Source organism: Sander vitreus, chromosome 23 (assembly GCF_031162955.1).
Source record: "Sander vitreus isolate 19-12246 chromosome 23, sanVit1, whole genome shotgun sequence".
NCBI lineage: Eukaryota > Metazoa > Chordata > Actinopteri > Perciformes > Percidae > Sander > Sander vitreus.
Window position 1 is genome coordinate 11,957,339 of NC_135877.1, and position 252,036 is coordinate 12,209,374.

Consider the following 252,036-nt stretch of genomic DNA (forward strand, 5'->3'; position numbering starts at 1 on the left):
ATGATGATAAATAGTCCCTAAGATGAACAATAACAGCCATTTTACTCATTCAATATGTTTTGCATTCTGCTGTATCATGCTACAATCAGGCAGCTCAGCACTGAGGAAGAGGAGGAGGGAGGGGAAGAAGCAAGGAAGAGAGAACAGACACGCCCAATAGACTCACACTTGAGCCTTGATGTATTTCATCTCTGGGTGGTGAATAGCAACGAGGTTTGAAGGAGTGATACTTTGATCAATCAGATTTTTGAGGCTTGTAAGATGATATTGTTAGCTGGAGATACAATGAAATGGGGCTCACTGAAAATGACTGTCAGTTAGTGTGTTTTTGCATTGTGTGTGTGTGTGTGTGTGTGTGTGTGTGTGTGTGTGTGTGTGTGTGTGTGTGTGTGTGTGTGTGTGTGTCTCCTCTTTTCCTCTCATGCTTTGTCAATCCCCTCTCTCCATTCTTGCATTTTTTACCTCGTCTTTCTCCTCCTGCTCTCCCTTCCTCCTCTTACCCGCCTTTCCATGTAGATGTAACATATTGACAAATAAATTTAGTCCAGAATAATATTTGTTAAAAAAAAGTATACCATCATGCAGATAAAGTCAGGTTTTCGCAAACATGCATGTACTGTCTTTGGACATTCATTTGGAAAAATATCTAGTTTTTAGATTAATTCCAGTGGAACTGATGTGATTCGCTCATTAGGGCAAAGTAAATCTGCGCAAATTATTATTATGCTGTTGACCAATAGCAAGCCGTCCTCACAGTGCTGCTGACCTTTCAGGGGACGGATAACCAAAGAGTCCAAAATGGAGTTCGTTCACACAGGCATGTTCAACTTCTATCTGTGGACATGTTGTTACGCTGTTTGCATGCACAAAAAAAACGGCGTAATGCGTTGTTATCAACTGGTATTGCTAACAATTAAGCTATCGTACCATATTTGCTACTTAGCTTAATAGCTACCATAGCTAGTGCTGCAGCATTAGTTTAGTGTGAACTTATTGTCCCCTTTGCCGTTTGTAAGACTGTTCGCTCACAGAGCTTTATTTTTCTTCTTCAATAACTTTTAGTTAGGTGTACAATGGTGAAGTTGGAAGTAGACAAGTAAAAAGAGAATAGAGAAAAGTTCTGGGAGCTATTGTGACCCAGCCGGCTAGCGTGTTAGCAGTTAGTTTGGCAGCTACAATAGTTCACCAACTAGCCCTGTGAGTAGTGACTTCATCAGCAGGTTTCAAGAACCAAATATTGATATATATATTGATATATTATAAGATGCACAGATTAATTTCATTGCACCATTTTCTGGTGTGACCTGCTCTTTATTCTTCGTTTTCTCACTTTCCAGACAACTCAAATATGCAGCTTTAAAGCTCTGAGGCTGAACTTTGAGAGTAGTAAGACGTGTTTCCCTCCTTCTCATTTACTTATGCATGAGAGAGAGGAAGAGTCAGATGGCAGGAAGAAAGAGAAAGAGGGGCTGAAAGAAAAATGAGGTGAGGGGGAGAAAGCTAATAAAAGATAAGGGTCAAAGAGACAGCAGGAAAAGAAGATGAGAGATCATAATGGAGGGAAGAAAAGGGCAGCAGAGAGAGATCTGGTTTTTTCCCCCTGCATGTCTGATACGAATTAACAGCAGGGGTTGACAGCACACCCTCGGTGCCACTGGGATGGTAAAGTGTGTATGTGTGTGTGCGCACGCACGTGCTGAACTGAATTATTCAGAAACAAGCTGGGACTCGCTGAGTAAACAGTAAGTCAACATAGAGATGCAGCTTCACACACACACTCCTGCTCCCCCCGGTGTTCAGGGAGACTCTCGCCTCCTCTGGGCCCCACAGACAGATGGGACAGGAATTGTGTCACTGGGTCAAACTCAGACAGCGGCGGCCATCTTGGTACCACTGAACAACCTCTGTTAACCCTTGAAATTGAGTCAAGTACATCTGACAATTTAGAATTAAAATTGAAGTAAAGGGGAACTCTACTCATTTTATATGACAAAGTCAATTTATTAGTCCCAAGGAGTACTATACAGCCTGTTTAAACACATGTATAATGTCTCCTGTGGCTCTCCAGGAGCTTTGTCAAGTCTGAAACAATTACTCAAGTGACATGGTTTGAGGTTATCTCAGCTCGGGCTCAGGGACTACACACTTTTAAAGTAAAATTAATCTTGCCCTCTTGCCAAGGGTAAGACAAGAGGATGAATACCACTGTTATGTCTTAGCATGAAGTAGGGAACTAAAGCCAGGAGACAATGATCTTAGCTCAGAAAACTGACTGGAAGCAGGGTAATCTGCCAAAGTTCCAAAAAGTGCCTACTAGCCTCTCTAAAGCTCACTAATTAATATGCTGTACCTCGTTTGTTTATTTCCAAGAATAGAAATTGTAAAAAAAAAATAAATAAATAAATTGGGATTTAAGAGGGAGCTAGGTAGTGTGACCATTTCTTGACAAATCGACCACATAACAACGTCATGGTGTTTGGCAACCAACAAGACTGTGAGAAGTTATTGAAATACAAACTATAACATGTTCATTAGTGAGCTTTAGAGGTGCTGCAGGGGTTCAATCTTCACATTTAACTCTTGACAAGAAAGTGAAGATGTGAGTAAGCGTGTTTCCCAAAATGTTGAACTATAGCATTAAGCTTGTGTCACAAACGGGGGGTATGAAGTTTGAAGGACATGCATTTAACAGGCAGGAGGATCGAAAGTGATGGCAAGTTCAGGATTTAAGGTTTTGAAGTTGAACAATTGCTGCTGTGCCCCTTTAATATTACAAATTAAACCATAATGATTGATATAAGCAACTTAGCTGGCATATAATATGGTTTTTCGTGATTTCTTACATTCACAATGTTAAGCTGTCACATTGGAGAGTTGACTATGTTGTTTACATGCACGCATTTCTCCTACATAATCCGTATGTTGAGACAAGATTTGTTTAAATAAGTAGTTTAATGGTATGAGTGACACATTTAAACAAAACTTTAATCCATACTTTTTATTCTTCCTTCATGCATGAGTGACAAACAGTTTAGCTTGCAGGCTCATTTTGATAAGAAATATATTGGGGTACAGACTAATTAAAAATTAGTGATTTTGCCATTCATTGTGATGTTCTGAGTAAATGAACACTGCAGTCTACATGCTTACCAAACCAGAAGTAATCTCTGTGTTTTTTGCAATTTATTTTTCATTTGTATTCTATTTCATTGATAATTTCTACTTTATACTAATGAGCATTGTTATTTGTATTGTTTTCCTTGTAATTTCACATCCTTTTAATTTAATCATTGACTTTGCAACTCCAGTCTTCTCGGCTTTGTATGTTTCACTCCAAGAATAAATTTGTTATTTTTTATCCCGTGTTTCTCGCACTTTTCTTTTCCTGCATGTTTGTTAGCTCCGGTCTGTTGGTGGAGCAGTGGAACATGGGATAGCTGTCTAACCCCCATCACCTGTCGAGATACGCTGGCTGGATGCACCCTGTGGAAATTAACGCCAGGATTATGCAAATCTAAATTGAACTGTGAAGTTAAGAGGCTCGACCCAGTGACCTTGTCATCTCACACAGGCAGGGGACGGGGGTACAGACAGATCAACAGACAGTATTCACAAGCACGCACGCTTACATTAATGCATGCATACACACGTGTACAAAAACACACAGATATGAAAACATGCCATAGATCATTGCTTCTGTGTGTGTGTGTGTGTGTGTGTGTGTGTGTGTGTGTGTGTGTGTGTGTGTGTGTGTGTGTGTGTGTGTGTGTGTGTGTGTGTGTGTGTCTGTGTGAGAGATGAGACCATGTGCCTCTCCTGCCTATGTGCATGAGCTGAATTATAATTTGTTCATTAGTGCTGTGTCCTAAATTACCAAACACACACACACACACACACACACACACACACACACACACACACACACAAACACACACTCACAAACACAGTCACATGTATGCACAGGACACTGATTTTTCTGTGGCATACAGTTACTTAATTTTAAGTATTTCCAGCCTTCCAAAACAAAAACAAATCATACAGAGACTCCAGACTCTTAGACTGTGTGGCACCCAGTTTGCAACACATTAACCTGTGCCAAAAGTCTGAGATGTAGTTCAGGACACACCATGCATCCCAACGTGTAAAAAAAAAAAAATGGATTAGAAGTAGGGCCCGACCGATATGAGCTGTTGGAGACCAATACCAATACCAATTTTGGAGGGGAAAGATTCATTACCACACACACATTGTCAACCAATTCTAGAAATAAATAATGAGAATATGAAGAATAAACAAAAATAAACAAAATAGCAAACACCATCTGCAAGCATTGTTTTCTGCATTATATGATCTGTAAATAAGGTTTTCATGTCGGACAACACATACTACAACACCGATATGTCTGTGATGAGCCAATATCTAGCTCTAATTACAAGTATAGAACAGTATTGTGAACCATACTAAACAAAACATGAGCACAGTCATACTAAACACAGATGTTATTAGATGTTCAGGGCTCTGTAATAAACTTTTAAATTAAAAACATAGTTAACATGCAGTGAATAATCAGGCTGGTTCCAAGTCAGCTCCATACCATTTCACCGTCATGGGAAGAATTTGAAACGACGACATGTAAAATTGTCTGACATTTTGTAGTTTTTAGAACTATTGATCATACAAAGGGCTAACAAATCATTAAAATAGATGATAGTTATTGTATACCTGGTAACACTGAACACCACTACTCAACACATACATTGTTTTTAGTCCAAAGAAGCAGGACATCACCCAAAGGACTGACATTGCATCGAGCTAAACGGTGCTAAATGGAAGATGACTTCTGAGGAAAGAGGAAGAAAAATAGAATGAGAGAGTGATGGGTAAAGAGGAAGACGTCCTCTATTTTTCATCTCTTTATCCTAGATACTGTCCTTCTGCCTGACATCTGTGACAGATGACAGATTACAGTAATATACACACACTGATACATTCATCACAGTGTGCTAATGCAACAATACTCACATTCACACAACCATGCACATTTGCTCACACATCCTTATTACACAGTATATAAAGTTGTGTGCAGAAACTTTGCCAGATTTGCAATGCTGGTAGAATCCAATGGTTGGCATTAGCTCACCGTTTCCCTGACATTTCATTGGAAAAGGGCTTCAGCTTTCAGCTGCTAAGTGTGTGTGTGTGTGTGTGTGTGTGTGTGTGTGTGTGTGTGTGTGTGTGTGTGTGTGTGTGTGTGTGTGTGTGTGTGTGTGTGTGTGAGCAGCAGTGAGAGTGGGTGGTGTGAGGGAGAGAGAGAGAGAGGGAAGTGGCGGAGATGGGGACGAGAGGATAATAAAAGGGAGAGTTACAGACAGAAAGCAAAACTGAGAAAAACCTAAAAAGAGCAAAGGTAAGTCATAAAAGTCAGGACAGAAGGAGCGAGACAAGCTGGGACAGTGTGAAAGAGCAATATATATCACGCTCTCCCAGTGGCAGCTTGCTACCATCAGTCACCATCATCACCATCAACCAAAGGCTTCGTCAGCCAGCATGCTAATGGCATCCAAGTTCCATACTACTGTACACCTGTCAGTGATGATGCAAAATGACGAAGATTCAGAGTAAAAGAGTGTCTTTCAGGGAGTAGTTAATGAGTGAGCAAATTCACCGGTCATTTTCAAATTTGTATAATCGACTGTTTATGTTTCTTGCCCCATCAGACTATTTTTTAGTGATTCCTATCTCAGCAATTGATTTAGTTCAATATTACTAGGAATTCAAAAATAAGACTGCTGTAATAAACCAGAATTGTCCTTTAACTATTTTTCCTTATCATAGACTTTCAAGACTCTATGACATGGATTAAACTTTTGGGCTTTTGACTCTCTACATGTGTGCACATCAGTCTCCCTTCATCTTCTCCAGGATTTACTCAGTTGCTGTGACACTAACTCTCTACATTTCCCTAGCTTCACATGCTGCTTTTTTCTCTCCGTCTCCCTTCCTCCCTCTCTCTACCACGCCTCCTCCCCCACTACATCCATTCACCCTTCATTTTTCAATGACACAGAGGATCATATCCTCTCTCTGGGGGATACCATGTAACATAATACGGGTCAGTGATACACAGAGAAATGCCCTGCCCTACCCCTAACCCAGTTAGTCACTGACACTGTAGTGAGTGTGGAGCTTGGGGTGAGTTCTGTGCATTTGTATAGATACACTGCATGTGCATGAGTCTGTGCAGCTGTATGTATGTATGTATGTGTAGCAGCATTAGTCTTCCACAGCGCACACTAAAAGGGTCATTATGATCTTAGCACACTTCCTGACCTCTGCAATGCTTCTTTAAATGCTGACAGGCTGATGCATGATAAAGATAATGATGATGATAATGGAGGCTTCCCTTTTTTTTTTACATTTGCAGATGATTATGGCAAGAAATCCATTATGTCAACAAAAACACCATGTCCTCGCCTGTGTCCTCCACAGGGTTCAGAGGCTTTTTCTACATGCAAGGGCACTCTGCTGAGAAGTATTAACTGAGTGGGTTGATGGTTTATCCTAATAAGACATATTCCACTTAACTGAGGGTCCATCATTCAATATATGCATTTTGAATTACGTGTTTCTTTTTCCTGGTATAGATGTGTCAGTCTGTGCTAGGGTCAATGCTTTCTGTCATACAACAAGCTGCTGAGTGATCCTGGTCTGTTGGGATTAGCAAGCATCACGATGACCTTGATTGGGACTAGCCAGCATCAACATTGTGTGTCAGTCGACCAGTCACAGCATACAGCGTACTACGAGTCTCGCTCCACTGACAGAGGAAGATAAACAAAAACAGAAAGATAGCTGAGCCTGGTCTGAATTCAGTTTCTCCCTGTGTCTAAACATTTATCCAGGTAATTGAACTTAAGTAGTTTTAGTTATTTGGAAACATTTGCTTATTACTGTTGGAGATACCACAGGCCAAGAAGCGGACCAGGGGTTGAGTCATCATCGGCAATACTAGGGAGTTTTCTCAAGAGGCTGGTCAACGAGTCAAGTAACATTAGTAACATTTTTTTGGATCAAAAAGTATCACGTTGTTGCGAATTGGTTCTTAGTTCATCTTTTCTCCTTCATGAACCTCATTTTGATAGTTGGTATTGGTGTATTGTAGCATCCACGTGCTACAAACAATGGAAATAAAACAAACACAACATTATTGTGCAGAACTATTTGCAACCAAGTCATCCAACCACTTAAACTTGAACATCGAAGTATGCTGTCAGAAGTATGAGAATAATGAGTGTAATGTGCATAAACACAAGGGTCAAGTATCTGTGGGTTGGTTGTGATGGGACAGCCACTTTTACCAGTTGTTAGCACATTTTTACAGATACTTAGGTTTGATATTTGAAGCTGTTATATAGGTCACCTTCACAGATAAAACATATGGGAGCTGAGTACAAGCACTCTGCTAATCTCATTGTTTAAGGAAGCAATTGAGTTTAGGGTTCTATTATCTCTTAGAAAAATCAACATAAGATGTTTTGATTTTGTGCATAAGTCTAAGCCTTTTTACAGCCGTTTCACATTGATGAGCAAATTCTTGCTTTTGGAAAAATGAGCAGTACATGACACTGACTTATATGAAAAACAGATGCAGTTCCTCAAGCGTAGCCTGCAGCCAGTTTTTGCTGATGCATGCTTAAAGTCTCACAGCCACTGTACTGTAGCTAGATGCAGTTTTAATGACACGTATTAGGAAATTGTCTGTCGTTATTTGTTCCTGCAACATCTTTTGCCCTCTGGAAACATATTTATGTGTCCCCTGTAGTCAGAAGTAATGGTTTAGCACAAGAGCCAGCCATGGTTCAGCCATGTTATTCTGCTTATTTAGAAATGAGGCCATGCAGAAAACAATAATAGTATCATGTACTGTATACACACAGCTACATTTTTAACAGACGGTTTTCAACTGAAGGAAGATATTGCATTATGGTGTGTTCGGTGTGTCTGTTTTTTGTGACCCCTGCACCACACATGGAAACAAAGGTCACAGCTCAAATACAGTATAGAATTGTGTAGCCTAAGCAGTGTTGGTCATCTTACTTTAAAAAAGTAATTAGTTACAGTTGCAAATTACTTCTCCCAAAAAGTAATTGAGTTACCACACACTCAGTTACCACATTGTAAAAGTAATTAGTTACTCAGCAAAGTAACTGTGACGTTATTTTCAAAAACGCTATTACGTTCTATAACATCCTTGCAATCAATGTGTTCAGCTCGGCCTTGGTCACCTGTTGCTGACCCGAAATATCGAGCGTTGCTTGTTTTAACAGAGTGGCTCCGTCTCCTTCGCTGGAGCTCACGCTAGCTGCATTTGGGCTTGGGGTTGGGTTAGCACAACAGCAAGTGTCGTGTTAGCATGTGTTGATGTGAGGTGCTTCATAAGATTCGATTTGTTTGAGGCAGACGTGGATAAAGTCTTTTTTCCTGGGCACAGCGTGCATGTTACATAAACATTCCTGCCTTTAATTTCAATGAGCGAGAAGTAGTGCTGGTACTTCCAGTTTGAGAACGCTACCTTTGAATTTCCCTGGCTCGTCGCCATTGTCGCTGTCTGGTGTTCAGTGGTAGTCAGAGCGTGCAGTGAGACAGCGTGAGCAGGTCATCCGCCCACCCAGCCAATCATCATCGCATTTGCAACGGTGTCATCATCCCCACCCTTGCTCTCTCCAGACAGCTGATGTGTAGCCAAAGCCTACCTCATTCAACCAAATTGTAGTAACGCGCCACTATACATTCTCAGTAACGATAACGGCGTTGCAACAATGGGAAAAGTAATTAATTAGATTACTCCGTTACTGAAAAAGTAACGCCGTTAGTAACGCCGTTATACTTAAACGCCGTTACTCCCAACACTGAGCCTAAGTAAGAAAAACTGCGTGGTTTTGTCCTACTGACCTCTAATGTCAACAACAAATTAACCTTCAATTAAAATGGCCATACAGCAACCCTACCCATCTCTATAAACAATGTAAATCAGAGATTCACCGATAGAAAAGTTATGAAAGTGACCACCTCCATACAAATCGTATGCAAATACAACCAGAGCATGCAGCATCTGCATCCTCTGAACGTTCAGCAGCACTGCAGGGAGCAGTAACTAAGAGGAGCCTAATTTCATAGATGACCCTGAAGTAAAAGGCTGAGGCACATTTTGTGGAGGAGCAAGAGAGAAGCAGAGGACAAGAATGAAAGGGAGGGGAATGAGTGGGAAAAACTAGAGCGTTGTTAGGTTTAAAGCTAAATTGAAAGGAGAAAGACAGATGACTGGAGGCAAAGAAAGACAAACGAAGGAGAGAGTGTTGTGCTCATAATAGAAGGGATAAACATTTGTTCGTGCAACTGGCACGATTTACATTCATATAGAAGCAATCATTTTTATGACGGTCATCCTGTTTTACCTGAAGTAATGATTGGCCCCAGTGATGTGACTATCTAAAAGCGATTGAAAAGGGTATTTGGTCATTTGTGAACAATGTTGCAATGAGCATCTGTTGGAGGCTTTCCTACGGTCACTCATTAAGTCAAAAGCACACAAGAAGTCAATTCTAATAAATGTGAAGCTTAAAGAGAAAAAAAAGCACCTATGAACAACTATGATTCTTATTTTTAGAATGGTGTTCTGGTGACTAATTCTCAATTTAGTGATTTCTTCATGCAAAAGGAGATTGAAAGACAAGCACACAACCATTTGCCTGCCTTATACTAGACCTAAGAAAATATACAATTTATTAATTGCAATAAATAAAAATGATGTTAAGCCATACACATCTACAGCACAGTAGCATGACCTCTTCCTAACCTCATAGCTTTTCCTGCAGAACGAATACACAATAAAACATTCATGTTTCAGGGTGAAACATTCAAGAAAATTAACTGGAGGGTTTGTTTTGTTAACCCATGTAGGCAGGCTGCCATGGGACCTCATTAGGGGAAAGGTTTTCTTTGTGTTATTTTGCTTTTCCTCATTGGATTTTTCCATCAAGAAAAAAGTCACATTCTGACATTCAGCTTCATTTACTGTTGCAACTTTATTTTAGGGTTGTGAGGCATTTTGACATTATATAGTTGAACACAGTGTCTTATTTCCATATCCAAGCACTTGTTATGTTCATCAAAGACGCACATTGTGCTAAGAATAGGCTTTAGAGAGCAAGAATAGAGGGATCTTTCACATGGAAAGTGATACTTCATGACAAAATGGCTTCATATTTTGAGTGTTTGTGTCTGTGAGGGTGCTAAAATATTATATGACAAAAATATAAAATAAAACGTGAAATATTTTCTAATGTTTAGGTATGCCTTAATTAAGCACTTGCACATTATTTCACCAGCTCCTAGAGAAACCAGATTGTATATCTGCATGTGTGCAGTCAGTGCAGCTCTTGCTTGAAGGCATTTCAAAATGTAAAAAGTTACATGACCTGAGTTTATGTTGGTTTCCATATGCTATTACTGTAACTGACAATAGACAAGCACAAAATATTATATTTTTATGAAAATGTTGCAGACTATTCCATAAACTAGGACATCACTTCAACCATCCATCTATTTTTTTCTTCTTTAACCCTTTATCATGTTCAAGTTGTGGGGACTGGAGCCTATCCGAGCATGCATTGGGTAAGAGAGAGAGCCCCCAGACAGGTTTCCAGTCTGTAACAAAGCTAACACATATTGACAGTAAAACAACTTACAATTTAGAGTTTTCCAATTCAACCTAAACTGCCATTGGAAACTAGAGCACTGACGATGAAAGAACATGCAAATGCCAAAAGGAAAGGCTCACAGAAACACCCATGAGGTCATAGGTCAGAGGTCAGGTAAGTCTAACTGTCAAGCCACCTGCTGCTTTTTCCTGCTTACCTCCTGGCACCACAGTTAATACACAACACATTCACTGTATTCATCTCAATCTCCTGCTCTTGCTTGTTCTCAAACAGTCTACTTCCCTTTCAACAGTATTCTCTCTCTCCATGTCATTCTGTCTCTACCTGTCTCTCTCTCTAACTGTTTGGGAGGTGATAAAGAAAAAGACAGACAGGGATTGTACTGTACGAAAACACAGCAGACAACTGAGGGGTGTACACAGACAGACAAAGGGAGACCAAGGGCCGCGAGAGTGAGAGCATCATCAGTGATCCATATCCATATCACTTCAGGTCTAATATGCCCTAGCTGATGGCAGGCTGAGCCAATCAGAGCATGACACACTCTTAGAGTGTCGGTATCCCGTGGCTACAATCTCCCAGACCCCCCCCTGGGGCATACAGAGGATGGTAAACAAAATGGACTGGATGCACAAAGGCTCACAATACACAGCCCATAGTAGTGTCAGATATATCCATCCATCCATCCATCCATTTATCTATCTATCTATCTATCTATCTATCTATCTATCTATCTATCTATCTATCTATCTATCTATCTATCTTCCATCCCTGTGAATTACCACAGAAGTAGGCCCACCATGAAAACAGGAAACAGACACCTTTTTTTCTTACCAGAGTACCAACCCCAGGCAAGCAAAATTAAATCATGCCATCCTCTGCTGCTGCCCTGGCTGTCTAGACTGAGAGAGAGAGGCATAGAGAGAGGTGGAGAGGTCCACATACAAAGCCCGAGGCAGACAGAGGACAGAGACTGTCTGGCAACAGGTACACGGAGGGCATCTGGAGTGCTGGACTGAGTTGACTAACTGGGTTTGCTCTCAATGCTCTTGAAATGATTAAACATGCAGAGGAGGGGAGAGGCGAGGCAGAAAATAAGGAGGGGGCTTGCGGGAAAGTAATTGGGATGTGCAAAGGTGAAAAGGAGGAACAAAAGACTTGTAATAGTCAGAGTAAGTTGACAGAAGATTAAGAAGGAGCTAGAATGGGGTCATGCTGGTGTAGAGGATTAAGTTAGGGGGAAATTACAACTATCTGACACAAGGTAAAGGAATAAGTCAAAAGGTAAAATGGGCTTTGGAGAGGAAGAAGGTGACACATATAAAGTGAACCAGCGGAGAAAAGGAGATGACACATTTGAAATAGCTGGGAGGAGAAGGATGAAAGGTTATATAACAGGTGTACAAAGTTCTCTCTCAAATATTCAGTGGAAATAATTGCTTTGGTGCATATACCAGTGCTGAGAGGCAATGATCATAAGTTTATAATTATTTAATGGTATGAGCTATGGCTTATAGCTCATACCATTAAAAATTTCAAATTTCACTCAAATGTCGAGTCTTGGTTGGTTTGACAACACCCATGGTGTTTTGAAGACACATGTCTGATGACTGATCCAGGTCAGAGCTAACTTCGAAGACACATTGTGTCTCCTGTTACTGCTTCACAATAAAAGCCACCCTGTGTTTTGTCAGTGGAATGGTTTTAATGTGAAGCAACAGGAGCACTAAACATTTGTTTTTTTCATTAGCAGTAACTTAATCCAACTCTGATGGGAGACTGGAAGTAAACAGATGAAGGAAGTGATCAATGAAGTAAAATCAAAATCAGTAACACTGTATTGCATGCGTGAATTGTTTCCTGCGAATCCTTTGTGTGTGTAAAGGGCAATTTGAATACAGCATGGGAATGGCAGGTTCTGCCCCTAACGATGGAAACTACTAGAGAGGTAATTACAGAATTTGAATGCCTTGAATGGTCATTGCTGACAACATAAATAGCAAAAAAAAAAATGTTTTAAGGATTATAACTGTAATGCTCAGACTGTGCAGCGTAACTTTTAAGGGAACTTCTGAATTTTCATGAAACATTTTGTGTGCTTCCATCCAAACCTTGGCTATAATGATGATGACCAAAATGCTAAATGCAATTTATTTTTGCAAATTGAACAGCAACATTTTTTGGACTTTTCCATTTGTGTGCAGCCTTTCTAAATGATCATGCATCATAAAATCACAGTGATATGAAAATACTACAATAAAAACCAAGAACTTGCGCCAACTTTAAGTAGAGGGCGTAGAAGAGAAAGAAAAAGGTTTTGAAGAGTATGAGAAAGGGGAGAAGTTATGCAAGGTTATGCAGCTGGGTGGGAGGCATGAGAGGTTATAACACTGCAGTTGTGTGAAGAATACAATAGATTCTGCTGAAAAGAGGTAAAAACTAAAAAAGTTTGACTAGAGACAATACAAGATATGTGGTGGGCGGTAAGTGGGTGAAGAGGTGAAAGAAAAGGGGGAAATGAAGGTTAGAGTGAGGCTGAAGAGATGTGGAAGGGAGGAGGAGGTGGTGAGAGGGTTATTTAAGATGACAAGGTTAAAAGGACTAAGGTCACTGCAGAGAGTAGCGCAGAGATGAAACAAGAGAGGAGGAGAGGATAAGCAGGAGAAGTAGATGGGTGAAGAGGGGTGGTGAAGGCACAGATTAATTATAGTAGCACATCCACTGGGACTTACACAGGAGAGTATAAGGCAGAAGAGAAGTTAGAATATGAAACTACAGTATAAATGAGAGGGTGAGGACAGTTGAAAGACACCAACAATAGCATTATTTAAGTAGTATTAAATGAATATATTATAATTTCAAAATATATTGCCATCAGACTTGGAGAAGATGTGATTCATAAAATTATAGTGGCGAAGAGGCAGTGAGATGAGATGGGAGAGTCAGACATAAATGAATTACAATATCAGCAGGAGCGGAGAGAGCCTTTAGAGGAGAGACGGGGTAAGGATAGGTGAGGGTGTTGTGTCGCCGTGTGACGTGTGAGCCCAGGAGGGTTGCACAGAAATCCTAATGAGGAAGAAACTGCAAACAAGAGCCAGAACTACTCCCGGGAATAGTGAAAACCTCCTATTGGGTAGACTGATCTTCATTCTCTCTTCATCCTCCCTCTCTTTTGTCTGTGTATATTATCCTTTTCTTTTTTTATTAGCTTGTTAAGCACTTTGATCAAGTATGGTTGTTTTTAAAACGTGCTATATGAATAATAATATAATATATATATACAGTATAATATATATATATATATATATATATATATATATATATATATATACAGTTGAGTTCAATATAATTGAACTCAACTGAACTGAACTCTTCCTTCTCCTCCCATCTTCACACACACACACACACACACACACACACACACACACACACATAAGCAAAAGGCACACTTATTTTATACATCAAAAATGTACATCAATGCACAGACACTGCATGAGCTTATGGGCACACACACTGAGCACACACACACACAAAACACATTACCCTACCCAACCTGACCATATGAGACAATGGGAGAGAATGGGGCCAGCGGTCCATTCAATAATGGCTCAAATTGGAGGAAATGGGTTCTGAAATTACATTTTCAGAGGTTCTCATTTTAAGTGCATGACTGCAGATTCACATTCATTTCCTGTGGGACCCGGTCAAGCGTCACATCAATCAAACATCATATAGCTTCATCTTACAGCCATTCACAAAATGTAATGAGCTAGCCTAACAGGATATATTGGATGAGAAAATGTTTTTGTATTAAACTGAGGAGAGGCGGTCAAGCACCTAATACAATATATCTATGTTGTACCTTTACAAGAGCTTGAAGTATACAGTCTACAACCCTGCATGAATCCTCCATTGTTAACATTTCAATCAGCATACGGTGATGAGTATTAGGAGTGCAGGGCCACAGTATATACACAATAATGCATCATGGTTATTCAGGCCACGCATTTAAAGTCTGTCAGTCTATCATTGACGCACAAATATAGCCACTATGCAACTCCATGCAAAACAGTATTCATTTGTTAATATCTCAGAGTCAGAGGGGCCCACCCAAAGCCGTGGGACACTGTGTCACACTGCTGCCATCTAGTGTTAAAGCCTCACAAAGCAAAACAGAAGCAACACAAACAGGCTTCTTGAGGGGGGAAAATCCAGATTTCTGGTAAGGCAGTTTGAACTCTTTTAAATTGATTCTATGAGTGTCAGTGTCATGATATCCTTTTATGGTCTGATGTTACAATTACTTTGCTTTTTAGCTACAACCAGCAATTATAGCACCGCTTACATTTTCTGCACCATTGTCACTCCCTAATATCTAACACTTGGCTGACAAGGATCCACTAAAACACATTAAAATGCACAAAACATACCCAGGGAGACACAAAGAGAACAGACCAGCTGTCTGTGGGATATAAACTCAATGTCTACAGTGTTTTGTCTGGTGAACATGGAGAACATTAGAACATGGAGACTCACACTCACAGAGGAGCAGATGTTTCACTTAAGGACAGACTTGAAATATCAAGATCACAATCATCTCTAAAACCAAGTCTACAGGGATTGTTCTTGGTGGCACTGACTCACATCACAGAGTTTATTAGTACAAAGGGCATCCAGCACACAGGGAAAATGATCAACTTTTACTGATTGACTTGAATATTCCACAGTTTGCACACTGATAATAAGTAATTGTGCAACATCAAGTCTGGCAGTCATCTGATAAATTTAGGATAAGTTTTTGTAGCCACCACCCAAAGGGTTGCAAAATAACTTTGCAACATCATGAGATCATTTACAGCTCTGCAAGAACATTTTTATCTGAATTACAAATGTATTCACCCATCTATTTCTGATTTAACTCAAATTTTCTTCCCATGGAATAATGAATATTTGTCAGGGTTTCTGTGTCCTCTGAGAAATGAAATTAAACTGGAAAAAGCACACAGGAATACAAAGGAATCTAATATTTGAGGCAGCACTGACCTCTTCTATCTCTGTTGCAGACTCAGATTAGATTAGGCACAGAAATGACCTATTACTCAAAGATGATCTACTGTGTGAGGAACCTTCTCTTTCTGGCTGAATCATCTTTGTAGGGCAGTTGAATATCATGTGATACCTTGCCTTTAATTTACATTCAATATTGAAAAATATGTTTTTGAATAATGAAACATTAATTATTATTTTTGTCCATTTCATTGCACACTCTGGGTTTTTCCAATAGGACAACATTACTGAGCTACAAATAAATGTAGCCTAAGCTGCAAAGATGCCCTTTTAGTCAGGAACGATTCGCATCCTATCAATATTTTGCACTCTACTGCAGTTCTGTATTATTCGCAGCATACAGAAGAGATTTCCAGAAAAATATCAGTTAGGAGACTTACAATTGTACAAGCCAAAAGCTAGAATTAAACACAAAAGATGCACCCTTGACCCTTCCCTCTTATTCAACACTGCTGTCAAACTTACAACTGACGAGCAACAGAAGAGGGATCCCTCTCCCACAACAAACAGACAATAGATGCAATAGATGTGTGTACAGAATAGCCAACATGGTAAAATTACAGTATTGACACTCAGTATGACCAAATTATAGATTGTAAACATAAAGCACAACTAACTGTGACTCCTCCAACCAAAAATGCTCAACTTCTACTTTTTTACCTCTGAAAATAAGCATTATTACTCAGTATTCAATGAGGTTTAGATGTTCAGAGTGTACTGTTTATATCAGTGATAATCTCATTTGTTTACAGTAATTGCCTTGTGTCCTACAATAAATAGTGTAATGAATTCCCGATGTTCAAAGACTATGGACATGCTACACATGAAGAATAATGGCTGCTATTACCTGTAGCAGTGCATTTAGTGGAGGTACTATCGCAATATGAGAGGTGGAGATGTGCATGTGTTTGAGAGGGGGTCATGTCATGTCAGTTGGCATATATAATGCAATATTTGACCTAATCTATTAAAAAAAAATTGTCTGACTTTCTTGTCTCTGAATTGGCTGTGCTGGTTCTGGGTCACAACTGAGTGGGTTCAGTCTGGAGTTAATTCTGTGCTGAAGCCATTCTGATGATTTAAACCATGCACATTATGTCCATGACCCGTTATCTCTGTGGCCCAGAAGGACCACTGATATCTGTATCACACACACACACACACACACACACACACACACACACGCACACACACACACACACACACACACACACACACACACACACAAAGTGCAAACAAATACAGTTAAATATACTATTATTGAGGCGTGTATATACCTGTACGTACTGTCTCTTTAAAATAAAATAAAAATTTGATCACAAAAAAAGAAAATACTAGACATTATCTCTTCGCCTAGCTGGATCTGGCCAGAGAATTTCATCAACATCACAGGCGATATCCTCATTGGCAAGACAACGTGGGAAGAACCATCTTGAATGTCAAATCCATCCTTGCACAGCTGCAACCTGTTCACAGGCGTCTTCCATGCCTGAATAAGGGGTACCGCTTCCTCTACCTCCTTCTCCTCCTCTGTGGATCCCCCCTTTCACCCTCCCTCTTCTTCTGACTCCTTTCATTTTGGTTGAAGGCAGGTGAACTTACCTGTTGCATTTGTATAATGCTTAAACCTGAATGGTGTGTCTACAATTAAGCCATCATGTGTTTACGCACCTGATGGCTGCGTTTCACAGATCGGCTCATAGTTGTGGTAATTTGACAATCAGTGGTTTGGAATTGTAAGGAAGTGACATCATGATATACTTCTGTGTCTAATGGATACAAGTGTGTTTAGTGTTTTGCAAATCACTGTGTGTATTTTTTTTTGCAAAAAGTGTGAAGCTGACATTGTGCTTATAGTGGTGCACATCTGGGCCAATGTTTTGCTCCTTGAGTGTAAGGTTTTGATAATTGTGAAATACTTTTGATTTCAGTGTGTGAGCAATCGTCAAAAACTGTAAGTTTTTGGTATGACTGTGTCTATGCAAGCTACAAAAATCTTATCTAATATCAGAATGGTGTTATAAACTTCAACTGAAGCTCATCGAGTTGTTCTTAAAGAGATGTTAATCTCTTAGTTTTTAAAGAGATGTTAATCTCAGTTGATGTTCATCTTAAAGAGATGATCGTGAAGATAGACCTGGAGTAGGCTACAAGATTTCCACATCAGTATGCGTTTAGCATTTAATGGGTTCAGCCCTGCCAAAATAGTGAATTTATTTTTATTTATTTAAAGTCAGGGGCGGATCTACAGGGGGGCAGCTGACCCCCCACTGAAGGGCCTTGGATAACCAGAGCTTTTCACATCTTGACTTTTGCAGGCCAGAGTAGCTGGAGATATTAGCTGAAGCCTAAAAGTGGGGATATTGCCAGCCAAGAAAATTCTGAGTAGTGTGCAGGAGGAAGAGAAGGAGGGAAATGAAGAAGGAGAAGGCAGTAAACTGGAGAGACCAGGAGGGTCAGAGCAGGAGAAGACCACAGAAGGAGATGCAGAAATAAGTGAAAGAGAAAAGGGAAAGGAAGACTTGACTGTGAGGGATGAAGAGGAGGCTACAGATTCAGAGAGGGGGGACAGAGGCAGGGAGTGATCAGGAGGAGACAGCTGAAGATGATACCCCTGGACCATATGGTTTGTTTATATTCTCCTTCCATATAAATTGCAGTACAGTAGCATTTTCAGTTTTCTATTCTGTTGTATACGTTATAGGGTTAGATATGTAAAGATTTACATATATACATAGATTATCTTATGATGTTTAACAGTTTCTCTACCATAGCATTTGTTTGACCTTTTGTTTGATCATAATTACTGATAAAATAAGACACATGCTCCATTTTCTTTTCTATTTGTCTGTATCAGTAAATATGTTTAAGCCATTTAATTCAATTCCAGTTAAATTCAATTTTATTTATAGTATCAAATCGTAACAAGAGTTTACTCTTCTCAAGACACTTTACAGATAGAGTAGGTCTAGACCACACTATAATTTACAAAGACCCAACAATTCCCCCAAGAGCAAGCATTTGGTGCAAAAGTGGCGAGGAAAAACTTCCTTTTGGGCAGAAACCTCAGACAGACCCAGGCTCTTGGTGGGCAGCCATCTGCCGCTGCCGGTTGGGACACAGAGACAGATACAGATATACAGATATAGAGAATTATGATTCATAATAATTATAGCAGTTGGTATGATGAACGGTGGCAATTATAGTAACAATAAAGATAATGGAACCACCAAAGTTCATAACAATGAAACAATAGCAAGCTATTAATACTACTAGCAAGTAATCAGGAAACTACAAGAGGAAGTGGTCAGAGATGTTGTGACTGGGCTGCATTCACTTCATGCAGAATTTATCAACGAACTGAATTTTAATTTCCTCACTTTGACTAGGGTAAATCGGTCACTTAAATGACACTTGAACATAGCCTGTGGCTATCTATCAATGTTTCATCTTTAGTCACACAGCTAGGTGCCTATATGATGGGTGATCAATTATGATGAATTAGTTTATTACATTTTTATTTAACAAATGATTTTGGACTTAGGTCTATCATAACAGCAGAGTAGCTAATCTGGTGTAATTATCATGAATGACTCGTAATTAACAGTCAGGACGTCTCAGAGGGACGTGAGCTCAATTAATAACCGTGTCAGAGCCAAAGAGTCCCGTCTCCACCACGACTATACAGCAACACTGCCTTCTCCATCAGTTTCTTTTATGCTGCCTTCATGTGCTATTGGAAATTTCGAAACATTGTTGTAATGATGCAAATGACAACGCAGAGCAACTGCATGTATGACAGTAATGGGCACGCCAGCTGCCACACAACTGATTTAAACGTCTGTACCCTCCTGCACACATTTTCATTTTCTATAGTTTACACTTAATAGGCTATTTTTTTCCTCATTGGATTTGTTGACCTTTTGACCTCATGCACAGATACACAGATACATGATTACACATAGTTTTTGTTTCATACATCATACTCATAGTATTGTTGGTAGTATATTAGTTTGTATTAGTGGCACATACATTTAGTTAACTTCTGTACAGTCACATTATATTGTCTTTAGCTACGTTTGCCTTTAGTCATTCTAATAATTAGGATGACTAAAGGCAAACTCAAAGAACCAGTGCTGAGGATGGTTTGTTTATACACTTTATCATTTCCAAGCTTGTTGTTGTTCATATGTTTGATTAACATATGAAAGATCTATTAGTCAGGCTAATGTTAATGTCAAAAGGCACATTTTTCCTCTTCGTCAATCTACTTGGGTTGAAAAAACGTCAGCCTGTTAATATTTCCAATTTAAAGTAACCATGTGAAGTCTTTGGCCACCAGTAGCACCTTGGAGTTACATTTTTACAAGGACACACATGCACGAGCATGCAAGAGGCAACATTTACATCCCGCCATACCCTACAGTCACATTAGCTACAAGAGACAGCGAAAAAGCGACAGGCTGCCATTCCTTTTCAATGGGAGTGGCCGTTTGCCAGCGACAAACGATGAGCTTGCCGCTGCCACGAGCAAGGTGGGGCCAAAATAGACAAGAAGTCTATTTTATGCAAATGCTGAGCGATGAGACAAAGCGACTGCCAATCGGAGTGAAGGCAGCATGAGGGCAGCGTGACGTATTTACGTTGGTTGCTCAGTCGAATAAATCATTCAAGATGGCGGAACCGTTTCAGGACATCATATTTCTGTATATCTGATATGTTTGGCATTTTATCTCATGTATTTTGTTACAACAATCAAGAAATATATACTTTTAAATCCAAAAACATCGTTCTTGTGACTTGACAATACCTCTGAAGTGACTTGTTGTGGTGCTTCATCAGGTAAACAGTAGTTGGTGGTCTAGTTACCCCAGAATAGGTGACTGTGTGCTGGGTACAGAGCACCGCGAGCTGCCGGTCATGGTGGTTCAGTTACCCCTGAATAGGTGTGCACTGGGGAGAGGTAGCACCAGAGAATTTGTGTTTACTTTTGCTAAGCAACCAGGAGTAGGCTAGGCACGCCCAGGAATGTCCATCAAGCGAGTGCGTGTCGCTCTCTTTTGTAGCTAATGTGACTGTAGGGATAGGCTTCACACTTTTCTGCAGAGCGATAGTTAGTAAAGGCAACATGCCAACAAGTGTTGCAATGTGCCCCCAAAGCAGCTAGGGAAGAAGAAGACTGCTAGCTAGTAAACATGTAAACATGTAAACAATGCACAATTTAAAATAGGCTATGTTTCATGAGGACGAAAATGCACTAAACACATGGATGCACACACTGAGTTTTGGTGAGTAACACTAAATGTAAACAGAACTTTCGCTCGTTGTTCTCAAGTTGAGTTCACCAGCTGCGTTCACAAAACAAGGTTTTTCCAGGGAGCACGTGAACGCAGCAGTCACTTCGCGCAGTGCAGGAGATGATTGCAGTCGCAGCTCGCTTTACTGTGCAGCCGCAGCCGAACAGAGAAAATGTGTAGGAAGAGGGAAGCTGAATCTCTCTTGACATAGTGACTGGTCATGGCCAGTCGGTGGCGAGACGGTCCTCGCAGCCGTTCAGAAGACCCCGCCTGTAGCCTAAAAATGCCCCGCCAACAAGAACCGTCCGGAAAGACAGAGGACGCGGCGGAGTCGCTGCGGGAGCTACCGCGATGGATGCGGCTTTACTTCTACGGCATGCACGGCGTAACTCTGGATGTCCTGCTCTCATCATTACAGGGGGTTTTAAATCATCCGGACCCCAAACTGGTGGGCTTTTCCTCTCCGTATCTTTGCATTATGCATTCACTGACCCACTTTGCACTGGAGAAGATCTACTCACAGAAGAGGTGTTTCCGAGGTCGGCCTGTGGTGTTTCATCTTGTTTTCTACCCGTCTGTGTACATCGGGCTGCAGATCCTGATGGGGAACATCAACATTTTGACCGAGCAGGTGAGGGTGGTATCTGGCACGCAGCTGGTTGTACACTACATCCTGGCTCTCTATTTTGCCCAGGTGTTTCACAGAGGGCTGTCAAGACTGCAGTATCACCCCCCCTGCACCCCCGACCCCCCTGGCAAACCCGGCCCGGAGGACGGCGGTCATGATCGGGGGCCTCTTCACGTTCTCCCCGGCTATGTGCGTTTCTTGTTCTTTGGGATGCAGGGCTTTCTGGACGAGGTGATTTTCACCTCCATTTTCAACCTTGTGGAGAAGTCTGACCGGACCCTCAGCGGTCACACGTCCCTGTGGTCTTTCCTGATGTACGGGAGCTGCAGCTTCGTGGTAGAAAAGCTCTACTTTTACCTGCACTTCAGCAGAGGCTGGGGCACGTGGCGGCGTCTCCCCATCTACATCTGCTTCATCTACACCTGGGAGTTCACCTGGGGTCTGGTCCTGAGGCAGTTTGGCGCCTGCTCCTGGGACTACTCCCATTATCCTCACAACTTCATGGGACTCATCACGCTCCTCTACTTGCCAGGCTGGGTCTGCCTCAGTCTGTACCAGGACTTACTGTCTAATGTGCTGCTGAGTATCAAGTGCACCAAAGACGTAAATGGTTTGAGTGGGGAGAATGGTGAGGTCAATGGAGCACTGGAGTCTAAGAAAAAACGACTTTAATTTGTCTTTTTGATGTTTTAACTTCAAGGGGAAGTGTGACTCACAGTAGACCAATGATGAAACAAGCATACACGTTATTCTAATTAATACATTCAATTAAACCAAAAAAAAACAGACATAAAAGTTGATTTAGAACTGCAAGATGTAAAAGTGTATAATGTGGGATCAGATTGGCCTTTCAACTCAAATCATAGTATAAATAGGTCTGTTGGTCAGCAATATGTTGCCATGATGACAACCGATGTTGTGATGTTGAATATAGGATTTAACATTTTGTAAAGTTAATATTTTCAGAAAGGTATTCAGAGTCTGTACTTGTTACCGGTATGCAGATGAGACATTTTCCAGTTGATGATGATATTTCTGGGTCCAGTAATACACAACTGATGCTGAATTGTTCACCTAACCTGTTTAAATTCAGTCAACCTACTGCCATTTCTATATATCTGATGTAAAATGTAGTTGTAATATTAATATTTATATTTATAGTCTTCATGACACAAGTCTGTATATTCTTTTTCTTTTCGTCATGATTGCAGTGGAAGACTTCTTGCCATACATGCATTGTGGCAGGTCTAGTTTGAGTTGGCTTGATTGTGTCATTTAAATATGCATTTGCATGCTTGACTGTAGTTCATGTCTGCATAGAAATACAAATACTATGGAAGGTTTATAGATTAGATATGATAGTCAAAGTCTGTATTTTCAAGACAAACAAGACATGAAAACAACTGGACAGTAACCCATTGCCCCATCTTCTTTTATGCAAGCAATCAGTTTTTAAAAATCCATCTTTTTCTTTTTGTTAATGTTAATTTACATTTTGAAACAAACTCACTATGTTCACTCATCCTGTAAAAAAAAAAAAAAATCATCCCGCCTGAAAATCTGTACTGTAACTGAAGGATACGAGGAGCCAAGTTAGATTTTATTCTGCGAATCTTTTTTGAACCAAACGTTACTTTGCTGGAGTGCCTTCCTGTGCACACAGAGTCAACCAGACTCAAACAAACAAGACTCAGTGTTCATAGGGCTCCTTTTTTATATTAGAAGCACAGCAGTGTTTTGCAGCAATGATTCTACATTATCAGAACACTGGTTCCAGAAATAATATGCACATTTAACTGATCAAATTTACAGATTTCTATAACCAACACATACAAAACATTATCAGTTTAAATCCATCAATCAGCTAAACTTAAACTAAATGTAGTACAAACATATTGTAAATCCAGAAGGAGAGATGTTGAGTTAAATATTCCCCAAACAAACTCCAACTGTTTGTACTGTGAAGGGTATATTCTGATACATTTGCTTTACAGTTGTTTATGCCTTATTAACAAACTAATCTAAGTACCTTGCACTGTGACTAAACAAATTATGTTAAATCTTAGCAAACCTTTCTACTCTATACAAGTCACTTTGTTAGGTAAGTAAGTATCTGGAGTTTGCATTGCCAGCAGTTGAAGCTGTTTCATTCCCAGAGTAGCATCTTGCCTTAGTGCTAGAATCAATTCTCATCATTTATGAAGCCACCCTGTAATCATTTCTTTACAATTAGAAAACGTTTTGTTCTAATCACAACTTTAAATTCAGATAATTTGTATTACCGTATTGTAGAAATGAGTATATTCAGAATCTTTAGATAAGCTTGTGATTTGTTGGATGCAAAGTTTGAAAGAATTTGAACTCTGTTCTGCTAGATATTGGGTCTGTTTTGAAGGTTGAGTAATCCTAGTAACATATGGTACTTAAATACAAGGCTAAAGTAATGATTATTCCCTTGTATGCTGTGGAAGCGACATTGAAACTCTTGCACATCAAAAACAATGTTTTTCCCCCTAGTCTGTGGGTGATTTATCAATGAATCAAATTGCATTTTGTCTGCACATATTTAGAAGATTTTAGAACCATGTCTGAACTGCTACATCTAGCACTGAACGTTTAAAGCGCTAGTTTGCCCTAACGGTGGCTGGTGTGTTTTTTTTGTCCAACTTGGCAGCTACAGACGTTCCTAAAAGATTTTAGGAACTGAATGAATGACTGTTGTACGTTAAGATTTTCCATGGCCAAATAATTGTTTTAATCATACTTTACTTTGTGATGTGCTATTCACCAATTTTTGAAAAATGCTTTGACTTGCTGGCATACTGTATGACTTAATTAAATCTAAAAAGAAATGTTCCTGTGGCACCTGTGGAATTGCATTTCTTCATTCCTTTACTTTAACATTGGCAAATACCATTTACACTATTATGAGCAATTATGTTTCACACTGTATCCCTGAAGCGGAGCAGACAAGCAAGCCTTGTGTGAGAGATCGTGCAATAAGGAGGAACAATTCCGTTTCTCACTTTCGTTTTGTTTGGTGCCCTGGGTGTTTTAGCCCTGTTAAAACATTCACGATCAAATTACAACAAATGAGGGCCGCAACCCATTTTCAGGCTGACTCATAACTGTCAACATATCTTGCATGGAACAAGTCTCAGCAAAAACTCAAAAACAAAGTCCAAAGACACAAACAACATGACAGGTGACGTTGGCATAAAGCCTGTAAGTTTGTTCCTGGAAAAGACATCAGTTTCTGGCACACACAGAAGCTTTTGTTAGCTCTTGTTACAACTTTCTTGTTGAGATGTTGTAATAAATTAAACTAGCCAGGGAGAAACCAGTATATTACAATACAAATCCCACACTTTAACCCCTTAACTGATGTATCCTGAACTTGTAGGGATTTATTTCTGATGCTCACTGTAGAATCACAAGTAGCCGAAAGTGGTTAAAACTAGGCTGCATAACCAAGAATGTATCAACCCATCTTATCTCTCTCTTTAAATCACCTTGGAGATCATTTTGACACAAGCAAACACATGAATCCAGACTCACCTCACACACTCATCCAGAGTAAACCATCAACACACTAATGACACAGTATCTGCTGACAACACCACAATGGGAATATGATACACCAACTCCTACATAAAGACTCATTAGCACTCTTATTCAGAAGTGTATGAATGCTGTGTACAAACATAAAAACACGGTTTAATGCAGATGAAAACAGGAAGTGAGATGCAACAGTTTGTTAATTAGCATCACCATTAGTCATCCCTCCACTAATACAACACCTTAAAAATTAACCTTGTCATGTAGGTTGACCACCACTAGCCTGTAAGGCTCGATTAATCTATATTTTTTATATTAACATTTAAATGAATGGCTAATATGATTAATGTGAAAGAGGACACTATTAGTGACAAACACAGAGAAACTTAGCTAACAACTTTCTGCTCCTTTTAGTCTTTATAAGCTCTTTGTTCGGGTTTTACAGCACATTTACTATATACAGTATTTATGTATATGTGTATTTATAACCCTGTTTCCAGTAGCAAAAAAAAAAGCTCAAATAAACACATTGTACACCACCTGCTTAATGTCAAAGACAAAGCAAAGTTAGCTAATAGCTGGTCAACAGTCTGGCAAGCTAATCAGCCAGTTATTTCGCTTAGGGATTAGAGACCACAACAGAGTGAAAAGAAGAATGAATATTACTACTTACATTTGCCCGGTGGGCAGAAACACGTTTCCAAATGAATGCTAATGTCGCTCCACGTCTGCTGATAGTGTCATTAACTTGTAATTAACTGCTTGCTAACAAGCTTCTGTAGCTAACAGGCCTGACAAGGTGATAAACACTTTAGAATGCCCAACCCATGGTCAATTGCCAAAGACATTTTTTTTAAGACCATTAATTCAGATTTTCATGCGTTTTGCAATCAAAATAAAACAAAATTTCAAACAGTAAGTCTGTTTCCCTGACGGTTTAACTAATACCTGGAACAATCATTTCCATGCCATAAAGACCTTATTCAATGAAAACGTTCTTCACTGCTCCAGTAAATGGGATGGTCCTTAGATACAACCTAGCAATAGCATCTTAATTAGTAACACCTGTGCTTTTCCTACCATGCCGACAAAGTTAAAAATAGCCCATCAAGCACAGTCTGTACATGGTGCTGAGAGGAGCTCTAATCATTCAATATAAGTGTAAACAGTTGTGTGGGTCATCAAAGAATGAGAAAACTAATTCAATTAAGTAAACAAAGCACATTTTGAAGGATTAAGTTGATGAGTTAATGACATGTGTAGACTGGATTTTTAATAGAACTCTCATCCTATTTTCTGTGAATTGTCACAGGCAAATTCAACACAAAACCAACAACACTCCTACCTTCCTGTCTCTTTTCATTTATTTACATATACAGTCAAATCATATACAAATACCCAGTGGGAATACTTAATATTCGATCAGTGGTCATAGTGTGGACGCATTATAGAGATGAGGTGATGCTTCCTGAGCCATTTTAATATTGCAGATGAAGTGTCTAGCACTGGATTGTGGCATGACTAGGTAGTTTCCAGGTCTGAATGTACAGTATTGGTCTAAATGGTGTGTTTCCTGAAAAAAGAACTTCCAGTCAAAAAACAAAAACTGGAAAAATGTGACCAAACATTGTGATTACAAGCTAAACTTTGAAGTTCTTAACATTGTCCTTAGTAATACTGGTTTGTTGGGTATCGTCCAACATGGCTTTATTTAGAGTGTGAAACTTTTGGTACAGCCCTTGCTTCACACTAAATATCAGGGCCTTGGCTAGCTCTCCGTATGTCCTGGGAGTGCAGATGAATCCTTTGTAGCATTGACAGGTAAACCTCCTGCTCAAAGCCTTTAGGTCTGTGAGGGTGGGTCTCCCTAAGACAAGGTAGCGCTTTTGAACATGCAGGATCCTGAAATTCTCCGGGTTTAGATGGAGGTAGTGACTGGAGTTGTAGTTTTTTCGGACACAGCGGCCATTCCCTCGACACAGGAAGTTGCTGCAGAGCTGGGCGGCTACGGTGACATTGGTGATGTAAGGGTTGAGGGTGGTGGAGAGGTAGGATGAGAGGGCTGCACAAGATGTCTGGAGAGCAAAGGAAAGACAGTGGAAGCAGGAGCAGAAAGGGCAAGAGAAAAGTTTTAAAAAGTAAATATAGACTCTGTATACAACTCTCAAAATAGAACATTACAGCAAGTTAACAGCCCTGAAATATGTTGATATGCCTGCTTATGATTAAAGGGATAGTTTGACATTTTCGAAAATACTCTTATTGGCTTTCTTGCTAATGAGTTAGATGAGAAGATCAATACCACTCTCATAACTTGTCCAACATTAAACTGAAGCCAGGAGACAATTAGCTTAGCATAAAGACTGGACACAGGGAAACCAAAAAAAAAAACCTAATGCACTGAACAATACACACGGCTGTAAGAATATGAATGAACTTGAATTTAAACAGTGAGGTATCTTTCACAAGACTTGAAACATCCAGTGAATGTCACTATCATCAAGCTAATCCTGGCCTACCCTGCCATGGATTAACTAATACTGTTACACTAGCAACCAAAGTAATCCATCAGCACCTGAGTCGCTTGTATAGTCACAGAGATAAGCAGACTCCTATATCATCTAATTGAACACATTGTCTCTGGTCTGACTAGCTGCCATCAGTACACTGTCATGTCTTTCAGCAGTCCAGGTGGAGGTCTTCGGGGTGATGTTACCTGGTCATCATAGTCAGCGCTGGCTCCCCACAGCACAGCGCCAGACACTCCAACTGCTGCACTCTCCCCAATGGTGCTGACCAAGTCTCCCTAGACACAAATGGTTAAATATGTTAATTATTGCCTTTGTATAGATACACAAAAACAATCATGTATGCACGCACGGAGCACATACTTTTACAATGTTCTTATTTCCCTAGAATCTCCTTGTACGAGGTGAGAAGAGAGGATAAGGATTACACACTCAGGTGAGGGTGACCACTTGAGCATGGTGTTGTTACACCAAGCAACCAAACTCCTCAGTGGATGTCAGGCTGGGAACACCTCACTGCTGGGATGAGGAAGTAACCTAAGATGTATCTAATCTAGTCAAGTGTGCGGTCGCTAACTAATGAGCTGTTTTAAAAATGTAATCTGTAGTGGATTTAATTACGGATTTATTTTTAGTAAGTAGTTGTCATTATAATACATGTTTCCGAATGACATATCATGCTTCATAGTGATACATAATACATCTGAGAATTCAGCATGTGTTAAACAAATCAACATTTACAGTGAATGACTCTCATTTACCTGACTGAGGAAACGTCTGTTCTGATCAACAAAGACAGGTCGCATGTAAGCAAACACAGGTGCAGTGCCACTCCTTCTTGGCAGGGCAGATACTCTCAAAGCTTCCTTGATACGGTTTCTCACCATCAGGGCGGCTCTGGGATTGTCTGCCAGAAAAACCTGAAACCGTGCAATGATGCAGAAAAAAAAAAAGAGGAATTAAAATTTTGGAATAGGGATAGGGATACATAAAAAGTAAATATTGCCCACAATCTAACCAACCTGCAGGTAGACAGAGGGGTAGAGGGCAGTACTGGACTCCCACAGCCAGAGCAGCTCATCATTCTGCCTCCTCACCTCGTTGGAGCAACGGCCTGTGTAGTCTGGCTTTTCCCAGCCATAATTGTAGCAGTTAGGAAACAGGTAGAAGCCCCAGAGATAGTTGGGTCTCATAGCTCTGCCCATTGCCAACATCCCTGACATGAAACTCTTAGCTGCCACCTAAAATGAAAGGAAAGAAGAATAGAAGAATCAATATTTAATAGCTATTGTATGCAAATCTGTACTCTATTCAGGACCATATCATTTGTTTTATTAATCTTCAAAAAGTTAGTTCTGACTTGGAATTGTTGTTTTGCTTTCTCTGTGGCCTGCTGCACTGTGAGGGAGCGGTTTGTCTGCATAAGGTGGGCCACAGATAAAGTCTGGTAGATTCTCTTAGGGCCCCAGTTTCTGTCCCATAGGGGGCGCCATTCCTCCCAGTCTATCACAGCCAAGCCTCGGCTTGTCCTGGAGGGAAGACAGGAGGATGAAGAAGTAGGTCAAAGTTCAACATCAAATGTGTCAAACAATAAAGGTGACATTTTTGAATTTTAGGTATGCTCACTTGGATGGGATGTAATAGTTAATATCTGCTCTGGCCTTGTTAATACTGGCTTTCAGGTTACCTCTCTGAGGGATGCCACCATTGAACTGTTTCCTACTAGTGAGGTCTACATGTGGGTAAAGACCCAATCGGTCTGTGTAAAACAGAGACAGAAACTGGCCTGGGACCTGCGGCAGAAACATGACGAAGTGAATCAACTTGTGAATTTCCCTTAAATAAGTATAAGATGACATTTTCAAGAACAGCAGCTATATGAAAGAGGCCTCTTTACATAGAAATTACCTGTAAATATTCATACATTTTCCTGTGTTGACATCATGTAGAAACAAGACCCAGAATCAATTTTGTTTGCATCCATGTAGCAACTTGTTCAAAAGCCAATCCAATTTTAGAAAACAAATTACCAGAAATGTCCTTCCATAATAACTTTATGTAAAGTAAATAAGCCTGTAATTTGAAAACAGCATGTGTTTTGCAACCATGGATTTGAATGTAAATAAAATAGTTTTAGTTGAACTCAATACACGTTTAACATTGGGATACATTTCCCCTTACCTTAGCAGGTGTGGCCACTCCTTTAAAGGGTGAGCTATCTAGTGTGATGTTGAACCTGTTGCACACCAGATCAGGAATGTTCCAACTAACAATGAAAGGCTGGTGCTCAAACATTGGACCTGTAGTGTGGGGGAGAGGGGGTGGCGGAAGTGGCACTGGCTGACGAGAGGCTGCTGCTTCTGGAGGAGATGTCAGGGTTTTGGGGAGAGGGATGGGTGAAGTCTTGGCAAGAGGAGGCGGCGAAGTTTCAGAGGTTAAAGGCAAGAACGCTGTGGAGAGGGATGATGTCGAAACAGGAGAGGGAAGCTTGGGTGAAGCGGTTTGAGGTAGAGGGGAAGATGACAACATTTTTGGAAGTGAAGTTGAGTTGGAGGGAGGATATTGTTTAGCAGTGTGAAGAGAATGCTTTTCAGAAGACACAGGAGTCATTTTGGACAAATGACATGGTAGGTTTTTGTGCAGAGGTGGTCCTATAGTTTTGAGGGGTGAGGTCAGACGCTTACAGGGGTGAGGTAGCAAGTAGGCTGAGGGTGAAGATATGAGAAGGCATCTGGGGGATGTTTGCTCGGAGGGTGTCATTGTAGATGCAGCTGACGTTGATTTTGAATGAGTTGTGGTATAGGCTTCTGACGAAGACGTTGGGCTGATGGTGGAGGTGGATGATTTTAGGATTGCAGGAGTGGTAAAAGAAGAGGTTGATATGTTTGTGTCATCAAGAGGAGGGGTAACAGCTTCTGGTGTTGTCAGGACAGATAATGAAAGAGCAGGCCAGACTGAGATGGTGAGAGCAGGGAGGATAGAGGTGGGCAGAAGGGGAAAGATTGATGGGGTGAGCGAGAGAAGCAGCAGCACACAGCTTCTGCTCTTCTGTGTGACTGAAACCATCCTTTCCTCTGGCTGAAGAAAAGCTGAATAAAAACAAAATCAAACAGCACCAATCAAACTCTATTTTACAGTCTAATATGCTAATAATTTGTATATTGATAGTGAGACTGATCTAGTGAGGCGTAGTGGTCTCATATTGTGTGTCGGAAGAAGACCTGTAAGTGCTGGTAAAGAGCTATTTTGAATCTGAAAATAAAATGGAATAGCATGGCTGTTTACGTAGTTCTGGGAAGTCAAAGCATTTGTGCGTGTGAGCGCACTGCAATGATGAGACCACTTTGGAAGATTACTGTGGATCTTAAGTGCTCGGTAGTACAGTCGTGCTATTAGTTCAGTAATGTCCTTAGTGGTAAGAGACCAGATTGGGAGACAGTAGGACATTGTTGAAAACACAATGGCATGTAAGTAGGTTTCAGAAACTGAAAAAGAAAGATATGATCTAATCTTGTTATACACATAGAGTTTCTGATTCAACTTTTTTGTTAATTTAGAGATGTGTTCCCGATATGTAAGGTGTGAATCATGTAGCACACCAAGGTAGTGGTAGGTCTTCGTGACAACAAGATCTTGGTTTGCAAAAGTAATAAAATCAGTAATAAATAATAAAAACCTAATACCAACATATTCAAAGTCCTTTTCTCTTCAATCTGCTCAGCTATCAACTCTGACCTGAAATCTGATAGAAAATCAGAGTTTTCTCCCCATAATCCAATCAAATCAAATCCAATCTGCCATATCTAGCACGATTTCACCTCCCAAACATAAACCACACATCTCTCCTCTCTAAACAACGATATTTAGTTTCATCTTCTACATCGCGATGTGCGCATGCGCAATAGTCACATCGCAGGATGTTGCGAAGTTGACGCTAAAACTTTTTTGCTGCTTGATATGATAGAAAAGTAAACTTTCACCGTTCTCCTTTTACCTGATCGTTACCGGCGACCCTTCCCCTTTAAGACAGGTAGCCATGTCGCCAGTGTGTGTATGTGACGTAACGTTAGTCCGACAGGGTTTATTGTTATAAGTGAGGCTCTCTGTGTGTAGAAACACATTCTCACTCCCATCTTGTAAAATACGGACGCTTGGTCAGGTGCCTTTGTCGTTATTATTGACGCTAAAAGTCTCCTTTTGCGTCATATAACGCGATTTAACTAAACGTGCTTGGTCGGGACTATTGGTGTCCCTTTTAACGCAGTTAGGTTAACCCTTGTGTTGTGTTCCCGTCCACCATGATAAAAACCCTTTTCTGTTTAAGTTGCTTTTTTCAAAGTTTTTTTTTCCCACGTTTTTGTGGGGGGGGTTTCAACGCTTTGGTCACTTCGTTCAACATTTTTATGGCTTTTTCCCAATGTTTTTGTGACTTTTTCAGTCAGTCCATCCAGGATTTCGCGATGTCGCGATCGCGCCAATTCACGCGAATTCAACCAATCACCGCGAATTTGGTGCGACTCGCAATTTTGACCAATCACCGCAACTTTTTCGCACATTTGACCAATAACCTGAAGTTTCCCGCGACTTCAACCAATCACGTGCACTCTGAGAGCCAATGACCAATCGTGAGAACGGGTTGATAATTTCCTTGTTTTTGATATGAAGACGAGACGTGTGTGTGACTCATTTACCAACAAAACGTACAGCGAAAGACAAAACATTTCAGACCGTCTGATACATTTTAACATCAATGTAGACTTTAACGATTTAAAAGTCGCTGAAGTTGCTGCCGTTTCCATCCTGGCTGTCGGCTCGCTGCAGCGGGTGGGGCTACTGCTCCTTACCCCCCGCGACTGACGCTTGCACACACACACAAACACACACAGAGACACACACAGGCCAGCATAGGTAAATAACTAACAATGTAAAGATCAACAAGCCACTGACACATATGTTCAAATTTGATGCATTCAATAAATTATTATTTTTTTGTCTTAAATCCACCAGCCATTTTCATATTATACCAACATTTACAGCATCCTGAGCCTTTTTGGTAAGGTTCCTAGGAAATCTCAGCCCGGAGTAGTTTTATTCTCCCCAAAACAAGTTTCCTTTTAATTTTGAAAGAACTATACAAAAAAAAAAATCGCAACTTTCACTGTCTCCCGGAACTTCATTGCAACAAACATACAAAAGACATCGCAACTTTTATCGCAATTTTTTACAAAAGCTCCCGCGAAATCAGGCATTTTGGGCCGCAACAATCTCAAAAAAAGACCGCAAAATCCTGGAGGGACTGTTCAATGTTTTGGTCACTTTTTTGACGTTTTTGGCGCTTTTTTAAAAGTTTGTAGGTCTTCTTTCAGTGTTTTTGACAGTTTTTTCATTGTTTTTGTTGCTTTTCCTAACGTTTGTCGTTTGTTTTCTAGTTTTTTTTACATTTTCAGCACTTATTTCGACGTCCCATATTTATAAAAAAAACCCGCTGAAAACGGGTCAAATTTGGCCCGAGGACAACATGAGGGTTAAGGAAAAGCTTGTGGGTGGGCTTACATTTCCGTGACTCGCGGGAATGGGACGGTTGAGTTTAGGGAAAGGTCGTGGGTGGGCTTACGCTTCTGTGACACGCGGGAATAACGGGCCGGTTAAAGAAGAAAGCGGTTTCCATGACACGTGGCAATAACGGGACGGTTAAAGACACACGCGGGACACAAACCCCGGTCTCCTGGGTGAAAGTCCTTTGTTTGACCCTGTGTTTGACCCATGTTTTCCGGTGTTTGACCCATACTACTCGCTAAACCCCGTGTAGCTGCTGCTCTCCCCAGTACGTTCTACAAACACGCTGAAGGTCGCTTTTTTCGTCGCTTCAGACGCTGACAGCCACTGTCCAAACGTCCGTATTTTACGAGTTCGGAGTGAGAACGGGTTGGTTGAAAAGTACCGTAAGCGGCAGTTGCTGCTGACACAGTGATGCACATATTTTTCCATGGATCGTGAAGCTACAGTAGGCTAGTCAGTGTTTTTATGTTCGCTGCAAAGACAAAATTAATCAACTGATTAATACAACGTCACGACGTCTCCCGGCCATTTTTTCACCGCGTAAAGCTGCTACCAGCCAGGCTAAAGTTAATATAGGTAGCCTAAAGAAAAAGTCCCAACTAACGTTACGGTTCGGACGCTGGAAACGTAACACTAATCTACAACAGCAGTCTGTTTCTGATATAACGTAATTTACACTGATTTGAGTGTTCTTGGATACACAGTTTGTTGCTAGCGTGTGACATGCAGGTCTGCATGCACAGCAAACCACCAATCACAATCAATTTATCTAACAAACAAGCAGGCTCCGCTAGTCGACCACAACCTGATATTTAGAGGAAGCAACATGCATGCATTATTACTATCATTCATTTTAGAGTGGATTGATAGTATTATATGAATACAATGGTGTCATGTCAGTCAACCAGTGTATTTAACCATTTAATTTCTCTCTCCAAAGTCACTTCAGAAGAGTAGGCTAGGCCTAGTCACAGCGCTTACTTGCTTTGGTGTTTGTAAAGCATTAAAGTTCAACAAAGAATGGTTCACATAAGAAAAGTTCCTTTTTTATTTTCTATGAAGATGCACTCCCCTACAAAATCACCCCAGTAGTCGAGAATGATTTATTATTTCCAAATAGAGCTATTTATGTCATCTTGTAAAAATGTGTCTTTTTTCATATTGCAATATATATCGCATGAAAAAAAATATTGCAATGTCAGTTTTTTTCCAATATCGTGCAGGCCTAAACTTGACAATAATAAATTACAACACACTAACTCAAAACTAACTCACAGACCATGTAAAAAGACACAATACCTGGACATGCCTTCAGTGAAACCGTCTCACCATACGATGTGTTGACTGGAGCACAGAGAGTGAGAGTATCCTCACAAAAATAAAATGACACTGTCTGATATAGGTAGGGGAGGGGAGGCATGGTGGGCAGAGCTGCGTACAAGAATGCACTCTGCTCTCTGTTGTTTGTCTCAGAAAAACCTCTTGTTTTGATTGCACAGTGGCAAGTTTGACTTGGAGAGGAGGAAGGCACATCTGGGTGTGAGGTTATGGAGCGTTTACTGTCCTCATAGAGATCGCACTGAGTAGGGCATCACTATGGAGCCTAGATTGTTATTGCACTGGTGTTGACGCAAGTGCTTGTCACCTGGGATGGGATGAATAAATAATTACAACCATAGACGCCTTGAAAGCAAATGGGATTAGTTGATCCTCAGGTCCATTCTCTTTGTTTGGACTTAAGACAGCTTGTACAGTAATAGCACTGAATGTGATTTTGTGAGAGTGGAAAATAAAAAAAAAATGTCAAGATAGTTAGACAACAAGACAGGTTGGCCTGGTTTCATTTAATTTATTTGACAGGGACAGTGCTCATTAATCAACAGAAAAGTAACTGTAAATGAGCCAGAGTTAGCTCAACAGGCTAATTTTCATGGTTAGAAAAATAATTGCATAATATGCAACATGTTATCAATCAGCAGCCAAAATCTTTACATTCTCCCCCTACAGTTAGGAGACAGGAAACTTTGACACCTAGGTGGCACCAGAGGAGTTGTATACTGATAATAACAGCACTTCTCTTTTCTATGAGAATGTAAGTGTTAAGTTTACAGGAAAAAAATAACAAAAACATAACTAATAATAGCACATTTCACCTGTATGTTACAAGTGATTGCACATTGTCTGGGATTTATGACATTGGACTGTTTACTCTGTATGTGTTTATGTGTCTGGTCAGGGACAGGTAATACCAAATGGTGGTGGTTATTTCACAAGTTCGTAACACAGTGTGAACAACAGTAGCTGTTTTTAGGAGGGTGGTGTGTGTACCTGCGTGTTTCTGTTAAGATAATAATACAAGTAAACTTTAATAAAGTAAACAAGATTATGTCAAAAAGTAAAAGTAGGCCTAGTTCTCATGACTACAGTATGAGAAGATCAAATATGTTCCGTGTTATATAGCGACTTATAGTGTAAGGTTTGGTATTAAAGACTTGAGACCATGGAAAAAACGATGTGCTGAATAGAATATTCTTACCCCGTCTATCTTTTTTTTTTACACACAAAGAAAACAGACCCATATTTCCTTATTCCTAGGCTTGCATAGCTGGTTAGTGTCAACAATGTATGCCAGCACACAGTTTTAAAGGAAGTCCTAACTAAGTACATCTCTACTGCTTTGCATAGCTGCATGAGCCGTATTGTTCTGTTCTCAAACCATGACATTGCAACCTCCATTGTTAGGACGGAAAACACACTTTGATAATTGCTCCAACAGATGGGCAGTAACTCTTTACCGCATCACTCTCATCATTCTCCTAGTTGCATGATTATGTATGCAGGCAACATTAATGCACAATAGCACAGGATGGGTATTGTGTTTTGGCATACATGTTGGGCAAATGTAATTTGATACAGTAACCAATGTGCTGAGTGCACTGACGAGTATCAGTGATATACTATCTAGTATAATGCTGCCATCTTGTGGCTAAGAGATTCAGATGGTGCAGGTCTAACTGGCAATAATTCCTAAACCTTCTGACATTTTTTTCTGTGAATCAGTATGTATGATTGTATTTGTGTATGTATGCATACCTGATCCCCAATCATGAAGCAAAACGCCACCCTTGGCACACCACAGTACTTGCCTGTTTGAATATGTTTCTGTTAAGGTGATTCTGTCGTGATGTTTCCAAAACAAAATCCACTTTGTAGAACATGATGAGAAGATGTGAAAAAGCCAACTTCATTAAATATTCATACAGAAGCCTGTAGGGGATGTCTTCCTCCAGAATTCAAAAATATAATATTCATGTTGTCCTCTTCCCTCCTCCTCTCATAGCCTCAATTTTCTTTTGTTGTGGAAAGTGGGTCAAATGAATGTTTCACAAGGGTAGCCCCAGAAGGTGTCTGCATAACCCCCAAAACACATACAGCATCAACAGCTAGATAATGCAGAGTATTCCATTCCCTAAATACACATTCACATGTATTACAAACACACGGGCACACCTACACATATATTCACATGCATTGAAAAGACTTCCACGCTCACACCTCACACATTCTTGTTGGCATTGCTCAGAAATGTCAGTTAGGTATGTTACACAAGCAACATATCTGCTCAGTTCAGTTCTCTTCTTATTGTGTGAGTAAGCACATACCAAACAGTAATAGCTGTTAGTATCATTGCGTTTTTGTGTGCGTTTTCTTTCTCAATACTTCAATGGATGAACAATGTACTTTCTTACTCATATAATTGCTTACGTTTTGGCAGCGTTTAGGAAATTTGGGTTTTATGCACTAAAGACTAAAAGCATACACTGCTAGGCTTCTCTTTCTGCTTGCTTTCTTTCTTTACCTTGCATCACTCTTATTTCCCACTGTCTGTCCATCTTCATTTTTCTTTTTCCCACCCTTCCTTTTCACATTGACTGCTCCAATTTTTGTTCACGTTTCTGCATAAAGAACATTAATGTTCTTACTCATTCAGGATGAGTCATTTCTAACACTTCTATACATTGCTAAGCCAAGGCTAGGTGGAGTAGTGCAGAGTTTCTCGAGGTGTTTTCTCTGCCTGTCGGTCAGGTTTTTCAAGTACAACAGGAGTTCTGTTAAAGAGCAGGGAATTAGGTTGAACCAGGTTAAATACATGGAAGTGTAGAAGATCATGCAGGACAGGTTGAGTTTATGTTCAAATTAAGTTTTTTTGGAAAGATTTCTAAATATACAGTGCTCAGTATAAGTGAATACACCCATGCTAAAGTTGACTAAAAAGAGGAATAAAAAATCATCTTTTGGAAATTGATCTTAATGCCTCAATTAAAAAAAATTGGAAAAATCCAATCTTTAAGGACACCAATTTCCTTTGTGAAATAATAATGTATCGTAAATAAATAAATGTTCTTCCTTAAAATACAGGGGGTTATAAGTAAGTACACCCCTATGTTAAATTCCCATAGAGGCAGGCAGATGTTTATTTTTAAAGGCCAGTTATTTCATGGATCCAGGATACTATGCATCCTGATAAAGTTCCCTTGGCCTTTGGAATTAAAATAGCCCCACATCATCACGTACCCTTCACCATACCTAGAGATTGGCATGGGGTACTTTCCATAAGATCATCTCTCAATGCAAATCAAACCAGCTATTAGGCTAACTGAAATAAAACCATTTAGCACAAGGATCTTCAACAGGGGGTCCGTGACCCCTAGGGGGGTCCTCAGAGTCAATGCAGGGGGGCCTCCAAATCATTGTTATGTTTTTTAAGTTTTTCAAAAATTAAAAAGTCTTAAAATGAATCCAACATATTATCATCATCATATGAATCCCCACTGATGATAGGCTTACTGGCCTATGGGTAAGGATGTCACTAAAGCCATCCCCAGATACAGTACAAGGATTCACAGTGCCACATGTATGTTTAACATTAAAACATGATTTATAAAATCATGTTAAAAATGAACAGGCTATTTTAATAGCTTAGTATTCTATGCAAAAAGATAACGTATAAAGGTTTTAGGCGGCCCCACAGGTTATTGTAGGCCTAGTTTAATACGCAACTTCATTTTATACAATATACGTAGTAGGGGGTCCCCGCTCCGTTTCTCTTTCAGTTAAGGGGTCCTTGGCTTGAAAAACGTTGAAGACCCCTGCTTTAGCACATTAGTAAAATATGTATGAGCCATGTATGATGCCCTTGTTCAATTGTTGAGTGTTTATTGTGAAATGATTAGAGGAAGCAACATGCATGCATGAAAATGATTAAAATGTCTGATGTGAAAAGGCCACGGTTCTGATTCTGGAGAAACACACTGAAGTGTACACTTCAAGCATATGTCAGACTTGGCAGTCATACCCCTGAGGCTATGTATAGTAACTGGAGCAGTCTTAATTGTACTTCACTTATTTATAGGCTATGTTTTGTTTATTGCAATGAAAGGAAGATACCTGTGTCTCATTCCAGAAGAATTTCAGGTCAGGTAGGCAAATCATGCCATGTCCCAGGGAATGTTTATCATCATCTAGGAAATCATAGGGCCCAGATAACAACTCTGTAGCAGAACCATGAGCTGGCCTCTCTTGACTTCAAGAATAAAATAGCACATTATTATCTAGGGAAATGATCATTTCCATGGTTCTTTTGTGAGCACCTATTCAGCCTTAAAGTGTTAATTTAAAGTTTAGGCTTAGCTTTGCATTCATTTTCAGTTGAATAATTCCTGCAGTGTATGCCATTATCTTCCCAACTTGCACCTTGTTTCTTATCTCCTCCCATTCTGCACTCGCACACATTCCTGCCATAAAAGCCACGGGCGGATAGGACCAAACCATCTCCATGGGAGGGTGCTGAGAATTGTAATTTTATTAAGCACAATTCCCTCACTGGAATTATACCAGAATGTAATTGCATATTTAAATTATTTAAATATAAATGTCTTACCATTTGCCGTGTCAACGTTGTCTCTAAGTGATTATGAGGAACACAGCTGGGAAAAGTGTGGTCCCCATTCCTAGATAGTGGATTCGTCCTTACACTGCCATGTTGGATGGAACTGGCTCTGGGCTCTCTGGCGGACGGACTTCCCAGGAAACTTTTTGCCGTTTTCCTTCTTTGCTCAGTCGCTGCAATTTTGACCTTATTGTAAAGAGGAGCGGGGCGTCGCAGTGCATCCCTAAACGGCATACATTTTTTGGCACCCCAGTCTTGCGGACCTCCGGGATAAATCAAACCGGTGTAAGGGGATCGAAGGAAGGCCACGGATGACCGAGGGATTGTTTATGTATCTTTTTGGATCTCATATAACGAGTTACAGTCGTTGCAGACTTTATAAATTGATCTCTAATAATGAGTGGACATCCGTCACAACGGCGGCTAACAAATGTCGGTTCGATACTACTAACACCGCAGGAAAATGAATCCCTTTTCAATTACCTTGGCAGGAAATGCATGGTAAGTTGTTTTCCATCAAATTGTTGTACGATAGCTGGCTAAGAAAAAAAAGCTAATGCAGCTAACTTGCACCGTGTTTCCTGTCCCGAGACGGGAGATAAGGCAATAGCTGAGGTGTAACGGTGTGTTTGTGACCTATAGTTTTATGTTGTGATTTCGCAGGTAACGTGTATGTTTCCCTGGGAAACACTTAAGACTTCTAACTCGAGAGGTTGGTTTGTTTTGACAGCAGAGGCGACGAGGGAGGGCTGGGAGCGAACGACTGGGTTCAACGTCCCGTTTGGGACGGTGACATTTAGGCAACAGCAAGTTTCATTCCAGCCCTCGGCCTCCGCTGGTACGCCCTTAACTTTAAGCTTGTCACACCTGAAATCATCCAGGGAATCCTGACATTCCGTTGTCACCTAGCCTGACTGCACTAAGCCTAGCATTTGGCAGAGTGGAGTTAATTGTCGGGGTTATTGGAGCTGTTAAATCCATCAGCGCGAAGCAATGATTTTGCACTGGCATTACATAACATAGCTGGATCTTGGTTGTTTTCGGGAAGAAAGAGAAGAATGTGCCCATCAGACTTGGTTGAGGACAACGCTGACTAGCTAAAAGTCCTCCCTAATGCAAGACTTTTTAGTCACAAAATCTTAAGGAGAAGGCAGTAGGAGTAGCCTGCTGTAGCACAAGTGTGGCAGTCAAGATGAGTAGTGCACTGTCACGACTCAATATTGTGAGATGATTGAGTATGGTATTACGTAACACGTGTAGAATTCAGCTGAGTCATTTTTATGTTCTCCTTGTGCACTGTGTCTGTAGCTACATAGCCCCATTCCCAGTAGATTGTAGCCACATTTTATGAAAGACATTTACAGAGCTGCATCAATAACATATCTTAATCTCATATTTCTTTTATATGTTTGCTTTTTCATCTTTATGATCATGCAGGACAGGATGTTTCCCCGTTTTCCTATTAGTCAACCATACCCACTGGCTGTTAAATCTAAATATTAATCAACTATGTAAACAATTGGAGCAGGTAAAACTAATATTAACACACTCTGGGGCATCAGATAGAAGATGTTTGCCTTCCAGAGTGGCTTTAATGTTTGACTCCCACTTTTTTGCTTGCATTTAGCTGGTGGTTAGTAGTTTCACATCCATATTCTGGTTGTCCTATACAATTAAATAGGAAATTGGACTGAATGGTAGACAGTATGTAGGCTTAATATAGTAATGCACATGCAGATGCATACTCTGATGGGCACTGTGGCTTGCAGTGTTGTGTATCTTGCGACCAGCAGACATAGAACAGTTTTGACCCTTTGTCTCACCAACATTCTTAATGTAGTAATGAAACTTGCAAGCCTTTCACTGTAAAGTTGGGTGCTCTCAGCAATGAGGGTTGTTGCTAAATCAGCCTATAGCCTGAAGAAGGTGTGTGGTCAGAAGGCCTACAATGAGAAGCAGGGTGGGAGATCGTTTCCAATTTCCTCTTAGCAACACAGTTATTCTGTCACAATTTGAAAATTGTATCATTCCCCTGACCATAGCAGCTAAGTAGACTGTTACCCAGTGATATCAGCTGGAAAGAATGTCACACCTTCACCTGTCATTGATAGCCTTTACAGATAAGACATGTTTAAAGTCAAGGTGTCAGATAATTAAAGTAAAGTACAACTGTGTTTTTGGCATAGCATAGCCAAGTTTGCTCTATAGATATGGGTCAGTCCAAGAGGCGATGTGTTTAACACACGCAGGCGGGAGACAAAAGTGTACATATCTGCATTTCTCTTGCCTAGTGTGTAGACTATGACCCAAACGGGATGTTGAACCCAATATTATATAATATATAATAATCACCTCATTGCAGGGAACCAGTCATGCTCTTTGTGTGTGAGGATTCTCTGTGTGTACCCATGTTTTTGAAAGGCTACCTCACCCATGGCACATTACGTCAGACCTGTATGTGATCACATGGTGGGCTGCCCTGCCTCCTCCTTTGCAAGTTTCTGAGGCATGTCTTCCTACACTCTATAACCTGTTTAAAAATCCAATGACGACATTCCTCTGGCATTCTGGCAAATGTGTCACTCAGCATGTGACAGAGACATGGAATCAGGAACATTCCTCACAGTCCTACGCTCTTGTATGTCAGTACACGTCTTTGCATGCAGAGAGAGTTTGGGAGAGGCAGACTGTGTATGTGTGTGGGAGAGAGAGATTGGAGGAGACAGACATTGTCTGTCTCCCCCCACTAGTCTAATTAGAATGCCCACCAGTGATTTTGAGGCTGGCTGAGTGATTGTGCCTTATTTAATGTACTTATTATGCAGAAAATGTAAGAATCACAGAGTCACCTTTACTTCTTTTTTTTTTTTTTTTTTTGTGCTTTCTAAGATGCAGAGCTATTAGTTGGCTCCGTGCAGGTGAATTAGACTTGATTTATTCTAGCTGTAAAAGGCTTGTTTGTATACTAGCTAATTCTTTGAAATTAGCTGAGCTCTCCTGGCCTGTGTGTCTGTTTCAAATCTTAGCAGTAAAGAAGGAGATTTTATTTTCGACAGTGATACAAAGGGCAACCTTTTTTGCACAGCATTGTTTCGGGAGTTGTCTTTTGTATTGTTGCTCTACTGACATCGAATTAAAATTGCCCACACGACAAATTCCGCGGCTATCTTTTTTTTTGCCTGTTGCTTGGACCGTGGCGGTCTATCGCCACGAAAAGATTCCATGACCCTACGGCGAGGCAAGTGTCCATTCAAATCATTAAGAAATAAATTGATTCATTTTCTTTCTTTATATTGTGATGTGTGTGTGTGTGTAATAAATTAGTGACACTGATTTGTGAGATCAGACATTGTTTGAATCTTACATTTTTCCAAAGAAACATACATAATAGAGCATACACATCATGACATTTATGGTTTGTTGTGTAACTTACATCATATTTTAGGAATCACATGCAAATGTTTCAACCTGCATTATGATTGTCTGAATAATTTAGCCGCCACACATGTGCATCAAGAAAAAGGAACCCATACAGGTACATACACAGTGGTCTTACTCATTAGTTTTACTCATTGGTATTCCTTCTGCTGCTTTCACCATCAGCAACACTGTCTGACTGGGCAAGAGGTGGAAGGGGTCCAATTCACACTGTGTGTGTGTGTGTGTGTGTGTGTGTGTCTGTGTGTCTGTGTAGACTGCCTGATCAGCAGTCCCGTCCTACAGGAAGTCCCGTGGTCGGCCTCCTTTGGTGTTTTTGTGCTGGAGAAGTGGAACATGACTCCTCTTTTCCCCCACTTTACCCTCATTCTTGCCATTCTTTCTCTCTTTTAGTCTCATTCACATTTGCCCATTTTATGTCATCTGCTCATATCCCTCCTTTTCTGCCATTCCTATTTCTCTTTCAGCCCTTCTTCAAACCCGCTTTTGCATCTCTTCCAAAGTTCTTTTTTCTTACTGTACATCACTTCCCTCCTCTTTTACATCTACACTCTCCCTTTGTCCCTCTTCTTTCCCTCACTGCGTCAGCCACTGATCCTTTCTTGTTTTTCTTCCCACTCCTTCCAATCTTTTTAGTCGCTTTCTCTCCGGAAGAGCTTGTGAAGAGGTGTAATGGGGCCTAATTTGTGCCAATATGGAACAGCTTGACCAAATGGCTGACGGACGACATTCAAATTAGAACGTCAGCTATAGTTCACACTGCAGAAAGCAAGGAGGACATAAGTGAGCAGTTTTTGCAAACACAACCTCAATGTCCAGGCTCTTTTTAATCCAATCAGAGTAAAACTCTGCCTTCTTCAAGGCAGTTTCTAGACTCGCTGCATAGAGACAGTAGTTGCAACCTCCTCATTTCACAAATATTTTGTTCACAATTAGGCCTGATAATTTGCGTTTCACAAAATGCTGTGTGAACATGTATATTTTACAATTTTCTGTGCTGTATTTCTCATATCTAACTATTAATGTTGTCCTTATTTCATAAATGGTTAAAACCTTATGACTTTGAACACAGCTTCCACCCCTTTAACAAATAGTTAATTACAGACTTATTTTTTTTGGGGAAGTACGCAAGGCAGTAAGCATGATCGGTCCGCGTACAGTAAAGGCAATGAGTCTGTGTTACCTTATTTGACAGAAATCTATGCATTTTCCTGTTATTTCTGACAATTTGATAAACAAAAATGTATATTATGCATGAGTAAATAAAACCCCAATTAACAAAACTTGTTAAAATAATATTAATATTTAAATAAATCATGGGAGGGTTTGGTACAGCCTGACTCTGGAGATAAAACTGAGATTAGCTCTCATATTCAAGTATATGTTCAAACGGTTGTTCAATTGCTGTTTTTATTCTCAATTTTTGTCATTTTGTTGCTGGTGATTTTCCTTTGGGGCTGGTTAAAACCTCTTTGGGGGGCGCCAACAAATCCTCTAAACAGGAATAAACCCTGGCTTCATCATTGTAATGGAACTATGTAGAAACTGAGCGTGTTGGAGAACAAGTCCATAAGAGACAGAGAATGTATCCGTTAGAGAGTGTGAATGTAAGAGTGAGTGTTTTTTGTCGGGTTTTGATGACGCCATAGACGGAGCTCCACTTCCTGCAGCCTTTGGCCCTGTCAGGAACAATCAGCGCTCCATTGGGCAGATAAAGCCTCAGAGCCTGGACACCATTACAGCCATTGTTACAAAGAAATTCCATCATGAAGTAGAATTCATATTATCATATTTTTCAGATTTCAGAATTTCTGATCCAAATCCTAACAAACGAGCTGTAATGCTGCTAAGAAGCTAAATGTTTTGTATGAATATGAATATCTTCTACATGCAGTGCTAAAATACAAATTGCCTCTCTGACAACATAGTTTTTAAGTCATGTTAATGCTGGGTTAAGTTGCATGCTTGTCAACTAGTAGTTGGACTGAGCTATACAATTGAAATCAATATTGTGGGAGAATACACTGATAGGCTGATGTTCTGCAGCATAATTCCTTCTGCGAGGTTACACTCAGATTCACACGCCATCACTATGGTGTGTAACGGCTCCTCTGCATGTGCTCGTGTTATTCTGTTACCTCATGTTGCCTGTGTTGTGTGCAGATTAATAGTTAGTCATGCAACGTTGCTACAAAACCCAACTCCCTGTATGAAGAGCTGTGGTGCGTTATGATCAGGTCTCATTAGTCCTGCTGGAGAGACATGTTTTTCAGGAACCTTTGTAGCATCTCAGAAACTTTACCTGCAGTTTCTGAACTTCGTTTAAGTCTTGGTTCCTGGATTGTGGTTCCTTCACTCAAAAAGTAGCCTTGTGGTGGAGTTTATTGTCCTGAGGTTTTCTGGCTGGTCAAAACCTTTTTCAATATTAGGACTAGGGACAGGAATTTCTAATGTTATTGAAGTTGAATCTACAACTGTACTGTTGCTGACTTCCCGCCCAGTCTACAAACGAGCAAGTGTCTTGCTGCTTTTCTGCCTCTGCACATCTGTTTCATTCAAACATCACATTTACACAACACTAAATTACAACAAGCAACACAAGGGCTCGGTATGTCATCTTAAAGATTGCAGTAGTTCCTGGAACTATTGAGTTGAATAGGCCCAGGAGATCACCAGGCATTTGCCTTGTAGGTGCTATTGCTTTTATCTGTGTGGTAATGACTGTGAACCCAGACCCCTCTGTGTGAGTGAACCCCTGCAGCAACCTGTTAAACCTGTGGGAGTCTGATCTTTGGGTGTGGGTGTGTGTGGGGGGGTGTGTGTGTCATTAGGCAGTTAAGTCTCAGACTGACAGTCTTTGTCTTTAACCCCACTGCTTCCCCAGCGTTACACAACTAAACTACACATATGTTTGTGTATATACTGATGATGTAACGTTTAAAGCAGAGTCTTAAACTAGTTATGATGATGATAAAAAAAAAGTGTGTGTGTGTTTTGAAATGTGCTCTTGTTGTTGTTTGTGCATTTAGGCCTATATTATGAAAGAGACAGACTCAAGCGCAGGCAGTTGAGTTCAAGAACATGTGTGAACAGCTGTATTTAGATCATGCCACTGATTTTCTTTGAGATTTAGGTCGGGGCAACTCGAGGATTTAACCACATTTGTTCAGAAACTATTTCTGCAAAATGCTGTGTTAACAACAGTGCCACAAAGCTGCACCTTTGTCGATCTCCCCTCATTGCTTCCTTTTATCCTTTCATATCTCGCAGTGCCTGCAGCTGGAAAGCACACAGCATGTTACAACAACTATCATGTATCATGTTAGGATTATTGTTCAGTGCATGATGAGTCCAGTTTCTGCAAGACATTGAGTTTTGAGTTCTGCCTAAATACAAGCCGATGACAGGCCACTTGGTATTTCTAAGGCAATATGGCTTTGTTCTGAAATATGTACAATATATCTCGTTAAAAAAAAAAAAAGGCAACTCCTAATTTTGCCAGATGCGCATAGCATGCACTTCTTGATTATTGGCTCCTCCCAAACATTTTACCATTTGGAACATCCTTAAAGATGGTGGGCTTTACTTAATATCTGAGTGATGGGCCTGAGAAAGTAGCACAGAGGAGGCAAGGATCCATAAATGAATTGGAAATAGAAAAGAAGTCATTGCCACCTCACTGACCAAGGAGTTCGGGGATTTAGTGGCCGATGTGATCTTTTTGAACCTCGGTGGAATGCTGTACTGTACACACAGACTGATGCAGTGCTCTATCACCAGCATCGCCGCTCACAGATCTGGAGTTTTGCAAACACAGGCTTGACGGATTTAAATAGATGATTAGTTAACAAAAACCTTGAAGCCCACATTGTTACTCAAGCTACATTAAGTTGTAATCAGTTTATTAGTTTAATAAGAAACAATCTATTTATATTCTGTTAGTACAGTATGCATTTTATTTCATTACCATCTTGTGGTGTGCTGTCTTAAAACCACTGTGAGATACATTTATATGGCTACAAAAACACACTGCTTATGTAATATCCATTAAGCAACACAGGATAAGTGTGACTATCTCTCTCTCTCTCCCTCCCTCCCCGCTCTCTCTCTCTCTAGTCATTGTCTTCAGCAGTGGTCCAGGTGTTCACAGCAGATAGGAACTCCAGCTGGACCAAGAGATGCTGCGGAGTGGCCTGTCTGGTCAAAGACAACCCCCTACGATCCTACTTCATCAGGGTCTTGGACATCAAGGTAAGTAAATACAAAGCAGCGAGCGCTTCTGCACATTGATGAGTCACATCATTGTGGTTCTGCACTGTAGTAGCTGGCAGATGATGCATACTCAACCACAACTAATATCCAGTCATGGCGCACCGCCATTGGATATTCATGACAACCTTATTTTTTTTTATAGCCGCACAGTAGAATCTGTGGGATGTCGGCTCATTTAAGACCTATAGCATTAAGCGGTCTGTTGTAATATAGGTAGGTATAATTTGTATTTATTGAATTTCATTTATTCAACCTGGTCTTTGTGTTTTTCCACAGGATGGTAAGATGATGTTTGAACAGGAGCTGTACAACAACTTCAGCATCTACCTCCCCAAACCTTACTTCATCACATTTGCTGGAGATGTGAGTTTCCTTCTCGGCTGCTTTCTCTTGTTATTTCTGATCGTCTGTATTCTAGGTCAGCACCCAGACTTGGTCGTAGACGAACACTTTTTTTTTTTTTTTTTTTTATTGTTATATTTATGTTGATTCATATGTATTCATGAACATGTAGCTGGAGAGGGAAGCAGTATTGTTTAAGATAACCTCAGTGTCTGCCTCTCATGCAGTCAAGGTCTGTACATAAGAGACATGTCATTGAGAAAACCATCATCAAAGAAACCGAATATTTAAATGAAAACTTAGCAAGTCAAATTGACAACACTTAAGCGTTTTTCCATTACATGGTACCTGCTCGACTCGACACACTGTGCGTCTGTTTTCCATTGCAGATTTTAGTACCGCCTCAGCGTGGCTGGTCGTTATATGCCGGCTCGACGCAAACACCAGCGCACAAGTATAAACATCAGGCCACTTGAGCTTGTTTTACAGTTCTGTGGAGGCTCCACGCAGAGCTTTCGCCGTATACTATGTAAGTGGCCTGATGGTTATACTTGTGCGCTGGTGCGTGCGTCGAGCCGGCCATGTGTGTGTGTACGTAGGCTACGGCGAAAGCTCTGCCTGGAGCCTCCGCAGAACTGTAAAACAAGCGGCGCCGCAGGAAACTGCCGTGACCTAACGCGACACACAGAACGTGGAAGGTGTGTTGTTGTTGCCACAGCCAGAAGACACATTTAGTTTCAAATGAAGCTGGAGGCAGCAAAAAAAAAAACACAGCTGGCGAAACTATGTCACCTTTTCGGCTCGCCTCAGCTCGCTTGGAACCTCGACTGAGGTGGTACTAAAAAAAGTACCTGTTAGCAGGTACCAGGTACTTTTTTTTCGTAATGGAAAACCAAAAAAGGCGAGTAGAGTCGAGGCGAGTCGAGCAGGTACCACGTAATGGAAAAGCGACTATAGCCACTGCTTTTAAAGACATTTTCTCAAAGACACTTCTATCTAAGTGGTGCAAAAAATGTTGGGTCACTTGTAAAGTAAATTTAAACCTGTTTCACAAGTGTTTCTCTGTTTGTTCAGCCAAACAAAAAGCACCCGTCTGCCACGTTGTAAACACTACACACCTGCACTGACATTCACAATGGGCCTAGTAGGTCCAAATTGTGTTTTCAGGAACCAGCTTTGAAAAGCACAAAAAAAACAACTTTGAAACAGATTCAAAACTGGTTATTAATGGAGATAATTTTGTTTTAAGTTTGCTACAGTTTTTTTTTTTTTTAATAATTCTTCAAAATGTCTATACAGAAAGTCTACTGGTAAACTGCCATGAGAAGCATGTGTTAGCCAAATTCCAGGTTTGCCCACCAAAAGACAATTTGACATCTATTCCCATCATGTCAAACATTGTTTGTAAAACATCCTAACTTTATGTCATCTAAAGCACTTCTTGTGACACTTGTATTTGTGGAGCAAACATCTTAGTTGGAGGGTACTGTGGCTCAGACTCCAGCTGACCACGAGTTATGTGGGACTGCTGATTTTGGTGATAAGACTGGGACTGTATGCACATTCAGAAATTCCATCAAGGATATGAGGTAGTTAGGTGGGTAGTAGTTGGCACTTGACAAGAAATAAATTGACTTTACAAATGTATTTGTATCACTTTGTTCTGTGTTTACAGACATGCCAAGTGGGTCTGAACTTTGCCAGTGAGGAGGAGACCAAGCGTTTTCGTAGCCACGTAACAGATCTTATTGGGAGAAGACAGAGGAAATCGGGTACCAACTTACTCCTGCTGCCGACATGCCTACAAAGCTACTGTACCTACTGACCTAACTTGCTGAAAAAAATGACACGTTTAGCACATTTTTTTATCTTGTGTTTAAAATATTCCATCTTTAAAAAAAAATCTTATTTCAAGTAAAACCATTTTACTACAGGGATAAAAAGTTTAGAACGTTTTTCAAAATAATGAATTTAGCAACAATTTAGGAATGGTTTGTGTGTCTTTGAAAAGTGCAATTAGAGGTTTTGGCTTGACCAGTGTGAGCACAAGATCAAATTTAATTTCTAAACTTGTCATTATTTACAGCACTCAACCACACAGAACTGGGTCAAAAAAAAGCTCTGAATTTCAATACATGAACAAAATGAATTCTGAGGCATGGGACTGAATGCAACAATGTATTCCAGCTGGAATGTGAGATGTTATTTTGGGCCCAACATTTGAGTCTTAAACCAGTCCTTCACCAGAGTGTCATGTATTGAAAATGGTTGTGGGTTTTTCTTGCCTTGGTCTGTTACTATATACTATACTATCAGATCTTCTTCTTCTGATCATCTGCAATCTCTTCCCAGGTCTTAGAACCTTTGATTACACATATCCCCATTTTCAAACTTAGTCATTAAGGTGCTCATATGGAATTTACAGAGTCAAAGAACAACAAGATTTAACAATTCTGTCTTTCAGTGAAAGGTCATCTACAAATCCAATCTTTGTTCACCATTCAAATATATCTTTACAAAATGTTCTCAATTTTGGTGCTGTGATAAAACCTTTCAGCCAGTTTGTGCCTTTGTCACAGAAACCGCTTACAGTCAACGGGAGGATTCTGGATCAGTTTTCTTTCAAATGTTTATGATAACTCAGACACCACCAGATTTTTTAGCAAAACCTCAGGGATGCATCACAACACTGCACCCAGGGGTTTAATGAAATATGCTGATTGGCCCAAGGGGGGCACTACAGTTTCAGGTTAAAATGAGCAAAAGACATGAATGAGCAGCTGTGAGAAGGAATTCATCTCTCATGGGCATAATATTTAATAATCCAGAGGTGGCGTGTCATGTATTGAACATGGGGATTTCTATTATATTACCATTTTGCCCTTTTTATTCACGAGAATAATGCATAAATAGCACTAAAGAAATGTGGTTTTGTTAAACAAAGTGTGCTTAACATTTACATGGTTTTCATCCAGCACCAACAATTAGACTTTGGGAGTGCAAAACTAGAAGGCAATCCTACAAAGTTTTGTTTTGCATTATAACTTCTATCTTATCTAACTGAGGAAATGAGCCACACAGACTGAGGATTCAATTGAGAACACATTGTTGATGTAAAGCCGTACAGATGCAAATTTTAAATGTGTTAGTGGCACTCAGGCTTTAACTTTCATCATCACATGCTTGATTAAGACCGTTCGTCTTCCTCCTTCCTCTTCTGCCGGTCATTTCCTGATCCCTCAAATGGATCCTTCTTTCATCTTTTCCTTTTCACCCCTTTGCCTAATTGGGTGCCTAATGTTGTCTTCAAGGCTTCTTCTGACCTTCATCTATTGGAAAACTCCAGTCATCCGTAGTTTGAAGTGTGTTTGTCAATGTCATTAATTAGCGGTTACTGTATATTCTTTATATTACTTTATGGGAGATAAGGAGAAACGTGTATTGTCCTCTACAAAGTTGTGTGTGTGCGAGAGTGTGTGCGACACGCTCGATGGTGTTTTAAGCCCCTAACGTTTCCTTCAAGGCAGCCTGCGACCGTTGACTTCAAGGCACCTAACCTTAACCCTAACCATTGTTTAATCCTAGTGCCTTCCAGGCAGCGCTGCCTGTAAGGAGATTTTGGGGGTTTAAAATACAGATAAACATGTGACACGCTAACCAAACACTTTGCTTAGCAATCTTTTCAAATAACTTTCCGTTCTGTGCACCACATGCACCCGCTGAGCTCCGCACTTGCAAACCAATACACTCTCTTCTCTTTGTACATCTGCACTCTGACTCACGCGCACATCTTCGCTTCTCACTAACAACAACCCACTACTGAGCACAGGATTGTAATGATTGCATTTGTCTGTGTGTTCACAGAGAAAAGACGCGACCCTCCAAATGGTATGTTATCCACTGTTTACTGCCGATAGCTTCACAAATAAACAGAAGATAATCAGACCTGTGTCTGGCGGCATTGGCAACATTTGTGTCAATCCGTTTGGTATGTTGTCAGATGGCTGAACTTTCAGGATCATTCAGATTTTTGTGCTACTTGGCAACAATACAAGACTGTATTTGATTTCCTAACATTGTGAAAAGTATGTTCATATTCTATGTATGAAACCTCAACGATTGATTATACAAACGCAGACTAGTTAAATTGCACCTATTGTCAACTAAATCAACAGCTGTCAACAAACTATGTATTTACATTGTCTAGTAAGACATCAGCTGTGTCCCATTTCAATACAGCATACTAACTCTAAGCAGGTGTGTTTAAAAAGGGACACAAAACAGTCAGTATACATAATAAAAACACTAGATGTGTGAGTGTGCTGATGATGTACACTACTATACCACAATGCAATGCACAAAGGAAATGGAGGAGCTGCTCATAGCGGGAAAAACTCATTGTAGATGGAGGTGAAAATGCTCCAGGAACAACTAAAAAACAATTCTTCAGAAAAACATTTAGCTTTCTCTTAAATCCGCAGTGGCATTATATAATTGCAGTTTGATAGATATGTATCGGTGAAAGTCTTGTGATGTTCAGTTGTTGTTGCTTACAGAGCCACTAATGCAGGGTTGGGAACTTCTTAGAAATGTGTAGATTATGTGTGTATATTTAAAATGAATGGAATCATGCAGGAATCTGGAGTTAAAGAAAGCACATAGATCATAACACCATTACAATGCAGTTGCACACAGTCTAAGCTAACATTACAGCGTCCTGTGGTGGAGTCTTGATTTGTGAACGACGTGCCCGTCATGGCCCGACCCTCGCTCAGTGTGGTCTGATGATTAAAAAGATGGAATACTTTTGTGGATATGCCCACGTGTTTGTGGACAGACAGCCTCGTATGACACAGGAGGGAGCCAGTTTGGGACTGACCGACAGCATGATTTGACCCAGCTGGCTTATAAATATATCTGCGTGTGCGCATGAGGCCATGCTGTAAACCATTTTGGGATAATGGTTGACTTCATTTACACCCAAGATTATAATTTCTCTCTTATGTCGCTGTTTTTAAGATCGTCAAGTGTCCTCAAAAAGGAATGCGTTCCATTTACCTGCGCCTAATTATACTGTCGTGCATTAATGTTTCTACCAGTTTCTATCTTGGATTTGTCATGCATGGTTTCAGTTTCTGAACAAGTGCATTGTTGTGTGTGAATTGGTCCTTGTCCTCCCACAGGAATATCTTCTCTCCATCTCCATCTGTCTCACTCTAACTTCCCATTACAGCATCATAGCTCTGTTACTGTCATCTCCAGTCTGTTTTTTTTTTTTTCTTTTCTTTTTCTTTTCCATCTATTCTGCCCTTTTCTCTTGCTGCCCTTTCCAGCTCTCCCCTGCTCATCATTTGTCCCCATCTGCCCTCTGGGCCCTCCCTTATTTAATATGTCTTCATTTTATTATTTTCTTTCTTCTTTCTCCTTTATTGCTCTGCAGTCCTCCTCTCCCCCCCCCCAAGATTAACATGGGATTATTATGCATGGCTGGGTTTTAATGGTTACGTAAAACCCAGCACTAAATCCAGAATGATTTGCTGGGATTAGATCCATTTGTGTGTTTTTGCAGGGAGAGGGAGGAGATGGTAGTGGAGGTGGGTGGAGAAATGTTTGCAGCGAGCCAATCCGAGCCAGATAATCTGACAGTGCTCCCTGCTGAGATGGAAAGTCAAGGGAATAGAAAATGTTTGCAAAACTGCTCCAAAATATGCAGAGCTCAGACAGACGGATAAAGCAGGGAAAGAGAAATTTGGTGAATAATTTGCATAGAAGAAAACTGTTGCCGTGATGGAAGGAATGTAAGAGGAAGAGTAAACTTTGGCTGGCTGGCTAAGTGTTGGCTGGCTCTTCTCCCTTCTGATAGCATCGCTGGATGTCTGCCGTCACAGCTCAGCATGCGTGTAAACTCCACCAGATGTCTGATGAGGATATTAATTCAGCAAACTGTTGCACCAAGTCAGTCACAAGTTGTCTTATTTTACTGCGCTGGTGTTTTGGTCGTGTTTTGGAAACCTTTGGAATCATCTTGACTTTCAGGTTTCAGCAAAGAAGAAACCCTTTTCCCTGAGAAGACTGGAATCAATTCTGAAACGAGACAACAAGTGGATTGTGCTTTTTACCTGCTTACAAAGTCCTATTAAAGAGGAAGTTGACCTTTTTGGCAAAGCAGTCTGTCCCTGTAGGATGACAATATTTCTTTCTTGACTGAGAAAGCCTTCTTCTCAGTCCGTTTCTGAACCACAAACCTACATTTGAATCGTTTGTTTGAACCAGGATCTTCCTTGGTGTCTCCATCTGAGCTTGTTCTCGCCGTATTGCTCATGCCCGGTCAGCTGCTACCATGATGTTCTGCACCACCTTCCTGTCTGCTCCCTCTGATGAACTTAATTGTGACAGCAATGGAGGAGGAGGAAGAAGAGGAGGAGCAGCAGTAAGAGGTGGAGGTTTGAGCCCAGGGAGCTGCCTGTCCACTTTACACTGCCTGGTGCTCCCTCAGGACGAACTGTACCCATCGCTCCCCGACCCGCCTGCTCAGCTCTCCGTATCCCCGAAAGAGCCAGCTCACAACTTGGTCAACAAGATGCTCCTTGGTGTCAGTATGAGCACCTGCAGAGCAAGAGATGGTGGGTGTATTTGGGACAGGGTGAGAAGGCGACGTAGCCGGTCAGCCTCGCCCTCACCCAGCAAAAGACCCCAGAGTCCATGTAGTGAGAGTGTTAAAGGTATGTTCTACAGCTGAGGCACTGGTACCTCTCATTGTTGATTGGAAATGCCCGTTGTTTGGCTGGAGGTGGTCGTTGCGGTGGAGTTACTGTTAGCGTCTGCTCAATTTGATAGCTTGTTAGCAGTTCACATTATCATGTGTAGTTAAATGACGTGGGTGTATCTGGGTCACGTGTGCCCAGTCCAATTCAATTTTATTAAAAAAAAAAGTAATCTATCCCATTCTCTACATTGTTGTGTTAACATAAATATTGTTCTCCGTCATTGCAGTTAAAATGGGTTGTGATGTTTGGTCATCCCCCAGAGATTGTATGGCTTTTTGTTTTGTCCATTTGTGCTGTTTGGTAACTCATTGTTATTTCTGCCAGATGTGAATCTCAATAAGACTTTCCTGGATATGTAAGGGTTTTAAGTAAATAAAATAATATTCATTTACATAGCTGACAGTTACATATATTCCAAGATATGTTCACACCCACAAACCCAAATAAAATTGCCAGACCTCTCTGTGCCAAACATAGTCTGTAATAGCTATTAAATAACTGATTACACAACTGAAGGAGCACTGCTGGCCCTGAAAAGCCCCGTGATTAGAATTCAACTTGGACCCAAGGTCATTGTTTGAATGAAATGTTCAGTTAACATGCCAGCATTGTCACAATTATGCCAGACATATCATTTGTAGCCCTTTTTGTGTGGAAAAAGGTTCAACATTTAAAAAGTACTCCTCCTTGGGATGTAGTGGAAAACCCCACAACAAGGTTTTGTCTCTATATTTTAATGAAACTGACTGTCTTCCATGCATTCCACATTGGCTGTATTATATACACCCTTTTCTTTATTCTCTGTTATTTTTAAGGCCCGACGTTGCCCATGGCTACCGTCGACATCAAAAACCCAGAGATCAGCAATGTTCAGCGTTACCATAACAACTCTCAGGTGAACAACATTGTGCACTCGTCCTTCCAGAAGAGGGAGAAAAAGGGCAAGGCGAAGAAGAAGAGGTTGACCAAGGCAGACATCGGCACACCGAGCAACTTCCAGTGAGTCAGCACAGGCACCAGTAGGGTGGGGTGCAGTTTGGGTGGTGGATAAACATTGTCATCCCTTTTATAACTGTCAAACACATGCCAATTTGAGTGATCCGGCAAACCTTGAAGGCATTCAGCCTATAGGTGGCGCTACATGATAAAATGAAATGGCCACAACTCGGCGGTCCTGATTCTCACTTGTACAGTTCATCCTTTAGCAAAGCCCTTATACTGCCAGACAGTATGGTTGTCTATCTGAATGTGATTCCATGGAGATACAGATGCAGGATACAAATGCAGATTAAACATTTGTCTCTATGAACCGACAGCACAAGACTGTTGGTCATTGAGTTTATTGTACATGTTTCCAATATGACATGTTGCCCCAGAGTCTTATATTCCTCTCGTCCATATAAGCCCTGGTGAATGTGGAGGAATTAATCTAGGCCGTCTTTATTCAGAATCCAATCCTATACAGTGTGTAGTATGATTGGTAATGCAGGGAGCTCTGTGCTGTGCTTTCAGGAATAGTCAGTGGCAGCTCTTATAGTCTTTTATAGATGCTGCAGGTTACCAATGGGCCACCTGGAAAAACATTTTTTTTAAATTTTGCAGCAGTCTAACAAACCTCATCTTGTGTGTCTCTTCTCTTTTTCTTTTTTGGAGAAATGTACTGTACATAGCTTCTGCCATCTCCTCTCCGTTTCTTTTATGTTATCTCACATGCTCATTCTTCCGCTTCTCTCACAGGCACATCGGGCACGTCGGTTGGGATCCGAATACAGGTTTTGATGTAAGTGCAACGCAAAACTGTAATGTTAATGTGTGTTTGTATGCATGTCTCTGCACACGTTGGAGTACGTGACCTCTGGATAGTCTTAAAACATGGCCCCTAGTTTATCTGTTTGTCAGTCACCCATACCTCTTCCAGACAGATTTTTCAAATTTAATATCGGCTCCCAAATGTTAAGCCGAGCTGCGCGGCCAAGTCGTCGGGAGTGTTACACAAGGAGATTTTGCAGGGAAGAGAATCAACCTGCATCTGCATAATCCACGGACTCGTTCCCAAAAAGCATCATCAATAATTATGCTGGATGATAAGTATGATGTCATGCAGGTCAGAGGACTTACTCCGTCAGGAAATGAAAAAGATGAAATTCAGATGATTTATTTTTTTTAAGTCAATGCTTTCAAGGATTGATTTGAATGGGTGACGTCAGTTGCATAAAGCTTGCTCACCTCTCAAATCGTTGGGCTTAAAGCTGGAGCACAAATAAGTGGATTCACAAATAAGCCAGGGATGTATTTTTTAATCTTACCAGCTAAAATGTTTTCTTGTTTCTTTTCTATCCTTACACCATAGATACTGTAGATAAAGCACTCACCTTTTTTAAGTGATAATCCACCCCAAAAAGTATCAAGTTTGTGTTTTTTTTACACAGCACGTCAGCTGTGGTCAACTTGAACGACAGTAACAATGGACATAAACAGCGACCAGTTGTTGTAGGAAATAAGTATTATAGTAAAATCTGAAGATGAGGATCATAATCTGCCAAGAGCAGTAACTGCACCAGGATGTGGCATTTAGCACAGTGAACCTAGAAACAGGACATAATGGCACAATGTAATCACCAGTATACTGTATTATTAGGGGCTTTCTCTTCCTCTTCTCATCATCTCTGCTGGCAACAGAACACGATATGAAAAACGAAAACAGTTGAAGGAGGAACTTTTGTAACACGTAATTATAAAAGGCCCTGGCCAGATCTGTTCTCGCTTGATCTCTCACTCAAACCTGGGTTAATGAGAACTCCTTTTCTTCCTGGGTGCCAACCTGGTAGTGTTACCCCACTCCACCAGGTGGCAGCATAATGGCTGACATTGTGGTCTCATTTTGAGCTATCTTCATATCTGAAAGTGTCTTCACATAGGCCAGTGTAACGTCACAAATGAGAAAAAGAAAGTTACCTCTCACAGACTCTGTCTTTCCTGGATAAACCAGTTGATGTGGTCGAACAGATTTCCAACAGCCAGTGTCAAACGGTGTAATCCTGCTTTTTCAAATGTCCCTTCTAATCCTAACTGCAGTCACGTAATGTGTTACTGAGCTGCAAAGCTCATAAATACAGATTAAAAACCAGTGAAATCACATCACAGATCTTAACACATAAGGCATGAGATTCTCTGTTTTCTTTCTTCAGCTAAATAACTTGGACCCAGAGCTGAAGAATCTGTTTGATATGTGCGGCATCTCCGAGGCTCAGCTGAAGGACAAGGAGACCTCGAAGGTTATCTACGACTTCATTGAGAAGAAAGGAGGCGTAGAAGCTGTCAAAAATGAGCTACGGAGACAAGGTGAGGCAGATGCACTGTTGGGAATACACACTGTCTTCTATCCTTCAAAAATATGTGTTTACTGTCATAGTAGCAAAAAGGAATTGGGGGGATTGACCAGATTTTTTTTCTTTGGACAAAAAAAGAGAAGATCCCGAACTTTTGCAAAGTCCACAGTCAACTACACTTTGCAGGACACTTGCCATTATGAAATATGTTTTTAAAGGGTGATTTAAAAACAAATCAGACAGTCTAATTAGTGTGGTGGTTTTATCCCCAGGTCCGCCCAGGTGGAGTGGTACGTTTTTATGCATGATCTGCTGTGACAGACTGTGCATGTTATGTGGGATTGATTTAATAATTCAGTTATATTAGCGTGTGAGGTTTTTGCCGTTTCTGAAGTTCAGTGTTTGACTCTGTCGACAACCGGAGAGACTGCATTCCTACACAGATTTTCAAATGACGACATTAACATGAGACACATGCGACAAGGCTGCCCCCAGTGGCTGGATTGTATAACTGCATGATGCTTTGACGCTAGCGAGAATTGGAAAACTGATGAGCATTTTTTGACAGATGTGCTGTGAAATCCTTTGTGACAATGCAGATCTTCAGTCTGTCCCTTCATGGAATTATCTTATTAAAAAAATACATGGAATGAAATCTGGATGTTCTTCGAGGCTGCAGTGTGAACTCCGAATAAACACCGTGAACTCTGCGTAATGACGACTACATGACAATGACTCTTTTTTTTTTTTTTTTTTAACTTCCAAATTTTTTTTGTTTTCTCTCCAGCTCCCCCGCCCCCTCCATCCAGAGGCGGCCCTCCTCCCCCACCCCCACACCACAGCTCAGCCCCTCCTCCTCCCCCTCCTCCTGCCAGGGGGCGAGGTGCCCCGCCACCGCCTCCCCCCTCCAGAGCACCCATCTCTGCGCCCCCTCCTCCCCCGCCATCTCGACCGGGCATGTCCGCTCCACCGCCTCCCCCGCCCAGCCGAGGCTCTCTCCCGCCTCCCCCTCCACCAGCCCATGCCTCAATTCATGCGGCGCCCCCCCCACCACCTCCTCCCTCATCCTCAACTCCATACAGTACCGGCGCACCGCCTCCTCCCCCTCCTCCTCCCCCGCCCCCTGGCCCTCCGCCCCCTGCCCCTCCGCTGCCCACCGAGGCTAATGGAGGGGACAGCGGTCTGCCCTCAACCGGCAAGCCGGCACTGCTTAGTCAGATCAGAGAAGGCACCCAGCTGAAGAAGGTGGAACAGAAAGAGAGGCCGGTGTCCAACAACACCGGCAGAGACGCACTTCTGGACCAAATCCGGCAAGGAATCCAACTCAAAGCGGTCAGTACTCGTTGGTTACGCGACGCACGCCTCGATCAAATGTGCACTCACGTGTATCCCGGGCTTTAACCCGTGCTGTCTTCTTTACAGAGGGAAGACAACACCGACTCGACCCCTTCCACCCCGGCTCCCTCGGCAGGCATCGTCGGGGCCCTGATGGAGGTGATGCAGAAACGGAGCAAGGCTATTCACTCTTCAGGTACACGCATACATTCACCAAGCATTCACCATCCACTCAACGAGCTTGTAGCGTTGTTTTCCTGCCTCCTGTCATGCACAGTAGAAATCCACAGGAATGTGTACATACTGTTATTAGTTCAAAACTTACCATACTTTAACATGATATTACATTTACTTAGCAAATGCTTTTTGTCCAAAGCGACTTACAATAAGCTCTGATTATTCCACAATTAATTTGAGTGGATGCTGGGGACTTGAGGTTAACGCTGCACGAGTGCTTTGAGAAGTTTGCCCTGCCTCTTCAACCTTTTTTGAAAATGGAGCAGTTGCTTGAGACTCAGACTTTGAGTCATTTCCTTGTCAGATGACGCACCGTCTCCAAAATACAAATCCGATTTTCACCACTTCCTCATTAGTGTCGAACAACCTCGCAGGTTCCCTTTTTTCCCTCCAGTTTAAGCCTCTCAGCGGAGGAGACTTTTCTTCCCTTAAAATTGATTCAAAGAAGATACAAAAGGGAAGGTTTACTCTTCAACAGACGGAAAAATATTACATTTAATATTATAGTTCTCGCTACCGCAAGTACATGCTAACTTTACCTGGAAACGGAAGTGCTTTGGACAGTGTCATTGTTTTGATTTCTAAAAGGATAGAACATCTTTTCAACTGTTTTCAGTCCACTTCATGTGAATGTCTTCTTCTCTTCTGCAGATGAGGACGACGACGATGAAGATGAGGAGGACTTTGAGGATGATGATGAATGGGAGGACTAGCGACATTTTGTGTCTTTTCTTCTTTTCCTCTCCAACCCGTGGATGATTATGACACTAAAATAGTTTTTGTCTTTCTAAAAAGAAATCTTTAATTTCAAAATTCTAAATGTAAATGTTCTATCAATTTGCTGTATATTTTTGTTGCCTTCATGCTTTTATTAATCTGTGCAATACCTCATTTAATCTGTAAATGTTTGTCGTTCTCATTATCTTAGGTTGTTGTATCTTCATCTCTCAACCATGTCTGTCTCTATTCCGTTGGCTCCATCTCTGATATGTCACATATCTCATTTGAACCGCGTTCTGCTCTTTCCATCGTTCTGCATCTCTTTCTCCTCCTCCCACGTCAACAACTCTTTGATGTTCATCACCTCCATCTGTCACTCTTCATCGCCATCCTTCATATCTAGTGCCTCCCATCACACGTGTTCCCTCCCTGTCACTCTCACGCTCCCAGTCCCGAGATTAACATGCAATTTTACATCAAGTTGTCTCTTGGATTTGAATGTTTTTGTTTTCTTTTGGTCATTGTTTGAAGGGTGGGCTTAGTCACCGCAAGTCCTCTATCAGTTGTGTCTTCATTGTTCGTCGGGGGGGGGGGGTTAAATATTTTCATACCCTATTGCTCTCTAGTTTATTTTTACTTATTCAAATGATCCTAGTTTAGCACTCATATTTTCTTAAAACAAAGATAGAAAACAAGGAAAGCTCTTTTTGGAATATTTAGCTTAATTTGCTGTCGACTGTAAATTTGCTCCAGAGTTTTGAGTCTTGTTATATTTTTGCACATATTGAAAGAGGAGACTCGCTGCATGAATACAGGACATTTTCAGGTCTGTATCATTATGGAACATACATATGCTTTAAGTAATGAGGCACTTGGACATTAAGCATTTTTTACCGTTTACCCATGACACTACATACAGTACACGCATGGAGGGAGTAGCCCACAGTGTTATGGCTGGCTATCTGCTGTGAATTCTTCTTCTTTTTTGTCACTGTCACACTACAGATTCAGTTGAAATTGTTTTTTTGTTTTTTTTACAATAGCAAGCAGAGTATTAATAAATGCCTGTTTGTTTGAATCAGGTTATTCATCATGTAACGCTTGAGGAATAAAGACATTTTAGTTTTACACACCTGATGCTTTTAATGGGTCCATATGCTAAGTTACTGTACAGAAACAGCGGGGCTAAAGTAGTGTTTTTCCTGTTGTAGTCACCAAGTGCTGACACAATTTTTAGGGAGAAACTCTAGATTCATGGCATTATTCAAACAAGTATCAATATTTTCTTGAATAACTAGGAAATCATGAGATAATATAGGAATCGCTTATAAAAAAAGAACTGACAGTGGTCAATTATTCCCAACAAAGACGAAATAGTCAGACGTCGCAATGTATTTCATCCAAACTAAATAATATGTACCAATATTTCTGGCTATGTGTAGATTTAAAGGACAATACAATACTTCCAAATTGTTACAACAATTTTAAAAAAGGATTTGAAAATCTGCTTTTTGATAAAAGACAACTGACTTGTCCCTATGTGGTAAAACCATCTAGTCTGGCTTAAAACTAAATATATATATATATATATATATATATATATATATATATATACACACACACACTAAAATATCTATCTAAAGTTAGCTAACATTAGCCAGCATATCCTAACTGGTCATCCCAGATCAAAAAAGGCTGTAGCAACAAAACCTATTGAGTGCATTTTATTGTGAATGACCTTAACTTTTCATTTGTAAGAGGAAAGTGTGTTAATTCCTCTTTCAAAAGTTTTAGTCTCACTTTAAGTCTTCGTATTGAAGGGCACCAGAGCTGCTAACTGCTAACCCCTTTTTCCTTTAAGAGTCAAACATAAAGCTTGACCTTCCAGGATTTCTCTACGGTTGCCATGTTAGCATTTTGCACATGCTAACAAGTAGCATGCCTATGTTGCTGTTATGTTGTGGAGAGCAGAAATACAGAAATGTCTTTACCACAGTGTAGCAAATATCCAGAAAAGATTTCAAAATGTTTCTTTTTTTCTTTGACAGTGAAAAAGGAATGTTGGTGTCCTCTTTAAATTCTGTCTTTGAGAGACAAATTGTCACTTGTTGATGTCAGAGCTGACCTCTTGTTGAATATCAAGATACTTTTGGGGGAAAACCTAGCCATGTTTTCGCTGATGTTAGCTTCTGTAGGTGACTCGGTTAATAAGATGTTATGGACACCAAGCCTTATCGATGAGGCTTGACAAATAATGAACCCTTACATTGTACACTCCAATAAAAGGTTGATATTTACATACTCTGGCATTTGGGCTTCCTTTACCTTAACAAACTGTTATAATACATTTTTCTTCCCAAAACCTTTGTTTTTAGGACTCATAATTTTGGCGGGGGGGGAATTCTGGTTTATTTTTGTGTATAGGGTTTAGAAGTCTAACTTGTTACGGTTGAATGATGTTTAAAGATTAGAATTCTTAGGGAAAAGACATGGTTATCGTGATACTTGATGTGCACAGACTTTGTTGCACTTGTGTAAGAGAGCATGATCTCTGTGTGTGTGTGTGTGTGTGTGTGTGTCATCCCCTGCAATACACAGCCAGACAGGGAGTTGGATAGATCTGAGAACAGCTGAGCAGAGGATTATTGTACCATTTCACCCACTGAGCCAGGTAGAAATGAAAACTAGGTGAGTGAGGGACAAAGCATAAGCATGGCCTGGGGTGACCTCTAGCTCACCCAGCAAGAGCATGCGCCCCATGTAGGCTGAGGCCTTTGCAGCAGCCCGGGTTCGAGTCCGACCTGCGCCCCTTTGCTGCGTGTCATCTCCCATCTCTCTCCCACATTTCCTATCCACTGTTTCTCACTCTGAAATAAAGGGGGGGAAAAAAGACCCAAAAAAATAATCTCAAAAGAAATAAATAAAAAAAAAGCATGGCCATTCAATATTTTTAGAAGTCACTTCAAGAACTGACACTGTAAGTGTAAGGGTGACCATTACACAATGACCACAACAATTCTATGCCTCTACCATTTATTTATAGCTGATTGTCCACATCAGCTAAGAGACACCACACACTGTATCAGTTCTCTTTGCTGCAGAGTTTATGAGAGGGATTAGAGCGGGTATGACACTTTCCACAAGCACCCCTGACCAACACATACAATACACACATACAAACAAACAAAAGCATTTATAGAAGTGACAGAGCACTATTTGTATTTTGACTCTGTCAATTGTTACACTCAGTGTTGACTTTTTGTCTGATGAAACTTGTTAATAAGTATAATAAACTGGCTACAATATTACATCACCTGTGATGCAAAATGTTTGCAACTCTGCAATCGGGGCTAGATAGCATACATAATTACACTACTCACAAAAAGTTAGGGATATCTGGCTTTCGGGTGAAATTTATGGAAAATGTAAAAAGTTCAAGCTACAGTGGTATTATATCATGAAAGTAGGGCATTTAAGTAGAAGCATGCAGTAACAGTGCTGGGTATACCACAACAAAAAATGTCAATGTCTCACTAACTTGTCATGTTTCCTTGAGCATCAATTACAGCTTGACAACAACGTCTCATACTGTCCACAAGTCAAGTTATTGTCTGCTGAGGCATGGCATCCCACTCTACTTGAAGGGCAGCCCTCAGGTCATTGAGGTTCTGGGGTACAGAGTTACGGGCCTCAACACGGTGACTGAGCTGATTCCATAGGTTTTCTATGGGATTCAGGTCTGGAGAAAGTGCGGGCCACCCCATTTGAGGTATCCCGGTCTCCAGCAGCCGTTCCCTAATGATGCGACCTCGATGAGCTGGAGCATTGTCATCCTGGAGTTGAGTGGCATTCATCATCTGGTTCCGCAGGGCACTGTTCACAATGAAGTGGTCATCAGTGTGGGATGTGGCCAATGGGCGTCCACTTCTATGCCTTTTTGTGACTCTTCCAGTCTCTCTGAATCTCTGTTGCAACCTGCTGATGACTCTGTGACACTCTAAGCTCAGTGGCCACTTCCCTCTGAGAACATCCTGTTTGAAGCCTCGCAATGGCGAGGTACTGTTGATCAATTTTTAGGTGTCGTCTTGGTCTCATGATGTCAAAATGTGAACAGCATGATGAGGAGGACTGTTTAAATACCAATTCTAATTGAACCAGGAAATGTATTGGTCGATTCATGGATCAAACACCTGTTGTGTGAATTTCACCGTTTAGCTCCTTGATAGAGAACAGCAAGTTGTGCAGAAAGTACTGAAACATTGAACTGTTGGACATGCACATTCAAAAGTTTAGAGAAGGTCACATTAAGTTCACCTGTAAAGGTTATAGTGGATTTTAGGTTCATCCTGAAATTTCTCCCGAAAGCCGAATATCCTTGACTTTTTGTGAGTAGTGTATATACATTATATAAAAACTTATTGTTGCTGTTACAATACAGCCAGATGTCCAATACCTTGCTTGTTTAGCTAAGTAGAAATCAAAAGTAGGATATTAGGTCAATAGGTTATTGGTGAAATTGCACTTTTAGTAAACTTGAAGCTAGATTTGCAGTTTAGGGTTTCAGCAGTTTAAAATTAGTACTGTAGAATAGCAGGAAGTCTCTACATTTTATGGAAGGATCCCCCTAGTGACAGTTTGACAGATATGACAAAGTGCTGTGCTTAAGTAGAGAACATTTTATTCTTAGGACACTTAGTTAGTAAGGAATGCATTGTACATACTGAGCTGCCGTACTTGGGAAGGCCATTGAGGAGACAGCTTTTCGGCATGAGGATTGTACACTGCATAGGAGCTTATCTCAGTTCTGTCCAAGTCTTGTTTAAGGTCGGATGGAAATCACCAAATGATTACTTAAATTTGGTAGCTCCCTATGTTAAAAAGGTTTCAGTTCAGCAGTCATATCTCAGGATGTCTAACGTCAAAACTTCCCACAAGTACTTAAAGGCATCAACATGCAAGGCTGCAAAATAATCTATGCTGTCATTTGCACTACCATAATTGTTAATTCTTAGCACCAATCTGGTGCAATTGGAAACTTTCTACAAAGAAGATTTTGTACAATGCTAAGATTAATGAAAAGCCTCTACGGTAGGAAATCACTCTGTGGTATACTTTGGGAAATGGTTTGCCATAATGTAATTTGTAGATTTCTCATTGTTGCCACCCTAGAGCCCCAGCTGGACTGTGGATTTAGGAGTCAGGGAATTCTTCCAAGACACATCAACAAATACAGGACTGGGATTAGGATGCTAATAGCTCACATCCCTCAGCCCCTGGCTTCCCCCCCCCTCACATGCTTTTGGTCTCTCCTTCTCAACCTGTCACCTCTCTCTCTCTCTCTCTCTCTCTCTCTCTCTCTCTCTCTCCCCAAGTGTCTCTACTCATCTCCCTCTATCAGTCTCTCCCTCCCTTTATATCTTGTCAATGTGTCTCTTTTGATGTGTTACGTGTTCTTTCTTTAAATACAACATTAAGATTGTAGCAGCACCAAAAAAGCAGGTTAAAATGTCAAGTTAAAAGTTATAGGTACAGTAGGTACAACTTTTCTAGATTTATTCGGTCAGTGGGGATTGAATTAATCAATAAAACCAGTAGCTCATGGTGGCTAATGTTAGCAAACGTTAGGTTGATATTGCCCTACAATTGACATTTTGCTTACTTTTCTCTACTTTTTCTACTATGACATTTGGTTAGCATTATCCCATAATTGACAAATATAGGATAAACGAGACGTAAAGTTAGCAAACTGACTCAGTTATGTCAGTTACAAAGTACATTTGGTTGCATGAGCTAACAGTAGCCGCTACTGGTCATACCAGACCAAAGTAGCTGCAAATGCCCTGAGTGTATTGAACTGAGCAAGGGTGTGTTTTACTGCTTGCAAATTCAACTTTCCATTTTTAAGAGGAAGAATGTGATAATTATTCTTTCAAAAGTTAGTCTCACTTTAAAGACATTGTGTCGTGCAGTTTTTTGAAGTAAATTTTTATTTGATCTTGTGATTTCTGTTTAAAGTTGATTCTGTGATGTCAGTGGTACTAGCGTGAGTGTCTATTCTTTCCCTTCGCTTACCATGCATTGTGAATTGTTCAGACAAAGTGCCCCAAAGCCCTGCTCTAATACAAGCTGACTGGAGTGGGTGTATTATGAGTGGATCTGAGTGGGAATATGCATCAGTGGTGCTTGACCAGTAGCTGACTCACAGATAAAAACACTGCTGCATAACAGCTTGACCCTTTTCTTTCAAATGGAACTCATCCAGAAACCAAAGAACAAGAAAACAGTCTACATACATGGACAAGTAGTATTGTAAACACCAAATGGTTATATTTAGAAATGAACACATAATTCAACCAGCAACAGATCATATTTACAATTTTACAAGAAAACTGTGAATTAGAAAATGTATCAGTAAACTGCTCAGTCAAATTAAAATACAATACTTAAAACTTTAAAAACAACTTGTAAAGCTGTTACTGCAGTGCTAATTTCCAGTATATTTTCTTTTTCATGAGTAAGAATTCAGTTTTTGCCTGCTAAGCAACACCAACGTGTTTTCATCTTGTGCTTTCATCACTCCATTATCATCATCATCATCATTACGCAGACTCGCCAATTGCCATGGCAACGAAGAGACCCCTTTTACGTCTGCTTGTATTATCGTAGATAATGTGGGACTTCCACCTGGAAAATGACAATGCTTTGTCAGTTTTAAATACAGGCAGTGAAGGCATTATTACAAATGAGAGGAATGGACATGAGTCAGTGGTCCTGACTGAGTAACATTGAAAAGTTGGCAATGACTTCTGAGCCATGGGTAGGCTACAAGAATGTTTTCAAACCACATTTTCCATGAAATGGCCAAACAACGTGTTTCAAATGTTCAAGAAATTTTTAGTCATACATTTAAGGAAAGTCAAGAGTTACAGAGAAACACTGTGAGTGACAGCACTCTCATGTCTGTATGATAGGCTATAGCTAGCAACCAGTTAGCTTAGCTTAGCCTAACATGAAGACCAGAAACAGAGGGAAGCAGCTAGCTAACATGTTAACTCTAGTTTATTTAATCAATACAGAAACAAAAGTGTAAAAATAACAGTTTGTGGCTTTAATAGATATAATATGGTAATTAGTGAGTTTTACAGGAGCTGCTATAGTATAGGTGGATTTTGTCACCTTTAGACAGAGCCAGGCTAGCCGTTTCCCCGTTTCCAGTCTTTAGCTAACCCGCTGCTGGCCATGTACACTAATTGTAGCCTTTTTATATTGTGCTTTTTAAAAGGGGATTTTTGAGGAATCATGATTGCAGTATGTTATTCAGTATAATATTTAAAATATCATCTTTCTTGATAAGCTTGCAAACCAGGACATTGCATCAAATCTATGCGTCCTCAGTGGTGTCAACAGATGAAGTGTTAGTGGGCTGTTTTTGTTGGATGTGTGTTGTTGGTGTGTGCTGTGGTAACGTGTCATATCTGTCTTTGTCAAAGCTCCACTGAACAGTTTCTATAAATACCTTCACTAAGTGGCAGGAATTTTACAGCTAGGAGACCCTGCCATCTGAGGCCTCAGCTGATTTTCCACTCTAACAATATAACAAGCTGTGCTAAAGCTTCAGCCAAGGTAATACTTAATTCTCTTCTCTAAGATAAAAAAAAAATTCAGATGCATCAATTTCCTTTACAGTTAAATTTAAAAAATGTGTTTAGATGAGATAAACATGATGCTCTCTTATTTGTTTGTCTCGTTGTCTTTGTTTTCTATCCTTCTTTCTTTCTCTGTATCAGCTTTTCTTCCTCTTCAGGGTTATACCACTTGACCGGCTTGGCTGACATTAATATTGGTGGTAATTGGCATTGTGATCAGATCACAGTGCTGGCTGGTGGTAAGCAGCCTTTTGCCTGCCTACCCCAGTGTAGAGACAGAACATACCATGACTCAGACACCACTGACTCTGTGTCACCCTCATCTAAATTAACTTCCTACTTGCTCAGTTTGCCTGTAGGTGCCCTTAATGCAGTTTTGCATTAAGTACATTGCTTGACTGCTTGCGGAGGAGGAATGTTCTTCAATACATTTCTAAATAATCCAGCTTCAATCTGATATAGTATTTAGGGGACAAAACCACTGTTAATAAGATTGGAAATAAGGTTTTTTGTTGAATAAATCCATCCACTCACCCGTTTCAGGCTGCAGGTGCTGCTGTTGCGAATGGACTCCATCAGTTGGTCGTGGGCTGACCTTATTGGCGTGGATGGCCTGCTGTGCTCCTCCCCTCGCCTCTCCACCGACACAGGCCTCAGTGCGTTCTTGAGCTCCTTCAGGATATTACTCGTCTCTTCTGTCCCCGACTCCTTCCCCTTCTTGCCCTTCTTACCTTTTGTCTTTCTCACCTTCTTGCTGCCTGCCTCGTGTGCCTTGATGACCTCCGCAATCATCCTGGTGGGCTTCTTCTCCCGCTGCGGGGCAGGCGGCAATGGGGGAGGAGGTGGGGGAGGAGGAGGTGGTGGAGGGGGAGGAGGTGGAGCAGGAGGAGTATGTTTTTTAGCCAGGTCACTCCGGGCAAGTTTGGGTGAGGACCAAGGTGAGGCTCTGGGTGAGCTGTAAGGTGATGAACGAGGAGTTCCTTTCTAGAGACAGAGAGGGGAAAATGGATGATTACAAATGCATTTAGAACTAGAAAAGGTTACATGTGTAAACACTAAGCAGGGTAAAATGTCCTAAGTTTTGTTTGCATGTGAGATCTGGTATAGGAGTTGCAAATCAGATTTAAGCATTCAAAGTAGTTGAAGCATCAATTGAAGCGCTAAAGTGTGTGCAGTGAGCTGAAACATAAAGAATTTGAAAGAGCTGAGGCCTCATTTGAAGTGTATTCAGTGAAAGCATGTTTTTAATCATTCAAAATGCAAGTTTAACTGTAAATGATAAAAAATAAACTGAAATTTGGAGCACCGGAGATCCAAAGTGTGTGCACTGTAAATAATTTAGTTGAAGTGAATTTTTGTATGCAAACAACCAGTTGAACTGACAAGAGTAAGAGAAGAGAAAGCAGTTGAAATGTTATTTGACAAATAAGCACTGAAAGTATGCCTACCATATATAACCAGTCCACCTTTTGTTAAAGTTGAATATCATTAGCATATAGCTTGTTAGCTGGAGAGCTTGTCAGTGTTTGTCACAGAGATGTGGATGTTGAAAACAGTAATGCAGAAGGATAATCCTATTTTATTATACAGCTTCTCGTAATGGAGCACAGTTACATACCAGTGCAGTGGTTCTGGGGTTAACAGCTCCGTCTGGCGCCCCGTGTTGGCTCTGCTGCTGTTTCTGCTCCTGCAGCCGTTTCTGTCTCTTGCGGTCCTGGTTCCTGGTGAGGATCCCCGTCATGCTCATCCTGGGACCAGGCAGGTTAAACTGGTAGCCCAGCTTGATCAAAGTGTAGTTTTCCCTTAGTATCTTCACCATCTCCATTTCTACCTGTGGGGGGAAGTTGTTACACCTGGTTACACCATGCACATGCAGGTAGACAAGAAGAACTGCTAACCAGAGATTGGTTGCTTAGTGAAGATTTGTTTGATTGAGACAAAATGGGAAGTGAGTGAGGAGCAACTAACCTGTCCTCCACACATGTGTCTCTGATTGTGAAACCGAAGCTCAGTCAGGGTGTTGTTTCCAGGAAGTGCTTGAACCAGCGCCATCACACCCTTTCCAGTTACATAGTTGGACTCTATATTCAGACTAGTGATGGACGAGTTCTCCCTCAGCATCTTAGCAATGGCCAGAGCCACAGGGTCGTCGGCCCGGGTGTTGGCGAGGCTGAAGACCCGCACGTGTGTGTTGGACCTCAGTGCTTCAGCAAATCGGATTAGGATTTCCTATAAAGTAAATTATAATATTCTCAGCATGAAAGCATATAGACAGAGACGGTTTAGAGCTGAGACGCCCCAACTCAGAGGAATTTTCTGTATCTGTGTCACGTGGGTTTCACCACTGCCACACGTCTGTAGGAGACTACCAGCAGGTCCTGAGTATTGATTCCAATGGGAGAAGTGAACGTAAACACAGATTATGACTGATTATTTCGCCCTGTAATCACCAAAAAAATATTGGACCAAATTTTCAGAAGCCACATGTCCCCTTAAACATTTTGACACGAAAATGGCATTTATCAGACAGACAAATCAGGAGTATACTTTGTTTGTGACCTGTTTCTGTCTCAGCAACAAACTTGTGAGATCTGGCAACACGGACAGGCTAAAGTCATCTAACGTTTGTGAATGCCACACACAAGTTATTTTCGTAATGCTAAATATGGCTTTTAGCTGTGTAAATATGTTATGTCAGTAAAAGAAAACATAAATATGTGATGCAAATAACTTTTCGTCCATCCACATGACGTTCACTACACTTAAAAATGAGGCCACGCCCACTTAGGAGACAGGAAGTGTTTCATACCTTTGGGGCAGCATGTAATGTGCTATCTTTAGTTATAGAGAATATTTGATGTAGAATGTCATTTGACCTTTATTGCAACAACAAAAAAGATATACCACATTGAAACTTTGAAACAAAGAGCTTTAAAATGTGTTTAATGGTAAAATTGTAGTTTAAGGACTATTGGGAAATATTTTTCACTTGCCACCAGCCCCTGCCCCTACCACCACCACGTCAGAGAATCTCTGAAGACATTTAACACTTCAGTAAGGCCAGTGTTTACCAAGTCGACACAAAGGTCATCCTCTTGCCACTCCACCATAATGATTCAAATAACCTTCTTAGCTACTACTTGCCATTGAGTAAACCACAAGAAGAAATAAACCATGTTTTTGTTCATTTTCAGTCATAAAAAGTGGTTGGGCCAAATATGTAACTATGCCCCTCATTAGATAACCATGGCAAGACGCCTGGTTCTAGAAATAAGCTGGCAAAAGTTACTCAACAGTAAAGAGTAGGATGCTAGTAAGCACGTCTTCCACTGAACAAACTCAAACCACACTTCAAAACTGATACCTAACGTTACCTAACGTTAATCCAGAAGGCGTTTTTTGACCACTGTATTTACTGATGTAAACAAACCTTTAAAGCTATAGTGCATAGTTTCTGTCTCCCCCATGAGGAACTCTAAATAATGACAACTACTCACATTCGATGATCGCGCACCACCCACACCCCTCCTCCACGCAGTTGCTTATAACCAAGGAGGACACAGAGGATTAAAAAAACATGATGGACTCTTCACAACAGGTAAATCTTCACTCAAGCTTCTGTGCGCCAAAGTCATCAGACTTTAGCCTGGTCCTACCAGACTCTGGTACATTTCATTTGTACAGAGAGTCTGGCCACTCATCATTGACAAGTGTTAACTTCCTTGAAGGCGGGTATTCTGTTGAAGTTTAAAACTATTGGATCTGCCCAGAGCCACTCTGGAACTGCCATAACCAATCACTAACGTTTGGTTGTGACGTCGGCTTAGCATCGCTAGCGTTCGCCTTAGCTACTCCTTCACCACTAGCGGAGCGAGCTGGAAAATCAAACTTTCCCCAAACCCCGTAGGGAGGAGGGCCACAACATCATGGCCACCAACAAAACTCAGCAAAGATTGTTTTTGCTCGGGCTTTAACTTCTGGATATTCGGCAGTGTTGCCACAACGGACCGAATGGCTTCGCTCGCATCTTTCTCCATTGCCATTACGGAACTACAACTCTAGCGCGCGGCCTCAACGCCATCGTTCTCAGTTACTCCCTCTGTTCGCTGATTGGACTGCCAAAAATTTGGCTGGAGAAAACGCAAGACTATACCGCAAACCCAGACGTAGTACTGAAGGGAAATGAATATTGAGCGTAAGTACGTAAGGCCAGGATAACCAGACTTCACCATTTTCTAAATATACTGCAGCCATACTGAGAAATACAGAGAAAGTTTTGTTGGGCTGATATGCTTAATTAACTTTGTATCAACTCATTTGGCAATGGCTTCAATGTAATGGACGCCCATTAATATAAAATAGTTGCGCACTTTAGCTTTAACAATGTCTGCATTCGTACCTGTGAGATATCGTCAATGTTGTTGAGATTAACCTCTGTGAGTTCAGGGTCGTCACTAAGAGCTTGTTGGAGAGCTTCGTCGACAACTGTTGGGTTTCCGGTCGCGTTCATGTCGGCAGGGGGAGGGGGAGGAGTCAGTCTCATAGGCTCCACCCTCTGCGGCTTCAGGAGCATCGGGGTTTCGGCCTGCGACATCAAAGCCCCAGAATTCTTTGAGGGTTCAGGTTTTAATTTATTATCTTCTTCTTCATCTTCCTCCTCCTCTTCCTCCTCCTCTTCCTGATCTTCCTCCTCTGTTACAGCTTTCTCCTCTTCCTCACTCTCCTCTTCCTCTTCCTCCTCTTCCTCTTCATCTTCATCTTCCTGCTTCTGTGTTTCGTGCTTTTTCTGTTCTTTCTCATTTTCAACATCTTTTTCGTCCTCTGCTCCGCTGTTTTCTTCTGTCACACACTCCTCCTCTTCTTCTTCATCCTGTATTTTGATAAAATGATTCAGTGAAATGCAATACTGTAATTCTGAGTATTTGTTTTCTTAAAAACAAATAACATGTATACTGTAAAGCTAAATTAACGCAGATGGCTTTCAGGCAACTGTGGAATATGGGGTAATTTGTTGTGATTTTCCTTTTAGTACTTTAAATGACTTCTAACTTTTTTTAGTTATATCTGATAAAACTTCAAACAAGCTGGCTTCGTCCTTAGGCACATTGTACAAATTCCAAGCAAATCTAATTAAATATCATTACTGACCTGTTTGGGGCTTCCTCCACCTATCTCGTCCTCCAGCAATCTCTGTGTCTCATTTTCCCAATACTTCATGAGAGCCTCTCTGCTGAAGGTGCCTGTCGGGGTCTTGTCTGTCTGGTCTCTCTGTCTAAGTCCTATGGGAACGTTGGCGTCAGGATCAATGTCCACCAGCTCCTTTTCCAACTCAGCCAGCTCTTCAGGGCTGAGGGAAGCCAAGAGCTCGTCCTCATCGACATCTTCGTACTTACTCAACTCTCGGCGGTACCCAAAACAGCTCATGGCCAAAGCGTGATTAGCACAGACCGGTCACTTGAGTTTAAACAACCACAGAAAGACCAGTACTTGAGTTGCATGTGATTGTCTGGACCCCAAAATGAAGTAGGTGTGTGGGAGTAGAGGTTCCAACAAAAGACAAAGTCCACCGTGAGGTTGCTGGAGATCCACGGACATGAGGTGATCCTAGCCTGATGAAGGTGTTGGGACGTCCAGTCTGAACCGGATCTATCCTGGCTGGCTGTGTTGCTGTGAGTGTGGGAGTGTGTGTTGGTGTCCGCTCCTCTCTAATCTCGCCAGCTGCTCTTTGGGCCTTAAGAGAGGGATCAGAAGGGAACGTACCAAAGTGTTGGCCCCATGATGCAGCGTCTTTTTTGGGAGACACTGCTCTGAGAGACAGAGCCACAAAAAGCATGTGAGCTCAGAGACTGTGGCCTGTCAACGTAGCAGTCTGTCACCATGGTCTGAGTGGCTTTGTTCACGGCCAAAAAAGACCAACTGGACTCAACAGAACAGAACTAGAAAGATAAACAGAGATAATGTCGCCAAAAAAGCTCGATCTCTGAATGGCCATCAGCAAAGAGGTGTCAGCACGTCCTCTGTTGTTGTTGTTGTCCATTGATCTATATGGTTTTAAAACTGCCATAACATGGCAGAGATACATTTCGGCAGGGATAAAGAAGATAGTTTAGGGCTGATAGTTGCATGGATGTGTTTTGAGCCCTAGATACAGACAGTAAAATTAAAAACTTCACTAGGGCTACAAAATGGACAGTGATGGAGCAAGTCAATGGAGGGAGTGTAAGGTGTTTAGATCTAATTAGTGTATGGGGAGATACTTCAATTCAATCAAAACTAGAAGGATCATACCGTAACCGTCTCAGCAGCTGCTCATTAATGTTACGGCTACCAAAAGCGAAAATGCTTACTTCCTCCATAACCTCCCTAACTTTAGTGCAACAGCGTGCTGCATCTGATGTCATTTTTATTGTTCTTTTGCGCATGCGGGTAGGTTCGAAACCGCAAACAGTTCACACTGGAATCTGATATAGGCCACATTTTAAAAGGTAATGTGAACAGCCAAACAAAAAATCCGAATTAAGCATTAAGACTTGCGGTGTGAACGTAGAATTCCCTGTGTAACTTTTCCATGAAAGGGAGGTCTAATTAGCGAGAAGTGAAAACACCTGCGTGGGTGTACATTGCGTTTAATATTTGCAAGAAATCTACGCTCGACACAAATAGAAAGACAGCAGCAGGGCGACACAGAATTGTTGTTTTGGTCAAAAGCATCTTTTCAGGAATAAAACTGGGATGGATTTCAAAGCTGATTGTAAGGTGATAGAATGTGCTATGTCAGTGCAAAATATGTAGACTCCATAAAGAAAAGAGACATTTTAATTGTTCAATCCTTTGAAGAAAAATTCTTCTTTTGTGACATATAAAAGAAATAGTAGACACTGTCACACACTGTAGGGCACTCAAGCTCATAACAACGTGACAAATGAAATGCAAAAGGACTTTGAGAGAAGATATATTCCCAATGGCTAAAAGAGTGTCTAGTGCATTAGTGTTTCAATCACACTTGTATAAATAGAATGTGTTTCACGTAGAGGAGAGATCATACAGGTCACTCTTTGTAGGTCAGGTAGTTCTTCAGTCTCGGAGGATATGGGACAGCAGCCACGGCTTCAGGGTCATTCAGCATCCTGAGGCTCATGTGACCTCTGATTACCAGACGACACAAGTGCTGCAGGGACCGTGGCTTGCCTGGGGACACGCAAACAAACCTCTAGTTACTTAACACGTTCCTAAAACCCCAATGGCTTAACATCATGGCTCTTTAAAAAAAAAAAAAAAGAAGAATAAGTAAAATAAATAAAGTAAATAAGTAAAAAAGTTTTACTCAGTATGTCAGAAATCTCATCCCACTCGGGCGTATTCTCCAGGACGCGTTTGAGGATGGGACAGATGTTGACGTGGCTGACGTAGTCCAGGAGCATCCTTACAACACTGCCGACCAGATGTGTGATCCACGACACAGATACAAACTCGCAGAACTGAAAGAGGAAAAAGTCAGAGATGTGATTTATTGTATATGTCGGGTTATTGGCTCATTGATCAGCTAATTGGTCGCATGATGAACTGAGTCTGTATTACACTTCAATTACTTACTGAGATGACGTTAGGTTGACTGTAAATCTGGTAGGCTTGGTTATGGAGGTCAGTCCAGCTACTATCAATTTCTTCACTGTTACCATGGCAACAATGGAAACACCTACCAGAGACAGTGTTGCAGAGATGAAACATTAGAATGCCTAACAATTATTATACATTAACCTTTTAATTATTTCAGTGTTTGAGTGAGCTTCACTGAAATTACCAGTTAAGGAATGCAACTTTAAACTTTACTGAAATCAAACATGTTAGAACTCTCTACATTTTACAGTTGGTAGATGTACCTGTAAGCTTGATATCCACTGTTGAGCAGCAGCTGCAGCATGACAGGGTCCCTCAGGCTGTACTGCAGGGCAGTGGGGAACAGTGTGTTGTTGATCACTCTGAAGTAACAATTCACCTCTGCTCCATAGGACAGCAACAGCTGCACCAGCTCATACCTGGAAATGGCCAAACAGAGACATCAGAGGTTGCTGCTGCCGCCAGTACGTAAGTTATAATGAATGAGGACTTTACACACATATGTGCTGTATGCCACACACCTCTCAGCGCGTATAGCGACCAGGATGCATCGTAGTGGGTCCAGGTCAGGGTTTGCACCAGCTGCCAGCAGCATCTCAGCACAGGTTACATCACCGTTGGAAACAGCAAAGTACAGAGCAGTCTTCCTGAGGTCCCCGTAGTTCTCTTCAGCAAGATTTACATCCAATCAGCAGCAAGTTTAAAAGATTTAAAAGAAGAAGCAGGAAAAATCAACTTACAGACAGTTAAAATGTTCTTGAGGTCAAAGTTGTTGGTAATGATGTTGCAAGCAGTGATCGTTTTAAGGTCGTTAATCATTTGTGGTGCATGTTGGGACGTTACGATCTAAGACCGGATAGACTTCTAGGTCTTATCTTATTATCTTATCTTAAATTAAGATTATCTTATCTTAATTTAAAGATGAATCTGTTTTTGAGCAAGTATATGTCAGAGAGTTTTGCTCTGTCCAACCAGAGATGTGTGTTTTCAGCAAGGCGTTGACATCATATCCTTTCCGGATTAGCAGCTCCAGACACTTGACCTGTCCCCCGTCAGCTGCTGAGTGGATGGGGTTCTGGCCTGAGAGACGGATAGCTCTTTTTGTGGTAATGGAGATGAGCGTCCTCAGGACTCTACAGATTGAGAGAGGGGAGGGAGGGCGGGGGCAAACAGGAAGGGAGTGTGGGACAAACAGTGAAAAACAAATGCTAATAGAAGAAAACAGGACATCAAGAAAAATGTTCATTAGATTGTGGTTTGAGCTACAGTGTTGTTCAGTGATGGAACTGCAAAACAGCGATAAACAGAAGGCTCTTTGTGGAAACCACCACAGTGAAAACACTGCAGAGCTGTGAGGTGCAGAGGAGAGACATGTTTCAGTGTGATCAATTTCACTGCAAAGTTGGGCAAAAGAATGTTAATTTGACTCCAGTAATTTCCTTCTGTCTGGAACTGTATTATCTTGTTAAACTCAGATATTCTCAAGCTTCAGGCATGAGAATATTGATATTTCTGGTGCTTCAGGATGGTTGGGTGCTCTGTTGCACGAAGGTCAGCTCACAGTATGTGTCCCTCATATGCAGCTCTGTGGATGGGCAGCTGGCAGGCGTAGCTGGCTACATTTGGGTCGGCTCCATGGCGCAGGAGCAGCTCGACACAGTCCAGGTTTCCAGATCCAGATGCATCATACAGGACGGTGTCTCCATTGCTGGACTGGACATTCACGTCACCACCTAGTGGAGCACAGGGACAAATACAACAAGGTCTGATGAGGTAGACCAATTGTTGTGTGGTGTTACTCAACATACAAACATGACAGATGTGAAGCACACATGAAGCAACACAGTATTTTTTTTTTCAGTGTATTACCATGCTGTATGAGTATCTCCAAGGCTTCAGTGTTGCCATATTCAGCTGCGATCCCCAGAGGAGTCACCCCATGCTCGCCTCTGGTTGTTACTTTGGCTCCGTGTTGAAGCAGCAGCATCAGAATAGCTGGACAACCCACCTGGTACAAGAGATAGGAAGCAAAGACATAACTGAGGAAGGAAAGATGGTAGAGAGGAATGAAGGAGGAAATGTGAACTTTATCCTGGATGTTGAGTTCTGATTCTCTCATGCTCTAGCTAGCCAGTATCAATGCAGCGCTGTTCACCTTTGCAGCTTCATGTGTGGCCGTCCACTTAGTGAGACACACCTGCTCCACAAAGGCCCCACCCATGACGAGGGATACAACCATGTCGTATGATCTCTGTCTTACTGCTACAAAGTGTGGAAAATACAAGGTGATGCGGTACAAAGCCATAGTAATGAAGGATTTATTATTCACGAAGGAGGTGATTAAATAAAAGCTTTATTAGGCCAATGATTACAGCAGTTACTGATGTTTTAAGAGTACAGCCATGCTGGCGGCTCTGTGAGGCTGCAATTGGATAACAGCAGTGCTTTGAATGCTAATTGCTAACGAAGACAAAGCTAACATGCTTATGCCTAGCCGGCCATGTTCACCAGTTTAGTTTAGAGTGTAAGCATGATTACATCTGATTACTACATTTAGAAAATAAATAAATGATATGCCAACATTTGTTACTGCAAGCTTTGAGGCTCATTGGGAAGTGGAAACTCGCAATTTGATTGGTAGGGCAAATAGAGAAAGCAACTTACATTAGCAGAGGATATACACCAACTGAAGAGATCTACCAATACACAGCCAATATAGCCAATTTGTAAAGGTGGTAATCTACCAATAAGGGGTTTAGGAACATACTGTGTGTGTGTGTGTGTGTGTGTGTGTGTGTGTGTGTGTGTGTGTGTGTGTGTGTGTGTGTGTGTGTGTGTGTGTGTGTGTGTGTGTGCGTGCATGCGCGTGCGTGCGTGTTACCAATCAGCAGAGGAGACTCGTTTCTGGTGTTGGTGTTGTGCGGTGAAGCTCCGTGCTGCAGCAGCATCCTGACGTTTTCCACCAGGCCCGCCTCTGCTGCCAGAGTCAGAGACGTGTCCCCATCATCTGTCGGCTCCTCCAGAGTCAGGTCTGTAGATGTCAACACTGCTACAAAAACATCAATAAGAATATGTTAAAGTTGGAAATATACACACTCTACCTACATCACTGGATTTTTATCAAAGTGCAGATGCTAGATGCTCTTTTGTTAGACTTTACGCCCCAGCCTGTTGCACTGAGCTCTCACCCTGCAGCACCACATACAGGATGTCTTGCTGTGGCTGCACAGCTGCTGCATGCAGAGGCAGTCGGCCCCTGCTGTCGCTCTCTCTGAAGGCAGACACACAACCTGACAGCTCCTGCAGCCTATACACATCACCTGTGGAGAAACAGCAAAGAGCCATGCAAACCTCGTAATATTCATGGAGTGAATACAAGCAAGTGAGTTCATATGCACAGACAAGAACACAAAAACAAACATTTGTATTCATTTGTGGGTTGCTTTTGTTTACTTTAGTATGAATAAAATGACTATAATTACAACTTGCACATATTATTGTGCTAAAACTATTATAGACAGGGTAAAAAAGGACGCTTACCCTTGTGAATGGCTGCCATTATCTTGACTAAGTCGTCACTGTTTGATTCCTTCCTAATGAACCAAAGGAAAACAGTAGGTCAAATAAAAGGTTTTACTCTAGAAAAACACTATGAGACAGCTTCACAACAGTGTAGCAGTTGATTACCCTTACATTAATTCAGGATTTTCTGAATTTTGAATCTACACATCCTTTGTGAAGTTTACTACCCCATCAATAAATTAGTGTTCATATTAAAGATCAAAGAAGTAGCCCTATCCATAATGATGTAGACATGTTGGACTCATACCTGTTCGAACATGGCAGCTTGTGGGCATCTGGAATGCTCTCTCGAATGGCAAACTCGATAAGTTCCTCATTTATGCTTTCCTGCTCATCCATTTCTATACGGAAGGACACAATGAGGATTCTTGTCATTAAAAACGTGCTGACGTGCTGGTAACTCACAACAAGTTAAAGTCACATGTGTACTTATTCCACGGCTGCAGGCATGCAACTTGTTTATCAGCTAAGGGCTGCTGGCACCATATCATACCATATACCCGGCTTGAAATGTTGTCATATATGAGTACAGTAGTATAAATCTGTAACATCTGAGATGACACTACAAAATTAAAATTCAATTTAAAGTTGAAATTTTTGTCATATCAATCGGTCTCACCTGTTGATGTGAACGTGTGCTCTGGAGCACTCCAGCTTGCAGCCCGTGCGTTTTAGTTTAGTGTGGTCAGAGGCTGTCAGGGTTATATATAGATGTGACCTGCTATAGACGTCCTGACTCAACACTGTTCCATTTTAACTTCCAACTCCTGTGTACAAAGTACTCCTTTGCCTGATTGGCTACACTGTGACTGTGACTTCATTCAAATGGGGTTATTTGGTCATTGTAAACACAAAGACACATTACATGTTTGAAGGTACCTGTTTACCTGCATTGTGTTACATCCCCACATTCCGCACAACAGTTATCTCATGGGTTAATCTTTTCTAATACATCACACTATTTTTCTGAATCTTCGCCTATGTGACTGGTATTGATTTAATAATAATGATAATAATTGGCTTTTACTTCATAAATATAATGCAACTGTACTTTCTGCGCATCTATTCTCTCTCAAGCAATTCAATAACAGCATAGTGTATTTGAGTAAAACTTGGACAAAATAATGAAAACAATTCAATATAAATAGATTATGATTAAAAAAAAGAAGAAGAAAAAAGCTAAAATAATAAAGCAAATATGATGGCTGAAAATCAGCAAATCTTCCATCATTAACAATTTTCTGCTTTGGAAATAACCATGACATATTCTAAGCGAAATATTCCCTCTAGAGAACAAGGGCCCACTTTCTCCTGACGTAGAAATTGGTATGTGGGAGTTTATGGAAAAGTCTCAGACAGCGTCAGTGTGTGACACAGTGACTCAGCCTGTAGGCGGCCTCTCCACCACGTAAAAAGACTTCACCATCTGTCTGGAGTAGAAAGCAGACTGCCAGCCCATCCTCAAGTTTCACTACACGCTCGGACATCACGCACATACACACAATGAGCTCTGTCTTTGAACTGAAAACACTTCATTTAATGCACCGGATTTAAGCAGCCACGGATTTTTGCTCCATATGAGGAAGAAAGTAAGTAGTATAATTTCTCTTTTAGAGTTTTGTGTGTGTGTTGTGAAAGTGTAATACACTGATGCCGATATATCCTACAGCTTAATTTTCATTTGGTTGTGCTTGTTAAGTAGCAGAGTATTTGTATTTAGAGTAAGAATTCTTACATTTTTTTGTATATTCTTTGTGCCTTGTCAGCTTTATTCTTGCAATGAAAAACAATTGTATGATATCAGAAACATTACTAAGGATCTCACTGTTTCCACTTCCACTTCCACACTTCTGAGTGTTTAATGAAATGTAGCCTATTTGATTTCTGCCATTCATTTAATGCATTAAGAGGTCAGTAACTGCTTCATATACTGCTGATGTTGCACCCTTGTAAAGGGTGGAGTAAAGTGTAAGGACACATGGACACAGTTTGCTTTCACTCAGTATATTGAATAAGAGAGTTTAGCATGTGTTCTCCCAGAATCATTCTGCATAATAGAAAATATTTTACGAGAATGAAAATTCTTTTGACGCAAACCACATTCCTGCCTGTCACCCTGGCAACTTTGAAGTCTTAAGTGGCTCTTTTTATTATGATTAAAGGGGTAAAATGGATCCACAGTCCAGTAGTTTGTATTTTGCATTAGGGCTTAAACTAACTACTATTTTCATTGCCGATTCATGTGCTGATTATTTTCAAGTTCTTTATTCCTATCATGTGTGCAACAATTACAAGAAGCAGTTTAGAAAATCTTACACCTCAGGCACCCTCCAACAATGCTCATAAAATATCAATAAAAAAGAAAATCAAGTAAAAGCAACATCTGAATCAAAAAATGCAAATTTATATATAGGGCTATGATATAAACAAAAAAATATAATTTTATAATCATTTTAAAGATTAATCGTTTATGTTAAAAATGGCAAATGTTTACATTTGAGTACCAGAGAATGTTTGAATTATTTAATTTGATATACTATGAGACAAATGTGTAGAAGCTGTTGTACTTTTGAAAGAAAGCCACCTGTGTCCTTGGTAACAAAGTAAAGTGGATCAAGTGGATCCACTGTTTGAGAAATAGATAATGCTCCGTTTTTTAACATATAGCATTTTATTACTGCAGGCAATATGCATGTGTGTATTTGCGTTTGATTTAACAAGCCTCAACGAAGGGACTCAAGAATGCATCTTCAAAATATTTGATTTACGGAGGCTTCATCTGCTGTACTGAAATAGTGATGGTGTTTCCTATTCAAAGACATGATCCGGGTACCACTGAGCAAGGCACTGTGGGCGTCAGGTGTGGTTTCACTGGTCAGCTTCCTGGATTATTGTAAATTAGGGTGACGTTAAAGCATAAATAGCAGTTAAACAATACTTTAAACTGTATACTATATATTAACTGTATATTGTATGAATTTACAGTATCACATTTATATGTTTTTTGTTCTGTGTTTTAGATCTTGAAAGCACCTTGTCTCCTCTTGAGTCTGTTCACAAGTTTGAATCTCTGCTCCGGAAAATTTGGGACGCCGATAACTGATGATGTGAGCAAGCTGTCATTATTGGTGAGATTACTGAGTTGCAGGCTTGATATCACATTCACACAATCTCCTAGTATGTGTGTCTGCATGTTAGAAACAGTCCCCATGAGATTCTGACATCTTGTAGCCATCATTGACATTATGTTGCAAAACCTCTCTGTCATTCTCTCCGTTGTAGAAGCAAAATATCCCGTCTGATTATGAGATTCCTGTTAGTTACATTCCCAAAGAAGTGGTATGTATGAAGACGTGAAAGCAGAAATAATGTGAAACAGATCATTTAATGTGGAACAAAGGATGACAATTTATTTTGGTACCTACATCTCCAGGCTGGCACGTGCTGGGTGGTGTTAAATATCTATCCTTTGGAGCAAAGTCTTCGGAAGCTGGCCAACATGTTTGGTGCCATCTCCTCCAACAAAGAAAACATAATTGTCTTCATTGCGATGCTGAAGAGTTTACGCTTCACATTTGACCATGAGGAACTGGTATGTATTCATGATGGATTGTGCAAATACAAGCACTGCAACTCAGTTTTAGGGAGGAGTGCATAATATTTTGGACATTTGGGGACTGCTTTGCACATTTAATTGTGTAATTGAGTCATTTCAGGATTGCTTGTTGTCTGATCTCCCAGGAAACAGCGATGCAAGTGTTCCAGTGTCACTATCGGGAAGGGAGCTTAATGTCTGGTCTTTATTTTGACTACATCAAAGATGTCTTACATGCAGCCTCTCAAGGAACATCTGGCTTGTCATGCAAGCCACCACCGTGCCTTAATCCACATCAAACACCAGGTACAATCATTCATTTCCTTTTACATTTTTAATGGATGCCTCAACAACTAAAGCAGCTTTTAGTGGCGTATTAGTGGGCAGATATTGATTTCGGGTCATAGCTGACCTAGACACACAGCTGGGGATAGGAACCAGATATGAAACCATGAACACACAGCCAATACAGTTAATTAAAGGTCAGTATATATAATTATAAGAACGCCTCATGCAGCTAGTAGTACTTGTAAAAGCCTGCTAAGACAGTTCTGCCACTAGACATCTCAAAAGAGAACCAAGGTGATTTTTGAGTGACAGAACCACCAGAATCCTCTATACAATTAAAAAAATAAACATCAAGAGCATTGGCGTACCCACCCACTATCAGATTTCTGTTACTGTAGTCTGTAAAAATTCCAATAAAATGTTCCTGTTCCAGGGGGTCAGAAGGAGGGTCGTGACAGCTGGTCCAAGAGAACTCCCTTGCTTCTGGCTCTCATCCCCTTCACAGCTTGTGTTGTTATCGTCGTGTGGCTGGTGAGTAAGTGAACCATCTCAATGTGGTTTAACTACTTTTGGTGAAATGTGAAAATTCATTTTCAAATGTGTGAAATATGAAGATACACATAAAGGAAATACAGAGACATATTTTTAACATGAAAAAAAACTTTCATTGAACAGGCTGAATAGTCATAACATTGGTGTTTCCTTAACTTTTCAAGTTCTAAATTTGAATGTGTCCTATACTTTGGTTTATGGTGTTAAGTGCTAATTAGAAAATGCTAGCATGCTAACACAGTAAACTAAAATGGTGAGGATGGTAAACATCCCTACTAAACATTAGCATGTTATTATGCGGATGTTAGCATTTAGGTCAAAGCACCACTGCCCCACAGAGCTGCTAGCATGGCTGTAGACACTCTGGCAATGTTCCTGCCATTGTAAAAGCTCCTTTTATGCTCCTTTATTGAGTATATTGGAACACAGTTATCACAGATAATTGCATGTATGTTTAAAAGGGCAATGATGTCAAACTCAAAAGGCATGAATACATTCAATACCACAATGAGCACTTATTGCAATTTCTTCAGCATGGCCTTCCGACTCTTCTAGAATGTAATATTCAGCCGGGAGCCATTTTACAATTAGTTATTCAGAGAGGATGATATCTCGGGTATATATTATAGATTGCATATACCATATTATAGTGGTTCTCTTGGTTTTTTTGTAATATTATGAGAAACCTAAGATCCCACATCTAAAAATACTCTCCTTGGTTGTAAATTGTCCATCAACTACACTGACTCTTGTGCCTTTTGGTTACTGTGGGTCAGCCCCATTAAGCCCACATGATAATGTGCATCATATTCATGAGCACTTCCGGGAAGCAATTCTTGTAAAGCTAAGTGTTCATCAAATATTCAGCAGTACTTTGTGGCTCCGTTATTACCTAAAGTAATGATTTCCAATTTGGAGATTTATTATCCATATAATATATAATCATATTATCATTTGTTCAACATGGAAAACAGGATAGAAGGACGCTGTTCAGACTATGAGTGGGATTATCTATCTTTTTTTTTTTTTTTTTAGGTCAAGTCTGGGAGGCTTTTACCAGTGTGCAATGCTGAAAATAGCCAAATGACACCTTCTGATATGATCCCAACTGTGTCCATCTCCATCCCACTTCAAACACTCACCCACGCTGCTGACACTCAGCCAGTGGGGGAGATTGTTCCTGAACATGAGAGCGGATGAAGCATAATTAATAGAAAAGGGAAATCTGGACCGCGGTATAACAACTCACACTCCAGGTTGTTCTGTAAGTGGCAGGAGCCTACTGGATAAACGAGTGTGGTCTGACACTCTTCCTCTGCTTCACTCATCTGAGTGCATGGACCCGAGCTACGAGAGAAAACTCACCTGCTGCGAAGGCAGGTGTGTCACAAAATTCCCCAGGCACTTCTAGCACTTAACCATCCAAAGAGGTTTTTTTGGAATCAGAGGAAGGACTTACTACAAAATGGCTGGTTATGTGCCAAAAATGGCTGGTTCTGTGCCAAAATAGCTGGTTAACTACATTACCTATCTTGTATTGGCCAGTGGTTAAAAGCATTTGGTTAGCCTCCTCTGAAGTTGCTTTCTCATTTCTGCCAGTCTGGACTGTTGCCATGCACCAGTTTTGCGATGTGTTCAAATGTATCACCGGAGCCTCGAATCAAAATGATGTCACTCCGTTTGGAAGACATAATTTCATTCTGAGATGGGACTCCTGTCAGTAATTTGTTGGCTGAGTCCTGGTGGTTACAAAGACTGTCCTTTCCTTGCTGTAGAGTCGACAGTCACACCAAATCCTAACCTGCTCCTGTATTCTGACTTCTACCGAAATGCATTAGAGGTATATGCGAAGAAGTATCAATACTGCTTTTTGTTAATGCATCAAAAGTAAAGTGCATTTGATCTCGTGCAGCTTGTCTTGTACTTGTTGTTGACATTATTCTGATCTGTCACAAATTGCAAACCCGCCTGTCACAAACAACACGCCGGGCACTTCAACAAGCGTCCTACTTTGTGTATCAAAGATCTGACCAGATGGCAGACAGCCATCGCCACAGGCACTTTGAATCCCGTCATTGTATTTCAAAGCTGTTGCCAAGTGATCTATAGCTGCTGCTCAGCCACAGTGAGTGTGTTTTTAATGCCTTATTCACTGAGTCAATCATCTTCAGTCATGAGAACATGGCTCCCCGAGTGTGAGCGCTCTTGTACTGTATGTGTCAGAGAGAGGGAGTGAGTGGCAAGGCAGACAGGACGCGTGAAAGTGAGGGCGATAGGGATAGATAGATGGATGGACGGATGAGCTCAGTGAGAAGCATAAGGAGGGCTTGTTCTCGCCACAAAAGAACTGGCCGTAGGCTGGAGGAAATGCCAGTTACAAACACGATTGATGTCGACAGATCCCTATGAATCAACAGGCTAAGAATCTTTCCAGACCGCAGGCTGTGTAGCCTAATCTGCAGGGATGGGAGGATGGTTATTATTTCAATAACTGTTTTCTGTATTTTAATGATTTACTTCCAAAACACATCAATGAAATACTGAAATATACATCTTTATTAAAATGTTTTGATGTTGTAGGCAAGGTCTACAACTTTCTGTCAACCCCTCCTCAACAACTGTGCTGTCTTTCTGGTGACCAATTTTAATTTTTGTATTTTTGTGAAAATCTGTATTTGTATTGTACGGAAGATATTTAAGTTATTTTGTTACAAGATAAACTACTTACTAAATGTAATGAACTTTTTCTATAATTGTAATGTTGCAAAGAAAAATAGAGCAATTCAAGTCATGAATGTACAGGGGGTAGACAAAATACTGTGAACATTCCGGGAAATCTAATTATAACCTTGAAGTAACTAAATCATATAAGTGCAAAGTGTGCTACAGCTGTGGGTCATAAAGTTGGGTCAGTGTCTTTTTTTTAAAAATGTTTACATGATTTTGTCTACCCAATGCAAATGGCACAAGCAAAATCATGTTGTCAATATGTTGTATGTTCTGACCTATTTGTCATCAGTGTAAATATCTATTCAATATTGGTTCATCATATTATTGTTGTCAGCAAAACAGTGAAAAGCCAAGTCTGAATGATTCCTTGAAGTTCTTTTAATAAAAAATATAGAATGCACACTACTACTTCAAATTTTTTGAAGTGACATATTTGGATTTACTCATACAGATCTCAGAATAAAGATCATACATTCATGTACATTGTCTACTCAGGCCTCCCTGACCTTTGATGTCATTTCAAAGATTGACAATTTGATGCATTTTTTTCATTGCCATGGTTATTGATTGCACAAGTCACACAAGGAGTATTGCTTTTGAGCTGGAGCTTGTTATACTGTAACTACTGAACATTTGACTAGTTTTACTGTTAGTCTTTTATTTTTTTAGTAAAACTTAATTTAGGCATGTAGAAAGATTGAGTGTATGCACCAAACCCTCTGGCGAACATTTCATTATTATAATTCATTATAAACTAGGTCATAATCATCACAAATTGTATGGCGACTTGCTTCTGTGTTTTTTTGTTCCTTCACTGTAAATTCAAAATGCAGAGCTTTTATTTTATATAGGAAGATCCGCCGGAAACACTCGGACTTTTGTTTTGGAAAGCCGCTACCCAGCGGTCGCCATTATTCTTCCTGGCTTGACTGTCGGAATAAAGACTGTTTAATACTTTTAAACATTATATTTCGGTGTTAACTGCAACATTGTCGGCCTATTTGTGTATGCGGTTGATTAACTCATGAATTGGCGACACAGACTGGGCACAGAATGGAGAAACGATCTGATACCACAGGTAAGCTGCTACGCTAACGTTAGCAAGCTAACAGTAACGTTAGCTGACGCCGAGAACGGCGGTCAACAGATGAGATTCAACTAAAGCCATCTGTTGCTGTAAAGTGTCGGTTTGCTTTTAATCGCAGGTCATCGTATGTGTAGCAAAGTCTGTTCGGTTAATTTAGTGATGTTTGGTTGATAGTTAACAGGCTTCTAAGGAGGACTATGGGAGGGACGGTCCAGGCTGCTTGCTTTCAAACTAAACCATCCTCCCCTCCAGATGTCCCGAATGGATCGGCCGCTGCGTCGTGTAATATCAACTATGACCATTCCCATACGCAGCAATACACATCCCACACCATCTAGTTCTCAAAGTTGGAATCTAACTCGGCTAACGTTACTGTTTGGCGCTCATTCTCTTAACAACTGCATGCACTAGCATGCACACGCAAACGTGCACACTGCTTTCAAGCTATCTGCAGTCATCAAAGCATGTCTTAGCACTGCAGCGCCCCCTAGAGCAGCTTCTGGCTCCACCATAGACTTTTCACTTTTCCGGTGAGCGCTGAGCGTTACTGCGCAGCCTCCAACTGAGAGAAACGACGTAAATGTGACGTGAGCAACCTGTCTGAAAGTTGTAAGTCTTCTGGTAGCTGTGCCAAGAGAAATCTTAATCATTCCGAATCTTGCAGAGACGGAGAGCGTAGGTATATGTAAGGAGATAACATGGACACAGGCTAATTACTGCTAACTAAAATGCTAGTTAACATTAGTAATTAAACTTAAACAGCTAATGTAAGTCCAAACTGCCTGCGAGCTTCTCCTGTACTATACGGTAATTCCTCTACTATGCGACAGTAAGTCGCGTGGTTATGACACAATCGTTAGCCTATTTTTTACAAAAACGTATACTACGGAGCCATAACGTGAGGTACAAGGTAATGGAGCCTTTTATACATTGTCGTGTTTCTTTAGAAATAAACAATGGACAAATAAAGTCTTTAAACGCTTCAGATGTAAAGTTATTCGCTGTTAAAGTGACGTCAAAATGAATGGCAGTCAATGGAATGCTAACGTCGGGTGATCGCTTTGTAGCATCAAAATGGCGCCATAGGAGGTTCGAGCTCTGAAGCGAAGCTTACCCCCTTGGCTCCACCTGCAAAGCCTTCTTCTTCTTCTTCTTCTTCTGGCTTTCCGACAGACTAGAAGCCTTGCGGCAAATTGCTGCCTCTCACAGGACAGTTTAAGTAACATTCGCAAGTATTGTCAAATTCAGTGGAGTAGTCCTGTAGCAGACCTGCAAAGCCTGTTCTGCTGTTGGTAGTTTGTACGAAACATACATTTTACAAACCTGATGGTCCTTATCATTTTTACTGATAGAGGGGGAGATTTGCAATGTTCCTAAAGGGCAAGTTAGTCACAGCAGTGAGACAGCAACATGGGATGGAACACAAAGCACATTATAAACACATCTAGTTCAAAATAGAGTACACAAGTTAAAACTATTAAAACATCGTCCATGTGCTCATGCAACATTTTCCGCGTAGAATTTAGTTGATGGCAGAGATTATTATTATTTTTTTTTATGTTAATGATTAATGGGACACTAAAAGGGAGCTGGATGCTGAAACTCTCACACAGTCCATTCTGTGACACGCCCTTTTCTGTGAGGTGTCAGGTCAGTGGTTTTGTTGCAGCTATTTAACAACCTATTCAGGACATAGTTCTGTTTAACAGAGTGCCAACGGATAAAAGACAATATTAACTGATTTGATAAAAGATCTATGAAACGGACCCGTCAAAATGAAACTACAACAAAAGAAACAAACAAATCTTAACTTTTGTGTTATGTTCCACGCAGGTTTTGGAGGTTCCCTTCCCCTGTCCTCCCTTCGCTTGATGGCCTCCCCTCTGCAGCTGACATACTCGTACATATGGCAGGTCATACGGCAGAGAAATGTGAAGCAGTATGGGAAAGTGGAGGAGTTTGTGACCATGGTGACGCAGACTGTTCCTGAGCTTATAAGCTTTAAGCAGACTGCACAGCTCGTCTTGGGGTTGAGAGCAAGGGTAAGAGTTTATCACCTATTGTGTGTGTGTGTGTGTGTGTGTGTGTGTGTGTGTGTGTCTGATTCAAAGAGTGAATTTAGTTACCACATACCTCCATCACACTGAGCTTGTGATGCTGTGTGCTCTCTAGGATTCTATTATAGCATTCATAAGATCCTCAATATTTGTCACCTCAGGTCACTGAACATCAAAGTGGATGTTCACACGACCACACTATGTTGATGAACTCCACGTTTCCTATTACAAACCACACACACACCAAGGACAAAAAAGTGTTTGAAGTTAAAGTTTTCATCCTCTTTTCAATGTAGTTATCTACCTCATTGGCTTTGCAGAATGTGTGCTTTCAAAGTGGTCATCTGTGATATTGTGTTTGAGAGAGAAAGAAACAATATCTTGGAAAAACCTCAGCATATTCGAAATTAGAGCTGCAAAGAATTATCGATTAGTTGTCAATTATTAAATGAATCGCCAACTATTTTGATAATCGATTAATCGGTTTAAATGAAATAAAAAAATTCTCCGATACCAGCTTTTTAAATGTGAATATTTTCATGTTTCTTCACTCCTCTATGACAGCTCACTGATATCTTTGAGTTGTGGACAGGACATTTGAGCTTTTCATCTTGGGCTTTTTAAAGACCAAACAACTAATCGATTAATCAAGAAAATAAAAGACAGATTAATCGACAATGACAACAATCGTTGGTTGCAGCCCTATTGGGAATATTTGATCCCTATTAGGGAAGCAGATAACCTGCAATTCTACTTTATGTTCATATGAAGTTAGCTTTTGTTTGACTTATAATATGGTTTGTCTTATGACTATAACCTGTGTTTTCTTGTACTGTAGATCATTTTGGATTTGCTTCACAAAGACGGCCCACCAGATTCTAGGGCTATTCAAACTCTCATAAATAAGTTGAAGGTCTCTGCATCTTCAGGGGTAAGAATGTTAACCCTTTTTTTTCTCTCCAAGAAACATACAGTTTTACCGCGTTTAAACACGGCTTGTGTTTATTTTTATTTAGCACACTAGACTCTAGAATCCGAATGTGGGAATTAAACCTGAGTTGCAGTATTTTCTGTGTTACAGAAGGACTCAGAAGTGGAGAAATCTCAAACCAACTTCATGGTGCTGGTCCAGAATCTGCTTAAAAACCCTGCTGAGAGGAAGCACTTCTTCCAGGTATCCATATCTGTCTTAATGTGGTATTAGACAGTCGTTGGTTGTTATCACAATGGCAAGCCGTTTTCCATTTTAAATGCACGCTTGCAGCTTATTTAGATGTGGTAACATTAAAATATAGTGCATGTGGAGATATAGCACATTAAATCCATATATCTCTTTTGATAAGAGATATATGATAAAGATTGTCCCTCAATTTCAGAGTCACATTGATGTTAAACTCCAACCTATTTATATCTCTGCAGGAAGTGTTCCCTGTTCAGTACGGCACAAAGTTCGATACAGCGCTTCAGGCTCTGACTGCAGGTCTGGTGTGCAAGCTGGAGCAAGTTCTTCCTGTTCCCAATCTCTCCCAGGTACGCGCATGTACATGGCATTTTGACATTTACTCTGGTCACAGCAGGGTGGGCTACTGGTTTGGAGACAGGAAGTACCTTTTATCTGATTGACGCCGATTTAGTGGCCAAATGCTTGAGCAAGGCACAGAGTTCCTCCCCGCTCTATAGGTAGTCAACAAGAACAGAATGCCTGCAAAATATATGAAATTCAAACTCCATACTTCTCTAGACACTGTAAGCCTCGTAATGAAGCATCAGCCACATTTTACCATGCAGATGTAGGTGAAAACTAAAATAGCTCTAACTACATTAAAACAATATAAAAAAATAAATCCATCTAAAGTCTCTCTGACTGGACCAATTCCAGACATTTTAGGGCCTGACTTTAAGATATTTTACATAATATAATTGAAGAAATTTGGATGAAGGAATTTGGTAATTATTTTTGAATGGTCGACTTTTGATGAGCTGTTACAAGAAGCTTCCTGGGGTGATAATCTGTATAACAGACGGCAAAGACCTAAAAACATGATCCATCCTACAAGGTAAAAATAAATCTATACTAATCACTCATTCATTGTTTCCATTTCCTGCCTTGCAACCTCAGCTCGGTGCCATGATCGCAGCGGAGCCCTCGGTCCTGGAGGCATGTGGAGGCTTCATCCCAGACGCCGTGGACCTGAAGACTCTCCTCCTGCACCAGCAGGCCAAGGGACTCCTTGGTGTTAAAGGTATACTTAAGGTTGTTTGTATGAGCATGTGTTGAAATACAGACCGAAAAAGAAAAACATTAAATGGAAGAGAAAAAAAAACAGTGAAAATGAATGTGACAAAGCCTTTTCCGTGTGTGTGCAGCAACCATCTCGTCCTCAGTGGGCAACTGTGTGCTCTCTTCACTCGCCTTCCGGCCCAAACCAGTAGAACCACCACCTCCACCACCTCCACCTCCTCTAGCAGCACCAGAATCCCCAAAGCGATTAGAGGTCACCCTCAACGAAACCAGCCCAGCCTCCCTCAGTGACCCTGAAGACTTGGGAATGATGTCAGATGACTCTGACAGCCCAGCAGACGCTGCCACCGGACCACAGGGAGGAGGGCGAAAAGAAAAGAAAAAGAGTGTCACAACAACAGCTCAGGGAGAGAATTTGGTGCAAGAGAAAAGTTGCACACTGAAACAGCCTGCCACACCTCTTCAAAGTGGAGAGGGGGACGCAGCGCCAGAAGCACTAGATAAACCGGAACCACAGCGGCCTCCCTTGAAATCGATCCCTTTCCGGGTAGTTCAAATGCCGATGAAACCCGCTTCCCCCTTACAGAATGCAGGCAATGCCGGAACAAAAGACGGCCAAAAGCCTCAGACTCAGCGGGTCACATTGCATCAGTGGGTGTCACAGATAGCCACCAACTCGCTCTCGCTCCCAGCGCTGCCACCACTTCCTCCGGCCAGGTTCAGTGCAGGTGATGACATGAAGCCAAGCATAAGAAGAAAAAAGCAAATCAGGCCGCCAGCTGACAGATTCACTTGCAGCGTGTGCGACAAAAGCTTCCCTTATCAGTCCAAGCTAATGGACCACGAGCGCATTCACACGGGAGAGAAGCCTTTCGTATGCACGGCGTGCAACAAAAGCTTCCGGACCCAGGCGTTCCTCAACAACCACCTGAAGACCCACAGCACGGTGCGTCCTTACGCTTGCGGCCAGTGCGGGAAGTGTTTCACCAAATTGCAGAGCTTGACGAAGCACATGCTGGCCCACAGTGGCCAAAAGCCCTTCTACTGCAACATCTGCAACAAGGGCTTCACGCAGTCCACCTACTTCAAAAGGCACATGGAGTGCCACACGAGCCAGATGACGTTCCCCTGCAAGCACTGCAGCAAAAGCTTCCCCACGGCTTTCAAGCTGTCGAACCACGAGCGCTGGCACACCAGGGATCGCCCTCACATGTGCGAGCGCTGCGGGAAGAGATTCCTCGTCCCCAGCTTGTTGAAGAGACACATGGGCTACCACATCGGCGACCGTCAGTACCTCTGCTCCCAGTGCGGAAAGACCTTTGTCTATTTGTCTGATCTGAAGAGGCACCAGCAAGACCACGTGCCCAAAGCGAAGATCCCTTGCCCTGTTTGCCAAAAGAAGTTCTCCAGCAAGTACTGCCTGAGGGTTCACCTGAGGATCCACACCAGAGAGAGGCCCTACCGCTGCTCCATATGCGACAAGACCTTCACTCAGGTCGGGAATCTGAAGGTCCACATCAGGTTGCACACCAACGAGCGCCCGTTCAGCTGCGACGTGTGCGGCAAGACCTACAAGTTGGCGTCCCACCTGAACGTCCACAAAAGGACTCACACGTGCAAGAAGCCCTGGACGTGTGACACATGCGGGAAGGGATTCTCCGTCCCCGGCCTTCTGAAGAAGCACGAGCAGCTGCATACGAGGGACGCAAACCCTGACTTCGCCGCTAAACGGAGACACAGGGGTAAGCACAAGAAGCAGTCCCTCAAGAGGAAGTATGATGAGGAAGATGAGGGCAGCGATGATTATTAATCAAAGAAACCCATTTTGTATCGAATAAGGACGCTCTGATTAGGGGTTTCAGGGCTGATCACTGATAAAGTTCAAATTAGCTAAGATAGTTACTGCATAAATGACTCTTTGAACCATGTCATTTTCAAAGTGTTCAAGATGTTTTAGCTTGTGGTGAAGATCAGGTCACCATGAAAACACATTTTGAATGATGCGAGAATCATTTTTTCCTGATCATCGGATTTAAAGACGACCATCTTGAGTTCTAACTTGAGTAGTGATGGGTGGCCGGCTCCAGCCGTTGCCGGGCCAGCTGGAGCGTCTCAACTAAAGCCCATTGTTTTACTGTAATCACTGCTGTTTTTCTTATAATAAGGTGATGCGACAAAATGTTAGGAAATGACGTTACCCTAAGCTGTCACATTTAAAAAGATATAAGGTTAGCAACAGAGCATTTCTGATCATTTCCCGATCCGTTTTGGAGTTGTTAGTAGTTGGTAATCATTTTCATTACAAAAAACCTGCCATGGTTTAAAATAAATGTTTTCTTCAAAACATGCTACCTGAAAGTAGCCAACATTTAAAAAAAACTGGGCATCATGTAAACAATACAACTAAAGTATTTCAATGCATGTGACTAGATACTTTGTCTGCTATATAATAAAATGTTGTAGTGTCTCTAGGAAACATTGTATCTGTGTTACCATATCCTTGTGGAAGCTGTAGAGATTTAAAACTACTTTTACCATTGGGTTTTTTATGTAACCCTAAATGTAAACATTACTCTGCTTTTATTTTAGAGAGAAAAATGCTGATTTTGTAGATTAGGATTTCACTTTTTTTTCCAGCAGTAGATGCAGTGTTGTTGCTCTAATGGTGTTGAAATAACACAAAGGCAATAGCTCGGACACAAACATTATGCAAATGTGTGATGAGGTTTTGCTGTGAATCCTGTCTTTCCCATTACTTATCCTATTGTGAGCAGCCATGTATACACGCTATTATATTGAGGATTTGCAGAAAAATAAATGCACATAGCAAAGGACTGTTGTCTTACTGGTTGTTGTTTTTTTTTGTGAAATTTGTTATTTCCAAAGAAATAGAATGAATGAATTATATTTTTATGGTTATTTCACTGCAGTCTTGACCAAACTACCCATCATGAGCTCTGAATAAACCTAAATAGGGGTTTATGTTTAATTAGTCAGGCTAGGTATAGATTAAATTATACTTTTTTACTTTTATTTTAGACACAATCGCAATTTTACCCCACATCACACCAATGGAATAATAGATGTATAACAGTAAAAAGAAATGTTGTATAACAAGGACTGAATGGAGAGATGGTAATTCACGTAGTTGATTGTAGTGGTCGTCTCCTGTCATGAGAATTTTTACATTAGATATTCAATTGGCAATCATATTTAAATCTATAACTTAAGCTCAACTCTATTATATACTTAAAGAAATCTTAACAAATCCTACCCCTATCACCCCTTGTCTGCCACAACTTGTAGTTGGAGGCTGTGACTTAAATGGAGTCAAAATCAATCAAGCAATTCATATCACTATCATCGATCCATGATCGAAATTGATCAAATTCAAAATTAGTCTTAATTGCCTTCTTATTTTTAAGGTTTCTTATAGTGTTGCCATATTGATGCAGTTCTTGATAAAAAAAAAAAATGTCCAAAGTTTGGTTTGGAGTCTACCCATTTATTGTGAATGTGGAACGTTCCCAATAATAAAATTAACTGTACAAAAACATTTACCTTCAAAACATACAGTATACGAATATCTTTACCCTGAAAGTGAATTGTTTGCCCAGTTTCCTTAAAACCCAAAATATTTTGGTGTAAATGCATTGATAACATATGACAGATTTGAAAGACTAAATCTTTCTAATATATTTTTGCTGGATATGTTTATGCAAGATTTTAAAGAAAACCTTTTTAGCTTCGTTAACACAGAATTTGCCAAACATGTAGCACAATCTCGTCCAGTTTTTTCCCGTTACACCTCTGTTGAGGTACATGTAAAAGGTACCTAGCGCACCTTTTATACATCAATAGCCGCTTTCCGACCAGAAGGATTTTTGTAGTTTTTAGAACATAATGTTCCTAGAACCCTTTTTTTCTTGTGTTCCGACTGGACCAATTTGGGGATTATTAACTTCCTCTGACCGCAGTTCCTGTAACTCTTTCAGCACCTCCGACCAAGTAGTTACAGGATCGTAGTTATAGGAACAGTCCACTTCTAAACAGTTCTACTAACTACTCTCCCCCAAAACCGTTTTTTCCCATTTGCATTTGCACTGGCCAAGTGGCCATAGGGACTGGTAGGAGGGGTAAGGGAGTTCAGACAAAAGCCGTTTTCTGACCATGTAGTTACAGGAACGTAGTTATAGGAAAAGTCCACTTCTAAACAGATCTAGGAACTACTCTCCCCCAAAACCGTTTTTTACAATTGCATTCGCACTGGTGGTCATAGGGACTGGTAGGAGGGGTAAGGGAGTGATGCAAGCACGGCAATGGTCTTTATAGCGTTAAAATCAGAAAACAAATACACCAAAAAAAGTATGAACTAAATACTAAATCTAATGTATATAGCATATTTGTCATAATTTAAACAAGTCTCCCGAAGAGAAACGTATCTCTCTCCCCCGCCTCTGCGCTGTGGACGTCTGTCTGTCTGTGTGTGTGTGTGTGTGTGTCAGCCAGCCAGCCGCAGGACACGCTTGTGGAGTTTAACTCCGAAAAGACAGTTAACCACAGGTTCCCGTTAATCTTATGATGGACATGTGTTGTGATATTTAAACATACGAACCGTCAACGGCGAAATAAAAGCCTCTTATTTACGAGAGCGGTCTGAGAGACCTCCAGCTCACAGCGAGGTGTCTGAGCATGACTGGCCAAGCGACGAGCTAGCGGCCGGGGCAGGCGCCTGCTGGCTGTCTCCTCACTTCATGGAGCTTCTCAACTCCGAAAACTTTGAAGCATATTGTCAATTCGGCATAAATTTCCGAAAGACTGCCTATATTCGAAATCGAAACAGTTAATTTCTCGCCTAAAACGTTGTCAGAAGTGAAATTAGTGATGAATAAGATGGTGAAAAGATGGTTAAAATTGTCCCGTTGTTGGTCTGTCTGTACCGGAAACCCGACCCTCGTTGACCTAGGTTCATATGCTGAAAAGGGAACAGAGAAAAGACCCTGCCCTGAAGTAGGAGCTGAAAGAGTTACAGGAACTGCGGCCAGAGGGACTTAAAAATCCCCAAATTGGTCCAGTCGGAACACAAGAAAAAAGGGTTCTAGGAATTTTATGCTCTAGGAACTGCAAAAATCCCTCCGGTCGGAAAGCGGCTATAGTTGTCTGGATCCCAGCGTAGACCTTTTGTGATGATAACACAACAATTTCACTAGAATGTCAACAGGTGTGATTAGATGGCTGTGTGAACACAAAAAAAACCCTTTGTTATTATAACACAGCCATGTAACCACCACAATATTTGTGTTATGATACCACAGCCATTTAACCTGCTGCTGCTCCTCTTTTTTTTTAATCAAGCAGGTAGGCCTACCTTCATGTGTGCATGTACAAATAACTGTAGTAACCCACTTTTCTCTTAAATATTTTATTTATATCAAAGTAAAACACAACACAGCAAACTTTAGAGTGCAAAGATAAACGTATGACCCATTTACAAAAGTAGAAGGTATGCTAAACAGTGAAGTTAATACAATATTAAAAAGATGCGTAAAAAGGGAAAGACCCTGCCCTGAAGTAGGAGCTGAAAGAGTTACAGGAACTTAATCCCCAAATTGGTCCAGTCAGAACACGAGAAAAAAAAAAAGGGTTCTAGGAACATTATGTTCTAGGAACTGCAAAAATCCCTCTGGTCGGATAGGGACTATTGTATTAACTTCACTGCTTAGCATACCTTCTACTTTTGTAAATGGGTTTTAAGTTTATCTTTGCACTCTCAAGTGTTCTGTCTGTGTTGTGTTTTACTTTGATATAAATAAATATTTAAGAGAAAAGTGGGTTACTACAGTTGTTTATACATGCACACATGAAGGTAGGCCTACCTGCTTGATTAAAAAAAAACAGCAGCAGCAGGTTAAATGGCTGTGGTATCATAACAAAATATTGTGGTGGTTGGATGGCTGTGTTATAATAACAAAAAGGTCTTTTGTGTTCACACAGCCATCTAATCACAACTGGGGCCTGTTGCACAAAACCAGGATAAGGGATTAAGCCGGGATATTCAAGTTATCCTGGATGAATTTGCTTACAGTGTGTTTTGAAGTCACTTCTTTTTCTAGTTTTTGTCCAGTCATGTTGGTTCTGTATGAACATTTATTGTAGAAAGATATTTAGAATTAGACATAGCTTATAGAGATTTGTGCATATGGTTGTAAAACATATTCTCGCATTGTGAATACGGGTTTGAAATTAAGCCTAGTCCTTAGGGTAAATTGCCCGAGGAACATGAATTCCCTCTGCTCACTTTTAAGGCAAAGTAGGCTAAATAATAAAACATTTTATTTATATAGTGCTTTACAGGCTACTCAAAGACACTTTACAGTAAACCAGCACATCTAGCAGATAAAAACAGATACAGCAATACAACCAACACATAAAACAAGCATATTAAAAGCAATTAAAACAGTGTACAACTTTGTAAAAATGTGGAGTGACTAGTAAGTAGATCTTTTTAAATCCTTACGCATTCAGTCGGTCCGCTATTGTCTGTTGGGCTTTTTTTTCTCTGTCTGATAACAACAGCCGTGTTTCCCTTTTTGCATATTATATGTTTCACCTCCTCGTAATTTTCCATTAAAAGCTGCTTCTCAGCGGGTTAAAGATATGCCGCACGCGTCTTCTCCATTTCTGCATCAGTAAATCTGTGATCGATACCGTGGGCTATTTAAGAAAGCCGTGGACGTGCACTTATCCCAGCTATCTACACCTGGCTTGACATAGCTTCACCTTCTCATCCTGGCTCGGCAAACGTGCAACCGATTAAGCCGCGATGAGCGGACCACACTAAGTCAAGCTGCGCTTTTTCAGTTATCCTGGATTTCTTCATTCTACTTTTGTGCAACAGGCCCCTGTTGACATTCTTGTGAAATTGTTGTGTTATCATCACAAAAGGTCTACACTGGCATTGGAATTTAATAATCCCCAAATTGGTCCAGTCGGAACACTAGAAAAAAATGGGTTCTAGGAACGCTATGTTCTAGGAACTGCAAAAAATACCATGGCAGGGACTTTTCCCTTTTCCGATCTAGGTCTACGTTGATTGGTCCAACTTATAAGTCACGCCCCCACAGCGCGCCATCTGTAGAAGTCATGCCGTCTGTTTTAGCAAAACATTGACTACTTAAATAATTACTTGTTTACGTGAAGTACTACGAGAATGGACGGAATGCTGAACTCTGAAAAGTGGACTGATGAGGAGGTGAAGGCGCTGCTGGTCTTGTACGCCACCGAGGAGGTGCAGAGGAACCTGGGAGGATCCACAAGAAACATTAAAATCTTCGGGAAAATCTCCAGTGAGCTAGCGCAAATGGGGGTTTACCACACGGTCAAGCAGTGCAGAGAGAAGGTGAAGAAGCTGAAACAAGACTACAAGAAGATAAAGGACCACAACAACCAGAGCGGTGCAAATCGCAAATCGAGCAAGTGGTACGCCACACTGGACGGTATTCTTGGCCACCGTCCACCATACTCTGGCAACGCCGCCACGAAGGACTCTGCCACTGGGTTCTTGGAGACGATCGTCGGCTCCGAGAACACTCCACCGTCGGATGAGATTCTTCAAGGTTAGTACTAATTTTATACTAAGCAGAATGTAAATAAAGTGTGCCTTATAGGTTGTGAAATGTAAAAGAGACGCAGAATAATATAGGCTAATAATAGGTGGCTTGAGCACAAGTGGAGCTAGAAACATTGTAGTCCCAGATGCTGTAGTCCGTTTATTGGACAACATAATCGTCACTCTTGCGCGACAAAATGCAACCCGCCATTTTTAAATATCCTATCGATTGCGACGGAGACCATCGAGCCTGTTTATGCTTTCAGCTTGTTTTTCTTGTTTGGTCTGAAATGTGGGTGCGCCACGCGGTTCCGTGGACGGTCAACGAGGTGCAGACGTTCCTCAGCATCATGGGTGAAGAGGAAATACAGCGAGCGCTGGATGGAGCAGCGAGGAATAAAACGGTTTTTCAGCTCGTTTCTCAGCGCATGGCTGCCCACGGCTTCCATCGCACGTACGAGCAATGCAGGATAAAAAGTAAAAAGCTCAGGAGCGACTACAGGAGAATCCGATGCCTCAACAGTCAGAGGGGTGTAAATAGGAAAAGCTGGAGATGGTTCGACACGATGGACGCCATCTACGGCCACAGGCAGGCGAGCATTGGAAGAGAGGGGGGCATCGACTCGGCCACAGCTTTGCTGGAGTCCATGGTGCAGGCGCAAGGTAGGCCTAAAGGCTGTTCTATACTTCTGCGTAAAATCTACGCCGTTGCTACGCACGTAGGTACGTGAAGACACAAACCTAGGCAGTAGCCTGATGTGCCTGAGATAATATGGAGATGTCTGCTCTTTTCTAGCAAAAGAGAGGGGCTACACATCATATCAGGTCGTTTTTCACCTGATATTATGTGTATCCCCTCCCCGTAACATGCAAAGGGTCTGTCCTGTCATCATGTGTTATTTTCTGACTTTACCAGGTCACAATAAACAACCTGAGATAATATGGAGATGTCTGCTGTTTTCTAGCAAAAGTTACATAGGGGATACACATTATATCAGGCTGTTATATTTTGTGTATCCCCTCTGTAACATTAACTAGAAAACAGCAGACATCTCCTTTATTATCTCATGTTGTTTATTGTGACCTGGTAGACACAGAAAATAACACGCATTATGACAGGACAGACCCTTCGTATGTTAGGGGAGGGGATACACATTATATCAGGTGAAAAACGGCCTGATATTTTGTGTATCCCCTCTAACTTTTGCTAGAAAAGAGCAGACATCTCCATATTATTTTAGGTTGTTTACTGTGACCTGGTAGACACAGAAAATAACACACGAGGAAAGGACAGACCCTTTGCATGTTAGGGGAGGGGATACACATTATATCAGGTGAAAAACAGCCTGATATAATGTGTATCCCTTCTAACTTTTGCTAGAAAACCGCAGACATCTCCATATTATCTCATGTTGTTCACTGTGACCTGGTAAACACTGCAAATAACACACATGATGACAGGACAGGGCCTTTGCATGTTAGGGGAGGGAATACACATTATATCAGGTGAAAAACGGCCTGATATTTTGTGTGTTTTGTGTATTCCCTATGTAACTTTTGCTAAAAAAAAAAACAGCAGACATCTCCATATTATCTCCGAAAATACCCACAAAGGAGAGACCCTTTGCATGTTAGGGGAGGGGATACACATTATATCAGGTGAAAAAATGGCCTGATATTTTGTGTATCCCCTCTGTAACTTATTTGGTAGAGTGAACAAAGCGGTTAATTGAAAAGCCATATTAAATTAAATTAAAACAGAAATCACGTTAGAGGGCAGGGAGGGACAGTTAGTAAAGACGAGGAAAAAATATTGTTCATAAACCTGCATGACTCACATAGCTAGGCCTGTCAGTCGGCCTATGTAGCTAAGGTGCATGTACAACACTGTCGATTAATCCACAATAATAAACAAAGCATAAAACACTTTACACGTTGCCTTAATGTAACAGACAAATAAACGTTTATGTAGATAAATGAGACCCTTGTTACTATGGAAAACCCTGTCGAGTCTGCCACGTCGCTATTTGTTCCGTTTTAAGAGGTGAATTCGAAGTGCAGCAGTTAAACTCCGCTCTGAGTGCACGCGCACTCCTGCAGCCTGGGGATACAAATCCTGGTGTGGATAAGTACCTTGGCACGACACTGGCTCGACAGGCCACTTACGTAGGCTACGTATAAGGTGAAAGCTCTGCGTGGAGCATCCGCAGAACCATAAAACAGTTTTGTTGTTTGTTTTGTTTGTTACTCTGCTTGAAAGCGTTGTACTTTTTTTAAGGGAAAGCACATAACTTTAAGGCAAGCATATTTAACGTACTGTGCAAACCTGTGTAAAATGTTATTGTTTTGGCTTGTTTGCTAGCCAGTTTTCTAACGTTAGCTACCGTTACACACGAGCTAGCGGGTGCCACTGCTAGGAAGCTAACCAGTGACCTATTGCGGGATGTTTTACGTTTTCTTTGGTTTGGTTGGTGTAGTTAACACTTGATTTGTGTACCAATTCTGTTAAAGATTCCACTTCTACAAGAAACGACACAAGCGCTGGTTGTAAGGATTCAACCACCTCTTCCTCCGGTGATGTTTGTTTGGACACGCCTAATTCTCCGGCAACGAAAACCTCCAGCAGCAACATGACGCCGCAGTGTCTAGTAATGGGTAAGAAATGAAAATTTCGCCATGGCAAAATGCTTGGTTTTTATCCATAATGAGTTTATCAGACCCCCCAATCAGTGGTGGATGAAGTATTCAGATCCTTTAAAGGTCCCATGGCATGAAAATTTCACTTTGAGGTTTTTTAACATTAATGTGAGTTCCCCTAGCCCTGCCTATGGCCCCCCAGTGGCTAGAAATGGCGATAGGTATAAACCGTGCCCTGGGTATCCTGCTCTGCCTTTGAGAAAATGAAAGCTCAGATGGGCTGATCTGGAATCTCCTCCTTATGATGTCATAAGGAGGAAGGTTACCTCCCCTTTCCCTGCTTTGCCCGCCCAGAGAATTTGGCCCGCCCATGAGAAAGAGAGAGACATCATGGCTTGAAAACAAGCGAAGCATGGCAGTTGGTCAAGGCCACCCCCCCCTTCTCTCCTCCTCAATAGCATTTAAAGCTACAGACACAGAAATGGCACAAGTAAAGCTCATTGTAGGACTGGCTCTAGCGGCTGTAATTCTAAAACCAAGGCTGAATTTCGGGAAAGAGACTTCAGATACATTATTAGGGGACCACTAAGGCCTATAGAAAAGCATCCAAAAAGCAGCACGTCATAGGACCTTTTTAAAAGAGTACTAATACCACACTGTAAAAGTACTACAACGCAATTAAAACTTCTGGATGAAAACATCACTTGCGTAAAAGTACATATGTAAGTGTTATCAGCAGAATGTAGTTAAAGTAAAAGTACTCAGTATACAGAAAAATGTTCCCTGTTCCTTTTTACTATTTTATACAGTATGATGTTTCTGGATTAATATTACTGCTGCATTATATGCATGTTGCAATGTACTGCTGTAGATGTATGAGGTTGTGCTAATTTTAACTTATTTATCCTGTTGGGTGATTTAATCCACAGCAATGTATCATATTCTATAAGAGCACTGTATGTTTTGTAGCCTCGCTGTCCTGTGAGAATCACATATCTCAGTTTTCAGATTTGTGACATTACATGCATTTTCCAGTTGATCCAATAACCCATTTCCACAGGTCCAGTGTGGTACGCCTTTACCCTAGTGTTGTGTCGTTTGCGACTGATTCGTTCAAAGGAACGCATCTTTTGGGAGAACGAACTGAACTGAATCACTTCCTGAAACGATCCGTTTCGCTCTACAAACGGCAATCTATTTATATATTTTTTACTTTGAAACAAGAGAGCAGAATGATATAATTACATTTTACTATAATTTAAAAATAGCGTAAATAGTGCTTCTGTCTTATTGCTGTTTAAACATAGGTTATTATGGCTATTTTAAACATAGGTCCTGTAGCCTGGTTGTTCCAATAGGCTGGAATTCTGGAGATTCTACAGATTAATTAAGAGTTATTTTTTTTCCTGCAGATTCCACCACTATGACTAACATTCCTGTAAGCTACAACATCACCTTTATCCCCTGCCCTCCACCAGCCCAAACACCTTGCCCCACAGAGGACTCACAAGACCCAGGTTCCTACTCCATGCAAGTAGAAGATGTTGGCATCCCGTGTAAGAGTACAGTCACTCTCTCTGCACTGGAAATGTCCGACAAAGGCAAGTAGTCACCATGCTAAAGGAATGTAAATACAAGATGAAAGATTAATATAATTTTATATAAGGTAGCTAAATCTGTCAAATGAAAAATTATCTTTTTTATGTTGCCAAATTGTAAAACACATTTATGCCACTAGTTACATGACCCATTTGGTTAATTGTTTAGAGGCTAAATGTTGTGAAGACTAAGTGTACTAAAGTGGTTGTACAACATCCTCTTAATTGTGAATCCAGTTTATATACACCATTCTCAAAAGATGTACTAAGCTTAGCTACTGTCATGACTTGATGAATTATGATCTATTGCTTTCACAGATAGGCCCTTGCACTTCTGGTCAAGTGAAGAGGTCCAAGCGCTGTTGACACTTTGGGGAAATCCCGCTGTTCAAGAAGAGCTTCTCCTCAACGTGAGGAATAATAAAGTTTACACTAGCCTCAGTACTAAACTAGCGTCACTTGGATTCAACAAGTCACCACAGAAGTGCAGGGAGAAAATCAAAAAACTGAAGCAGGAGTACAAGAGAATCAAAAGCAGTCAGCACAACAGCAGCCGTAGAAGTGTATGGTTTGCCATAATGGATGACATCCTCAGTTCCACGGCTGCAGCAGCAAGGTGGTCAGAAACAACCAAGCCCTCACTGCTCAGTCAGTCACAGTCTGCTCTGGATGTAGATACCGATGGTAAGTAAAAACTAGAAAGCAGCCAAATGCTGGTTAGAAGTTGCAATCATCTGATGCAAGATTTTTTGTTTAAAAAAAAAAAAAAAAAAATTTAATTCATGTAATTTCAAGCTATATATATATATATATATATATATATATATATATATATAGCTTGAAATTACATGAATTAAATTTTTTTATTTGCATTCCTTTTTGTTCTATTTAGTTTTTTGTACTTTCACAGATGACACCCAGTGGTTGCCTGATGAAGTCCAAGTTCTGATGACCCTCTGGGCACAACCAAACATTCAGAAACGGCTTCTCAACACAGCAACAAACAACGAGGTCTTTGTATACCTCAGCAGCGAACTCACGTTTGTGGGGTTCAACAAGACGCCACATCAGTGCCGTCTTAAAGTGAATAACCTTAAGGAGGAGTACAGGAGAATCAAGGAATTGGAACCATACAGGGACGTTCGAAACGACTGGTTTGCTATTTTGGATGGCGTCCTTGGCCCTGGTGGAGAGACTTCTACAGAGATGGATTCATCTGCTGCGCTGACACAACCTAATTCACCAGAAGTCGAGCATATGAATGGTATGTTATTTAAAACCCCATGGCAAAACTTTTATCTGCATCTTTGAGCGCTGTCACTGTATTAACTAGGTTGCGATGCTTTCAACAGATATGTCACGGGCTGTTTGGACATCAGATGAAATAAAAGTGCTGCTCACCCGATGGGCAGAGGAGAGCATCCAGGAGCAGCTTAGATCAACTCAGAGAAACGAGAGAGTGTTTGCTCAGCTGAGCTCCGAGCTCGCCACTCAGGGCTTTGATAAAACCACCAGCCAATGCAGGTCCAAAATAAAATTGCTGAAACGAAAGTACAGAAAGAGTAAGGAAAAGAAGGAATCTAAAAAGCCGAAAAGCAGATGGTTTGCCATCATGGATAAAGTCCTTGGTCGTTGTAAACCAGTGTCTGAGATTGAAGAAGAAGCTGAAGTCATGGATTCAGCCCCTACATTTCTACAGACATCACAGCAAGACCTTTCTGAAACAGTCGAAGACTTGGGTAAAATAAGCAGTTGTTTTTGTACTTTATTGTGGCTTACAGCGTGTGACACTAACTACTGTAGTACATTTGAGACATTTTACTCAAGGCATGCCCAACAGGATTTCACAGCTTTTCTGTAAATTTGTGGTGCTATATGTGATCTTTTTTTGTTTTTGTTCCTCTGATTTTTTTTTTTAAACCTATTCTGGGAATTGGCACACAGTTGCAAAACAGGGACTGTTGTGAATTTACCCCATACATTTACAATTGCAATAATTACTCTGAACTGAGTTTGGAATTTGTCAAAATCCATTTGTTTGCAAGTTATGTTTGCTCTGTAATTTTAAACTGTGTCATTTCATGCTTTCCGATCCCATTTTTAGGTTGCCGCCTGTCCGTCTCCTCATTGTGTCTCCTGGTTCCAACCCTGCGTCTGATGTGTGCCTTTGCCTGGCGAGTGATCCAGTGTTGTAATGTCCTACATTATGGAAAGGTGGAGGAGCTGGTGAGGTTGGTGACAGAGCTGGCTCCAGAGTTGCTGACGCCCAGAGAGAGAGTGCAACTCCTGCTCAGACTAAGGGCAAGGGTAAGACACCTCAAACATCTGAAGTTCATTTCCATTCAAAACAAAATAAGAAATGTGTTGATGTTGGGCAGACTGTTAAGAATATTACTATGTGACATTTTGTAACATTGAGGTTACAGGTATTATTAGACAAACGACAGTACCACCTTTAAATTTGATTTTAAAACAAAAGTGTGACAACTAAAATTAAGTTACTGAGCACGTACAGCAGCATATTCATGTGTGTGTGTGTGTGTGTGTGTCACAACTGACAATATGTTGAATAAGTAGGCTATGTCGTTTAAAATGGGAAATAGATTTGCTAGATAAAGTAATCTATGAAATATTTTTGATTTAATAATTAAAATATTTGTTTGAACTATGACGTGTCTGTAGATACAACAACAAATTGTAACATCATGATAACTTAAATGAATGAATCTGAAAACGGTTCACGGACGCCCTGGCAGTGTGCCACGATCCCCGCTTTGAGAATCCCTCTGTTACGGTGTCTGTTTCAGATGGTGTTGGATTTGTGTCGCAGTGAGAGCACAGCTAACCTCCTGTATATCCAGCCCCACCTGACGGTCATTCAAAACCTCACAACGGGCTCCACTTGTGATCAGGAGGTAGGTGTGTTGTAATACTGAACTGAAAACCGTATAGAGCTGTTAATTCTAAGTAGAATCTGCAGTATAAGCACCACTTTCATGTCAGCTTTTCATTCCTTTTGGAAAACATATCTTACAAAGAGGGACACATAATTAAAAAGTGAGTGTTAAAGCTATAGTGCCCAACCATTTCATATTAATGGACGTTCGTTACATTCAAGCCATTACCAAATGAGTTCATACAAAGCTAATTAAGCCGCTCGAGTGAAGATAATGACCTCTTCTGAAGAGTCCCATCAGTTTTTTTTAATCCTCTGTGTTAGCAACTACGTGCAGCGTTGTCATGTGGATGCCACAACAGTGTTGTTGCCATTAAATAGAATTCCTCAGAAACTACGCACTATAATTTTAAACAGGTTATATTATTACAAAGGTCACTGATCTGAAGTTAATTTAAATCCATGTTCTTACACTCCACTTGTCGCCTTCAGCACCAAAGCTTTAGCTGTGTGTGTGGTAGACACTGAGCTGCTCTGTTGTTGTCACGTGGTAGGACAAGCTCCTCTGTAGTCGCTGTAAGAGACAGAAGGGAAAGGTTGCTGAACTTTTTATGGTCAAAGGCTGACTATTCAAAGTCCAAATTACATAGCATTCCTCTTTTAACCCTTGTTGTCCTGTGAGAGGTCATTGAGGTCATCATCCATGGATCTCCACCTCATTTTGCCCGAGGCAATGATCAAAGACCCCGAGTCATTCTTTGGAAATCAACGTAATTATTGTTTTCTTGGTTTGCTTTTGACGCCACTTAACAGGAATTGGAAAATTCGAAGTCAAACTTTGTGGACGTTGTTCATACCCTGCTCGAGGACACGGAGAAGAGAAATGTGTTTTTCAAGGTAAGACATTCTTAACACTTTTACCATAAATAAAGTTGGCTATAGCGACTTGTGATTCATCAATGTATTAACACTTTTGTAAGTCAATATTACAGGCTTTCCGCAGGGTCTTTAAAAGTCTAAAAAAAAGTCTGAAATTTCAAAATCAAGATTTTAGGCCTTTTTAAAAAGTCCAATTATATTGTGTTCTAGGTCTTAAATAATTTTAAACAGGTCTTTATTTTCCTGTGTCCATGTAACACTCTAATGCTCATTGAAATGCTCCCAATGCTGCTTTTTTTTTTTGGTTCCATGGTGTTGTAGTTCTTTCTCTCGCTAGTCCAAATATAATTCGCTGTATTATGACTACAAATGAGACCAACATGCAACTTATATTGCAGCCCGTCAGCTTTCGCGTTATTGGTGCGAGTCCCTTTCGGATTGTACCACAGACATAAAACGGACTTTATTCTTCAGCTTTATGAATTAAGGGCTTGGTTAAAGCCAGTTGCTTACAATGTATTTGAAGCCTAGCGCTTCTTATGCAAGAAAGCAATTAAACTGGGAACGTTGGGTGTACGGGCGCTGGAGTCTCATGCAAAAAGTGAGAAAGCTCTAACTGCTGTATAGGGTCTCCAACAGCCAGCCCCAGCACTACCTCCACACTGCCTTGGTGAGGCCCACCCAGCAGCTCCGCGACAAAAAGTCTTAAATTTGACCCAAAACCCTGTATTAAGATAGAGATCGTAAGTCCTACCTTAAACATTTGTCCGACATAATGTACACAAGAAGACTAAAACCAGCTCTGTGTGTGATGTTTGACCTTTTTTTTCCCCAGGAGGTCTTCCACATCCACTATGGCCAGCAGTATGAGGCCACATTGCAGACATTAGTATGGAAATTCATCTCAAAACTGGATAATCTTTTGCCTGTACCAGATATTAAACAGGTACTGTTCATTTTTTTTTGTTTAAATCTGGGTTCTCCAGTATATAACACTTTGTGATCAAAATCATTATGCATCTCATCATTTCTAAGCCAATTTTGGGATTTATCATTTTTTGAGAATCTGAGAATATGCTGAATACATAAATGTAAGATTTGATCACACAACAGGCTTTGGTCAAAGTAACTGTTACTAAGCAAGATACTAAATATTGAGCCAGGAAATGATTGATGACTTTTTGTTGCCTGTGCAGCACATTTATTGTGTGTTTTGCATACACATTACAGACTGCTGAGTGGCTCAGCACTGCCCCCTCTGTCATGGAAGAATGTGGACAGCTGGTTTTGGAACCAGAGCAGCTGAAGGCGCTACTGCACTTCCACCAGCAACAGTCAGGAAGCACAAACAAACGTAAGTCATCTTTTAGAGTGTTGAAGAACAAAACCAATTAAACTACCTTTTTTAAAGATTGTATTGGCCATTTCAGCCTTTAATGGAAAGGACAGCTAGATATGGGGAGAGACAGGGGGAAGACATGCAGGAAAATCGTCCAGGTCTGACTCGAACCCTGGATCTTCTGCGTCGAGGCATACACCTCTATATATGTGCGCCTGTTCTACCAACTGAGCTAACCCGGCCACATGCCGATGCATTTTAATGACCTGCTGAGCAAAAGAATACTGAACAAGATAAATGACTTATCATCCATGGGTTCTTTCCATTAAAAACAAAAAAACACCATGAGCATATGTCACAAATCTAATTATAACACACATCCACTTACGAGTTTGTGATATCACAATGATGGAATGTTGATATAACAATTACAATTAAAATTTAACTCAATAGCTCAGGAAACTTTCAAGGCACCAAGTGTTGATCATGGCCTGAAAAACACTGGATTCTGCCATGAACAACAGTGCTTTGCTGGCACCCAAAAATAAGGTACGCCCATTAAGTTGTATGGTGCTGGTGGTTTGGTTAGTTTTGCTATAACTGTATTCTTTAGCTACAGCATGGTAATCATAGCTAATATGCACAGAAATATCCTCAATATTCACGGAGTAGTACGAGACTTGAATACCAATACATTTGTACTAAAGTTTTCAAATACCCTGTGAAATTGGAAGACCCATATTTTTTAGGGTGTCTTGACTCTTAGCATTGAATGTATACCTTAACATATTATGTGTTTGGAACTACCTCCGATTTAATGTTGTTTTTTTAATCTCTCCTCACAGGCTACTCTCAAAGTCAGAATATGTTTTTGCCGAGGCTGTCTCTTCCTCATGAACCAAACTCGAGGCAACTCGCTTCAGAGCAACCGGCATCGTCTACAGGCGACACAGATGATGGACAGTCTGATTATAGCGAGGAAAACCAAAGTGATGACGAACTGGCTCTGGAGGACCGTAGCAAAGGAGATGAAGTCCTGAAGTTGAAAGAACAAAGCGATGACCTAACGGCAGTAAACTGCTCAAGTAAAATCATAGCTTCCCTACTGAATGCCAATATTCATATGACTTTGTTGATTTGTTTAAATAACTAGTGATATTTCAAGGATTGATTTCACAGATTGAAAGAAATTGAGGGACTTGGTACTTGGAAAACATAAAACACTGTCATTCCAATAAATATCTGTTTTTGCAGCCCTTTACTTAAACCAAATGTCATCACCTGTCTCTTTCAGATTTAAACAATCATATGCCTATAGGACTGCACACCTGCTCTTTGTGTCCCTACTCTGACAGCCAAGTGTCAGGTCTTCTGCAGCACATCAGAAAGGCACATCTGAGTCAGGAACCCAGCCGACTGCAGTCTAAAGAACTTAGGACAGCCAATGGCCTTCAGACAGTACACACTGAAACATGCACTCCTGAGACACTGCCCTTCCACTGTGACAAGTGTGAGAAGACGTACTCCTCGAGGGCGTCTCTGAATGTGCACCGCCGGATTCACACGGGCGAGACGCCATATTTGTGTTCGCACTGTGGCCGGGGCTTCAGAACTTCAAGTGGCCTTGATTTTCACGTTCGCATCCACACAGGAGACCGGCGCTATAAATGTCCCATTTGTGGGAAGACTTCAATCCAGCACATGATGAGACACATGCGGATGCACAGAGGGGAAAAGAACTTTCTGTGTACAGAATGTGGGAAAGCTTTTCTCACCTCTGGGGAGTTAAAGCTACACATGAGGTCTCACACGGGCGAGCGCCCGTACACGTGCAAAGACTGCGGGAGAGGTTTCACAGCGAAATGCCTATTGACGGTTCATATGCGCCGTCATACAGGAGAGAGGCCTTATAGGTGTTCAGTTTGTCCGAAATCCTTTAAGACTTCGAGAATGCGGAAAAGGCACATGATGATCCACTCAAACAACAAGTCTTTCCAGTGTTTAAAGTGCGGTAAAATCTTCAGGCATGAAGACACTTTTAAAATGCATGTTCAGACACACAATTAAAAGTAGTAGCTGGTGTTACAATTGTAAAATATTTGTATGTCATTCTGGTTTAAACAGTGTAACTTTGTTTGGCCAAGCAGTGTGATTTTGTTTTAGATATTCCCATATCATCTGTAAGCCAGTATTGACCCTGCTTATGTATCAGCAAGGCTCAAGGAATCAATTTAAATTTACATTTACTGTGTAAGAATATGGTACCTCCCTTAATGCACGAAGGAACATTATTTTCTGAAAACTATGCAAAGGCATTCCAAAAACATGGCACTTAGTGCACACGCAGGGTTTGTGTGAGACACAGAAGTTGTTGCTATCTAGTTGCATCATGGGGAGTGTAGGATCTAGTGTTGTTGTTGTTTTAGCCAAACTACACAGATTTTTGAATAGATCATTTGTTTTTTTTGTTTCTTGTGGGCGTCAGATTGGTTTGAAATGTGCTGGGGACACAGACTCATTTGGAAGTGCATTTTCAGAAGTGCTGGGTACAATTGAATGACACATTCATTTTTTTTTTTTCTCTTTCGCGCAGGTTTTGAAAGACGCTGTCCTATAGCTTACTAATGTATATGAATAAAAATGTATACAAAAAATGTGATGATGTCCAACACGTTTTATGAAGAAGAAGAAAGCCTTAAGTTTAAAAAAAGTTGTTGCAGGGTTGTAAACAGAGAAGCGTGTAGCCAGCGCAGCAGCAGAACGGCTGTGTCTGTGCCTGCCCTGTGGGGATAGAGAGTTTTGTGGATTTGTTGGCATCTGTCACTCAAGAATTGTGTTATGAACTTTTTTTTTTTTTAACTAAATTGAGCTCGAGGTTTTCAAAAAAGTGCTGGGTACAATATGACTCATGACGAAATCTGATAGGTACGCGTACCCACCATCCCCACCGAAATCGACGCCTATGCTTGGGAGTCCCCCAAGTTAATTAAAATGCAATGCTAAATCACTGGAGTGCTCCTTTTTAAAGGTTGCTGCTTCTTTGGCTCCCCAAAATACACAATGTCCTCCTGGCGTATGTGCGACCGTCCTGTGTCTTGTCCTTCGGCAGGGGCAGCATGTCAGGAAGGCCTATGAAGGGTTCTCCAACCGGAGCGCTTAGCAGTAATGCCAACACAAAGCCAGAGCAGGCCCGTTGTGGTTCACTCAAGTAGAAGGTGCCAGAACAGGTGAACAGACCTTGTTGTTGTGGACAGGCCTGTTCCTATTATTCCACACAGAAAGATCGACACGCACACACACACACTCCCATACTAACCAGTGAAATGTAGAAAGGGCAAAATGCTTAAGGGCAATTGGCAAGATCACACCAGACATTAAGCACAAGTAATGCAGGGTGTGTAGAATACATGAACTGCCAATTATACAGTGTAGTGACCACAGAGAACACTGTTCCGTTTGTGTTATTTTCACATAGATGCACAATTCTAACATTGTAGACTCATTACAGCTACTCCTTCTCCTAGTACTACCTGCTTCTAGTATAACAGAAATGCTTATCCCAAGATGGCAAAGACAAGATAGTTAAATCTAAGTACTGGCAGATGGTGCTGCTGCACCAATGAGTGACGGGATGCCAAGGATTGGGCATAACACTGCTCCAGCATAGCAGGTGATCTTATGTATCACATAAATAACAAAGTATTTCCCAACCACAGAATTATGTCATTTACCCTTTTTGCCTAAACGTATATCAACAGTTGGGACTTTTGTTGCAGCTGACAACACTCTTTCAACACTGTTATCATCATACTCTCTGCACGGTATTTACTCCTCACTGCCACTGACCCCGACCTCTTACAGTGTCACTTCGCTCGCCTCTGGTTTGACCCCCCTCCCCCCCGGACTGGATCTTATAGAGCCAGCTACACTGATTCAGAAAGCCAGCCTATAGTGAGCTCACTGGGTAAGTCTGGTGCTGTTGACATCCATATGACTACATGGGATTGTTGAGGGTGCTTAGTCATTCAAGTCATTTGCTGTAATGACTTGACCCTGTTTGAAAAGGAGCACAGCTGAATGGAGCTCAATGAATAGAAGAACATATGTGCTAATGTAGTGCTGGAAATGTGAGAAGCATGAATGACATGGAAAACAAATGACTGTTAGAATTGTATGTTATGTTGAGGTTCACATGAAGAAATACCTTAAAAATACAAATGAATTTAAATCTGCATTAACTTGTATTTTGGACACAAGCTGCAAACACTACATTTTATTTGCTATAAAGAATTTTTCTCTTTCATAGTTTACATTATAACCAACGGCCTATTAAAGACCACCGCACTGCCAGACCAACGCTTTATAACCTCCCATCTGTTTCTCATCCATCTCCAACAGAGAATTATGATTTCCTGAACACCACACATTCAACACAATAGTCACTGCCCCCATCAAACAAACTGCCATTTACTCAGCTGTTTCCAGATGTGTCACCAACCTCATATTTAATGAACAAGCAATTATTAACAACTCAGCACTCTGACACAATCCATCTGTCCTCAGTTCTGAATCACGATGTAATGTCTCAGCTAAATGTAACAACTCAGGATGTATCATCGACCACATTAGCGGGTCGGCTGACACTGTCTGGGCTAAATAATTTGGAGACTTTGCAAGTCCCCAGTGACATTTTCACCAGCGTTACCGTCAGAGCTTGGCTTTTTAAGTGGACAACATGAGACGCCCAGTATTATAAATCCCCTATTTGCAGAAGTCTCCAAAAGCCTCTTCATCTACAATGCCACCTCCACAATATTTTTATTTATACAACCACAAAAATAGATGCTTTGTAACAAAACCTCAAAGTTCCAGTCCTACAGAAGTGAAGTCAGAATCATGACATTGCATTAAATTCAGTTCCTAAAATGTTTTCAGCTACTAGTAGGGCAGTTTTGTTTAGAATTATTACAAACTGTTGTAATTTCAATAACTTTCAGTCAGTTATTTCTACTAAGATCAATTGGATCTTATATTTTTGAAACAGTACAGCAATAAAACTATTTACCACTCAAATGCAATGTATGTACAGTTGTGTTCACAATAATAGCAGTCCAACATCACTAACTTCATAAATCAAATTTTTTGGTAGAAGTGATATTTCTACATGGCAAATAATTTACTAGTAAGTGTTGTAGAGTCATAGAAAACCAACAGACCTACCAGTCATGACATGCATGCTGCTCATTCTGTGTAATTGAAAGGGGCATGTTCAACTACTAGGTGCTTTCCGACCAGATAGTACTTGTACTTTTTAGAGGAAAAGTACACTTCTAGGGGCTTTCTGACACAGTGTGTGTTGGGGGGTGGAGGAAAGCTACGAGGCGCTGAATGTGGAGTGGAAGAAATAAAGGGATAGATAGGTTTTAAGTTGGTTTAAAGAAAGCAAGGCAGGGGGGCATCAAGAATGTCTGGAGGCTACTCTTATCTCTCTGAATGAAAGGAATGCACACGCACACACACAGACAGAGCAGCTATATTAAGATGTGCACAGAAGGAGAAGCAAGAACAAATCAATGGGCAGTTTAACACCCAACCAAGTGTTGTGTTCAGTTGGTGAGGTGATTGATTCTGTGAAGAAACAGGTGTCAATTATGGCCCACATTTAAGGAAGGAAGGAAGCAAATGTGCATGCTGGTTATAGTGCATTTCTCACTTTCAATACTCAGCAAAACGGGTTGTTCCAGACATTGCTCTGAGGAAGAGCAGACTTTGATTTAAAAGTTGATTGGAGAAGACTCAACCAATGATCAGCTCCAGGAAAATCAAAGAAGACTTAAAGTCACCTGTGAGTACTGTTACGATCAGAAGAAGGCTATGTGAAGCAAAGCTATCAGCTAGAAACCCCCGCAAAGTCCCATTGCTGAAAAAAGGACATGTACTGAATAGGTTGAAATTTGCCAAAGGACACATTGACTGGCCAAAGGAGAAATGGTGCAACATTCTGTGGACTGATGAGAGCAAAATTGTTCTTTTTGGGTCTTGGTGGCCGCAGACAGTTTGTCCAACGACCCCCATGCACTGAATTCAAGCTACAGTACACTGTGAAGACAGTAAAGCATGGTGGTGCAAAAATCATGTTATGGGGATGTTTCTCATACTGTGGTGTTGGGCCTATTTATCGCATACCAGGGATCATGGATCAGTTTCAATACATCAAAATACTTGAAGAGGTCATGGCGCCTTATGCTGAGGAAATGCCTTTGAAATGTGTCTTTCAACAAGACAATGACCCAAAACACACCAGTAAGTGAGCAAAGTCTTGGTTCCAGATGAACAAGATTGATGTTATGGAGTGGCCAGCCCAATCCCCAGACCTCAATCCTATAGAAAACGTGTGGGGTGACATCAAAAATGCTGTTTCTGAGGCAAAACCCAGTAATGCAGAGGAATTGTGGAATGTAGTTCAATCGTCCTGGGCTGGAATACCTGTTCACAGGTGACAGAAGTGTGAAGCACTTGCAACACAGATGTGAAGCAGTTCTCAGAAATAATGGTTATGCAACTAATTCAAAGTAAAGCAAACCCTTGAGACGTTTTTCAGTTCATACAGTAAATGCTTGAGTTTGTAAAGAAAAATGCAAATGCTGTTTTTTTGAACAGCCTAATATTCCTTTTTCTTCACTTTCTGTAAAGATATAACATAAACTTGATCAATTTTGGTCATGCTTTGATTAGGAATTGAGTGTGCAGTGTTCCCAATTGATATTATGGAATTAAAAGCTATCCTAAGGATTTTGAGCATTATTCACTTTTTTAAACACTGCTATTATTTTGAACACAACTGTTTATAATTCATACTAGGAAATCAAGCACTTTTTAAAACTTTGAAGGCTTTTTATGTCCAGCTTTAAGTTATTGACAAAAGACATCCAAATTCATGACTTTCATATTCAACGGCAATTCTCTATTGACATCTTTTATTGTGTTACACAATATGTGAACAGCATATCTACAAAATAATGAGTAAAAAAAATTTATAAATTCCTCGTTAAGAGCTCACTGTCTTTTTTCATTTGATGTCCGTGTTTAGGGGGGGTATGAGGTGGCACCAAACTCTGAAAAAACACTGTGGTCCGAAATCTCATCCTTGGCAGGGGTGAAGCAGTGGATCCCTGGAAACATCATCTGGAGGCCTTGCCGTTTTCGTGAACATCCATCCTGTAGGATGAGAAAATGTCAAGTCAGATTAGGACATAGGAAGCAATTTTTACACATTCAATGCCAGAGGAATATTACGCCCAGAAAGTGACAGTTGATAGATATTTCACACACACCCATTCTCGTCTTTGAGCTGCTGGTACAACTCAAACTTGTTGTTGACGGAGCTCACTCTTCCAACAAACTCTTGGTGCTTCCTGGAATTGGCTACAGTGATGCGATTGCTCCACATGGTGAGGAGCGAGACAGGACCTGAAGCATCAGTGAGACAAAGCCACAGATGAAAACACACATAACCCAGTAGGGCCAGAGTGATGGCATAAGGCAGTTGGTATTTGCTGGAATAAGCTCTCATTGGCACAGGCTCATACAAGTAGTTATGAGTGCTTTTCTGACACTTATCTGGCCGGTTTGTCAATGATTTCCTGGAGTGGTTTCTATTAGCAGAAAAAAAAGTATAATAGTTAGTACCTTTTGCTCTCTCTGGAGGCTGAACCTCCTCCGTGCACAGGCGCGGTTTCTTGTTGAGCGGCTCTGGAGAGTCCGGGGAATCCTTGATCACCTCAGACTCCTGCTCTTCTTTATCCAGCAAACCCTTTAGTCTTCAGGTTAAAAATAAAAAGACAGTGTGGCATGAGAGACTAGAAAGTTTAGTTACACATCCCAATCCAAAAGCCACGGTAAAGATTATTTTTGCGACTAAATTTAGGTTATATACAGGAATGAATACATAGACATTAGAGTGCGGATCGGGCCGCATTTTTCTGTCTGAGTCCGCCCCGCGTCCGACAGAGCAGTAACCGAACCCGGCCCGAGCCCAACAGGAATTAAGATATTTATGTCCGACCCCAACACAGTTAAAATCTAATTTTTTCTCTCATACTAATGACACATGTACGTTTGTCGGAAGGCATTCGGAAATGTCAACAGATGAGCGCATCAGCGCACACGGGGTAACAAGCGCACGTTAAGACAAGCGCACCTACATAATAAGCTTTTTTAAAATTTTAAATGCTCAATGCCTTTTCGCGCTGATGTGACCGAGTCCGACCCGAACCCGAACATCATTTCTAAATATCTGTCCGAACCTGGCCCGGCCCGTCGGGTACCGCCGGGCTCAGTTCGGGTATCCATCCTCTAATAGACATCCGAGCACCACTGACCTCTCCGACTCCTGCCAGCTTTTGTCATCTGTGTCCTTGCTGCCATTTTTCTCCGTCTTGTCTTCCCTCTCCTCCCTCTTCCTCCCCCTCTTCTTCCTCTCCTCCTCCTCGGGGGGTTTGCTGCGGCAGGCGATGATGCAGTCCAATACCCGCTGGTGACTGTCAGTGGCTCCGGCGTGAGTTTTCACCAACGTCTCCAGCTCGTTCCACATTATACGATACTGTTCATCCCTGGGGAATAACAACAACAACAACAACAACAATGCAGAAACATTAGTGACTCTGCTGATTGTTTACTCTCATGAATTGTGATTTTGGAATAAATACCTCTTGGGGCCTTTGCCTCTGGATCCCACGGTGGAAATAGGGAGAGGGTCGTTCTTTCTCTCCATGTCTACCAGGTTGTAAACTGTCTTCTGGCAGGTCAGAACATCCTCCTCAGACAAAGTCTCTTTCACTATCAGGTTAGCTAATGGAACCACCTAGTGGAGGAAAACAGTAAGACAGGAATGAAGGATGATGATGTGGGCCAACAGGCATAGGAGGCGTAGAAACATGGAAACTTCACTTATATACATATGATAAAAGTCTTTGGCGGATGGAAATAATTGTGAAGTCTAGAAGAACTTTAGTATCGCTGCATGCTGCTCACTCACTGCCTGCATGTTGAAGATGGTGGTCTGGGAGATGATCATTGGCCAGTATCGAGTGTGGCGTTCCAGCTGACCTTTGGCCCTCTCAGCTGGTAGTTTCCCCGAGGGATCATGGGAAGACTCTGAAACAGGCATGAGCCGGTTCTCCCTCATAAATTCACCAAAATCCTGAAACGGAAAGAAAAACAAAAAAAACAGTTACCATTTGAAGATTTTTTGCATGTATATTGCAACACAGCGGGTGTAAAGCTAAACGTACAGTGATGCGGTAGTCTGTCACTCGGCCCCCACAGCCCTCGCTGATGGAGGGCGGGTCCTCCAGGGTGGAGCGGTTGCTGTTGAGCACGTGCAGGAAGATCTCGCCTCCGTGGCTGCTGAGCATGTGGCTGATGACCTTTGACCCTGACTTCCTCGGCTGCTCCAGCAGCACCGATCGACCTGTGGTCAGTTAGGAAGAGAAGCAGTCGACCAACAAGCCAAACAGTTAAGTCTGCAGATCAATTCAGGGCGAGGAAATGTTGGTGGTCACAATTAAATTAAGTTAATTAAGAGGCTAGATAAAAGACAGATTAAAAAGAGGTTTTGTCCAGCTAACCGTTGAGGAGAAAGTTAGTTAAACATGATGAGGGACGACTGTTTACGTCTGTGGGGGAGATGCGATAGGCTCCTGTACAGTAATGCAGCTCTAAGGGGCGAAAGAAAAACAAATAGATTGGGTCAGTCAATGCTGCAATGAATAACTGTTCTTCACAATACACCCTTCAATGCCTAAAGGGATATTTTCCAAAAAAAAAGGTTAAAGAGGTACTCTAAGCGATGTCACACGTTTTTTAGGCTACAACATGTTTTGTCACATACAGCAAACCGCTCCTCACTATCCGCGAAGTGGCGGTCCCCTAAACACACTGTAAAAAAAACCGCGGTCTCTGTAGAGGGGGGGGGGTAGTGCGCTGAAGCACAGAAGGGAGGGAACGGGATGAGGAGGAGGGAGGAGCGAGCTAGTCTTCGTTTTGTTTGAAAATACTTTGAACGTCAACAAGAAGTAACGTCACCCAACATCGCTCAGAGCACCTTTAATACAGTAAGTCTTTTTCTAAATCCCAACTACTTCAAAATAGAGCTGCAACAAAAATCAAAAATGTAATGGCTAAATGATGAAAAATGTCTCCCTTAATGGTGTTTAAAGCTTAAAACCCTTCTTATCAAATGACAAATAAGAACTTCAGCTGTTTATGCCTATACTATACCTATGCTGTTGGTTCGTGGAGTGCACCATTTCAGTGTAATCGTCTCTTTGAGTCCATTTTCTCGAGTGCTGGTGCCAGCCATATGCAAGTCTCCTGCATGACACAAAGATGACATAGGAATTGTTAATTCCTGATGATAACAAGGATGTCAAAGAATCTGCAGGCTGATATCCTAACACGGTGCTCATCATTTAAACAATTAAATCTATTTTGAGCACAAATTTATTTATTTAGGTCATAGAGCAAAGTTTGAGGATGTTGGCTCAAACTCAAATGCCTCGTTTTGTTTTTATTTCTTTTTTCAAACAGTACTTACCGCTTTTAAAGAACTCCAGGTGGGCGTCTCTGTGATGCAGGAGCTCAACGTCATAATTGGCCGACGTGTTGGCGTGCTGCTCTTCCTGTCCATCCGCAGAGAAAATAACAAATATGTATGAAGTCAGTATGAAGTCAGCTCCTAAAATGTGCTAACTAATACACACACATTAACACTGCTGATTTCATGTTTCAAAGGCTAAATGATAATGAACAAAGTTTAAAAAAAAAAAAAAAAGCTCTCTGGGTGCGGGTGTTTTTTTTTCTATTCACATTAGAGGCTAGTATTTAACGTAAATGTCCTTAAATTCACACAACACCGAGCCTACACTTGTTTGACATCAATCATGGATTCCCGATCTTACAAAACCAGCTATACCAACTATATAGTTTGGGCCCCAAGTCCAAAAATGGGGCCTGGCAACTGCTGATCCAAAAACAAACTCTTTAATCATAAGTTTTAAATGTAACAACTTTCTACACCTAGAAAAATTGCAGTTTTAGGACAGCTAAAAGGTGGAATCATGTTTGAAAAACTAGTTATCCAGACAGCACAATGGACCACAGCAAGACACTGAAGGGGGAGTGAATGGGAACTGATGGGGGAAACAGAGACAAGTGGGAAATTTGGACAACTTCTAAGGTGTAACAACTGACAGACACTAACAGTATTTGATAACTCAGAAGAGGCAACACTGGTTAAACATGTTTGGACATAAAGACAGATGAATGCAACGTTCTTATTCTGCATTTTATATCAGCCTTTGGCTGACATGGTTTATTTTCCCAGAACAATTTTAATTATTTTAAAACAAATGGTGAGTCAGTGTAGTTGTAACATTATTTAATTATTAAAAAAATCATTATTATTATTATTTTTTTTTTTAAAAAGAGTTACATTTCAGGTGTGCAGGCTTGGGTGTCCACATAAGACCAGAGTTGCCTGTCCTTTACTGGAGCCTCACCAGCAAATCTGGAGACCAACTGTCACATCAAAACAAATCAATGACACTGTAATGTAAGCATGTTGCAAAAGTAGAGCTCAAAACATACATTGTACACTACGTGGTGTAAACTCTGACCCTTCCTCACTTTGATGTGTGTGTGATAAGAGTACTAACCTGGTCGCAAACATTTAATGTGGGCTAGCAAAACAGAAAATACAGCATGAAACCAGCAGCAGAGTCACAGTCAAATCAACATGCAGATGAGATAAACAAAAAGATGAGACTGTAAAGTTTCATGAGTATTTATCGATGAGAAAGGGCTCATAAAGATTAAGCAAGCAAAAAATAATGTGAAGGCTGTGAGAGAAAAGAAAACAAGTAAAAAGAGGGAGTGGTTCACTGTATTCTGGACATGAGAACACTTGTACTAGCATAAAAAGAAAAAAATATTTTAAAAGTTTATGTGAGTTTTAATTGTGGCGAGGCATGTGCAAGGGCAGACGATGGGCAGGAAGCCCCTTACCTTCATGGGGATGTTTGTTATGGTGGTGGAAGCCAAGTCAAAGTGCTGCTGGACCAGGATGTTGAGTTTGGTGGCCAGGTGCCGCCCTGCACGAACACTGTGAACCTCGCTGGTGAGCAGAGGGGAGATCTGAGAAAACAAGAGACGAAACTGCAGTGAGAACTAACAGCTGTCGCATGGTGCTAGCATTAGGCGTTAGGTTATCACACAACCTCATGTCCAAGTCTTCCTTGGTAGCACCCACCTCTTTCTTTGGTCGGTCAGACACCAGCGCGTCATCACCCTGTGGGTGGATGTGAATTAGAACCAGGTCACACTGCTGGATGGCCATCAGCCTAAAATACACAAGTTGGATATTTAAAAAGAGAAGTAATTTATCACTTTCTCAAAAGTGATGAATCGCTACAAACACACACTGATGTATGTGTAAGAGAAAGTTATCAATTCTGTATTTCAGCCCATTTTAACCTATTTCAACCACATTAAAATCATAATCATTTTAACAAGCAAGTGACATTTCTTTATACATCATCTGATACTGACCTGTCGGAGCCTGCTGCCAGCTTGTTTTGTTCTAAAATAGTTTCTTGAATGCAGTCTTCCAACATGCGCACATGAGTATCACTGTATGATAAAACACAAAAAGAGCTATGCATTAGCACGATCTTAAATGACATAACACATACCAAGAGCTTCTTTTATAAATATAAACTATTAGAGTAAATGATGACCATACATGTACACATACAATACATGTAAAGTACAAAACAGTGACAATGTAACAAAGTTGCTAAGAGGCATATGAATCTATCAACATCTGGTCGATGGCTGCTGTTCATTTTCCGCCATGTTAATGCCAGTGTTTACCTTTTAGCATTGGTTAGGCAGATAATTCGACCCCTATTAGCAACTCTCTCAGCTGTGTCCATCAGAGTGGTGCGCCTCTCGTGCTGCAACTCTGTGATCTTGCATAACGACTCCACGGCAGCAACCAGCCCGTGCAGGATGCTGCAACACTCGGGGTCCTCACGCGGGTTTGGTGGCCCAACAGCTGCCAGAGCTGACATGAGCTGCCAGACAGGAGGAGAAACTGCATAAACATATCGCAAGTCCAATTCTGAAGACAACTTTTGCAAACATGTGGTCACCGGTGTTTAAATGTTGCACTTTTTCAAAATGTGGAAAATTGGAGCTGCTGAAAACATAGCTTGAACATGCAATGATAGTCACTGTATGACCTACTGTATACTAACAGTCATATTATATTGTTATTGTTACTATGTGACTGAGTTTTTGTGGGCAGTGGATTACCTCATGAGTGCTCTGGTCTTCCTGCCTCCAGCTATTCAAGATGTGGAACTCTGAATCACTCACAATGTAATTAATCTGTAAAATAAAGAGGTGACAGAAAACGTTGCCATTGGTTCACTATAACTACATCGACTAACCCTTTCTAAGCACATCTTATGTCAGGTTTCTGCTCATTGAAATCAACTATCTGTTTTTTGTTACATTACTTAGGTGAAACCAATGGTGGAGAACCAGCTTGACCTAATTTCAGCCCGAGTTAAAAACAGGAAGCGTACAAGTTTGTGCAGTGGATAAACGTCGTAGAGGATCCGGCAATACTCCATGGAGCACTCCACAGCACAGGTCCACAGGGACTTGGACACAGGGGCCAAAGGAATAACCCCTTGACCTCGACTCTTCGTCAGCACGTCGCACTCCACCTGCTGACGACTTGACTCTGCCATGTAGGGACAGTGGTCCACCACAAAAACGGTCTTGTGAGACACTGAGAACATCTTCATTTTGCAAATCTGCAGTGAGTAGCCTCCTGATCTGTAGGATAAAAGAAAAGCACACCAGTGTGAGATTTAAATAAATACATACACACAGCCTTACATAAATCATACATATAAGTTAACACCTAACTAACACAACAAAACAAGGCCTGGGTATACAGCATGTTGTAGGTGTAGTGTTATCTGTATGACAGCGGTCACATTTACATTTGATAAACACAGGAACATTGTACAAACATTATATATTTATAAAATGTATATTACTATACAAAATATACCACCACGTCATTAACATTTATTGTAATACTATATATGAATAATATATTTAAATTATTTTTCAAGTACATTTACATATACTAGGAATTTATCTGCTGCATTTAACCTATCCCAGTAATTAGAAGTGGGCAGCTATAGTCCGGCGGGGGGGGGCCCGGGGACCAACTCCAGTTGTAATGCCAGTCCCTAGTACGTCAAGGGCAATGGCAGAAGTTACCTAGCATGTATGTCTGGTGGCAGGAAACCGCAGCACCCACGCAAACATAGTGAGAGCATGCAAACTACACACAGAAAGGCCCTGCCCGGACCGCGGATTGATACGAGTACTCAGCGTGCTAAAAGTATTACTTGACGTGGTTGCTGGTGGTGGATACATAAACTGCCATGTTAAACATTTGTAAATATTGCCTGATGGTCAGCGAATGTCAACTCACCTGGGAAAAAAAAAATCTTCAAATGGTCTGAACCGGCTGAAAACCAGGGTTGCTCTAGTTAGGTTAATTTTTTGAACAATAAACGGACTATCTGACTACCGAACCAGAATTAGTCTCAGGACATACTATTTACTAATAACTCAAAATCGTTAGCAAGCTAAGATGACTGACGTTAACTGTTACTTGCTAAAGGAGCATGTCGCTGGCCGCCGCGTTAGCCTTTTAGCTAACACAAGCCAGAATCATTGTTTGCTGATTCACGCTTATTAATAGCGTCATATCGTTACAAATTCACCCATAATGGTATTTTTCTAATACTAAACGGAATGTTTTATATTTGATCCACCTCCAGATGATCGTTACCTAACTATTTTACACACTTGGAATGACGAGCATAAACAATACAATACACTTTAAAACCGTGTCAAGCTAGCAGGTTTGTTATTGGCGGAAATATGTCCTGTGGTGTTCCGTCACCGTTTTTCCTTCCCCTGATCACGGAAACCTTGCCCTTGTTGCTGGACCGTACTGTTAAATAGTTCCTGACCCCATTTGTTACTTGGAGATTCAGCAAAAAATATATAGTTTTGTATTTACCTGTTATACAGCAACGGATTCGCCCCAGACAAACACGTTATCATTACGGGTCAACCCTTATTACGGGCAGAACGAACATATTTTTGAAGATTCAACCAGCCGCTGCTGTGCCTTGGTGATTCCCATACTTAAACTATTTCACTCACTTTCATGTTTTCAAGAAAGAAATTGCGCTATATATTAAGACAATAACTTCGGCAAACAAAAACAACAAAGCTACAAAAATTGTAATTATGCTCATATGTTTTTACTTTATTTTAATATGTTTTAATTTATCTTTGCTGATCCCTGACATGTTTTGTGTTATTTATTTTATTTTATACGTGCTTTTCTTGTGTTATTATTTATATGTATATATTATTATTATGTTTTGTTGTTTTATGTATCTGGTTGAAAATAAGTAAAGTTGTTTATTTGCATAACGCTGATTTAAAATAAAGAAGGAAACAACAGGTCAGTGATGGTGCTGATCTTGCCAAACATCTCGCACTATTATCTTAGTTATCTGTTTAGGAGAATGTTACGTACACAAAATAATCTAAAAGTAATATAGGCCTACATTTTTCCACCCCCACATACACTTCGATGCCACACGTGTTCATGCGTCAGTTAGCATGCTAAACTATTTCTTCAGAGGAAAGAAGTGGGCGTACCTTGATCTGTCAAATGTGGCTAAACTACATTAACACCCTCCTCCTCCTTCTTCTTCTTCTCATGTATTCTTCTCCGCCTCCTGCGACCCCACCCGTAGGATTTTCTATTCTCTCAAGTCTCAACTTGAGCAAAACTTTGTGGCCGAGTAGGCTATGTTGAGAAATAAAGCAAGAATGCCCGAAGGACGAGGCTGTGCTTTAAAGCCATAGTAATAGGCTACAGCACGCTGTCGGTAAAGTAAAGTTTAGTTGTTTTCGGTAATGTGACTGGAACCCCCCCCCGACAAGGACTATGAGCGATAACGACATCTTCGAGATGGACTCCGTGTGTGAGACGGATGAGTTGGAGGGTGAAACTGACGTCGGCATAATAGACGAGGGAGTTGGTAAAAGAACAGTTTTGAGATTTGTTGTCTTGGTGTGCATGTTGTGTGGATTTATGGGCGCTCTGTGAATTTGATCACAGCTATCTGGGGTTCTGTAACGTTACATCCATTATTATGCCATACCATATAGGCTACAATGTGCTATTCTCACCTCTGGGACAGTTACAGTAGCGGTCCACCCATCTACTCATTCATCACTGGGCCTACTCAATAGAGATTCCTTAATGGGTGTAACCCCCCCCCCTTCTTTTCTTTTCTTTTCTTGAGTATTTTTATTTTCTCCCAACTTTTTTCACTATACATTTCAGATGAAAATACTCTACTTTTCACTCCACTACATCTATTTCAAATTAGGTTACTGTCATACATTGATTTTATATACAAAACATATGGTCAATTTGCAGTTTTATTTACTACTCATCTGTGTTTAAAGTAGCCTAAATTAGCTTCAGCCAATAGAAAATGACACTGACACTCACCATTACACTGCCTTATAAGGGGCTTTTACTTTTGTGCTTTTTTTTAACGAAATGCATGGTTCATGATTTCCCTGTCATGTTTAAAGCCCAGATGGTAATAGAAGTAAAATGATCAAAAGCAATGAGGAGTCTGTTCAACAATCCGATCATCCCCGCTGCATGTGTAGCAAACTGTGAAGGTGTGGTGTACACATTTTCGAGAGGACCCAGGCTTACACCACCATGTCTGCAATATTTTAAATATAGATAACAGATGTTGGGCAATCATCCGTTTGAAAGGAACCGCCGAAAACAGAGCCCTTCTGATTATTTCATAAATGTCTGATTTGGGTCATTAAAGGCTAGAACTGATGGCATCTCTCCACACTGTTTTGTTACTTACATTTCTTACATTCCTGACACTAAAATCTGAAACAGCAGCTTAACTTTGGAATAGAGTAACCATAGTGTTAGAAACCTACACCTGCAATACAGTATGTTGCAGTGTCTGTACAGCTGTCAGCCCCTACACTTGTCCTTTATGGGAAAGATTTCTCAAAACAATAAGCTCCTTTGAGTCTTGACTTGTCTTGTCTTGTCAATAATCACATACTGTCTAGTAATGCATGAATTTTTTTACTCACAGCTCAGTGAGAGACAAATGGTCCTTTGGGTAACTTTAACAGTCGTGAGAAATATGTAGAAGGTCGTTGACCATATGGAAATGACCAATGCTTTTCACTCTGGATCACAAAGGGCATGCCAAAGTGCACTTTATTTAATTGAGCCTTTTCACTTGTTATGAATTATTAATGTTCACACTTTGTTGCAGCCTTTGATGCTATGATAGCAGTAAAAAAAAAATCACTGGCTCAGATCAGAACATATACCCAACACATTGCTGCAGTAAATCACGTAGGTCTGCCAGGGTTACTGTAGGTCATTGCATATTTTGAGAGAGCTAGGTCTCCACTGCTGGAAGCATGTTTCAAATAAAACGTATTATCAGTTATCTTATTTCACGTGCAAAACAGACAATTATAGGCACTAACTGTTAATACTTAGCCAAGATATTAAGGCTGATTCTGTTCCTGTAAAAGACATTTCACTCTACTTCTACCAAATGTCATAAAATGCCCCAGTGTTTGATGCAGAAAGCATTTCCTGTCAGAGGATAAGAAGGACACTTGGCTGTGGCTTGCATTAGACTTGAAGAGTTAAGTGTTTTCCTTTTAGATCAAATAAAATGTGTATCATGCACCATGCTGCACAAAATTAAAAAATAAAATCCAGTTTGGCACAGCTGTTTCTGTTAAAGAATTATCTTGGTTTGTTCTGCTTTTATTATTTTGTGTGTTGTCACGGAAGATGTTCTCTGGAGAGGAAGTGAGATGTTTGTTGCGGGCAGCCTGTGGCCATTCAATGCTTATCAAAAGAGTCATACGTACTGACTCACTGTAGGTTACAGAGGCTTCCTGACAGGGTTTCTATTGGTGTAATGACTCAGTAGCCGGTGCATATTTGATTTATTCTACACACTAAAGTAGTGACAGTAGAAAAAAAAAAGATCTGGGTATGGTTGTGACCTCCAGTCAACAGCAACCAACTAAAACACATTGATGATGAGACCCATCATACAGACACATGATACAGCTTACTGTGAGGATTGAGGTCAGTGTAAACAGGCAGATAAATAGTAATCAGCTGTTAATAAATGTATTTATCTGGTTCATGTCTTATGTCAAAATACAGCTGGACTTATGTAGAATATCAAGCTTTGACTGTTAGCCTGGTAGAGGACTCTTCTGAAGGAAAATTTCTCATTTGATTATTTGAACAGTGATTCCACAGTGAAAGTTTCCCAGTGTGTTACTAAGGCCAGTGTTTTGAAAACAACATCTGTCTTCAGTTAGGTTTGTCATAGCTCTTCGCTTTATTTGGAAAGATTACAGGACTTTCCATATTGGATGTAATGTCATCTGTTTGGTAAAAAAAATAAGGGCTTCATAATATAATGAGGCATAAAACAATGCATAAAGTAGCTGATTATATTGTTTTTGTTTGTGGTAAGTGTTGTGAATACTGAGTCCAGATTTCGTAATGAATATTTGCTGCAGTACATGCTGTTAATGGGCCTTGTTGACCACACTGCATTAGTGGTGGTGACCTATTTCTTCTTTTTCTTAACAGGGAGTAATATAACATTGTATTGAGTGTGCAGTTATGTGAAAGGCAGTACAAAAAAAAGCCGTAACAACAGCATGAGGTTTGGTAAGGCTCGTGAAAGGAGGGTCACTGGTTCCAACCCTCAGACTGTTTTGGAAATGAGTAACAGTAACGCTTTGTGCTGCTTCAGTGGGCACCTCTGAGGCAATACATGAATATTTTCCTGGTCAGCGTTTGACTATAGGAATGTTAGAATGAGCAGGGATGTGAAGGACTTGTAATATCAGCAGCACCTTCACTGGCACGTAAAGATAAAACAAGACAGCCATGCTCAAAGCTCTGTGAGGCAGCATAGGCAACAGTATATCATTAGCTTAGCTGTTGTTTAGAACTGGTTCTGTTAAATCAGAACCTGTAAAAGGTTTTAAACCATAGCTGGGTGCTAAGTTGGACCTGGTTAGGGCTACACAGTTAATCACAATTTCATCACAATCGCAATATGAACTAGTGCAATATCCAAATCACAATATTTGTTAAAAGGCTAAATATGTGTCAAACCATTCTAAAATAAAGTATTGTGGTGCTGCAGAGACGTCCCGGCCTTTCTTTAATCCTACAGACTAAAGAAAAGAATCTTTGTTTGGTACAGATCCTCGCAAAAAAAATCACACTTCAATCTTTTTTTCTTTTTTTTTTTTCAATGAAAATGAGAATAATGATACAAAAATGATCATTCCCTCCAATATCGTGAATTATATCGCAATATCAGTCAAAATAATCGCATTTAGATATTTTCTTCATATCGTGCAGCCCTAGACCTGGTTGCTCTGTTGTAACAAGCAGAACTTCCGCTGAACTGCAGGTAAATGCAATCTAAAACGGATGAATGATGATGTAAGGCCCGTGTGCCCCCCAGGTGACTCAGAGGAGGGTCACATAATAATATAGATAGATAGATAGACAGACAGATAGATAGATAGATAGATATTGATCCCAAAAATGGGAAATTACAGTGTTACAGCAGCAAAATATCAGTCACACAACACAGAATATACATGAAATAATAATAGGATAGAATACAAGAACAAATATTTAAATATTTAAAATATATACAAGTTGGGAATACAAAATGTACAACTGCTTAACTAGTAATGATAAAGATGTAGATAAACCTATTGTGCAAGTTGCACTTAGTGCAGATGTGATGTCTAAGAGTCTTATCTAGCACCCAGTGATGAGGTTTTAAAAAGTTGTATTGCCTGTGGTAGGAATGATTTCTTGTAACGGTCCGTGCGACATCGAAGCTGTCGGAGCCTCTTAGAGAAGGTGCTCCTCTGTTGGACCAGTGATATGATAGATAACAGTTTGTTCAGTGACCTCTCCACCACAGCTTCAAAAGTGTCCTGTTGGCAGCCAATAACGGAGCCAGCCTTCCTGATCAGTTTGTTCAGTCTGTTTGTGTCGCTGGCTCCGATGCTGCTGCCCCAGCAGATGGCGGAGGAGAACATTACATTTATTACATTACATTCAACTATTAAATAATTATATAAACTATTTTGATAATCTATTAATCAGTTTGAGTCATTTTTTTATGAAAAAAAGGTTACAAATCTCTGATGCCAGCTTTTTAAATGTGAATATTTTGTAGTTTCTTCACTCCTAAATACATGCAGATGATGATACATCTGTGATAACAGCATTATCCACCGTCGAGCTCAAGTAAATATCTATCTAGTTTTGGGTTTCTTTGTTTATTATTATGCCTGTATTCCTATTTATGTGTTTGTTCTTATTTTCACAGTTTATCCTGAGGAGTTTTTACCAATTTATCACAGTTTTGAAGACGGAACTACAGTCGCCAAAGCACATCTGGTGAGTCAGCACAATAATGTTGGTGTCAGCTACAGTAGCAGCAGATCAATGAAATGTACCCTGTGTATATGGGGTGTAGATTGACTGACTGATCCTTTAATTAAGTTGTCATACTGTCCAGTTGCCTAGCCTACATGCAGGAAGACATATCACTTGTATGTTCTCAAATATAATTTGCATATATACCTGAATTTGTAACGATTATTATGAATATTATCTTCTAAACTTTTCTCAAGGCACAGTTATCTCGCTAAAAGATGGCGGATATTGAAGTCACTGGACGATGAGACACCAACTCCCCACACAAAACACCAGATTTAAAATGCATTATGAAACTATGCATGTAGTTACATACGCTTGCAAGATCTTTATTTACTCTGATCGTGTGGAGAGGAAGAGAGAGAGAAAGGGCGGGTATCATAATGTTTGTTGACACTTCCTACTTTTCATGCATGGCCCACATCGCATATCTCTTCCCAAACTCTCCACACACAGACCTTCCTCTCTTTTCTCTGTGCAGCATGTACGTTACTATGGAGGAAGAGGAGTACGAGTTTCACGCTGTAGACTTACCTGATGAGCCTTATTTTTGCCCTCAGGTAGAGTTTAATAACAAACCAGACTCCTTATTCTTCAATGACGGTGTGAGGAGGATTGACTTCATCCTGGTCTATGAAGATGAGGATAAGAAGGATTTTGAGAAGAGGCACGCATTCCAGCGGCACAAGGTAGGTCTCTCATTTTTGAAATCTTTTTCAGTTGGGTGGTTCAGTACACTACATCAGATTTGTATATTAAGTATTGCAAATTATGCTCACATACAACTTAGTACAAAGTATTCTACTCACAAAAAAAAAAATCTGTAAATGGTGATATGCTTTTTAAATAGTATTTGTGAGGTTATTTTTTGCCTTTATTAGCTAGCAGACAGTAGAGAGATGACGGGAAGTGTGGGGAGAGAGAGGAAGGGGGTGACATGGCTCGAACCTGTCAGCCTTCCAAATCCTGAGGCGTAGAGTTTTTAAATAGAGTTTTGGAAGCAAATCATTTGTCTTAATGAATAACATATTTCTCTCAATGGAAGTGGTAGTTTTATCACAAACTGCCTTGTGTGTTTTAATAGACATACACACTCTATTGTTTCTGTCTATTTGTAAAGGGAGTTTTTATTTGCAGCAGGATGTCTATGACTTTAAAGAGACTGCACTTGACATTCAGAACATAAGTTAGCACTAAAGTAATGTTTGGCATCCTGAGCAGTGAATGAAGTCACGCTTCACATGAAACATTGATATTTGACGAGTTGGGAAACGGTCTGTGGAGACAATCCCAGACCACTTTTATTTACAAAACAAATGAGTAAATTCAGTTGGTGCATGATTGAACCGAGTAAAGTGGTCTAACTACGTGTTAGTTTAGTGCATTACTATCATAAATATTCAATATGTCACCTACTTTTTTACACATCACATGTCTAGATTTCAGGGATATGTGCACAAATTAAGGACACTGAGACTGAGACATAATGACATACCCAGATGTATTGTTTGTTGCTACATGTACCAGTGTCTTTCACAATAGGTTTTGAGTGAGGGATGTGTAATATAATGCTTAGATCCACAGACTTTAAAAACTGTTACCTGCAGTGTTGCAACCGTAACCCTGCAAGTGTTTTTGAAATGGAGACTGTGCCCTGTGGAGGCTTGAAATTATAGTTGGTAACAGTTGACAAAAGCTTAGGGGTTTAATGGGTGAAAAAATGTTTTCCTGCAGCACTGAATGGATGTTATGGGTGTAGGCATGCCTTGCAGCTCACAGATGCACCTCTATAGAAGCTGATCAGCCAGTTTCAGCCAGTTCTTCTGAAAAAGGCCGACTATTAGAGCCGTTGCAAGTCCGAGCTAATGAGCTTCCTCACCACAGATCCACTGGGACTGAGGCAACTCCACATTCATAATCATCCCAAAGCAAACTAAATCCAACAGGGGATGAGGAGTGCAACCGTCTCTAGCAGGCAACCCCTTTTACTTTGTTTTTCCAGAAGCTAATCTGGTTAAACATAAGTTGCAAAACCCTTTTTTTTGAGCTTGACAGCTGGAGGGGCGTGGTTCAGTTCAGATAGTGCTAGGCTAAATTGTTATTTTTAAAAGGTTATGTCATTTTTCCGTGCACTTGTATTTCCTGTTTGTTGGGAAAAATCTACCTGAAAGCAGTGTTGGCTAAACAAACAGTGACGGTATTTGACTTTTACTTTGTCAGCAGTCTCTCTACGGTATTTCTTAGAATGGGGCTGACATCATAGGGTTAAAAATGTATAAAGGTGTCACATTAAAGTTTGTATTCATTCGGAAAGACTGAATTGCCTCGGATGATGATGACACCAACTAATCAAATAACTCCTCCAAAAGTTTAAAAGCATTTTGATTAGCTCCATTCTATATTATTTAAATATGTTTTTTGTTTTGGGAAAGCTGCGCTCAGTTCAAAGAGTGTATCCAGGACAAGAACCTGCTCTGACTTGTGTGTATTATCACCACCATGCAGTGTAAATTATGCCTTGGTTATGGAAAAAATGTCCAACTAAATGAGCTGGGAACTCTGCCATTTGCTTTACATAAACATAATTAAATGTCATTTTAAAGCAACAATATTGTCATATTGGATCTTATAAAGGTTATGAAGGTGATTATGTGTTGGCACATTCTTTACATGCCATTCTACAATATAAATAAGTAATGGCCTTCCGTGTAGATACAGGTGATCACCCTTGGCAGTGCTTTGATAAATGCTCACAGTATTTACACTGCAGGCTTGGCACATAAGTCATAACTTCAGGACATCCGGTATCAATCCGGTATATCCGAAATCAAATCATATTGACCAGAGAGCATTAAATCAGAAAGCTCTTTGAAACCTTTTTTTGTGTTCTTCTTGTAGAGGCGGCGAGAAACCTTTGAGGCCAGCTTGATGAAGATGGGAATGGAGCTGGAGGCGACACAATCTGTAAGTAGATTACACTTTGTGGCAGGTTCTATTCAATTCAATTTTTCAATTCAATTTTATTTATAGTATCAAATCATGACAAGAGTTATCTCGAGACACTTTACAGATAGAGTAGGTCTAGACCACACTCTATAATTTACAAAGCCCCAACAATTCTAGTAATTCCCCCAAGAGCAAGCATTTAGTGCGACAGTGGCGAGGAAAAACTCCCTTTTAGGAAGAAACCTTGGCAGCCCCAGGCTCTTGGTAGGCGGTGTCTGACGGTGCCTGATGGGGATGTGATGAACAGTGGCAATAATAGTCACAAAGATAATGGAACAGTGACTACAAATGGTAGTCGTAGTAGTTCATGTCATAGCAGGATACTGCAGGGCACCGCAGAGCGTAGCAGGGTGTAGCAGGGAGTGCAGCAGGACCACGGCGACAGCTGCAACCAAGATCTTGGTGCCATCCTAATCCAAGGAAATATGCTGGGCGAAAGAAAAAAAACATAAGGACTCGGGGGAGTAAACTCCCCAGAGCTAGGTTAGTAGTTTTCTTACCATATTGCATACTTAAAGCACTTCTTCTTTGTGTTCTGCAGGTGACAGATGAGAAACTGATGTTTTTGAAAGTCCACATGCCATGGGACACGCTGTGCACATACGCCGAGGTCCTGCACATCAAGCTTCCCATCCAGCCCAATGACCTGTCGTCCCGCCCCTCCCCGTGGCGCTTTTTCTCCTGCATTACCAAGCACTTCTACCCCAACGAAGAACTGATCACAAAGGAGGCCGAGTTTTTCACCGCTCCCTTTGAGAAAAAACGTCTGGAGTACTTCCATGTGAGGGACAAAGATGTCTTCTTCACTGCGGCCATGAGGAGCAGGATGGCAAGTTGTCACATGTTGTTGCAGTCAGTTCAGGCTGCCTGCCACTTCTTTTCATACTTCAGTTTTATTTTGAAGGATGTAGTTATATGGTTGCAAACATCCTGTGCCCAAGAGATGAATCGATTTGATGTTAAAGTGCTCATATTATGCTTTTTGGCTTTTTCCCTTTCCTTTATTGTGTTATATATCGATTTGTGCATGTTATAGGTTTACAAAGTGAAAAAGCCCAAAGTCCACCCCAAAGGGACTTACCATCTCCAACAGAAAACACTGCTCCAAACTGCTCCAAACAGCTCTATTGTAGTCCAGCCTTTACTTCCGTGACGAACGTGCATCACTTTGTAACACACGTTATAATGCTCGCCTAGCTGCTAGCATGGCACGCCCTCATACTCTGCTTCTGACTGGCTAGTAGTCCTTACCTAGCTACTGCGCATGTGTGACTCCCAACAAAGATGGCTAGAACAGAGAGCTCAACACACAGGGTGAAAAGAGGAGCTGCAGCAATGTGCAGTACAACAAAAATATGGTGTTGTTTTTCTTTCTTCTTTTTTTTATTAAACCATGCAAACCTATTCTGGTACAACCTCTAAATACAATTATGAACCTGAAAATGAACATAATATGAGCACTTTAAAACTCATAAATCATAAGAGCAGCTTAAGAATCACGTTTTCCAAACTGTATTATACTATTAGATAATATTGTATGAACAGATAATTAGCATAAAAATAAAAACCTCATCTTTTTCCAGGCGTATTACATCCTGAGTCGTGCCCCCTATGAAATACGGGGGAGCATAAAGAAGTTTGGCGTCACCAAACTGCTGGATGCTGGAGTGTACAAAGCTGCCTATCCCCTCCATGACGTAAGTTGCATCTTACAGTCATATTAGGTATGGCTTATGCCTTTTTTTTTGGTTTGTAACAATCATATTTAGCATGGTGTTATGCTATTAGTGAACTAATCATTTATTGAAAATTCCTACTGGATATTTCCCTGTTGGCTATTTCAGTGCAGGTTCAATGTCAAGTCCAAAGAGGAGGGCTGCCCCAATGAGCGATACCTGCTCTACGAAGAGTGGGCTCATCCCAAAAGCTTCTACAAGATGCAACCACTAAACCTCATTAGGTGAACACAGTCTTTTGTGTTCTCGTAACAAGAATGAACTTAAAGTAGGAGAATGACTCTTTCATGGCAGTGTTTCACTGAAAAGCCTTCAGCCCCGTGTCTTGTCAATGAAATATGTTCCCTGTGTGTTCAAGCAGGAACAAACTAAATCATTTTTGTGACAAAGTGAATAGTAGAGCCAAAGTAGATCAAACTTCTTTGTTTTTATTTTCCACAGGAAGTATTATGGGGAGAAGGTTGGCATTTACTTTGCCTGGTTGGGTTTCTACACGAGAATGCTCGCTCTGGCTGCCGTAGTTGGACTATGTTGTTTCATTTATGGATACACAACTCAAGAAACCAGCACCTGGAGGTACATTTCCTCGTAGATTTCAAATGTTGAACTTGTAATTAAATGATGTGTCAGATTTTGGAGATTTCCCTGTCTAAGAATCTCTGTTTTGTGTTTGGATGACTGCAGCAAAGAGGTGTGCGACCCTGAAATTGGAGGAAAGATTGTGATGTGTCCACAGTGTGACAGAGAATGCAAATACTGGACGTTGGACAGCACGTGTGAAGCTTCGAAAGTAAGTTTTATTTTCTTCAACAGTAAATTGGAATTTCGAGAAAGTTTTTCACTTTTCTACTCCCACTAATGCCCCTCAATATGCAATGGACAAAATTAAGAATTGTTGTGTTAAAGGCAGTTCTTACTGCACAGTGCGTGATACATGTGTGGCTGCTATTATTCACAGTGACACAGCAACGGTTTTGTTTGGAACTGATTTGCATGGAAGCAGGATAGAACTGTGATAAGGTTGACGGCCATATCTCTTTTTTCTATTTTCTTTTAGAAACTTTGCATATTTGATAACTTTGGAACCTTGGTGTTTGCAGTTTTCATGTCAGTCTGGGGTAAGTTGTATACAATGTCAAAAAGATGCCAGGTGGTGGCTTCTTTCAAGTTGCAGCCATGCTAATATCACTAACTTTGAGAGAAGTTTTATTTAGAAGTAGTCTATATACACGACCTTCCACTTCCGGGATTGCTCCGTTGCCACGGGGAATTTAAATTTCAAAATTTGACGTATGTCTTTTTCGGCCGGATGTCCGTTACCTTCTGCTTTCTGTTGGAATTTTAAACTCCGGTGGATTTATGAGGACTATGGTTAACTGCTCCTCAGAGCTCTGCAGGGTAAATCCAGACAGCTAGCTAGACTATCTGTCCAATCTGAGTTTTCTGTTACACTACTAAAACAACTTTTCAACGTACACACGTTCCACCAAAACAAGTTCCTTCCCGAGGCTATTTTTCAGCGGCACCGCAGCTCCGCTCGGTGCTTAGCACCGCCCAAGACAACTGTGATTGGTTTAAAGAAATGCCAATAAACCAGAGTACATTTTTCTCCCATCCCGGAATGCTGTGTGGACTAGCCAGACCCTCCTCCGCAGCGCTGTGGAGGAAGGCGAGACTAATTTAGAAGTGACTATGTGAAATGTTTATTTTGGTCTCATCTTTGGCACTATTAAAGGCAAAACAGTAACAGGAAGACGCAGAGAATACTGTGTATATTCAGATGTTTCCTTCTTTCTCATTATTGCCCTGTCTGTTTTCTTTCTTTAGTAACTTTGTTCCTGGAGTTTTGGAAGCGCTACCAGGCAGAGCTGGAGTACACGTGGGACACTGTTGAGTTTCTGGAGCAGGAAGAGTTGCCTCGTCCGGAATATGAGGCCAAGTGTATCTATGAGAGGAAAAACCCTGTCACAGGGGTAAATCACACACACAGCCTATTTCTCTATTCTATTATTTTACTCTTTTTGAAGCTAATAAAGTCGAATTAAACCAGCCAAGAAAAAAAAACGAAGATGGGTTTAAAATAGGGATTAAAACTGGTTCACTCAGTTTTGTTCAAAAAAGTATAAACTATTTGGGGATACTATGTTGACATAAATGATTTTTTAAGTCATGCCATGTTGTTGTTAAAGTCCACTATTTCACAGTGTTTGTGTGTGATTTAGGTAAAAGAAAAGGTGCCCTATACAGCCTGTGGACGATGTGTTCGGGTGTCGATAGGAATTGGGACAGTCTTATTCTGGGTAATGTACCTAAATGTCATTTTTATTTCAAATAGTTTTTTTTTTTTTTTTGCTAAAATTGTATTTTACCTGTTGTTTGTAATTCACTAACAAGTTCCTAAGAATTTCCTGTGAATAAAATATGTGTGTGTGTATATTAAGGGATAAATTCTAATTTATTTGACAGAAAAGGTCGATTTAAACCAATGTAAATATTTATTCATTACTTATTTATTATTGAAAACTGAACTCTCCATACATATAGAATTGTTTCTGTAGCTGACATGGTATGCACTGAATAAATGACTCTTAAGTTATTGTAATTGTTTAATTTATTAATTAGTATAGTAATTGAACATAATCTCTCTCTTAATTACAGACTGATAAATTAAAATGTTACCTATTTTTTTCAAAACTGAATATACAACATGAATCTATCGTTGTACTTTGTCCCTCAGATTCTGTTGATCATTGCGTCCATTGTGGCCATCATCGTCTACCGCCTGGCTGCATTTTTTGCCTTCTCAACTAAACTCCGATCTCAGGACCTGAAGGAGCTGCAAACCTTAAAGGACTATGTGACGCCTCAGATGGCCACTTCTGTCACAGCCTCCCTCATTAGCTTTGTTATAATTATGATCCTTAACATTCTCTATGAGCGCGTCGCCATCTGGATCACCGACTTTGGTAAATTTGAATTGTACTTCTGCCCAGTATTGGCTTGCATTGACTTGCATGTGTTAATCCTGAATCCTCTCTTATCTGACACAACAACAGAGCTTCCGCGGACCAAGACAGACTACGAGAACAGCCTGACCATGAAGATGTTCCTCTTTCAGTTCGTCAACTATTACTCTTCCTGTTTCTACATCGCCTTCGTCAAAGGGAAAGCGGTTGGCTATCCTGGAGATCCTGCTTATCTCTTGGGAAAATACCGCAACGAGGAGGTACAGTTTGATCCATCTAGCTCTTACTGTACATGTCTAACTCACTCACTGGTCATTCTTGACTCTTACTGTGTGTCTTGTTGTCCTGTGTCCAGTGTGATCCTGGTGGTTGTCTGATTGAGTTGACGACTCAGCTCTCTATCATCATGGGTGGAAAAGCCATCTTGAACAACATCCAAGAGGTCTTGCTACCGTAAGAAGTCAGAATCTAAGACCAATTTTAATGTATGTCAAATATATACAGTGTATGTGTGTGTGTGTGTGTGTGTGTGTGTGTGTGTGTGTGTGTGTGTGTGTGTGTGTGTGTGTGTATATATATATATATATATATATATATATATATATATATATATATATATATATATATATATATATATATATATATATATATATAATGGCAGCTTATATATGCAGATGCATGTGTTAAGGCCACTGTGCTAATATCTAAGCCTACACCAACTCTCCATTTTCATATTGAGTCACTCTTACTGTATATGATCTCTTCAACCCCTCTACAGGTGGGTGAAGAATTTGATTTTCCGCTACTGCACCAGTGCGGCCACAGAGAAATTGATTCCTCGCTGGGAGCAGGACTACCAGCTCCAGGCCCTTACAAAACTAGGACTGTTCTATGAATATCTGGAGATGGGTAAGAGGAGTCTTCGTCTGTCACATTTAAGGCTGCATACCTGGAGTTCAAACTTAGTGTAATTATCATGCAAGAGTTTACTATGTGGAGAATTTTGTATCTTTACATTACTAAACAGGTTGCACCACACAAACTAGTTCTTACATACAGCAGTGGCTAGTTGTTGCTAAATGTTTAAACCAAACTGCCAGGGTAACTAGCTGACTGAGCTAGCTGACAGAACTAGTTTGCTTTTATGTTGACTGATGTTTATAAGTGGTAATACGGATAATGGTTCAAATATTTGACCTGACATTTGGTTGAAATGTTCAAATGCTGTCCCTCTAAAACTATTAATTTCAGATGTTACAACTTTTGATGCTACAATGACTTCCTTTTGACATCGTTGACTGATTTTGATGTATTGTCTGCACTTTTCGACTTGATCGTTGTGCTGTTTCATCTTGTGGAGTGATATGGTGTTTTACTAGAGGACCACAATGGAAATAAGCCGTTGGGCTTTATTGGTTTTTGGGTTTTATCCTCTGTGAAGTTTATCCTCTGTGAAGTTTCACAGTTGCAGTGGGTAGAATGCAAAAAAAAAAAAGCCAGATTTTAAAGTAGAATGAGACCTCTTCCTGCAGCTCTCCCCTCTCTGTCGCATGAGCAATGCATGAACAGAACAGCCAATAGGAACGCTCTCTATCTTATCTGTAATTGACCAAAGTCTCCCGTCACAGCTGGATTATCTACAGCCTGAAAACAGAGCCAAGAGGAGATGCAGAAGTCTAGTTTTCTCTCCACTTGAGTTACAATATGCTGCCGTTTTTTTGGCCAACAACACAAAAATAAATTGCCTACCTAATGATGCAATCTGATTCAGTAAACTGGTTTGAAACTAGTTAGTAAGTAACAAAGCACTTATGAGGGAATTTACACACAATAAGTATTCAGTATACAAATACTTGGTGCAACTTTGGTAGTCTCTACAGTGCCTGTCTTTTTTATACATGTATGTTGTGTCTTGCAGTCATCCAGTTTGGCTTTGTGACCCTGTTTGTGGCCTCCTTCCCTTTGGCTCCGGTCCTGGCTCTGGTCAACAACATATTTGAGATTCGGGTTGATGCTTGGAAAATCACCACTCAGTTTCGCCGCATCGTGCCAGAGAAGGCCCAGGATATAGGAGCCTGGCAGCCCATTCTTCAAGGCATCGCTATATTGGCTGTTGCAACAAATGTACAATACTGTTAACACTGAGTTATTAGTTGATTAAGTACACTGGCAACAATTGTGGAAACTGCATAGATGATCAATTTTATGCTTTCACTACATGTTTTGCTATCCTGGTGTCTCAACAGGCCATGATCATTGCTTTTACATCCGACATGATTCCACGGTTGGTCTACTACTGGTCTTTCTCTGTGTACCCATATGGAGATCACTTTAATAACACCATGCAGGGCTACATCAACAGCTCACTGTCTATATTCAACATCGAGGACTTCTCCAACAACAGCAAGCCGATGTCAACACCTTACAACATCACCACCTGCAGGTACAAAGATTGGCCCATCTGTGTGTGCTGTACAGTATTCAGTTTCCCCTTGTTGGATTGTAAAAAGAACACAAGTTTTCACTTTAGCTATCATCCAGGTGATTTCTTTTTTCCAAAACTTTTGCTTTCACAATTAAATAAAATGTTAATTCTTTGAATTTTGGTTATAAAAGTATTTTCTAGACAAAATAATAACTATTTTATACATACTGATTCCACTTCATTTTAAAGATTTTATTGATGTTGTTACTGTGATTATTAATTCCTTAGATATATGTTTCTAACATATTGGAAGAGAGAAAAATTCTTGAATTACACAATAATATGTTGCATCTGAGCAGAGCCAGATATACGGCTCTCACACGGTCTCTTTTATTCATGTAAGTTGCAAAAATGACCAGAGATAATGGTGTGATAAAAACTTCTGAGCAAAATTCAACTTCTTCACATACACTGACCCTTGAAAAGAAATGAAATAAGATGCCACGTTTAATAGATGACTGGTGTAGGGGTGGGAAAAATAATCGATTCTTGCATCGTGATTCTCTCTAGAACGATTCAATGCTCGATTCAGCTAAGTTAATAATAATCAATATAATAATAATATAATATATTTTTTTAAATGTGTTGATTTTTATTTAAAAGTCTCCAGACAAGTACAAATCAGAAAACTGTGACAGAAAAGAGTGACTGAAAGAGGATGGGATAATGGACAACAACTTAGAGTTTAGGCAAGAGTGCAGAAAAAAAACACACAAAAATGGCCAAAAGGGAAAATAAATAAAATGTTGTGTATATATACACATGATCTAATAAGACATACATAAAATAATTAGGCAAAACACATATAGGCTGTTCATCTACTTTATCACATTACATCTGACACCTTCATGTCCTAAGAAGCACATTCTCCACCTTTAAACATGACTGAGCCTCTGACATGGAAGATTACTGAGAGAGAAGGTGACTTTCACAAGCATGTTTAAGGCTTAAGCACGGAATGACTACAAAACAAAAACCTCAGTAGACAAAACATTTCATTAAAACTTGTGTGTGACAAAATCTAAGCTTTGTCTAGGAAGTGATTAGCAAACTCTGAGTTGCAAACTCAGATTTATATGTATATTTTTAAAAATCACGCATGGAAATGTACATAAAAAAATGGTTGCATCGATAATCGGTTTAGAACCGAATCGTTAGCCTCTGAATCGGAATCGATGAGAGGCTGCCAAGAGATTCCCACCCCTAGACTGGTGTCAGGAACAGTTGTGTGGCAAGGCATGTTATTGTTTGAACTTTTCTTCTTTAGGTATCGAGATTTTCGGAATCCTCCCGGGCACCCCAGGCAGTATCAGTACAACGTCTACTACTGGCATGTGATCGCTGCCAAAATGGCTTTTATAATTGTTGTAGAGGTGGGTATAACCATAACACGAAATCATTCTGACACTAAAAAAATATGAAATATTTAAACATTAATAGAGGTGTCTTCTTCTCCTCACAGCACATTGCTTACCTTACGAAATTCATCCTGTCCTACGTGATCCCAGACGTCCCATACGCTGTCAAAGAACAGATCAAACGAGAGAAATACTTGACGCAGGTCATCCTCCACGAGACCAACCTCAGGCTGGTGACCAGAAGTTTGAAACCATTCGACGACGGGACACTCACGCGCACGGAGGTGAACTTGACACAGGAGGAGATGGAACTCGATTTCTGATAGTAAAATGTATGGAAGAAGAGATCAGACCATACTGTATATACATGACTACCCAGTTTTTTTGCAGCACCTACCCACGTTATTTAAATACTGACCAAGACTTTGGGAGCCAGTGAAAGAATTAAGACCTGGAACAAGGTATGGACTTTTATTATGGAAAATGTATAGCAATCAGTAAAAAAAAAAAAGAAGACATCTGAAGTTTCTTGAAGGGGCTGTTGAACAAAGAAAGGAGAAACCACTGTTATATAGTCTTCACCCCTGTCTACTGTCCTCACACTCTATACTCTCATCAGGACAAAGCGTGTGAAAGGAAAAAGAACAGGGCATCATCCTCTATCACCTCTAAGAGCATCTTTTTTCACTTTCTTCTCAGACTGACCAATATAACAGACAGGATGTTTTGTAGCTGAAAGTGCACAAACTAGGTGTGGGACAAACAAGTGACATGGCATACTTTTGCACCACCTTATAAACTCATTGGTACTAAGTGTCCCTGTTAGGTTGGAGTTCAATGCTGAATCTGAATCCAGTATTGGATTTTAATCTATTTAGATTTAGGTTTTAACCAGTTAAAACAACAAAGGTTATACAGTAAATAACTTTACTTTTTTTATATTTAAGCACACAAACTCAGATAGGATGATGCTTATTAAGCTAAATGACTTGCTGGATGTTTTATGCATTGATTTTTACAACCTGGTTTGGATGTTTGGATAGCATTTCACTAAACTGAGACTAGGACTTCTAGTGGATCTGTGTTGGCCTAACATGTGAGATCCAGTATGATTGAAAGCTTCAGAAAAAGTTAGTGTGTAGACGTTGAAATGAGATTTATTTTTTGTCAAAAAAATATTTTTTGGTGCCGTTTTAGGCTTTTATTTTTATAGGACAGCTGAAGACAGAGAGAGGGGGAATGACATACAGCAAAGGGCCGCAGGTCGGAGTCAAACCTGCGGCCGCTGCATCGTATATATGGAGGCGTGCTCTACCAACTGAGCTACCCAGGCGCCCTTGTCAAAACATTTTTATGGATATTTTTACTCAGAGTGTCTTCCAGGTTTATGTCTCCATTACATTTACCTTGGCTATATTACTGTGATGGTTCACCCCATCCATTGAGCTTCATGCTGGGGGATCCAAGCTTTCACACACATGTAACCAACAAGTGCCACTGCTGGGTTTAATGCTGTCATGAAATATCAGTATTATTACATACAAAATGTGCAACACTTTTTAATGCAATGTTGATGATTGATCGAGAGGGGATCTGTTGAAAAAAAAAAAAACACTTACGCAAGTGATGAGATACCAGGAGTTAGAGTATACATAAACTAACTTTAGCCACATACTGTATATTCACTAAATGTGCCTCAAATACCTTTACCTCGGTAAACCTTTTAAACATTTAAACGTTTCAAAGGTTGTCATTATGTTGTTTGGATGGGATTCAATTACAGTACAGACAATTCAGAAAGTGAATTTATTTGACAAGTGATGCCATGTAAAGGTTTGATGTATTCAAGTTTACAGACCACAAGAAACTGAATGCTTTCTCATCCTTACACCAAATGTAGTTCAGTTACGCCTTTAGATTTAATTAAATTAACCAATCAATTGCAGCCCTGTGAAGTGGTTTAGTTGACGATGTGAGCATAGAGAGTATAGAGAATAGAGAGTCTTTCTCTATTCATGTACACCCATCTACTGTACTGTTTTGCACTTTTAACTTACAGAGTTCCAGGCCTGTACCTGGCTATGACCACTGCACTGCACATCATCAACATTTTAACTGCAAGTTATATCCTGTGATATAGGAAATACAGTCATTTAATCTTCTTATGTCATTGCTGAAATCATAATACATTGTGATTTGAACAATGGTACTATAACCAGGGTCCAAAATTAGCACCATCTACCAGCAAAATGCTGGTAAAATATGCAAGTGGCTGTTAGATTTGCTGCATTCACCAGCCAAAAAACAATAGTAATCTATTGAATGGCTGGTAAAATTTGAACATTCACTATCCATTTGGCTGGTGGACGAAAAAGTTAATTTTGGACCCTTGACTATAACCACCATTTATGCAAACAGTACCATATACCAGCAATGTCTAAAAATGCATTTCTTTCTTGTCTTATTGTTTTAACGCCTCATAAAAATTGTTTTGTAAAAAAGCTTTTGCTTGTGTGTATTAAGTCTTAGTTTAAAGACGTAAATATTAAAAACATTTCCACTGTCGTATGTTTGATTTAATTTTATCTACCTTCTCACCTCGGATGTATTTAGAAGTGTGCTATGTGTGACTTGTAATAAAACACAACAGTGATGTCACTGTAATGACAATGCCTGGAGGATGTTCCTACATCACACTGCAGCAAGATGAGAATTTAAACCACTGGAGGTCAGCGAAAACCAGATTTCCAGCTGCAGCACACAGTCTCTCTCTTATTATGACCATGTGTTTGAATCTACACCTCTGACAGTGACAAAAAAAAACATTCAAAGCTTTACAAGGATAGCATAAATTGCAGGGCTGTTGTTTTGGATTGTATTAGAGTGTACATGTGAACCTAATAAACCAGAGATTTGCTATTGACTCTCCTGCATGAAACCATATGATGTAATACTGTTACAATCTCCATTGCTTGCCAGATGCATTGTGCAAGTATGCATAAGTTGCCTTGAGGGTTAGTGCAGAGCCGCATGCCAGAAACAAAGCACACAATGAAATTAGTTATACACTCACAATTTCTAAACAAAAGCTGCCAAAGTGTCCTTTAGCAAGGCACATCTCAGGTGCTCTCATGCTGACGCTACTTGGTGCTGTACTACAGGTACCTTCTACTGAAATTAAAACATTATGCAATATTCAAAAAACTATCTAGCCTTAAAATAGTACTGTATGTTTTAGACCAGTGGGTGGCTTTACGTTTCTACTACATTTTTGATCAGGCAGAATTTTCAACGCTCTAAGGACGCCATCTAGATGCGACACAGGACCCATTTTAACTCGCATGTACGCCTACTGTACGCGTGCCTGAAGTGGAGCAGTTTGGACGCTACACGTTTGTAGATTTTATCGTATTTGATCGATAAACCGCACGGTTTCTACAAAATGAGTTCCCAGATTACTTGTGTCGGATGGGTGGCGAAAGGCATTGCAAAGGAAACCCCAGACAAAGTAGGTTACATGTTGAGCTAGCGAACGTTAGCCGACAGGCGGCTAATTTGTCAACATGGCAAGTCATTTAAATGACCAAACCTTTTTCTTATACATTTATTTTTGGCTTTACAGATAATGTGTCACCTTAGACTGTCAAAACAAAAACTGTTGTGTAATGTAATGCAACGCATTTTGTGTAGTAACCGTAGTTACAGCTATTACATTTTAATATAATTGAAAATACCCTGAATTATGTAATGCCACAAATAGGAAATAGGCACTAGAAGAATTACAAAGCTGTTGTGCCACCTATTTTTACTGTATGTATTATTAACGCTGAGGTCACTAGTTAGTCATGTTTTTTTAATATTGTCTACAGCATTATATTTCAGTTAAAATAACTTCAATTCAAAGGGGCTTTATTGGCATGAAAGTTTCAATAACAATGTTGCCAAAGCATCAATGTCACCACAGACACACCCAGTTCATAATACTGTAAATATATCAGTATTGCAATACATTCATCAGTGGTCCATATAGGCTCAAAACCCATTGTTTTACCTATCAGCGATAGATAGTGACTTAACAGACTTTTATTTAAATAAAAATCTTCGAGATTACAGCTTTACGTTTTCCATTTTATTAAATTGGATGGGGAAGTTTAAAGGAGTAATTTGAGAAATTAAACAATATAAGTATATATTAAGTAATAAGTGCTTGCTGTGAATCTTTCCTTTGACTTTTCTGATAGACAATGACCATATTAAATTCCTCTTATTAATCAGTCTTCAGCTGGTTGTTTACAGCTTGACCCTTGTATTGTCATTTGTTGTGAGCTGACATTTCCTATGGTGTAAAGACTAACTTGCTGTATTTAAGGTATTTACTTATTAACTAGGAAGATTTTATATCATACTGGAAATCTGAATTGGTGCTTTATTAAAATCAAATGCACTGGAGATGTAATTCTAAAAACAGGTTATGGTAGCAGGTTGCTTATAAGATCAAAGCCTTTCCAAATAAAAAATGTTGAATTTGTCTTAGTTGACTTACCTAATACTCAGTTTTTACTATTACTGTGTATTTAGAGATTTAACCAAAAATGCCAAGAAAAAAGGTAGTTTAAATTACAGGGTGTGATTTGTGAAAAAAGCAGATGGGGGGGGACAAAACATTCAAGAATGAAATCCCCCTTTCAATACCATGGATATAGTGCCACTCGGCCAGCCATGCCAAAACACGTATGCACTTCAGTATCCAATGGAAATAATCTAAAAATGAAACGTCATGTCAACACAGCGCTTTCAAGCCAGAGAGCGGAGTTCACTTCACCGCATACATTTTGTCCCCACCAGGGATAGAAATAACTCAGCAGAGGCAGGGATAAATAGACCAGAAAGGGGGAAATCCCACGCATCCCCCCCGGCAAATCGCACCCTGCCTATTTATAATACACCATCTCTCTCTCTTTATCTTGCATCTGATCAGAGCTTGATAAACATGAGCTTACCAACTTGTTTTTATTCCATTTCAGGTTGAGTTGAGCCAAGAGGAGCTACAGCGCATCATTACTGAAGCAAAACAGGAGCTGGGGTATGTTGAAACAAAAGATACATTACTGCAGTGCTGTTTTGCCAATCAGTGAGTGCTGAATGGAAATAAAATATTACAGCTCTTCCCCGAAAAGCTGAAGCTGGTGTCATGTTTTTTAAACCTACTCTGCTAAATCAGGGAACTAGCAGCCGAGGATGACGAAGAGGTTGATGAAGGTATTGCATGTGAGGAGAATCCTGATAGTAATGCAGCGGACGTTGCTGGAGTTTCAAAGGATGAGAATGAAGAAGGAAAGGAGGAAGATGACGAGCTAGCAGAGTATGGCCTGGATAGATATGATGAAGAGGATGCAGGTGAGGGGAACGGGTGTTTATGTCCAGTATGTGTTTACGGTATAACAAATTTCTCCTCATTCTGTCTTACCTTTTGTGTCTACTCAAACGTAGCTGAGAGTCTGGATCTGACTGATCCTGTATCTGCTGTTTGTCTGTCTTCAATTTAGTGACCGCTAGTCTCGGTGACAGTCTGGCTGGGCTTACAGTGTTCAGCTCTAATGAGGAGGATCCTTACATCACCATCAAAGACACAGTAGGTGCATTCAATGATCACATTCGTACCGATTCAGTGATGCCTGATATCAGTCCCGAACATATAGCTGTGAAAATCCAGATAAATAGAAGAACAAATTTGTATTCTGGTGTAGGAATGTCATTTTACAAAAACAAGTCAAATCTAGTTTTTGCTGTGAATCTTTAAGGGGTGACAATTTCGATACTTATTGTATCTTGTCAAAGCAAAATTGCTTAGCTGTCTCTGTTCTTCCCTCAAGGACCAATATGAGCGAGAGGACTTCCAAATCAAGCCCAGTGACAATCTCATCCTAACCGGCAGGGCAGAAAAGGACTGCTGCAATTTGGAGATCCATGGTAAATATCCTCGTGTGATATGACGAGATCACAGCGAGTTTTCTGAAGACGCAGGAAAATGTCTTCTTTTCTTTGGATATTGTTCCAGTTTAGATTATTAGCTAAATGCATAACATATGTAAATGTAAACATATGTAGTGTTAACCTTTTATATTAGAGAATTCTCAAATATAAATTAAACACTTCATCTCTTTCTTTACAGTTTATAACTCCGAGGAGGACTCTCTGTATGTCCATCATGATATTCTGCTGCCAGCTTACCCACTGTGTGTGGAGTGGCTCAACTTTGACCCCAGCCCTGGAGAAGGACCTGGTAAGAAAATTCAGTTTTGCTCAGACAAACCTGTTCCTCTCCAGACCTGGCCTCGAGGAATTCATTTCTAACAACAATATTTCTCAGCATTATATTTTATCTTAAAGTGCTCATATTATGCTGTTTGGCTTTTTCCCTTTCCTTTATTGTGTTATATATCTTTTTTGTGCATGTAATAGGTTTACAAAGTGAAAAAGCCCAAAGTCCACCCCAAAGGGACTTACCATCTCCAACAGAAAACACTGTTCACAAACTGCTCCAAACAGCTCTATTGTAGTCCAGCCTTTGTAACACACGTTATAATGCTCGCCTAGCTGCTAGCATGGCACGCCCTCATACTCTGCTTCTGACTGGCTAGTAGTCCTTAGCTAGCTACTGTGCATGTGCGACTCCCAACAAAGATGGAACAGAAGTGCAATGCCTCGGTACTCGGTAGCTAAAACAGAGAGCTGACCACACAGGGTGAAAAGAGGAGCTGGACGACACCAATTTGTGGAGCTGATGGTCTGAATTAGCTTTGTAGCCACTCATTTGGCAATGGCTTAAATGTAACGGACGTTAATTTTTATGAAAAAGTTACGCACCAAAGGTTTAAGATAACACAAAAATATGGTGTTTTTTGAAAATGTAACCATGTAAACCTATTCTGGTACAACCTCTAAATACAATTATGAACCTGAAAATGAGCATAATATGAGCACTTTAAAGCTATAGTGCGTAGTTTCGGTCTCCCCCATGAGGAATTCTAAGTACTGTAATGACAACAATTCTGTTGGTGCATCCACATGACACAAGCCTTCCGTGAACGCTTTACCCCCACCTCTCCTCCACACGGTTACTAGTAGCCAAGGAGGATTAAAAAAACATGATGGACTCTTCAGAAGAGGTCATTATCTTTACTCAGGTTTCTGGCGTAAAAGACGCCGGACGACACCAAATTGTGGAGCTAATAGTCTTAATTAGCATTGTAGCAACTCATTTGGCAATGGCTTAAATGTAACAGACGTTCATTATTATGAAAAAGTTACGCACCAAAGGTTTAAGATAACACAAAACTAAGAAGAATCTAATCTGATCTTTGTAATGTGCACACACCACTGTGCTTACCTGACCATGTTCTGCTCTGTATGCTTACTCCAGGTAACTACGCCGCTGTGGGCAACATGACTCCTCAGATAGATGTGTGGGACCTGGATGTGGTGGACTGCTTAGAGCCAGCCTTCTCCCTGGGGAGCAAAAAAGCCTCCAAGAAGAAAAAGAAGGGGAAGAAGGTACAAATACAAGGTTCTTACACTGTCTTATACAAGCATCTGCATGCTGAGAGTGAGATCTGATAAAGTAAATTTAAAGGAGACATATCATGCTAATTTTCATGTTCATTCTTGTATTGTTTTTGTTTCTAGAACATGTTTACATGCTTTAATGTTTAAAAACACATTTTTCTCATACTGTGTGTCTGAATATACCTGTATTTACCCTCCGTCTGAAACGCTCCCCGGTGGTTTTAGTGCTCGTCTCTTTAAGCCCTGCTATAGAAAAGCCCAGTCTGCTCTGATTGGCTTGCGAGAAAAATATGGCGCACTTTTGCAAAGCTAGTTCTCAAGCTGTGAGTGGAGATACTCAGATGGGGGACGGTAGGCTATATTCTAATGGGAAGGGGAGCCAAATCTGAATGGCCTGTTAAATCACATCTTTTCTGATTGATCAAGGCAGCTCACAAAAATCTGACACTGATGTCTTATTTCACAGTTAGTGGGTTGGTAGGCACTCCACATACCCAAATGTATACACAAGCACTGAAAAAGTGAGTTTTTCATGATATGTCCCCTTTAAGGTGAAACTGTAAGTCTGTGATAAACTGTGTTATATGTTTGTGAATCAAGTCTTGATTAGGTCTCTTTTTGTAGGATATTTAAAAAAAGTTTTTTAAATTTTTGACACCATTGACAGAAGACATGTTTGTCCTGCTCCCCTGCATTATTGGTTATTGGTAATCATCTATTATTACTCCTTGGTTAGATATCATTAACACATTGCTCCCTGTTCTGGTTGATGCTAGGGGGCAGCGGCAGAGCCTGTCGAGGGGCACACAGATGCAGTGCTGGATTTATCCTGGAACAAACTAGTCAGGTCAGTATTCTGAGGCTGATACATTGCGAAACGGTACTGGAAAAAGGTTATCAAGAAATGCCCCTAATGCTAGTCAATCGTACACGCAGTTGTATAGACTTTTTAATTTGACCCTTGTTTGTTGTGCTGAGATTTTTATGCATATGATTTTGATGTACCATGACTGTGCATGTGTGCACTTATGCAACTCAAATTCATTATTTTACAGTAAAACAAATCCACCTTCTCTTACTTAGAAATGTGTTGGCCAGTGGATCAGCAGATGAAACAGTTATCTTGTGGGATCTTACTCAAGGCAAACCAGCCACAACTCTGCGCAGACACACTGATAAGGTATTTAAACGAGAACTTCAGTATTTTTCAACCTGCACCCTATTTTCCCATGTTTTTGTGCTAAAGTGACTAACAGGGACAACAAATTTTTGAAATTGGTCTAATATTGAGCAAGAGCCCTGCTGCCCGGCAGCCACGAAACAAAATTTTTTAACGCACTCTCAATGTACGTCCACTAAAAGCTTCTTTTTTTTTTTTTTTTTGCAACTGGCAGGCTCAGATTATACGTATCTGACTATATTATGGAAATGACCCTACAGTGAGTCATCTAAATATTCAGCCATGACATTGAAAATCATTTACGCTTTCTGTACTCCAACACAACAAACCCTTCCTGGCACTGCTCTCGCCAACTCACTCCGCTGTCTTCCGGCAACAAGTCACCTCTAACGAGATTTCAGAGTGAGATTTCTCCTCTAGCGAGATTTCTTTAGACACAATAACAAACAGACCAGATCAAGCGAAAGGTAACGAAAAACAGTCATTTCTCTGTAGGGTCCTTTCCATAATGTTGTCAGACAATTATAATAACAATTTAAGCTTTTAGTGGATGTACATTTACCGTTCGTAATTGCCCCATAGGATTATATTGCAGCCCGCAGGGCTCTCGCACAATGCTAGACCAATTTCAAAAAAATTGCTGTCAACGTTAGTCACTTCAGAAAATAGGGTCCAAGTTGAAAAATACCAAAGTTTCCCTTTAATGAGAAAAAATATTTCAATAATGGATGTAATTCAATGTATTGTTGGTATTACATACATCCTCAGAATTTGCAGCCTTCAGCTTCTGGAAGAGAAAAAAATTGTTTTATCTTTCAGGTTCAGACGTTATCATTCCACCCATTTGAGGCACAGACTCTGATATCAGGATCATATGACAAGTAAGTGTAATCTAGTATTGTCGTTAGTTTATAGAATGAGGTGAAAGGAAACAAAACTGAAGATTTTCTTTTCAGGACAGCAGTCCTGTTTGACTGCCGTAGTCCGGACAACAGCAATCGGACCTGGAGGTTTAGTGGTCAGGTGGAGCGTCTGACCTGGGACCACTTTTCACCGTGCAACTTCCTGGTATGTAATCATATTCTTCTATTCCTATTTCAAAGGAAATAATCCATCCACATTCCTTTTTAAAAAATGTAAGCTTTAGCAGTTGTAAATAATGATTATATTGCTGGTCTGTATGTTTTATGGTCATTGTGCAATAAACCTTGTTTGTCCCACTTGTGCTATTGCTCTCAGAAGCGCAGCGGTTAACTTGAGTGTGTGTTGGTTGTGTTTCAGGCCAGCACAGAGGATGGATTTGTCTACTGTCTGGACGCACGCTCAGATAAACCTGTTTTCACCCTGAAGGCTCATGATGCAGAAGTGTCAGGTGTGTGCGTGTGCGTGCGCGTTGGCACTTGTTGTTCTGCACTGTGTGTTGAGTCACTTAGGGATGATGAAATGAGTTTACATTGTTGGTACATACCAGCGAATGTGGGACAACTTGTGGCTTCTTTATTTTTAGTCAATCCTTGAAAACATTTTGGTGAGCACAGTAAGTAGCACCCAATAGAGCCAGCGAGGTCCGTCCTCTTACATGATTTCCACCGTGTAATTTGCAATTAGGTGAATGGTGAGTTTGGAGGAACTGTCTGTGAAATCTTGAATACACCTGCTCCTGTGAATCGTTGATGGACAACAAAGCACCCTGCTTTGGTTATAAGTTTACTTCATGGTGGAATTAATGTGTTTTAAAAGGCACATTGACTGTACAATAAAAGAAAATCGCATCTAAACATTTCTGCAGGTTTGGACCTCAGCAGCCAAATTAAAGGATGCCTGGTCACCTCATCAGCTGACAAACACGTAAAGATTTGGGACATTTTGGGCAACAAGCCCAGCCTGGTGCATTCACGGGATATGAAAATGGTAAGAACTTGCATGAGCGTGTAGATCTCAGATCCTTTCGCTCCAATCCGTTCTAGAATTATTTTGCCACGTCAAAGTCATGAAGTTTGTGGTTGTTGAAAGAGTCAAAACAACTTCCTTTCCCACCTGTGAACAGGGTGTGCTGTTCTGTGCATCATGTTGCCCTGACCTGCCCTTCATCTATGCCTTCGGGGGACAAAGGGATGGCTTGCGGGTTTGGGATATAAGTGATGTTGCAGCAGGTATGGTTTCTTTCTTTCCTTCCATACGATTTGTGCAGTTCACTGAAATCATATTAAAAGTTAAATAATTGTCTCTACACAGTTCACCACTGACCTTTTATTTATAAATTCAGTTCAATTAATAATGCTCACATGCTATTATGATTGTTTGTTTCTAGTGGTTGGGGTGTTTGGCAGTCGAGAGCGCTTGGTGGCGAACACGGGATCACAAGCATCCAGCACTGCAGCCACAGCAGAGATGGAAGTCTCCTAGTCACACTCTGGATGCATCAACAGCCTGTTAACATGAATAACCTGAGCAACATATCAAGCTGCTCCGCTTGTTGCGGTGTTCCTCATAGTGCAGTAGTTCAAGGGGTAAGGTGAATAAATTAAGCTGCATTCCTGAAGGATTTGAATGGTTGGCCAGAATGCTAACTGGACCTAAAACACCTGAAAACATGTTCAGCTTGTCTCTCTGCAAAGATAACAACAGTAGCTTTGCAAACTCAAAAATGTGTTGAGAAAAAAAGAGGTTGTTGTTTTTTATATTCATATTATTGAATATTTCCAATAATTTGTTTTTGATTTTCAGGTGAAAGCAGTGATTTGAATATTTTAATTACTCTGAATTGTTTATATTATACTCTTTCAGTTTGCCTTTCTTTGTACATTTACAAATGTAATATGCTACTAAAACTATTTTCACCTGAATTATTGCATACCTGGGTTTCCTGATAATGAATGGTAAAATTAAATATCAAAATAAATCTGTGTACTCACATCTGGCCATAGTATTGAAAGATAATAGACTCATTAAAATGCTGCATATTCAATAAATAAATACAGTGTATAAAATGTGTAAAACTATTTGTTATTTGGAAATTTGCAACCCTCAGATCAGTGGTGGACTCAGGCTGTCTGAGGGGAAGGGGTGAGAAAGAAAAGGTGCATGCGGTGGGGCACCAGCACGCAGGTACAGGTACTTTTATTATGTTTTCTACATTTAAGGGCAGAGGTCCGGTACGTCTCCCGGTACCTACGTTCCTGCAGAAAAACGACTACTGTTAGTGTATATCCAACACAACAAACCTCATAGACTAAAATAAACTTCTACATATTTACCAAGGTTATTAGACATGATCTGAAGTATACAAAATAAAATACTTGATGGTAGGGCATCATTTGTGCATTATAAAGAGGGAATATGTTTTGTGGCAGACCGAAAATGCTGTCTGACAGAATTTGTATCCCACTATAACTTTACTCTAAAGTAGTAACTTATTAATATTCACCAAGGTTATTAGTTATGATCTGATGGCCTTTACCATCATAGTGGATGATGCACGAGGTACATAAGAAATAAGAATAGACAAAACTCTTAAATGTGTTTTGTTTAAATACAGCTTTTAAATAATACAAAAGAAGTGAATAGTTTGTTCAAGCATATAGTGTATTCATCAGTTGTACAAAAATAGTGTTTATTAGGGAAAGGGTTGGATCATTTTTGTATGATTGCTGGTCGTTTGAAAAGTGGAACAAAAATGAGGTCGTCTGAGTGCTAGGACGGAAATATTATAGTGGTGCACACCCGAAAATACTTCAGCATGGCGTCAAGTCATTTGTGCAAGCTTCATAGTCTAATAACGCGACTTTCTAACGGTACCACACTACTACGTGTACAAAGTAAGTTGTGTTTTTTATCATTTTATCAGGTATTTGCTGGAGGTCATATTAGTTTACCGTTTATAGCCGTTAGCGCAACGGTGTTGGGAGTATAAGCTAACAGAGGCTAACCTTGAGAGTATGTTTAGTAGGTAAACACTTTGATTTGGCTAGCACTACCTTTTTTCCACTGTAAAAACCGTATTTTCTGTAAAAAAAACAAACAACAAAAATAATTCGCAAGCGGGCGCCATAACTGTCTTAACGGTGGTCTGCAGGGGTTTATGCTTTCAAATGCGATGTATAATTTCTAGCTAACGTAAGTTGAAATGTGTCCTGCTAACTATTTTAATTGCAAGTGTCTGTCTCGCCTGTTTGGTTTTCTGTTGCAGCATGTGTGGTGCCAATGCGACAGAAGTCCAGTGTCACTGGTCCTTCACTTGATGGCCCGAACTGGTAGGCTTTGTTAAGAGCTGAAACGTTTGAATTCAAAATAAGTAAAGAGTGCACCTAGTCCCATTTAGTCTACTCTAGTTATGTCTCGTTTAAACCTATTATGACGTTTTTTTTATATCAACAAATAGTACATTTTTAGCTAATTATTAACCGTATTACACAAAATGAGAGGTCAAGTTGCAGATTGTGCAAAAGTGTCAAGTTTCAATTTTTTATTATCAATGCATAACGATAACAAAAGCAGTCGTTGTCACTGAAAATCTTGGGTCTCAGCAGGATCCCTCCAACAATGCTAATTAAATTTGTATAAAAAAGATAATCACAAGTAAAACAAAAAAAATATACTAAATGTAAAAGTATTAAATGATAAATGTGAAAAAAGGTCATATAAATGTGTGGAAGACAGTTATTGCAAATGAATAAGCTGAATGTAAACATGAAACATCCATACAGAGGTGTAAAAGTATATAAAGTGATGGTTATAGGGTTTAAGTGGCATGCGATGAGCTCAGAGCTCAAAAGTTCTAGTCATATGGTGAGGGACTAGATGAAGCGGTACCATCTGCCGGACGGCAGCAGGATGATTTGGGTCTCTGATTATCCTGTTGGCCTTCTTCTTACGTCGCTGGGTGTAGAGGTCCCCCATAGATGGCAGCTCTGTCTTGGTGATGTGCTAAGAAGTTTAATGAAGTGAAGCAAAGTTCCACCTTGGTTATCAGGAGGTTCTCACTATTTTGTAATTAACATTTGGTTGTGCTGTATAAATGTAAGTGTAGGGACACACTGGTAGTTTTGTAAACTGCTAAGTTATGCTAGCTGGGTACTTGGCCTGTCTGCAAATTATTATAGTTATTGTGAACCAAATGAATGAAGAAGAAACATAAAAAATAGTTTGGAGTATATATGTAAAAACATGACAATAACCTAATTTTCTTGAATTTAGCAATGTGGAAATCGGTGTGACCTCGGATGGGAAAACCATAGTGTGCTACCATCCTACTGTCGACGTTCCCTATGAGTTTACCCAGGTAAGAGAGTGCTCTCTAGCCTTATGCGGTATATATCAATGTGTCAGTTGTCACATTATCTAATAGAGTAGCACTATTTCTATCAAAGAGAGAAAGCAGAGGCTTTAAAAAATAAAAATGAAGAAGTGTTAAGGAATATTTTAACCCTTTTAACTCCTAATTCACAGGTGTGCATCAGTTAGACTAATAACAGTAATCAGTACAAAATGGATGGAAATTGTTTCAGGATTGCTGGGAATTACCATATCATTTTAAAAATATGCAAGAGGGAACCTTGTTCACGACAGTAAATCTCTGCAGCCTATAGAACGGCCAAACCCCGTGACCAACCCGGTTGAGACCCACGACCAGATTTTAAAGGCCCACCTCAGCAAGGAGGTGCTGAAGGACAAGAAGGGGCCCACTATAGAGGAGCTGAGCAAGATGTTTTTCACCACCAAACATCGGTGGTATCCAGTAGGACAGTGAGTACATAAATAACACAAAATTGGTCATTTAATTCTTTTTTCTGCCTACGTGTGGATATAGTACTGGCCTATCAGGATTAGATCAGTTGCCGACTTTAATATGGACACTTGGTGGCTTCTTGTAGTCATTTTTCTGGTTATTCCAGTGTACCATAAAATTGTGTATGTATGTGTGTGTATATGTATATATGTATATGTGTGTGTATATATATATATCTTTACTATATTATGCAGTATATAATTGTGAATCAGAGTTTAAGAGCTGAAAGAAAAGATGTTAGATATTGGTCAAAATGAATCTCCTTCTGTGTCGCTGTTCACAGGTACCACATGAGACGCAGAAAGAGGGATCCCCCAAAGGACAGATAGTTGAAGGCTAAAGTTACAAAACTACAAATGTTTGTCTGTTTTATTGTCACAATAATGTATAATAAATAGTCTAATAAAATACATATTTTGTAGGTTGTCATGAGTTTTTGAGTCAGTGCCACTACAATGGAACAATTATATGGCTTTGAAACTTATACTTGTATTTTGTTTAGTCTACTGCGATACTGTATACATTTACTGCCCTAGATTGTATGACCTTTTATAATTTATCCTGCAAATATGAATCTAATAATCTAATCTCTGAGAAAAAGTAAATATTGTGTATACAAAACAAAGTATATCATATACTTGATTGTTTTTTGTTAATGTTATATGCTAACCACTCCAGCACCAACTCTGTATCAACAATCTACTCTTATAACTGACAGCGGTGCATCCTTAGGATTTTTGTATCTTACAGTGTCACAGAATATTCTGGAGTTGGCTGAGCTTTAAGATGTGTTCACATAATGTAATTTTGTGCCTGCAAGTAAAACAATGCTGTTTTGCATAGCGTAGGCAAGGTCCTGCACACTGCAAGACACAAAGGTTTACAACAATGAGATCTAGAAAAATGTATCTCCCAAATGAGCAAACTGACAAAAGCTGGTGCTCCTAAAATGCATTTCCAAGTTAGGTCCCTACAAAATTGAACTAAAAAAGGTTGACCCCCTCAAAGTGACTACATTACATATTTAGATGGTCATTTCAAAGCTTTTTCTTTTTTTTGTGGGTTGCACAGACTTTACTGTACACATACTTATACTTACATTATATTTGGGGTGGCAGTAGCTCAGTCAGTAGGGAGACACTGGTCACTGCCAATGTGCTCTTGAGCAATGCACCGAACCCCCAACTGCTCGGGACGCCTTTCCATGGGCAGCCCCCTCACTCTGACATCTCTCCATTAGTGCATGTATAGGTATAGGTGTGTGTAATTCAGGCCTGTGTGTAATGTGTATAATAATAACAGAGTGAAAACATTGTAATTTCCCTTGCAGTATTAATAAAGTATAAATTATTATTATTTATTAGTATTACTTACATCGTTTATAAAACGTACTACACACCACATTATTTTTCGAAAGAATATACCTTAAACCATGCTCTTCACTTTCTATTTTAAGTACCTGAATCTAGGAGTAATTTTACGATTAGTATTTATATCCATCTTTACATTGACAACAATGAACAGCAGCATATTTCCTTACGTCATCTGAAGCCACCGGAAGAGTGAGTTATCTGTCTCCGCCCCGGCAACTCAGTCAATCCAACCTGAAGAGAAGGCGAGTCCACGGCTAAAAATATAATAGCTAACACAAGATGGCCGGTTTGCCTCGTAGGATTGTTAAGGTACACTTTACACCGGACATTGTATATATATCTTATATAACCCGTGTGTGGGTATTTTAAAGTTTATGTGGTGAGAATATGGACGTACAATTACTGCCATTCAACGTGTAGCCTGACTTTAGCGCGACTAGCACAATTAGCTCTCATCTAGCTAGCTAGCTAGTTATCAAGCTAGCTCGCTGATCCGTGTCTGCAAGTGTTTTGTTTGCCACTTCCGTTTACTCCCTTCTGTCCTAAATGTGTTTTTTTTTTTATTTTGGTTCGAGTAAAGTTGTTGTTCTGAAAATTGTATTTTTCACATCACTGGGCTGCTAATATTATAGTATGGATCAACAAATTCTGACAATTTGTCCTAGGCGCCTTATGAATGGTTTCGCTATGTTAGCTAACGTTAGGCTAGCAGCGGTAGCTTCGGTGATTGATACACATTGTCTGCGCTGATGTGAAACGCTGTCCTGGTGGTCTCAAAACATTAAAATGCTTGTAATTAAGCAAATGTGTTCGTGTTGCTTCTTTTCTATAAAACGAAACATTGATTTAGGGAGGAATCTAAGGTCTGTTGCGGTTTCCTCCCTCAACCTCACCGCAACTTCACTGGGCCAGGCCCGGCAACTGTGGGCGCGATCAGCCCGTTCCGCCACATCTAGCAGCTATTTCTCGGATTAAGCTGGTTTTCTCAGCCAGTAGCATACCGTTGACGAAGTGAAAACACGACACAAGCTTCCACTATGGGAACCTGCAGTTTGTTTTCCAATCTTAACGAAGACATTAACAATATTTCAACAGGATTTAACTAGTTTCCATCTTGTTGACTGCAGATGTTCCGGTGCACCTGCTTTATTAAATGCCGAAATAATGAACATGTTACAATTCCTCCTTTAGATTCCCATTGTCGATTATCCCTTAGTGTCGCACAATACTTTAAAACTCAAAATTATGCAACTGCGCTTTTGATAATAGAATTGTATGCGACGTTACACGACAAACTGGAATCATCGGTTAAGTGAATTATTGTAATCAAATGCATCATTAAATAACTTTGAGCTAAAACAGTAAGTCGGTTAATCAATTTTTCGATTGACTGATCAATAACTATTTTGATCATTATTTAGCCATTTTAGTCAAATGCTCGAAATGCACTGGTTACTGTCTCTAACTTTGAATATGCTGGTTGAGTTAGCCTGATAGTAAACAGAATGTGTTTGGGATGTTAGTGTGGTCAGGACAAGCAATTTCAAATCCTTTGGGTTCTGGGTAATTATGAATTCATGATGGACATTTTGTTTTGTTTTTTATGACATTTTATACACCAAATAATTAGTATTAGTTTATATATGGCACTATTGGTAGCTGCATTCCGAAATTGATCATTTTATTGTGTATTAATTAAAGTCAGCCATTGTAGGAGTGTCCCAGCCCCTTAGCTACCTTCTAGTTTCTGTGCTAAACAATAGCTTGTGGAATGGAATTTGCTTTTGTCTACTGTATATGTGGCTGAGTTTGGAAGTGTGGGTGTGTGACTAAGCAGGGTGAAGTCTACACCTACAGCACTGTTTTTCTATTCAGAAATGTCAATAATAGTGTTATGTATTTCTCATTCTGACCACACTCAGGAGACACAGCGGTTGATGGCAGAGCCTGTTCCAGGGATCACGGCTACTCCGGATGAAGGGAATGCACGTTACTTCCATGTGATCATTGCAGGGCCTCAAGACTCTCCTTTTGAAGGAGGCACATTTAGACTTGAACTATTTCTTCCAGAAGAGTATCCCATGGCAGCTCCCAAAGTACGATTCATGACCAAAATCTACCACCCCAATGTTGACAAACTGGGAAGAATATGTTTAGACATTTTGAAAGGTAAGAAAACATGATAGTATCAGTTAAATTTCATAATTTTTTTTCCCTGGGTAGAATCAATGTTGAACCACTGTCACAGCTAATTGCAGGATTGTAAGTAAAACATTTTGCTTGCATGGTTTTCTATCAAAAAAAAAAAAAGCAGCACCATACAAAGTTAAAGCTACAACTAGATAATATGGGGGGGGCGGGGGCGGCTGCTAAGAACCTATACAGTCTAAATGTGAGCTGGTAAGCCAAAATAATGATCAAACGTCAGCCAAAAGCTGCGCGGAGCTGTGAAAGCTGGGTGTTGATTCTCTGTGGAATTATTTGTACTTTCCACCCTCTAACATGACACAGAGCCATTTGATTCAATATTAGCCATTTGCATTTTAAGAAGTACTGTTTCATTGGAAATTCTTCATAGTTCTGTAAAAAACATGACATGTTTATATTCTGGATGTAGAGTATTTAGATAGGGAAAATAGAAATTTACATTAGCACTAATGACAATATAATATAGACTACACCTTTTATTTGCTGTTAGGTTGCAATGCTTTGCGTTCTCTAAACGTAACAATAGTGACTATTAACACATTATTAGACTCTGCTTAGCTGTTATAGATGCAGAAAGAAATCTTGTGGTATAAAGCCACAGTAAGCAGAATTGATTACAACCGTTAAATCAAGTTTTGGGGTAAACAAACTCAAGGTAATGTTTATTTGACAAGAGCAGAACAGACGGCAGCAGGGTTGCTAAACCTGCTCTAAGGTAATAAAGAAAATATTGGAACAGACTGTGACTTGTAGGCACAGTGATCTGCCGTTTGACACAAGCTCATATTTTATTGTTTTGATTCATTAGATTTACTAGAGTTTTCCATTATCAAGTAGCCTTAGGGTAATTTGGATCTCAGTTCATGATGGGCTTCACCTCTCATCCATGAGGGTTGCTGCTCGCTGTCACTGGCACGTTGTGGCTGCGTGGCCCTAATACCAATGCTGTATCGCTCTGAAGTTAGCCTCGTTTTTGCTAATTTGAGCTGTTGTTTCTCTTTTTGCGTCTTTTTCCAGATAAGTGGTCTCCTGCCCTGCAGATCCGCACAGTGTTGCTATCTATCCAGGCGTTATTAAGTGCTCCCAATCCAGATGATCCCCTGGCAAACGATGTTGCAGAGCAGTGGAAGAAAAACGAAAGCAATGCCATTGAGACAGGTGAGGATGATATTCATATTTCTGTTCAACACTCATTAAAGCACTCAGGATGAGCTGTACTGAACTATATTGCCAGTGCCACTGGTGGTCCAGTATGATTTAGATTTGTCTGGTGTTCCTATAAATGTAAAAAAAAAAAACAGTCAGCTGGTTGGGACCAAGTTGACAGCATAATCTGACTGTAAATACAGACAAGTATGGCAGTAAGAAAACATGGTTGAAATTGATGCTATTTTTAAGTCTGTAAATCATCTGACTGAGATAAAAGGCTCTCAAATTAGAGCAGCACAGTCCATTGAAGACAATTCTGCAAATGAAAGATGTGATGCTGTTCTCCCAGGGTTGAGAGTATTGATGGCTTACAGTTGTTTGTCCCGTGATGTCCATGTTGGAGGACCCTGTAAAAAAAGCTGAGAGGCGTGTCTTGATGGCTGGGCAGCACTGCACAGGGACAATAAAATAGTTGTAACTGTTAAGACACTGTTAAACATGTTACAAACAACATTGTTAAATGTCTAAGAAGAAGCCAGTGTCAGAATGTGTAATAGAGTGTAGGGCTGTACGCTACGAATTTTGGCTGTTCAATACGAATATTCGTTCTGTGGCGGAAGCCTGTTTTTATTTGACAGTTTGCACATGCATGGTGCGTGGCTTGTTAGACGGCTTTATGACATAAAGGCAACAGCCAGATGCACAGACCAGCGTCTGCACTCTCCTCTATTAAACCGACTAAGTGTTAGTATAAACACGTCACACGATCCTTCTATTTTCATAAAGACGGTCAAGCAATGCTTTATTGAACTGCCAGATTTTTGAACGCCGTTCGGTGTGACAACTAATGAATGCGTACTGCAGAAATGTGCAGCATCATTTTTTTTTGTCGACCCTAGATATCAAACAAAAGCCAATAAGATGCAGTGAGCTGTAAATTCACCATTTCTAAGCAGATCGCAGAAGATACCGATATCTCGGAGCCTGACAGCGAAAACCCACCGTGACGCGGAAGCCATTCTGTACAGTGTAGAGGAGCAGGATCGCTTTGTGACCGTCGCGGAGAAATGCTCGTCTTGTATGAACACCCGGGCGTGCGATCAGGCACGAATCTAGTTTCGCAGCGCTTCCTATTCTGGTGTGTTTTTACGCTGTGACAGGGCAAAGCCGCTCTTCCTTTGGCCAGTTGACTCACCCTGGGTCCAGGTCCGCAGCTGCCTGTACCATAAAAAGCGGAGCAGCGTGAAAGTGAGAAGTGCTCACTTTGCAGCTACTTCTGTGGACCGAAAAGTCCCCAGAAGTAGCTGCACACGCTGACGCAGCGCTGTGGAGATAGGTCATTGCCAGACTGAGCCCCCCCCCCCCGTGATAACAGATCAAATTGCTTGTTTTGTTTGGCCAACCATTTGTGGAACATAACAAGCAATTTAAATATGTCAACTTAGGTTTTGGAAAATATTTCCCGAGAATCAAAGACCAAGCGATTGGTCCATTAATTGAGAAAATAATTGGTAGATTATTCGATAATAATAAATAGAATCCTTAGTTGCTGCCCCAGCTGGAACCAACACAACGTTGGCATGTTTGCCTGATAAACTTTCTAAATGATAAATTGTTGATGAAAATTCTTGGTGATTCTCTATTGATTGACTAACTGATTAAGTGACTTCATTGTTTTGGTTGTTTCTTTAGAAATACTGGGACATTTACTTACAGCTACCTATTGTTGTGGGAGTTTGTTTGATCATCTGCCTTCACTCTGCAACAGTTTCCTTATCCACAGTCCTGCACCATACCCCCCCACCCCACCCCTCACACCCATCACCACCATTTTATCTTTCTGTCTCTCCTCCAGCCCGATCATGGACCAAGCTCTACGCGGGCAACACTGAAGTATAGAAGAAGAGAGACGAGGCGTCTGAATGTGATTCACAAAATGTACTCCTATTCTGTCAACATTCGAATTTAACGGACACACAAAAAAGGAGAAAAAAAAGATTATAAGTCCAAATCTATTTGAAAGAAATGACAAGATTTACTGCTGCAGACCTCTGGGTGACTTATTTTCCTCTCTAAGACGCGTTAAGTGTGTGTTAGCCTTCTTTTTTTTTTTTTTCTGTGTTGCTATTTAAATGCATGGACAGAGAACAACACCCTCCCCACTACAGTCTTAGAAAATAACATGCAATATGTTGTCCTGAACCAGGCACATACTGGTACGTTTGCAAAATATACTTGCATTAAAGCTGTTCTTCTTTTAACACATGCATTTGTCAACACATCTGTATGTCTTTTGTGAGAGATGACATGTTCTGTTATTTCAACACGTAGTGTGTGTACAGCTGTCTTTTCACTAGTACTAGTAAGCAAATGAACAATATGAATATGACGACGTTTGTCTTTACTCTTTTTAGGGAATGCGATACGATAAAATAGCCCTTACGCTCTACAAGAAGGTTAGTGTCTGTGTATACCAACTTGTCACAACACTGAACATTTTAGTTGGTGGTGCAGCAACTGTAGTGTAAAATCATTCCATGTACACATGGGGCACTTAATACTGAGCACAAAGGTGAAACTCTTAATATGTTCATGGCACAGCACAGACGATCTCATTTGTAAAACTGGACATAAAAGCAAGTAAATTTAGAGGGTTTCCCACATGAAGTACTTCCTAAAACCTCCAATGCCACATCAAAGACACCTTCTGTAACCACAGCACCAATCTAATTAGATTTTAAAGAAGCTGTAATTATACACTGAAAGAAACAGGGGGGTCTCAGAGGGCAGAGATGAAGCATTTTCATCCATAGACAACTGAGGGAGGCTTATTCCAACATTTCAAATGAAAAATTAATTTAAGGACGCCCCGTCGGTTGCTGTATACCTGCCAAATTTGCAGGTAGAGAATACACAGTACTGAACAGCCACAGCTAACATTTAAAAGCATTTAGTCCATGGCTAGTGTCAACTCGGGGCCTTAGCAGATGTAATTTGTATCTCTTTTCATTATTTACATCTTAACAGTTTTACGTTGATAGAAAAGACAAGAATCTTGTGTGATTAGATGCATGGGCCCAATTAGATGAGGACTTTGCTTATAATAATCTAAAATCGATGATTTAATGTCTTATTTGTTTTTTTGAAAGTTAACATCTGTTCGGCAGCAGTATAAAATTTTGCCTTTTTTCCTCCACTTATCAATTTTCAGTCAAATGTGGACAGTTTGGGGAGGGTGAGCAGATTACGTCCACATGCTTTTAAAAAGCCATTCCCAACACATTCAGAAAGGTAGAGTGACACACATTGTTCGTGCTGAAAAGGATCAGTATGCATGTTGTAACTACTATGATGTGTTGAAAATGTCCTTTTTTTAAGGGTGTAGGTCGTTGAACTGTTTTTTGTTTTTATTTTATTTTAACCGTCTGTCCATGCTATCTATGTTGCCTGTTCTCTATTTTATTTTCAGTGTTACTTCATTAAAAAGGCATGTACCATAACCAAACTGATATCAGGACAGTTTAAACTAGTTTTTCTTTGGGATGTTTGTAAGAGCTGAGCTGTTACGGTGTCTTTGAAGGGAACGATTTTTTTGAAGGTTTTGTTGATGGTTGCAGAGTTGTCTTTGACCGTTAGATGGTCTCACCTGCTTTCGCTCTTTCTATGATACTGATCTGTGATGATTATGCAAGTGCATTGAATTAATTGGGTCATTGTGGTGGCAAAAAAGTGATATTACAAATAAAAAGTATTCAAAATTAAAGGCTATTACAGATTTTGTTTGGGCTAGAAATTCCCTCAAGAGTCCCTCAAAATTGAAAACGTGAAATTTTCAAATTCTAGGTTGGGATTTGTTGTTGACCTGTAGAAAAGACTTCTTAAAATCCTTAAACCTTCCTTTTAAAATGCTCAGGTTTAGAGGGATCAACAACAGTTGGTGACTTAAAAAGCTTAGACCCTCCGTGATCATATCGCTTCTGTATGGCTCATCTGAGGGAGGACTGTAACGCTATGTTGTAGTAAAATTACTTTTGTTAAGCGTTCTTTTTTTGATTGATCTCTTGTCTCGCTTTTTTTATTGGATTATGGCAGGCTTGGTGTTGCTGTAGATATGTATTGTGTCCCGTACTCGCCCAGAATTATTAACTGTTTATAACTGCTACATTTACTCAAGTCTGGAAGATGGAGCATGGCGTAAAACCTGGTTAATTTATTGTTCCTGAGGGACTTGACGGTAATCTAAACCAAGAAACAGTCAGTCACTGGATTTTTTTTTTAAGCGTCTAGATAAAACATATTTGGATCAAACTGATAAATCAGCTCCCCATGTGTTTTGTCGGTAATTTCAGTACATTTGCATACATGGCTCTTCAAATACTCTGTAAATAAACCGAGTTGAGTAAGTAAGTAAGTAGAGGCTCGTCTGGTTTATGTTTTGTGGAGTTTGTGTTCCCTAAAAGGAGAGACGTTACAGAAAAGATCAAATTTAGGGAGGGTGACTACTAGGAATTACATACATTTATGTGCAGTGGTGCTCAAAAGTTTATGAACCCATGGTAAAGTTGACTAAAAAGAGGAATACAAAATAAATCATCTTTTGGAAAATGTTCTTAATGCCTTAATTTAAAAAAAGAGATTGGTTGGTTGATTGGTTTGATTTGCATTGAGAGATGATTTTATGGAAAGTACCCCATGCCAATCTCTAGGTATGGTGAAGGGTATGTGATGATGTGGGGGGGCTATTTTAATTCCAAAGGCCAAGGGAACTTTATCAGGATGCATAGTATCCTGGATCCATGAAATTACTGGCCTTTAAAAATAAAAATCTGCCTGCCTCTATGGGAATTTAACATAGGGGTGTACTTACTTATAACCCCCTGTATTTTAAGGAAGAACATTTATTTATTTACGATACATTATTCACTCACAAAGAAAATTGGTGTCCTTAAAGGTTGGATTTTTCCTAATTATTTTTAATTAAGGCATTAAGATCAATTTCCAAAAGATGATTTTTTTTTTTATTCCTTTTTTAGTCATTTTTAGCATGGGTTCATAAACTTATGAGTACCACTGTATCTCGTAGGAATTAGCATTGTAAGAATGCATCTTATTTATTTTTTTTATTCATTTTGCTGTCAGGTTTTTAAGCCACTACCATTTGATACATTTTAAAACAGAATTCGATTCAGGTGTCTGCGTTGCTCAATAAAGCCTTGATCAGAGCAAGCGCATAAACATTTTGCATGAATGGTATGAAACTGAAGCATCCCTGAGACGTCCGGATACACTTGGCACACTGAAAAAAAACCTACATTACATTTGCAGGAGGAAGGACCGTTCATGTCCAGCTGAGGGAGGCATTGTCACTTTAACAGTGGTGAGTCATACAAAATGCAGCGCATACTGTTATTTATTTTATTTCTATTTTAAAGGGACAAGTATTTAGCATGAACCTATGGAGAATGATTGATCTGAGGATTCCAGGTATGCTACAGTAGTTAATTTCATAGATTCACACTTTTAAACCGAAATAATTCAGCTGAAATGGATGACTCTGTATCCTTGATGGCACCTGGTTAACAACTGATGACATATAGAACTATTTCCCAAATTTGTAATAAATAGATCCTTTCTGCTCACAGCAGACATCTTGACTTGTCCGTAGAATTCCACAAGATGGCGCTATACGCTTGTTTTACCTGGATCAGACGACTTCACACCTTTTGGTTAGATGTGAGGTACTGAAGAATAATTATATGTTTTGGGATGTGTACTTTCTCAGGGTTTACATTAATTTCTGTTAGGTTTCATTAAATTACGTCCTCTCAGTAGTACCCCATTATGTCACAGGTATTTGTCCAGTCAAGATGTTTGGCCACCTGAGCAAATGCAATCTGTTTACTTAATCTTTTGCAATAGTTTTACAGCATCTGCCTTCCTGCAGGAGGCACCTGTCCTGGAGGCCCATGTTTTTGTGTTTTTATGTTTCCTCGCCAGAAACAAAGGTTTTCCCATGCTTTACAATCATGGCTTTGTTTATATGGCAACAGTGTGTCATTCAAGCTGGTATGCAGCCACTCTTTGAGTGGAATTGCAGGAAATGATTCCCCTCACTATCTGAAATGCCTGACTAAACATTAACTAGTCTCATAGGCTGTTGTCTCTCTTGCACCGTCCATCAGAAGAAAATATCTGATTGAAGTGAGATTTATGTCATTCAACATAACTTAACACATTTATAAATATGTGCTCATGATAGCCTCCACTGATACAAAAAGCAATACATGTTGGGTTTATATTAGGTTGATAACAGCAGAACTAAGAAATTGAGACATTGTCAGTGACTATGGCCTCTGCTTTTATAGAGTTTGACTGAAGTATCATTTGTACCACATTTCATAGCTTGTTTTTCTGACGGACGAATTACCTTTTTAAAATAGAAGCATGAGGCGGTCACTCCAGAGTACGCTTTTGAGGGTTTGCCTGAAACCATCATCAAACTTACTGGGGCAGAGGCTCTTGTCAATACAAAACCCACAAATACTTAGCACTTCTGCACTGATGAGTCCTAAATGCTGGGCTGTAGCCAGGACAAATTTAGAAAGATTGAAGCCAGGTCAGACCAAACACAACAACCTCCCGAGAATGATTTTTAAATATTTAGATTTTCTGTATTTTCTTTGTTCAGTTAACTATTTTCTGAGATTTAAAATTCCCAACATGAACAGAATATGTACTGGTTGTGAAAACAAATCTCCCTCTGGGGCAATAAAGACTGTCTGAAAGTCTACGTCAATGCTGTTTCAAAGCCTTCTCCACATTGCCAGTACTTAAACTACGGTGGGGAAATACTATTTTCAAATATAAATATCTGCCTGTTAAATACTACCGTTTTTTATTTTTATTTTTATTTTTTTTAACTGAGCAGTGGCCTTAATCATCTTTGACTAAGATTTAATGTCCAAATTATTGATTTCCAGGCACCCAGATAGCTCAGTTGGTAGAGTGGGTGCCCATATATAGAGGTTTACGTCTCAGCACAGCGGGCCCGGGTTCAACTCCAGCCTGCGGCCCTTCGCTGCATGTCATTTCCCTCCCCCCCCCTTCTCCCATTTCTTCGGCTGTCCTGTCAGTAAAGGCCTGGAAATGCCCAAAAAAATATAAAATAAATAAAAAAATTATTGATTCTCAACTTACTATAGAACATGCCTTTATTCAAGATTGATTAATGCAAAATACAAGAAAGTACTAAATCAACACAGCAACACTTAATTGTACACCCCCCCCCCCCCTTTGTAACCAGATATAAGGACATTTCGGGGGGAAGTATTTATGAGCTGGACTATTTCTTGGCTAGTAGTAATTTCCTGGACTCTCCGCTGGCAGTAGTCCAGCACATAAGCCCTTGTACATTTTTTGTACGGATTAAACAAACCATGTATGATGTGTTAACTGGTGAGCTTTAGAGGCGGTAGGCAGATTTTGTTGCCTTTGGACAGAGCCAGGCTAGCCGTTCCTGTCTTTATGCTAAGCTAAGCCGCTGCTAGCTGTAGCCCTATATTTAACGGACAGAAATAAAAGTGGTATTGATCTTGTGATCTTACTTGGCCAAAAAGCAACTTCCCCCAAAATGTCAAAACTATACCTTCAAAGTAGACTATTACTCTTTTGACCAAAAAAGATTTCGGAAGCAATCAACATGGAGTTCGGAAGAACAGAACTGCATGTTTTAAGAATATGCTTCCCCTGTGTACAGTTTAATTTGCCGGTCAAATATTATTCATTTAATGTCACATTTAATGCCTTTTTGGCAATGTCTTTTTCAGTGTGTCCCCCACTCTTTCAGGCAATTGCTCTGACTCGTGTCTAGTATGAGTTGAACATTAGTAGTTTATCCTCACAGTTAATGTCACCGATTACTTTTAAACAGTTCACTGCAGCACATATACTATTTGAGACTGTAATTACACTTGCACTTGAAATACATTTTGGCTTCAATACAGTGTAATTTATCATGTCAGTGTATGATGAAGAGCTACAGCCACAGTGATCGCTACCACAGATGACGTGGAGCCAGCATCCTAAAAATAGCCCCGCTCCTCTGACAGATCATGTCTCGCTGTGATGGCTGACTGCAGGTGAAAACATTGTTGAAAAAACATCCTGTTCTGGCTGTTGCGTGTCATCGGCATCAGCACTTACATGAAACCAGACCTGTGTTGGCCAGGGCGGTTTTTGAAATGGAGAGCGTGTTGAAATGGTGTGTATGTAATGAGAGCTGATGGTTGTATGTTCTGCTTCGGTTCCCTTTCATTTTTTCTACTCTTCTTTCCCTCTTCATCTCCTCATCTTCTTCCTCCTTCCCGCTCCTCTTCCCCCTTTACCTCATTTTCTTTCCTCCCCTCTTGTCACCACCTTCCCTTTTCTCCTCTCCTCCTCCTAGACCCCTTTCCCTCCACCCATCTCCCTCTAACTTATGTCTCCCCTCGTCTCCTCTCCTCTCCCTCCTTCCTTTTTTTTCTTCTCCTCTCACTTTTCCCTCTTCTCATTGCCTCTTTGTTTCCTCTCCTCTTCCCCATTTACCTCCTCTGATTTCCCTCTTGTTCCTGCTCCCTCTCTTCTCCTCATCACTCCCTTTTCCTCCTCTCATCTATCTTACTTCCTTTTCCTGTCCTCTCCTCCCCCTTTCCCCTTCACTACCTTTTCTCCCCCTTTCTTTGTTCCCTCCTTCTTCCTTCGTCTCTCCTCTCTTTTTTCCTCTCCCCCTTTGCTTCCTATAACGTCCCTCCTTTCCATTCTTCTCCTCCTCCTCTTCTCGTTTCTTACCTTTCCTCTCCTCTCCTCTCCTCTCCTATCTTCTCTTCTCCTCTCCTCTCTGTCCCACTGCAGATGAAGTGCAGAACCCTCGCACATTTACCGTCCTGGTGTTAAATAAACATCCTTATTACCCTCCCATGTGTAAAAAACAATAACAAAACAAATCCACCAGCCAAAAGGGAATCCCTCCTTTGTCCACAGCAGGTCTCTAGAACCACCACTCTCATTCTGTATCTCTATCACTTTTTCAAGATCTTTTATCTAGTTACATCATCAGGTCAACACTTTGTTTCAAGGAAATACCTGCAAAACTACTGTCATTTCCCTCAGCTCTACTTTGTGTTTAGTGCTGGTAGATGTTAGCATGCTAACCAGCATCGTCACTGGGAGTGTGTTAGCATGCTGATGTATGCATTTAGCTGAAGGGAATTTTTCCAATATATTTTTAATGTATTTTTTAATTGTAATACATTCTTTCTTGTACAATACAATACGTGTGTGTGTGTTTGTGTATTTGTTTGCCACTCCTTATTCTTGGTACTAGTAGCCATTTGTTTGTGTTTGCCACTCCTTCTTTATTCCTTATTCTTGGTACTAGTAGCCATTTGTTTGTGTTTGCCACTCCTTCTTTATTCCTTATTCTTGGTACTAGTAGCCATTTGTTTGTGTTTGCCACTCCTTCTTTATTCCTTATTCTTGGTACTAGTAGCCATTTGTTTGTGTTTGCCGCTCCTTATTCTTTATTCCTTATTCTTGGTAGTAGTAGCCGTTTCGTTTTCCAGTCAAATGCCGGAATGTACTGTAAAAGTTATTGCAAAAAAGCACTATTGCTTTAATAACCAAAGATATGTGTTTAATTTATGATTTTGAACAAACAGCTCCCTGTGGTTTGTGCTGAGGTTAATGGGGCAAAGAAATTAGATCTGATCAGATACTGGAAATAATTATGTCTGAGCACTGATCTTGTCAGATGTTGACAGACACACGCACACAACACACACGTGCATACTTCTCGTCATAGGGGCTTGGTGGCAGTCTCGCTCTACATTATCCCTTACATAATTAACAGTCTCCATTCATTGAATCTCTTTATGGGGCCTGAGCAGGGAAGCCACCACCCAGACATGAAAATAAACCCACGACTGTGCACTAATAGATTACAGTATCGGGTGGAGTCGCACCAGTGTAAGTCACGCTGGTGCTGATTGTGCTGATCAATAACCTGTCAAACTTTGCGCTGACAGGAAGGTTTAGCACTCAGGGTTCAATATGTCTTGTCTGTGTGGCTGTGTTGTGCTGGAGTGGATTTCCATTGAGATTAGATTAACACAGGCTAGAGATTGGCCGATTATTGGGACACCAGGTTGCGATAGCTGACAGAACAGGACAATCAGCAAAACATTTGAGAAGCTGGAACCAGAGAATTTTGGGCAATTTTTCGAAGATCATATTATGCTTTTTGGCTTTTCCACTTTCCTTTATTGTGTTAAATACCTTTTTTGTGCATGTAATAGGTTTACAAAGTGAAAAAGCCCAAAGTCCACCCCAAAGGGACTTACCATCTCCAACAGAAAACACTGTTCACAAACTGCTCCAAACAGCTCTATTGTAGTCCAGCCTTTACTTCTGTGATGAAGGTGCGTCACTTTGTAACACACGTTATAATGCTCGCCTAGCTGCTAGCATGGCACGCCCTCATACTCTGCTTCTGACTGGCTAGTAGTCCTTAGCTAGCTACTGTGCATGTGCGACTCCCAACAAAGATGGAATAGAAGTGAGATGTCTCACTCTTTAGCTAAAACAGAGAGCTCAACACACAGGGTGAAAAGAGGAGCTGCAGTAATATGCAGTGCAACAAAAATATGGTGTTTTTTAAAAACCATGTAAACCTATTCTGGTACAACCTCTCAATACAATTATGAACTTGAAAATGAGCATAATATGAGCACTTTAAATAAAGTAAATAAAGTTAGTGACGCATTTTCTATCACCTGCCAGAGGTTGGACCACCAGAGAGGGTAGTCGGAGCTAACGCAACAGACTCGCACTTCAACTCACTTGTGTGTGAAGCAGCGTAGGCCTACTTGTTTTTCGGCCTCTGCTAGTGTTGAGAGTAAACAGTTCCTATGGCCGAACAATCAAAGTAAAGAGCGATGACTACGGACAATAAAACTGCAATTACTGCTTATCGCCATAGGTGCCGCCAAAGAGAGCGTAACAAAGATCTCCGAGAAACTTTAAATAATTTGGAAAGAATTATCCACCTTATTGCGCAAATCCCTAAAACACAAGCAGTCTAATTCATGAAGGTTATACCCTTTAGTCTGTAAACAAACATGTGCATAATATATTTTTTAAATGATTTTATATTTTTTTCCATATCTATCATCAACACGCTCTTGTCCTCTCTGTCTAATCAGTCTCACTCAAGAGGGGAAACTGCTGTTGGCAGTGGTGTGAGATTAAGTGGATTTACTTTACAAAACTGCACACAAAGTTCAAATATTGCCCTGTGAAGTGGTGAGTAATAGAGTTTTTACATGCACCTAAGCCCTGCTTCCTTTGCACACTGTCATATTGTCTGGCACAGATGGCACAGCCACAGAATCAGTACTGGTTATTACCAGGTCATTATGATGATTATACTTTTGGTCTACATTTGGTAAACACTAGTAAATCTCTAGCTTTAGCGTAATTATACTGGCAAATACAATAGTATTTATAATAGTACCTGATGTGACCTGATTCACAGCAGTTGTTATGTAGAAGCAAACAACAACAAAAATGAATCGTGATTTGGCACTTTTTTTCCCAACAACACAACAATGCCACTTGAATTGCAGCCATACAGTATGCCTGATGTCTATATTCAGGTCATCTTTTCTTACATAACAGCTCATTCATAAAACAGCACCACACCTCAGGGAAGGGATGAGAGAAAGACTGTAGACATCTGCTGAGACATATAGAAAACGGCTCCACAGGGAGGATTTAGCTGCAGTGTTAAATAGCTGTGTAAGGTTGTGTCACGCCATGGTGAAATGTACAGAGATAAAACATTGTCCTCCTTGGGTAAAGAGCAGAGTTCCTATTTTATTAAAGAAAATACCATATGTTTAATGTGTGGGTCATATAGTTCCCTCACTAGACAAGGTGCTTCAGGGTCTGGGTGGCCTTCTACCTCTGCTAAACATTTTTTTTTTTGGGAGGAAACCCTGAAATTAAAATGGAATGGCTTGAAATGGCTTCTCTTTAGGTTGATTTCTATGACAATTGACCGGATTTTGGTGTTTTTCGATCTAACAATATACAAATAATATGCTTTGTATGACCAGGGCCCTCTGAGAAAACTGGGAGATGAAGGAAAACAAAACTGAGAACCATGCACATTATGAGCAAAATAACTAAAGTGAAAAATTAGGCTAAAGTGTACAATAACAAACAGAAGTATACACAAACATACCTTCTGCTTGCATAAAAACAACTCCAGAGGAGAAAAAAATAAAAATAAAAAAATATATATAGATATATATATATATATATAAACTAAGGTAAGTGGAGCATATGAGTCACCATGGGCCAACAACATTTAAAAAAAAGGCCAGTCAGTGTTGTCTGTCCACAGATCAATGAATTTGTTGAATGACAACAAAAGAGACACTGAGACAGGATGACAAGCTCCTCCTAAAAATATCCAGGTACATGTAAGACTTGCCTTCTGTTGGTAATAATAAGGTGTTCAATAATATGTGTTCTGACAGGCCTGTTTGTTTTGGCCACATGCTTTAAGGCAGATGTAAAGTAGATGTTTGAATTCAATTAATTCAATGAATGATTTTCATGCCGTTCATCCAGTGTCACCTACTTTATTTCCTACCCTTCAGTATGCGGGCAAAACAAAATAAGGCCTGTCAGAACACATACTGAACAGCATAATGGCTGACTTATAGGTTTTTTTCCCCCGCATTAGCTTTTATGTCTGAACTGATTATGGTTCTTGAGCAAAAGCAACACCTTGCAACACCTTTCTGTCACTTCCTTTTTGTAAGCAAACTATGTTTTTGTGCAGTTGGCTTTTTTGTAAAGATTTTAGTATGCGTGTTTTTTGTTTTTGTTTTTAACCATATGCACCTGAGCAAATTTTTTTAACACAAAACCTACGCAGACGAAAGTTCAATGTCAGATTATGACATTGCTAGGTGTATAATTTTATTTCACCTTCCGCTAATTCTTAAAGCTTTAAAACGTCTCACTTTATTTATACAAGTCTTTTTCATACAATAATAAGCAGCATTTAAGTCAGTGAACTGGTATTTGTTCCCTCTGTTAAACACCCAAAGTGTCTTACTGGAGCAGTGACATCTAGATCTCTTGGAGGAAACAGTAAAAAAAAAAAAAGCTGTCCTATTTTTATCAATCAAGCCACTTAATCTTCTGATGTGTCAGTAGAGCTCCGAGATGACAGTGTTGTTCAGGGCATCTCTCAGGCATGTGTGGAAGCTACTTGTTTAGGGGAATGACATCTTTTTCAGCCTGCGTGTGTCATCATCACTGTGGGGTTTTGTCTCAGTCAACTTTCCCACATTCTGGCAATCACACTGTCCCTGTCTGGTTGTGTTTATACCCCTTAAAGCCTAATCTTCACATGATTATAGAGTGGCTGTGTTTTTGTTCTACCTCAAGGAGACAGAGGCATCATTGTGAGAGGAACATTTGCCCTCAGGTAGCCTCAACAGTCTGAGCAGCAGCAGTTACCAATAGCATCACATGTGTCTAGTAGTCATAGTGAAGTCATCAAAAAATATTTTTCATATATTATTTTATGTTTTTCATATTCTTTTAATATGCTAATAAAAAAAACATAAGATATGACCCCACCCTATTTGTCCCTGTCTTTCTGATTACATTTCATCCCTAAGTGATGTTTACCCATGTTGAGTCTTTTTCAGCCACAGCTATCATGATGACAGGCTTTAATATGCACCAAAAGGCACCCATTGTGTCCTTCAGCCCTCACAACCAATTTTATTGTCATTCTTGCATCTGCAGCCTTGAGAACCGTGTTTATTCTGTTGTATAAACTGAGAGATGATGATTTGAGTTGTTTTCCACGGTGATCTCACGGAGAGGTTTTTAAAAAAAAATGTTGTGAGCATCACACATGAAATTCCGTACATCTACAAACCTACAAAACCTGGACAAAAAAAACCACAAACTACCTTGATCCCAGACTCCCGCTACAGGGTCTCCCCTATGTTCCCTTAGCCCTAGGTTCCCTCAGCAATAGACCCGGCCCTTCCATAACGCACTTTTGGGGTCCTCCGAAGGGCGGGTCCCCCTCGTTGCTACAGAAAATTAATGCTGATCATCTTGGTTTCAGAGAAATGTCCTTATTCAAGAACGTGGAACATCAGAGTGATAATAGCGTCTGACAATGATTATCTTTTTAATACACAAAACAGCAGGCTATCTCGCTTTAATATTTCACTTTTAATAAAAAGTGAGTTTGAGTGTTTGTCTGTCTGACAGATGGACAGACATACAAACAGACAGTGGCGAAAACATTACCTCATTGATGAAAACTGATCTGAGGGAACATAGACATGCTCCCATAGCTACCAGTACCAACGTCAACTGCTAACTCTCAGACTACTGGACTAATAACAATTAAGTAAAGTTGAAGATATTATTGTTTCTTTAAAATTGAATTTGTGGTGAAGATAACACTAGGCTCAGGACAAAGCAGAAAGGTTCTCTGAGCGTCCTGTTGCTACATTAGTGGAAGGCATAGATCCATTACCAGAGGTGTCTCAGGCTCTATTATTCAACAGTGACTGCAGCTCACATCCATCTTAGCAACCTTGACCAGCTGTCAGGAGCTCACTTCATCATTGGATGAGCGCCATTCCATGAGAACATTCACCTCACCCTGAGCACCTGCAAACAACTGTCCTATCTGTGTTCGTCATAGTAGATATATAAAGGAAGGCTGAGTTTACTAAAGCTTAGTTTTAAGCTGAAGTGTCTAATAACGGAGACATTACAGGGAAGCAGATGTCCCAATCTAAAAATAGCATGATAGCTACTGCATGATTATCCATGCACTAAATTTAGGAGTGAATAAATGATGCCTCGTCATCGTGTCTTGATCCCAACTTTAATATCTTTTGTGTTAGAAAGCATTACAGCTTTTTGTGGCTCTAATTTTCCCCGTCTGGCAACAAGCCTTTCCCTCACATCACGTCTAAAAGCTCGAAGCTGAGGTCAAGGAAGAGATTTATGTGAGCTAATCAGCTCAGGATTTTTTTATGTGTGATTGGAGTTGGCTACAAATACTGAGTGAAACACAGACAAATGAAGAGATTAAACTCCATGTGTCAGAGTTTATGCATGTGTATATTACATTAATTTCATTTAGCTGACACTTTTATCCAAAGCGACTTCCAAAAAGTGCATTAAACCATGAAGGTACAATCTCAGAACAGCAAGATTCACATAGAATGATATATATATATATATATATATATATATATATATATATATATATATATATATATATATATATATATAGTATAACTACACAGTGTAACTACATGTGTACATGTACAATCTCTGTCATATTTGTGCTTGTGTGTGTTAGAATGTAATTTAAGATCATCCTTATGTCAGAGGGCAGATGTCATCTGACATTTCTGATAAAGTGAGAACATGCACCCGTTCAGTTCTGGCTCCTTCGTTCCTTCTTCTGTCTCAATGCGAGCCAGGAGAAAGTGGAGCCTTCCACCCACTGCACACCTTGGCTAAAAGGGGACCCTTTTAATTGCCTTCCTTTGCTATGCAAGACGATGATGATAAACCACTCCAAGTAGCATGATGACAAAAAGATTTACTTTCCTCTGAGGTGACTGATGACATTATTAAGATGATAACATGACTGAGCATCTGTTGTTATGTGGGAGCAAGATTCTAATTTTAGTCTTTTATAAATTACTTACCATCATATATTATATGCAAACGCCATTACAATTCTATAAATACATTAATTTTATTAAAATGTCTCCCTAACCCTGATAGCATTGATACAAACTACAATCCTCTAAAAATTTTACTAATCCTGTAATAATCCTCCAAAATGTTCAGACTCATTTATATAATCAGACTTATCCTTTTTGGACTTACATTATTACCTCTTAATCCATCAAATATATAGTTACCTGATCTATTATCCACATGTTTATCAGTTGTATACATCATGTGGATGTTTTGTTCGTGTGTATGTCTTTATAAGTAATCTGTCATTTGATGTATTTTTAACTTGATTACTATATTTTCTTTATTTTGATGATGCTGTATGGCTTTCAGTAACACGCTGACCTGCAGGCTTATTGTATTTCCATCACATTTATTGAAATGATAACATGACTTGTGTATGTAGAGATTTTTTCATCAACCCTGAGGACTTTCTGGGTTATCTGGTAAGCAATTATCTCCACCATTCACTCAAGATATGTGTGCAACCTGCGGGGAATATGTGGGGGGAAAGGAATTCTTGGGATCAACATGTGGAGACCTTTTTTTATGCAGTTTTGACCTGATAATGAAACCTAAGAAGTTAAGGGATCACCGAAGTTATTACAATTCATCCTGAGGGGGGCATGAATGTCCAATAGCTGTTGAGCTATTTCAGTAAAAAATACAAATGTGAAAGACAAATGTGAAACACGTGGCGGCGCTAGAGGAAAAGTCAGGGGATCACGATAGGATTCATCCTCTGGGGAACTTAAATGTCTGTCCAAAATTTCATGGCAATCCATCTTTGATATGCAAGTTTTTACCAGGTCGTTCTGCATTGGTTTATGTTATTCGGCCTATGGTTTTGCATTACCATTTTGCTTAACATTTGTGTTTTGGGCATTTTTAAACTTGTATGTTTTGTCTCTGGGTGGTTTATCGGTGTTTTAATCACCCAACGTCTCCTTCCAGGCAACGCTGCCTGGAAGGCGCTAAGATTAGGCAATGGTTATGGTTAGGGTTAAGGTTAGGTGCCTTGAAGTCAACGGTCGCAGCACTGCCTGGAAGGAGACGTTGGGGGCTTAAAACACCATCGAGCCTCTGGGTGATATGCTATGTTCTGTATCGCTTTGTTTTTGAAAGCTATTATTTCTGATCAACACTGAGATTAATATACACAACAAATGCTACTATAAGTCGTTTGTTCAAGCAGCAATTATGACGCATATTTACGTACAGTATATAGTGGCCATAGACAGAAGCAAAGTAGGATGCAAGGTGACAAAGTATAAGAGCCCCAAAATTTCACGAAAGAAAAATAACAAATGTACTGTATTTTAACCCAAACCACAATCTTTTTTCTAAACTTAACTAAGTAGTTTTTGTACCTAATCGTAGCCAAACTGCAACTGCTTCACAACGTTACTGACATGTTTAAAACTCTCTGGTTTAGGTATGAGGTTGGAAAACGCTCCTGTGAGTTGTTTGTCCTGCCACCGCTCGGAGCTAATTTGTAAAACGCTCTTCGTATTAGAGGGTAGGCATGAACGATGTCGTCATATGGTTTGGAGGACTTGTTGACTCGTACGCTCAGTGTTGTCCTTCTTGGGTGTGTTGTAATCTAGCTCCTCACCTGTGTTGATTGTTAATTGATGACCTTCCTCTATGTGAGAGACTGTGCTCTGTGCGTATCTCTCATGCTCTTACTGATGGAATGCTTAGAAAATAAATTTGGTTCAAAGTAGATGAGTGTGCAAATGTTGTCATCTTTTTTTTGTGGCAATCCACTTAAAGTTGTTGAAAGGCAGTCAGATAAGACAAAGAATCACTAGCAGCAACACTTGATTATCTTCTCAAACAAGTGGATTGTCTCACTCTTTGACCCACTTTGATCAGTCTCATTCTTTGGTCGATCTTTGTCTCCTGAGAATTGGCTGGTGTTATCTGTGGAGTTACAACATGTGGATCCTCCTCAGCCTGCAGATCAAAGGTGAACTGAGGGATAAGGAACAGAGTACTCTACTGTCAATTGATTATCCACTGTATCCCACGCCATTCATACGAATTAAATAATTGAAACAATGAATACATTTCATCAGTTAATAAGTTGCAGATGCTCATAATGCAATTACAGTTTCTAAAACCACCCACCTGTGGAGTAATCATGGAGGGAAGGGATGGCATGATCAAGTCAAGTCAACTTTATTGACTTTATTAATTCATTAACTTTCACATGAACTCAGTGACAACAAGGGATTGGCTAGAAATTGAGACAGATTTTACTCTATTGTGTTTAGTGAGAGGGAGCAGTTAGGAGTGGTGCTTATTCACAGTGACAACTCCCTCTGAAACAGACTGTATTACAACACGGTGACCTCTGACCCTAAGTTAAAACACCAAATTTACACAAAACTCAAAATGTTGTAGTCAAATCACCTTTGAACATGATGTTGTAAATACTTTTTTCCCACACGGATCTGACACACTCAGAATATGACCTAAGTTATGGGAGTCGCTGAGTGATCTAACTATCCCATGAACTATTTCACTTGTAATATGTGCAATTTTACCAAAAACTAGAATCTAGGAGGTGTTACAAGTAACATTGTAGTGCTCAGTTTAAGGAACCAGTGGACTTAAGTTATTAAATAAACAAACACTTGATGTAACATTATAGCTTTCCTATAGCAAATAAAAGGAGTCACAATGTACCATTACGTGTGTTTGGAACAGGTGGAACACGGAGCTCCCAAAAATAATCTCCCATAAAAGTGCAATAAAAAAAGTCATGGGCTGACTGCATCATGACAAATACATAAGTTTATAACAGGGCTGGTTTTATTTGTTATTAGCTCAAGAATTGTTGATTTACATAAAGCTGGCAAGGGTTACAAAGTTATTTCAAAGACTTTAGAAATTCACCAGTCTACAGTTAGGCAAACAATCAACAAATGGAGACACTTTGGAGTGAAGTGGGCACCCAGTCAAAATTACACCAAGAGCACAACGAAGACTCATCAATGAGGTCAAGAAACAATCTCGATTCCTGAATGACAGCCAAAGATTTGAAGGCATCATTGGAACTGGCTAACATCTCTGTTCATGATTCTACAATACGTAAAACATTGAACAAGCAGGGTATCTACGGCAGGACACCACGAAGGAAACCACTGCTTACTAAAAAGAACATTGCTGCACGCCTAAAGTTTGCAAAAGAGCACATTGACACTCCACAGCGGTATTGGCAAAATGTTTTGTGGACTGATGAAACTAAGATTGAACTATTTGGAAATACCACACAGCAGCACTACATCTGGTGTAGAAACAGCACGGCATATCATCATGAAAACATCATCCCAACCGTAAAGTATGGTGGAGGAAACATGATGATTTGGGCCTGCTTTGCTGCATCAGGGCCTGGTCAGCTTGGAATCATTGAGGGGAAGATGAATTCCCAAGTATATCAGACAATTCTTCAGGATAATATGAGAATGTCTGTACGTCAGCTAAAACTGTGTAGAAGGTGGGTGATGCAACAGGACAACGACCCAAAACACCGGAGCAAGTCCACAACAGAATGGCTTCAGAAAAATAAAATCTGCCTTTTTGAGTGGCCACGTCAGAGCCCAGACCTCAACCCAATAGAGATGCTATGGATTGACTTGAAGAGGGCCATACACATGAGACGTCCAAAGAATATGACAGAGCTAAAGTAGGTCTGCCAGGAAGAATGGGCTAAGATTCCTCCTCAACGATGTGCAGGTCTGATCCACAGCTACAGGAAGTGCCTGGTTGAGGTTACTGCTGCCAAGGGGGGGTCAACCAGTTATGAATTCTAAGGGTTCACTTACTTTTTCCACTGCCATTTTGAATGTTGAATGAGTGTGTTCAATAAAGACATGAAAGGTTCAGAATTTGTTTGTGTTATTATTTTAGACACATTGTTTGTCAATACCCTTGACTTAGATGAAGATCAGATCACATTTTATGACAAATTTATTCAGAAAACAATGAAATTCCAAAAGGTTCACATACTTTTTCTTGCCACTGTATTTTGTGTCATGGCTTGTTATTGTAGATATTTCACCAAGCCCTGATCAGTCCTGAATAAAAGCACACTCTGAAACAGGACAACTTGTCCCATGCTGTACGGCACCAGTCTGGGGGAGAACAGCACAAATTACGCATTTGTTTATGACTGTTTTGAGCAGAAGTGTAGCTCCACCCACTGAGACCAACTCAACCAATGAGCTCATTCCTGCCTCAGAGGAGTGATCTGTCTAACTAAACTCCCGTCTGCCTGTTCATTGTACTGAGTCAGCGGCCATGCGCAAATGGATCCAGAGGAGGGCTGTGCTGTGTAGGCTGTAGTCTACATAAGAGCTCTGCCTGCGGGGCTGCACACGCACTGCCGACTGGAAATCACAGAGAGCAGCTGGAGCCTTGACCTGCTTGTGTCTTTCACTGATTGTATTAGGAAAAAAATAATCCAGGATAGTCTGACTGGTACCTTGGGATCTCTCCAACAACCCCCTCCCTCCTCCTTACTGACCAGCTCGGACCACGGATGCAGAGAGCAGCAGCGATGCGGCGGCTCTGCTGTTAACTCGTTGGACCCTCTTCCCTCTGTTTTTGCCGGTTTTATCTAAAGGAGGCAGAATAAACCAATAATGAAGCTCAAACCGAACCAGACCAGGACATACGATGGCGAGGGCTTCAAGAAACGAGCAGCATGTCTGTGCTTCAAGAATGAACGTGAAGAAGAGGTAAGAGGTTCCGCAGTATGTGTGACTGGACCACACGAACAATATCCAGGGGCTGTGTTTGACTTTGTGGCCTAGTCATCCCCCGTCTGCACTCAGTCATTCAAACAGCACAGCGGGGATTATGACTACAAAATGACAATGGTCTGTAATGAAACACATGGGTTTTGATGTTACCGTCTCCTTCTAGGTGTACCTGCGTTTACACTGTTTTCTGTCTCTCACAATGCCACTGTTTTGGTTTGTGTTTCCGTGCTGCTGCTGCTGTTGCTGGTGATGCGCCTTGGGCCATCCAGTTTAGGCTAGTTTGAGGAGCTCGTAGAGAAAGAGGGAAAAAGGCACTTGTCAACGTAGCTTCTATTAATAACAAACTACTAACGGTTATGACTTTCAAAATAAAAAAAACTAATCAAGAACCCCATTCGAAACAGCATTGAATTAAAGCAAAACTCTTATTTCGAAGACGTATTCGCTCAACTTCCGGTTTTCTTCTTGTTAGCTTGAGGTAGCTAACATAGGGGGCGAGGAGCTCCGTTTCAAGGTTCCTTCGATAGCGGGTTTAACGCAACATCGGCGTGTGTTAAGTGAGAAGATAAGGGCATAAGGCCAGAAGTCTATTATTAAATGTATCTATCAAATGTCGCGTCACTTCACCAGATTTAATATCACGACAGGGTAAGCATCCATGACAGCAGTGTCCATTCATGATTATGGTGCATCTCGCCGGCCTTGAGCGGTCAGCTGCGTAGCAATTATGTGGCTGAGGATTTAAAGGGGCCCTCGCCATGTAAATAATGAATATGGGGTGGCAGAGTTAAATTGTTGTTGTCTTTTCTCGGTGATATGCAATACAGTATATTGAACTTCAAAGCGGATTTCCATACCAAGTGTTTTCCACCCCAAACCTAATTAAAAATATATTAGCAGTGATACTCCTAAGAGAATAGACTATTACAATAGCTAAAATTATCATTTGGACATACGATATTTAACATACAGCATAGGCCTACGCAAACATAAAAACAGTGACCCATATCAAATACAGATGGCTAATCAAACGGTACAAAAACTGCAGAAAATGAACTAAATAAATAAAATGGGAATTAAGAAAGGGTTGGTCGAAGTGAGTCCGAAAACACACACACACACACACACACACACACACACACACACCTTTGTAACTGTACTGCTGCACTCATGCTTCATTTTGCTCAGAATTTGTTTGTACACTGATTCTTATGACTTGTCAGTCAGAGAACATTGTGACAACATAAGAGTATAGGTGTGACCATCACCTTCAGGATTTTCTAGCTTTGACAGGCATGTCTGATCATGCAATCGCATATACGGCACTGCTTTAAGTATTAGAACCAGTCTGGTGATCTGATTATGATTTTTGTTGCCAACAATGTAAATTTTCTGTCTAAAGGAGCTTGAGATATGGGGCTTTGTGTCATCAATATTTTCCTTAAAAGCATGCCTATACATATACAATCTGTTCCTAGACACAGGAGACCCAACTGTAGGGAAATAAGAGCAATACTTGTTGTTGGACTGTTTTTGTTTTTGGAGAGGATAGGAGAAAGCTGAGCCCTGAGGGTGAGGTACTACAACATTGAAACTCCCAACAGGGGAAAACAGGAACCTGACATTACAGAGCGTCAGTGATAGCTGAGGAGAAAACCTGGGTTTCACAACATGTGAGTTGCTTGTGGACTGTGTGCCAAGAGAGCTACTTTAATTGTTTTACGTCATAATAGTGTAGTGGTAGGTTGTAGAAACCCATAGTTAAATAAGAAGTCCTAGATTTTCTGAAAGATTAAATGAAGTCTACTCATTCATACAGTTGATTCAAATGTATACAAGTAAACCAAAGATTTATCCCAGCTTAATGTTTTTAGAGATCTAAAGTTATTATGATTGGATATTGTGAAGCTCACGGTGAAAGCCACAAATGTGCGGGTGTGTTTCTGTGAAAGTGTCACAACTTTCTCACCTGGTTACTGCACCGAAATAATCAGAATGCAGTTAAAAAAAAAAAAAAAAAAAAAGTAAAGCTTTAAAGCTGCTGTAATTAATATTTTTATATTAACGATAGATTGACTATGACTTACCAAATGACTATGCAATTCCCCTCAGATCTGGTAACGACTAATTGTTTTGGTTTTATGACCTGCAAATTTACTGCTTTTGTTCACCATTCTTATTAGTGTTGTTTCCAGCAGCAGGTAGCTGTTTTTATCAAAAAGAGTCAGCGACTAGCAGGCAAACATAGTGGAGCACTTAGCAACTGAAGAGCCAGAAACTTCCCTTTGGGAGTTGGTGGAGACTAAAATGGTGCTAAAAGGAGAGTGAATAATGGTCTCACATTAGTCAGGTGGACAGAAACAAGACTCCAAATGAACGCTAATGTTTCTTCATATCTGCTGGATGTGTAAATAAGCAACTGTTCACCATATCAACTTAAAAAGTGATGATATGTCCGTGTTGTTTTTGCAGCTTGTTTCCTCATGCTCTAAGAGTCTTTTAAGTTAACTGTTGTCAATCTTAACTTGTACCATTTCAAATGTTTGTTTCATGATGTAGGCGCAACCTAATGTGTTCCATACTGTGCTTGGCAGTGTTGAGGCTTTATTAAAATAAACTTAATATAATGCCATGACTTCATGCATTATTTAGTGAGAGAAATGATCTGATGGAGACAACAGTTCTAGCAGTAACCACAATGTTTATGAATTGATGACCCAGAGGCTACATATTGAAGGTACTGCAGCAGATTGTAAATAATGTCTTACTGGGAATGGGAGGTGGAGGTTATCGGTGTGATTGGATGCTTCAGCAGAAAGTCAGAAATGTAGGTATTATCTTGTGCGGTTTGTCTCAGACAGTCCCTATTTACGACTGCTCTCTTATTTGTTGATACCTGTATAATGTTGCGACTATATTACTGTCTTAGCACTATTGATTCTGCCCCTGCATTTGTGTACTTAGTGTCTTTAGACTTTCCATCATTCTCATCATATCCAGAATATCCCTGCTTGCTAGCCCTGCGTGAGGCCATGCCAGAGGACTCACTGTCACAGCCTCTGTTTTACTACCAATGGTGGTTCTGATATCTCAAATTGAGATATTGAGTTAAGAATGACTAAGAATTTTCTAAGTCAGATACAGAAGTACTTTACTTGTGGCATGTCATCATCCAGGAGTTGAAACTTCCATTGTTTGATTGATTTATGGAATAGAGAAAGGGTAATCTGTATTGACGACGTTCCACTTCCGGGATTGTTCAGGTGCTGCCGGAAATTCTGCCAGATGTCCCTCTATTACGGCCGGATGTCCGCTACCTTCCGTTTTCTTTATGTTCTTCATTCTGAACTCCGGTGGATTTATGAGGACCATGGTTAACTGCTCCTCAGATCTCTGCAGGGTAAATCCAGACAGCTAGCTAGACTATCTGTCCAATCTGAGTTTTTTGTTACACTACTAAAACAACTTTTGAACGTACACAAGTTCCTTCCCGAGGCTATTTTGCAGAGTCATTATGTCCGGGGGTTAGCGCCACCCATGACGATTGTGATTGGTTTTTCTCTTATCCCGGAATGCTGTGTGGACTAGCCAGACCTTCCTCTGCAGCGCTGTGGAGGAAGGTCTGGTAATGTGACACTAGAGAACGGTTAGGTAACGCCACATGAGTTCTGACATTAGTCCACAGTGTTTTTCATTACCCAGAGGAAAGATTTACTGCATGTTCCCTTAAAATGTACCCAACCCCTTTTTCTCCTTCACCCTGCCCCTGTTTCCAAATATAAGTGGGTTTCCTGTACTCCGTTCAGCTGCCAGCTGACCCTTGACCTGTGTATCATGACGGTGTGAGTTATTTTGTTTGGGTTTTTCATCACACATTTAACTGTTGCCTATGAAGTTTACCGCAATGTTGCTCTTCAGTTAAAAAGTCAAAAGTTATAGGAAAGGTCCGAAAGAGTAAAGCTCTGGGTATATATTATGTGTCGGTCAGTGATTCCCAACCAAGGTTACTTGGAAAGATTTGTAGCTTTACTCATTTGACTACAATTTTGATTAAAAAAACTCTATATATACACACACACACACACACACACACACACAATGAATAACAAGTTCAAATAGGTAACTCTAGTAGATTAGTATGAGAGATGAGTAGAAGCTTGCAGGCTTGATTTTGGTGTGATGACAAATGTCTCGTCTGACTGTGTCCTTTTGCAAAGCTTAAAGGCGACACCAAACCCCTGCTGCTCCCTTTTATGAACGTGTAGCTGTATTCATCTCAGAAGCTGTATTCATCTCAGAAGCACATGTGAAGAAACAAATTCTTAATTATACAGAGTTTGTAATATGTCGATTGGGTGCTCTACATTCCTCAATTCATTAAAACTAAATGTAGCCTGCGCCGTATTCTGAGGATGGATGGATGAAGGGCAACAATGACAGGATAAAAATGGAACAACCAGAGCAGAAATCTGCTTTGTTCTCGCTGCCCTGTCTGTGGCTTTTGTTTTGTATACATTTCACACTTTTGACTTAGGACACGTTGATTCCAGTGATGTCCCTTTTAAGCCTCGTTGGCTGCAGCCCAACACACAGACGCACACAATCAGAGGGCAGCGGGTTGGAGTGCTCTGAGATCTCAAACACACACAAAACATAAATAATGAATGTTTTATTATGTCATACCACTGAAATAACCCATCCGGCATGGAAGTACATAGCACAATATTAGCCCATATGAAATCAGACTTCCGGCAGGTAACATTCATGTTCAAAAGGAGGACAAATCGACCCTTACTGCATACGACACACATTCTTATGTTTTTTCTAAGTTGAATTCAGTGCCCCTTTCTCAGATTGTGATTTTAAAGGACAAATGTTTTTGTTTTAGCTCACCTCACTGGCAAAGGCCAGCCTTTTCATCAAAAAGCTCACTCAAGCAAGTTACGAGGTTCAACTTTGCACATTTTTTACAGTCTGCACTTTACTAAGAAGATGTCATGTTCTGCACCAGCAATGTTTAAAACTATTAGTGTCAATGCCCCTTCCTCTAACACACATCACTTACTGTACACTATATAAGGCATACACCTGTTGAATGTGACAAACACCTGTTGTGGGGTTTTCTTGAACCTTTTCATCTACAGGAAATATTTACTGAGCACTAAATCCACATCGTCACGCTTGGCATTCGTATACCCCACTGCCCTTCATCCTATAATATACAGTACATTGTCTGGGAAGAAGCAAGTTGCTGAGTTGGCCGAATGGGCACATAAGAAAGGCAGCAGCAGACAGCGCTCACTGTCAAAGCCCCTTAGAAGAGCTTCAGAAGGCCTCTAGTAGCTGCAGCCACAATCCCATTAGAGAGCATAAGGGAAGATATACAAAAGCTGAGATTAAGTCACAGAATGACTCCTCTGGCAGATAAGTGGATATGGTGATCAGATGGCTGGCAGAGGTAAATGTAACCATACGTTGTACAAGCTGCTTAACACACTTTTCTCTTTTGAATGCATGTATATTTACACTCACTGATTCATAAAATGCAGTTAAATCACAAATAATTGAACACTGACAACCTGAATCGGCTGTTAATATTATTACGACGTGTCCTGTCACAGACGGTGTCTTAATAATGAGCTAATTGCTCCATGCAAATGTAATAATGTTTACAGCAGATGCGCTTGTGTATGTTGTGGTAGCTACATGAATACTTCCACAAACTGCAGACACAGGCACATCTGATCTGTGCATATCAGTGTACACTGCAACTGTAGTGTAATTCAAGGCCTGCACGCCGCTTAGGGGAGCACTGACAGAGTTTGAGTGGCTCATGCTTGGTTTACACGCATTGTTTGCTGGGGTCATGTTGAGCTTGGAATGCTTCACACAATGCAGCACTGGCTTTGATTGAGCTTCATCACACTTCTGGAAAAATACCCGAAAATGTTATTGACAAAACAGACAGATACTTAGAGCCTCTGAGATAGAATAAACCAAAAATAGTTGATGAAAACAGGAGAATGTTTTTCACCGAAAAATGGAACTGATACGTACATGCTAAGGTCCCCAAAAATCCTCAGTTTGTTCTAGTTAGTAGTTTGAGTAAAAAAGAAGGTACCGTAGCTCACTCTATTACCCAGGTGATATTTTACAATAATTGGAATTACCAGTTGAAATTTGAAAGGAGTAGTACAGTTAAGTACAGTTTTTGAGTGTGGATCATTCTCATTTTGCCATATATATATTCCATGAGTTTGTTTCACTCAGAAGACCATTCATACCATGTCAGGATTCAATATTTAAAGCTTTGAAGGCTGTGGTGGATTTAGGTTTCTGTAGGCAGCAACAGAGAATAAATAGCCGAGGCAGCACCTATCATCAGCCGTCTGCCCTTTAGACTAGAGTCAAAAGGGTCATGGGTCAAGCCCAGTCCTAAGTTTCAATGTGTAACTAAATGCACCAACGGAACTACAGGCACTTCCCCTTGATGTGACATGTTTATCTGTGTCTAGGGGCGTATGGAGACACACATACCTTATTTCACAGTAAAAATAATGTGTTATACAATTATTAAAACTTGTGCTTTTTCTTATAGGTTCTGTTGGTCAGCAGCAGTCGGCACCCGGAGCAGTGGATCGTCCCCGGAGGTGGGATGGAGCCAGAGGAGGAGCCATGCGGGGCAGCCGTGCGAGAGGTGTTTGAGGAGGTGAATAGGCCTAAGAATTACATTTGTTTCTTGACCCCAAAGTGAGATCCTTTTTGTGCAATCGTAAAATGAGCACATGCAGTGGCCCGGGTTAGCTCAGTTGGTAGAGCGGGCGCACATATGTAGAGGTTTATTCCTCAACGCAGAAGGTCAAGTGTCAAGAGTCCCACCTGTGACAGTTTCCTGCATGTCTACCCTCCTCTCTCTCCCCTTTCATATCTCAGCTGTCCTACCCATTATAGGCAGAAAAAATAATCTTAAAATGAAAAAAAAAAAAAATGAGCACATGCTTCATAGATGGTTGAACAGTTTCCAACCAAAATATTGCCCCTTTTTACTGTGTTTGATCTTAACATCTACATCCAAAGACCACATGTCCATTATACCGTTACAGGTAGTCCAAGCAGCAGTGTAAACAATTTGCTCTTTGGAAATGTATTGATGGTATAGCTGCTGTTGTTAAAAAGCCATCTCCCTGTAGCAGGCACACATATATAGAAGTTTACTCCTCGACGCAGTGGCTGTGAGTTCGACTCCGACCTGCAGCCCTTTGCTGAATGTCATTCCCCCCTCTCTCCCCTTTCATGTCTTCATCTGCATCAAACTGCAGGATTTTCTGAATAATTCTCACTTTTTTTTATTTTAGTGCACTGAATACTAAATATTATGGCTATTCCCCAAAACATCCCATTCTGCTTTAGTTTTAACCAAGACACATGGTTTATTGTGGGGGGAGGGGATATAAAGTATATATGCCCCATATACTTTATATCAATAAAGCAAAGTAAAAAAAAAAAAGTAGAGACAAAAAAGTAAAATTATTATTTTTATAATTTGAGAGTGACTTGGCAAATTCTGGGGAGGGAACATTAGTGAGGGAAAATGGATAGGGAAAGGTCATGTCATATCATATATTTCATAATCATTATAAATACTGCTAAAATGCTTAAATACACATTTGTGCATCAACTCTCTCACATCACTGCAGTTCCAGTAAAAAAAAAAAAAAAAACACGCTCAAGTACTAGTGGAGTTGATTGCTGCAGGGCGAGATATTTGAAGGGCCACGGTGTCGGTAGCTGGGTGACTGAGGAGTCTGCTGGTATTCCAGAGGGCCCTCTGGTTGAGAACCTTGTGTTCTCAGCTACGTCAGCAGTCTAAACTTGGCTTCTCGCTGGATTCCTGGACATTCATGGACCCTGCAGCCCGCTGCTGGACACATCAGTGGCACAGAGTGACACTTGTGAAGTATGCTGAGCAGGGAACTGGAGAGGGGGAAGGATCGTCTCGACAGTAATCGGAATCCTGTGAATTAATAAAGCAACTGTTATGAAAGAGACATAATTACATTTCCGCAATAATACTCTTTCAGGATTCGTGCCAGGTTTTTTTTCTTTTTCAGGCGAATGGGATTGATAATGATACTAATTATAAAGAATTTCTGTAAATCCTTCCTAAAGACTTCTTTGTCTTCAATACATCAGTACATAGTTCCATATAGAAAGTTGGTGGTGGTGAAATTCAGTGGTGATGGTGCAGTGGATATGACACCTGCCTTAGGTGTGGGAGATCTGGGTTTGATTCCCACTGCGATACATCAACCAACGTGTCCCTGAGCAAGACACTTAACCCCTAGTTGCTCCAGAGTTGTGCAACCTCTGACATATATAGCAATTGTATGTAGCTTTGGATAAAAGCGTAAGCTAAATGACATGTAATAAATATTACACCTTTTATTAAGAGAAACAACGATTGTAGCTTGGCTGTCAGTTTAAGAAACTGTGAGGCAAAAATATCTCAGTCTGGGTACTAGGGGTGTGCAAAAAAATCGATTCGAATTGCGATTCAAGCTCTACTGATTCAAAATCGATTCATAGAATTCCAAAAATCAATTCTCATATATATATATATATATATATATATATATAGCGAATGTATATATACTACATATACATACTGTGAATCGTTTTTTTGAAACAAACTGATTTTGAATCGTGAGCCTAAAAATCAATATCGAATCGTGACATTTTCTGAATCGTGCACCCCTATTTATTATTTATTCTGTAGTTTAGTTCTGAACATTTCTGTGCTTGTCAAGCATTTCTACATCACATCAAAGCCTGGGAGGTTACAGTGGAGTTCAGTCCGGAGTCTTTTAAAACATTGAAATATAATACACATCCCATCGTTTTGACACAGATTAAAGTCTGTGGTTGAACACTGCTTTTCTAATGTTTCCACCCTCTATTCATCTTTGTGACTGACTTAAGAAAACCACACAAAGAAATGTCCTCTGCTGTCTGTTGGTTCTGTACACACTAAAAATAATTCTAATGATTTTTCTTCAATTATTCCTCAGGCCGGTGTAAAGGGCAAGCTAGGACGTCTACTCGGCGTATTTGAGGTAAGCTTTCGCGGCTTTGTCTTACTCAGGCAGTTTATCACACAGATACACGACAAAGTGCAGTTTTGTAAGCCATTAGCATGCAATATATGATTTCTGTGTAATATCTAGTTTTGTTTAGAATAGTTGTGACAAGTGAGATATGTATGTATGTATGGTTGTGTATGACCATTTTAAATATTCCGTTTTTGTGTCTCTGATCTTTAAAGCAAAACCAGGATCGGAAGCACCGGACATATGTGTATGTGTTGACTGTCACAGAAACACTAGAGGCCTGGGAAGACTCCGTCAACATAGGTACAGTTTCCTTTCGCCTTCTCTTGAATGTTTGCGGACGCTATGGTGCGTGTCTTTCTTCTTGCTCTGCCGATGACTAGCTCACCTTTTACAGTAGACTGTTTTTTTTATTTACAAGAAGGCCAGTGTACTGCACGGAGACTATACGGGCATTGGGGTATGCAGTGACAACAGGTGCCTATAAATCTAGGCCGCTGGTCGTAGCTGCAGTGCTTCTGAGCTGCAGTATATTACAGCTGTCAGTAGCCTGGACGCCAGTATCCAGCCTTAATTTGTTATGTGCTCAGTGGAGAGCATCCTCTACCTGTCAGTGTAAACCAGAGCCTGCTACATTCACTACGTTCTACTATATGATTGTCTGCACATTTGTAGGTGTGTACCAATGTGTATGTTCTGGCTGTCTACTTGCACTACATTTAGGGATACAAGGAAAACCCAACATGAAAGCTTTCTTTCAACTCATACATTGTGCTCTGTCTCCCCCTGCAGGCCGTAAGCGGGAGTGGTTCACCGTGGACGAGGCCATCAAAGTGCTGCAGAGCCACAAACCTGTCCACGCCGAGTACCTGCGGAGGCTCCAGCTCAGCTGCTCCCCAACCAACGGAAACTCAATCCTCCCGAGCCCTCCGCCAAACGACAACTACCCCCATTACAGCGCTACCGCCACCACACCCTCGACGGGCAACGTGTTGGGCTCCTCCTGCAGATAGGACTGCAACTAAACCTCGTGTCCTGTCAAGCTCGGACAGTTCACTGAAAGTCTGTACAGTCTTGCATGAATCAAATGACTTTTCAGAGACATGGCTCTCCTGTATGTATCATTTCTAGTCTTAGCTCCAGGACAGACCAAAGCCATCACCAGAACTGTTTTAAAGACTTGTGTGACAGAGCAGCATAAGTCTCTGACAGGAAAACCTCGGATATCTCAAGAACATTTTTCTTTTGCTGGCAAACACCAGACCGATGAGCTGAAGCTTGGGAAGAGGAAGCTGCAGACTCAGCTGGGGTGAATGACCTGGTGAAGGAACGCCTTACAGTAACTTTGTATGAATGTTGTATTTGGGTCGTCAGTCATTTTTATTTTATTTTTTAGCAGAATGGATATGCTTTCTAGTCAATAAAAGAGTAATTGACCCCAAAGCACATCCACGTGGGGAATGTTTTCAGACATAATAATGTTTTTCACTCATCAACTCATGACAGCAGCATATATCCTATTCTACTACATGGATCTCATTTGTAAAAAGACACCTGAGCATTGATATGTTTCAAGGATCTCCTCTGTTGCATTTTAATGTTAAGTGGGATTTTCTTTGCGCCATGTAATCATTGATGATTGACATTTGTCTAAACTTTAAGTAACTTGGCTTATAATGATAAAGCCAGCCCCAACATCTCCTTTCAAGAAATGGATGATTTGCATTAAGATAGAAGTAAGTGACAATATTTTACAGGATTTAATAAAAACAAGTACCAAAAAAAACCGTACTATCTCACAGGACTGCACCAGCTATCAGTGAGTTGACACCTCAGTTAACTGGATCTGAGTCATGTCGCTGTGTTCGATATCCTTTGACACAACGCTGCTGGGTTCATGGTTCCACTTTGACGTTACAACTCCACTAACCTTGACTGATCCAACAAACTGGTCTGTTGAATGTTTAAAGCCACTTTGTTACAGTTTCCCACGTTGTCAAAGTGAACGTTGATAATGGTGTAAAGGACATCTTTGCCTTACGTATGATGTGCTGCTAGGGACAATTGAGTTTATTTCAACTCTCTGGCAATTAAAAAAAGTGGATTTTCTTTAAATGAAAATGAATCATGGTTGACTGCTCTTAAAATAATGTTTAACAGTTTTATCATGACTCATGGTGCTGCAAGGCAATTTGATAAAACGGACCACCAAATGATATCATTTCCATGTACGATTTGATTGTTTTCCCATCACCTACTTGTAACCAAGATTACTTGCGCCTTGGGCTGCAACTTACAATTAATTTCACTCTGGATTCATCTATTAATAGTTTGGTCTATGAAATGTCAATTGTGAAAAATGCCCATCACAGCTTTGACTGGTAAAAAATAAAGTGGTGTAGTTTTTAATATAAATATGTCAATATTTCTTCAAATTTCTTTCGTTATTGCCTAAACAACTGCAGTTGTAGGTGCATAATGGGGTCTAAGACCATGTAACATCGGCAATGTTTCTAGGTCATCCCTGTCTTTCTCTCTCTGTTTCCTGTCTGCAGCGTGACTATATATTGTCAAAGGCAAAAACGTCCCTCAAAAATACTCTAAATGAAAAAAACAACTACATTTTGATTATGAAGACAGAAATCCCCCAAAAATTAGCTCAAATTGGCAATTAAAATGCCACATTTCAGATGATGATTTGTTTGCTCCTATAACCATTCTCACTGAAAGGAGACACCCACTCACTCCTGTGTTGACAGCTGAATGACGACTCGTAACCATGCAGAGATATGTAAATAGATTTGAAGAGAAACATTGAACATGTGTTTTTAACCTGAATGTAACTGTAAAATGTATCCTAATATTTTATATATTTTTTAACAATGTATAAATGGCAGGAAAAAAAACAAAACCCCACTGAGAACAGTATGTACAGTATATTTGTATCAATGACAATGTGCCAAGGGTTTAGGATATGAAGGTTGGTTGGTATGAAATAGAGATGGTTAAATGAATGCATTTTGAATCATGATCTGGTGAAATCAATGTTTGTCAGAACAGTATAAAGTTCTCTTTAGAACAGCAAAATAAGTATTTAAAATACAATTTTAGAGATTTTGGGTAAACTAAATGCATTTTCTTTTTTACAAAATACATATAGCATCTTGCTGATCAACTTGTGTGTGTCACATACACAAGACTGAGTATAGACATTTTGATAACATTTGGGGGAGGGGGAATGATCAGGGGAATGCTTTGGTAAGACACTGAAAAATAGTTTGTCATACACTTCCACAGACAAATGTTTATTTTATTGTTAATTCCAATTGTTCTGAAGGAGTAAAATAACTCCTCTAATAGGTTTCCCCATGTCAACCAGACTTATGCTTCAAAACCTAGGTCTCCTTTCACCTTCCTCAGCGTCACTCCTCCATTACGAAATGTTATCTGCAGTAAACTCTGATACACCAATTCAGCTATAAACTTTCAGCCTTGTTCGATTGGTAAAAAAAACCCCCACTCCAACCACCTCAAACCTCTTTGTGTGCGTGTCTGTATAGTGGGTTGATGGATGTGAAATATGATGTGCCAAAAATGTGTCAGTGTTCAGGTGGGATTTATTTTTGATGTTATACATACTTTTAGGCCAACCGCTTTGTGGAAAAAAAAAATAATGTTCTTAAACATTGTTTGATAAACTTAATGGGTTTCAGAATATAATCATTTATAATGTGAAAAAGTGTGTTGACTGCATCCTTCATTCTTGAAATTACGATTAATGAACCACAGCCAGTTATTCTTTTGACATCATACTGTTTTTAAAATCCACTTGTCATGTAACTGAGCATATATACGACTACCCCGGACTACAATCAAAATAACATCATAAAAATCAATTTAACGTAAACCCATTCATCTCGATGTGTTGCAGTTCAGTGGCCACCTGAAACACCTTCTTCCTCCATTTTTTGAAACCTTTGTTTGATGCCTGGCTCTATGTTGATTTGAAAATGCTCCTTTTATGAGTAAAGCATGACAATAAGGATAATAATCCCACAAATGAAATGTATGTGCTCAAGTTCAAAAATGTAAGACAGCCTGGACACGAGCGTCCACTAAATGACCGGTGGCTGTAGACAGCTTGATTGTCTGCTGAACACATTGTAATGTCACATGGATGTATCCAGAGCATTTTACTCAAAGCAAACTAAAGATTTCTCACCGTTTTCTCATTAATATTAGACACAGAAAAGTTTAACGTGAAAGTGATTTGAAGACGTGGACTGGAAAGACTGTTTTTGAGAGAAGATTGCATTAAAGGGGGAAAAAAAAAAAGTATTGTCACTGTTGTTGAATTCTCATTTATTTAAATCTACTGTATTCGCTGTCTATGAGGCAAAATGTCATAATTGTCAAAGAGAATTGTTTGGAAAATGATTCAGTTGGCTTTGTTTGTAGAAGGAACAAAAATGTGTGCCACTTCCCACACAAATACATGGTGGATATTCCCAAGCTAAATCTGCATTTGATCCACAAGTACCACAAACACACTGACAGTAAGCCTTCAAGACAGCTTTACCTATTAATCCAGATTCGTTTGGAAGCAACATAATTATACTATCTTAACAATAGAACAGAATAGAAGTTCATCTTTGAAGAATCCCCCCATCTTGGCCCTAAATAGTCACCAAAGTCATTGTTTTGCAAAATCTAAATTTAAGGTTGATACACAAAAGTAGTTAAAGATCAACTTTGTGTGCCTCTGACACATTAGGTGTGTTTATAATAAAGCAATGCATTTTAATCAGAGGTGAAAGAAATAGTAACTCAAGTTAAACTACAGCCGTTAAATAAATGTAGTGGAGTTTAAAAGTACAATATTTCCCTCTGAAACACAGTAAAGTGGCAGAAAATATTAAGTACAATTACGCCTACAATACTTGCAGTATGTAACTAAACTTCTTATTAATCAATAGCAGCCAACAGCGAACACCTGACACCTCAGGTGCGCCGCCTTTAGCCCCGCCCAGCGCAGTGTCCTGACGTCAGGGCCACCCGCCACACAACAAAGCAGCAGGAACAGTAGCCTACCCATCGAGTCAAATGAAGCGGCCGAGCTAGACTCTTGGCAGATTTGGATTTGTCCACAATGGAAGAGGTGTTTTTTAAATCAGCGTTACCTGCGCAGGACTCGTTCGAGCTGCATGACACCAGTCTGGCTCTGCCGGCCGAGCCGACTCTAAGATCCCCCATGGGAGTGAATTCAAACGGCCGGAGTCTACGTGTTAACCAGCAGGTTCAGCTCACACTGGCACGCAAGGGAAGAAAGACTGTGTCAAATGGTAATGTTCCGTTTGAAGTTTACTTCCGTGGTTATGATTAATGTTTGGCTGAAATGCAGAATACCACATAAGAGTCTCTTGTACAACTCAGAAAGATGATTTTTTTTTTTAGAATTGCATGTATGGTACAAAGGGTGATGATACAATCACATGGCTCCCTCTCTCTATCTATTCTTACAACAAATAATATGTATCTTAAATGATATCTCATTTTGACCTTTTAGTTTGGGAAGCACTGTATAAGACAGTTAAACCATAGGCTACTATTAAACAAGAGTTCCCAACATGTATTGGTTGGTGACCTCTTTAAATGAAGCAGTGTCTGCTTGTGACCCATTGTCACTGGTTGAATATGTTTGTGAGATGTGAGCAGTTCAAAGCCTCCTATAAAACCGCAGATTGTTTAATTTGAACTATTAAAGCCTGTAGATGTCAAACTATCCTGTAATTTTAAATATGCTATATTTAGGCCTAATATAAAAGGAAAAAAAACAACAAAGTTTTGTGACTGGAATGCATGCTGCATAGTAGTCTGCTTGTCCAACAGGTTTCTGTACTTTAATTCATCTGCCTAAAGGGTTACAGCTGACATAGCTTGAATTAAATCTCACCCACTGGCCTGCTTACAACAGGGTTATGTCAAGCATTAGCATTCGTTTACAAACGCTCACAGCACTAAGAGTGTGTACTGCCATACGTTGTCATACGTTTTAGGTATTTACAGTGTGAAACATTACACCAACAAAACTCTTCAACTTGTTTCAGGTAGTGTCCAATTACAGAAAAACATTGCAAAAAACTTTGATGCTACAGATGGACTTTTACCAAACATGAAGGTAAGGGACTCTTTTACCTCTTTACTCATGCGTGCACAAACACAGACACACAAACAATTGAGTGACATTCAACATCTTCATTATGGGTCCCTAAAAGGTAAAAAATAATAATCTTATTGTCCTTTATCCCTGATAAAACGGATCTGATCGGCTTTTTAAGTACTCCGTATTCCGTGACAGCCAGCAAGGGCAGTCGGTTCAATACCTTGTGTTTTCGTTGTCCTCTCTTTAAATTTTGTACCTGTCTATTATAAAAGAAATGGACATGTTGTTTTCCATAATTTGAATGTAGTCAAATGGTCTGCTGCTGCATTCAGAGCTGCCAGGCCTGTCAAGTGAATCACTGTGTTTTTACACTTGGCTTGACATTATAGATACATTGGGATTTTTTAACAGATTTAGCTCAAGGTGTATGGAGCCCTGAAACTGAATAAATGACAATTTAACACATTTCACATTTTTGGTACATTCAGTTATGTTTTTGTCTAAGAACCTTTTACAACATTTTGTAAGTTTCAGGGCTCCATATAGATGTGGCCAAATGGGCCTATTGTTATCTTTAAAAAAAAAAGTAGTCTTTTGCAACTTATGTAAATGGTAAACTACACTATATAATAGTAATATAATGCACAATGTAATGCACATTTTTTTTGTGATACAGCACAGTTTAGCACATTTCAATTGTGTAATTTAATCTGCACCATTATCCCTCAGTAGTGGAGTTTGTTCTGTATATCCTGAGACTGAATGGGCCTCCATAGACTTTAATGTATTATATAACTCAAAATAACTAAATAACTGTTCAGGGATCATATGACCTTTTTTCTCTATCGTATTGAAACTATTACCATTACATATGTATGGGGAATGATCCCCCTAAGTTCAGGTATGAGGATACTTCTTTGCCCGGCCACTCCCTACTACAGTTATCTCTAAAGCACCTGGGCTGGCATGGAATCACTGATTTATTTATTTTTAATCTCCACCTGAGTCAGGTGGATGTGGGTGAAAGCAATCTGCGTTATATTTTGAAAGATAGACAAGGAAAGTGTATGGGTCAAACCGAGAGTAAAAGCATACCTGTTGTAGTTGGGGCCCTGTCTGCCGGCAGCCTCCTTGGATTGCTGTTTCTCTTGTTCCAAAAACAAAACAAAACAGTTTAGCTGTTTCTAATGGTCTCTCTGTCAAGACGATTACGTGTCAGGCAAGAAAGCAGTCCCAGCGTTACTGCTGCTGTGTATCTCCCTTTTCCGGCGTATTGCTTGCGGTATCAGGGCTGACTGTAGGGCCTCAGCAAATCAGTCCCGTACATATGGAATACATAACGGTGGAGAGATAAGGCTCTTCACTCATAGAACCAAGGTTACAACGTAACTGAGGGTTCAGTTAGTTATAATGCAATACTGTAAATTTAAAGTCTTCCCAGAGAAATTTAAAGTGAGAGGACCAGCCAAATAAACATGCATGTTACATGTTTTTTTTTTCCACAGGTAAAAGAATTGGGCTTCGCCAACCGCTCTCTTTCAAGCAACCATGTGCTGAGACCATTCAGGAGGGTGGAAGTGTCTCCAGAACAGAGCCCAGAGTTACCTCGCAGTCACTTCAATTATAGTACCCACCGTTATGGGACGTACACCCACCCAGGGCCCAGTCAGTCACACAGGGGGGGGACCCTTCTGGACCACTCACTTGGTTCTGATTCATTTCGTCGCTATGCTTTTTCAGAGGCACCCCGTGTCACACGGTCGCTCGCATCCAAATCTGCAGACGGGACCTTCCGCCGGAGGTCACTCAGAGAGACGGCAGCACCACAGCCTGTGCTTGCAAATGCAGCGTTTCAGCCACGTAGTCAATATGGCTCTCGCTGGGGTCATAACCAAACTATTGTCAAACAGGATAAAAACACTGTGCAGGGACAAAGTGGTGATATGATGCTCGGTGCTATCCAGCCCCAAGAGGGCTTGTCCTGGTTAGCTCAGATCAGGAGATCAGTGAATTCATACCCACCCTCAGTCACTAGCGTGGAGGTGGACATGGGACGGCAGATGGAACTCCCCATTCAGCAAATACATGCACAGAATATCATAACACTGTAAGATCATGTTTGCTTGTGTTCATTTCTCTGTGTGTACATTCAATAATATGATATATTCTTGCATTGTCCTGGTGTGTGATTCAGGGCATGAACCTCATTTTTTCCTTCATGGCTGTCCTCTCACACAGGAAGTCAGAGAATAATCCTCCAGAGATGACGTTAGAGAGGGCCGTGAACCTGTTGACCCAGGACAATGAGGAGATGCTCATCTGTGCAGCCAGCCACATACAGAATCAATGTTTCAAGAGTGGCAATGCTAAAAAGATGGTATGTTTCATAAAATGCATTGTATGGGATCAGTTTACAGTGATATGTTGACATTAAAATATATGAGAGAAGACATTCTTAAACTGGATTTTTCTAATGTGTTTTGGGGGTTGTAGTATTTGCATTTTTGAGCCCCTGTGCCTCTGTTTGTACAGTTTAAATGTACCAATTTCACACCTAGCCATTGTTTCAGTAACAGCTTACGTTTTCTGAACTGGTTTGGGTTTGAGAGACCAATCCAAAGGGATATAACATAATGTAATGTTTGTTGGCATAGGTAATGCAATGCCAATTGTCTTCAAAGTTTTCATTTGTAGCACTTCACCAAAATTCAAAATTGCTTAGTGTGTAGAACATGGGGGTCTTTGTGCATCAGCTGACAAGGAAGCATAAACTACTACCCTGTCGCTACCTGATACATACGGAAAAACGATTTGTTCTGGTCCTATTTCCTGACCAGTGGGCTATTCTGACCCGAACCATTCAAGGTCAATGCCTAACCTCAACTGTCTTTGCACATGCGTAGAACAAATCGGGTTTTCGGTACGGATCTGACATCGACATACCCCAACAGACAAGATAATGAATGCTACAGATAGTGTGTGTACAAGGCCTTTATGCCACATTTCAACAGACCCAAGGCAAGTTAAGTTGTTGTGAAATCCTACTATTTATAGTATATCCAAACAGGTTTTAAACTTAGTACAAAAAACCTTCTGCATTTCTTCCTCTCAGCCCAACCCCATAACATTAAATTTGGCAAAGACCTCCCTGAGACACTTTGAATTGGGTTGTAGATTCAGTAATAAAGGGTTTATCGGGAACAATAAAATAGCTAACTAATTTTGCTATTGCTTTGGAAGTGATGACAGCCCTTTCATGTTGTTGATAAATGTCTTTTGATAAATGGCATGGCTGTGGTAAATAAATAATAGCGTATAACACTTCTTGAATGCAATGGCTTAAGTATATTTTGCATCTGTGTGCCAACAAATCGTCAATCAATAATCCACTCTTGTTTCCAGGTGTACTATCTCCGTGGGATTGGAAACCTCCTGCACCTCTTGTACAATGACAATGAGGAGGTGCAACGTGTCGCTGCTGGGGCTCTACGTAATGTTGTTTACCAGAGCAGCGAAAACAAGATGGAGGTAAAGGAAAATGATGGCCTGGCCACCATTTTGCGTGCACTGAAGAGCAGCCGTGATGTGGAGACCAGACGACAACTTACTGGTCAGTTTTTGTACTTAGCTTTAATATATGATTGCTGCACCCAAAGTCACCCCATATTGACTTTAAGGCCTTTAAGATCTTATTGTGGGAGTTTTATACATTGGGCCAGTTTAGCTAGCATTTTGAGATAACTGTCTGTGTCTATAATAAAGTATATTTCCATCTCACTTCCAGGTCTTTTGTGGAATCTCTCCTCTCATGACCTTTTGAAGGAGCATCTATCCAAAGAAGTCTTATCAGTCCTAACCAAGTCTGTCCTGGTACCGAGTTCTGGCCTTTCTGAAGGCGAGAACCCAAAAGACGAGCTCCTAGCTGATGCTGATGCTTTCCACAATGCTACTGGCTGCCTGCGGTAGGCTCCTTTTTATTAGCTTTGAAACTAGATACTCAGTGAGCTTTTTCAGTGTAGATTAATAGATTAAAGTAAACGGACACCACTACTGGTATTCAGCGCATACCAAACTAAATCTACAAAAATATTCATGCACTTTGCTATAAATCCTATAAATTACTTTGTATCCTGAAGGAAAATGGATTGAACTGCACTGTTTTCATCACTAGTGACCATAAAATCATACTGTGATAAAGTAAACATCACGTGCAGTATAAGGCATTCATTATATGATATAATAAAGGGCAAGTGATAACAGGTGGCAGAGCTACAGTAACATATATCAGTTCAATGGCTACTAACTACATCAAATAAAGCCTAAATGAAAAACAATACTGCTTTCTCATCAGGCCTAGTCACCAAAATGGAGAAGTAATCACCATCCTATTTTTTTTAATACAATTTCTCTACTAACATTGCATTGTGTTGAAGATTAAGATTATGTATCATATAGTCAACTTAGTTGTCAAGACATACTGTATATCATCTCTCTGTTTACAAAGCAGGATATATCAGACGCGCTGCTCCCCTGGCAACTATAGCCGGGTCAAAAGAGTGAACGACTGAATTATTCATCGAGCTCTCTTCTCTCCGCTCTGCTGAACTGAAATCACTCTGTCCTCGCTGGCCCAATGTTATCAAGTTCTTCCAATCATGTTCTCAAACCTTTTGAGCTCCCTGTGGATGAGAAAAATGCCGAGTTCCCCTCCGATTTACATTTCATCACCGCACAAAGAACCTGTTGTGTGAAGTTAGAATGTTAATGTTGTATTTATTTTCCTCGGGAAGTTGGATTACTTACAAGTGTTTTTGTTAGTCCGTGAAATAATTTGTCCTGATTGCTACTGGCTTTGCAAAGACCTGAGATCCAAAATAGTGCATCCTTTGACTTTTTACAATTATGTGGTTGACAGAAGGGGACTTCATCCTTTCAACATCATTTTATCTGGCTCACTATGATGTGGGAATTCTTTGTTATTAACATTGCTGACTTCTCTAATATGGTTCAGTGGGAATGAAAATTGCGTATCTGATTGAAATGCACACAAATGTCACATTACCTTGGTTGCTTTGACTGTTTTTGTGTCCAGAAATCTGAGCTCCGCTGGTCCTGATGGAAGGAAAGCAATGAGGGAGTGTGAGAATTTGATTGACTCTCTGGTCTACTACATCCGGGGAGCCGTAGCTGACAAGACAGATGACAAGGTGAAATGAAAATGATAAGCATTCCAGAAAAAACTATTATCTTCACAGCTGTTTCACAACAAACTACTGAGTATTGATACATATATGTACATGTATTTTGTAATGTGACGCACACTGGACCCATACTTTTTTTCTTTTCTGTAGTGCATATCAAGTCATTCACATACAGTAAATCATGTTGCTTCTCACTGGATTAAAAAGGTCACAGACCAAAATCCAAAAAAATGTAAATAGTTAATGGAACTATACCTGTTACTCCCATTAAAGTTTCAGTGTGTTGTATCTATGTGATTATAAAAACCTATTGACATACTGAATTTAATTTGATCTTTGTCTATATATCTGCTCTGAAGTCCACAGAAAACTGTGTCTGCATCCTGCACAACCTGTCTTATCAGATAGAGGCAGAGCTTCCAAAGAGGTACACCTTAGATCTCCGAGAATCTCGACAAAACTTGGCTCCTAAGCAAAAGGCTGTCGGCTGCTTTGCTTATCGCAGTGCCAAGATCACTGAGGTAATCCCTTTGGACAATAAGCCACATTGACTATACAAGTGATGTTCTTGCAGTATAATAATTCAGTGCAATATTCTGTGAAAACTGCTGCATTGCTGCAGGTTTAATCACCCATAAAACATCTTAATTGAAGCCGATCATATTTATCTTTCTCTATTTTAATGCACGTGGAGAGAAAAATCTAAGCAAATGATACATTTTACAGGCTTGCTTTAGCAGGTGCGTCTGCGCCAGCAGCAGACAGACCTGCTGTTATGGACTTAGTGTTGAAATGCTTCATTTAAAGCTAAATAACAATGCAGCAAATGACCACGTGTAATACGAAAGGAGACGGCCAAAGTCCAAAACCCACAGAGAATTATCATCAACTCTGTAGTTCAACTCAGTTCTCTCACTATTGTTTATTGTGCCATTGTATGCTGTAGCATTATGATTAGGGACCTGGCTGAAACCATGAAAACCTGTCCCAGACCAAAGTGTGTCATACTTTTGGCCACATAGTGCAGTTAATTGTGTAAAGCCTTTGTGCTCTAACTACAGTATGTCACTGGCTTATCCATAAGCGATACTCAAGAGACTTATTATTGCACTTCAATAGAGTTGCAGGACTCACTAGAAATGGATCAAAAAAAGAATTGATGCAGCAGAGGCTGAGATGTCCAGACGTTTAGTCCCTAGTATGAGTCAAGCACCAAAAACACTGGATCCTACACTTCCCATGATGCCACTTAATAGTGTCCTGTAATATGTCATTGTTCTGAGTGAAATATGACACATTACAGAGTATCTTCGGAAATCTGAATCAGACACACAAGTTCAAGAAGAGCCATCAAAATTATTTTAATGTTTATTACAGGAGGAGACTGTAAAAGGATTTTGATTTAATTAAAAAAAGTATTTGCATGCCCATTAGACCCCTTAAACAATCATCTGCATTGCAGCTACTCAGTGACGGCATTGGACTGTGAATTCTTTATAATTATGTGAATTTATAGTATGATGATGCTGCAAAAATGACATGGATGCTCAGCCAGTCTTCCCTGGAAAAGTAAACAAAAAATGCACAAAAAGAGCAAGAAAACAAGACAAAAGAAAGTATCTGCTGCATAATAGGTTAATGTCTGGTCAATATGAACCCAGTGAACCCACAGATACAAAACCAGCTGCATCTCATAAACTGTTTCTTCCCAGCATCTGGAGCGACAGTGCCCCCTGCTGGAGGAGAAGGCGAACCCCCGTGGCATGGAGTGGTTGTGGAGCACCATCACTATCCGCATGTACCTGTCACTGATGGCCCGCAGTGTGCGTCAATACACCCAGGAGGCTGCCATCGGAGCCCTGCAGAACATCACAGCTGGGAAAGGAGCGGTAAGATGGGACAGATGAAAACATCCTGTTTCCTTTCATAGATGTATATACTGACCTCACAGCCTTAACCTGGTGGATTACATTTCATTCTGAAATTGAAGTGATATTAGTCAATTACTTGACAAATCATTTCTGCACTGGATTATGGAGGAATTCTCGTGATGGAAGAATCCCAAACGTGTGCCTGTTACTAAGTTACTAATTTACTAATTTAACAATTTAATAAATAATTAACTTATTTGAAGGGACAATGAGTATTTCGTTGACTATATATACATACAGTTCAAAGATGTTTGTCACACTGTTTTACTCCTGTTTACAATTTTTGTTGATGTAAACAAACCTTTAACATCAGACATGAGTTGTTGTTGTTATGTATTAAGAGCTGTAATTAAATGCAGAGTAACATCATATATTTGATACATTTTCTGTGGCCCGGCAGGTGTCTGAAGCCATCGCCTTCACTATTGTTCAACGGGAAAATGGCCTTCAGCATGTCAAAAAGATGTTAGAGGAGGGAGAAAGTAATGTGAAGAGGACAGCCATATCTCTAATAAAAAACCTCTCGCGCTACCAGAAACTGCACCCTGATATCGGTAACTGTTTCCATTAAAACCTAAAATACTTTCATGTCATTTTCCTCCACAAAGAATTTGCTTGCCGACCATTTTGTTTCCCGAACAGTAAACTTTTAAACCTTGAGTTTTTTTTTTAATGATTTTTTTTATTTTAACTGAAGACACAAGAAACATACAGCCCCCCCCTCCCCCCTGTCATCACCACCCACCCAGACAGCTTTTAGACAGCCAGAAAGCTCAAGTACCTTCCCCATTTCCTAGTGTAGACATCCAATCTGGAAACAAACGTTTATGTGACATCTTTTCAAACCCTGCCACCTTAGCCATCTCACAATTTTTTTTTTTTTTTTTTTTTTTAACTTTTTAAAACCCTTTCTTATTTGCTTCCTCCTCCTGAAGTGAAGCAGGGGTTGTCAGAGTTGGTGTGGATGCTACCCAACGACGACACCGGCACCGAACAGCCCACCGAGGTGACAGCTTCTCTGTGTCACACCCTGATCAACCTGTGTCAGAGTGACAGGCAGCATGTCAGAGCCGTCGTCAACCGGGGAGCCCTCCCGAAGATCATCAACATCAGCAGCAAGGACAACGGGTTAGTCTGCACTCACCTCATCACTGCTCATAAAGTACTCTTCTATGAAACTGAATCATTTCCTGTTTGAAGAATAGCACTTTATGAAGAATGTAATGACACGAGAGAGAGAGAGAGAATATATACATATTATATATATATATATGTGTGTGTGTGTGTGTGTATATATACATATTATATATGTGTGTGTGTGTGTGTATATATATACACATATATATATATATATATATATATATATATATATATATATATATATATATATATATATATATATATATATATATATGTATGTGTATATATATATATATATATATATATGTATGTATGTGTATATATATATATATATATATATATATATATATATATGTATGTGTATATATATATATATATGTATATGTAAATATATATATATGTGTATATATATATATATATATATATATATATATATATATATATATATATATATATATATATATATATATATATATGTATATATATATGTATGTATATATATATATATATATATATATATATATATATATATATATATATATATGTATGTGTGTATGTATATGTGTGTGTATATATGTATATATGTATATATATATATATATATATATATATATATATATATATATATATGTATATATATATATATATGTGTGTGTGTATATATATATATATATATGTATATGTGTGTGTGTGTGTGTGTGTATGAGAGAATAATTATAACTTTTAATTTTCTAGTCATGGACCAACCAGAGCGGGTCAGGCAGCATGCATCCTGCTGCACACCATGTGGAAACACCGTGATCTCCATGGGGCCTACAAGAAGGTGTGTTCCCACTCTCTGTGCAACATTAAAGTAGAAGCCTGTATTTGTCACTTATCAGGGTTTCCCATAGTGTCTGCACACAGTGAGCACAGTTGGAGACATGTTTTGAGACGCTGATTGCAACATGTTGCCATCCTATCTGCATGTATTCTTGCAGCCTCTTGTTGTCATCCTTTTGCTCTGCATTGTTTATGAGGCCCGCATCAGAAGCTTTAATAAACGGTTTAAGGTTTTGCAAGTGTCACGGCACGGATAGTACCGGTAAAATGATTTGTTTTAGGCCTAGGGATTTAAATTCACTTCCTCTTGTCTTTGAGTTGCTTCATTTAGACGAAGCAATTAGCTGCCAGTCATTTTTGTATAGCATAACATACTTTACATAGATATTGATACATTAAACATTGATTCAATGTGACAAGATTGGTGCAGTTATCTTTATTAAAAAGAATTACTCTATTTGCTCACAGTTTAACAGATGATCACGTCTTTTAATTACTACCACTGGGGGGCACCAAAGTGAAACAAATTCAAATCATATACAACTTTAAGAATCCCTCTGCAATGCAATACAACACACATATTGTATCCATAATCAGTGCTTCTTCCTCTCAACAGGGTGGGTACAGGAAAGTTGATTTCATTAATGCCAGGACAACAAAGGCTGTGAACTCTGGATGAGGCTGAGCCGAAAATCTATAACTCAAGTTGCACCTGTTGACAATAACAGCAACAATCACTAGATGCGCTGTTCCTCCTTTAATGAACTGCCTGTGTGTTTTTCAATGCTGATAACATTGTGAACTATGCCTACATTTCACTTTAAGGTCCCATGAAATGGCTTTAAAAGTGTACATTTATTTAGTTGATAGTAGATGCTGTTAGTGTTAGATATGGCTTAAGGACAAATGTGTATTTTAGATTATAGGACACAGGAAAAGAGAAGAATGTTGTATTAAAATAATGGATAACAGAACAATAAACCAGCTTACACAACAAGTACATTATAGATTATTTTTAGTTATGCTGACATCCCTTTCGATACATCAGATACTTCTGGCCACTGTCTTGGTGCCTCACGGTTAGAAAAACTGACAGATGAATGTAGAAACTTTAACTGAAAAAGCAACCATTCTCCAGCAAAAATACTGAATGAAATGTAAAGTATTTATGTTTGTGTAGTTTGTTTACTTTAGCAGCAGCTCAACAGTTGTTGTCAAACTGTTTTGTGTGTTTTGCTTATTTTTTTGCACTTAAGGCGACACTGTCATTAAACAAAGAACCACAATGAAAATATTCACACCAAAGAAATTGTGAAAGAGGAAAAATGTGTATGTTATACAAATGTTTATAAAATGAATTTTTGAATACAATGATTTCCTATTGTAACACAACAACGAGCTGATTTCTTACTGCCTGACTTGAGTGGATTCCTTAATAAAATGTTTTGAATAAAACGTATTGGTCATTGTGTTCTTGGAAACGTTAATAAATTACCCTAGAAAACGCCAGAATACAATAGCTATTACAAAATAAAGGAGAAGAATTGTTTGATTATGTATAGTAAATTGTTTTCCCCTAATAAATCACTTCTACCTTTTATGAAATATGAAAGGTCAAAAATGATATGACAAATTACTGTTTTGCCAAGTCTAATAAAATACTGTAAATATCCCCTTAAATGCCACAGGTACAGTAAATGAGATTTCTGACATTGATACAGTGGACTAAGATTGGAAATAGTGTGTGTCAGATATATGACATGAAAAATACATGTAAGCAGGTGTAAAAGTAACAGCTCAGGACCTAATCTCATCCTCAGAGCCTTGGTGGTCTTGCTCAGACATTTTTTACTTAAAACAAAAGCAAATTCCCCCAGAGATCCACTTCTCTGTCTAATGAAGCCGATCCCAGCTGAGAAATCTACAAAGGCCTCGCTGGATTTCGGGCGGTGGCTGAATTTTCCTAAATCAAATTAATAAAGCAAGCAATTATAGCGTTGTATCAGTGATTCTCCAGCCTGTATCTGCAAGTGCTTAATGTAGCATGACATGACAGAAAATTGCTTTTGAGGACTGATACAATTTTCTCTCTCCTGTCTCCAGGCCTGGTGTTGAGCTGAAACATTTTGAAGGTTAAAAGTTGAAAAGCTGAAAGTGTGCATCTCTTACCATACAGGAAATGCAAAGTAATTCACAAAGGAACAATGGAATGGTCCACTTTTCAGATGTAATTATGCTTCCTTTAAAAATGTAGAACCTTTTTTATAGGTCAATAAAATAGGGAAAATACAGGTTTGTTGTTAATATATCCTGCAGAGGACAGTGGTGTAGCGTTAATACAACTGCTCATCAGTCACCTCAATGAGGAGCCCAGAAAAGATTTAGTTTTGATCTGTAAAATTGTGGTACTTTGCTCCCACATAACATTTATTTTTCATATTCACAAACTCTTGGTCCCACGTTTCAAAGTGGTTTAGCCTTCAGATTAAGACCCTAAGCCTTTCTATTTGAGGAACTAAACTCCGCTCCTTTCTCTTTTTCACTCATAATCTCTAATTCACCCACTTTGTGAACTATTTCGGTGACAAAGTCCTAGATTTTCATGTCTTGGTTTTGGCGCAAAGAGAGAAGAAAAAAGATCTGAAGAAGCCAAATCCGTTTAACAATAGTCTACTTGTCTCTCCACAGCCTATGTTGATCTGATAATTGGTCAGATTTCTTATTTTACAAGAAGAGCCTCGTTCTCTTGTCACAAAATTAATTAGGTGAGCAGACTTTAACACACAAGTATCATGGGATTAATCAAATTAAATGAACAGATGATAATCTTCCCTCAAACGTGCCAAACACAAGTTACTTTCTTTGTTTGCATCACTCAGCGTGTGAGGGATTAACTACCCTGAAGCCCAACATAGAAATGATATGTCCAAAACACCAAAATAGCCAATGGTAACAGGTGTCAAGACACATGAGAATGGGTTTGTTTACTGGAGTAGAGTGAAGTGGACCATACTGGGGTTGTCACATTACAACTGAACATGTGTAGTTCACAGAAAGTAAGAAAGAAAGAATTCTTTCACAGGGCCAGCAGCAGAAGTGGAAAACAGGCTAAAAGGGAAGCCAGTTTCTTTTTTTACACTGACGCTATTGTCATGGGTGTCAGCACTGAAATTGCTTTCCACTGACATAATCACTCAAGAACATTTGGAAATTAGAATCTTTTTTGGCAGAACTCAGCACAGCATTTGCATGGCTTCCTGGGACTACATGTCTTTACCTCTTTGATCTTTTGAAGTACTACCCTGTAATGTCACAAATGGTATGTGTTTTAAGTCAGGTCCAGACGGTTATAAGTCCAGGGCATATTGCAACTTCACAAGTGCCCAAAGGCACAGCTGTGTAGTCAACTGTGGAGAAAAAGAGCAGGAAACTGGAGTAGATTGTGTATTGAAGTTAAAAAAAATTAGGAATTTTGGAAAACAAACAAAAAATACTCACGACAATACAGTACAATAGAAAAAGAAATATAAAAATTACACATTTTCCATTACTTTTGACTGAATAATATGAATAAGCAACACATGTATTGATTTCTGCCTGCTGTGTAAAGCAATAATAAAAATGTCAAAGCATCCCCTTTCAGCTATTATTAAAAACAGACTTTTAGCATTAAATACTTGATTAATGTTAGTTTCTAACCCCTTGTTAACGAGCTCAGCTGTGGGCATGCCTGCTCGTTAGGAGGCATTGCCTTCAGCTGAGCTTAGTTTTTAAAGACCCCGCGAGCACATGGTCACTTGTACTGTGGCTGAGAGGGTGTGCTGTGTGTTTTGTTCGGCCACTTTTGTTTTAAATTTATTTTGGCTACTTTGGAGTCAATTCAAAGCAGTCGCCTCTTTCTTTTTTGGCACAACACCTTTTCTTTAGAGAACCCGTATCCCCCGGAATCCAGTTTTTTTTTCTTGCCTTTGTTTTGTTGCTGTCAGTGTTTGAGTTAATCTCTGTCTCGGGGAGTAGCCGAAGCACAACTAATTAAAAACACCTAAGTTTGCCAGATAATTGGCATCCTGATGTTCAGTCATCAACTGGCAGAAACCAAGCAATCATTGAGCCCTGGAAGGCGATCTTATGAAAGTGGGACAAAGGTTTTACCAGTATGTAGTGAGACCCTCCTTAAATGAAGCTCAATTTCCCAAGGCTGTGCAGTCACAAGATTGCAAATAACTTAAACAGAAGCTAGACATAAAAAAAAAAGTAATATGAGAGCAGACAACCTGAATGAAAATAATTGTTGTAATTTGTGACTTGTGAAAATCTCAGCCAATTTTAATTTGGGTTGTGACAAACTGCTCAGCCTTTAAAAATGAAGTGTATTTTACTCTGAAAGAGTGTTCATAATACATTCAATCAATGGAGAACAGGGATTCCCAACCTTGGGGTCAGGACCACCACAAAGGGTTGCAAATTATTACTTATTTTACCCAAAGTTATGCTTTTTTTTCCTCAGACTTTTTTCTAATCTTTATTTTCTTCTTTTGAATTAGTGGATAGTTTTACTATTTTAGAGAAAATCATGTGGGGATCATGAGCCAAAAAGGCTGGGAACCACTGGTTTAGAACATGTCAACTTATACAGGATTGGTATATGCTTAAATGAGTACAAAGTTGCAGTCCTTCCAGATAAATTTGCTTTTGCTTTACAACAAGGTCTGCAACCACAAAATCCTGGTTCCTGAACCAGTTTCGAAAGTTTAGTGTTCCCCTTGTTGCAAGGGATAAAAGAAAAGTCTCTGGGTAGACCACAATCTAATTTAATGTATCAGGTTTCTCCCCCCACCCACACACACGCCTCCATCACTTCACTACTTGGAAAACAAGTATAGGATGGAGCCAAGGACTGCACGTACTTGATATGGATTCCAGCAATGAAACCTGATAGATGCAGTCTGCCAAGTAGAAAGACACCATAAGCAGTTAAATTCTCAGATATCATGGTCTGGTAACTGGTGGCTGACTGTGCCAAACAGAAAACGGGTCAAGAAGGATGAGGGCCGTGAAAAGGGCAGGCAGCATGAGAACTACTAATCCAGAGAGTAAGAGTGCTTGACTCGTGACTGATTGGGGTCACGGAGGTTGTGTTGTGATGGGTGCAGAGAAGGCATTTTAAGAGTTTGAAAAAGGATCAAAAGAGTGATTCTAGTCTGTAGGACTAGTCAAGAACAGGCTTCTTGACTTGATGGCAAACAGCACGCAGCCACATGGACATATGAAAAGGCAGAAGGTCAATGGCAGTGGTCTGAGAGAGGGACAATGATGTGGCTGACTGTCAGTAGAAAAGTAGAGAGTTCTGCTGGACAAACATTTCAAGAATTTATCAGGGTGGTGAAGAGAGACAATGAACAGAGTTTAATTTAACCTTATCCTTTTCAAGAAAATGTAACTTGATGATAGGACCTGTTTGCTTGATTTACTGTAACCTCATATTCATGAAGGTCCAGGATTGGGTACCACCAGTTATTCCTAAATCCATTGAAGTGAAGACTAGTGATTTACTAAATCTGGTTGCACCATTAAAAAAAAATAAAAAATATTGGCTATCAAAGACTAGGCTATTCAATTCAATTGCAATTTGATTTATAGTGTCAAATCATAATAGAAGTTATCTCAGGACAGTTTGCAGATAACGTAGGTCTAGACCACACTATAATTTATAAAGACCCAACAATTCCCCCTCAGGAGCAAGCATTTGGTGCAACAGTGGCAAGAAAAAACTTCCTTTAAACAGGCAGAAAACTCAGACAGAACCAGGCATTTGGTGGGCATTAGTAACAAGCATTAATAGGACATGAATGCACACAGATGGATAGAGAGAGGAACTCAGACAGTGTCTGCCTCCCGAACCCAAACTGAGAGCTGCTTCCATAGGAGAGCCTAATAGCTGAAGGCTGTCGCTCCCATTCTACTAGACTCTGGGAACCACAAGTAACTCTGCATTCTGGGAGTGCAGTGTTCTAGTGGGGCAATAGGCATGAGCTCTTCAACCCTTGTGTTGTCCTTCAGGTCACCGGGACCCATCCAGTTTATTTGACGTTTTGTATTGGCCTGGCGTTGAGCTTCGCCCCCCCCCCCGTGGTGACCCTCGCGTACTATGTGATGTCATTTCACATGAACCGGGGGAGGGGTGACCCTGAAGCTCAACGCCAGGCCAATACAAAACATCAAGTAAACGTATAGTTAACCCTTGTGTTGTGTTGTTGACAACACAAGGGTTAAGATATGATGGTGCCTAATCATTAAGAGCTTTGTAGGTCAAGAGAAGGATTTTATATTCAATCCTGGATTTTACAGGAAGCCAATGCAGAGAAGCTAATACGGGAGAAATATGATTTTCTTAGTTCTTGTCCGTACATGCGCTGCAGCATTCTGGATCAATTGGAGAGTCTTAAGGGACTTGTTTGAGCAGCCTGACAATAAGGAATTACAATAGTCCAGTCTCGAGGTAACAAAAGCAAGGACTAGTTTTTTTGCATCATTTTGAGACAGAATGTTTTTGGCAACGTTAGGCTACGCAGGTGAAAAAAGGTGGTTCTTGATATTTGTTTTATGTGGGCATCAAAGGTATATCATAAGGATATGTCCTGATCAAAAATAATTCAGAGATTTCTGACAGTAGTGCTGGAGGACAGGGCAATGCCATCCAGAGAAGCTGTATCTTTAGATATTGAGCTTCGGAGGTATTTAGTACAATAACTTAGAATTATAACTAGAATTGTAGGTCATCCAGGATTTTATGTCCGAAATGCATGCTTGAAGTTTAATTAACTGATTGGTTTCATCTGACTTAATTGCTATATATAATTGGGTATCATCCATATAATAGTGAAAGTTAATTGAGTGTTTCCTAATAATATTGCCTAGAGGAAGCATATATAAGGTGAATAGAATTTGTCCAAGCACCCAGCCTTGTGGAACACCATGACTAACTAAGAGGTATGACTTTTGTTTTTGTTTATACATTGATGGAGAAATGTGTGTTAAGTTAGTAGTATGAGTAAGTTTAGCAGAGCGAAATATGGCTATGCTTTGACGTAGGGCTGGGAAACACAGCCAATATCCCGATATAGGTAATAATAACGATATATATTAGGATATAGCATGTTTTGTGGTAATTCAATAAATAAATAAAATAACCACATGGTAAAGCCTATTTTTGTATACTCCTTTGTGACTTTGCAAATGAAAAGTACTGAATATCTGTCATTTTATTACTAGAACGTTAGTGCAAAATTAGCATAACATGCAGGGATCAAAACGTTAAACGCTGAAATTATGTAAATATAGTTGTTACGCAGTTCAGCCGCTGGTTTTTCAACATGATAGAAACGATATAGAAAAATATAAACGATAGACATTTTAATATCATTTTGACAATATATATCGTCATTATGTTCAGCCCTAAACTGACGTTATTAGGTCATTTAGCAAAATGTTATAGGCATTACTTTATTTGTGATGTGGTTTAAAATCTTCCCAGTTTGGATCATTAAAAAAGTACTGTTTGTGTTCCTTTTTAGGCTTACGTCTTTTACTCTTCATTCTAAATGGCTCAGATATTAGCAAGCTAACGTTAAATGTGTCTGTTAATTAAGTTAGCAACGCAACAGTTACACCTGGCAGTCAGAGTTTAATAAAACTAATCTTTATGTAAGAACTAACTTGTGTGGTGCGACCAGTTTTAATTCAGTAACACATAAATCTCTACTTTGAGCACCTTATAACTACACTAAGTTTAAACTTCAGAAGAGCTGGTCCAACTGCAAACCCACACAGGTGTTTTCACTTGTCCTGGCTGATTAGACCTCTGCTCAGGTTTGATGCTTGGTGGAGTTGTGCAAGGAATCTTAGGAACGTCTGATGAGGCAAAGTGACACCTGTCAAAGGACCTTAATGACTTTTGCTTTTCTAACTCAGATGTAACCGTATATACATTACAAAAATGTCAATCCCCATGCTTTAACTTTCTGCGCTGAATAACCAACCTTTGTTTTTAAATCATGACTACACTCTATAAGCAAAAGCCTGACTATAGCGCACATTAAGTTTGAAGATGGGGCTTTAAATCTTGAAAGCATCTGTCAAACGTTGTCACCACTGCCTGCAGGAGAACATCAATGACATATGGCTTGATTGTCACAACAGCAGAACCATACGCTGAGGATGAATTGCAGATATATAGACCTACAACACTGGAGTGAATGAGTGCTATTAAAATTAAAGCTGGCTTGAAGCAGAACTATATCGTGGGTTTTTATCAAATTTATGAATCATGTAAAGACATTTGGCGACAAAATGGGTTTGCCAGAAACGGCTTAATTGAGCGTCAAAGAACAGATTAAACACTAGATGCAGCAAATATTGTGTGCAAGTGTCCTCAAAAGAAAATGCTACTTTTTCAGATTGAACAGTCCTGCGTCATATCTGCACTGAAATTTACAGTAAACTGGAAAGCTGAAGGACATCTGAGATTGTGCCTGATCAGCACAACAGGCCGCTGTCATGATTAATGCTGTGAGACATGAAGACACAAGTGTTGACTGGAATTTAAATAAGGACAAACACACCCACACAAAGAAACACAATAAGACACTTTTTTTTTAGTTTTCTTACATGCTGCTGCTGTGAAATTATAACAGAAGTGAATTTGAAGTGTTTTGGTGCAAGACAATATGTCTGGGCTGCATAATGACCACTAAGAAGTAAAGCTTATTGGCTGTTGCCATAGAGACCTAAATAGCAACACAACATGAAATGTAAGGAAAATGGAATATAAACATTTTGCTGGAATTACACATTTCTTTGAGAAGGAAATAAATCAATCTCCATTCAAACAGTTTCATGAATTAACTTCTTAAATTCAATCCAACGCATGTTGTGCAGCTACACAGAAGTGCATTTAAGTGGAGAGCCCAAAGCTTCCAATTATCTAGCTGTATCTTTGGTGATGTGTGTGAAATGATGCATCCAGCTGCTAGCATACCAACATGCAATATTTCGCACTATAATATGGTTTTGCATCTGCTTTTTCTAAATCTAAAAAAACTTAAGGAGATAATCAAGATTAAAGAAGGTAAATGTCTGCAGAGCATGCAGAGTAGCCTAGAAGACTCTATTATATCACTTAAATATGGTTTTATTCCAGTAAAACACTGCGTAAACGTGATCTCTATGGAAGAGAGACACTATCAAAGAGACGTTTAAAGTCCTCCATTAAAAAATGTGTTTTGCTTATTGTTACTTTGATGCTTGATCTACACTGTGCAGAATCGTGTGTGTGTGTGTGTGTGTGTGTGTGTGCGTGCGCGCACGCACATTGACCTGCTGAAGAGGGAAAGTTTCTGTGTGCTCACCTTGGAGCTGTGAACGTGAGAACAGGATTCTGTGACATCACAACTAGTTTGGAGCCAATCACTGTTCAGTATACAACTTCCCTAGTCCAACGTGGAAACAAAGCATCCAGTGCACATATAGACTTTTCAGTGAAGTGGAAGACAGTCCAGAAGCTAAAGTTAGGAAATGAATATGCATATCTGAACATTAAATTCTGGATTTTGTAATACGGGAGAATGAGTATGTAATCAGATATTTCCATGTCTTCAAACATGAGGGGTTTTAATTAATATAACCCAAGAGAATAAAATAATAAAAACAAAAGCTTTTATTGAAAACCAAGCCACACTGTCAAAAATAGAACTGCACAAACCCTAAAGAAATAAAAACAAATCAAATAGGCCTATAGGCTACATGTTATTGGAGGGTGACATTGTAAACAGTAGGCCTACAAATATATACCATGATTAACTATGTGAAAAACTCTTTCATGAACTGATTTGTCTTTGTGGCCCTGAAAACGCTACTTTTCATCTGAACACATAAGTGTCTTGATACATCGCTGCCTTTTTGCTTCCCGGATCAAACCCCTCCAGCTTCAACAGTGACTGCAAACTGCATCAGAAAGCTGAGTGGATCTCGATGTCCATTTGCGTCGCCAGTGCGTTGCAGCTTTAACCGGTCCATCATGCCTTGCGGTGTCCCAGTTCAGTACCGATGCAATTTACAACAAGCTCTGTGGTCCTCCCTCACTGATGATCAGAGCAGAAAGCAAACAGGCAGAGCGGCAGATGTTGAGAGCCCCATGTCGGATGTCCAATGACCGGACGGACGCATGTTTACATTCACAAAGGCGAGGATGTGCCCACAGATCTGATGCAGCGCGGATAAACAGAATCTCCCGCATGTAACCCGCATAACATGCAGCGGAAAGTACCGGATTTGAACCCGGAGAGAAATACTGAGGCTACCGCACAACAGGAGAGTTTCAAATGCTCTGACACACAGTGATCGACTGCTGAAAACAGGTATGTTGTTGGGTTTTACACAGGGCTGAATGCATTCACTATCTGCTGTGGCTCGAATGCGTCAGTCAAGCCAACATTTTAAAATCTGCTGCTATTAAAACAAGAATCGTAGGCTATTAAATTACCTCAATTATATAGCCTAATTTTATACTGAAGATCCTTTTTGTCATAGTAGCCTATATTTGGAAGACAGAAAAACAAACTAGAGAAGAAAGAACTAGCACACCCTGGTCAGCTGTAGTTGCATAACTTTATTTTCGCAAGAGTGTGTTTATTCATGTTTTTCTCCTTATGCTCCCTTTTTAAATACTACACTAATGTGGCGGACTATTTTTATGACTTACTTTTACCTCATATTTCACACAAGAATACATCCTTAAATGGAGTGATACTGGTGTTCCACATAGTAACATACCTGATCCGTGAGCCAGCAGGAAATGAGTGAGTGAGTGGTCAGTGTGTGAGTGGTTCTGCTGAGCCCTGCAAATGATAAATCTCTTAATAGAGTTGGGCAATAAGCGCTCACTCAGCAGTGGCTTTAATCGGAGTCCCTTCAACTGAGTCATCCAGCTACAGTAAGAGAGTAGAAAGTCCTTGAAGCACAGGTGTGATTGAAGCAAGGGCAAAACTCCTTCACAGGCACTGTGTTTGTAGTAGGAATACTCTGCAATACAACAACAATAGAACATAAAAGGTCTTTTGATATGTTACTTGACCTACATTTGTACAACAAAATGTGGCTTCTGCAAACTAAGTATTTCTTCTGACATACAATATTCCTTTTTTTTGAATAACTTAATAAGCCATTCTTTTGTTTTTGTAGATGAGGAATAACTTTAGAATCCTGCCCCTGCCCAATACATCTTTGTTTAGTCTCAAATAGTTTAGTTCAAAATAAAAATAATGTGCTTTGACTACACAACAATGCTGCATAACTACAGCAAATAAATATTACTTTTATTATCAGTGTAATCTGCCAGTTATTTTAATCTTTTGCTCCAAAAAATGTAAATAATAAAAAACAGAAACATGCCTGTCAAAATGTCTGAAAGCCCAAGGTGCTGTCTTCAAATAGTTTGTTTTGCCCTACTAAAAATGTCTAAGCCCAAATAGATTCTGCAGCAAATCCTCACAAATTAATTGAATGATTAATTGCTTATCAAAACGTTGCCTGTTAATTTGTTAATGTCCTTTTTTAAAGCTGAGCATCAAAGCTGCATTTACACAGCCCTCGCTGGTGTCTGCTTTTCTTACCTCAGTCATATTCATAATCAAAATGATTCATTTCACAATGCATAGCTATCTAGATGAGTAAACATGTCATTTCATGGAGTCGATATTTGCCTGAATGTCAGACGTGTGTTACTAAAGCAGAAAACTCTAATTTCACAGACTTCACAGTGTAAATCCAGCCCAGACTGCCCCTCCCACCACCTCCATGTCAGCTAAGGTCCGAGTCTTACAGGGTTAAATGCTTATTGTCTCCACCAAGCTGATTAGTTTTAACGTTTGAGACAATGTGGCAGTTTGGTAACCAAACTTCAATATGGGGATCATTCAGGTCTTCTGGAAATATAATCAATACAATGCTGAGTGGGATTTTGGATGTTTTTTTTTCCATATGTCTTCGGCAGTTCACCAACTTAATTCCACACATGATGGTGGAAATTTTGATACTGGTCCACTGCCATTTAAGATGTTTTCAGTAGTTTGGATTAAAATGTTCCATCCAACAGTAATGTATATTTGGTTTTTGGGTACCTTGCAATATCTATTTTGTATTTAGATAGATTCTCTTCTGAGACTTTTGAGTATTTCTATATGGGAGAGGAGAGTGATGTGTTCTCTTGTTGGGATGGGAAATGACTGACGAAATGGAAAAGTGTTTTTCTGTTACCTGTCTTATATAATCAAAACAAACACATTGTTCAAAAAAAAATGTTCCATCCATGTAAAACTCCACTGCTTGTTTGTTCACAGGAACATCTTAGATTGTATCTCACAGAATAGATGGTTGGCAGTTCCTGAATTGAAAGCAGTTCTGTCTGATTACTCCCTGAATCTTTTCACTCAGCTTATTCCAGCATTTTTGTTTTTAACCTGCAGCCATCTCCCTCTCCTCAGCTTACAAAGTTGACGTGCCGCAAATCTCTAAAAGGCGTCTCCATTGAGCAGCACACAACTGCATCTAGCAGAGCACTCATGGAGAGAATGAAGCAGAGGTCGTACATTGAAAAGAAAATGGGAGGTTGTAAGGTGTCGGTTTGGATCCAATTTCCCATTTGAATAATTTTAATATCTTTATCACCCCTCAAAAGAAAACACCACATAAAATATTAAATGAAGTAAACTGTTTACACAATTCAGTAACATGAGCTATTTAAATTAGCTGTATACATGGTTAAATGTAATTAGCTCTTACCAGTGTATTGCTGTGTGTACTTTGTCCACAGCAATCCCACCAATCTGTCCCAGATAGATAATAAATGCTGTAAACATAGTTGCTCGAAGATTGTTGTTGTTTCCCCCAAGCAAAGAGATTTTGAGAACAGCAACAGACAGAGAATGGAAGGTGAGGGATGCCAGGCTTTATCCTGGAAATGTACTTCCGTTTATCCAGAATAAGGATGGACTAACAGTGTATATAGTGGGAACAGTGAACAGAAACAGGAAAGCTGCTGTATGATTTGAAGCTGTATGCCAATTCAAAATTAAATCACAAAGTCATGAGCATATTACTGCGAGCGCCGCTGGGCCCCCACCATACTCATGGTGTCATTTTGTCTGAGGATACGGGTCCAATCCTAATTGAATTAGCTTTTCTATATTTAAAATTGACTTGAGCTTTCTTGTGGTTCGGCTCTATGGATGGCAATGTGGCTTGTCCACCACTTTAGTCCAGACTGAAATATCTTAACTACTGAAAGTTTTGCCATGACATTTTGTACGTTTTTTCTTGCACCATCATCAAGTCAAACTTTGACAACATTTGGTCCAATACTTTGGTTTATGGGGAGCTTCCGCTGTACTTTGTGTTTGGTGGCTTTAAGCAAATCTTAGCATGCCGACACGCTAAACTAAAATGTTGAACATGGTAAATATTGTACCTGTTTAAACGTTAGCATATTTAGCACGCTAATGTTAGCATTTAGCTCAAAGCACGACTAAGTAAAGCCGTATAGAGCTGCTGGCATTACTGTGGACTTGTATTCATCAATTTGCTTTAGCTAAAACATCCAGGGGTTTATATTCACGTTGTCTATATCAGGATTGTTCCGGGGCTGCCAGAGGTTCTGGTCGGATGTCCCTCATTTTTGGCCAGATGTCCCTCCCCTTCCGCTTTCTTTGTGTTGGCATTATTAACTCGATTCAGGAAACATCCCCTGAAGTAGAACCGACAATCAAATTATATTTATCTTTCTTTTGAGTAAAATTCTCATCACACACTCGACAGCCATTTGAATTCCAGAGCTCGCCTCCCTACGTGCACACGTCCCTTCCCGTGGCTATTTTGCAGAGGCACCGTACCTGCGTCCGGCGCCTGGCACCGCCCAAGATGATTGTGATTGGTTGAAAGAAATGCCAATAAACCAAAGCATGTTTTTCTCCTATCCCAGAATGTAGTGTGGACTACCCAGACCTTCCTTCACAGCGCTGTGGAGGAAGGTCTGGAATTGTGAGACTAATATTCACGGTATAGGAAAAAAGTTCTCTAAGAGAGGCTTTGTAATAAATGAGGTGTGTGTTTTATTGACTTAAAGTATAGCCCTGTAGGCTACAGCCAGAGATGAATTTCTCCTTTTGGAGGTCAACTAAACTGTATGATGGCTCCAGTTGAAACTCTGTTGTTAATCACCACCAGCAGACCAACTCTGAGACGTTCCAGCAACACCCCACTTACTCCCAAGTTTGAAAAGCCCTGCTGCAGTACACACCTCCACTTTTTATCGTAGCCCACTTTCGGAGGAAACAAAAGAGGAAGTGACAGGGAAGCATGGGTTGCTTCTTAATTGTTAGTGATTGTTTGGTCTACTTTCCCAGACCGTGCCCTCCAATCAATCCAGTCATCTGTATAAGGCCTCTGACAAAGCCAGAGCTGTGTCACCATGGTGAGGGATTGTTTGCATTCAGTCATGCCGCTATAGCCATGTGTGCGCACACACACACACACACACACACACACACACACACACACACACACACACACACACACACACACACACACACACACACACACACACACACACAGCAGCATGCTCTTTTGTCTATGCACCACTTGTTTCAGTGGACCCCCTCTTGCTGCTTCAACCTCCTTGTTGCTTTAAAATCTGGCCCCTGATTTCATCATCGTCTGTTGTTGAACTGCTCATTACTGCTGCTGCTTTAAAATGTCACGTCTTTATGATACAGAGTCACTAAAATCACCTTTTCATATGTATTGCTTGTATGTAAGAATAGTTTGACTAGGAAGTCTGCTATGATATCTGTACTAATAAAACTGTGCTATCAGTACAAAAATATGTACTTTCTGTATGTACACCTAATTACAACTTAATAGTGTCTCAAAATAGCTGAAATAAAAGAGTATTTTTGTATATTTAAAATTTCAATAATTATCATTAATACATTAACCCTTCATTGTTGGCACACTTCAAGTACATTGTTCATACAGGAGTTCTAATGGAATTATCGATGAATTAACTGCAATTTATTTTAGTTTTTACAAAGGTTTTCCATTAATAATGATTTATATTTTCAAAGTGACACTAGTGCAATTGAAATCTACAATAATGTTTCGCATTGGGCTTGTGCTATTGGAATGCACATGTGCAGGTTTAATTGGATTTCTTTTAGTCAAAAATCATAATTTTAAGGCAATCAATGACGACATTATTCTGTTATGTTTGTTGTTGGTAGGCTGCTTGGAGAAGTAAGACAGGGTCAGGGGGTGATCAGACTTAATCAGTGAGTTTGTTAAAGTGTAATTAGGTGATTGAGTGAGGGAGCACTGGGCTGAAGCAAGGCAGGATATGAACTCTTTGGTGGGCATTTTGCATTTAAACCCAGACTGGTAGTTATTGTGACATTAAAAAACTTTTTTTGTTTTTTACATTTTTCAGTCTTAATATGCTCATCTCTGGGATATTGAAAGGGGCTTTTAAGTGGTATTTTTGTGTTTATCCGTCTTGTGAATCACTATCCGTGTTAGTGGAAATCCATAAAAGAAACACACTGGGTCCCCTCCCTAGCTCTGCCTTCTTGTGGCATCCTGAGAATGAAACTTCAGGGGAGGCAGACTGAAGTCATGACTAAGTTTAGCTCAACGGTTTATAGCCAAGATGACACAGTCTTCTTCATGTCTGAAACCACATAACTGCAGCAAAAGTTGTCCAAAACCACAAATATCAACCTCAAAAAACACACAGCTTTTGGAAGCTTTATAAACATAATTCTACCTGTAGTAACTCTGTCTGTAGTAGGGTGAACTTTACTGTCCTTGATCCTCTGTGAATGGATGACTACGTGATGGATTCAGTATGCAGTTGGAATGTGAAGCATTGAGTCTGTGTGTTTATTAAACTGTGACTAATGGAAAAGGAAATTCTAACTGCTATGGCACCTTTCACACAGGTTCTGAGGTTACTCGCTGTGAAGAGTTGTAGCTCAGTCTGACACTAAATATGGAAAGTATACAATTTACAAGGAAGCTGAACCGAAATAGAACCACACATGTTTGCAGCATACTAATTTGTGTACACTCACCATGTAGCATGTATGATTTATTTATTCACACTCTGGCAGCAGGGGCTTCAAAGTGATGGTAATTTAGATCAAAGACATAACCAGCGAGAAAGTATGGAAATAGAATGATGAAAATTCAGAACAATAGCAGCAACGGCTGTGAAAAGAGGCACAGAGGTGGCTGAGGGGCGGCGAGCCTCTTAGTGATTTCAAGTGTTGGAAGTTATTAGCGGGATAAAGAAAATCGAAGCTCGTTTCCACAAGGAAAACAGACTGCAGTGGTGATGCTGTTGTGCAGAGAATGCAATTAGTTTGACGTTGACCTTATATGCTCCCAGGTCACAGCTTCTAAATGTGTACTTCAGCTCAGCGGTACAAGATTTAGATTCCCAGTGAAGTCAGCCATTGAATGGTTATGAAAAGGTTGTTTCAACATCTAGGATCAAAGAATATAACCTATAGGCCTGCTCAGTTTGACTAAAGAACATCTGCTTCTGCACAGCTGCCTGCTCCTATGGCGCTGCACGCTGCTTCTCATACCTACCAGCATATGTTGTGATATTTGTGTCAGAGGACTAGTGGGAGCATGCAAATCGAGAAATTAAATTCGAACAAAAGAACAACACAAAGATGTGTTAGTGAGATCAGATTTGACCTAATATTTTCTACATTTTATAATCATGTTTGATATTTTAGCGTGTCTGCACTCGTAGCTCAGAAGTGTCTCCAAGGATCTGAATAATCTTTTAATTAAATACAACTGTTACCTTGGTGGAAAAGGTGACTTGTAGACCTGAAAAGACACTCCAAGAAGTCCTTATGTCACACCCTGCCAGACCCAGTCTCTTATTTTACCATTTTTATAATAATAACATAATAATGCCTATATTTTTCACCTTTTCATTTATGAGTATTTGCATATCAAAGTATGTCGTTATTGACTCACTTGGACATGAATGAAGTGAAAACAAATTTGCTGCAGCTTATTTTGCTCTCTGTTTGGATGGTTCATGATGATTGTATCACAGAGGAGTGAATGACTTTAGAACGATTTTTCATATAGATGTGCACATCACGTGTGTGTCCGTGTGTGTGTGTGTGTGTGTGTATGTGTGTGTGTGGGAGTGAGCAGATTTACAAGCTTGTGTCAACACCGGCTCTTCCTCCTGGTGTGATTTCGATATCCCCCGTCATTGAATAAACATCGCATCTCAACTTTTCAATTGCAGCTGTGGCAGTTTTAAAGGCGTCATCACATCTTCTGTTAGGATACTGTGTGTTGCGAAACCATGTCACGGAGCTTTTGTTAAGCTGACCGCAAATTCAATGCAACAATATTGTTTCGAAAAACTCTTCCAAGTCCAACTTTTCCAATGAACAATGCGTCCAGATTAGAAAGGGTTTCACTCAATTGACCTCTTGCTGAGAGGATCATCTTACAGTAAGTATGACATGTTTCCTGCTCTGATTTCCTGTCTGAACCATGACCAAATGAATATTGTTTTTTTTTGTCATCCTGAAAGTGTTTGCATGCTTTTTTGTGGCAACCTCAAACCTTCTTCTTTGCTTTGTTTATCCATTTGATTCACCTTCATTCCCCCTTTTTTCTTTAATTTCTCCCCTTTTGTCCCCAATTCAGTTGCGCTGTATTCATGGGTATAGTGTAATTTACAGTGCTGTAACAGGCATCTGGGTTCAGATATATCCTGCACTATCTGTCAATACGATTACAAATCATCCCGTTCCCTACCAAAGGCAGGTCTTGCCCTTACCAGATGCTTTTAGTGCAGAGGAGTATGCAATGTAATACAGTCAGAAAAGGCCTCGAGGGGGACTAGTAGTTAAATTGCAGGAGGGATGGGAGTCTCACTCCAGCTGTGAAGATGGAAGGCGCCTAAATTGTGAAGGGAGGAGTCCAGCGATATGGTCGTCAAGGATCAGAGCCGAGCTGATGGCCCAGTCTGGAAAAAGGAGGGCTGCTGCCCAGTAGGGTTGCAATAGTCGGAGCATTAGGTAGCAGCTCCTTCACTGCTCTGTTGCGCTGGCCCTGCTGTCGTGGCCTTGCCAGGTTCATAATGACTGCCTCGCTGCTGAGGTGCTTGTGTCAGCAGTTTGAAATGGCTTTCGTTCAGCGTGTATGCGACCGCTGTGAGCTTTCCTGCACCAACACCAGCAGGTGAAAAATATATTGGATGAGGCCTGTTAGACAGTCACAATCACTGCACCAAGTGTGTTTTCGCAGGAATTCATCAGCAGCCTTACAGGGAACTGCTTCAGAAGAACAAGTGTTGTAACTTGTTGTGAGAGTTGCGTTTAAAGCACAACCAAGTGTGTTGTCTAGTGTCATGTCATTGTAAGTCATTCTGGGAAATGTAGGAAGTGACAAATTGAAAACTTGAGGCTGAGGCGATAAAGGGCAGGGATATAGACCTTTAGCACAATCATATTGTGACAAAATTCTGTTGGCCAAATTGATGATTTCAAGTAAACAAAATTTGTTATTAAACCTGCAATGTTTTGGCCACTTGGGGGGCAGCGCTGTAAACACACCATTGACATGTTATCACCTTATAAAGTTAATATGTTAGCAGTTGCAGTGCAGCTTTAAGGTTTTTGTTTTACAAGTGTGAAGAGTTTTGTCTGAAATGTAACTGTTAATTGCACCAGACGGTTTAGAACCAAGATGTCCCAACTCAGTAATTTCCTGTATTTGTGTCACGTTGGTTTCGCCACTTCCAAGCCTAGACTAGCCAAGACTAGCAGCAGGTCCTGAGTGTATTGATTCCAATGGGAGAAGTGAACATGAACACAGATTATGTTGATATACTGATTATTTACAACTAACAATCTAGCCTGGAAATCCAGACCCAAATCCGAAAGATTAAGCGTCTGGCAAAGAGTAATGAAAATGGCCCAAATCGAGAGGCGGCACCAAGCATGCATTTGAAAATCTCACTGCACGCAATTGGATAACACTACGACCAATCACAACAGTACACGGGGTGACGTATCCAGAGCAAGGGGGTAAGTTTTGCTTCAGAGCTCGAACCTCCTATGGCGCCATTTTGATGCTACAAAGCGATCACCCGACGTTAGCATTCCATTGACTGCCATTCATTTTGACGTCACTTTAACAGCGAATAACTTTACATCTGAAGCGTTTAAAGACTTTATTTGTCCATTGTTTATTTCTAAAGAAACACAACAATGTATAAAAGGCTCCATTACCTTGTACCTCACGTTATGGCTCCGTAGTAGACGTTTTTGTAAAAATAGGCTAACGATTGTGTCATAACCACGCGACTTACTGTCGCATAGTAGAGGAATTACTGTATAGTACAGGAGAAGCTCGCAGGCAGTTTCGACTTACATTAGCTGTTTAAGTTTAATTACTAATGTTAACTAGTATTTTAGTTAGCAGTAATTAGCCTGTGTCCATGTTATCTCCTTACATATACCTACGCTCTCCGTCTCTGTAAGATTGGGAATGATTGAGATTTGTCTTGGCACAGCTACCAGAAGACTTACAACTTTCAGACAGGTTGCTCACGTCACATTTACGTTGTCTCTCTCAGTTGGAGGCTGCGCAGTAACGCTCAGCGCTCACCGGAAAAGTGCTTTTAATGGCCTTCACTGGTCTCCGTCCATTCTTATATACTGTCTGTGATCCAGAGCCCCATACGCTTAGCTACCAGCGGAGCTAACTGGTAGATTAAATCAGTTTAGCTCGCCTCTGGCCCGCCTATATCAGATACACCTATGTGATTGCTGCAGTTTGGCGACAAGTGCATAGTTTAACGTACAATATGTAACTTTCTGCCGCTAGGGGTCTCTCAACCAAAACAATGGATTGTAAACACAGACGTTTGACGTTGGGAAGTTGCGTGGAATTATGGGAGTTTTAATTGCTAAACACTATCGTCGATTAGAATGCATCTGTACATGGACGAGTTTACCCATTCAAGTTTATTCACGTTACGTTTAGTAACGTTCATTCATGCCATGCTAATAAAATAGCTGCAGTTTCCCCAACATAATTACGTTTTTCTTGATTCAATCTGTATTTGTAGCTAGCTGACCAGTTAGCTAGTGAGCCAGGGCTAACGTTAGCAGGTTTTAGCTGCTGGCTAATGATTAGCCAGCAGCTAAAACCACACTATCACATGCCCATGTCTCCTTTTGGATTTTACTGGGCGGACGGGGTTTGTTGTTGAGGCTGAGAGATGGGTGTGGGTGGGGATTGCAGGGGAAATCTCCAGGACGGCGAGCATGTTCGATTGCCGTTGTCAGCAGCAGGAGAACATCTCCCAGCTGCCCGATCTCCCCCTTCACTTTTCTGTAATCTTGACTATTCGTTTTGGTGCTTAACCCACATTTTGTCGGGTTAATTAAATTAGTTTCGGCAGGGAGGAGATTTTTGGTACAGACACCGGTAGCTAACATTATGGATGGCCAATGTTGTGACTAGGATGCCTGGGTCTGCTATTCTCTGTTTCCCGACGCTTCATTAAACTGCCGTTAGCGTCGTAAGCACCGGCTGGGGCTAACGGTAACGAGCTATTGCTACATATCCCGGCTGTGTTGTCAGCTATCATCCTGAATGAAGTCTCTTTGTGCCGGGGGAGTGAGGCAGGCAGACCAGAGTGTGCTAGCTGGCTAAATTAGCATTAGATTAATCGTCTATCTGTGCAGCTAACGTTAACGTTACTGGTGAACTTATTCGTGGGTTAGCACAGTGCTGCTTTTATCCATGGTCAAAACAATCATACTACTAATAACTTTATGAGCGTATTGAACGATGTTGTAACCCTATAATGTTATCCACCAAGCGTTAGCTATCATTAACGTTAGCTACTTGTCAACCAGCACATACATTGTAATAACATTAAGCTGGATTAATATTGATATGTATCAATAAATAAGGTTTCTGCTGTATTACTGTGTTGCAAAGTGGCATGTAATTAATCACAAAATGATGCCTTTTGGCAGAAAAAGCAGTGTTACCCCTATTTGTGTTTTGACGGAAGTTACGAGTAGCTAGATGGTGAAAGGTTATATGACGCCACTGATGGGCGACTAAGTGAAACGTGACGTGTCTGAAAATAAAATAACAGATTTCTCTGGGTTTGCCATTTGGTGGAAACATTTGGGATACTAACAAAAATATATATATAACATAAGTATGGTCGTTTTTAGACATTTCATAGCATCAAAGTTACATATTGTACCTTTAATGAGCATCATTACTGAATGCCAGAGTGACTCGCTAAGCAAATTCAAATTGTGCTCTTGCGAGAAATCTGAATTCCCAGGGTACTAACAATCGCAAACAACACATAACTTATTTCCGTAATGCTAATAGGGCTATTAGCTGTGTAAATGTATATAATGTTAGCAATAGAAAATATAAATACATGATGCAAATATAACTTCTCATCCATCCACATGACGTTCACTACACTTACAAACGAGACCACGCTCACTTAGGAGACAGGAAGTGTGTACCGTTTCATAACTTTTGGGGCAGCATGTAATGTGTGTAATATCTTTAGTTATAGAGAATCTTTGATTGCACTAAACACTATTTTCTTTTTTTCCTTTCTAAGGATGGACAGTTAAACATTATTAGTACCCCCTTGTGGTGTGGAGGAATGAGGGCCTCTGGATGAAGGCCATGGAGCTGAAAGTGTGGGTGGATGGAGTGCAGCGCATCGTGTGCGGGGTCACGGAGTTCACCACATGCCAGGAAGTAGTCATTGCTTTGGCACAAGCCATTGGTAAGCTTAAAACTACTTACTACAACAATATGAGAAACAGTCATCTTTCGTGTTCACAGGAGGTAGAAAAATATTCAATCTAAGAGGAATATGAGCAGTAGATGTGAATTATTATTTGGTTATATGATGGGGGTTTGACAGCCCATTATAGATACAAAACTAATAACATGACAAAGACCACTAACAAGAATAGTGGATTTAACACCGTAAGATGAAATCCTCTCCATATGGCTCCTATGCTTAAAAACCTAAACTAAAGTGGTGAGAATGATATTTAGTCCCAAATAAATTCCTATGGGGATATTCTGCTATGTGGGTTGTGTCCGATATTGGCCAGGCAGGTTGTCAGATATACTGGAGATGATAAATTGCAGTAAAATGAAAAGTGGCTAGAGGGCACAAAGGGATTTTCACCATAAACAGGCTGCACAAAACGAGATGAGTCATGCTGCAGACTTTGCTTTACTTACGTGCTGTAATTGCAGAGGAATAAGTTGACACTCCTCTGTTACACATTGACTGGGTTGTATTGTGCATATACTGTAGCTGGGAATCCAATACCATATACATATGATTTCATCAAATTGAAAGATGTGTACTGTTTTTAAAATGGACAGATTTCTACAGGGATTTCTCACAATTCTCGCATAGATAGATTTTTCTCAGAGTTAAAACATGTGTGTCTTTTATGGTGACACTGTAGCAGGAGTTATGGCGTTTACTGTCCTTTGTGTTCTCTGTTCCTTTTGTCCAGGCCAGAGCACTTTGATGTGAATGGCTGTAGTAATGAATGTGCCTCGTTTACAAGGAGCCTTACTGTGTAAGGTGGGGGTGAGGGTGCAATGGGCAGTGTTTTACTGTTATCTATATGTGCACAGACAAGAACAAACACACACACACACACACACACACACACACACACACACACACACACACACACACACACACACAGAGAGAGCAGTGAACCATTGAATGTAGCCCTTACTGCCAACACAATTACTGTTTGTTAAGTTGAATTTTCCCACTGTTAGGTTCTTTCACTAAACATGCTGGTAAAGTTCTTTGAAACTACCAATGCTGCACAAGCGTGGGAAATTTTTGAAAGAGTTTAATGTAGCTGTTCTGTCTTTGTGTGCTTACAGTAACTTCTTGTCATGGTGCACTCTCTGTGATAACATACACAAATAGTATTAAATAAAATGGTAGTCATTAAATGATGCATGTTACTTCACAGGCCATAAATATGGGTGTCATCAGCATAACAATGAAAGTGATTCATGTGTCCAAGGGGCCAAGAATAGATCCTTGGGAAACACCACAGGTCGGAGGGACCCTTCAAGGAGAGAGCAATACCAACCACAACAGAGAAAGTTTTATTGAACAAGTGTGAGCTGCATCAGTCTAAAGGTAGTTACACACCAACCAGACGGCCGACCGTCGGCAGAAAAGACAGTCAGACTGATCAGTTGGGTCCCCGAGGTCCAAAACGTGCCTCGGAACACACCGAAGAGACACCGACTTGAGCATACGCTCTGCACGAAGCGTAATATGTCTCCATAGCAGCAGACGGCACTGCTCTGTATTGTTTCCCAGAAAATGAAAACCGGCAGCTGATTGGACGAACGCGTCACGTGGTACTTTTTTCTCAGGAAATTCACAGCCAGACTGTCATGGCGGCTTGTTCAGAATACGATCTCCATCCATCCATCCATCTTCATCCGCTTATCCGGGGTCGGGTCGCGGGGGTAGCAGCTCCAGCAGGGGACCCCAAACTTCCCTTTCCCGGGCCACATTAACCAGCTCCGACTGGGGGATCCCGAGGCGTTCCCAGGCCAGGTTAGAGATATAATCCCTCCACCTAGTCCTGGGTCTTCCCCGAGGCCTCCTCCCAGCTGGACGTGCCTGGAACACCTCCCTAGGGAGGCGCCCAGGGGGCATCCTTACCAGATGCCCGAACCACCTCAACTGGCTCCTTTCGACGCAAAGGAGCAGCGGCTCTACTCCGAGCTCCTCACGGATAACTGAGCTTCTCACCCTATCTCTAAGGGAGACGCCAGCTACCCTCCTGAGGAAACCCATTTCGGCCGCTTGTACCCTGGATCTTGTTCTTTCGGTCATGACCCAGCCTTCATGACCATAGGTGAGGGTAGGAACAAAAACTGACCGGTAGATTGAGAGCTTTGCCTTCTGGCTCAGCTCTCTTTTCGTCACAACGGTGCGATAAATTACGGAATACGATCTCATATTGTACTAAAATAGTTCACCAAAACGTGTTTCTGAAAACATTTTAAGCGAGAAATAGGCCATGCAGTTGCTGAATCTGTCTTCATTTCAGATCGACAAAGGTTAGTTTAAAAGATTTTCGTCAGATTTTGAGAGGCTCATCCGCTCGTCATTTCCGGGTGAGTCCCGACTGCCCTGTCTCCGACTGAACATGTCGGGTCGGCCCAAATGAAGGCCGAAGGCTCCTCCAACGGACGACGGCACTGAACACACCGAACAAACTCGAGTCACCGACCTCGCCAGACGGTCCGACGGCCGATAATCGGCTCTGTGTGTCACCACCTTAAGGCATCATCCCTGTTGAAACCAGGGGTCGATGCATAGACTGTATAAGTGAAGCCGAAACATCTAGATCGCCCCCTGGTGGCTGGCTGCAGTATAGCACATAAATCCCGCCCCTTCCATGTTAGCGGATGGGACCTGGGCCAAACTAAATAATCTGAAGTACACATCAAATACATTTTTCTCAAAGATGGTTTCTGTCATTTTAGGTTGTTCAAGTGTTCATTTTTCTGATAATTTTGATTTTTATTAGTTATTTGATGCTATAAAAACAGGGTGAAACATCATGATTGATAGCTATGATTGACTCGCAATTGGTCAGGCGGGTTTATAGGCGGGACTTTGATACCGCTTATCCACTGCCTGATCACTACTCCGCAGACTCTGGCTCTAAAATTACAAGATGGCAGCGCCTGTATCTGGGATATTTTGGCTCCACTTTTTATACAGTTGGAGGAAATGGAGATGTGTCGTCCATCTTTATATACTGTACAATCTATGGTTGAAACCCATTTTATAAGCAATAATCAAAAGCAAAGCGGAAATAAATTGTATTTAAAATTTTAAATTGACAAAAACAACCCTACAGCTGTCATCATGTTTTGATTAAAATTATGCTAAATCCTGATCGGTGCATGGAAGTTTATGACACTACCTGTTTCCAAACTCAGCCCCGCCCACTTCAAAACAGGGACTGAGAAAAAAAGGAAATGCAGAAAATCTCTCATGAATTATTCAAACGATTTTATAAGATTATTTTGTGTTCACGTAGGACTCCACTCATAGTGAGAACCTGATTGAGAAAATATGTTATCATGGCTCGTAATTAAGCACCACATGCAAACATTTTCTTGTTTTGTCCCAGGACGTACCGGCAGGTATACTTTGATCGAGAAATGGCGTGAGACAGAACGTCACCTGGCTCCACATGAAAACCCTGTAGTGTCCCTTAACAAGTGGGGTCAGTATGCCAGCGATGTCCAGCTCATCCTCCAACGCACCGGCCCGTCTGTTAGCGAGCGGCCCACTTTTGACGTGCAGGCTCGCGTCCCAGAGCGTGGCTTCTACCGCCAGAGTCTGCCACCTCTGGCCAAGCTCCGCCCGTCAGGGACAGACCGCTCGCTTAAACGAAGGGAACCCAAACGCAAGTCTCTGACCTTCACTGGAGGGGCTAAGGGTCTGCGGGAAATATTTGGGAAAAGCAGAGATGCTGAAGGTAGTGTGTGTTTTTAGTTTGGTCAGTATATCCAACTTACTGTTGTCAGTGTTATTAGTTGTTTACATACTGTCATCCAATCCCCATCCTTTCATCTCCCACCAACCCGTTCATCCATCTAGCCAAACAGCCCCAGCAGCGGGGTGTGAGTTTGAACCTGAGCAGAGTTGGAGGTGTTGGAGTAACTTCTGTACCTGGAAGTCCAGCCAGAGAGCTGAGCCGGCTGGTGCAGCTGCAGAGAGACAAACTCCAGGCCCTGGAGAGCCGTCTGCTGGGCTGTGAGGCCGAGCTGCAAGACTGGGACGAGGCCACCGGCATGGCTGATGAGGTGAGTAAAGCCACAGCTGCCAGTGCTGTTACTTACAGGAAGATTATGTGTGCAGATCCATAACACCTGCATTTTCCTGCGTTCCTGCGTAGCTCAGCAGGCGGAGCTGGGCTACACGCCAAGTCCTATTCACAATTAATAGCAGTTTATCACTGTCCCAACTCACACAGTCTGTGTGTGTGAACAGTGTTGGGAAGGATACTTTCAAAACGTATTCCGTTACAGAGTACAGAATACATGCCCAAAAATGTAATTTGTAACGTATTCCATTACGTTACTCAATCTGAGTAACGTATTCTGAATACTTGGATTACTTCCACATTGAATTGCATTTTATAAGTAGGAATGTGGCCATCACATACAGCTTACTAAACTATTCTGGTGTGTTCTTCTGTTCCAACTGGCTGAATGTGTACCTAAACAAGCAGATCGATTTTTGTATTTGTAGTCCCGAACTGCATACTACAAAAATCTAACCGCAGTCTAAGCTACCATGAGCTAATTTTAGCTAACGTTAGCTAGCATGTCAAACGGGGCTAGTCTTTCAACGGCTCTGGGGCTAGTAAATCAGCATGTAGGAGAATGTAAAGTCGCACGTCAACTATAAAATAGCAAGGTGACCAGTAAAACTACAGCAGACGACTACCCTTGGCTAAAAATAACTTACTTTAAGATGCTTCTTCAGGTTGGAGGTGGAGTAATTTGGACGCTGAAAGGAAGTTGGTTGCTGGCAAGCAGAAGTTGCACTGCAGTGCACAGTTATATTTCGTTCTCCCTTCTCTTTCTTTAATGTGAAATGCTGTTTGAATTTCCAAGATAGAAACGCATTCCTGCCCTGGCTCTGTTGTGCCAGTTCCGGCTTCATCTCTACCTCTATCAGTGATCAGATTTTTCGTTTTCATATTGGGCCTTCTGGGAAATGCATGGAGTTGCGAGAGTGAATAAACCCGTGAAACAGAGAAGTATCGTCATGTAATCCATTGATTTCAATAATGTAACTGTATTCTAAATAACAACTATTTAAATTGTAACTGTAACGGAATACAGTTACTCATAATTTGTATTCGGAATACGTAACGCCGGTACATGTATTCCGTTACTCCCCAACACTGTGTGTGAATGGCCTGTTACATTCCTGCATCATCTTTTATTCCTTTTACCAATGTTTTTTTTAATACATATTTTACATTGGGGCTGGAGTTTTCAAGTTTAATCTTTTTTCTCTTACCAGGGAGAAAACTTGGAGGGGGAGCTGCTACTTTTAGAGCAGCAGGTGAGGAGGAATGATGCAGAGATGGAGGAGGAGGAATTCTGGCAGAACGAGCTGCAGATCGAACACGAGAGCGAGCGTCAACTGCGGCAACAGCTAGTGGAGCTGCAGGGCCGGGTACGCGACAGCGAGGCCAAGCTTTCAGAGTACCTGGCACACATACAGGTGAGCTCGGCATCATAGAGAAGCTACCTGGTTCCACTGGATGGTGTCTAATTGGATCTGGAACAGCATGAAAACTTGGAATTGAAAAGTGGAATTACTTTGGTTTTCTATGAAGACTATTTTCATGCCAGTTTTTCCATATTATTTATTATCTGTCATGTTCTGCAGAGCATGGAGGGAGGCCTGGAGCAGGAGCGGCTGCAGCAGCAGGCCGAGCTCAACCAGAAGGTCAATGACGAAGAGGTAACAACCGGTCTAAAACGCACACAACAGCAAGCAAACAGAGGAACATAGTCATTCAAGTCCTTTTTTTATGACCCCTTAGCTAAAAGAGAGATGGAGTAGGGACCCCCTATTTTATATAATTTAGTTGCATATTAAACTGGGTCAGATGGACGAAAATGTATAGATATTTATGTATTATTTATACATCATGTTTAGATGTTAAACATACATGCGGAAGTCACAGTGAATCCTTAAGCTTAACTGTATCTTTGGATGGCTACCATAGTGGCTACCTTACCTATAGTAAGCCCTATCATTAAAGTTGTGTAAATTTAAATGTTTTTGTCTTTATGAATAGGTCAATTCATCTTTGCTAATAATATGTTGGATTAATATTAATGTATGTTTTATATGTAGACATACTTTAATTTTTGGAAGAAAAATAAACTTAAAAAAAAATATCAAACAACAATCAATATTGGAGACCCTCCTGCAGTAACTCTGAGGACCCCCTAGGGGTCGCGGACCCCCTGTTGAAGATCTCTGACCTATGTTATTCTTCACATAGATGAATACAACTCATAACGCTGCTTTGTTTTTCACAGCGAAGGAACTCAAATTCTGAAGTTCTAAACACATTGAAGCATGAAAGAGCCCTCCTACATCTTTACTATAAGGATGAGTTACTTTTGCCTATTTCTGCTAAAAAGTTGAGCTTCCTCTCTTCACTTCCACTCATTTCAGGTGCAAGACCAGCTGGAGAAAGTGAGGGCCGAGCTTGAAATGCAGAGCCAACACACAGCGCGACTAGAAAGCAGCTGCAGGGCGTTGGAACGCTCGCTAGGCCATTCCAGCAAGAGATTACAGGTCAGTTCAGATTTGACTGTTGAGTATTTTTTATTTTGTTTTTTAACACCAAAGCCTCAAAACTGTCAGGAATTTAAAGCAGCCTTGGCCATTCAAAATATGTGCCAGAGGATGTTGAATTTTTTTTATTTTAGAAAATATTTAAAAAAAAAGCTCTTCAAAAGTTGCAGTGTGTGGAACTTCTGCACACAGGTGGAGCCGTAGAAATCTAAGCTCATTAAGTTGTGGGCAGTGAAGCGAAGTTTAATCTTTGGCCTCCAGCGATGTGCAGGGGATCCTTGGCTCTGTGCATCCCTGTATGAAGCAAAGTGCCCTATGTACAGGCGAGGTCCAGTAGGCTGTGGGAAGCATGAGGTAATGAGAAGGGGAAGGGAGGGAGGGTATTTTAACATTCTTCGCCTGATTAGAGAGGGGCCTGAATAAGTACACAATCCCTCGCCTGTAGTTGCATAACCATCTCGGAGCTAGCTCTTCTCTTTCGCTGTCTCAACTGGGTTATGACTTCTGCAGTTATCCTGAGTGTGATCCCTTATTGATTTTCACGTATGAAATCTGACTCGGTCACAATGCAAATATGTAAATGTAGTCATGTGAAGGTAGAAAAAGGATCCAAATTAGGTGGAGCAGCTGAATTAATTAATGTTATCAGTATTATCAGACCAATTTCCGTGGGGATTTCTCTGTATTTTTGTAAATAGTCCTCATTTGTGCTCACACAATGCACATTGAGCGATTATTTATCAGCCTTGGCAAACACCTAATTTAGCTGTCATGGTGGTTTTTTTTCCATCACAGGAGAAGGAACAGGAGCTGGAGCAGCTGACAAAAGAGCTACGGCAGGTCAACCTGCAGCAGTTCATTCAGCAGACTGGTACCAAGGTCACCGTGCTGCCTGCTCAACCTACAGGAGAAAACAACAACGGCACGTACACACACACACACACACACACACACACACACACACACACACACACACACACACACACACACACACACACACACACACACACACACAGCAACAGAGCCTCCATGATTTGCCACATTACCATCACCATGTCAAAAAGTTTAGTCAAAATGAGGTTAGCTATGAAACTGAAGTGCTTTACTTGCAGCATTGTCTTCACATGTGTGTGTACACAATGCCACCTTGTGGTCATCCTGAGAATGACACATTAGACTGTAGACTTGAGCTGCTGTGCCATAACAGCTTAAGTCTGTAACCCCATTACATGGACCAAATCACGAGCAGCCCTGAAATGCTGCTAGACTTTCACAGCTGTCAAAAGGAAAATCCCTGTTTTCTTTCTTAAAAGAAAAATCCCCCCCGTCAACTGTTTTGTATTATCAAATGCATAACATTTGCACATAGTTACTGAAAAGGATTACCAGTAAGCTTAGTAGCTAGTAGATCCTACATCATTGTCCTAGATTACAAGAATGTTGTGTCAGATTGTTAAATTAAATTTTATCCCTTTTTTTTGTTTTTGTTTTGTTGCTTGTTACAGATGTGGACTCTGGCTCTCTGAAACGACTTGGCTCTTCTCGGCTCTTACCCAGCAACCTTCGCACTCTTCAAAGCACCGTGTCCTCCAGCCTCAACCCTGAAGGCATCTACGTTTGACTCCTTAAACTGTGCGGGAGACATTATTTTAATAGAGTCAGCCTGATGTTAGTAGGGCTATTCATATGACTGGAAGGCCCCAATAATTGACTCCCCAAACTGCTGAAATGCTCTTGAGCAAGGCACTGAAAGAAAGTGTGGAGGATGTTGGCAAAGCCATTACAGGGAGGATGAGTGGGATATCACAAAGAACCAGTTCTTGCATCTGTTTTGCATCTTTCCTGCTCTGCCTCCTCTTTCATCAGGACTGGGACTCACACTGATGTCATTATCCATTTGCAAACTAACATTTTATCTGTTAGTACTCCAGTGGGTGAGCAGTCTACTGAAATTCTAATTTTCTCAGAATAAAAACAAACAAACTTCAAGCCAGCAGATGTATTTCTGCCAAACAGTGCAGATAAACTTTATTTTTATGTTGTAAGTCATGAACTGGAGGATGCAAAGTTTGGACACATCGGACATGTAAACATAATCCCTGCACGAGCATGCACAAACACTGACACCATACCTGTGCTATAACCATAGCCATATCTGATTGCCTTACTCTGGTGTTTTAAAACCAGACGTCAATAATGTTCAAACCGAACTCAAGGTAGCTACTGAACTATGCGCCATATAAATTTGAACATACATACATACATAAACATACTTCATCACTACAACTACAACAATTCAGGTGATAGTCTAGGCAACTGATGTCAGTTTAACTCAGATTTAGTGGCTCAATCCTTTTCTTTCACATAAATTTGAATCTTATTTTATTGTTTTTAACCTGGAATACATTTGCTTCATATTTCCTGTGTTTGACAAAAATGAAAAAAATGTTTGCCTATCATATAACGTAAATAATAAAGAGGAGAAAATAGATGGTGTAACCTCATCAACTATCGGACATTTTTGGTGAAATAGTTTGGCTCTAGGTTCATTTTTATGTCATATCTGGTGCAGAGCCATTAATCTCATCTTTGTTTCACTTTGATCACTTTCTCCAAAAGCTCTGAAATGTGAAAGGAGTGATGAGTGGTGAGAGAGGCCTTTGTGCCTGCAGTGTAAATACATCTTGGAAATACATCATGCCCCATCTCACCACCGGGTGGCGACAAAACATATATTATTCAGATGGGTGAAAGTTAACTGTGTTAAAGCTACTCCAGATCTGATGTTATCTGTCTATATTCATTTTCACGGGTCAGACATGACTATGCATATTGTTTTTGTTACAAAGCCTCAGCACTTTCAGTGTATAATCTGAGGTGCCACTTAGATCGTTTGACGTGTTTCACTGTGTTCATCAAGCAGGGACACACTTCTAAAAACAGTATTACCATCTGATTTTTAATGAACTAAAGATGTCTCATATGAACCAAAGCTAGTGTGAAAAACTACAATATTTAGATGAATGAACTTTTTTATAAACATGCAACTTATGCCCGTGAAGTATACCAACTTGAGTCAAATAGTAGTCGTGTTTTCAGTTTTAATGGTTTGCTGTTATTCTAATTCCACAAAAGTCTGGTTGTTTGCATTTACGTATTTCTAGCTGATTTCTCGCTGGGTTTCTGGGATGAAATGGATGCAAACTGTGTGGAAATGTATGGGCTCAAATAAGGGTCAATACGCTTTTGAACTTGAAATCTGTTGAAGTCTGTGGTTGTATGTAAAACCTGTGAAAAAACTCAGAAAATTGTGACTTTGTAGAAAAGACTTGCAGTTGTGAGAATGTCTAAATAATATGTTTGGACAAATTATATATCAGCACTACATGCACACAAATGCATTTTGGCCCTGCTTTGGGCTGCAAGAACGGGACTAAAATTCATACTTATAACTTAAATGTATGCATGCATGTGTAACTTAACACAGTCGCACACAGTGTGGGAGCACTGAGCTTCACACACTTTTCTGATTTGAATCTGTACCCAAATGTTCACAAAAGCAGTTCTCTTGTTTTAGCGTTTGTGCAACCTCACCTTTCAATGGAGAAAAGTAACTAAGTACATGTACTCATGTATTGTTCTTACATGCAAAATAATGAACAAACATTATCATGTATTATTATTGATTAAACTACCCAGCGCTATATATGAAGTAATAAAAAATGAGCTCCACTTTTACCAGCTGCAACATTAAAGTGATGTGTAGATTAATGCATCAGTATTTATATTCCATTTAGTTACACCGTATGCTGAAATGGGCCATATACGGAGTACTTTTCCATTGGTACATAAGTATATTTTGATGCTTATTCTTACTGTACTTTGGCAATACTGCGGTAATTCAAAATCACAGTTAGTGTACACATTCTTATTCTGGTCTTTTTCAACATCTACAAATCTTTTTGCTACCCTTTTACAAACTTTAATTTCACATGCAGTTTTTTTTTCACAGGTTTAAAGAACCACAGGCTTTGAAATCATTTCACTAGCTCAATATCTTATTGACCCACGTTTGAGCCCAGAAGAAGAAGCTCGTATTTGTGCTGTGAGTGTATGATAACAGTGAATTTCTCCCTCCGGTGTGAAGGATCTTCGTTGTGTGATCTGCTTTGCAAATGTAACCGGAGGAATTTACATCACTACAAACTATTCTCAGAAGTTGTTCAGTGACATAAGTTGTTTTTCTTCCTCCCTCAGTATGCAGTATTATCGTCATGGCAACAACTTCAGCTGTGACACAGAGACCCGCTAACAGAAAAAAATCATAGCTCTCGTTGAATAAAAGTCTCGAATAATGGCATGCCTTACTGGGAAAAAATGTAAATAGTGTCTACATATCACATCAGTCTACGGACTATTTTTAAAGTAGATTGAAGTCTGAAATGTGCAGAGTGCTAGAGAGGTTAGCTTTTAATGCCGCCCTTCAATAGGCAGCTCTGTGTGCATGCAATAATGTGTGATTGGTTTATTTGGATTTCCAATTAGTAGCTAACAAGGAGGCAACAATTCATCTGAGAATAAGTTTACTTTTGGTTTGTTGTGTCCCTTCTTGCCTTGTTGACATTTACACTGGTGGAGATTCAAGCTTTGGTAAAGAGCAAACAGCTCAGTGTGTACTAGCATAAAAATGGCAAAAACCTGCACATTATATTCTTGCCTTTTCATTTACAGTAATTCTGGCAAAGACATTATCTCATGGATGTAAAAGAGATGTGTTGCATTTTAACAAGCCAATAAGTTTACAGACATTTCCAACGATTCTCTTGTGCCATCAATGGTGCTTTTCAATAAAAGAGCATATACAAATAAGAAGATGGAGCCATTATGGAGACAGCCATCAAGGGGTTTCGAAAGCTAATGTAGAAACGCTGCAGCTTAGGGATATTTCAAGACACAGAATAACCCAGACAAGAATGGGCAGAAAGTAATTATGGATGAATGCCGTTCATGACGTCTCGAGCCATTTGACAAGTTCAATTGTGTATTTGCTCTCATGGGGCTTGAGCAGCTTTTTGACAGTTTTAACATGTAGCATTGGCTCTTAGATACAACACGTCAAATGTAACTAAGTAATGATTTGGTTGTGAGAGAGATGTAGCTTTATTTGAAAAGTAAAGTGTTTCGGTTGACTCATGATTCATGTTTAAGCTAGATGAACTGTGCTTGGCTAACGTCACTGATTCGCATAAACGCAACATTTAGACTAATTATTGTATAGTAAAAATGTTATGAGTTGGTATTGTTTATCACATTTTCTTTTTGGGGTCTTCATTTAGCCACAAATGTTTGAAAGACATGAAAATAACATTCAAGACTAATGTAAAATATATAAATAAATTAATAAAATATATTTAAAAACATGCCATGAATGAATAAACTGCTATACAGTGCTGAGAACTGTGGTAGAAAGGCGGTGTATTATTTGTGATTGTGTTTTATATTTCTCAGATAGAAAATCTACAGGATTCTCTAGACATATGACCAGTAGAGACAAACGTGCTCTGGTTTATTGGCATTTCTTTAAACAAATCACAATCATTTTGGGCGGCCACGGTGCCGCTGCAAAATAGCCTCGGGAAGGAACTTGTTTTGGTGGAACGTGTACGTTCAAAGGTTGTTTTAGTCTTGCAACAGAAAACTCAGATTGGACAGATCATCTAGCTAGCTGTCTGGATTTACCCTGCAGAGATCTGAGAAAAGGTTAACCATAGTCCTCATAAATCCACCGGAGTTTAAAATTCCAACACAAAGAAAGCGAAAGGTAACGGAAATCCAGACGAAAAGAGTGAAATCTGGCAGAGTTTCCGGGGGCAATTTAGCAATCCCGGAAGTGGAACATCGTGGACATAGACTATATGACCAGTAACCTATTAGGGGCAAGAAAAGTGCAAAAATTAGCTGTTTGGTCCCATATTATCCCATACACCAAAATAAACTAACTAATTAACTAACTAAATTAAATTTTGACATAAAACCCTTCTACACATTGACTGTTAGCTAAGCCCCACCACCCTTAGTTACTGTTGATATGCGATGACTGTCAATTTTGCCGGCTGAAATGACAACTGTCTTTTAGTGTTTCCACACCAAATTGTTTTAAAAGAAGAACCATGTAAATGGGTCTTAAACAAGAATTTTATGAGACGACATAGTGCTAAAAGGCTGAGACTAAAGCTCCCAGGCAAAATATCTGCTTCCTCACCAGTTAATGATTCATGTTGAAGCATGGAAATAAAGAAACAACATTGTCAAGCAGTGTGGAGAAACATGTAAAATAATACTGCTATTGCAACCAGTGACTTACCAGTTGTTACATATCTGGTTGTATTTTTCAGTTTTGGACAGGGTAAAGGGAAACACTTCACCATGTGGAGAAATTCACATTCCTCAGTTAGACAGAAGAAATGAGTTGGCAAAGAATGTGTGTTGTCTTCCAGTATTGTATCCCTAAAATCCAAATACTTATTACTACTACTTACTATTAATACTATTTCAAGCACTAGTAATATCAGGAAATGTTAGTGACACGTAGATCTATTTTTTTGGGTGCCACTTATGAAAAATTGGCTCTCGCACTTAGAGCAAAGAAAAGCCGCTGCTGCAACCTGAACGAGCTGGAGATGTGAGGGTGGCTTTTGCAGTGGTCTAAACGAGATGAAATAAAAGCACAGCTGACCTTCTCTAAATCTGCTAAGGATAAAAACAACTTAATTTTTAATATGTTTCTGAATTACAGAAAGCAGGAGTCTCAGCAGCCTCCTTACTGTACCTGCACTTAAGAAGTCAAGTAAGTGACTTTGTGCTCTCTGGTCAGCCGCATTTGTGTTCGAAGACAGACAGACAAGACAGACTACTGCCAAGATCGACTGGAATAAAAGTTTCCCCAAATAACAACTAGTTTCAGATTCATTTTCAACTTTTGATACTTTACAGAGTTGGAGAACTTCACACCAGGTGTTTTTGAGGGAAAAGTAATTTGTCTCTCCCTAGTGTATTAGTGCTTTAAAGGTCCCATGGCATGACATTTTCACTTTATGAGGTTTTTTAACATTAATATGCATTCCCCCAGCCTGCCTATGGTCCCCCCAGTGGCTAGAAATGGCGATAGGTGTAAACCAAGCCCTGGGTATCCTGCTCTGCCTTTGAGAAAATGAAAGCTCAGATGGGCCGATCTGGAATCTTGCTCCTTATGAGGTCATAAGGTCTTATCGTCATGGTTATTATTACTATTACTATTTGTTTGTAGCCTGACAAGCTCCCCCATTGGGAGGGCTCAATCTGAGGGGTCGGGATAAACGGTTGTCCTTCAAAATTCCCTCTGCACGCAATAAATAGATAGGATAGCACTGCAAGCAACCAGAGCAACGCTTCTTTGGTTTCAAGTAGTAGCAGGGGAATTCACATGGAACCGTGGCAACTCTACCGTAAGCCCGCGCCCACAGACTCTATACACGATGTGTGTGGCCTGACTAGAGTTTTTTTTCTTCAGCAGCTCACCAGCCAGCCAGACACACTGACCCTGGCTGCACACGTAATTTGCAACGAAAAAATAAACCAGGGTCCCGAAGGACGAGGCCGGCGGCAGTTGACGTGAAATGATACACACGAGGGTCCCAAGGATCCCGGAGCACAACGCGAGCGTAGTAGAAAAGTAAATAAACTAAACAACTCCCCGTGACACGAGGACAACACAAGGGTTAATACTTTAAATGGAGCTCAACAGCTGGATCAGAGGGGCTCTTGTTACATTTTTGACCCTCTCACACCATACGGTACTTAAGTAATGACAACAACACTGTTGGTGCGTTCACACGATACACCCTCCCCCCCCTCCATGCAGTTGCTAGTAGCCAAGGAGGACACAGAGGTTTAAAAAAACATGATGGACTCTCCAGAAAAGGTCATTATCGTCACTCGAGTTTCTGCGCGCGAATGTCACCGGAGGACACAATCTTCTGAACATAGCCATACTGAGAAATACAGAGAGAGTTGTGTGGAGCTGATAGTCTTAATTAGCTTTGCAGCAACTCATTTGGCAATGGCTTGAATGTAACAGACCGTCATTAATATCAAAAAGTTATGCACTAAAGCTTTAAATTCATCCAAACTTTTCTTTTTTATAACCATCATTGTCTCCTGTTGTTTATAAGGTGCCATCCTTAGATTTATTAGTTTCTTAGCAGGTATACCTTTTGGTGATGTATCATACAGCATCCTATCTCATTAGGGAATAAAACTCCTGAGTAAGTGACAGCTGCTCTCAGTATGCAGGCACCAGACAAGCTTCCAGCCATTAAACCACTAGTTTAAAATGTTATTCTTCTACATCAGTGTAATGTTTTAAATAGGCTTGTGGAAGAAATATGATTGGATGTTAAATGATACCACGACCCCTTTTTCATTACAAAATCAACACTGCAAGTCCCTCTTAAACACAAAGTTGTTACATTCCTATTCTCTATTGTGTTCTGCCCCACACATTTGTCCTGGTAAACTTATTAAGTACCCACTGAGTGTTTTATTGATACCCCATATGTACAAAATGAACAATGTCATTTGTGAGCTGTAATCTAAAGTGTTACCAAATGTTGTCAATCAAAATAGTTTTCTAAATTACCGCTTTAATAGTTATCATCTTACCGCTCCCTGAGTCAGAGGAAGAGTCAGATTTAGCTCTTTATTAGCTGCTTTACCGCTAAAATGTTTGTTAGGTTTAGATTCACACAACAAATCCATTTCCCTCTGAGTTATTATTGGCTCCTTTCTCTATCCTGAGCTTTGCTGATTCAATCACAAAGCCATCCCAGGGCTTGCAATAACATCAGTTTGATTTTATCAGAAGGAAATCTGTACGATGCGGTAGTGTAACAAGACTTTTGTGAGAAACCGCATGGAGATCAGAGATTTTATGTGAGATTTTATGTGAGTTATCTGAAAGTCTTCTAAAAGGCACAGTGTGATGGGGATGAGTAATATTCTTACACTCATAAAGCCTAATTAGTTAACCTCAGTTCGTGAATGAATTATGATGCAAATGTTGCACCTTAGACGGATTAAACAATTGTGTTTAAAATTAATTATAGTTGTGCTGGAAGATTGATTAGACTACATTTGTGTGTGTGTGTGTGTGTGTGCTCTGATGTGTAGATATTTGCACAAGCCAGGGCTGATGCTGTCATTAAATAGCCCCTTGGCCCTTCTCCTGAATTTGTTTATTCTGCACTGGGCATGGGAGGAGGTGGCAAACAGATGGGCATCCATGAATTATGGAAATGATGGGCTTTGATTAACCACCACACACTCTGCTGGATAAAAGTAACTACAGGTTGCCAAGTTATGTGTTGCACTGGGCAGTGCCGTCAGTCAGGAAGCGATGTGATGGACCTGATGCTCGATTGATGTTGCTTACTGATTAATCTTATAAAGTGTAGAACAAAACTTCTGTATTTTTCATGTATTTCCTATTAAGTTTGGTCCAAGGTAAAGGAGCAGTTTGACATTTTGGGAAATGAAAGTATTCACTGTCGTGCCGAGAGTTAGGTGAGAAGATTGATACCACTCTCTTCATTATTAAGGGTCCCGTAGGTCCAGTTTTAGAAATATATTTTCATGACAACAGGGATTTGGCTTCTTGTTTCTCATTTGTACCATAATCCGCTCTTTAAGGATGAGTCTTTGAAACTCTGAACATATTCATTCAGTAGCATGCTGCAGGATATTTAATCATGTATACCGTAATCATTTAATTCTTCAGTTATTTTCATCAAATGAAGTCCGATTTCTAAAGTGTTTAATCAAAGCTCTTTTAAAAAAGTATTTGATTTGTTTGAAACAGGCACCAATTATCTCAGTATTGCCCCCCCCCTTTGCATTTGATACTCCCCCTCCCCACACACCTACACACACATACTCCATCAGCCATCCCCCCACACACAACTGTCCCCATCTCTTCACTTTCATAAATGAAGAGAGACAGCCTTATCCCGGAACCAACACGGAAAAGCAATTAAAAAAGAATTAAGGGTGTGCAGGGAGAAATTGGATATGATATCCGACGCCTATTGTAAATGTCAACGTTATTACTGTGTTGTTGTTTCCCATTCCTTTGGCCGCCTTGCCCGTTTTCAGGAGTGACAGCCCATAGTCTGCTGGACTTAATGAAGCCGTCTCGGCAGCCAGGGTCTTGGTATGTAAGGTGAAGAGTGCTGCTCATCCTCTTCTGCATGCAGCTCTCATTAAGATCTGTTTTGCTGGTGAATAGTAACAACCCCCACTTTTCTTCTGTCTCTATCCTCGAGCAAATGTCTGTTAAACTTATTTAACACTGCTGCCCCTATGCTATGTGAATTGTTGCTGTACTTTAGGTTTATCTAATTGTGTTTTCAGCTCAGCTCCCTCCGAGGAGGAGCAGTGATTGCCTTTGGCATTAACAAATAGGGTCCTTGATAAAACAAAGCAAAACAAACACCCGTAAAAAAAAAGATTTCATCACATTGACATTATTTTGGTCTGTTACAAATATAGCCACTGGTCATAAGCTCCTGATTTAAATCATGATGTACCAGAAGATATTTGTAATGTGGGAGGTAGATTATAAACTGCAGATACAAATGAATACAGTTTAAACCAAACTCAGTAATCTCTATCCATCATGTCACAGGTGTGAATCAGCTGAAAGGTCACTCTCTCATTTATTATTATTATTATTAATATCATTGTTCCTATTTTATGTGATTATTGTCTTAAAATATTCAGATTCCCATACAGGGATACCACTGCAGGTACATAACACAAAAAACATTGGGATCCACAGTTCTAGGGTGAGACATATAACCAGATCTGTTCTTAGCAATCTTGGGTAAATTTAAGGAGACAAAGAATTTTTCGTATGATGACCAACAAGCATTAATATGGGGCATAGTTGCAGCAAAATAAATTGTACTCTTGGATTAAAATGTATTAGATTCTCCATGTTTAGAGAATCATGGACAGCCCAGCCCCTGTCCTGTCCTGTCTTGTCTTTCTTTCTATTCTTTACTATCAGTCAGTACTATCTATCAGGGACAAACACATTAAGTCTTTTGTTTTTTTAAGTTGATTTAGAAAATGAGAATATACATCTAACAAAAGAAATATCCAGTGGACATAATGTCAGCTGGAGTCTTTGAGAAAAGCTCTAAGCTATTGACACCACTGGTTTTTGACATGGGAGGTCAAAGGTCAGGTTGAGCTCCATTATAACATAGACCTCACTGGGCTTCACTGCATGAGCACTTCAATAGTGAGAATTAATTACTTGAACTCTTGGTGCAACACTAAATGAATAAATACTGTAAATACATCCTTATAGCCTGTAAAAATCCATTATCTGTGTCTCAGCGAGGACACCAGACATGTTCTGCATCTGACAAGTGAGACTTCCTCATGAAATCCAGCCATGGATTGTTCTTCTAAAAAGGAAATCTACCTGGAAATAGGAGTTTGGCGACACTGAAAAGCAATTTCAATTTCTCCTCACTGCTGACTGCTGTCCAAGCTGTCACTGAAAACACAAGAAGTGATTCTGATAGGAAAGAGTAAAGGGAATTACACTGGGATCTGGGAAATCCAAGGTGAACACGGCTGGCTGCATTACTGTAATATGTGGATGTCCTGTTTTTATCAGACTTTAATTTCTCCCAAGGGACTTTTACTTTACACATTGTAGCCTTGGCTTAAAGGAATTGATATTCCTCTGGGCACTTCCTCAGATTTCTTTTAAAATATATCCTGTGTGGGGTTTTGCTGGCTGCATTATTCAGCTTTGTGCTTCAAATTCATGCAGACATTCACTCAGTGCACTGTGCAGCCATAGTCTGAGGCTGTTGGCCACTGAGCAGCTCCACTAGAGCGATTTGAGGTTTAAGTGGCCTCCTCAAGGGCACCACAGTGGTGTTTGTTGAGGGAGCTGAGAGTGTTGCTCATTCATTTTCCACACCTAGATATCCCCAAGATTATCTGCCCCGAAATCTTACATTGAATGTTCAAGTAAGAAGAATAATTCCTTTCTCGGTTTCTGTGATTATACGAGTCCAACCTGTCCAGGGTGTGCATGTTGTGTGTGTGTGTGTGTGTGTGTGTGTGTGTGTGTGTGTGTGTGTGTGTGTGTGTGTGTGTGTGTGTGTGTGTGTGTGTGTGTGTGTGTGTGTGTGTGTGTGTGTGTGTGTGTGTGTGCGCGCACGTTTCTCGGCTTCCTTTGTTCTCACACTCCCATCTTAGAGGCTGTCTTGTGTGTCCCACTTCATCCTGCTGTATAATGGAAGTGGGTGACAGCCACATCTGAAGTCAAGAGATGAAAGACATAATTTACAAGTCGGTGTCTGCTCTCCCTCTGTGTGTCTTTCTCACTCACTCACTCACTCAAACACACGCACGCGCGCACACACACAAACACACACACACACACACACACACACACACACACACACACACACACACACACACACACACAGTGTATGACACAGTCCATACAGCAATGGACCATGGCATCACTTAAACTAGCGATTCCCAACCCTTGAAATATTCCCAGAATAATAGTGTTCTTTTAGTTTTTTATTCTATTATAATTGTCTTTTTTAAAATGCTTTAAGTGCTATAACAGTCATGTTATTTCATCCTAAACATAGCCCAAACAATAAATAGCCTGGATCAAAATTTGTACCATTAAGCAGCCTTGTGATGCTTAGCAGCTCATTGGTTCTGGACGTAGCCTATGTATCTGACCGGACCGCAGAGCGCGGTGCACGTAAAGTGGCAGGTGCAGCACAGGTTCAGTGGTGAGCAGGGCCCAGCAAACTTCCATGGCCCGTTTAATAGCGCACTGTTCCAGTAAAAGAAAGGGCGATTATCAACCAGAAAATAGCGGAAAAAGAAAAGCAAGTCATGCTTCAATCGTATACATTTCCCTCATGTGTGGATTTACGGCAACAGGCGATTCTGTGGCGCCAAATCCATTGTGTGTTGTTTGTGGTGAAATACGCAATGAAGCCGTCAACACTTCAGAGGCACGGAGGTTTTCGAAAGATTTTGATATCTTCTATCTGCTATCTGTTCTTGTGGCTGCCAATCCCTGGGGTCTCACTGATATGGATAACAGACAGTAAATTAGTTTTCATTTATATGTGTGAAGTGGTCCTTTTTTTGTAATTTCGTTTTATCATATTCTGGAATTTGTGTGCATTGTTTTGGATGCATAGGCCTATGTTTTTATATCGAAGCCCAGGAAGAACAGCTTGTCTTGTGCACAGCTAAACAATACAGTAATATCACTAAACAGTTCATGCTCTCATTGAAATCGTTTTGTTCTTGTTGGTTTAGTATTTTTGTGGTGGTTAAAGCTCAATCTCTAATTTTACACTTTTAGAAATGATTGGCTGAAATGACTGTGAGTTGCTATTGTAGTTCTGAAACTGTCTGTTGCAATGGGCTCTTATTATGTAGGCCTATATTCATACATTTAGCCTTTGTTGTCACCTGTTGGTGAGTGAAAGACTGAGTTGCTGTAGTGGCTCTGGAGAGATTTGACAGGTGAAATGGGCTGGTATTTTCATACAATTTGCCATTACTGCCACCTGCTGGTGAGTGAATGAGCGCTGTGTGAGTTGCTTTTGAAAACTTGACCTGATTGTAAAGGGAAACATTTTGTGAACTGGTCTAAAAGTTGAAATAGATTGGTATGCAAATAAAACCACTGTAGATTAAGCACTGTGTAAAACAGTAACAGACTATGATTAAAAACGATGCATCTTAAAAATACGGCATTACAATTTATGAATATACCTGTCCCTGGCACATTTTTTTTTTAATTACGTTCATTTTTCAGCTCTGATTAATTTCTTATTTCACTGGATTTGAGATTGGAACACCGGTTACAATAAATGCATTAATCATAAGTATCACAAGTATAAATATGTTTGCTGACTACCGTCAAATGCTCTAAATGGATGTTAATAAATCAAGATAGCACACGCTGAGTTACCTGTTAACACAACATAGTAGTCCATGCTGACATTAAATGGGTAGGAGCAGATGTGTGTTGAACACAACAGTCTGTTTTTTTAAAGCAGTACTACATTTATACTCTTGTAACCTTTTGAGGGCAGATTCATAGGTTCAGTCTGAGATGATATTTCACTTTTTAGTTCACTTAGGAAAAGTGCTTCATAACTGGGAAAGTAGTGGATATATTATAATGGTAATACTTTATTTTCTGGGTCAGTCATTTCTGAAAAATCCTAATAAGTTTCAAGTTTCCTCAAAAAAACTATTTATGTTTGGTACTGCTTACAGGAAAAATAGAGACAATGGCCAATTGCTATGATTCTAAATAGATAAATGTATTTCAATTAATTGCTATATAACCCTATAGTCTTTCAGCCATAGCACAGAAGAGTTCTGCTCAAGTCTAAAACTGAGGCGCAAACCCGAACCCGACTAAACCATGCTGGTACTGCTTAACCCAAACCAACACCTGAAGCCATGTTCTTTCTATATGTTACTTTATATATTACTCACTGTTAGCTTATCTTACATTAGCTATACTCTGTCTTTTTTCTAACTAAATTAAATTAAATTAAAATTGAATCAAATATGAAAATAATCAAACCCAACCTAAACCCCAATACTTGTTGGGACTTGTCAGTTTCGGACCAGGATGCCAAACTCACAACAGCAGGTCAGTTAAACAGACAAAAACAAAAATGTGAAATCTGTCAAAAGGCATGCATACAATTCCACATATGAAGAATGTAGTTTCCAATAATACATGAATACATAATAAATATTTACTTCAAATAAAGTTTTCCTTTCAAGGATATTCCTATTTACCACCCAATTACATCATGTCTTGACTGGAAACTTCCTTGGAAAGTATTAGCAAATGATTAGGAAATGATGGGCATGTAAAGTACCAGTAAAGTGTCACCAATATAATTACAATAAATGTAAAAGTAGATGATTTGGTGTTCTGTACTACGATACATATTTTGACCTGTTGGCCGTTATCATCATAGATAAGGTGAAAGTCTGAACGCTGTTCAGAGGAAAGCCCATATTCTAGGCAAGGTCACACACAATCACTGACAGTGACACAAGCTTGTCATCCACCTCCTGCTTCTTCCTTTTTGTTTCAAGGTTTCTCTCACAAGTAATAGAAACAGTATTTTTCTTCCAATTACAAGAGACATAACCTGCCAGGTCTGATTGTGTGTCTGTAATCTCTGCAGTTCCTTGTCTCTGCATCCTACTGTACCCTCTGGCGTGCACAAGCGCCACGAGGGGTTAGAGTACAACCTGCACTCGCGTCAACCCTCTGCACCTTGTCTTGATGCCCTTGAGCAGTAATTGGTTGAATCCCTCCAGAATCTGACTTGAGGGCACAGAAATCCACAGCTCCCCAATCAGCCGGCTGTCAATCATTCTGCCAACTAAACTAAAGCCGGGGATAACTAACAGGCTGAGATTGGAATTTAGAGTTAGAGAGACATAAATCTTTCCGACAAGTTTGTGCTCAGCCAGGTAGTACTCTTATAGACAGGGCTATCACCAAATTGGATGATAGGGATGTTGCCCATATGGAACTTAGGGGGAAGCCCAACATCCAATTTGGTTTTTACAGGGAGACAGAATGGGCAATTTTCTTTTTTCATATACATAAAAATGACACTGAGACAGCCCTAATAAGAATGCTGAATATATGCTCAGCTCTGGTTCTTATACAAATCAAAACAAATGGTTAATCGTTCTCTCAATTGTATGATGGAGCACATTTTCATTTGTGATGTCTTAGTTGCACGTAACTCAATCTTATTGAGTCATCTCTGGCACTCAGTTTGGTATGGTAGATGCACTGTGGTTTTCAGAAACGGACCTTTTTAAGGTGATACAATATCCTTTATATCACTTTAATAGAGAAAAATGTATGCAAATTATTGAAAATGCACTTTTGCTGTAAATGTTAATCTCTACCTTTTGGTAAATGCTCATAATTAAAAAAAATAACTGTTTGTTGAGAAAGAAATGTATTGTTCTTGTTGAAAAGAAAATAAAAATAGATAATTTTTCCATTGCTTTTTTTTGGGGTAGGACCAAAAGTTGTAGCAAATATTCTCCAAAGTTGTAGCACAATACCCAGCTCAGCTTCTCAGAGCACAAATAAAAAGCTATTTATTTTCTCTTGGTGGTGGAGGTATGAATGTACACCACTGTGTTTCCTTGAGTACAACAGCAGAGAAGCCTCATGGTCAGAGAAATCATCCTATAAGCCATAAAGTCCCACATTCGATCCTCATGACCCCTGGCGTCCACCCTGAAGAAGTGTCCTTTTAATCACAACTCTAAATCTGTACTGGGTTCTCGAGTGGCTGACCCTGCCATCTGACCTTCCTGATGGAGAGAGGCAGGCAGCAACACAACAGATTGGGGATCGATAGAGAATTAGTAAGTTCACAAGCCATTTTGCTGCCATTCGTTGATCACACAATAAGAAAAGCAGTCCACAGTAATCTAGTCTCTAGTCTTTGCCAGACCTTCCTCCACCGCAGCGCTGCGGAGGAGGGTAGTCCACACAGCATTCTGTGATGGGAGAAAAACGTGCACTGGTTTATTGGCCAATCACAATAGTCTTGGGTGGTGCTAGGCACCGGGAAAAGCCGCGGTGCCGCTGCAAAATAGCCTCGGGAAGGAACTTGTTTTGGTGGAACGTATACGTTCAAAAGTTGTTTTAATGGTGCAACAGAAAACTCAGATTGGACAGATCGTCTAGCTAGCTGTCTGGATTTTCAATGCAGCAAAATAATGATCTGCAACAACGCAATCATTATTATGCCTCATGGGGACTCTTGCTGCTATTTTTAAAGTAAGCAATGGTAGCATGAGCACACATTTATTTCATTATATAGGTTTATTGAACATACCAACTGTTAAAAATGCCTCATAGTGAGTCATGTCCAGGGCAATTATCAGTATGAAGGAATGTATCTGTGTCCAGTATCTTGTAATAGTGTTAGTGTAACAATGACAAAGCTAACATGCTAATCAGTGTTAGGCATCGAAAGTAATTAGCTATCAGCTGAAAAGACACATGTAACAAGACTACATGGAGTTACTGGGAGGCACCTTTCTCCTCTTATGCGTTCCAGAACATTCCCATCAAGTATTTTAATTTATTATTCATTTTGACCTGATAATGGTACTTGATGAAAAGCTAAGGAATGTTTGTGTGTTCCAGTTGAACTGGGAAGTTGGAATTTTCCCAGTTCCCAGACGGACATTTTAACCGGTATGCCCCCTGAAGTCGGATTTCTGACTCGTAAAGTCGGGAGAACTTGACCAACCCCAAAATCACAATCCAACATGGCTGCTTTGAGCCGCAACAGTAGTGAAAGCTGTATTAATATACTGTTTATTAGCACTTCTGTCTTACTTGTGTCTCATTAAATCAGTCGTACTGTCCATCTTCTATCTGTGGACATGTTGCTACGGTGTTTGTATGCGCAAAACACTGCGTGGTTATCAAATGGTATTGCTAACAATGGCTAAATATGATGTTTTTCCTACTTGTTACTTGAACGCGGTCAACTCAAGTGTTATGTCATTCTAAGTTGCGACCTTTGACTACTGAGGTAAATGGAACAGCAGCATAATCAAAGTTGTTACAATTCATCCTGTGGGAACTTCATGAATGTCTCTACCAATTAGTGCCAATCTATCTAGTAGATGTAGAGATATTTCACTGGATTTGCAACATTTTTGACCGGCAGGTGGCAGCAAATGAAAATTAGTAGGATTCATCCTGTGGGGAACGTGAATGTCTGTACACAATTCCATGGCAATACACCAAAAGGATGTTGAGATATTAGCAACAGAGGAAGATTTGGCTAGCTGACTCAACTGCAACCAAGAAAATGATGCGCCCCCCCCCACTCGCTTTGTATAAAACAGTGGTTAGCGTATTTCCTAGACATAGTTATGCTTGAGCTCTCTACAGCAAGGATTAACAAAGCCAAACCATCAACTATCAGCCGATGGGAAAGCTCAGCAACACAAATATCAGATCTAATGACCTCAGCACCACAACAACTAGAGGAGAGTGACTAGGCAAGGTGTGAATTTGTTTTCTTTTTCTTTTTTTCTCGAGACCGCAGAGGGTGGGGGGTGGGAGAGGGTTTTTGTTCTTGTTCAATTTGTGTTCATCTGTTCTATGCACCACTTGACATTACCTGGCACATATTGTGGAATTTGTTTTGTATGTCTGTATGATAAATGGTGCTAAAAAAATTGATCCCAAAAAAAAGATGTTGAGATATTTTAGTCTGGATCAAAGTGGTGGACTGACCGACGGACAGATCGATCCTCCAGAGTAGAGACACTAGCTAGCACTAGCGCTAGATGTCACTAGCATGGCTGAAAAGCTGCAGCAGAATGGTTTAACTATCACATTTGGTCTAAACATTGAACATTATTTTATTCCAGCAATCAAGGCAGTTTACACCATCTCTGCCTGGCATCATGCAGTAGACTCATGATGAGCACACCACTCACATTAAAATTCTGATTGATCAACTCTATCCCATAATTCATTTCTGCTCTGGTGGGAGCATTGTCACAAAGCACAAGTGGCCATCCAGTTGTTTGATGAGCATGATAATTATTTCAACCATATGCCAAGGCTTTCCAAAGCACCTGATCTGAACCCAACATCAGGCATAGATGGA

At 40.2% G+C, this 252,036-nt stretch overlaps 17 protein-coding genes and 1 long non-coding RNA gene across 20 annotated transcripts; 13 read left to right on the plus strand and 5 right to left on the minus strand.

The window, feature by feature from the left end:
* The first annotated feature begins 20,900 nt into the window (after window positions 1-20,900).
* Window positions 20,901-24,578, plus strand: tmem229a (transmembrane protein 229A). The gene has a single exon (XM_078242556.1). It carries the CDS (start codon window positions 21,309-21,311, stop codon window positions 22,386-22,388), a length of 1,080 nt encoding a protein of 359 aa, XP_078098682.1. The 5' UTR covers window positions 20,901-21,308; the 3' UTR covers window positions 22,389-24,578.
* Window positions 24,579-26,620: 2,042 nt separating this feature from the next.
* On the minus strand, window positions 26,621-34,756 carry LOC144512357 (hyaluronidase PH-20-like). The gene is made up of 8 exons (XM_078243058.1): window positions 34,661-34,756; window positions 29,984-30,891; window positions 29,429-29,595; window positions 29,163-29,331; window positions 28,825-29,043; window positions 28,564-28,722; window positions 27,991-28,080; window positions 26,621-27,349 (listed from the first exon to the last, which is right to left on the minus strand). Exons 2-8 carry the CDS (start codon window positions 30,866-30,868, stop codon window positions 26,915-26,917), a joined length of 2,124 nt encoding a protein of 707 aa, XP_078099184.1. The 5' UTR covers window positions 30,869-30,891; window positions 34,661-34,756; the 3' UTR covers window positions 26,621-26,914.
* Window positions 34,757-39,379: 4,623 nt separating this feature from the next.
* Window positions 39,380-59,903, plus strand: LOC144537720 (actin nucleation-promoting factor WASL-like). Its single transcript, XM_078281568.1, has 11 exons — window positions 39,380-39,812; window positions 46,866-47,000; window positions 47,298-47,384; window positions 49,039-49,135; window positions 51,228-51,251; window positions 54,946-55,129; window positions 55,868-55,910; window positions 57,319-57,472; window positions 58,247-58,791; window positions 58,882-58,990; window positions 59,683-59,903. The coding sequence occupies exons 1-11, from the start codon at window positions 39,708-39,710 to the stop codon at window positions 59,742-59,744; spliced, it is 1,545 nt and encodes a 514-aa protein (XP_078137694.1). The 5' UTR covers window positions 39,380-39,707; the 3' UTR covers window positions 59,745-59,903.
* Window positions 59,904-65,537: 5,634 nt separating this feature from the next.
* lmod2b (leiomodin 2 (cardiac) b) lies at window positions 65,538-73,261 on the minus strand. The gene is made up of 6 exons (XM_078242628.1): window positions 72,539-73,261; window positions 71,797-72,269; window positions 69,366-69,626; window positions 69,016-69,228; window positions 67,932-68,381; window positions 65,538-66,435 (listed from the first exon to the last, which is right to left on the minus strand). Exons 1-6 carry the CDS (start codon window positions 72,819-72,821, stop codon window positions 66,409-66,411), a joined length of 1,707 nt encoding a protein of 568 aa, XP_078098754.1. The 5' UTR covers window positions 72,822-73,261; the 3' UTR covers window positions 65,538-66,408.
* Window positions 73,262-74,255: 994 nt separating this feature from the next.
* Window positions 74,256-78,935, minus strand: asb15b (ankyrin repeat and SOCS box containing 15b). Its single transcript, XM_078243216.1, has 13 exons — window positions 78,844-78,935; window positions 78,555-78,607; window positions 78,203-78,334; window positions 77,896-78,063; window positions 77,170-77,276; window positions 76,884-77,022; window positions 76,576-76,747; window positions 75,987-76,147; window positions 75,536-75,680; window positions 75,278-75,433; window positions 74,991-75,093; window positions 74,722-74,875; window positions 74,256-74,585 (listed from the first exon to the last, which is right to left on the minus strand). Exons 1-13 carry the CDS (start codon window positions 78,933-78,935, stop codon window positions 74,446-74,448), a joined length of 1,722 nt encoding a protein of 573 aa, XP_078099342.1. The 3' UTR covers window positions 74,256-74,445.
* A 1,127-nt stretch (window positions 78,936-80,062) lies between these two features.
* LOC144512449 (kit ligand-like) lies at window positions 80,063-82,529 on the plus strand. Its single transcript, XM_078243217.1, has 5 exons — window positions 80,063-80,185; window positions 81,617-81,724; window positions 81,879-81,935; window positions 82,030-82,188; window positions 82,338-82,529. The coding sequence occupies exons 1-5, from the start codon at window positions 80,174-80,176 to the stop codon at window positions 82,527-82,529; spliced, it is 528 nt and encodes a 175-aa protein (XP_078099343.1). The 5' UTR covers window positions 80,063-80,173.
* A 4,102-nt stretch (window positions 82,530-86,631) lies between these two features.
* On the plus strand, window positions 86,632-93,981 carry LOC144512202 (uncharacterized). Its single transcript, XM_078242807.1, has 7 exons — window positions 86,632-86,839; window positions 88,682-88,890; window positions 89,744-89,836; window positions 89,987-90,079; window positions 90,325-90,435; window positions 91,025-91,148; window positions 91,273-93,981. The coding sequence occupies exons 1-7, from the start codon at window positions 86,815-86,817 to the stop codon at window positions 92,955-92,957; spliced, it is 2,340 nt and encodes a 779-aa protein (XP_078098933.1). The 5' UTR covers window positions 86,632-86,814; the 3' UTR covers window positions 92,958-93,981.
* Window positions 93,982-98,246: 4,265 nt separating this feature from the next.
* On the plus strand, window positions 98,247-103,002 carry LOC144512450 (uncharacterized). Its single transcript, XM_078243218.1, has 3 exons — window positions 98,247-98,763; window positions 101,268-101,411; window positions 102,806-103,002. The coding sequence occupies exons 1-3, from the start codon at window positions 98,358-98,360 to the stop codon at window positions 103,000-103,002; spliced, it is 747 nt and encodes a 248-aa protein (XP_078099344.1). The 5' UTR covers window positions 98,247-98,357.
* Window positions 103,003-103,310: 308 nt separating this feature from the next.
* LOC144537654 (uncharacterized) lies at window positions 103,311-112,406 on the plus strand. Of its 3 annotated transcripts, none has more exons than XM_078281436.1 (10): window positions 103,311-103,675; window positions 103,884-104,255; window positions 104,344-104,730; window positions 105,096-105,298; window positions 105,799-105,906; window positions 106,701-106,784; window positions 107,602-107,712; window positions 107,997-108,120; window positions 108,951-109,190; window positions 109,400-112,406. In XM_078281436.1, exons 1-10 carry the CDS (start codon window positions 103,570-103,572, stop codon window positions 110,170-110,172), a joined length of 2,508 nt encoding a protein of 835 aa, XP_078137562.1. In that variant the 5' UTR covers window positions 103,311-103,569; the 3' UTR covers window positions 110,173-112,406. The 3 variants fall into 3 exon arrangements, with proteins under 3 accessions (XP_078137562.1, XP_078137563.1, XP_078137564.1); XM_078281437.1 differs by having other exon boundaries at window positions 103,902-104,255; XM_078281438.1 differs by lacking the exon at window positions 109,400-112,406 and adding an exon at window positions 108,559-108,654 and having other exon boundaries at window positions 108,951-109,039.
* Window positions 112,407-112,906: 500 nt separating this feature from the next.
* ints13 (integrator complex subunit 13) lies at window positions 112,907-123,159 on the minus strand. The gene is made up of 17 exons (XM_078281439.1): window positions 122,687-123,159; window positions 121,758-122,013; window positions 121,483-121,557; window positions 121,039-121,241; window positions 120,715-120,795; window positions 120,416-120,506; window positions 120,172-120,300; window positions 118,703-118,787; window positions 118,387-118,479; window positions 117,735-117,824; window positions 117,399-117,577; window positions 117,143-117,307; window positions 116,814-116,968; window positions 116,487-116,717; window positions 115,795-115,925; window positions 115,440-115,575; window positions 112,907-115,323 (listed from the first exon to the last, which is right to left on the minus strand). The coding sequence occupies exons 2-17, from the start codon at window positions 121,980-121,982 to the stop codon at window positions 115,287-115,289; spliced, it is 2,106 nt and encodes a 701-aa protein (XP_078137565.1). The 5' UTR covers window positions 121,983-122,013; window positions 122,687-123,159; the 3' UTR covers window positions 112,907-115,286.
* Window positions 123,160-124,012: 853 nt separating this feature from the next.
* ano6 (anoctamin 6) lies at window positions 124,013-142,973 on the plus strand. The gene is made up of 20 exons (XM_078281442.1): window positions 124,013-124,322; window positions 128,748-128,818; window positions 129,418-129,546; window positions 131,756-131,821; window positions 132,405-132,692; window positions 133,447-133,560; window positions 133,708-133,823; window positions 134,041-134,175; window positions 134,284-134,389; window positions 134,657-134,717; window positions 135,427-135,572; window positions 135,822-135,899; window positions 136,337-136,565; window positions 136,656-136,825; window positions 136,921-137,018; window positions 137,344-137,474; window positions 138,484-138,689; window positions 138,812-139,008; window positions 140,318-140,423; window positions 140,513-142,973. Exons 1-20 carry the CDS (start codon window positions 124,229-124,231, stop codon window positions 140,729-140,731), a joined length of 2,760 nt encoding a protein of 919 aa, XP_078137568.1. The 5' UTR covers window positions 124,013-124,228; the 3' UTR covers window positions 140,732-142,973.
* Window positions 142,974-143,735: 762 nt separating this feature from the next.
* Window positions 143,736-152,145, plus strand: pwp1 (PWP1 homolog, endonuclein). The gene is made up of 15 exons (XM_078243161.1): window positions 143,736-143,916; window positions 145,433-145,491; window positions 145,630-145,805; window positions 145,955-146,040; window positions 146,282-146,378; window positions 146,581-146,691; window positions 147,832-147,962; window positions 148,751-148,821; window positions 149,058-149,154; window positions 149,974-150,035; window positions 150,111-150,222; window positions 150,436-150,526; window positions 150,944-151,065; window positions 151,202-151,307; window positions 151,466-152,145. Exons 1-15 carry the CDS (start codon window positions 143,851-143,853, stop codon window positions 151,558-151,560), a joined length of 1,482 nt encoding a protein of 493 aa, XP_078099287.1. The 5' UTR covers window positions 143,736-143,850; the 3' UTR covers window positions 151,561-152,145.
* A 167-nt stretch (window positions 152,146-152,312) lies between these two features.
* mrpl42 (mitochondrial ribosomal protein L42) lies at window positions 152,313-155,363 on the plus strand. Its single transcript, XM_078243164.1, has 5 exons — window positions 152,313-152,972; window positions 153,344-153,407; window positions 154,351-154,435; window positions 154,736-154,899; window positions 155,226-155,363. Exons 1-5 carry the CDS (start codon window positions 152,894-152,896, stop codon window positions 155,269-155,271), a joined length of 438 nt encoding a protein of 145 aa, XP_078099290.1. The 5' UTR covers window positions 152,313-152,893; the 3' UTR covers window positions 155,272-155,363.
* Window positions 153,655-156,570, minus strand: LOC144512412 (uncharacterized). The gene is made up of 3 exons (XR_013501003.1): window positions 156,483-156,570; window positions 156,042-156,216; window positions 153,655-154,080 (listed from the first exon to the last, which is right to left on the minus strand). It is a non-coding gene; the product is annotated as an uncharacterized LOC144512412 (long non-coding RNA).
* Window positions 156,535-163,435, plus strand: ube2nb (ubiquitin-conjugating enzyme E2Nb). The gene is made up of 4 exons (XM_078243163.1): window positions 156,535-156,624; window positions 158,238-158,484; window positions 159,541-159,681; window positions 161,528-163,435. Exons 1-4 carry the CDS (start codon window positions 156,595-156,597, stop codon window positions 161,569-161,571), a joined length of 462 nt encoding a protein of 153 aa, XP_078099289.1. The 5' UTR covers window positions 156,535-156,594; the 3' UTR covers window positions 161,572-163,435.
* A 16,367-nt stretch (window positions 163,436-179,802) lies between these two features.
* On the plus strand, window positions 179,803-193,741 carry nudt4b (nudix (nucleoside diphosphate linked moiety X)-type motif 4b). Its single transcript, XM_078243166.1, has 5 exons — window positions 179,803-180,266; window positions 186,889-186,999; window positions 189,359-189,403; window positions 189,613-189,700; window positions 190,190-193,741. Exons 1-5 carry the CDS (start codon window positions 180,171-180,173, stop codon window positions 190,408-190,410), a joined length of 561 nt encoding a protein of 186 aa, XP_078099292.1. The 5' UTR covers window positions 179,803-180,170; the 3' UTR covers window positions 190,411-193,741.
* A 695-nt stretch (window positions 193,742-194,436) lies between these two features.
* Window positions 194,437-206,103, plus strand: pkp2 (plakophilin 2). Its single transcript, XM_078243165.1, has 13 exons — window positions 194,437-194,739; window positions 195,505-195,575; window positions 197,066-197,667; window positions 197,799-197,937; window positions 198,963-199,170; window positions 199,345-199,522; window positions 200,653-200,767; window positions 201,121-201,282; window positions 202,474-202,650; window positions 203,093-203,246; window positions 203,628-203,820; window positions 204,568-204,655; window positions 205,271-206,103. The coding sequence occupies exons 1-13, from the start codon at window positions 194,547-194,549 to the stop codon at window positions 205,331-205,333; spliced, it is 2,343 nt and encodes a 780-aa protein (XP_078099291.1). The 5' UTR covers window positions 194,437-194,546; the 3' UTR covers window positions 205,334-206,103.
* An 8,662-nt stretch (window positions 206,104-214,765) lies between these two features.
* rassf8b (Ras association domain family member 8b) lies at window positions 214,766-238,625 on the plus strand. Its single transcript, XM_078243059.1, has 9 exons — window positions 214,766-215,069; window positions 226,418-226,588; window positions 230,019-230,369; window positions 230,492-230,697; window positions 231,929-232,132; window positions 232,301-232,375; window positions 233,102-233,224; window positions 234,020-234,146; window positions 234,730-238,625. Exons 2-9 carry the CDS (start codon window positions 226,477-226,479, stop codon window positions 234,843-234,845), a joined length of 1,314 nt encoding a protein of 437 aa, XP_078099185.1. The 5' UTR covers window positions 214,766-215,069; window positions 226,418-226,476; the 3' UTR covers window positions 234,846-238,625.
* Window positions 238,626-252,036: the final 13,411 nt, after the last annotated feature.

Bases quoted from the DNA above. Each gene is read 5' to 3' on its own strand.
- tmem229a (XM_078242556.1), top strand. From the start codon at position 21,309: ATGGCCAGTCGGTGGCGAGACGGTCCTCGCAGCCGTTCAGAAGACCCC.
- LOC144512357 (XM_078243058.1), bottom strand. From the start codon at position 30,868: ATGGTTTCAGTCACACAGAAGAGCAGAAGCTGTGTGCTGCTGCTTCTC. The intron at 29,596-29,983 runs GTAAGGGGAAAT...TTTCTGCCGCAG, and splicing joins GAGTGGCCACACCTGCTAAG to GTCCCAGGCCAGTTTCTGTC. The intron at 28,723-28,824 runs GTTGGTTAGATT...GCACGGTTTCAG, and splicing joins ACCCCTCTGTCTACCTGCAG to GTTTTTCTGGCAGACAATCC.
- LOC144537720 (XM_078281568.1), top strand. From the start codon at position 39,708: ATGAGTGGACATCCGTCACAACGGCGGCTAACAAATGTCGGTTCGATA. The intron at 51,252-54,945 runs GTATGTTATCCA...GTTATTTTTAAG, and splicing joins AAGACGCGACCCTCCAAATG to GCCCGACGTTGCCCATGGCT. The intron at 55,911-57,318 runs GTAAGTGCAACG...TTCTTTCTTCAG, and splicing joins ATCCGAATACAGGTTTTGAT to CTAAATAACTTGGACCCAGA.
- lmod2b (XM_078242628.1), bottom strand. From the start codon at position 72,821: ATGAGCTGTTTTGGGTACCGCCGAGAGTTGAGTAAGTACGAAGATGTC. The intron at 69,627-71,796 runs GTACGAATGCAG...TTTACTTTATAG, and splicing joins ACATTGACGATATCTCACAG to GAAATCCTAATCCGATTTGC. The intron at 69,229-69,365 runs GTTAGTTGCTCC...TTCCCCCCACAG, and splicing joins GACACATGTGTGGAGGACAG to GTAGAAATGGAGATGGTGAA.
- asb15b (XM_078243216.1), bottom strand. From the start codon at position 78,935: ATGGATGAGCAGGAAAGCATAAATGAGGAACTTATCGAGTTTGCCATT. The intron at 75,681-75,986 runs GTTGGACAGAGC...ATCTTGCTGAAG, and splicing joins GCTGAAAACACACATCTCTG to AGAACTACGGGGACCTCAGG. The intron at 75,434-75,535 runs GTGTGTGGCATA...GGCCATTTCCAG, and splicing joins GTCGCTATACGCGCTGAGAG to GTATGAGCTGGTGCAGCTGT.
- LOC144512449 (XM_078243217.1), top strand. The intron at 81,936-82,029 runs GTATGTATGAAG...CTACATCTCCAG, and splicing joins GTTACATTCCCAAAGAAGTG to GCTGGCACGTGCTGGGTGGT. The intron at 82,189-82,337 runs GTATGTATTCAT...CTGATCTCCCAG, and splicing joins CATTTGACCATGAGGAACTG to GAAACAGCGATGCAAGTGTT.
- LOC144512202 (XM_078242807.1), top strand. From the start codon at position 86,815: ATGGAGAAACGATCTGATACCACAG. The intron at 86,840-88,681 runs GTAAGCTGCTAC...TGTTCCACGCAG, and splicing joins GAAACGATCTGATACCACAG to GTTTTGGAGGTTCCCTTCCC. The intron at 90,080-90,324 runs GTATCCATATCT...ATATCTCTGCAG, and splicing joins AGAGGAAGCACTTCTTCCAG to GAAGTGTTCCCTGTTCAGTA.
- LOC144512450 (XM_078243218.1), top strand. From the start codon at position 98,358: ATGGACGGAATGCTGAACTCTGAAAAGTGGACTGATGAGGAGGTGAAG. The intron at 98,764-101,267 runs GTTAGTACTAAT...ATTCTGTTAAAG, and splicing joins GTCGGATGAGATTCTTCAAG to ATTCCACTTCTACAAGAAAC. The intron at 101,412-102,805 runs GTAAGAAATGAA...TTTTTCCTGCAG, and splicing joins GCCGCAGTGTCTAGTAATGG to ATTCCACCACTATGACTAAC.
- LOC144537654 (XM_078281436.1), top strand. From the start codon at position 103,570: ATGGATGACATCCTCAGTTCCACGGCTGCAGCAGCAAGGTGGTCAGAA. The intron at 105,299-105,798 runs GTAAGACACCTC...TGTCTGTTTCAG, and splicing joins TGCTCAGACTAAGGGCAAGG to ATGGTGTTGGATTTGTGTCG. The intron at 106,785-107,601 runs GTAAGACATTCT...TTTTTTCCCCAG, and splicing joins AGAGAAATGTGTTTTTCAAG to GAGGTCTTCCACATCCACTA.
- ints13 (XM_078281439.1), bottom strand. From the start codon at position 121,982: ATGAAGATGTTCTCAGTGTCTCACAAGACCGTTTTTGTGGTGGACCAC. The intron at 118,788-120,171 runs GTAAGGGGCTTC...GCGGATGGACAG, and splicing joins TAACAAACATCCCCATGAAG to GAAGAGCAGCACGCCAACAC. The intron at 115,926-116,486 runs GTCAGTGGTGCT...TTTAACCTGAAG, and splicing joins AGCTGGCAGGAGTCGGAGAG to ACTAAAGGGTTTGCTGGATA.
- ano6 (XM_078281442.1), top strand. From the start codon at position 124,229: ATGAGCGATAACGACATCTTCGAGATGGACTCCGTGTGTGAGACGGAT. The intron at 129,547-131,755 runs GTAGGTCTCTCA...TTCTTCTTGTAG, and splicing joins ACGCATTCCAGCGGCACAAG to AGGCGGCGAGAAACCTTTGA. The intron at 139,009-140,317 runs GTACAAAGATTG...TTTCTTCTTTAG, and splicing joins TACAACATCACCACCTGCAG to GTATCGAGATTTTCGGAATC.
- pwp1 (XM_078243161.1), top strand. From the start codon at position 143,851: ATGAGTTCCCAGATTACTTGTGTCGGATGGGTGGCGAAAGGCATTGCA. The intron at 146,041-146,281 runs GTAGGTGCATTC...TCTTCCCTCAAG, and splicing joins ACATCACCATCAAAGACACA to GACCAATATGAGCGAGAGGA. The intron at 146,692-147,831 runs GTAAGAAAATTC...TGCTTACTCCAG, and splicing joins CAGCCCTGGAGAAGGACCTG to GTAACTACGCCGCTGTGGGC.
- mrpl42 (XM_078243164.1), top strand. From the start codon at position 152,894: ATGGCGTCAAGTCATTTGTGCAAGCTTCATAGTCTAATAACGCGACTT. The intron at 152,973-153,343 runs GTAAGTTGTGTT...TTTCTGTTGCAG, and splicing joins CACACTACTACGTGTACAAA to CATGTGTGGTGCCAATGCGA. The intron at 154,900-155,225 runs GTGAGTACATAA...CGCTGTTCACAG, and splicing joins CGGTGGTATCCAGTAGGACA to GTACCACATGAGACGCAGAA.
- ube2nb (XM_078243163.1), top strand. From the start codon at position 156,595: ATGGCCGGTTTGCCTCGTAGGATTGTTAAG. The intron at 156,625-158,237 runs GTACACTTTACA...GACCACACTCAG, and splicing joins TGCCTCGTAGGATTGTTAAG to GAGACACAGCGGTTGATGGC. The intron at 158,485-159,540 runs GTAAGAAAACAT...GTCTTTTTCCAG, and splicing joins ATGTTTAGACATTTTGAAAG to ATAAGTGGTCTCCTGCCCTG.
- nudt4b (XM_078243166.1), top strand. From the start codon at position 180,171: ATGAAGCTCAAACCGAACCAGACCAGGACATACGATGGCGAGGGCTTC. The intron at 180,267-186,888 runs GTAAGAGGTTCC...TTTTTCTTATAG, and splicing joins AGAATGAACGTGAAGAAGAG to GTTCTGTTGGTCAGCAGCAG. The intron at 187,000-189,358 runs GTGAATAGGCCT...ATTATTCCTCAG, and splicing joins TGCGAGAGGTGTTTGAGGAG to GCCGGTGTAAAGGGCAAGCT.
- pkp2 (XM_078243165.1), top strand. From the start codon at position 194,547: ATGGAAGAGGTGTTTTTTAAATCAGCGTTACCTGCGCAGGACTCGTTC. The intron at 199,523-200,652 runs GTAGGCTCCTTT...TTTTGTGTCCAG, and splicing joins AATGCTACTGGCTGCCTGCG to AAATCTGAGCTCCGCTGGTC. The intron at 202,651-203,092 runs GTAAGATGGGAC...GTGGCCCGGCAG, and splicing joins TCACAGCTGGGAAAGGAGCG to GTGTCTGAAGCCATCGCCTT.
- rassf8b (XM_078243059.1), top strand. From the start codon at position 226,477: ATGAAGGCCATGGAGCTGAAAGTGTGGGTGGATGGAGTGCAGCGCATC. The intron at 230,698-231,928 runs GTGAGTAAAGCC...TTCTCTTACCAG, and splicing joins CCACCGGCATGGCTGATGAG to GGAGAAAACTTGGAGGGGGA. The intron at 234,147-234,729 runs GCACGTACACAC...TGCTTGTTACAG, and splicing joins TACAGGAGAAAACAACAACG to ATGTGGACTCTGGCTCTCTG.